This window comes from Corvus hawaiiensis, chromosome 1, assembly GCF_020740725.1.
Source record: "Corvus hawaiiensis isolate bCorHaw1 chromosome 1, bCorHaw1.pri.cur, whole genome shotgun sequence".
NCBI lineage: Eukaryota > Metazoa > Chordata > Aves > Passeriformes > Corvidae > Corvus > Corvus hawaiiensis.
In genome coordinates, this window is record NC_063213.1 from 24,454,975 (window position 1) to 24,743,332 (window position 288,358).

General features: G+C 41.5%; 2 protein-coding genes across 16 annotated transcripts; one reads left to right on the forward strand and one right to left on the reverse strand.

Annotated features, from left to right (window-relative positions):
* Positions 1 to 6,551: 6,551 nt before the first annotated feature.
* On the reverse strand, positions 6,552 to 236,393 carry TNS3 (tensin 3). 15 transcript variants are annotated; one of them, XM_048296674.1, is made up of 32 exons: positions 194,823 to 195,058; positions 189,606 to 189,738; positions 173,326 to 173,370; positions 154,840 to 154,951; positions 142,793 to 142,834; positions 132,878 to 132,930; positions 131,940 to 132,111; positions 125,723 to 125,773; positions 123,796 to 123,918; positions 122,226 to 122,290; positions 118,270 to 118,353; positions 114,981 to 115,093; positions 112,636 to 112,696; positions 112,399 to 112,474; positions 99,006 to 99,135; positions 97,981 to 98,046; positions 94,572 to 94,676; positions 70,702 to 71,961; positions 56,055 to 56,233; positions 55,596 to 55,713; positions 55,398 to 55,481; positions 31,516 to 31,687; positions 28,549 to 29,189; positions 27,844 to 27,930; positions 23,716 to 23,844; positions 21,284 to 21,379; positions 17,820 to 17,897; positions 16,058 to 16,135; positions 11,779 to 11,947; positions 10,723 to 10,791; positions 10,554 to 10,580; positions 6,552 to 9,585 (listed from the first exon to the last, which is right to left on the reverse strand). In XM_048296674.1, exons 4-32 carry the CDS (start codon positions 154,864 to 154,866, stop codon positions 9,441 to 9,443), a joined length of 4,500 nt encoding a protein of 1,499 aa, XP_048152631.1. In that variant the 5' UTR covers positions 154,867 to 154,951; positions 173,326 to 173,370; positions 189,606 to 189,738; positions 194,823 to 195,058; the 3' UTR covers positions 6,552 to 9,440. The 15 variants fall into 15 exon arrangements, with proteins under 15 accessions (XP_048152631.1, XP_048152634.1, XP_048152645.1 ...); XM_048296677.1 differs by lacking the exons at positions 189,606 to 189,738; positions 194,823 to 195,058 and adding an exon at positions 236,279 to 236,393; XM_048296688.1 differs by lacking the exons at positions 173,326 to 173,370; positions 189,606 to 189,738; positions 194,823 to 195,058 and adding exons at positions 235,118 to 235,293; positions 236,279 to 236,393.
* On the forward strand, positions 227,566 to 229,512 carry LOC125322737 (testis-specific gene A8 protein-like). The gene is made up of 2 exons (XM_048296799.1): positions 227,566 to 227,977; positions 229,473 to 229,512. Coding segments are annotated over exons 1-2 (279 nt in total). The 5' UTR covers positions 227,566 to 227,700; the 3' UTR covers positions 229,475 to 229,512.
* Positions 236,394 to 288,358: the final 51,965 nt, after the last annotated feature.

The following is a 288,358-nucleotide window of genomic DNA, read 5'->3' on the forward strand; positions in this document are numbered from 1 at the left end:
GTGAATACAGCAGGATAATCACGTCTTTGGACTGACTGTGTTTGATGCATGCCAGGACATGGTCTGCCCTCTGGGCTGCCCAGGCTCACACTGCTGTATGATATTGAGCTGGCTGCCAATCAGCGCTCCTAGACCCCTTCCTGCAGGGATGCTCTCCAGCCCCTCCTCACCCAATTTAGACTTGTGTCAAGTGCTACTCCAACCTAGGTGCATTTGGACTTGTTAAATTTAATCCCTTTAATCACTGCCCAATGGTCCAAGCTACCCAGATCCCTCTGCAAGCCATCTTGTCCCTCAGGAGAGTCAGCAGCACCTCCCAGTTTGGAATCATCAGTGAACTTGCTAATGGTGCATTCAAGCCTGCATCCAGATCACTGAGAAATATATTGAACAGAACTGGCCCTAGGATTGATCCCTGAGGAACACCACTGGTGACCAGTCACCAGCCAGATGTGGCCCTGTTCACCGCAACCCTTGAGTTCTGCCCTTCAGCCAGTTCTTCACCCAGCACACCATGAACCCACTCATCCCATAGTTGGACAACTTGTCCGAAGAACAGCCTTACCGTGTGAAATACTGAAATGAATTCTTTGTTTAGCTTTGCTTGTTCATGCAGCTATTGCTTTACCTACTAAGCTGTCTTTATCAACTCAATCCATGAGTTTTCCCACTTTCACTCTTCCAAATCTCTCCCCCATCCCACTGCAGGAGAGTGAAAGAGTGGCTGTGTGGGGTTGTCACTGCTTGCATTGCCATTGTCAGTGGGTCCAAGGTCAGCTGGGGAAGAACAACTTCCATTCACACAAGCTCTGCCTTCTCTATGTGTGTCCCTTCTCCTGCACCTGCTGCCGCCCATTGTGCTGCTCTGGTGTGCGTCGCAAATAGGTACAAACCAAGAAGTAGAAAAACAGTGTGACAGCTCCTAAAGAGATGCTCAGGAAACCTCCTCTGTGAGGCTGTGCTACTGTGAGCTGCCTCACTACAGCTTTATGTCTACATCATTCCATCAGCTGGCAAGAGGTCAGATCAGGAGGAGATAAAAAGGAAAAAAAAAAATCAGCATTTCTATTGAGTTTTTTTCACTGCACTTTTCCTTGTGTTCTCATAACGGTCTCAGAAATGGCTAATTACACGAGAAGCTGAGCTGTAAGTTTTAAAAATAAGCATGCTTCTAACCCTGAATAACTCCTGAAGGTCTAGCACCCAAGAACCCCCAAAACCACAAAGCAATCTTTGTGACATCTTCCTGATTTCTTGAGTATTCTTTGCAATTTTTCATTTCTCAAGGTCAGCATTTTTTTTTAACAGTGAAAGTATTTTACATTTTCCTTAATGGCCTGGTTTTGTCTAGATCTTCCACTTTTCAATTTTTTCCTATATTACTGCCCTTATATAAACCTAAATGTAAGGCAAATGCAACTCTCAACCACCTATACTTTTACTAGAGTAGAAATGAGTAATATTGGTGGTATTTTAAAAAAAAATTAATTAAATTCACACTTACTCTTCCTGTTCACAATATCCCACTTTCCAAAACCCCTATATCTAGTTCTGCAGCCTCCTTTTTTTTCAAGGCTCAAGTTCATACTTTTTTTCATAGTATACCGTACTGCTAAGCTTCCTCTCTAAGGCATGTTGCTCTTCCTTTCTCAGTACAGCCAAAAGGACCTTGTGGATAGTGGGCAAGATTCTACACGGCTTTAAGAGCACACAGTTTTAAGGACACAAAGACCCCAAAAAAACAGCTCTGGAATGTCCCAAACACATACAAACAGAGATACAGACAAGTCCAGAGATACTAAGTCAACGTCAGCTACTGCAATTAAATATAGAAGGAATGGGTCAAAGTCATGATTTTCTTGATGCACACCCCTACAACTTTACCCACCTCAGAAATCACAATTAACAAATTTACCACAGTATTAATGTTCACAGGCATTTGCCAACAACTACTTTTCTAGTTTAAAGACAAGAACTTGAGACTGGATTTTTCCTCGCAAGCATCTACCATTTTATAAATGATTCATCACCTCCCCTAAACAAAAATCATCGAATCAAGTCTGGTGAGACATTTTACATTGCTTCACTTTTACAGTGATTCCATGACTTCAAACTCATGCAGGACTTTTTTAATCTTTCCAGTGCTTTCTAAAAATCTTACCTATTACATCTCAGCAACATCTTGCTTGAGTCTGAAAGCACAGACACACTTAGATAGCCTTACTGTGAACACAGTACTTTAAAAAAGCCTTTGTGTGACAGTGCACACAGTGTATACTCAGACTGCATGTCACTCAGTGAACTGGACTAAGGCATGAAAATATTCCGCACCTAACAAACGTATCAGAGGTAGGAGCAAGCAAAATTCTGAGCTATTCAACATTCTGAGTTATTCTAACAAAATGAGGCACAAAAGTCCCAAGTTATAGTGAAAGGTGACTAAATATTACCATTGAAGAGAATCAAACTGTATTTGTTCCATTTTTTCTGAGAAACGGGTATGGATGGGTCCCATGTAAGAAGTAATACAGAAAAAATATCAAATCTGGATGTTCTCCAAATGGTGTGAGATCAAATATATATTTGACAGGAACAAATTCATATACAGGTTTCAGCACATGTATATACCATATACTGTAGTTTTGTCACTACGTGATCAATACCACCTTTAGGGATTTTTTTCATAATTGCCTTGTGACAAAACATACTGACACATGTTAAGACAGAGTTCCTCATAAAAATCCTTAGCAGATTTCTAAGTGCTATTTCAAATACCTGATACCTGGTACTTGTTCTGGAAAGAGACTGAAGTGGTCAGAAGTTGTTTGAGTGCTCCAACAAGGAAATTACCATCTTGCAGTTACTTTCAGGGATTTTTGTCTTTTTGTCAGTTGGAGCAAAACATGCTTACACATGAGAAGATGACTCCAAGTTTGCTGTAGCACTAAGTTACATGAATGTATCTTAACTATTTTCATATGCAGGGAGAAATTTGTGTGCTGTGAAGCTTCCTGCTGAAGTCTGAGAGCCTCCTCTCATCACTCACATATCCTAGGTATAAACAGTTACCATGTGCTTCAATGAGAGTTTCACATTAGCTTGCAAATAGAAAGGCTTGAAACTAGTACTTCAATCAACATAGTTCTGTTTGTTTTTAAAGCTGGATTATTCTACTGCAGTAAACATAAGCATGCAGGTCTCCTGGGCCAATTTGATTACCCATCCATAGAGCATTTCATCCAAGCTCGTTTTTCTGTATTTTCTTTCATACCTGCCATTGGCTTTACACAAAAATCATGACATATATAATACAGGTGGCAACAGCGAAAAATCCAAAAGTCAGATTTAGTAAGACTGGATATGAACAGTTGTAGATATTTAAAACAAAATTTGAGGACAGTATGTAACAGAAAATAAGTCATTGTTACATAAAAAGCTAATTCTGCTTTTTAAATAACTCTTCAAATAAATCTACCAAAGACATTAGAAGAGTTTTACAATTATGAAAATGTACTTTAATGATTTTAAAGACTTAATTTTTTAAAAGGTCATGCAGAAATTTCAGGTGAATCCATTCGTAAACACTTATCTTATTGGAAAGGGACCAGTGGTTAGTTGCAACCTTGAACACCTGCCATAAAACACTGCCAAACTTGTGTACCTAGACAAGAAATCTTCACAAGGCAAAGCACCAGCTGTTTGTAGGTCACAGAATCATAGATCATAGAATGGTTTGTGTTGGAAAGGATCTTAAAGATCTTTGCAAGGGCAGGAAGACCTTCCACCAGATAAGGTTGCTCAAAGCCCAATCCAACCTGGCCTTGAACATTTCCAAGGATGGGGCGTCCACAGCTCTCCGCGCAGCCTGTTCCAGTGCCTCACCACCCTAACTTACAGACTTCCTCTTCTAAACTTACCCTCTTTCTGTTTAAAACCATTACTCCTCTACCCATCATCTATCACTACACTGCCTGATAAAGAGTCCCTCCTCATCTTTGCTGCAGGCCTTAAGTACTGGAAGGCTGTGGTCTCCCTGGAGCCTTCATTTCATTAGGCTAAACAATCCAAACTCCCTCAGCCTGTCTTCATAGGGGAGGTGCTTCAGCCCTCAGACCACTTCCATGGAGTCAGCATGGCTTCATTAAGGGGAAGTCATCGTTGATCAACCTTCTGTGATGAAATGACTGTCTTGGCTCAAGGGAAAATGGTAGACATTTTCTTCCTGGACTTCAGTATGGCCTTTGATGCTGTCTTGGATAACACTCTCATAGACAAGCTGTTGATGTAGGGGCTAGATGAGCAGACAATTAAGTGGATTGAAAACTGCCTGCATAGGTGGGCATTGACAGTGCTGATGAGCAGTGCAAAGTTTAGCTGGAGGCCAGCAACTAGTGGTCTACCCCAGGGCTCCATATTGGGTCCAGTCCTTTATAACATGGTAATCGATGATCTGGGTGGATGATCAGGCAGAGTGTATCCTCAGTGAGTTTGTCAATGACACAAAACTAAGGCTGAGGAAGCTGTGCAGCCTGGCAAAGAAGGCTCAGGGGGAGCTCATCAATGTGTATAAATACAAGGAGGGTGCCAGGCTCTTTCCAGTGGTGCCCCATAACAGGACAAGAGGTGATTTTCACAAACTGAAACTCAGGAGGTTACCTCTGAATATCAGGAAACACTGTGAGGGTGACTAAAAACTACCAGAGATTGACCAAGGAGACTGTGGAAGTTCTACCCCTGGTGAATTCAAGCTGTTTGGGCAAATGGTTCTAGAGGTCCCTCTTTAAAAACAGAGTTGGACTAGATGATTTCCTTAGCTCCCTTCCACCCTCAACCACCCTGTGATTCTGCAAATATTAAAACATTAACATTGGTTCAAACACTTGTACTTTATGAGATACTAAATGTCTTCAAAGGAAGGGAACAGTTCCAGTTTGATATCCCTTGTAGTGACACGTAATGCAAATCCCTTCTCAGTTATTCAGCAAGATCCTTTAATACTCTAAAAGGCTCCCCTTTGCCCTCTTGGTAGTTTGCCAGATCTGCTAAGTCTCCTGAAAGCTTCCTGTTTCTGACTTTGGTTTTTAAGAACTTCTTTAGCTATTTGCCCTTGTAATTTCCTTTGTCCACACTGCCTGATACAGTTTACACTACTTGATGCTAGGTATCAACAGCAGAAGCAGATGAGGGATTTACTCTGCCTATCTGGTGAGCCAAGTTTTCTTGTTCCAAGGTTTTCTAATATAAATGTTTTAAAAATTACAAGGCAGCAGCTTCTGCCCCCTTTTTAAAGAGTCTGGCTGTATACTTAAAGGTCTCTCCAAAGAAATTATGTAACTGACAAAAAACAGCCTTTCAAAGACAAAAACACATAAAGGCCAAGAGCTGACTTGTTTAGCCTTGCCAAAAGAAGACTGAGGGACACAAGGGGGAGCAGATCTCTTGCTATGAATATCTCAAAGAGAGAACAGTTATTCAAACTAAGAGAATACTGGCATATAAATACTGCATATAAACTAGTTGTGAATATCTCTAGGATGAATACTGAAAGCAGATTTTCTTCCACTGGAGCAAAGAGACTCCAGAGCAGCCTTGAAATGTACCCAAGAGCAGCCCATGTACACAATGGAATCCAGGTTCAAGGACAAGGGTTTAACAGGAGAGACTGGACTCTTGACACAGAAGATCCATTTTACTATTGCATCCTTGTCATCTGTTTCACATTATAACTCATTCTAATAAAAGATGAATACTTTTCATGAATAACTGTCACTTTACACCCACGCATAAACCTCACAATGGCCTGTAGTGATGAATGACAGTCAAGCATAATGAATGAAAAATTCCTGCCAGCATATGCCTCATAAAAAAGGCATCTGCATGACACACCAGAGTTTATCAGTCTTGGAAATAATCCTGATAAAGCATGTATATAACTCAACCTTCACTGTGTGTCTGACGCACTGATTTTGTACCTATTTCAGCCAGGGGTTAAATTTCTCATGCCCTCTGGAAGGTTTTCCTTAAAAAGCTTGAAAGGTTTTCCTGTAAGCGCTGTGGAGGCACAGTTAGATGGGTACAATATCTCAGAAGAAGATATCATATTCCTCTTTCTTACACTGAATTATGCAATGCAGGCAATAGATACTTTTATACCATTATAACCACAAATTAACTAGGAAAATCATATGCTTTAAATGACTTGAACCACTAACACAGGCTCATGTGAAGTCCTTGAAAGAAATCTCAAATGTTTCTTAAAACTGAACCCCAGCACCCAAATTATTCTTAATTCATGAAGAAGGCTTTGCTTATTAGCTGATTTCAAATGCCAGATGGTAACTTTCATTCAGAACAGACTGCCCTGTGACAATTGTGTGGTGGATTTTCACATTTGTAGTTTTATCATAATTTGAAAGAGGTGGTATCTGAAGAGCAGAGAAAATGACTATACAAAGAATTTATAGACTGAAGACCTTTAGATGCTTCTTTACAGTTTCAAGAAAAAAGTGAAAATTTTCACTAGTAAGAAAAATCAAGAAAGAAACATTAAATATTGGATACAGTGAAACCATTTAATTAAAAACATGGCTTTTATCATTTCTGTAGTTTAACACTGTATGATTATAACAGTATATTTACTAACCACATTAATAGGAGTCTGGCTAAATATATGTGTCAATTTGCTGCCATTAGTTATGAAACTGCATATACACATCTACCAGAAATCTTGAAAGAAAGTGCTATATAAAGATTAGTCTTGTATTTGCCATGAACATATAAGTTTCATTAATATTTTTCTACACAGACTACATAATGGTACATACTGAACTATCTTGCTTTGTGCATTTTTAATTCATTAAAAAGCAAATGCCCGTGGCAATATACCATCCAAAGGAATGCAAAATAGAAAATCTCCCTTAGAAACAGGGTAACTTCTTTTTTCCCACTTAGCAAGTAGAGCTAAACTCCCAGAAAATATCACCAGGAGTGTCAGCATGCAATCCCTCATGCTTTTGATTTCAGCAGACCTTGAGAAAGCACAAGGAATAAAAAATAAGGTCCTAAATGGAAATGACAATACACAGGAAAAAAAAGACATTTTATTTTCAGCCCAAAGGCCAACACAGTTGTCTAGGAAAACACACTAAAATTTATTATCTACAGAAGTGGAAAAATATAGTAAAAAATTCCTCCGCATTTCAATGCTCACAACACACCAGATTAACATCTAATTGAGACTCAAGTCTACTTGAGATGTCAGCTGAAGAAATTCTCTGGGCTTCCACTGGGTGATGAGATTAGGCAACTGGAATCTTTGTACACCAAAAGAATCTTAAAAGAAAACTTGTTCTCATATTTTATAAAAGGAGTAAAGCTCTGAGAAGTAAGAACTGCAATCTTTTTTTGGATGGTACATAAACAATAGTAAGTAATATACCTCTGTGCCAAAAGAACAGAATTATATATCACAAATCAGAAGTACTTGCCTTTGTTGCTTCAATGGTAGCTACCGCACTTTGGATTGCTCCACCCTTCTACAGATACCCAACACCCACTCCTACTAATAAACCACTTTCTCATCCAAATACATTAAAATTCAGTAATTTCCTCTCTCTCTTCCTCATCACCTTCCTTTTAAAAAGCATAAAGTTATTTACACAAAATTGATAGTTACACAAATAATTTGGTAACACTTCAGCTATGGTCACTGAATAAGGTTTTAACATGGTCCTAATACTTCAGGAAATACAAAGAGAGCTGTTAAAAATCCTCCCTATTTTATACAGGACAAATGTAGTTCAAATTGGTGGATAAAAGGATTAAAATCTACAAGTGGGTAAAGTGGCTCATGTATCAACATGCAAAATACAGCATGCTATTTTATTCCTCAGGTTGTTAATATAATGTTGACAGCCACACATGAAAGAAATAGAAGCAATGAAATTTTTCAGCACTTGCCACACTAAAGTTGTATTATAACCATCAGTTCTCATACAGGGGGTCTAGTACTGCTCTTTTTGAGTGAATGGGAGCTACACAGTAGATCTCAGTGGCTTACTCTCCTTGTGCAGGCTTCCACTGTAACCTACTGCATCAATTTTCTGTAAAGCTAAGCAGCATTTCCTTATGCATTTCAAATATCAATGTGTTAAGAAAGGTAAAGAGATATGTACAAGTGTGACGGATGTAGAAATCATGACATAAATGCTCTCAAGAAATGGGACAGAGTAACAAGATAAATTACATTCACTTTCAAATTCCCTAACTCGAGGAATAACAAATCAAATATAGTTCCTACAGGTTAAAAAAAAAAAGTTAAAAAATCCTCAAAACTCCAGCAAAACAATGGGGTAAAAGAATCCATAAATATAATTACCTATTATGTAGGGGAATAAAACAGTATTGCAGAGGCAGAAAATGGGAAGTGCCTTGTCACTGTAAGACAAAAGACAAAATACCAGACTATTGTCTCCAGCAAGGCACAGGCTACACACACATTCACTTACACAAAATAGTGCTAAGGAGGCAAAGCTCAACAATGGTCTAGTTTAAGAATTATCTCTATGGCACACCAAGAGCTGGGATCCACTACACAATCTCTCACAGGTAAAAATGCATAAATATACAATTTTCATCTTTGCTTTTCCCTCATTTTCATCCTGTAATTACTAAAATGCTTAATCTTCCCTGCTTACTTCTCTGTATTAAAAAAAAATACAAAAAACCCCTAGCTACAGAACAGATTTTCACACTTTTGTTCTGCCACTTCTGCTCTACTGAAAAACTTTCAAACTAAAACAGCTCAGCCTTCTTAACACTAAATACAGAGCAATCTTCCTGAATATTCCACACTGCCACTCCTTTCTTACCAGAAATCAACTTGCACAAACCTTCTTTTCACATACATCTTCCCCTTTCTCCATTCAGTTCTCATCACTGATCACAAAGACATAAGGAAGAGCAAGTAGTCTTCCTCAGATGATCATTCTCCTAAAAACATGTTTGCAAGGCCTACAACTACAATTGCTGCAACCATGGCAAGTGCCTTTGTGGAGATTTTACAAAACATTTTCTGAACAAAAAAGTAGCGCAATCTATTAAGTATTTCTGCTCCAATAAATTATGAGAAACAGCATGTGAAGATATATTAGAAACCCATCAGGAGAAACGTTCTTCATTTATGCTTCATTCAGGTAACGGCTACGTGGGTTTGGGTGGCACCCAGCTTCTTTTGTTTTGTCCTCTGATATAAAAACATTTGTGAAGCATCCTGAAATAAAAGCCTGAGCTCTCACAAGCACAATACACAGATCATCCTCTGCTTTCCTTATTGGGAATGACAATATTCAGATAATTGTTACTGAATAGCCTTTCTCCCTTTCACAGTGATTTCCTTTGGTGAAGTCAGCGATGAGCTCTGAATCAAGGATGGAAAGGCATCAGATCTTCTTCTGGGATCCAATCATGACCTTTGATACAAAGTTCACAATGGCACTGGCAGGTTGTTCTGGATCATGTTCTGCAAAGAGGTGGCATACGTTGTCTGTGGCACTGCCTTGCTTCCTGGCAATGAACCCAAACACTCTGCAAGGGCAGCAATCACAGTATGTCAAGAGAACTGACAGATAGGCATTGCCTCATTTCATAAAACAGAAAAGATACTGCAGAAACCAAGCACACAAAGCAGACTTCTCTGTTCTGATGGACAAGGTTCCATGTGACTGCTAAACACAGTGGTCCAGATGGACCAGCCAGCTCAGAAAAGAATCAGGAAAGGAGACTGACCCCTTCCTTCTACTCTGTTTATATGGCATCGTGTGCTGTTTTGCTGTCAGAGACATGCTGCTGAGCCTGTGGACGTATTTAATCTGATTCAATACTGCTGTTCTCTTACCTACTTTGGGGGGCTCGTAGTGTGGTGTGTCAGGGACTGCCCAAAGAGAGGTTTTTGAGGGCCACACACCTTGGTGGACAGAGTATTGGAAAAAGGATTTAAGCCATCTATTTGTGTTCCTTTCCAGAAACACAAATGCTGAGCCTCTCTGTTTTAAGTTACTTCTTTGGATTAACGGATGACAACGTTTGCCTCCAACAGAAAACACTTTGCAATCCACAGGTAACAATGAATTTATGCCACACACTAATATTACCAGGAGTGTTTTCATCTATGTAGCGAGGGAGGGATTTTTTTAAAGCTATCAGTCTAAGTGAGAAAAGTTTGTGTTAAGTCTTGCTGGACAGGTGGAACACAAAACTGAGAGGCAAATAGCTCTAACTTTTGAAACCACAGTCAAATCACAGACCTGCAATCTAAACAAACCATGCTAGTGCTGGCTCCAGACATCCCACCACCACCGATTACATAATTAGGCCCCAACTTGCAAAGGTGTAAATGAAGTAACCAAAGTCTAATTACAGAGGGCTGAGAGACTTTAGTCTCTGAACAGCATGCTTTCCCTTCCACATTTCAAACAAAAGTGATTTATAACACCAAGAAACTGATCACTTTAATAATATTCCTATAACATTCAGTTAAAAGAGACTCCACTTACTTTGCAGAAAGGCCATCTTTCATCCATCTTGTCCATTAACAAAGCAGTAAAAAAACATAGAATGGAGAAATAAAAATGAAACCTATGTTAGTTTTGGTTTGTTTGCTGGGTTTTTTTGGTAGATCAACAATACAAATAACATATTAAAAATACTACTTGTCATACTTACTTTCTGTCCTGTGGATCCAAAGCACAGAAAATAACAGTATTGACTGAATAATGTCTCCGGAAAAAGAGTCTGGATAGGAAGAAATAGAACAAATTTCAGAAACAGTTAAGATGCTTAGAATTATAAACAATAAACAAATCTGAAAAATAAACTCTATTTAGTCTTAATTTAATAAAGACAATATATTCCCTTTGCTCTGAGTGACTTTGAAAGCCACCTGAACTGCTCCAACCAAATAAATACGTATTTAAAATACTAACATCAAGTTTTTGAAACAAAGGAAAACTGACTCTCAAGCTAAGAAAAAGGACTAGGAGCATGAAATGTATTTTTTCTAAAAACTGGCCATTTAGTTACTATTTTAGTGGGAGAGAAAACTTCGTGGAACCTGTGAATAATTTGATCATACTATGTTTCAAAATATTCACACTCCTAGGCATTACAATTAAAGGTTCTGTGATCTGCTACAAATCATTGTAAACCCCATGGAATTAAGAAGTCTGGCACTTCTTCTTTTTTAACCTACGATAAATTCCTGTTGTCCTTCCTTTGTTATTGTCATTTTTGTAATTGAAAGAGTTTGTAGTAGCCTAACTAGCACCTAGAACAAAGTATAAATTGACTTTTTATCATAGTTTTTTATAGGCTATCCAAAACACTGTTTCAGATCCTGGAGATACACATCATCTGCTTAAGTCAGCTCTGTTCAGTGATACTGGTGAAAGACATCATGAAGATAAATTATTTCACTGAACAGGCACAATATCAAATGCTAGCAAAGCCATTACTTTCCCTTTTTATAAGAAATAACAATAAAAAATGTCATATCAAAGTGACCTTCCAGAGTTAAAATATGCCATGTGTAAATAAAGCCCACAGTTTAAAAGATATATTTTCCTGTACTGCAGCCATCTTACACAGTCACCATCATTCCTATAATCCTAGTATCCTCTGAGACAGAGATTGCAAAATGTAACTAGGAACGTCAAATCAACAGTGGCCAACACTTGATAGGGACAGGGACAGATATTCTCGTCCCATCCTTCTTTTGCTTACTTTCTTTGATTATCCGTCAGTGTGATTCCCTGAGCAGACACCTTGAAATGGACAACGGTTGAGACAGGAGAAGGATCTTGCATCAGGGTCATGCTCAAGGCTTTCTGTACTGCCTGGTAGCCTGTGAGGGACTCCATCTCCACTGAATTCAGGTACCAAACGTTACAAGCTGTAATGGAAGAGAGGTAAGACTTTGAGAGGTCACAGGCCTTTTGCTCTCCCTTTGGTTTTAATACCTTTATATCAAAGCCAATGACTATATTTATCTATTACCCATAGATACCCTGAAATTTAAATAAATACAAGACAGCACTAGAGAGTACACTTGTAGGTAGTACTGGAGCAAAGGTATTCCAGAGAGGAAAGAATGGGGATATTTTGCTTTAAAGTTCAAATACATCAGCCAGTAAGAAAATACACATTTGCAGCATACATTCACATGTTCTACAGTTTCAAATGGTATTTGAACTATATTCAAAGAAAACAATTCACTTGACTGGCACGATAAGAATGTTTTCACACCAAAAAGAACTGAGGGTTATTGAAAAGCTCATTTCTCATTCATTCCGTAGTGTTCTGTATATTTAATGATTTCAGGGCAAATAAAACAATTTCCACACTGATGAAAATTACTACATATATTTTTAGGCCTTTTCTTTATTTCAGCATGCACTTACTTCTAAAAGTACTATTCCTCTTCTAGAGATATTAGCAACTTCTGAAATATCTCTATAAAATAGATAATCATTGGTTTCTAAGGCTACCAGTTACTTTTTACATGGTTTCATATCAATCTGCAGCGAGCACTAGGAAAATATGTATTAATATTATATAACTTTACATAGTAGTTCTGTACTACTGTAAAATACTACAAAGTACAGTGCCATCTACAGTATAAACTATTATTATTATTATATAGTATTAACAGAATCACTCACATGCTTACTATGGGACTGTGGTATAAAGTCAAATTTACAAACAAATTTAAGAACAAGCAAGAAGGATTATGCACATCCGTAGCTAAACACTAGTACCAAGAGATTTTGTGTTGGTAAAAACATTTGTGTAGGTATCCAGGACAAAATTTACAACTCTGTCAGTTGACACATACAAACTACCATGGTTATATTTCATTTGTTTAGCAGTTTCGTTTGGCTTGCCAACGTTACTATGAAAGCAAAGATTAAATTAAATATAACAGTTTCTCTTTTTATATGGCTATTCTGTAATCTGTCTTAAGCTTTCTCCTATGACTATTTACATAAAATTATAGAGCTAGACACTGGCTAGCTCAAAACAACCAACAGTTAAAAACTGCGTAAGCCTAAGTTTGATTCCAGCATAATGATCAGCCCAGTAACTTCAAGCTCTGGAGTCCATCAGTGAAAGAAGGGATCCTGAAATTTCATTTATTTGATTTGCCAAGTGTAAAATTTCAAAAATGTATTTGTGCATTGCTGTGAAAGTTTCAATAACTTTTGCTTGACTCAATCACAATTCATGCACAGAGGGATTTAAGATGACGAGTAGAAACCCAAAACTGTTATGAACATTCCAAACCATAAGCTCTCTTCTTCTCACCTCATTACTGCGTATGGTTGGTACAGATCTAAAGCTCTTCACTATCCTGTGAGTCTTTCCCAGAACAGGAAGCTTCCCTTCTTTCATAGGCACACAAATCAGAGTCCCTTCCTCTTCTGCCACACAGTGCATTGCTGTCAACAGACTGTTTTCAGGTTTTGTTTCTAAATGAAATTTCCAAGCATTTTATCTAGATTGCCCTCAAAGTAATAGTTCAAACACCAGTTACCAAATACAGTAGATTGCTTCTGTAGCACAAAAAATAATAAATGAAACCTTTTACCAAAGTGTTGCAAAGTGAAAACATATCAGCATAAAAAGGAGAGGAAAGGTAATGAGAAACACTGAAAGATTTCTCATTTAGGAACATCATGCATGGTCTGACAAGGTATCAATAACAGTAATCCCAGAGAAACCATACTCCAACCTAGAACAAAAGGAAGACCTTTCGTTCAGTGCAGCTGCCCTGCAATGTTGCTGCTCTCATCTTTCACAGGTGACATTTTGGAGCACGTCTGTGCCACCAGCAACAGCTTAACAATGCTGCTTTTAGACTGGGAATGTCCTTTGTTCAGAATGCTTAGTTTCTTGACTGTATCAGTGTAAAGAGAAGTTAAGAACTGCAATTTATTTGGGCAGAAAATTTTGTTGCTGAACAGGAAAGTTAATAAAGCAAGGTGAATTCTACTAGGGAAAAGCCTCTTATTTGTATGGTTTCTAGTCTTCAACTGTCAGTGTCTAAGAAGCAAAGGATTTCTAGTCAGCTTCAGCACTTAGATAGAAACTGGAAATGCTCATTAGGTTTTTCAGGCAGCTATAAAAAATAATCCTTCTAGGAAAACACATCATTTTTTGCTTGTGCAGTGAGAAAAGTGTGGGTAAAGAAGGGCAGGGACAAAGTGTTTCTGCTTTAAAGTTTCTTTGAAAGGACTCAGTTTACATGTTTTGAGTCTGCACTTCAGTGTTGAATTCCACAATTTGAACGCTTCTGTGAATGGAAAGGGACCCCTGATGTATCAAGGCAAAAAAAAAAAAAAAAAAAAACCTCTGAGAACCTCTCATAGCTAATTTATCTATTTGGGTTCTAAAATCCTTGTTTAAAAACAACAAAAACAACAAAACAGGTTAAAACCAAAAGTACTAAGTACCCTAATGATCCATAATATGACAGATCTCATGTAGAGTTACCTGACTACTGCCCCAGCTGAAGAACTACTTCTTTTTTTATGAAAAGCATTGTCCGAGCAAGGAGAAACCAACATTTCTTGAAAGACAACACATGCCCCTTTTGATGGCTTTTCTAGAAGTAAAGTGCTACAAAAAGTTATTCTCGTTTTTTTCCCTGTTGGCCACAACAAACACCAACCAGTGAGCCAGCACATGCTCACTCGCAGCACAGCCTCCCAAAGGTTTGCCATTGCCTCAGCCACACATGCCTGCTCAATTAGAGCGCTCAATTAGAGCACTCAAAATGGTGCTTCACATTTAAAGTTGAAGCAGACTGCTGCACAAGCAAGGAGCAACACTCTCTCCAGAGCTGGCCAGACAACTGCCCCTTCAGAAGTGCTCTAAAATGCATGAGGGCAATGAGGCAGCATTCTTAGAAAGGCATGCTTCACCACAACACTCACTTGTGGATCCAGTGGTAGGCTAAACTCGAAAGAAAGTGGCAAAGGTAGTGTATTCCTGTGCTCTAACGGCACTAATTGGGTGACTTCTGGGGAGAATTCATAGCAACCTGAAAACCAAGGACCATGGGAGAGCATGGGCAGGTTCCCCTGGACATGCCCACTGTACAGCAGAGTAACACAGTGGCTGCATTTCTTCTAAGGACAACCTTAAGATTATGCAGGAATACTCACAGCATTGTCCAATACAGTGAGTTAGGATGCCACCACACTTTTTCAGAGAGGCTGTTTAACTAGCTCTCTGGATCAGCTGCACACTAACAAAGCAAATAAGAAGCAGAACACACCTCTACACAGCTGTTGCCAACACCCCACGTTTGAGAGCCATACAGATGGTAACAATGCATAGCATCATATCATTTGGAGGTACTCTGGTCATGGTTCTTCTGTCACATCAAATAAGCTTGTGGTAACACAAGTCAACTTGCCAGAAATGGTGCTGCATTACACACAAGAATCCATAGAAACATCCAATGGAAAAGACACATGACATTTCCTAGTAACATGCAGCACCAAGTGAAGTACAGGGAATTGTTCTTTTTTTTCAGATTGATGCAACAGCAAGCATTTTGCAGTGGTATTGTTAACCCCTATGATGAGAACTTAACCCTAACTGAACACCTTCCTTAGTTGGCTTTTGCAGACCTCACACATAGTTCTTGAACCTTTGCAACCACAGGTTGAAAATATCCTCTCAAAGTTTATCAGTTATGAAAGCAATATCCTGCTTAAAAATTGCCACACTTGAAGAAACCTATGTATACCTCATATTCTCATAAGACACATGACTGGAAACCAAATACAGGGTTGTAGAACTTAGGAACTGGTTGCAGAAAACAGAAAGAACACGGTACATATCCTCACAGTGCCCTTTACACTTCCTACCCAGTGCTCTAAATTTAACTGCTACCTTTACATATCCTTCAATCCAGTCTAAGCTTCAGCTTCTCCCAACCTGTAAAATGCAAACTTTGGTAACAGTCAAATACAAGGTTAAAAGTTTAACAGACCTGCACCCTGCTTGAGAAGCTCCGCAGCTGAGTTTGCAGCAGTTTGTGGAGAAGTTTCTGCTATCTCCTCCAAGGGATCTGCAAACAGAAAACACTGTCCATGTCTTGTATGGACTTGAATCAACAAATCAAAGTCCACAGTCAAGTATGAGCTTAGCATTTGTAACTGTGATCTCATCTACTGGACAAATCTTGGCCAGAAACATGAAACAACCTTTTATTTGCAATTATAATCATTTATGTAGGCTTTGTGCTGCATCAGGTTTTTTTGCCTCAAGCACCACAAGCAGGATGCTTAACCTTTATTTCCTGACAATAAAAGACATAACATAGGCATATGCTGCAGGGACTCACATGATGACACATTAAGACAATACTTATAGCTACATTCCCTCACTACAACCTGAAAAAAATTTAAATAGTGTGATTTTAATGATCTCATTTGATTTTTATAACTTACACTGATTTATACAGAAAGACTTTGTGTTGCCATGATTTTGATTCAGAGGATGGCAACATAATTTTCTTCTTAAGCTGAAAAAACCCATCTAAACCATTAAGACAGCAGTAGAACGTTTCCCTCCCAATTGTTTGTTAAAAGTAGTAAGAAAACTGTCCCCCAGCATGTTATTTCAGGTATATAAATGCATGTAAAAAGGTCTCACTTACTGCTGCATTTAGCATGAGGTATGCCGTCTTTGAGTATAATCAAATGAGGAAGAGAGCCATAATACAGTTTTTGACACTATTCACATGTCTAGAATTACAGTTATATAAACATTTTAAATACTTCAGGCACTGTATCCTGTCATTAACCACAGAAGATCATCTTAAAATGCATGATCAAATCAGATTAATAAATCCAAAATAAAATTTCACTGTGGTATGTTTATTCAAGACAAGGCAAATGCTTTAGTCCTGCACCTCTGGAGGAACAGAGTAAGTTTTCCATCTTCAGTGAGGGGGATAAAGAGAACAAGCCCACCTCCATACTGCTTTGCCATATAGATGCATGAGATCTTTTGTCACATCTACCACAGCATATTTTTGTGCTAAAATAGTTTCATTAATGTATTCACATAAATCAAATGCTATTTTTGTACATTAACATACCATTTGTAACAAAAGTTTAAAGGGGTCATTCAAAAACCACAAGAACATTTAATATTGCAATAATGTGTCTGGGGTTAACTTAATGTGGGAGAATATCAGGCAACTTAATTACTGGACAAGCATGAGCATTTTGTTTTTGTCTTAGAGTGGTTTATGAAATCAGTATAAGCAAAATTAGAATCATAATCCCATGAAGCAACATAAGACTTTCTGATAATTTACTTACACAAATTTGAACCTGTGCAAGTTGCTACATTCTTCCTGCCAGTGCTGCACTCAGGGCACTATCTGCTCTCTATCTACTTGTCCTTTTGCTATCCAGACCTGAATGAGTGGTTAAACCTAACCATACACTGGCAAAATGTCACGTCTGAGAAGTACATTTGTCTTCCTACATGGTAAATTACTGCATGTATTTCCATGATGCATATATGTTTATGACTGGAATATCACGGTACCAGCACGCTCAGAACCACACTTTGGATAATGGTCATCACCAATACTGAAGAATATCTTTTACAACACAGCTTCCTCCTTGGTGCATTTTTGCTTAGATCTCAACTTGTGACACATTCACCTGTCTTCAGACACTGACACTTTGAAGCAAAACTTGGCTGGGAGTATCTCTTCTGTACTTCAACAAGCATACCTCTGTCTGGGATGAGGAGCTTGCAGGGCAACGCCAGTGGAGTGATGGAATGCTGGTACACCAGAGCTGTTAAACTCCCTGTGGTCAGAAAAGTAACAAGACATGCACAGTTAACTTCATGGACAACAAGAACGCATAAGTTATGTTTGCTCTCAAGTTAGAGTAAGGGCCCCTTCTGCTTCCCTTTAAAAATCTCTTGGGACCTAAGCCAAGATCATCTTGAACTCATTAATCACAATCATATGCTTCCTTTCCCTCTTAAATACACTGCTTAGATCCTAACCTAAATGTCTGTGCTTCAAATGGAGAAAGCACAAAAATGACAAAATCAATAGCATATAGAAGTCAGTAAATTCTTTCCAACGCTCTTAACTTCTGCTACATCAAATGTAGTAAAATCTTAGAAAGGTGGTAAGAGCACAAGAGGTCGCTTGTGCTATATGATGAGGTAAAAAAGAGCAAGTTCTACCTCTTAGCCACCTAGTCTTCATCAGCTAGTGTTCTGTCTACATGCATCTCTATTTTGTACTTCTAAAAGTATAAAAGATGGTCCAGGTAAAACCTCTTCTATTCAATGCAGCAATGATGTATGTAGCATTCTCTATTAAATGATTCTTCTTTTCTATTCAAAGTCACTCTTGCAATTTGGTCTTGGCTTAACTGAAGTAATTCAACATTAGTTATCTTTGATATTAGCATGTGAGACTATAAGGAGTGAGAGGAAGGCATAGTATTCATCAATCTGTACAAAAAGCCATCCTTCGATCCCATTTACTAACAAGCAGCAAACGTTCTAACCATGTGCTGGAGAAAAATCTCAGTTCAACCATAACAAACCTCATTTTTACAGTCCATCAAAAATTTCTTTGAAATGGAAAGATGACCCAATTCTACAAGTGTCTTACAGAAATGCAAAAACTGATTGATACTGTTAGTCTTTCACTGTCTTACCCATAAACATGTGCAACAGTGCCTGTTCAACTACTTTGTAAAGCAGTTTTGAGGCTGTGTCCTGGGTGACAATGTGGGGTGTAACCAAGTTATGTACTCTATTTCCATCTACATAATTCTTGATGAACTGTTAATGGTGGGTCATTTGCAACAGCTGCCCAGTGCACACCCAACCCCTCAGACTGCAAGCTGGGTGTTAGATAAGGGAAAACAGGCAAACCCTGCAAGGCAATGTTTCCTGGTCTTCACAATTAACTTGGCCATGGTAACTATACCCATCCTGAGGGGGTCATCTCTGCTTGGAGGCCACCCTGGACTCAATGGCCCTAGCAAGAATGGACAACTGCAATGACTCAAGAGTATTACATCATTCCATTGTGAAACTCCCCATCCTGAGGGAGGTACCACCTGAACCTGACTGTATATAATCTGGGGTTTTGGGGACTTGGGACAGCACTACCATTGCTCAACAGACCCAGAGGAAGACCAGAATTCCACAGGACCACCACTTTCAACAAGACTGCAATCATCACCACTGCTTAATCAGACTGCAACCATCACCCAGACCAACAAGGTGCAAGGCTGTACTCTTGACTTTGTGGGTTTAAGCCAGTTTTTCTGTATCGTTGCATTTACTGTAATCTTTTTTATTAAATTGTAACTCTGACCTGCTCTCAAGGTATTTGTGTGGGGTTCACCTCTCACTGTGGTTTATTTTCAAACCAGCACAGGATGTACACATTGAAAAACTAGGAGATGTTCAAAGTAAATGACTAGTAGGGTTGCATAAGTGCCTAAACAGGTACTTCAAGATTGAGGTAGGAACGGACTAAAAATTCTAATTTAAGATACGTCTCATGCCAAACACTGATAAACTTCAATCCACCTTTATTTTAAATATGACTTTCATTTTACATCTGTTAATTTTATGGTAGATGACCCTTTCACAGGTGTATTTGATGTATGTGACAAGGCCTGTAACAGAGGGTGGGAGGGCGGCAGGATGACCTCTGGGTAGAGTCCAGGGGCTTTTCATGCCAAACACAACCCGTTCCAGCAGACCCACTGCAGGGCACCTATAGAAAAAAGGTTTGGTGAGACACAGCAGAGGGAATGCCATGGACAGAGGAGGAGAAGGAGATGCTCTGGGTATCCAAGTTTCCATCCCCACCCTCTGGAGGACCTCGCAATGGAATAGATGAGACTTTTTCTGTGGTTGACAGAGAGCACATGCTGAAACAGATTTTTTTCCCCACAGGATGGCAGCCTATGGGGAAAGCCCACATCCCAGGAAGGAAAAACAGGGAGAGGGATGAAGCAGCAGAGGAACTGTTCTGTAATGACCATATGTGAGGAGTCTGGAAGGAAGCAGTGAAATTGAGCTTGGAAAAGGGGAAGAAAAAGTGTTACTTAATACTTTGTTTCTCATGTTAAGGAAACTTCCCTGTCTGACCATCCAGGAGCCACTCTGGCAGTCACTCTTGTATCACCTGAGCTGGTACTCAAAGCCCCTTCACAGCTACATACCCCACACTTACAGTCAGACATTTCCTCACTAGCTCAACCCCTGGTTTCCCTTAGCAGAGTCTCAGATGTCCAGATCCTTAAAATAATTGAATTTTGATGCAACAACTTAAAAGCAAAATAACAGCACAAACTGGGTGCCTCTGAGGAGGGATACCCTTACAGTCTAAGGGCAGGAAAGTCTGGGGGCTGTTGGCTGCTGCTGCGTCTCTTGAGTGTCTGGTCACCTGGCCACACAGGTCCCCGGGTCCTTTGTTATGCAAAGGGTCAGCAGGTCATAGCCTCTTGCCTGGGACACCCATAGATCAATCTGCAGTTTGCACTTCCAGCTTGCAAACCCAGATACCTGCACTGAATGTATCCCTCAACATCTGACTACCTGAATATTGATTTTAATTGGAAAAATATTGAAACAGTTTTCCCCGAGTTTCTTTTGCCCTGTAACTGGTTAGCATCTCCCTGTTTTCATCTCAACTCATAAGCTTTCTCATCCTATTTTCCCCTCCTACTGCAAATCAGTGGAAAGCAAATGAGCGAACAGCTAGGTAGGTCTTTGGCTGTTTGCCATTACAGGTATTGCACTTCCATCATATTATATTAGGTAGGCTTACAAAGCATAATGTACTTTGCGAATGTCTCACTCTGGTGTAATTTTTAGCCACCTTATATGCAGCATAAATATAACACAGGACAGAAGGTCCTAAATCAATTAGGATTATAAGAGTGATCTAGTTCAGCTTTCTGCAGCAACATTGGTATTAGTAGACAAGCTTGATTGTTTGAAGCTTGGTCCTGTACATCTGTGCTAGAGTGCCCTGCATACCTGCTTAAGGTAAATGTGTACAAGGCTCCTGGAACCCTGGAATGGGCTCCTACAGAAGTCATCAGGATTCAAACAAAGCAGTCTCTCATTTGTATTCCATCCAAGTCAGCACTGGCAAATGCCAACTGCTTCCATTTTCTCTGTCCCTGTGATGCACAGTACTTACCAAAATATGGTTCATTCGAGCATCCTTTCAAGCGTACCCCCTTCTGAGTACATTCAATCAGAAAATGCCTTACAAGTTCATTTGACAAATCTCCAACTGTGTTGAAAAAGAAAGCTCACAAAAATAAGCAATTAGCAGACAAGTCTTACAAACTAGGTCTTTATGAAGCAGTTTTGCCACATTACCACCAAATGTTTTATATGCAGAATGCAAAGAATACAATTAGACCTACTCTGCAAGTTATGAGATGTATTTAAAAGGCCATTTTGCAAAAAACAAATAAGCAAACAGCTCACTTTACACAGTCAGAGGAAATGGGTTTATATTCTTAAGTGTCTGACATGCAAATATACACTGGTGTCCAAAAATGTCCAAGTATGGTCCCAGCTGCAGACAGGAAAAGAAATTTGGAAAATGAATGGTTAGAAATTTTGATGCACTTGCCCATTAAAAGAACTTGTATCCAAAGTGACAAGAAAGTAGAAGTATGAAAAAATATTCCAATTTCCAGTGACATTTCTGTTCACAGGAGTTCTCCAGATTAAAAGAGGAGTAGATATAGCTACACAAAGGTAATGATGGCATTTCTCTCAGTAAATTTTAAAGTTTCCAAATGTTTGCAGCTTTATGCTATGTCTCTGCTCCTGAAAACAAACAATTACATGAAACACTAAGGTTTCACTAGATTTTAAGACAGTTTTTATCTCAGGATTCTAAGACAAACCGAAATTGCTGAGTTGGATGTAAAGAGGAGATTCAAAGTCCAGGAGACATATAAAAATTCCCTTGAGATTTAGCATTCTTTTAAGTATATACATACATATGCAGATATATAATTAAGACAACTTAAATATTTCTTGAAAGATGGATTCACAGTACGTCACACCTGACTACAAACCAAATCCTTCTCCAAATAATTAAAAGGTTATTTCATACCAACAGGACAAAGCTATCAAACCATTCAAACCTTAACGAAAAACCTACAAACACATGTGCTCCTTTGATCTATCAGGAAACACTTCAAGAGTTGACTTCCAGGCTAATACAGATGAACGCATTAACATGGACAGCAGAAACCTCTGTGCAAGCAAGTATTACACTTAGCACTTTTTCAAACAGCTTAGTGTTTGTTGTTACATGCTCACAAAATTAAAAATAAATGACTACAAGGTATGTGCGAAAGGGAAGCCTGGAAAAAGAAACCCTACAGGAAACTGAACCAATCTGTGCCTTCTGGGATTAAACAGTGGAAACGAAAAAAGCTAAGTATCATGAAGTGAGAAGTGGAAGAATGCTACAGTCTTACTACTATTTGCCTGTCGTTGTTCTAACATAAACTGTCTCTTAAAGGCTGGCAGAGTTTGAACTTTCATGTCTTCCTGGACTTCACCAATGATTATAAAAAAAGATTACTAAAAACACCTACAAGCCACTTTCAATTTGCCTCCTACTTGTTGCTATCACTACTCCAGTACATCTATGCTGTGTTCATTAAGTAAGTGATTGAAGTGGTTCTGCTGATGTTTATTGGCAACAAAAAGGACTACATGGCAAGTTGTTATTAAAAATTGTTTCAAGATACCAGATTAAAACAGAATTTCAAAGTGTTACTGTAATAGAGGTGAACTGCTAACCTTGCCCCAGAGTAAGCAAATCCAAACCAACAGCAAAACAAAAAACCAAACCAAAACAGCCAAAATCATACTTTCATAAAAACAACATTAAGAATAAATGCTTTCCTGTAATCTTAGTTGCTTACCTAACCAGTCATTATGTACTAATGAAACATAATAAGCTTTGTAAAAGAAAAACAGCAGCAATAAAAACCACTCCACTAACCTTGCAGTAGTACAAATGGAACCAAGAACACTACAGATATTGGCTGCTGAGTTTCCACATACCAATTACTGATTTCTGCATGTTCTTCTCATTTTATGTTTCACAATCAACAGGCACAAGTTATATATGGAAGCACTGGAGCTGACAGAGTAAGTATACAAATCACCACTTCTTTTAAACAATTATCCTTAGGAAATCTCTTCAGATTAATATCTGAAGTAGAACTGTGTCAAAACAAAACTTTGGCATCAAAAATATTCAGCCCTCCACCTGAGAGAAAACTTTACATTGTAGTCTGTGAATCAAATGCAGACTTCTGACTGCTAGGGAAGACCAGTTGCTGAGATGACACTGATTTTCTATTAGGTTGATGAGGTACAACACATGCACAGCCACAACACACATACATTTACAAGTCATGGTGAAACCATACAGTACAACAGGCATCATCTCCAGTCTCACTTAACAACGCATCAAATGTAGTCTGCAATTCAAGTTGCACTTACAAGAAGAGGGGAAAATTCCATCATTTTATTACCCAGCAATAAGGACTACCTACTATGTATAGCTTGTTTAATAACATACAGAAGTACCTTTCTTTAACTGCAGCACAGAAGGAGGTGGTATGGCAACTTTCATAGCTAGCCCATAGGCTCCTCGGAAAGAATGACTGTCTCGAACAATGAAAGACCCAGGTTCCTTTTCCTTGAGAACAGCAATGGCTGCAAGAGATTCCAGCAAAGAGACAGAAAAACAGTTCAAGAACAATGCACATAGTCAAAAAGTACAGAAGTGCAAATGTATAATGAATAGGACACCAGAAGAATTAAGATCTTTTCCTCTATCATCACTGCTGTACAACAAAATACCATCAATCATATTTGCGGGACCCAAGTGGAAACACCTTGTTCAAATCTCACAGATACTTATTTTAGAAGAAGCCTGAAGTACAGAACCCTACTGATTTTTAAACTGAGAAGGGTGCTCAGGTCTCACATTCCTACAACCAGTGCAAGAGCAAGTCTACTCCTGCTTAGATTTTGTCAACTTGTTAAAAGACTCCATAGCTCTCTGTAATTCCCACACTGACTAGACAGCACTGTTTTTCACTTCCTATTCAGCCTCAACAGGCAGAACAGATTAATTTCCATCCACCAGCAATTTTTTGTCCCTGCAAAGCCACCTTACTGCCTTAGGAGTTTTAAAGCAAAGGAAGGAATGTAAGTGTGTATTTTGCTCTTTGACTTTGAAATATTTTTCATCTGTATTCTGGGAAACACTTGCAGGGAAATTGCTGCTGCTTTGCACAAGTCAGTTGCAGACTTTGAAATCTAGTAGCTCAAAATCTTAAACTTACTTTGAAAACAGACACAAAGTTAATCTAATGATTGATCTTAATAAAATTTTTGTACTTTGCTTTCTTCCCTCCCCCATAAACTTTTTAGAAATACTTGTTTATACTAGTATACTTTGTTTCTAGAATTCCTAACCATCGGCAATCCTTCAGAGAAGCCCTAGAAAAAGCCCAAATTTGATGCTGGACTCCTTAATTGACTGTTCACACAGAACATGGATATTATGCATACAGGGCACAAAGGCATATTTTGCAAGCCCTGAGCAATGTTTATAAAGCAAAGGTTCTTTTCATGAAAAAAGAGGAAGTTCAAAAAAAAAAAAAAATCAGGAAAATGCAGACATAATTGTCTCTTCTGTTAAAACGAGTAAAGCAAACATGTATGCATTCTATTCTCTTCATCTGTCAGACAGCAAAGGAAAGAACCTTTTTTCACAACAATGTCTTGTTTTGAGAGGATTAGGATGAATACGCAAACCCCTGCAATTAAGCAGTACTCACATAACACTTCTAAATACAAAGGGATGCAGTAATAATTTGTCACAGGAGCAGTCTATTAAACACAGGGAAAAAAGGACAAATACTCCCCTCCTCATCAACAGTACCCTAAAACGTTTTTTAAAAGGAGTTTTACTTCAAGGATGAAAAGAGGCATATTAAAAGGTTGGGAAGATTGTTGTTTCGTTTATTCAAGCAGTTAGCTTTAACATTGCATTTTATCTACTTCCCTCTCTGGACACACATCAAGTCAAGTATTTTTCTGCACATTTAAAGACTCAGTTCTCGTTATGGGTGGTGAGCAGATGAGGGGAAAGGGACTGGAGTGAAAGGACCAGCAAAGTATCATCCAAAAACGAATTAATGTTCTGTTTTCTATGATCTTTATTCCTCTGGCATCATATTTACCACTACACAAGAACATCCTCACCATCTGAGAACCTAATAAATAGACAGACATAGCAATTCATCATTTGCCAATAGCTGAAGTTCACACTATTTTGGTTTAGTATGAACATCCTTCTGAATGCAGAACTAGTTAGTAATTTTCCCTTTTTGACAACTACATTTTAAAAATCCCAGTTTAAAATCCTGCCTTATCTCATTAATCGCAATTCAGTATAGCTGATTATTACTGTATAAACACAAGCACAGTCAGACCAACTACATTTGCAAAGCACTGTCAGAGACTGAAATGTTATAGTTTCATGGCTGAAACACTGTTATAAAGGACTTTTGCCCATTATGGCAAAAGTGTGTAACAAAGCTGCACCAACAAAGCTGCACCAACAAAGCCCACCCCAAATGGGCCTCCTGACTGAAACTCTGAACTGTGAGTCAAGCCACCTAAAAGAACCTGAGGTAAGATAAAAGTGATCCTGTTTTTCAATCATCTCAAGTCTGAGAAGAAATGGATAAGGCTAGGGAAGAAGGATGCATTCACAGAAAGGCCAAGCCCAGCAGCTGTCCTGAAAATCATCCCCAGCTGGCTTTGGGGTGGAGGCCATAGCCCACAGGCTTATCTGCAGCTAGGTTTGCACAAACTCCTCTCCAAACAAGGGGGGAGGAGGAGAGTTTTGGGCGTACGACATGACCTCTGGTCAGAGGCAGTGAACACCCACCCTCCATTACACAAACTGGCTCAGTTGTAAAATCCCCCACACCGGGAAAGCCACATCCACAGGACATTCACGTGAGGGACAGCTGAGGAGGTGTCATAAGCCATCAAAGACCCCCAAAGCACTCCCCAGATTCATTCCTGAGGCCTTGCACCAGGGCACTACACATGATGCAAAGTGATGCAACTGATCCAGAGTCTTGCAAGAGACAGTGTCAAACCTGCCCCCCTTCAGGGGAGGTACTTGGGCATTCCCACCTGGCCCAACTTACATTAATCGCTTGAACGCTACGTTTTTTGGCAGGGGACCCTCACCACCAAGAAGACCTGATGGAGAGGACCAACAGAACACTGCTGGGACCCTCAGAGGGGTCTGTATTTCTACTTACTCTGTTCCTGTCACTCTTCCTGTGCCCCTCCCAACCTCTTTTTCTATTTCTTTCTTTCTCTTTCTCTCTCATTTACTGTTAAATAAAATATATCAATTTTCTGGTATCAACATTTAACCATGTTTGGTTTTAATCTCATTTCACAGAATATTCAAACCTGAAGTTCTATCCACTATCCACAGAGTGAGCTCACCCTGCTCCTCTATGATTAGCGGATTGTAACAAGCACCCAGCACACTTACACACATACTGTTGCAGGGACAGTATGTAAGTTCACAGAATCATGGAAGAATGGCCTGGCTTGGAATGGACCTTAAAGATCATCTACTTCCAACACTCCTGCCACAAACAGGAACATGTTTCATTAGGCCAAAGCCACATCCAACCTGGTCTTAAACATTTCCATGGATGGATGGCATCCACAACTGCTCTGGGCAGTCTGTTCCCATACCTCACCACCCTCACAGTAAATCATTTTTTCTAATATTTAATCTAAACCTACTTTCAACTTGAAACCATTTCACCTTGTCCTGTCACTACATGCTCTTCTAGAAGTCCCTCTCCATCTTTCTTGTAGGCTCCCTTCAGGTACTGGAAGGCTGCAATCAGGTCACTTCAAAGCTTTCCCTTCTCCAGACTGAACAATCTCAATTCTCTCAGCCTTTCCTCACAGGAAAGGTGCTCCTTCCCTCTAATCAACTTGGTGGCCCTCCTCTGTACTCGCTCCAACAGGTCTGTCTATGTCTTCCTGTATGCCAGATGCAGTACTCCAGGTGCTCTTAAGTATTCACTTTCACATAGGTAGTAAAACCTTTCTTCAGTTCACTGAATAATACATCTACATACAAATGTACTCTTATCTGCACTGTTCCATGGTAGTGACCTTTAAGAAATAATGTAAGTCACTTGACATTGAAATTCAGATTACAAAATGACTGGTAGGTGAGGATGCTTTTGTGATGACCTAGCTAATAAATTATTCTGAGATCATGTCAGAACAGTACACTTATACTCAAAAGGTTTTGGAGAGCAGACAGTCGTTTGGTATTGTTTCATGCATATCTGCCATTCAAAAATGACAACAAAGAGCATTTGCAGCAGCTACCACAGGTAGATCTATATCACTTCATAGTTAGTTCAGTTAGGCTAATAATTTGTCTGATTAACTGAATATTTTTCAGGACTATTTGACTGCCCTCCACACTCAAATTCAGCCTTCCAACAAAAGAAACTAAGAGGGGTTGTCTGTGGCCCTTCTAGGTTGTATATTCCTTTTAGAGATCAGGTATGAATCAAAAATCGAGACTTCACCAACTAGCTTTTCTGTGAACAGATATGCCAGAATATATATCAATTGACATACCTTGTTCTCTTGAGATATCTGGCTTATACCAGAACTTGGACGTGTCCTGAACAAATTTTACGGTCACATGTATATCAGCTGTGTTTTCTGTGAAATAAAAGGGAAAAAAGTCAAGACATTTTTTAAAATACAAAAGTGTTTTTACTTTTCTTTCCAACTTCCAGTCACCATGATTACTCAAAAAACTCATCATTAGGACGGGTTAGAGAAACTGAGCTGTTTTAGAACCAGCAAATATAACACCATATGCTAAGACTCTGAAAGCATGTTCAAAGTTTCATTTTGCAAAATCCATAAAATGTTAAAAACTTTTAGTTATAAAGCTGTATTAAATACAAACTTCTCAACAGGGCCCAGTGAACACACATGTACATTTTTAAATTTTCTTGGCACAAGAAGGTGCAGAGAGAAGCCAGCCCTTTTTAAAAGAAATTGGACTCCACCCCTGTCCATTTTAGTTTGACAGCTGAAAAGGTAGGCTGTCCAATAGCTGACTTCTAGGAGGCACAGGAAGAAATCTGCAGCCTTGTTTTCAGAATAATGCATCCAAAGACAGTGAACTGGCACCATTTACTGCAAACATTGAAGACCTCTGTGCCATTTTCATTCCACTACTTTTTTTTCCCCTCTCTACTTTTAAAATCCCCAAAGTTCTTTTTATAAACTCATATAAAATCTAAAGTATTTCTCTGATGCAGAACCTACCTGGCACTGGGGAAGGGCTTAACATTTTTGAGAAATCTGGGAGGACATTTGGGAAGGGAATGCTGATTGTGCTTCCACTGTGCGGGCTAGAGAAGCCACTTGAAGAAGGTGACACAGAGGCAAAGGAACGTTCTCCTTCAGAGGACCTCTTCTTCTCTGGAAGAGGTGGTTGAGCATGTTGGTTCCCTCCATGGTGATGCTGAACTGCACTGTTCTGGCTGTTGTGTCCACAGGCCACTGGAAGAAAGTTTTGTGTCAAAAAGTCATTGCCATCAGCACTTGCCACTGATGAGCTCAGGGTTTTAGATGTGTTAGTATTGGCTATGCAAGTAGCTTGTGTCGCCTCTCGGGGGGAGCTACTGTCCCTGGTACCCGCACTGTAGCTTAGGTAGGCACGGGCACTGCTGCTGATAGCAGGTTCTTGGTGTGGCTCTGATGGTGAACTCTCCAGGTTGCTCAGGGTGACAACTTGAAGTCCTGGAGTTTGGAAATGAGACAGGAGAGAGACATCCTGCACAGCACTTGAAAATTCAGAGGGCACAAGGTAACCGCCCAGCTGCCTGGTATTTCCCAATGAAAATTGGGTTGACAGGGAAGCTTTAGAGCTGCTTTCAAGCCAAGGACATTCTGCTGCAGAAGAGCTGTCAAAAAAAAAAAGCCAAAAATTGAATACAAAAATGAAACAACAGCCAAAATCATTCCCTTAAATGTTACTGTACAACCCATACTTCAGTGATCATTGGAAACAATGAAACATCACACCCAGGACAAAATCTCAGGGTGCTCTTTGAAAACATGCTGGACCAAGTAATGCAGCTGGACCAAGGGATTCCAGCCTTATCCTGACCAGTAATTTCTTCAATGTAGGTCATTATGTTCTGCCTTATCTCACCTCCACCTAGCCATGTTGATGGGATAGTTTCTGAGTTTGCACTGTAAACAAGTCCATTAAATTAACGACAGCTAAAAATACTTCTCTCTGTCTGAGGGCGTTACTTTTAATATGAATCAGTTTAGTGAGGCTGTTTGCAGCATTGCTTCACATACAGTGGTCCTGATGAGCTAAAGTGCTGCCTCAAAAATAGCAGTAGGAGGCAACAATTTCTTATGCCAAAGCTGCATAGAGGTAGAGGTTTATGGAAGAAACCTGACATGGCCATACCAGTTCTTACATGCAGAGTGTCTTATGCTCACCAGAATAAAAACAAAAATAAATGGGCTGAGGAGGTGGTTGTGCACCATCACAAAATAAATCAGTAACTATGATGATGATAAGAACACAGTTCACAAGGAATAACTTGCAGACCAGGTCTCTTTTAATACAGTTTATAATGTAAGGTCCAGTGGTTAATTTATTTGACAGTGGAAAAATTCTGATTTACAGAATTAAATATTTCAACAGCAAACATTCTGTTTTTCTACTGGGTAGCAATTCTACCTGTTCAAGTGAAAAATAAAAAAAAAGTCCTTCTAAGCAAGAGCAACTAAGCTTCTGATAAAATCATCTGATAGAAGTCTAAGTTGTCTCCTTGCTTCTAAAAGTGAAATGCCCTTAGGCTGTAGCTGGAAAGTATTACTAATATTATCAAATCTAGAGAGAACAAACTCATTGGGAAATGCAAAGGGAAAAGAGCTGACATAAGACATACATCAAAAAATAAAGGATTTTTAATTAAAAGGGAGCTGTGGAAATGGATGCCAGTAGATTTAAACAGCTGAAATTAGAAGGGCCATAAAGAAATGGAAGGTAAGCAAATTGAACAAGACATCACTGCAAGAAAAAAACCTCTAGAGCTGTAGCTATCTGCTAGGTGAAATAAAAAATTATAGAAAAAATATTTAGAAAGAAAGGAACAGAATTTTCTAGATAAAGTCTGAAGTAGGAATGTAAACTTGATAATGACTGAATTGCCTGATAAGCTCTTAATACATATCCACTTGTAATTGTTATATTGTCTCTTCTGCAGCAAATACCAACATATTTTGTTCAGTCTCATGGTTCACATTCATAATCGCAAAACCAAAACATTCTTTCACAGTCTCAGTACTGACTGAAAATGAAACCAATTAGATTGGAAGATAAATAAAAGATAAATAGGTAACAACATACTTGAAGTACTCATTGAGACTCTGACACTCCACCCAGAACTATTCTCAAATATTTACTGTGAAAAAGGAGCCAAATAGCTAAGGATGAGAATAGGATAATTAGCCAGAAAGGAATGTTTTTGCAGAGTGATAGAGAAGGTAACTTCATTAGGTGTTATGTACCACCTTGTCTATTGAGTTAATATAGTGCACAGCTAATGATTGATCATGCATTGTTATGTTCTTCTGAACCTTCTAACAGTAACTAGGGACTCCTTGTTTGTTCGCTGTTTCTTGCCATTTCTTAGCTTATGCTGTAAGCTCCTTTAGACAAGGACTACTTTGTAAATTTATACTATTCAAGCTCTTGTCCAGAGCTCTACATGTTTACCACAATATAATTATAAGCCTGCTGAGCAGTTGAAAGGAAATTGGCTATATACTACCAAAGCAAATCTACTGAAATTTTACTGACTAGAAACACGTCTGCAGTGAGAAGAGTGCTCCCTTTCTCTCATATACAGCTTATTCCAATGTGCATTTTCATGACACGGCTTTAAGTAAAACATCAGAGAACTCAGTTAAGCACACAGAAAAATATATATGAGCTTGTGCTAGCACACAATAACATAACTGAGCTATAAAATTCTATTTACTTTTGTCTTCCCACTTATCTTCAAAGCTAATTGTGTCCCTGACATAAAAGTAATATCTGTGTACGTGTTAAAATCCAGACGATGGACAACATCAACATTAAATGTCACAACCAATCTCAAAGTTCTTGGAAAAATAGTCTGCAATGAAGATGAAAGCATAATGTGTTGGCTGAGAACGATCATTATGAGAGCTAAACAATAAAGTAGGAGAACTGTTTCCTACCTTTCTGCCCCTGCGATAGGACTGCTACTTGAAACAGTACATGAAGATGCAAAACAGTGCTGAAAGGAGGGATCAGACTGCATGTTGGCCCTCAGCAAAGAAGAGTTAGTGCCCACAGTGCTGTCAGACATCACCATAGAGAGGTTAATGGCTTCCATGTAACTTTGAGATTCTGCAGCAAAGAAAACAAAGTAAATGCAAATTTAAAAACAACATGCATTTTTATTAACCTTGTACTGAAAAAAGTGTTCATAAAATATTTTGGTTTTCTCTTAATAAGATTATAAAGAAGAGTTTTTGTTTGTTTGAGCAGCAGATGTTATTTCACAAAATTATGTTTATTGCTGAAAACATCCAGCAGGTCAAATGGCAGAGGGAATAGAGATTACAGAATTGCAACACTCAAACTGTTTGATCATTCTCCAGAATACATTCTCTAGCCCTAAAGATGAGAATGGACCTGTCTGTTCCAAGATATTTTGCATTCCACAGTCCACAGTGTTAATCAGTACATCTAGTCAAGTGTACCATTTGCACTTAAAATACCAGTAGAAAATAGGGTGTCACCAATAGAAAACTGGGTGTCCTGGTCCAGGCTACAATAGAATTAGTTTCTTCAGTACGCAGTAGAGGGCATGGCCAGGACCTGGAGTTACTGTATACCACCACCTCATGTCATTGCTGGGGGCAGGGCAAGGGAGTCTCTTCCAGGGAAAAAGGGTCCTTTCTGATTAAGAAAGCATGGTGGAGGGAGCAGTGAGGTGGTGGTGGTAGCAAGCTGGAGGGAGGAGCTCAGGTCAAGCTCTGCAGTGAGCATTTCTGCATTTGAATCACTCTCTCTTTTCTTAGTATTGTTACTCTTACTGGTTTTTTTCTCATCTCATTGCTTTTTTCAGTAAATTGTTCATATCTCAACCCATGATCTTCACTTTTTAAGCCCGACAAGCCCATTCAGCCCACTTGCTGAACAGGGCAGGGAACCTGGTGGATAATGACAGATGACACTGAGCTACTCACAACCTTCTTCATATCAGTCTTTATCAGTAAGACGGGCCTTTAGGAACCTCAAGCCCCTGAGACCACAGGAAAAATCTGGATCAAAACATACCCTCAGTGGAGGAGGACTAAGCAAAGGAGAACTAAAACAAACCAGACATATTTAAGTCCACTGGGGCCTGAGAAGTTGAACACACACAAGAGCTGAGGAAGCTGGCTGATACCCTGCAAGACCACCCTCAATAATTAAAAGGTCTCAATGACTGGGAGAGATTCTTAAAAACTGGAAGGGAGCAAGCATCACTCATACCTCCAAGAAAGGTATGAAGGATGATCCAGGGAACTGCAGGCTTGGTTAATCTAACCTCAGTCTCTGGAAAGCTGATGGAGCAACTAACCCTGGAAACCACTTCCAAACACATGGCAGAAAAGGATTGAGAGTTGTCAGCATGAATTTACAAAGGGGAAATCACGCATATCCACTGAGATAACTTTCTTCAATAAACTGACTAGCTTAGTGGCTAAGAGAAGAGCAGTGGATGTTCCTTATGTTGACTTTAGTAAGGCTTTTATCATGGTCTTCCATTATATCCTCATAAGCATGCTGACAAAACAAGGGTTAAGTAAGTAGAAGTGAGATCTACTAAAAACTGGCTGAATATCTGGGCCCAGAGGCTTGTGATCACCTGCAGCAAATCCACTAGAAGGCAAGTCATAGCATTATACCTCGGGGCTGATTATAGGACCAATACTCTTCAACACCCTTCATTAATAACATAGATAATGGGATGAAGTTTCATCAGCAAGTTTTGCAGACAACAGAAAACTGTGAGGAGTCATCAACAAACCAGATGGTTGTGCTGCTATTTAGAAGTGGGAGAAATGGGAGAAATGCTATTTAGAAGTGGGACAAAAGGAATCTTAAGTTCAACAAGGGGAAATATAAACTCCTGCAACTGAGACAGAATAATCCATGGCACCAGCACATGTTGGGGGCTGACTGGCTGGAGACAGCTCTGCAGAGAGGGACTTGGTGGTTCTCATGGACAATAGCTGACCATGACCCAGCAATACAACCCTATGGCAAAGGTGACCAATAGTATCCCAGCCTGCATCACAAAGTGCTGCCAGCAGGTCAAGGGAGGTGATCCTTCCTCCCTGCTTAGCATTAGAGGCTACATATGAAGCTGTGTGCCTATTTACGTTCTCCTCAGTACAAGAGAGACAGGGACTTGCTTGAACAAGTCCAGCACAAGGTCACAGAGACGCCATCACTGGGACTGGAACATCTTTTATAGGAGCTGAGTCCCAGAAAGCTAGGACTGTATGGCCTGGAGAAAAGAAAGCTCAGGGGTATATTATCACTGTGTATATAAACCTGATGGGAAGGCATGAAGGTAAATGAGCCAGTCTCCACACTCTTCTGCTCACAGTAGGAGAAAAGAACACAACTGGGACTAAAAGGCAGTTTAGCAACATAGTGCAGCACATGGTTTACCTGTTGTGCTGGTTTTGGCCAGGGTAGAGTTAACTTTCTTCTCAGTGTTTGGTATGTGGCTGTTTTGGATTTGTGCTTAACACAGTAATGATAATACAGAGATATTTTTGTTATTCCTTGTGGAAATACTTACAGCTTTTTACTGGCTAGGCTCGTAGTTCAATGCTTTAGAAAGTCACGAGCAGCCTAGAGAGGTAGCACGGGCAATCTAGCATTTCAGTAGCTCAAAAAGCAGCAAATAGTAGCTGCAAAGCTGATACACCAGTAGAAGCGAAGAGGGAGAAATATAGTCTTCAGCTTGCCTAATTCCTGCAATTAGAAGCTTTCAAACAGAGACAGAAACACACAGATGTTCGCAGAAGGATTGCAAAGCCAAAGAGCATGGGGCCCCCTCTCGTGCCCTTCTTTTATTCAGAGAAGGGGAAAGGGGAGGACTGGGGGCAGACCTGGGGTGACTGGCCAATCAGACACTGCTAAAGAGTTTGAGTTACATTTGGTTTTGCCCATGCTTGGAACAAAGGAGTTCAGAACACATGGCAGAGGCAAGTCCTGGCTTGACTTGGGGAGGGGGAAGGGAAGCTCAGAACAGGCAGCAACAATTCCTGGCTTACACAGAGACAAACAAGGCCTTTTCTGTTTTCCATACTGCCACACTGGCAAGGCAGTTGGGGGTGTATGGGAGGTTGGGAGGAGACACAGCTGGGACAGGTTACCCAAATTGACCAGAGGGATATTCCAGACCACATGACTTCAAGGAGAGGAAGGAGGAAGGGGAGGACATTTGGAGTTATGGCATTTGTCTTCCTAAGTAACCATTACACGTGATGGGCTCTGCTCTCCTGGGGATGGCCGAACATCTGGCTGCCCATGGGAAGAATCGAATTAGTTCCTTGATTTGTGTTGCTTTTGTGCATGGGGCTTTTGCTTTCCCTTTTAAGATGTCTTCATCTCAGCCCACAAGTTTTCTTTTACCCTTCCAATTCTTTCCACAATCCTAGGGGCTGGAGAGTGAGCAAGCAACTGCACTGGGCTTGGTTGCTGGCTGGGCTTAAACCATGACACCTGTACAGCTACAGTTTTCAGGTGTGACTTTTTGCACACCACACAGACAAAGAAGCAAAACAACTGTAATCTTTATTTTCTAATAGCCTGCAAACAGCACTAGCATAACTGGTTTCTAAACTGACCGAAATCTGAAATATGTTCAAGTTAATTATAGTGGACATAAATACTACAGGATATAGGTAAACAGATGCGTTTAGATGAGGAATAATGTGGATGCTATTACTGCAGAGCTTTATACGGGAACAGTTTCACCTCGTTTTTTAGAGGTATACTTAAATAACCAGTCAAGCTCTAATGGGGATTACATTTAATTTTTCTGGATTCGTATAAAAAAGTCAACACCTATTGACAGGTCCAGGCTCAACCACACTGTTTTCCATGACAGAAGACTGTAATACAACAAATGCCCATGCATCTGAATAGCTTCATTCACCTGAATAGTCCTACTGACCTCAAAACTGGCAGGACTGAAACCCAATACAACAGTCAAAGATGAAACAATCTCTAATTACTCTCGCTTGACTTGATACACTTCCAAAGAATAAGGGAGAGGAAAAAAAAAAAAAACAAAACCAAGTAAGTTATGGAACAATTCCATTCCTACAAAGACTTAAGATCACACTAATGCATCTTTTCCATAAGGAAACCTTTCTAATGTAAAAAGCCACTGAAACAAGTCTAAATGAATATCGTTTTCCCTTCAATTCATGGCAGAGCTTGGTTCTCCTATTACTTGAAATGAGGAGTGTGCAAGGTACTTAAAAGATATGTCTTAGAAAATCTGCAAATTAGTGCCCTGACTATAAACCATCTGAATTTATCACATAGCACACATGGTACAGAACAAACATTTAACTGGATGAGGGAAACAGAAAACTGCCTTTTAACAGAATGTCCTGGGTTGCAGTGTATTCTATTACCATCCTCATGAGCTGTTGAAATCAGGTGGGGCAGTGTTTCCTTGCCTCCTCCCCCCAGACTATCTTGCTGTTAATGGCCCATCATTGTCCTGCTGCATGACTCAGAGATAACTCCCTCTGGACTATCTTCTGTTAATGAGCCTAATCAACACCTGGCCTCATGACTCATTACCCCATTGTGAGATGCTCCACCCAGAGGGAGGAACCAAGCATACCATCCTGGATATAATCTGAGGCTGAACACCAGAGACAACGCCTTTCCACTGGATTTCCAGAGGACAGGAGCTACACAGCCACCACTGGACCTTCTGAGGAAGAGCAGACCCTTTTTTCTACAGGATCACCGCTTCAGAGGACTGCAGCTACCATTCTACCAGACTGCTACCACCACCCTGCCTAACAGGGACTCAGGTTGTATCTTGACTCTGTCAGTTTGAACCAGTGTTTTCTTTTACTTTTTTTCTTTCCTTTTCTTTAACTTCCCCATTAAATTGTTATTCTGACTTGGTGTCTCCCACTGGTTTGTTTTCAAACTAGTACACAGAAACTGTCTTTTAACTATACCATTACTTCAACGATATTCATAACAGCCATAAAAGTGAAATTTAAGGAAATACTGCAGAAACGTTTAGTGTGGAAGAGCTACAGAAATCTCAATATGTATTTATCTACTAGATCAGCTACATTACAGTCATCTTCATACTGGTGCAAACACAGTCAGAAAAGCTGGCTGCACAAACCCATGTTGGTCAAGGTATGTTGGTCAAATTGATGTCGTACGTATGAAGACTACTAGAACCTCCCCAGCAACTCAACTTTGACTAGGCTAAAAGCAGACAAATTTCCAGAAACTAGCATTTGACAAAGTATCTCAAGTGCAACAGGAATCTCATCTCTACACATGAACTTCCCCAGATGGTTCCCAATTACACTGCAGGTTGAGATGATTCTGCTTCTGAATGTGAGAGGTTAATGCGTTCCCCAGAGGAATAGGAATTACAATCACAAGCTCATCTCTATCTGCTTGCTTGTTTTCATGCCTGTGTGTCTGTTCTCCTGATACCAGACTATACAGAGGAGTCACTGGAATCCAGTTACCAAGAGTCTGGGGGCAGGGAGGGGAGTGGCACTCCTGAAATAGCTTAAAATCTTCTCCCACTCTAATATGATCTCAACTATGTGCATATGAGTTAATCTAACGGATTTCCATAGCAAATTCCACTCCTCCTTCCACAGCACTTGCTTGAATAAAGGGACCAAGGCTTGATTCTTCCCTGTTTCAGGCCTTGGATTGTTGCTATCACCTTTAGAGCACCATACACTGCATGACAGAAGGATCACTGTCACACTCACAGATGCATTTCACACCCCATTTTCACAGGTGTAAAAAGAGTGAAAAGCCACTGGCAGCCAGGCATGTAACCTGCAGAAAAAACACACACTCAGTACAACTCTTCCCAGGCTAGAAACAAATATATCTGAAAGGCACCTCCCGTGAAAGCAGTCTTGTTTTTACTTCAATTAAAAACAAGACTGCTGGATATTTCAGCTATGTCCTCTCATTGTCTGATGCAGAGTTCACTGGTCAGCTGTTAACCCTTTATCTCATGGAATCAATAACTCTGCAATTTCACAGCTTCTACAGAATTAACTGGCCTGACACATTTGACAGAAAGCAAAGCATCAGTGCTTCTTGGTTCAGGCCCCTACCATGCCATTTATAGCCGTGAAAACACTGACAATGTAAAAGTGCAGCTCCCTGTTTCACTAAGAGACATGACAAAGCCAGGACCATTCATGTTTGTATCTTTTCATGCACCCAGATCAGACCTACATTTACTATCACTGATGATCAACTTTAAAGGCAGGACCTTAGAAAGGAGCTGGACTGTTTGGACCATACACTACTGAAAAATGACATTAATTGTGACAACTGTTTGTTTGTGCCAACGTGCAAGGCACAAAAATATCCAGCTCACTCTTCTACTTGGCAGCAACAGGTAAAACCTCTAAAAGTTGCAGGCTTTTTTCAGTTGTAAGCAGAAACTCCAGGATGTGCCTAGCACACAGCTACATAAAGTATGATCTTACAAATTAACCCATATTTTAATCCACTAAACCTGTTGAAACAAAGAAGAAAAAGGAACCCACCACCCTGCTCCCCCTGCCCTCCCCCCCCCCCCAAAAAAAAACCCTACTGAAAAAAACCAGAGTAGCTTAACCCACACCATGGTCCAGATAAAAAATAGATAACAACACTCCTTTTCTTTTCTTGCAACAGCTGAAGGGCAAAATCATCTCACACCTTTGGAGATGTTATAAAGAAAGTATGTAATTCGTGCTATTATGTATAAAACTGGAATGTAATCAGACCATGCAGAGACAGAGTTTCAAAATCCCTCCACCAACCTGGCTGAGAGAAAAATTTCACAACACTAAAAGAAGTTCTCACACAGTAAGTGAGGATTCCACCTAGGTGGGGTTGGATCTTATCACCGGGACATTTGCACCATGACGACTTGATTACCACCTTCTGATATCTACATCTCATCTGATAAGGAATAGGACATTCCAGGAACTAAAAATAACTGTTCCACGAACCAGAGATGGCCCATTCATCATCAGAGATGGCCCTTCAATCACCAGAAATGGCCCACTCATCACCCAGGATGGACAATTCACCAGACCCAGGAAAGGCTTTGTGCAGCCCAACTCCGGGACAAGAAAACTTCATGAATATGCTAAAATTACGAGAAGACTAGAATTAATTTGGACTCTGCCCAAAAACTGTATAAGAAGAGACCAGCCGAAGCAGCACTCGCGAACTTGGGAGGTCTGGTGCGATAGAGATCAGATCTATGCCTGTTCACCCAGCTCCGACCACGGGCTCGGAGCTGCTTTTGGAGCTGCTTTTCTCGATCGTGGCCTTTGAGACCGATATTTCGGTGGCATAATAAATGTTATTTCTTTATAAATTTTGATTGGGCAATTCTGTTTACCTCAGAGACAATCATCCAACAACAGTGGGCAAGTAAAAGCAGTCATTTCACTACCATACCTTGTATTTTAGTAAGTTCCCATACATTTCAAACTTTGTAGTCCTTTCCATGAGAAGGTGATAGTTAATGTGAATCACATCAGCTTGAAAACTCGAGTCAAGATCCTCAGTTACAACTTTTGGGGAAAGGGAGCTTTAAATCAGTGTTCTGCTTCCAAAACGCTCAGCTCACTACCTCACCACTACTTGAGCCTAGCCTAAAAGCTGAATGGACAGAGAAAATAATACTGCTCTGAAGTGTGACAAAGTAACGAAGCCACTTGATGGCCCACTTGAGCCAGTTTACAAACCAACACTTTTCCAAGTCTATGTGCACTGTAAGATTATTATCTAGCTTCCCTTTAACTCCCCTGCTTTTCCAAATACAAAGGTTCCAAAATTAGCAGTCTGCGAAGTATCAACTTTACTGAAATTCTGACCTTTTAAACTTGTTACGTTCTGCTTTCAATGTCACAAAAATACAGTGAACCAAATTATTCCCTCATATGAAACCCATCAACTTTGGTCACACTGCTCCTTCTGATACCTAGGTTTCAACTTTTCTATTTTTCAATCCTGTACTGCCTAGTATGCAACTCTGAAACGTCATATGGCCTGTTAGCTACTGTTCTTTCATGCTGGTCAGAAGTAACAAATCCTCTCTAGGTTTGCACTTCAAGGACACCTTGCTCTCCCAGGCCTCAAAACGTAAACTAAAGCCTTTGAGAGGAGGAGCAAACTTGGGGTAATTACATCATTAATTGAAGTTAAAATTGGAGAATTAACCCTGATATGCAAATGAACCAAACTTATAAAAGTGTGAAGAACCCATGACCCAGGGTCCATCCTGGGCGTAGCCTCTTGACTGCCCAGGGTGTGGCCTTAAAGGCCCTTTGAACGAATACCTACTTTCATTCTCTCAATCTTGTCTAGCCTCTGTTTTCAGGTAGCCACTTCAAAGCATCACTTCCGTTTCACAGAATATGTGGGAATCAATACAGGATGCTTAAAGTTTGGTCTTTTATAACTTCAGATGCCAGGGAATGGAATAACTTTATTGTGTCTTTTGCACAGTATGTGCTTTCCTATTCAACACAGGTAGTTCCATTTCTCATTTAGAAGAAGTACAGGTCATGAGTCAAAATCATGTACCAACATGGAGACACCTGCAGTTCCCACTTTCTGAAAACCCACCAATACCAAGCAGAGAGAATGTAACAGGATTTTTTCATGTTTGTGAACGAAAAGACAGAATTACTATTGCTTGGAGATTCTGCTAATGCCTGTTTGAGTGGACCAACTCTCTTTGCAAGTAATCAATCAGTCAGGCTGAACCAGGGAAAGTTATTAAAACAGTGGCTCTAGCATCCAGGTATTAACCTCTCTGCACAAAAAAAGGTCAGCTTCAGTTGCTTCATCTGAGAAGAATCTCAGTGGAATATGTATTACATGCTTGGATATTACAGAAAATACAACAATGGAGTGGCTGACAACCTGGGAAATAAAACAGCACATCTGGAGAGGCAGTAAAGTATTTCTCAGAGATGTTTATTTGGTGGAAGAAAAAACACATTCAACAGTTAGAACCCAAACTGCTAGTAATTAAATGTAATGTACACTACAGTACGGAAGGTTTTTAACTTCATGCAATTATTTATTGTGTGCATTTAGAAAGCGATCACTGGTCACTGTGTTTTGGGAGCCTTTGAAATGTATTTAGAATTTAAAAAAAAAAAATCATTCTTGCCTTATGTCCTAAAGAGAGCTTTAAATCATCCGTGTCACCCCTTGAGGAAATATCCTTGGCACAGCAGTCTCCCCAGCAAGCACTGGGTGAGGAAGGCTGGCACTTCACCACCTTCACCATGGGAGATTCTGGCCTGCTGGCAAGATGCATGACAAAAGTGGGAGTGTATTGGGACACTCCTGTGTTCTGCAACTTCTACCTCCCATAATGGCCTGCCAGTAAGAACCAAATGCAGACTCTGAAGCTATGACAGGTGTCAGCTTATCTCCAGGCAACCACAGGCTGACACAATTAACTACACTTAACCTTCTGCCCACTCTGCACGTCGGTAAGAATCAAAAGGATGATTTACCAGACCCCACTTTACCCCACTCACACTCCCTGCCCTAAAGCCTGTACTATCTGGCTTCTTTTTGACTGAGAAAATAGCTAGACCATTTTACAGGTAACTTGGTATCATACATTCATATAAACACCAAAATACAAATAACTCCTATATGCTGAACAGAATTAACAATACAGCATCTTCAAAGCAGAAAAATCCTTATCATGACTTTCTGAAAGGCTTTCTTATACTAATTCATTTCATTCTCCCAAGTAGTACGAGGGGAAAAAAAGAAACTTCCCCAAGGACTAAAGCAATCAGTTGCATATGTCTTTAAATGTATTTTAAAAGTTCTTGCAGATGCTCTGCTACTGACTTTAAGCATAGCTTTGCTGTCTTAGGAATGCAAATCAGCTGCAGAGGCATGTCCTCAAGACATCTGGATCACATACAAACATAAAATGTGACATTTATGATAACACTCTTTAGGAGAGAATCACTATCATTACACAACACATAAACAAGAGAACCCCTATTCTGTCTCCACGTACAGCAGCTCATTCAGTGGTGAAAAAAAATAAATCCAATAAGACAATTAGAACACAACTATTAACATGCCCACACTAAGTTTGCACAGCAAATTAGTAAAATGGATTTGGAGACAGACAATTCCATTCTTATCATGGTTTCTCTCATAATGGCATTTCAGACATTCACATTGCTGAATATAACAATTTTCATCAAATTGTAAAATTAAATTGCAATAGTTTCAGAGAAGAAAAAAAAGAACCTATGAAACACGCAAATGGTACCTTCAAAATGAACAGTAATACTTTTTCAGGCAGAATGCACTGAAAGACCAAGCACCTTTCAAGAAAAGCATAAAATACCAGCCTTGTGCACCAAAGTTCATTATCCATTAAAATTGCTTGAAATGTTGGAGATGCAGGTCTAAGATATCTCTGCTCAATTGAAAAGTGCCACTCATGCATACTGACAGATACACTGCAAAGCCAAAGGAAAGGAGGCAAGGGGGAAGGTACAGGGGGCAAACTGGAGGAAATACTGAGTGAAAGAAGAAGGGAGAGAGCTTGGGTCTGATTTTGACACTTCTGAGAAGCAAGCATGAAGACTCAATGAAATTTTCTATTTTGTGTTATGACCCTATATACTTTTCCTAAGGTGAAAGAGAGGAAAAGAAGGAGTTTAAACTCCCCTTTTCCAATCTCAGTCCAGTTCCCTGGTGTCACCAGGCACCAGAGAGGTCCCAGTATGCAGCTTTTGATGTCTGAGGCATACTTATCTCATAGAAGGAATGGAAGCAATCAAACTGATGTTCAGACCCTCTATCAAAACTCTCACTTTGGTCCTGTTCTGCTGTGAGAAAAATTCTGCCTAAATGTGACCCTCTTCAACCCTTTTTCACTAGAAAAGTGAAAAAGTTCACTTTTCTAGTCACTTGCCTGCAAGAAAATGCTGAACCCAGCTCACCGCAGACTGAAAAATAAAAGCAAGGGCTGCTTTTTGATTTTCAAGTAGTATACCTAAACCATTTTATTTTAAAACCAGAAAATGAACTGACTTTTCAGAGGCTGCTTTTAATAACCTGGGATTGAAACTGGTAAAAACAAACTCAGTTCAGTTTACCTTCAGTGTTGTTCAGTATCAACAAAACACAACTGAGAATTGAAGCTCTTGCAATTTTTTTCTTGGTCTGTCTCTCAAGAACTGTGAATCAGTAACTCTTAGGGTTGCAGTCTTTACCCAAGCATATACTGCTACTGCCTGAATAGAAAAATTGTTTGCATTAAGGCGGTAAGAACCAGGGTCTTTATTCTGGTGCATCCTGTATATTGCACCATGTAATAGTTGGCTGCTCTAAGACTCTATTATAATTTCATGGAAAAATCAGATCTGAAGAAAGAAAGTGAGAGTGTTTTACATATATTTTACACAAATACACTTTTGTCTTGGATGCAAGAATTAGAGGCATTACCCTTCCAGTGCTAAGGCACAATAAAGTGTTTTTCTCATTAAACGAGAAAGCACAAGAACTATGCCATATTCCTCATTTAGAAAAGACTCGTGTTTACAAAATCTGTACATCTTTCATGCTTTTGAAAAGAAATTCAGTGCTGCCATAATATTACTAAGAGCTCCTCAGGGGAGGAAAAAGACTCAGTCTGGACAAATTTCTTCTACATAGACAGAAATTATGTATGTTCCAGGCAGTCCTCATTTCTTCAACTTTGAAAAAGACCCAACACGACCCACAAAAAATTAGAAGCCTTCCTCGGCAGGAAAGTGACTAAACAAATCTCTCAAGCCCTGCCTCACGCCCTCAACCATTCCCAAGCGATTGCAGAAAACTCTCATACTGACAGAACTCCTTGTCTGCAAACCTTCTCAGTTTCTGTGTAGACTCCCAACGTTGTTACGTGACTACAAAAGGCGTAACTCTTCCTCCCACTTCAGTTCTACAGAGCTCGCAGCAGCAACAGGCCGCAGGCTCCGTGCCTTCTCCCAGCTCCCCGCCCCGCCAGCGGAGCGGCCCCGGCGGCCTGTCTGAGGCTGGTTCGCTTTAGTGAACTCCCACCGCCCCCCCCTTTTCCCAGGGTCATGTTTCGCTGCCGCTGAGGCGAGCGCGATCAGCCAAACACAAGACCAACCCACAAAACGAGTTCTCAGATTTAGGAAAATGCACAAAACACGGGCGCAGGGAGCCACAAACCTACCTATGGAAGCCATCGTGACAGCAACTCTCCCACCGGGCTGTGCGAAATCCTCCTTCCCTCCCTCCGTGCCGCATGCTGCCCGTGGCTCACCGAATCGAGGCAGCCGGGCGCACCGCCCCGCCACGCAGAGACTTGGGAAAAGCTATCTCCCGCATCTGCCAGCACTCTCCGCTCTCCCTCGCGTGTTAGAACTTCACCGCAAAGTGGGTTCCAGTGTCTGCAGCGAGAGAAGCACAGGCTCCCTGTCTCAATACAGCCACCCAGATGAAGAATAGCCAGAGTTCACTTCATCCAGGCAGAAAGTAATTCCCCGATTGTTGTTAGATTAGGCTTCCCGCTCGCTCTTCAGCTCGACTGCCCATTCCGTGTATGCCTGCTGTGCTGACTCCACCTCACTTGCGTTTGACTTGTTCCCCCCTTCCCCCGCCCGGCTCACACCGCCTCTTCCACGCGCAGCGCCGCTCCCAGCGGGTCCTGTGCTCCGCGCTGCGCCGCGGGGGCGGAGAGCGAGCGGCCAGCACCGCTCTCCTGGGGCGACTGGAGGCTTGGGTTGGGGGGGAGGGTGTGTGGGTGGTGGTGGTTGGTTGATTTGGTGGGGGGAGGCAGTGCTGGGGGGCGGGGGAGGGTGGTGTTGTTCGTCCCCCACCACTTCATTTGACCTTAGCTATGTGTTTCTTTCAGAGAGATGAACGACACGGAACCGAGAACTGTCAGATTAGTGCTTTTTAATGTAGACCAAAGCCCAGCTACTCTATTACACCAAACTAGCTCAACACTCTTGGATAAACTTAGTATCCAGAGCTCTGAATAAAGTTTTACTCGAGTCCCAAGATCATAAAACACGTGTAGCCTTACTGTGTTGCATTCAACATCCCCCTAGCATTGTTCTGAGCAGGTTTTATTTACAGGTCAGGAAGACGAGTGGAAACACTGCAGCTCCACAATGAGCAGCACATTTCCTCTTCAGATTGTTCTTCAGTGCCCAGCACACCGTATTTTCTGAAAGGATGACTGCAGGAAATTACTAGATATAGACAGAAACAAATACAACCATTTAAAGCTTTCCCATAATGAATTGCTTTCAAATTTCTACCGGCACCATCTTTTGAATGTGTATACTAAACCGTTTTGATAATAGTAAAATACACAAGCTGGCTTGGTTATAGAGATGAGTACTGGTAAACTAATTAACATTTTGCTTTCTTCCACAGACCATAATGTAAATCAAACTATTCCTTTTAAGAATATTCATTCATACCACTGTTTGTCTTTATATCAGCTGCTCCCATTAAACATGTTTCATAAAGATTGCACTCAGAAGAATGCAATAGCAAAGGTTAGTTGTGATATATACCATATTATCAGGTAAAAAGAAGGGAAAATCCTTGCCACAGGGTCAGAAGAGGTTATTATGCAGCAGTTCAGAACTGACATCAGTTACTTCGATTAATTTATTATACAATTATACTTTGTCTTGGATGCTTCCTGGCAGAGTCAGATGCAGTCAAACACAGTCTTCATACTCCTATAAACAATAATGATTAGAGAAAATTGCTCTCCATAGAAAGCATCCCTGTCTCTGCATAAAAAGCACTAATCACAGGACCTTCGCATATCTCATTTCTTTCCTGATTTTCAAGTCTTGAAAGCTTTGCTTGTTTGGCTATTTACACATGCTGAATTAGAAGGGAACAAGAATAGTAACCTTTAACAAAGAAGATTACAGCAGTATGAGACACCATATGAAGAAGGTTGGTTAAGTAAGAAACTTACTTTCCAAAGTAATATAAGGATGTAATGTAAGCAGAAATCGTGTAATTAAAAGTATTAATGTACTTGAGTTTTGTCAGCATTTCAAATTCACCCTTTCTTAAGATTTTTTTGCATGGATCCTTCTAACAGACTCAGTTATAGTTAGGGGGCTACTCATCAAAAAAATCCCTCTGACCTAGACAGTTAATGACAAACAAAAGGGTGCATAACAAAAATCTCACCTTTTGCTTGTCTTTCTGTCACAAATTCAAAGTTTCAACCAGATGAGATGAGCTCTAAGGAAGAAAAAAATCTGAAACTCTAAAGCCAGAAGATATACAGGGCAAGGCTGATTATACACAAAGGAAGAGTTAGGAAGGGAAGGAAGGGCAGTGTTAGACGTCTCAGGTGAGGAACTGATCAGCACAGTGTGTAAGATACTGCCATCTCAAAAGGAGAAGGTCTGTTATTTGGCAAAAAGAATTGGTTTCATGGCTGTTTCAGGGACAGCACAGTGATAAGAATCAGGTCTTTCAATCTCCGCCAGGTGTTACCAGTATACAGTTCTCCTAGATATAGTACACAAGGTTCCTGGTTTGATCAGAACCATTGCAGTGCAAAATCTATCTAAAATAGTTTAAAATGCAGGGCTCAAATTATAACATGCACCTTTCTCCAACAAGAACCCCTGCAGCAGAGTGGCTATGCTGTGTCCTTCACACAAATTCAGCAAACTCCACAATTTGTGAAGGAATGTCATGTGTTTCCCTGCTACTCTGATGATTGACAGAAGTGTGGGAGTCAATGTCAAGTAGATTGCTCATTTCGGATTTTGTCTACAAGGTGCCTGAATATAATAAATATTTGTGAAATAACATGCCTAACTCAGGCATAGGAATACACAGATTAATTTGGTTTTCTCAATAAACATGGAATAAACATGAAGATAATTAATGTAGGGTAGAACAGCATCTTAAAAAACATAAGAGCAATAGGACCTTTAGACGATAAACAATTTAAGTGGAACTGAAGGTGTATTTCCTCTCTGTTCCCACTCAACACTGGAAGGTCTGTCATTCTGAAACTGCACAATATCTTTTACTTGTGAATGCAGTAGACAGACCTTCCCAAATACTCAAACAGAGAATCATTTTAAAACTGCAATTTTTTTAAAAAGTGTGCTCACAGCTGTACTTCGATTTTTGAAGCTTTCTTCAGCCTTCCCTCAAACTACATGGATTACTCTGGCACATCACAGTCGTGAAAGTGCCACATCACATAGTAGGAGGCCTCACCCTGGAAAAGTTGAAAAAATTTCATAGAATCATAGCAAGAGAAGTAGTTGTTCTCATGGTTTTTTGTTAATTTAACCTTTTCCAGACAAAGTGACTAGTGACATCTCAAAAATGCATGCTATGCACATGCACTGCAAACAAGCAACATCAGGTATGTGTAAAAACAAACACATCTGCCAGGCTGCCTGCTCATCCAATCCTGTATTACTATTAAATTGTTTTTAAGTTTCTGTCAATGGCTTATTGTTTGCATCTTCAAAAGAAGTAAAAATTAGTGACAGACTTCTCAGCTTCAGATTCTTTTTGGTTTTTATATATGTGTAAGATATTATTCATCTATACTCAATGAATACATACAAAGGTAGTTATTTATCAAATGACTAATTTATGTGGGGAAATGGATGACTTTTTCCCACAGAAAGGGAAAAACCAAATGCTCTAAAGCAGTGGTTTAAAAACCTCTCAAGTAATCAATTTTTCAGTGGTTCTTAGCAAAAAAAAGAAAGGGGGAAAAAACCAAAACCAAATCACCACCACCCACCAATGTATTATCAGGGTGTATTTCAAATTTAACGGAAGAGGCACATATGCTTTGAGACCATGATCAAGTAACAACATTGAAGTATTGTATAAACACATTTTCCCCATGTAATATTTGATTATTTAAACAACTTTTTTGGGCATTTATATATAACTTCAGAATTATACAGCTTATTTTATTGCCTTAATTTTAGAATTTTTGAGCTCTCGCAGATAGTAGTGAACATAACAGCACCCTTGGAAGTGCCATCATCTTTTCAGCTAATAATGCGTATTCCAAGTACAGTCAGTTATCTTGGATGGAAAGTATAAAAAAAAAAATCCCACAAAAATAAATAAACACAGATTAAAACAGATAATGCTACTGCTTTCTCTCAAGAGAAAATGCCTTTGGACTAGAGCTACAGGAAGGATGTAAGCTGCAGGCTGCACAATTAAACTTTCAGATGTATTGGTTCCTGAATGAAACTGAAACAGGCAGTAACATGCATCTTATGCAAAACTTCTTCAATTTTTTTCTCAGTTACTAAATCCTTTAGAAATAAGGCAGTTGTTTCATTTTCAGTTCACAGTGGTATGAAAAGTTAGTCAAGACAAAATAACAGACACACTGGATAAAAGTGTGGTGCCCCAAGTAAGGGAAGCACTTACCAGGTGGGTTCTTGAAGAAGAACCTATCAGCAGGTGCTTGATTTAATGCTACTAGTGAGGGATCAAGGAGCAGTCAGACTTGTTGAGGTACCACTGATGAAAGACAAATAACAGGCAAGAGACTTCAAAGATATCCCAAGCTAGAAACCTTATTTCATATGAATTCCTGTAGGAAAACTCTTTTGTCAGAAGATCTGCCATTTCTTTAGTGCAGTTCAACATTTGAATTCAGGACAAAATGAATGGATAAGAAAGTAAGAAAGCCTGTTTCTGTAGTTAGGGTCCCCACCACTTAGATACTCATTTCCCTGTGAGAAAACTTAATTCACGTTTGCTGCTTTAGGCAGAAGACTCCATATAACTTTTCAGAAGTGTCTTGGTTCAAATTGATAATGCAGGCAGTGCCAGGTCCCCTCTGAGAGGGCCATTTTTAGGGGAACAGTCTCAGTTCTCTGATTTACATATCTATCAGCACTTTGCCCACATGGAATGAAAAGTCATCATTAAAACAAAACAAAACAAAACAAAACAAGCAATAAATACTTGCACAGAAAATTAAACAGGCAGTATAAAACAAAGTCTTTCCAAATCAGTATCTGATACTTTCTCCAAAGCAGTTTCAACAGGGCAGGATATGGTTTAAGGCCTATTCTGATCTATGACCACAGTGTTTCTGTCCAGATGAAAATCCTGCTACAAAAGCAAGGGGGGTAAGAAGAGGAGACAGTGAATACTTTCACAACATCTCTTCAATGTAATGTCTGAAGAATCCATCTTCTCTTTTTTTTTTTCCTTCAAATTCTTCATTATTATAGAGAAGCTGCACATGGAATTATATACGTGTGCACTAGATGATGCATTCTGCGAGCAGAGCCTTTTCCATGACCATCTGCAGCACTTGAATTTTTCTCATGTTCAACATGATGTTCAACATATAGGTCACAGCAGACCGTGTCCCTTTCCAGAAGTTTAGCTCGTGCAGCTGTAAGAACAATTCATCATGAAATATCTTTGTCTTGACATAAGCATCAGATGTGAAGAATTTTTGAGTCTGTGATCAGATACAACATTGGCTACAAAACAAAATGTATTCATGTTCCAGAATATTTGATCAACCTAGAGTATCCAAAACCAATGGAAGAGAGAGTATATCTTAGAGAATGAGTTTTCTTATGAAAATCCAGTAACGAAAGTGGTTTATTTTGTCAGCTTTAACATATCAGCCAAAAAACCCACATATTTATATTATCCCACTGGTTTATCATCACCTAATATCTGGCATGGACTTGGCATGCCCTAGCTTTTTATATTCAGTTATTGTAATTATATTCCTTTCTCCTCTGAATCAATGGCATATTAGAATGTTTACTGAGTGGCTAAAGTATGTACAGATTTTTTAAAGTTTTATGTAGAAACACATAACATAGCTGTAAACAAAACCTGTCCATATCTAGCTAGCTAAATGGATTAAGCTCTAAATCATTTAATCTCTAAAGCTTTGGGAAGTTAAGTAGTGTAGAGGGGGAGAGTACCTCCCATGAAAATCTTAGCCGAACTGAGTGGGGGGAAAAAAATGCTCAATTAAAGCTGATTACCAAACAGCTCAGTTGTAGACATTTATACTGTGAGTATTTCGGTTAATACGCCTCAGTAAAGGCAGACATAGACTACAAGTATTTTAAGTTATTTTCAGTTTCAGTTTCATTCTACTGTCACAAGATATTTTCCACCATTCAGATTGATATAAACTAAATTAAATGGTTAAGCTTTTCAGCACATGAGATGGAATATTAATATAAATTCACTTTGCTGTGAATTTAGACTACCCGAATGAAATCACTGATAATAAGCGTTGCTTATTTCTCTGCAGGCCAAATAAATACATCATTTCCATTACTGTATTTGAAAGATATGTTAAGAACTCTATTATAATCAGTGACACAAAGGGAAGGAGATCTGTGACAATGAAGACTTGAAAATATATCATATCCAACCTTCATGCAATAAAAAATTTGTATAAAGATTAGTTTTACTGAGCTGAATGTCTCAATGAAAGTAACCCAGCGATGAAAAAGTGTGATAGATCATAGTACATTATATTGACTTCAGTGTTTACAACAGCCAATAAGTGGTCTCTGAACATTTATGATTATGCTTTACAGCATTCCACATGCTCTTTCTGGAAGCCCTCATGAAGTTCATGGTGTTAGAATCCCAACAGGAGATCCAAATAGTTTCCTGCTTGCTCCTGAAGCCTATGGAGGCTTCTTATGCACTAGTAAATGGTGTATTTTATAATAATTAAGAAACATTAGGTGTTCAATTATAAAAATATGGTGTAGATGAGCACTGTATTCGTCCACAAGATAAACATGTCAAGGGCAATTGCAGGACGATGAAAAACGTAACAGAAATCTGGTGTATCTGCTTTGCATTAAACATCATAAATTTCCTTTCTCTAGTTGTATTTTTTATCTCATTGATAGCCTCAACAAACAAACAAACAAATGAAAATCCACTAAAATAAACAAAACATCCAAAAAAACTTAAACACAAAACTGCAATAGCAAAAACGAAAATGCACCTATGTTTCCAGGAGAACAGAGCTTATCATAACCATCACGTATGTTCTAAGCAAATGAACCCAGATGTCTGGAAGAGTTCTGTACCTATTACTTGCTTTGGACATGTATATCCTACATAAACAGGTAAATGGAGTAGAGAAAGACAGGTATAAATGAATATTATATGAAAGCTTTTCACAGAGAGAAAGTTTTTGCCCATCATAAACAGGAAACTTTTCCCTTTCACAAATTGTTTCACTTTTATTCCCAATGCTACTGACCGTCCTGACACAAGGAAAATGTTTTCAGTTTAGAACCCTGACATTTTTTTAATCAAAAAATTAAGCGGTATGTATCATTTCCCTTGCAACTCAGTAACTGGAAGAAATTACAATCCCGGAATAATAGTATAAAACCACAACAGTATAAAATTCTAATCAGTAATAGAATTATGCAATAATGAGGCTGTTAGGTTGTGGGTTTGCCTCCCAAAAGATTTATTAAACACTCATCACTCTACTGGATGATGTAATAGAGTAAGTCTGTGTTAGTCAATGAGGGGAATTTAGGCCTACAATGTCAAATAAAAACAGAGTCTGTATGAGAAGAATTGTGGAAATATTCCACTGTGTGGTCTTGAAGAGTTCCACGATGGCATGAGGAGAAAAGTTGCCCTTTTTAAAATTTTTAGAACAGATGCAGCTCATACACAAGCTTTGAGTACAGTATCTAGGCTAAGCTCCATGGAAGAGATGAAAAGGCAAGGCCTTACACATGGTTGAAGGCTCAGAGATTCCTTACACTGGCAGCAATGCTTTCATTCCATCATTTGCACTGCTTGAACTACACAAGTCTAGTTAGGCTGTTCAGAAAAGATGGAAAAAAAAGGCATCATGTCTTCTCTTTGTCAGTACATTGATAAAGGATTATAGACAATCTTCCCTTGTTCCACAGATCCCTGCCTTCTGTTGCAAGACAGTGCCTGTTTGTTAATGCAGACCTTCTGCAAAGTTCTTTCTATGCTTTGACCAGGGCTGAAGAAGGGGCAGCTAATCACATCTAGCCTCAGGCATGGAGTGGCAGGACAGCTAGCCAGCTTCAGTCCCCTGGCAAAGAGCTTGCTACGCTTTTATTTGTTACTTCTATATACAAAGGGACTTCAATTAGCTATCTGCTGTCTGAGACAAAAGAGCCTTTATAAGCCTCAAAATAGCCTACAAATAGTGCTTCTGTTCCTTCACTGATATGTGGGACTCTCCCTCCCATGGGATATACATCAGCTATTGTGATATTCCAGAGAGCTGTATCTGGGTTCTATCTGGAGCAGCCCTATTTTTTGAGGGGTATTTATAAAACTAGCCAATTTATAGACCACTAGCCAATTTATAGACTACTTAGGTTCATCTCAAGAAACAAGGTGTCTTTCAAAGAAAATTCAGAATTAACTCCGTGGGTGCTGTATTACTTTCAAGCTATGTAAAGTGAAGAAAAGGGCAATGAAACTATGGCAGTAAGTGATCACTGGAGCAGCAGTGCTGACACAAAATTGACTGCATGCACACAGACTGAGGGAGGTTAAATTTACACCTGTTTGATAAAGAACAAGGCTCTGAAAAGAAATCCTACAGGCAGGACATCTCCAATAAATGTACAGGGAGAATGAAGAGTTAGGGCATAGCTAATGTAAGGGAGACAGATACATAACATTACTTCACTGACTTTCCCTAGCAAAGTGGTTTTGCCTGGAAAGAAAATTAAGATTTCTAGGGATAATAGAGCTCCATTTTATAAGGCTTTATTAAAGACAATGTCCTTCAGTAAACAGGTTAAAAATCAGATGCATTCAAGATACTAGATACACAGTTTACAAGAATAACTTAAAGAAGAGAGAATTTTATCATTTTTTAAACTTACGGACTGGATGCCATTGCAATTCTTGACTACAGGATACACAAAACCATGTATTTTTCTTTTAAAATATATACTTTCGTGCTTTTCTAAAAGCACAACAGAATCCCTTGATATGGTAAGTGCTAATTACACGGAACGCTATTCTCCACAAGGAAACAGGGAGGAAATAAAACAGTAATATGTCTAGATAATTGGCAACCAGGTTACAGCATCCTCACTGGTAATTTAAAAAGCAGATAAACAGCAAAGTTGAGATGCATAACAAAGCAATTTTGAATTCAAGGGTGATCTGAACTGAGACAAAAGTGGCAATATCTTAATGGCAAAAATCAAGACGCCGGAGTCCATGACTCAAAAGGCCTCTACCTGTTGAAAATTTCTGAAGAAGTCAGTATATTTCCCAACTTTTACCAAAACAAAGACCATGTAAGCATTTAAAAGAAGAGCTAGGCTGCAAGGGAAAGTACTAAAAATCAAGGCTATTAAGAACTCTTGTAAAGTACACACTGTTAGAGTCACCTTTGTGGTATGTGCATTAAAGCAGTCTCAACCACAGGAACAGCTGTTTCTGTTCCCTTCAGATTCTTGGCCTCTTCAACACACAAAACATAACGCTCTTGCTCTGGGCATGAATTAGGGATTGGTAGCAGAAATAAGAGCACTTCTTGCAGAAGAAATCAGAAGACACAGAAGCAAGTAGGTACTTACTGTAGATAGAGGCAATAACTATAGTAGAAGCAAAGGGAAAAGAGAAAATTTTTTAAAATTTAAAGTATGATTCTAACTTGCCTCTGACAATAGACGTTTCTGTACTCTGATGGGAAAGTCACCCAATTAACATTTCTGAGAAATGCTTGCTAACAGGTCTTTTTTAACTGCATGTTTTCTAGCTGACCCATTTCATACACCTTTAATGTTTAACTAACAACTAACACCTTTAATGTCAAAGTACCTTACGTTTACAGCTAAAACCAAAGCTGCATGGAGATGAGCACTTAACTTGCAGCATTCAGTACACCTGAGCCTCATTTTGAAACAAGCACTCAAAGGAAGAATTGCCTCCTTTTCTAATAATTAGAATAATTATTTTCAGTGTTCCATTAACTGAGTATCTAAAACCAGCATTTGAGAGATGACAGCATTTAGAATTAAGCAGAGAATCAAAACAGAGAAATACATTGAAAGCCAAATATTTTTCCAGGGCAAGTCCTAACTCTTAACAACATTAATGGAAACCATTTAACAACAAAGTGTTCAGAAGATTTTTGGGGGGTTCGAGTGCTGAAGAGCTAGCCAGAGTAACGACACATGCACCGATACGATTTGAGCATCGTTCTCCACTTTATTGTTCAACTATACAAGCTTATATCTACTTTTGCAAAGATTCACGCCCAGTCCCTCTAGACAGCCTCTAATCTGTGGGGGAGCCGACCAGTGTATTGCTTTGCCAAGGACTTTCAGGGCTGCCTGCAGCCAGGTGTTTTCCAGGCCTGCCTGCAGCCAGGGGCCTGTTCAGGGGTTTTTCCTCAGCAACCCTGGGTTGTCCAATTTTTCCAGGGGTATCATATGCCCCTGTTCCGCAAGGAATCCCTCTACAGTAGATCAACCTATAACTGATTTGCTGAAGTTGTCCTCAGGAGGCTCTCTGCCACTAATTATTTAGAAGTAGGGAGAACCATAAAAAGATGTCTTGAACCAGGTAGAAGATTCTTCTATAGCTAAAGATAACTTTATTCTGTGTTGATGTTATTTGCTTTTCACTATTAAGTGAGGCAAATTAAACATAAAGGGTTTTTTTAAGTTAAAACCGTAACAATAACTATTATTGCATCAAAACCCATTATCACATTTATTGAAATCTCTACTATCAAGATCCTCCTGGAGAAGACAGTCATAGCCTAAGTAGTAAAACTATATATAATATACATGAATTTTCATTTGAACATCATGGAATGCATAAAATGAATGCCTGTGATTTTTATTCAGGTTTTAAATACGTTAGCTGGCTTCCTGCTATGTCCAGCACTTTCTGATACAGTGCAGAAATACTTTTTTCTTTTAAATCTTAGTGTTTTCAAATAATTTTGCACAAAAAAGGTGACAGGTATCAGTAGCTTAGCTGCTATTTTTAGTAGCAAAAAGTTAAGGCCTCAAAAATAATCGTTTATTATAAAAAATCATAGCTAGATCATATTAAATCTTTAAATATGTAATCATCTACTACCAACTGCTTTTCTGTGTGCATTTACAAACTGTATCATGGCAAAAAAGCCCTCCAGAATATCCATTCCTCTGGTTAAGGATCTCCTTGACTTGAGCATAGCTACTGTCAAGCTGTATTGTCAGCTTCACTTGCCTGGAAAGACGGCAACATGGATATCACCCCTCTTTCCTCAGATGGAGACAAAACCTGCTTAAAATCACAAAGAACTCAAGTCTCCTGATAGTACTATTCTGACATCCTCAAATATTAGCAGAGACACTGTGGAACGTTGAAACCATGCAAACTGATAGAACGAGAGAAGGATAGCCTCAAACACTGAGCTGTATTTCATCTTATTTCTGTGACGCAGCTGCCTAATTGCTCCACAGTGAATTTGCACAATGAATGTGAACATGGGACTCCCTGTTGGCAGTTAAAATCTGGAAGGCATTAAATATTTCTTGGACAATTCTTCATTATTCACTTCTTTTTGGTGTGATTAAAATAGGACTGCTAAAATCCATTTCTCTGACTTACACATCTAAATTCATTGTGTATACGTCCTATTTATAAACCACTGTTGTCTTAATTGCCTTCATCCACAGTTCATTTTCACATTATTTAGGAAATAGGGGTACCTTACCAGGAATGGTTCTGTACAGCTCAGATGGGCTGCTGATCTTTTGGCTGGAGGGAATCTGCTGATGACATAGTGGAGGTGCTGTAACTAGGAAAGAGGGAAAAGTGCAATAACAGCTCTTCAGTAACAGCTAAAATGTCAAAAGTGCTATTTAAATAAATAAATAAATAGATAGATAGGTAGAGACAGACATCTTCTTACCATATGTCATCTCTGGTGACAGGGAAAAAGCTGATGTGAATGTGACAGCTTCATTTCCATTTTTTATTGCGGAGAAGATTCCCCCATCCATTTCATCTTGGTAATGTACGACAACCATCTAAGAAAAGGCACAAAGAAGCAAAATTACAGTGTGATAATTCTCACTTAAGCCTATGACACAGTGGGGCATTCTTCATCAAATTACATAAGGTTTCTGTAATCAGATATAATGTGATCTACTGTTCTGGCAGAGAGATCTTGGAACACTGAAAACATGCAAACACAGAATAGACAAGAACATTTAAACATTGAATTGCATTTTTGAGGTAACTGCAGTTATTTGTTCTTATTGCCATGATGCAACTGCCCAATTGCTTCACATTAATTTTGGACACACAACATAAGACTTCCTACTGGCCACTTGCTTCAGTATTTAGTGAAAAATTCTTGATTGTTTACCTCCTTCGTTTTCCCTACAGCAACTGGTGATCCTGGAATTACAGCCTGGTGAGTAGCAGGAGACTTCATCCATCCACACCTGTTATATGATGGCTCCCCAGGAACATCATTGTCATACTGCCCAACACTTAACTTTCTGAGCCTTTTCCCTGTTGCATCATCATCTTGCATACCTGTTGCTGAAAACAAACATGCAAGGTGAGTAAGAAACTTTTTTCTTTCAGTTAAAACTGTTAAAACAAACTTCACTATTGTGTCTGTAGTGATTATAATCAAGAATGTTCAAACTGTTTTACAAACCCACATAGGTGGGGAAAAAATATCACTTGTAGTTAGCTTTGCTGACACCAGTGGGAAAATATTTGCAGTCAGCTTGTTTTAGAGGAGTCAGTCAAGCAGCATGTTTCTTCTGATGCTCATTTTCGAAGCGATCACCCCCAGTGCCATTGGAAGAGCAAGCCAGCAGGGGCCACTACAGGCACTCCAATGGGAAGCCTCTCTTGCCGTTTCTGACACACACAGTGGTGCTTGGCAGAAAAAACATTGCTGCTGTCCAGGACTGCATTCCCTCCTCACCTCTCACCCCTCCTCCCTCCCTCCCTCCCTCCCTCTCTCTCCCCCCTCCGCCCAAGCAGTTTATTTTTAGCTAAAACAGACCCTGGCCCTTATAAACTCAGTTCACTGTACACCTTTTGTGACACATAGCAATCACACTTAATCACAAAAATTAGGTATTAGTTACACACGGAAGCTGTAATCGTTTTGAGGAACAGCACAGAAAAGTAAGCTAAACCAGCAGAACGATCCAGTATATTCAAGGATATAAAGCAGCATTTGTTTCCAAAGATGTTATTGAGAGCATGTCACTAGATGCAGTTATGATTAGCAGGATTTTGTATACACGGTCATTCACTCCAAACAGCAGGGGCTTCCAGATTACTCCTGCAACAAGGCTTTTGCCACCCTTCTTAAGTCAACAGTAAGGATCCAGAGAACTTACTGAGTAGTCACAAAAACAATCACATGCATAGCAACTTTTCAAATATTCCTCTATAGTCTTCATATGCAAAATGGTCTTTGAGGATTAGCTATTTCTCTTAAAAGAGCTCAGTATTCCCACAAGAACTTACTTTAATTGCTTGGTGTCATTTAAACCTTTACAATCATTTCCAACTGTATGTGTTGTTGAAGCACATCTCCTACACAACCTGATCGTGGAGCCATAACACTAGGAGTCCAAAGTGTGTACTTCATCTAAACCACCAGGAGGGCTGAATCAGTAACTTGGGTAGAGAAAGACAATAGCATACACCTTTCACACACATCGATTTCCTAATCTGAAGTAGCTGATAGAAGCTAAGGTGTAAAATCCAGCATACAGCATAAGAGTCTGTGTTACAGACATTTCACCTTGATTACACCACACAATTATAGAGCATCAATGCACAAATAAGTTTCTGTATAGGAGAACAGTTTTTATTCAAGCTTGAAACAGAGACAGGGATTTTAGACTAAAATCTATGGTACTTAAGCGATTCTGCATTGACATACGTATGTATCAAGCTGAGTAACTTGCTGGCAAGAAGTGGCTTATCCTAAAAATATTAATAAATCTCTTGTTAAACTACAGAATCTGACACTTCCAAAAAATCCATCTCTGCTAGCATCAGTGTGATAATAACTACTACTGAAGCAAATAAATACATAAGTAAAACCCTGTTAGTAATTTTTGAAAATTCTACCAATAGGGTTAAATCTCAGGGTCCAAATACAACCAGTTATTAATTTTATCAAGTCAATATTTATAAACCTAGCACGTTTTTAAAAAGTCACAACTGAGATTCTGTTTTTATGGTACAACTTTGAAAACTAAAATACTTTTTAAGCACCTATATTTAACTCTTTTTCTCTTGACTTAAATCTTTATGTGTGGTCTCTCATTTCTGGAAAGAATATCTGCTGAAGACACTGTGAGGAAACTAGATTCATCACTCAAGCCAGAAAAGGACATGAAATCACAAATATCTTCCAAACCTCTTACATGATACTAAAAAGTCATGGTGAATTCTACTGAAATTGGAAACACTTAAGAATGTAGACTGAGTTCATACTATTCCAGCATTTACCAACTTTTTGCATTGGATTTCTTTTTTTATTTTTAATTTCTGTAAAGAAAAATGAGTGGGAATCACTGCAGAATCTCAGACCACCTGAGACCAGACACTCCCAAGCCCCACCACTTCTCCACAGGAGGCAGTGGGAGCCAGGAACAGCGCATAAGAGTTTCACTCCACTTGTAACCAAGTTACGAAGGTATAGACAATTTATTTCAGAATATTTCTCTTAGTTAACATGGCCTTGTAGATTACTTTATGATAGAGAATATCTGTGTTTTGGAATGGGTCAAAAGAGACCTTTAAAATTTACTGCAATTTTGCTTGTCACACTAATGATAGGATTTCATCATCAATAATATTGATACACTCATAAAGCTTGTAATTTCTACAAAGTTAATGTAGTCGTCAGAAAGCTACAAACAGGTCTCTCATTTTTCAGAGATTTTAGAGACTCTCTTACTTTCCTTAAATAAACTGGAAGTGCTTTACATGCCAAATTACCAGCAGATGGTGGACAACAGAGGGGAGAAGTTGAGCTGATGTATTTCAGTAAAGCTTAAAGCAAATAACTCAAATCTAAGAGATTAAAATTAAGTGGCGTGAGCAAAAAATTACTTCTACTTAATTCATTAGTTTCAAAAATGTACTTCAAAGCTGCTTCATTTAATGTAAGAGATGTTTTAGACTTACTCACTTAAAAGGCACCTTTTACAGTGTAATATGTCAGTTGCCAAGACTCCTAGAAGTTACAAAATTCACTTTTGTTCTTATAATTTAGCTTAAAGTTTTGACAGAGCTTCATAAATATCCCAGGAACATATATTCGTCTCTTTGAAAACATTTTGTATACTCTCATTTCTCCTTTCCCATGTGAAAAGCAATTTTTCCCTATGAAAGTGTTGGGGTTTTAGGAGTTCTCCTAGTTTTTTTCTGTTAAAGGAATTTCCCCCCCATACTGTTGCTAAGAGGACAAATTGCTGGGTACTTCAGGAAAACAAAGAGCTACCCACTGCCGGTGGGGTGCACCTGGCTACTCTTTTGTTTCACCTGGGTATGTGGGCAGTTTGGTCCCCGAACGCCAGAGAGGGAAGCTGTTTTTTTCGTTGGCTGTTTTTTTCCTTCTGCAGAGAAAGACCCCAGGATCCCCGGCCCACCTTCCCTGCCCCGCCGGAGGCCAGGCCATGGCCACCCTGCCCCACCGCTGCTTCGAGCCTTTGCTACGCTGTAGCCCTGCCCGACCTGCCTAGACCTCCGGGGGGTTCTCCATTTGGATACACCTCGTCTGCCATCCAGGAATTGTGCTCGTCCCTGCTGTTCCAGCCTGTCGTTCCAGCCTGCTGTTCCTGAGGGTCTGGCTGGACACCGGGATTGGCTGCCCAGGGGCTTGTGAAGCTCCTTTGTTCCATCCCTTCCTGGGATCCCAGGGCACTGGTGCCGCGTGCTCCCCGAGCTCGCTCCGGAGCGCCCCCTGCAGCCGCGGGGGAACCATCGCACCTGCCCTGCTCACCGGGAGCCGCCAGCGCCCCTGCCGGCTGCGAGCGGAACTGCACCCGAGGGGAAAGGGCCTGACAGCCAAGAAGGCTGGGACTGGGTTTGTGATTGTTTGCTGTTACTGCCATAGTTGTTGCTGTTTGACTGGTTATACACATATAGATATATAATAATAAAGAACTGTTATTCCTATTTTCCACATCTTTGCCTAAAAGCCCCTTGATTTCAAAATTATAATAACTCGGAGGGAAGGGGGGTTGCATCTGCCTTCCTTAGCAGACACCTGTCTTTCAAACCAAGACAGAAAGTAATTTTGTTTTCCCCCATGAACAAATAATAACATCCCAACAGATGGGCATCAGAACAACATCAGGCACTTATCTTGTTAGATAGTTACCACCATGCAAAAGCTACAGCTAACAGAAGCATGGCCAGTGATTAAAGGTTAATCATTGTTTGGTTTCTTTAACTGCTTAGCTTTCCTCAACTCCTATTGAGAGGTATTTATAACTATTAGAAAGAAAACAATACTAAGCTTAAAATCTTGTCTCCAGCAGCTTGTCAATAATAGTGCTGTATCTCATATATTAGCAGTTGCCCCAGCTATACTTCAAACACAGTTATGTTGATTCTTCATCTGTTAGACACACTTTTATTTACTGAGTGCATGAGGCACACCATAAAGAAAGTCCATATTTCCTTTCAGTTACCCCAGCAACTAGCAAGAGGATGCTTGCATATTTCCATTTAATTCACCCAGTTTGTGGTGGGCTAGCCTCAAAACCAGCTTTACTTGAGAGCAGGGCAAGCACAGCATACATGGTAGAACTCTGTGAAGAACTTTACTTGTGGAGGTAGAAAGAGAAACTGGGCTGATAGCCTTTCTACCCCTCATGGAAGTCCTTATCATTTGTAAAATAGAACTATCAGTCTTTTCCAAAGCCAAGCATTGTCTATTGAAGACCTCCCCTTAACTTCTACCTAGTTTGTATCACAGCCAACTGTGCAAACCACAGTCAAACTGGTAACCCATTACAACAGATAATTACAAAATAAAGTTCAAAAGAAATATGAAAGTTTCAACATTTTGTTGTTTGCTACACCATAAGGGGCTCTAAATCACATGACTTTGAGCATGCAGAGGTACAGTTTTAATGATCTGAATACTACTGGAGGCCACCCAACTGTCCTTCCATATCTCTGCGTTGTTTTTCTTGATAGAGGGGTAGGGGTTTTTTTGCTTTTTAAACAAAGCAATATGTTACAGAAAATATTTTAAAACCCCTATAAATAAACTCATTCAAACTGCTTGAATTACATGGGGAGATGGTGTCACCCCTCAGCCTCCTTCTCTCTGAACTAGAAAAACCCAGTGTCCTCAGCCACTCTGCACAGGACATGCCTTCCAGCCCTGTCTCTGAACACATTCAAGCACCTTCACATCCTTTTTAAATGGTAGGGCCCAGAACTGCACACAGTCCTCAACATGAGGTCACACCAACACTAAATACACCTTATAAGGCAGGTTTATTTGGCAATACTTCCTTCAATCAATGGCAGCACAATTTACACATGATATCAAATCACCAAGAATTAACTTAAAACTGGAGTCATTAACTGTAGATTTTTCATATTTAAATGTAAGATGAAGCACATTTCCATTTACAGTATCTTTTGGAAATTAGCAAATATTTACATCAGCTTCAAAGTTTTAAGAAAATGTGTTAGATTGTTAGACTTTATTAATAGTTTTCTAATGAAAGGACTGATCAAAGCTTGTGTATAGGTGACATTCTGTTTTTCTAAATCAAAAGGTGCTATCAAGCTTTGACCCTAATACTATTAACTGGAATTTCACACTGACCTTAGAAAGTACTGGAAATTTGGAAAGAAAGAATTGCTGCCATCAAAAGGAAAGAAATTGATTATTCAGTTTTTACAAGACACTTATTTTAAAAATTCTTTACTGAAATTATCCAACTGGTTGCAAACATGATTCCTTGTTATAGCACTGAAATATAAATGTCTGAACTTGTAAAACTGATTTTAACCACTTGAATTTCTATCATCCATACTTGAGCAACAGTTAAGACCATTTTCTCTGAATAGAGCTTAAGTAATGTTAACTATATTGTTTCACAGGCAGCTTCTCACTTACTTAACTTCATTTATTGCCTAGCAGGAATTTTGGAATGTGCAGTTCATTTCAATTCTAACCCTTTCACAAGAGACAAAAGAAAACATCTATACATTCAAGAAAATCTGACAAGCTTTTAGGTGGTTTAAGAAAATGACATATTGTTTGAAGAAACAAAAGGAAAATTTACTAGGATGTATGCTTAATCAACCAATCAGTACAACTTAACAGACTCTGCAGATATACAAGCTGGAAATCATTCTGTGTACAAGCATATTACACACAGAGAGGAAAAGTGCTTGCACTTCAAGTGAGCTTCTTACCACAGCTCCAACTGGTGTGGAAAACTAGCATGAGATAAGAAGCTCTCTACCAGTTCTACCCACAGATCAATAAAATGCAGGGTTCTGTTGTGAAAGGTACAGTGAAAATTTCCACAAAGCTGTTTTTCCAGTGCCCCTGTCACAGACCTCAGCAGAAGTCATGAAAGCTGAAATAACACTGAGGAGAACTGTGTTAACATTGCAGAAATTCCAGATGCCAATGCCTAAACAGCAGTTTAAAAAGACCTATCAATTACTGTGAAACAAGGTGATTCAATCAACATGAGGCTTAAGAATGCAACAAGGAAAAAATAAGTCCATAAGTTAACTTCTAACAGAGGACGCTTCAGGGACTATCCCACATACTAAAAAATGTTATCAACAACATTATACAAATCAAAAGCGATCTACGTCTCTGCCACCATTTATCTTCTACAAAGTTTAAGATTTTTAAAGAAGGCATATAATAATCAAGCTTTTGAGACAGCTTTACACTTAAACCATAGCAAATCTATTTTAAGAATTTAGAATCAGCTTTACAATCACTATTACATACTGAAAGAAAAAATATCTTCAAAGATAGCAAGACAAAACTTGAGCTAAACATTGCTGTGGTGGAAAAAGGATAAGCAAATATATACCCAGTTGAAGCAAAATCACAGAATATTCTGAGTTGAAAGAGACCCACCAGGATCACTGAGTCCAAATCTTAAGTGTATGGCGATTGAACCCATGACCTTGGTGGATTTGTGATGCAAGTACTAAATGAGAATCTTGATATGCTCAAACTTTCAGATTCCCAGAGCTATAGGAACACTGTTTCAAAGGGATTAACTAGAACAAAAGCGTGTGATACATTCAATGCCTTAACCTTTCTAAAATGTAACACAAAGTGCTGCTAAAGTCAGAAAATCCCTTCATTCTTGAAAAAATACCCAATAATTAGCAATGATTAACAAGCAAACTATTGTTTTTACCCCAATTTTTAACAGTTATTAGACTAGCTGTTAAACTCCTTATAACCAATTAGTCTAACAAGCAAATGAAAAAGTCTAAACTCTACCCCAAATTCAAGTAGACCATTACACATAGGACACAGCAGCTCTGCAGGTCTGTCATCTTACTTTCATAGCCCATTATATTATGCTAAGAATGGGGAGAAAGCCGGGTGCAAAATACAAACTGGTATCTCCTTAGAGAGAGTTCATAATGATGGTACACTCAGGCCCACATGCTGAAAATTACAGGACTGATAAAAATCTGTGGAGTAAGTACATGACATAAATTAAAAATTACTGTGCTGCTAAATGTAACTGAAATTCAAATTTTAACTGTAGCTTTTAAAATAACTATTTATTTAATTTAGTTTAAAAATTGAATCTAGTTAAAACTCCAGTTATAATTCAGAACTTCAATTTTTACGTTTAATTTAGCTAAAAACTCAAATTTGCTGTTAACCACTGTAAAATTAACTCCCAAGTCAAGCACCAAAATGTTCCTATCCAACGGAAACTACAACAGGTTTTGTAGTGTAGTGTACATACAAATAAGGCAGGTGACAAGTTGGACAAGCTTTGTTTTTCTCTCACTTCAAAACTTATTTCAGAGGGACTGTGCTTACCCACAGAATAGCACAGTAAATGGGAATATCTGTAATGGTTCAATGCTTTTAAAAAATATTATTTAATAAAGTATGCAAAAAGGATTTCTTCCCCTCTCCTTTGTCTGCAGAGACACTGTAGTATAATTTATGATACTGTATCTTGGACCATGTCTGAAGGTTTATTTTTGATAGAGGAAAGATCTCTGAAGGTATTTCAGACATATAACCAGATGCTAAGCCACCTCAGTTTTATTCATTTCGCAATATTTTTTTGAGAGGGAGACTTTGTTTAATGCTCAGTTCTGTGTTGTGTTGAGAAACTATATAAATTCCAAGTAAAATGTAAGGCTGTATGAATTGTGTATCTGTGTTGCTCTTACAGTAGGTAGGCTAGGGAAGTTTTGAGATGATAACTTCAAACACCATAACTCATGCATGAAGAAGAATTAGAATTACCTGAGAGCAACAATAGAATTTCAACCTTACGGAAAACACAGTCTCTCTCTTCCTTATGCTGGCAAATTTAGACAGAAATGCATCTCTCGGTCACAGTAATTGAAACAGGCTGCCCCAAATATTGAACGCATGTGTTTCTGTGTTCTGCCTTAGCTTGATCACATAATTCCTCACCTGCATCTAATATTTTTCTAAAGATGCAAATTGTAACATTTTAACAGTGAAAAGGAGGGGTGCACAGATGAGACATGGTTTACAATGATGGTAGGCTATAATGAAAATGGGTAAAAACCTTTCCGTTGTCCACATTTATTAACAGATTCTTGCTTTTACAGTTTTGTAGGTGGAAGCAAAACATTGATTTAGCTTTCCTTCTTTACAAATAAGCATAAGCCATGTGGTAAAAGACAGCCAATTTGAGAAAATAAGTCTTACAAATATCTTTAACAGTAGACTGAGGTCATGTGTTACTAGGCATAAAAGAATATACAGAGAATGAAGTAAATGGGGAACATAAGGCTGCAGAGAAAAGCTTATATACACATCGAAATTTCTTCATGCTACAAACTTCCTGTCATTTAAAATTAAGCACTATTGCAGCACTGTGTTACTAGTAAATGGCAGCTTCATTTACTACCGGAAACTTATCTCTCCATAACTCAGCTCATGTAAAAGATAAAAACTGGAAAAATCTTAATGAACAGTGCAATGATTCACCTCTGCTAAGCAACACATATAACACAGAAGGAGAGAAGAGGTCATCAGCCATTGTTCTACATGGTTCATAAAGATACATCCTAGCAAAAAGAAATTCAATGATCCAAAAATGATAAGCACTTAACCCAAGACGTCATTTCAGACAGAACCCAGAACTCTGCTGCGTGGGCAGTCAGTAGTTTGTGCCATGTTGACCTATGCTAAGGATATATGCGTATAAAAACATCTAGGAAGAAGCATGAAAGGAGAGGTAGTTGCCTATCTGTGCAGAATCAGTGCACAGTGCAGAATCATATGAGCAAACAGAAGCAAGAATGCACCATAATGTACATCCCAGCTGACACACACACATTTCATTCTTATGCACATTCTTCCAGCTTTGCACTGGAAATATGCACATGACATTTAAGGCATATATTTTCTGCACACTCATGCAGGAAACCAGGTAATTCCACCATCCTCGTGTAACACAACCCTCAAGTTAGATGCACACACACCATGCATCACATTGATCCCATTCACCTCCAGCACTATTTGTTCCTGCTCACACAGAATCTCTCATTCATCCAATCAACCTCACTCAAACCATTCAGTCCTGATCTGCCAACTCTCTTTATCACAGGCCAATTCATTCTATTAATATACTTGTTAGGTCAAGGACTGCTTAAGTCACAGAGTATAAAGCTCCCTCTAAAACCTGACTCTGTAAGATCAGCCATTGTGAGCAACTTGTGTTGTTTTGGTTATCCATTATTAATGGATAATATAATATATATAATATATAATAATAATAATCTAATAATTATTATTATTCTAAAGCCATACTAATTATTTTTTTAATCTTGTTTAATTAAGAGCTATTCTAATGTTCCTGACTACTAAAGTCTTTCCTCTCTGTCTTAGGTTACAGTGCAAGATGTAACCAAAAGTATGTATTCTATCACCATCTTCATAAGCTCTTAAAACCAGGTGGGGCAGTGTTCTTTATGTCTTCCATGACACATCCCTGATAACTCCCTCCTGGGGATGCCTTCTGTTAATGGGCTATCAAGTCTCACTGCATGACTCGTAAAACTACATCATCCCACTGTGATATGCTCCACCCATGGGGAGGAACCAAGCATTCCTACCTGGATATAATCTGAGGTTTGGAACACCACAGGCAGCCTTACCTACTGGATTCCCAGAGGACAAGAGATACATAACCACGCTGGACCTTCAGAGGAAGATTCTACGGGATCACCACTTCAGCAGAACCACATCTGTCACTTTAACAGGACTGCAGCCACCATTTGATTGGACTGATACCACCACCCTGACCGACAGAGTGTCAGGTTGTGCTCTGACTCTGTCCGTGTTTCTGTATTATTGCATTTATTTTAAATTTCCTATTGAATTGTAGTTCTGACTTGGAATCTCTCACTGGTTTGCTTTCAAACTAGTACACTCTCTCATACTGTGCCCTGATACCTCCTCTCAAATATCCAGGATTTTAAATGCTGTCTATGTATATATATTTGATTCCCTTAAATATAGAAATTCCATAATTTAATTCTTTAAAACAAATCCTCTTCCAGATCATTCCCCAAGTACAATTATTTTCACTGGTCTTTATTTACCTGACATTAAAAATGGAAGGGAAATTACAGTGACTCCTACTTCCTTTGGGAGATGACCAGAATCTGTGAGAAAATTTCAAGTATCTCTTTTTAGCTTCATATATTTAAACACAGAAGTGTAAAAGGTGGCTTATTCTAAATGATCTCTTTATCCCCTTCACTGTTGCAGTGGGGATACTGCAACACGCATATATCAAACCAGGCGTCCCGTGGAAAGGAAATATATACGGACAGACAGATTCTTGATAGCTGTTTCAGAGAGATGTTTATTTCTCCAGCCTCATGGCCGGAGCTCTGCTGAGGAACTGTTCCAGTCACGGGACCCGAGGGTCCTTCTGCCCGCGCAGGGAACACAAACCAACCAATGGGAACGAGGCTGAGCAGGGGCAGGGAAGCCCCGTGTCTGTGCCCTCAGGGCCCCTCTCCCAGGGCTACACGGCAGGGGAGGGACCCCAACATCTCACCCGTTTTATTTTAATAAAAGGAGCATGAAAACAACTGGATAAACATAACAAGAACAGTTTCAAGACAAAACAAGCCACCCTCCTGAGTCTTTAAATGTCCAAACAGATTCTGTGGAACATCTTAGGGCTGACAGAAGGGAGACAGAACTCTCTGAGCATGCTTTGTGGGGAAACTGAGGCAGGAGAGGGTTTAACTTCTTCCCTCCCCCTTTTCATCCCCCACTCAGCATTGGAAAGGGATTTTTGGGGAAACAATTGGCAAAAGCATGGTTTTGTGAGGGAAACCATGGGTGAAAAAATGGATTAGGAATACACTGGGGGTAATAGGACATAGGGTAAAAGGGAAAGGTGGGATTAGGAAAGGGAGACTGTAGGGGGAGCTTACAATGGAGATATTGTCTAACATGACTACGATTTTTGGCATATATACTGCCTTTTACAGGAACACCATCAGGCCCAGTGACCTGCGATGCTTGTAACCCTTTTCTACCTTGTATAATTTTGAATTCCACCACCTCTCCATCTCCCAAGCTTGGGATGCATTTTTCAGGGTTATTCTTTTTAATAGCAGTTCTATGCACGAATATGTCTTGCTGGTTGTCACACCTTGTTATAAAACCATAATTTTGCTTAACATTATACCATTTTACTATCCCTAAGGTCTTAGTTACTATGATCTTTTCCTTTTTCTGAGTGGCTGCTGTTTTCTGTCTCGCTGCGTCTTTGCTCTCTCCTTCGGTCGCTCCCGTGTTGGAATTGTCGGGGCTGCTGGTGCCTGCGCGCTCTTCCCGGGGTCGCGTTCGGGGCTGCGCGGGCCGGGCCAGGCCGGGCCGTGCCGCTCAGTTCTCCGTGCGTCGCCTCCTCTGGTCGCAGCTTCGCTGCCGCTGCCGGGCGCTGCACCCACATCTCGGCCGGGTCCCCGAGCGACGACCCCCCCGCACCCTGCTCCAGCGCGCGTCTCGGCTGGGCGCGGCTCCGTTCTACCGCCATCGCCGCCCGCCGCCGCCCGCGTGCCGCCCCTCTCGGCCGGGCGTTCACGGGGCTCGCTCCACCACGCACTGCACAGGACCGGGCAGGCACCACCGGGTCCCGCTGCTCCCGCTGCGCCTCGCTCTGCTGCCGGCACTGCGGCTCGCTTGGCTCTGCCCGCACGCGGGAACTGCCTTGCTGCTGCTCGCAGAGCACTCGGTGCACGTGGCCTGGGCCGCACGGTCCCTGCGCCAGGCTTCCCTTCGCCAAGACACAGCTGACATTGCTCAACAGTCTCGGTAATTAAATAATATTCACGAAAATATTCTTCCATCGGCATATATTTTGACTCCAGTATTAACTGTGTCCAAACGGTTTTCCAAAAGCCCTTGGTAAGAATTAAATCCCAAGAAACATAGAAAAAGTTCTTAAACAACCATGCCAGGAAGTGTTTCAGTTCTTTTTGAGCTTGAATCAAGCTAAAATTTACAAATCGTTGTTCAAGAATCATTTTAAGTTTAAGATAAATGTCCATATGCGGCTCTGAGAGCCAAGAGTCTTCCCACGGTTCCTCCATAGTTTAGATATGGAATAGCAAAGCAAAACCAAGAAGAGGAATCCAAAGTTTCCAGGGTTTATTCACACAAATCAGTCGCTTAGGGATCGGGGATCGTTCTGCTCTCAAATCTCCACCATTTGTTGCAGTGGGGATACTGCAACATGCATATATCAAACCAGGAGTCCCGTGGAAAGGAAATATATAGGACAGGCAGATTCTTGATAGCTGTTTCAGAGATGTTTATTTCTCCAGCCGCATGGCTGGAGTTCTGCTGAGGAACTGTTCCAGTCACGGGACCAAGGGTCCTTCTGCCCGTGCAGGGAAACACAAACCAACCAATGGGAACGAGGCTGAGCAGGGGCAGGGAAACGCCGTGTCTGTCCCCTCAGGGCCCCTCTCCCAGGGCTACACGGCAGGGGAGGGACCCCAACACTTCACTAGATTTACTGTATATAAAGTGAAGAGTTCTCTCCTGTTGGGAAACGGTTAGAGGATCAGGGGCATGGGTCATTGATAGAATTATAGGATCAGTAAAAGAACTGTACAAGCAATAGGCTTGCAAGCAAAGGTTAGTGTGAGAAACTGTCTCCATGAGAAAATCCCTGTGTGAGAAACAGGCCTGAGAAACAAAAAGGGAGTTTTGAAGAGAAGCAGCTGTGCAGATAAGATGTACTGACCAGGAGAGAAGGGAGGGTGAAGTCTGAATTCTTTTAATCATAACATAACTAGTAGAAGCTTCCCAATGTAGTCCAATTAGGTAGAAGCAGAAATGCGCTTTGATAAGTTTTAAGCCACTTAACAAGCTGGTATACTATATAAGTGCCTCTGGATGGCTAATAAATGGAGCTTGCTTTTATCAACCATATTGGCTGGACTGCAATTTCTTCCTCCCCCCGCTGGAGTCCACAGACCCTTTTCCAACACTCTCCTGCTGGAAAAATCTCTATTTGTCCATCAACTAATAATTTGGAAAGATTCAAGAGAATTACAAACTAATGCCACAAAATACATACTGTGTATTGAAAATAAGCAGCGAAGCATCTCACATATATTCATAATGGATTTTTGGACTTCTTCCGTGTTCAGTTACCCTCCTAAACACAGAACTGTGATTTCACCTTCTCTACAAGCATCACCATCCTTGATCACATAGGCCTGCCCGTGAACAGACACCACACACTAGTTAGGCCCATTCATCATTGAATGGTTTAGCATATCCTACTGGGCTTGAGCTGAAGCAGCTCATTTGTGTCCAGTGAGGCCATGGGCACATCTTCTGTCATGCTGGCTAATACTGAATTAAATCCTGGAGACACAAGCAAGTCTTTCATTGCACCATGACTGGAGACAAGAAGAGGAAGAAGAAGATGGAAGGAGAGAAAGGAAGGTAAGGGCGTATGTTTTGCCAGAGAAATTAGACCACATAAAATTTTCAAACATGACAGTTAGACCAGAAAGAGCGTTATTTGTCATAAATTTTAGGTATACCATTAATAATAGGTTTAGTGGACTTAGCCAGAGGCAGACTACTCATCCTTTTGCAAAGCTGCTAGTTCTAGTAGTATTACTTAGGCAACAGAGCCAGCAAGTGTTGCATATTTAATTCCACCAGCTGCAGTCATTTCAGAGTCAGAGACAACAAACAAGCACTGTGACTTATAAATTTTTATACTGAAAACTTTCCGAAAGAGCATGTCTTAAAATATTTTACTGGTAAATATTGCATTATTTGTGAAAACATTGCATAGAAATTTAATGCCAGAATCATTACACTAAATTTGAAGATAAAGTTGTTGGAACTTTTTCTCCTACTTTAAATGGAAATAATAAAAAAAAGTAATATTAAAAACGTACGCCACCGATGCCTTCTAAAAATGTGTCAATGTACAAATTCTGGTCCCTTATAACTTAAACTCACAGCAGAAAAAAAAATCCCAACAGATGATCTATAACAGGTAAGAACTTGCTGGACAGTACTTTTTTCAAGCAAAAAGGCAAGTACCTGCAAAACTCACTTATCTTACATCAATTTGATTCCCTATCTTGGATGATTATGTTAAGAAGGCATCAGAAATAATCCCTTGATAATCATTGTCAAAGTTTTAAGTCATGACCTGAGGGTCCTGCTATACCATGTAATGAACACACAGGTGCTAGAAAGAGCATTATTTTCAGAAAGTATTACAGCTTACCATGCCAGGAGGGATTCCTGTTTGTGACCTCTAATTTGTCATGGAAGCCAGAACTACGGTTAAGCTCTTCCATGTGTGCATCAAGGCTGGTAAAGCCATTCACTCGATTTCTGTCACTGGTGAGAGTGTTAATGCGGGTTGGGATAGGTTCAAATGCAGAGTCTAACTCCAAGATCAGCCTATTCAATTTTTCAATGGACTGATCAATATCCAAAGTTGGAGAAGCTGGCAAGTCCCCAGAATTTTGGCCTAGATCCAGGCCATTTATGTTCCTCTGAGGCATTGGCCTTGACTTAAAAATGTCAGCACTTGCACGTTCTTCAGGTTCTGCAGCACCCAGCATGCTTCCTAGCCCTCTCTGCACAGCGTCTCTGCTGCTAAAGCCACGTGTTGGGGTGCCTGGGACGTGGGACTGGCTCTGGACACTGCCCAAATTCTCCACAGTGTTATGAATGCCAACCCTAATTTCATTCTCTGGGGCAAAACCATACTGGTGAGCAGTGACCATCTGCTGCTGGCATACCCAGGTCTGAGTAGAGTAGTTACTTCGTCCATAGGCTTGTGGATGGGGTAAGACAGAAGGATTCTGTTGCAATTGCTCAGTTGACTTTGGCTCAGTGCTTCCAAATGATCTCTCATAGAGGGAATCCACACCAATTCCCAGGTCTGCAGAAAAAGCATTATGATGCTCTTCCCCAACATTACTTCCAAAGCCATCTGAAAGAAGTGAGTTCTGACTGCTCTTGTGGCAACTAAAGTTCCCTAGGTGGGTGGAGTGCTGCCCTTCTGAGGAAGACAAAGTCCCAATGCTGTCCACACTGTGAAGGTCATGATTAGGCATTTCGTCATCCAGAATATCAGTCTCCCTGTCCTTCATTTTGGTGATTTCATTCATGTGAACTTGAGCTGGCACTATGTGGTGAGTGGCACTGTAGTTGCTTTGAGCATCAGTCATATCCTTGGTGGTGCTGACAGAATCCTCCAGACCAAAGCCACTAAGTAGTCGGTCCAGTTCTGCCTTCTCTTGTGGGCTCAGACCCCGTTTGACTCCTGGGACAAGGCGTTCCTCAGTCTTGTCTGTCCTGATGGAAACTGTGGAGTGTCCTGAATCACTACTGACAGACAGGGTGTGATCACTGTGATCAGGACTGCCTGTAACATGAACACCCTGAGAAACACCAGGGATGTTGCTGTCTGAAGAGCTCTTCTTTCTCACTTTTGCATACAGACTGCCATCAATGGGACCTTGGGTATGCAGCACTGTGGAGATAAAAGTAAAAAGGAAAGAGAGAGATAAGGACAAGGCATCATATAAGGGCTATGACTAGTGTCATGCCACAAGTATTATTAACACTAACGGTACTGTTTCTGCCAAACTAAATCAACTCTATAACTACAGCAAACACCAATGACATTATCTTCTTTAATTTTACAACACTTTTCTTGATGGAAATACAATATGCCATTTGTAGCTCAAGATCAAATCCTCTCTTTTTATGCTGTTTTGAATGCATGTTTTTGCTCCACAAACTCCTCATACTAATTTAAAGAATCCCACTATTACAGCACTAGAAATTTGAAAGATAGCTACTAGGCATTCTACTCAGAGCCAGAATGGTAGAAACCTATCAGCAATACTTCCCTTAAATATATATATTCTGTAATTACTACTTCATCCATTTTTACTTGATGGTATAACTTGATGGTATAACTATACTACAAAGAATCATTTTCTCCTTTCCTTGGTGGCGCAAGGAAAAGACAAGCTTTTAATTGGAACTGCAGTCCTTGGAATATACATAAACACTCTTCACAAAGGAATGCATGAGTAAATGTTAAGAGTATGGCATTTCTACATATGTGGAGGATCTGGTATGCATGTCATGTTTTTGCTTCAAAAAAGGACTAATGAACTTAAGTGGAAACCTCCACGGAAGTAACTATGTTTGTCTTACTCCCATCTAACACATCACACCTAACACATCAGGTTTAGGCCAACATGAGGTTAAAGTATGGCAACTGAATTTTTATCCAGTGCTGAAAATGAGCACAATTCTATTTCTTAAGAAAAGTTTTAGGAATAAATATGTCTAGTGTCTGTAAAGCCAAGAAAGTAAAGTAAGTAGTTCTACTTTCAAAAGATTTAACATTCATTTACACAAATATTTATATTAAGCAGATGTTTCTGAAAAACTTTTCCTACCCATAGTCTGAGAATAAGAAAATTAAACCATTACAATTTAGGAACAGGCAGACTTTTCTTAAAGGAACCATCAGCTACAACTGTTGTAGTTTCAGAATCAAAAGCCCCATGGCAAGCCCAATGCATTTCAACATCAACTCTACCACATATTTTCAAAATATATGTAAAATGGCATCATGATTATAAACTTCAAAACTACAAAGCTTTTCTAGGCAATACCCATTTAGAAAAAGCATTATGCAGAAATTGTACTCATAATGGTAATGAATTCATTGGTTTTTATAATGGCAAGAAAAGTGGTCTGGTTAGAAAAAGTTTTCATTATGGGACACACTGACAAGGTTCCATCAATTAATATACTTACATACTGTCCTGGGTTGCAGTGTATTCTATTACCATCCTCATGAGCTGTTGAAATCAGGTGGGGCAGTGTTTCCTTGCCTCCTCCCCCAGACTATCTTCTGTTAATGGCCCATCAATGCCATGCCACATGACTCAGAGATAACTCCCTCCAGACCATCTTCTGTTAATGAGCCTAATCAACACTTGGCCTCATGACTTATTACCCCACTGTGAAATGCTCCACCCAGAGGGAGGAACCAAGCATACCATCCTGGATATAAGCTGAGACTCTGAACACCAGAAACTACCCTTTCCACTGGATTTCCAGAGGACAGGAGCTACACAGCCACCACTGGACTTTCTGAGGAAGGGCAGGCCCTTTTTCTACAGGATCACCACTTCAGAGGACTGCAGCCACCATTCTACCAGACTACTACCACCACCCTGCCTAACAGGGACTCAGGTTGTATCTTGACTCTGTCAGTTTGAACCAGTGTTTTCTTTTAGATTTTTTTTCCTTTTCTTTAATTTCCCCATTAAATTGTTATTCTGACTTGGTGCCTCCCACTGGTTTGTTTTCAAACTAGTACACATACTAAAGGTTATATGATAATTTTAATAGATTTTACCTAAACTAAAGCACAATCTTTTACTTTCTAAGGACTAGGAAATATCATTTGTCTGATGTTGATTTTAAAAACAGCACATGCAAAACACCAAAATACTCCTTTTCAGAAAAAGTTATCAGACTGAGCAAAAAGGAAAGCAGCTCCCCTTGCTATAAAATTTCTCTGTGGATCAAGTTTGATGTGTAAATTCCATGGTGAAAAGGGCTGCTATGCATGAGGTTGAATATCTGTATACAGATACTTAAAAATAATATTTATGAAAAAATAGGTATCAAAAATACAGCCAACAGACAGTTTCTCAGGCTCTTTCATGCTGTGATTTCTCATAAGCTCTCACTACCTTCTAGGACAATGAAGCATACCTGGTGTTTCATGTGGAAGTATTTTATACAGTTACCACAATAAATTGCAAAATTTTAAAACAAAAAACCCAACCAGAACTAGGAGTAACTGTTAGGTGGATTTTTTTTATTGTATGCTTAGTTTTGAGTTTAAAAACTAAAAAACAATAAAAACCCAGCTTTGATTAGAACAGTTGTATATCCTGACACAACATAAACTTGAAAAAGTTACAGGTCTGAACTGGAATGCAGTGAAGTAAATACAGAACTATTAAATTTGAACTATTACAAAGTCTTCCTGTCTGAGTGTTCTGTTACTCAGAACTAGGTTCTGTGCTGTAAACATGCTAGTCAGCTTAAAGACTGTAGTGGGTTGACCTTGGCTCTTACGCCAGGTGCCCACCAAGCCACTCTATCACTTCCTTTCCCAGCAGGACACCAGAGAGAAAAATAGGATGGAAAACACCTAGTAGGTTGAGATAAGGCAGTTTATTAAAGCAAGAAAAAAAGTGAAGGTTTGCACACGCTTAAGCAAAGGAGAAAAAAAAAAAAAATCTCTTCTTCCCAGCAGAGAGTAATGTTCATCCACTTCCCAGAAAGTAGGACTTCAGCACACAGAGCGGATGCTCTGGAAGGCAAACACTGTAAAATAACAAATTCCCCTCTTCCTCCTCCCTCCCTTAGCTTTTATATCTGAGCTGACATCATATGGTCGGGAATATCCCTTTGGTTAATTTGGGTCAGCTATTTTAGCCTAGTTGTGTTCCCTCCCAGTATACTGCCCATACATCACAGCCCACTTGATGGGAGGAGGGGAGGAGAGCATGTTAAAGAGACAGCACTGATGCTGTGCCAGTACTGCTCAGCAGTAGACAAAACACTGGTGTGTTATCAACACCTTTCCAGCTACAAATGCAAAGCACAGCATTGTGAGGGCTGCTAAGGGAAAATGAACTCCAGCTCAGCCAGATCAAATAAAATACCTCACTCCAGATCAAGCATTCTAGCATGCAGATCTGGTTCTCCTTGTGGAAATGACAAGTACAAAAAAACTGTCAAATTCTCAAGTACAGCCATGGAAGCAATGGAAAACCTTTGTGTATCTCCCTCCCTTAGCCCTCCCAGTATCATCACACAGTACCATGCAAGCATAGTGGCAGAAGTACAGACAAGAAGACAGATATACTGACAGTGGACTACTGACCCAAGGGTCTCGCACATGTGCGCTCTGTAGATTCAGAGATAACCCTGTCCAGTAGTTTTTCCACTAATACAAAATTACCAAATTTATTCTACATCTTGCTTGGAATGTTAGGCAACACCAAATGTTTGGGGGTCTTCCAGCTGTGAACTGTAAAGCTTCCACTCCAAAGAAGAGACGCAAGTACAGTTTACTGAAAATTTCATTTAGAAAAAAAAAAAAAACAGAACAGCAAAACCCACAAACAGAAAATTAAGTATTGCATTTATGTGTTAGTACAAACCTTAGCCTTAAACTACTTCTCAGACAACTTTTAAGTTAGTTTAAAAGTATCTTTCCTGGTCAACCAAAATTTTATTTATTCCATATCTATCTGTGCCCAAGATTGTTATTGTCTCTTTAAGACCCAGAACCATGGCTGGAAACAGGGCCAGGGGTTGCCAGGGTTTCTTTAAAAAGTCAGAGCACCCAAGCCAGGTTCTCTTTTGCCTGGTGGCTTTTGCTCAAGGTAAAGGCTCCACTTCGTCAAAGGTTGTTTCAGGCAGGTTTTTCTGGGCTCACAAAAATAACAACTCATAAATCTGAATTTCACAATCAGAAACTGTTTCAGAGTGAATTTTGCAAACTCTGTCAGCAGCACAAAGCCTGAGCCAGTCCCAGGGCTGGGCCACCCCACGTCAGTGTGGGCAGACCATTTTAGGAAAAAAGACATCAATGCTGAAAGTCTGGTCCACTACCAAGTTTCAAAAATCCCTAAAGCAATTTCTTGAAATAATGGCTTCCCAAACAGAGGTCTCATTGATCACAAGCAGGATGGTGAGCCTGACAGACATTACTTTTGATATTTATGCTAGAACTTTAGGAGCCATATTATGGCTCTACAAGTGAAGTGAGAAACAGAAGAGTTAGGGATCTGCTGATTTTTGGCTCTAAATTTAAATAGCAATACAATTATTATTAGATTTCACAAGGAAACAATTGTGATTGTGGGTCAAAACAATTTTACTTGCAACTAGACAATTTGCTTTAATAGACAGCTGCCTTTTCAGGAAACAAAAAATACCATTCTGCTTTATAAACAGATAAGAAACAATTAAACTCACAGCTAAACAAAAATCCAGCTGCTCCTCAGGAGTCTGGATATTTAAACTTGAAGCTTCTAATAGTGAAAATAAAATGCATATTGCACATAACAAAATTATTTTCTGATTTGCCCAGTTGTAGGAAATCATTCTTAGATTAATTTGGAGTTTTTAATTTTAACTACCATCATACAATATATCATAGAATGGTGTGGGTTGCAAGGGACCTTAAACATCATCTAGTTCCAACCCCCCTGCCATGGGCAGAAACATCTTTCACTAGACCAGGTTGCTCAAAGCCCCATCCAACCTGGCCTTGAGCACTTCTAGGGATGGGGCATCCACGACTTCTCTGGGCTGCCTCTTACAGTGTCTCTCTACCCTCTATTTATTCTTTATATCTCATCTAAATCTCTCCTCTTTCAGTTTAAAGCCTGTCCGGTCACTACATGGTCTTGTAAATAACCTCTCTCCGTCTTTCTTGTGGGCTCCCTTCAGGTACTGGAAGGCTGCAATTAGGTCATCCCTCTTTTCCTTTCTCATTTCCAGACTGAACAAACCCAGTTCTGTCAGCCTTTCCTCACAGGAGATAAGGAAATCCATCCATCCTTCCAACGAACTTGGTGGCCTCCTCCGGTCTTTCTTCCTGGGGACCCCATAGCTGTATGCAGCACTGCAGGTGGGATCTCGCCAGGGTGGAGGGGGTGAATCACTTCCCTCACCCTGCTGCCCGTGCTGTTTTTGATGCAGCCCGGACACCTGTGGCTTTCTGGGCTGCAAGAGCACATTGCTGGATCTTGTCCAGCCTCTCAACCACCAGCACCCCCAAGTCCTTCTTAGCAGGGCTGTTCTTGATCTGTTCATCACCTAGCTTGTACTGATACTGGGGGATGCCCCAACCCAGGTGCAGCACCTTGCACTTGGTCTTATTAAACTATAAACTACATATATAAAAACTATGAATATATGCAAGTATAAATATATAAAAGATATATATATGTGTGGTTTGTTTGTTCATAAAACTAGGACAAATAAACTATTCAAATACTACAAATCTACAAAATACAAGGGTTTGTAGTTGGTCTTCTCTTATATAACATCTTTATTTCGTATTCTACCTTTTTCTTATACATAATTTTAGAATACCTCTGCACTAAGACTTTCAGACTTCTCTTTACTCTGGTCTTCATGTATGTTTTTTCCCAAAAAAGGTGATAATCAACTTAATTGTAAAAGCAAAGCTATGCATATAGGAGGGGAACATTTTGACAAAAGAAAATGAGAAAATACAACAGCAGTGCAACATTTTATTCTGTACACCTTGCTAAGTAATGGTACCGCAAAGGCCTTACAAATTCAATACCTCATCTCCATGCACAATTCAATCCCTGCTCTCATTTTATCCAATGTGGGAGTAACACAGCTGTCAAAAAACAAGATCACAACAGAGGTGACCTAAGTAATGCTGAAATTTAATTAACCAAACCGAAGGGGCCCACTTTCTTTCAACTTGACCACTTTTCTCGGGAGCTGTTTCAACTCTCTGAACTGCCCAGGCTGAAGCCCAACAACATTCCCATGCTGAATTTGAATACCTGAAAAACCCCCCCACACACCCAGTATCAGGGACTCTCTCATAACTGAAAATCTCAGAGCAAAGGGTATGTGTGTATTTTCACCCCTATACCTGATACACAAAGAGCAACTTACTTAAAAATTAGGACATGAAATACTAACGCATACCAAATTTAGTGGCATCCTTCCAAGCCCGTGTTTTCCCAGCACTTCTCTCCTTGAAATCCAAATACCCAAAGGCAGGCTTGTGAGTTAAAAATATTTCAGTCTTTAAGCCTTTTGACTTGTCCCCACAGTTACCCACTGTCCACCCACCACTTGGGAAAACGCACACAAATGAAAGCCAGCTAGGTAAACTCATACACCACAAATTCAGCAAGAGCTGTTCTGATGCAGTCCACCTGAACAAAAGATGATTGCAAATACACAACCTTTTTCAAACTGTACCCTTGTTCATGTTGCAGCAGGAAACATTACAGAAGATCTGGATTATCTTTTATCAACCTCATAAATAAATACTTTTACCTTCAGGCAAACCTGGACAAGTCCTGAGCTGCATTCTTTTGAAGTTAAATCTTTTTATGTGTGCTTGTCTTTTCCTTTCTCCCTCTCTAACAATGACAGGCCTTCATTCCTTACAAACTCTTCCTGTATAACTCCTATAAAATCCATAGAGAAATATATGTGGTTTGTATTTCCAGCTCTTGAACCAAAATGAAGCTACTCACCTCCTTACTAGGCATGACCAGGAATTTTCTGCAAAAGTCAATCACTGGCTTATTTACGTCAACTAATATTCTCTAAGCAAAGCTCTGCACATAGGAAAACCAAAGTTAGGGCAAATCCCCAAGCTTAAAAAGGCCAGAAATGTCTCTAACTCCTGCTGTTTGAGCTGCAGCCACTGTTTCTGCTCCTGGAGGTAAGTAGTCTTGCTAAAGACTTGTGAGACTTGTATCAGCCAGAAAAAGCAACTGAAAATCTAAGCACAAGGGAGAAGCCAGAGGAGACAATCATTTTCAAGGAAATCTGAACTATTGCAGCCAAGGAGGAGTGGAAACATGTTGGCTGGAAAGGTAATTCAGTCTACAAGCTATTCCCTTACAGTGGTTCTTTTCAGAGTCTGTTTCAATATCTAAAACAAAGCTGAGTGAATTTCAGTCTCTAGATCACTGACATCATTTTTCCTAAAATAAACAGCTGCTAGAAAAAGTTGTTCTCCTGCACTGACCAATCAGGCTGGACACTTGTCCACATCTTCAAGAATTCATGTATTAACGGAGTTCTCAGGCAGGAAAAGCTTTCTGGAAATCCTGTAGCAGTAACACTTACTTTTATTTAGCAGCTGCTGTTCTCAAGCTCCCAGATCCCAGAATGCTTTACCTTCTCTGTCTCTGGAATGAATCACCTCAAACTAGGGGAAGTGAACCTCTTAGTTCCTCCTTTAGTAACAGCTGTATCTCACCACAGAGCAGACCATAAACATGTGCTCTAAACATTATTCCAAATGTACATATGCATCACCACCAGACAGCTGGGCCCCTGGACAATGTTCATTTTCTATTTCAGGTACTGTCAGCACTTTAATCACTTCTCAGTTGAACAAAGAATGAAAGTGGCTCTTGTATCCCCAAAATACATCTACCTGTTCATTGTTTATGTAGGAGTTAAAAGTTAAGTTCAAACCTAATGCAGAAAGTACATATTTTTTGGTTCAAGTGTTGCTGTTCTTGCAAATCAGTTAATGGTTGCACATGAAACAAGTCAGGACTCTGATAAAAGACACAAAGCACACAACACAAACTATGCTGGCAGTACTCTTACAGAACCAGGGAACTGGCTCTCTCCTTTGGGATGATGCAGAATTGCTTTTAAATTGGAAACATCCCACATTTGCCTCAAAGATATGAAAAGAAAAAAAGTATATTAAAAACTCTTGATGCAAATTGATGAGTCTCACTTAAGATGCAAATTTAGTTTTAATCTCCCTGCATTTTGGTTCTCTGTGAGGAAAAAATGCCTGCTGTTTTCCTTGCTTCAATTACAGGCCTCTTTTGCTCCTTCATAAGCCTGAACTGCATGCACTTGCTGGTGATTTTGGACCATTAACACTCAGCATGCTTGAATACAGGCTGAGGCTCAACACTAACACCTGCACTTAGCTAGATTATCAGAAGAAACACAGACAACATAATAGCATCACTGCATGAATTAACTTATCCTATGGATAAGTTTACCTGAAACAGATTCATTCAGACAGGTCACCATGTTGCTTAAATTTTATTGTTCTAGATATAGACCAATATGGTGCTCTTGGTTGTTGGGGTTTTAGAAGTTCTCCTATTTTCTCTTCTCTTAAAGAATTTTCCCCATATAGGTTGCCAGGGGGACAAATTACTGGGTGCTTAAGAAAAACAAAAGACCTGGGCACAGGGGGAGGGGTCCATCTGGCTACTCTCTTTCACCTGGGTTTTCTTGTGTAGAGTGGGGGCTACCACGAGATTTAAACTGGGAAAAAGGGGTTGGGTACAGCTCCTGGCTGGCTGGTGTTCTTGGCAGAGGGAGAGGAGGGCTCCCATCTTTGTGGAGGGAGTTCGTCACTGCTGGAGGCTTCTGCTTTCAGCTGCCTTCCTTCTACCATGAGTGGTGCTTGCTCACTGGAGCGGCTGTTGCACTGGGACTCTAATACCCCACCTTACTAAAAGAGGGACCTTTTCACCATCTGCTTGGGTGCCTCAGGGAAAACCCCGGGATCCCAAGCCTGCCTTTCCCTTCCCGCTGGGGAGCCGGGCTGCAGCCGCCCTGCCCCCACCATTGCTTCGAGCCTTTGCTACTCTGTAGCTCTGCACACCCTGCCTACTGAGACATCCCGGGGCTCCTACCGCAGCTCCGGAGTTCAATACATCTTGTCTGCCACCCGGGATTTGTGCTCATCCCTGCTGTTCCCGAGGGTCCGGCCGGACACCAGGATCAGGTGCCCAGGGGGTTTGTGAAGCCCTTGTTCCATCCCTCCCTGGGATCCCAGGCCACCATTGCCGCGTGCTCCCCGAGCTCGCTCCGGAGCGCCCCCTGCAGCCGCGGGGGAACCATCGCACCTGCCCTGCTCACCGGGAGCCGCCAGCGCCCCTGCCGGCTGCGAGCGGAACTGCACCCGAGGGGAAAGGGCCTGACAGCCGAGAAGGCTGGGACTGGGTTTGTGATTGTTTGCTGTTACTGCCATAGTTATTGCTGTTTGTTTGCCTTGTTATACACATATATATATATATATAAGCAAAGAACTGTTATTCCTATTCCTCATATCTTTGCCTGAAAGCCCCTTAATTTCAAAATTATAATAATTCAGAGGGAAGGGGGTTGCGTTTTCCATTTCAAGGGAGGCTTCTGCCTTCCTTGGCAGACACCTGTCTTTTAAACCAAGACACTGGTGGTGCTCCATCACAAGAATGGTTTGGGATAACCACTGGTTAAACCTATCCATGGATGTGTTTAGAAAGATGTTCTCTAACCATATCACTCAAACGGTTTTGCTTCCTCTGTTATCAGTACCAGGCTTTCTGGGATGCATCACCTTTTTGCAGTACTAGGTACTTCTGGCTATGTGCACATTTCCACATCTGAGGGCAACTGGATTACTGGGTGTGCCAGTCTCATTCACTTCAGATATAGATTTAAATTCTGTAAGCAAGGCTACAATATACACCTCTTCAAATTTTTTATGCTGACTGTTGCAAGTGCAGATGGTACCTGGACTGATGCAGAGTGGCAGAGAAGGGTCATGCAAATGAACCAATCACAATGAACTGATCAAAAATTTTGGGGAAAACATATGGATTGTGAATCCATATCATCTTAGAACCTGGTATTGCTGTTTTGTGGCGCTTTCTACAATTTGGAGACCTAGAACTGCATTTAATGCAACTCTCAAACAGTGACATAAAAAGTAGGTCCTGATTTAGTAAATTGGTACAAGGCTGTGAGATCAATTTCTGGTTCATAAACATTCATCTGGCAATCCTTTAATATGTTTTTAAAGAATTTTTAGAAAAATTATTATTTGAGGGTAACAGAATTTAACTAGAAAGGAAGGAAAAAGGTATGAAGTCATCTATCACTTTTTTCCTTAACATGACCCAAGCAAATGCTGATATTCATATATGCCTTGCATTTTAAACAAAACTAGTTTCCAACATGAAAGAGCAGTACCTAAGTCATCAGGAAACTGTTTGGTTTGCTAGGTTTCTCAAGTCTGTGAATATAACAAAAATAAAGGAGGCTGAAGAAAACAAGGCATGTTACCACAAAAACAAAAAGTGAACAAACACTATGAAAGGAGAACAACTGACGGGATTGTTTTTAGCAAAATGCTAACAAGCAGAACACACAGAAATATGAGGTCCTTAAATCTTGAATCTTTTGAGAAGCAGAAAAGGGGACATCCAAGACACCACAGAACCTTTATCTGTGCAAAGGTTAAGATTAATTTCCCAGACAAAAGGATCACATTTGTATTTCAGTGTTTTTACAGGTACACTGGAGCAAGAAAAAACTGCTTAACAAAGTACAAGCTTGTAGACCAGAGGCTGGCTGCTGTTCAGCCAGTATGGAACACAGGCAGAGTCAGCCAGCACAGACTCATCCTTAGAATACTACTGAAATTTATCATTCCACTTTTACCCACCTGGGATCAAAAGAAAATAATACCTGTTACATTATCCAAAAAGAATACACGGATACATTTACAACTGTCATCCAATATACAGAAGCTATTGTGTCATTTTGATTATACTTCTGCAAACTTTTCTCAGTTATTTTAAGCAAAGATTTAACTTGAAGTACCTTGTGCTTTGATAACCAGCAAAAGAACAATATAACATCACAGTACAGAAACATTGCCACAAGTACAAAACACTAAGTAAAGTTTAAGGGTATTTCAAAGTCACCAAACTATGTGAAACTATCTCCCTTCATTCCTATCAAAAACAAAGCCCATCTTCAGGAACACTTCGGTAATTTGCAAGTGCATACTCCAAATGCTGACGTTCAGAACTCATGACTATTCTTTCTAACAGCTGAAACAGCACACACAACATGAATCATGGCATTTCTCTTACTACACTGCTAGGCTTTCAGCAAAAATTAGTTATGGTCATTAAATATAAAGCAGCAGAAAAACACTGATGACTCTACATGGTTGCTGAAAACTGTACAGAACCACAGTGAAAAGGCTTAAAGTGGCTGTCTAAAAGGTCAACCTAATGAATTTACTCCTTTTTTTAAGTATGGACCATGTAGTTCCACAGTATTGCCATTTATAATAAAATTGCTCCACCACTCTATGGCACAAAAAATTGATCTTCAGGTGTTTCTAAGCAAGTACACATATCAAAAAGGGAAGTTCAGGCACACATATGTTTAGCAGAACTCTTTGATTTTCCAACTCACTAATTGAACTTAAAGGATTTTGCACTGGGACTCAAAAGACTTGTAATTTATTTTCAAGTAATAGAGCAATAGTAGAAGCAATATGGGGTAACCATATATGATAATAATTATAGTATTTACTTCTTGTCAAAAAAAATTGAAGATGATTTACACACATTCAATACAAGCATATACTAACGTAAAAAATTATGTATATTTGGTGGAAAATTTATGCTGTACCTAAGTGACTTAAGAACAAAAGTTCTTCATACAAAGAATATTTTATGCGTATTTACTGAAAGGAACACAGGGAATAGCCTGACACCAGAAAACTTCACATGAACTTCAGAAGTCTACCAAGTTTCTTAAATGGGTAACAGTTTAGGCAATGTTCTTCAAGGTTCAGAATAAGGTAGAGAAAAACAGTATCTAGCCCATACTACTCAACAGAGAGAGCTCACTGCTCTGGGCCATCTCAGAAACTGGACAGATCCTTCTGCCTGGGACTGCAGGAGCAGAGAAAATATAAACAATGTGAAAGAGCTGTAGTAATGCAGCTCTCTCCTTACACAGCTGGAGAAAGCGTGTCCACAGTAAGAAATAAGATTGGGTTCTGACAAAAAAACTTCCCTCTGCTTACTGAAAGTTGCCTCCATCTGTGCAGTCTGGAAAGAGTTTGAACTAGTGCTCTTCTTCAGCATTTAGATTCTGCCCATGTTTGACAGCAGAATCTAGAGGAGGTATGATAAAAATGTAGGCAGACCTGCAGTCTACCCCATCTCTCACTTTCCTCTTATTGTTTAGCAGTCTGATCCAAAGCTTTCCGATATCCGGGGAAATCTTTTCGAAGAACTTAGGCTTTAAACAGGAGGGATCACAGACAAATATTTAACACTTAATAAGTGAAACTGCTGGAGCAGGGATAGAGATGCCCAGGACAGCTTTCTGGCATCCATACATGGATAACAAATTGTATTACCTTTAGCAAAGCTTCCCTTACCACAAAAAAACAAGCAAAGCACTAGAGCTGACTACGCTAAAGGCTGTTAATGTTATTTGTACAGCTAAAACTCTTCTGTTGGTCACTTAAAAAAATATAATCTCCTGGTTTGGAGGAATTTATTCAACCACAATTTACTATCAGATGTGCCTGTGGTCTACAGTGCTAAAAGAACACTTACAGAGTATTAAGCTTCACTCTGTACAGACTATTGAATATAACAGGCACCTCTTCAGAATTCAGACATTAAAATCTAAAGTTGTGGGACTCAGGAGGGTTAGTCTTTTATTATACACTTTTCCAAAGTCAAGAAAAAAATCCACCACCACATATATGAGGTGGTTGTGCATGTACTAACACCATCTTGGAAACACATGCAAGGAGATAAAAGATTTCTCTACATATCACTATTTGCAGAAGATGCTTCCTGCAGAAACTTTTCCAGGAAAAGTCCTCAGTTCTTCCGTATCTGTTGTACGTATTCAACGGCAGAAACTTAACACGTTGTTTAATTAACCAGTCTCCGACACTAAAAAAAATGGACAGTTACAGGATAGTCCAAATAAATCCCAGCATGATAAATTTGCTGAAAGAGCCATCCTTCAAAAAACAGTACTTGTCATAGAACCAAGCCTTCCTAACCAAAGCACCTTCATAACAAAAGACCACATTTTGAACAAGCTGTAACCAAAAACTAATGAGGCCTTTCTAATCAACAGAACATGCTTGTCAATGGGGAGAAAAGGGTGAATACCACAAAATCCTTATCTTATAAAGGGCGTGTTGCAGTGGCCAACTGAAACAACCAAGCAAGACCAAGAGAGTCACTGGAAAGAAGTCTAGCAAAAAAAGGAAAGGTACATTATGTTAAAAGACCAGCAAAAGGGCAGAAATTACACCCAATCAGAACAATATGATTACTTCAGGATTCACCAGAAAAATGATTGCTATTGCTTCATGGTAGCCTAGAAAACCCAAGAATCTCCCACGAATTTTATGCTGTCTCTTGTTCTGTAAGTCTTCCCAGAGATTTGTCATTTGGCAATCATAATGAATTTGGTATCTTAACTCAAGCTCATTCATGCACATGCAATGGTTCTATGATCTCTTACATCAGATATAAATGGCATCATGACTGATAATGCCCTCTATTCACATTTCCTTTGTTTACTAGAGTAAACATATATATGACACATAAGGTAGTTCAGTGTATGCATGCTTTTGGTACAGACACGGAGTGGGGACCTAATTGCTTCTCCTTCTGGTCTTAGGAAAGTCACAGAACAAACAAGAGCCAAATCCTAATTTGTACTAAGGCATTTTGGATTGTTTCTTCCTTACACTTTTAATCTCTGATGCTGCCATGCTAATTTTACTCCCGAGCAATTAAGGTGTTAAAATATATCCAGTACCTATAACATCAAGGTTATTTTTCCTTGTCTCATGAAGCTAAACAGGTGGGATGCCCTATTGCCTTCAAAAGAAGGAGGAAGAGTTGTCCAGGAAGCAGGTGCAGGGAAGGAAAACACCTGTGGCAGAGGCTTGCCTCTTTGAACTTTTTATTCAACCTGGTCCAGTAAACAGGTTGTAAGATTGGGTGAGGAGGCTTCTCCTGTTGTATCTGTACATGGGAAGAGATACTGATTTGGACATCAGTGTTTAAATTAACAACATTAACAACCATAGATTGTAGCTGATGTGACTAAGAAACAGGCACATACTAAAAGATAAATACAAACCTGCTGAAAGAAAACATAAACTGGGCAAAGATAGACTTGGTTTAAAAAGCAGTGTTATATGGCCCCTAAGATAATGCTACTCACAGTCCCATCTGTTACCTTCCTCCTACTTTCTACTGCCTGAATCTACCATGCTGAAGAGAGGTCTTTTGCACAGTCTTATGAACGTAGAACTGCAGAGTTAAATGTACCATAAACTACATTAACATCTATTAAACCACTGAAATTGCACCCTACTGTCTTTGGGTTTAAAAGTGTAATGAAAGCTTTTGATAAATGGCTAGTGAATAAATCCTTGGGATAACAACACTGCCTATCACTGAGACAGAAATAAATTGGAGGATATTAAAATGAATTTTTTCTTTTGAAAGCAAGAAATTGGCTCTGCAGTATCTTGGAGTATTTGACAGGTGCAACCTGTGCTTCAGATAAACCTGTGCACTGTTATAAACATTGGTACCAAGGGCTGTGGAGGCAAGGGTGCCCAGAAATGGAAGTACAGGTAGTGAGAGGCAGGAGTCTCATGGAAAAAATCCAGGGGCCTAGGGAACCCTGGTTCTAATCTCTTTTTGTCTTCGAACATAAGACTTTAAATATTTAGGTAAGGTGTAACTCTTCCTCCTTGGCTCTTAGCATTTTGGGGGAGATTCTCTCTTTATCTGTAAGTTTAAACTCAGCAAAACTGACAAATGGTACCTAATGAAATCACTGTCTCAGGGCACTAAGTAAAATGTACATAATTTCTCACTTCAGACACTGTCTTATCAATGCACTTATATGTTTGGGTAAAAGGATGTCCTGGGTTGCAGTGTATTCTATTACCATCCTCATGAGCTGTTGAAATCAGGTGGGGCAGTGTTTCCTTGCCTCCTCCCCCAGACTATCTTCTGTTAATGGCCCATCATTGTCCTGCCGCATGACTCAGAGATAACTCCCTCTGGACCATCTTCTGTTAATGAGCCTAATCAACACTTGGCCTTATGACTCATTACCCCATTGTGAGATGCTCCACCCAGAGGGAGGAACCAAGCATACCATCCTGGATATAAGCTGAGATTCTGAACACCACAGACAACCCTTTCCACTGGATTCCCAGAGGACAAGAGCTACACAGCCACCATTGGACCTTCCAAGGAAGAGAAGCCCCTTCTACAGGATCACTGCTTCCACAGAACCATATCCACCACTTCAGGAGGACTGCAGCCACCATTTTATTGGACTGCTATCGCCACCCTGACTAACAGGGTGTCTGGTTGTATCCTGACTCTGTCAGTTTAAATCAGTGTTTTCTGCCTTTTGTTTTTTAATTTCCCTATTAAATTGTTATTCTGACTTGGTGCCTCCCACTGGTTTGTTTTCAAACAAGTAAAAAGGAAAAAACTATTTTTCAACAGACCTGGACAGACTAATTTCTGGAGCTCAGCTTAGCACTTAAGCAAACATGCAAGACTTTCAATTCAGTATATCTTAAGACATATTCCTAAAAGAGACAACAAAAGTAACTTCGTATCAGTAAATCCTTTAAAAGTCTGGCCCCTGGCTGCACTTAACTGTTGGTTCCTATCTGACCAATCCAAAATGCTAAAATAACTTTCTTTTTAACAAAAAAAAAACAACAGAAAAACAAAACAAACCCAAAATCGAACACAACCAAAAATCCCAAGTCCCCAAAGCATGAGTCCAGAGAAAATACATTCCAGATCAATCTCAGTTTATCAAGCACAATCTTGAAAACATCTGTGTGAAATTATATTTATTCCCTAACATCTTGAGGTAACAAAAAATTTAGCCACAGTACCGTTACAATTAATGATGCATTAATGAAGAAGGAAAAAGAAAATTACCTATTGCTGCACACTTAGAAATGAAACCTTGTAATCCTATGTTTGCATTCAATGTCTCTAACACACAAAAGAAACCATTTTATATTAATTTTTTGCTAACTCTTTGTCAGCTTCATGATTAAGTGGACTAACTAGATTTAAATTGTATCTGTTAAAGAAAAGAACACACAAAACTTCAAGAAACAGAAGACTTAAGTTTCCTGAGAGAAAAATCAATTAAAAGCAGCCACTCCACAATGTTTCGGATACTGTTTCAAGCTGGCAGCATTTTATAGTGTAAATTTGTCTATCTTCTATAGTAGAGGGGAATTGTTGGAGGACACCTTTTTATCCCTACCTTCTACCAAATTTCACTTTGTCTCAAAGAATACTGCATCCAACTGGTGACTAAAAACTGAAATTAACATTTATTCACTAGGAATTTTTTCTTAAGCTTCACTCACCAGAAATGGCATCAAAGCTGCCGTTTTCTTTGGTAGTCATCTGCATTCCTGTTAAGGTACCAAAACCAAGCAGTTTTGCCTCAACCTTTGAGTTTTGCAATAAAGAAGTGGCCCTCTGGGAAAAACAAGCGTTTAACAACATAAGAGGGCACCTCCCTACTGAATAGCTATTTACTTTGGGTTGAAGAGGAGAAAAAAATCTCAGTTAAAGTCAAACATCCCATCTCATCACATGACATGGGTGCATACCAGAATGTTGGCTATTTATTGCCTCCATGGAAACATTTACTGCGTACATGGAGACACTTCTCAGATACTTTCCTTTATGAGAAGAAAAAAACAGGAGCAAACCAGCTTATAAATATTTGGCAAATTTTGACTGATTGTTGTTGATTATAGTTACAAAAGGCTAGAAAATTTGGAAAGCAACATTCTTGAGATATAGGAATTTGGGTTCACTCAGCCATACCCTATTTGGATTAAATTAAAAACATCTTTTTTTGCCAAAGCTGTTTCTGTTCTAATTGTCAAACACCAGTGAGCAAGCAAACATACTTTGCTAGGAGGCAAACAGCAAGGCTTTGTTGAGAAAGAAACTTAAGTATCTGCTTTGTAAAGACTTAATCAAAGTCCTTCATTTATCATTTCAAGCAATTTCTAACATGGACATATGCTTCTCTTTCCACAGACTGAAGAGCTGGAAGACAAAAGAGTGCAGAGGGATTTAGCAGTTGTTAAAGTAAGTGAAATGTCTTAAAATGGAACACAGAACAAGAACCATGTGCATTTCTGTTGCCAATCCACTGAATTCAGTCGAACCAAAACAAATACTATTTTGGCCAACAATAAACTTCGGGTTTACCAGTTTTCTTTATTAAAAAAAAAATTTAAATCCTTGTCATGGGTTAGCAAAGCATAGTCCCGGAAGTGATGTTCTTGCAAAGAGGTGCTTACAGCTTCCTCTGTGACCTGACAGAACCTATCAGCTGGCCAGTTTGAATATGGACAATTCTTTAAGCCACTTAAAGTTGTGACCGCCTCTGTGATGCACACTTAAGAATAGAAACCCTGAGGCAGAGGCTCCCTCTTGTTTCCGGTGCTGGGACAGGTGGCTGCGGGCCCTGTGGGGGGGCCAGTGGGCCCGGCCCAGGCCATGCTCGGGCCAGGCCGGGCCGGGCCACGGCCATCCTGGAGCCGATGGGCCCTGATCCACCTGTGGACCCCCTCCCCCCCCCCCCCCCCCCCCCCCCCGCAGGGCTGTGGGCAGCCGGAGCAGCTCGGAAACCTGCCCTCCAGTGCCAAGGCCAAGATTTCAGCTAAAGCTGCACCACTGTCCGGCAGAGGTCATGTGACCAACAGTGATAAGCAACATTCCAGCTGCAAGGCTTAGGTGAGATTAACCCTTTTAGTGCTGTGAAGAGCTGAAAACCTGAGGGAAGAGAAAGAGGAGATGCTTAAAGCTGAAATTCTGTTGTAAAGCTATGATATATCAGAGTACCTGTTGTAATTTCATGAAGATATGGGGGGTGGAGTGTTCAACTTGTACTTGCGAGCAAAAGCACCTGTGCTGAGATAGGCAGATGCTGATGCAGTTGTAATTTCATGAGAAGTTTGAACAGAGAGAGATGGAAGCGATGAGGACTTTTGCTCCAAATGGGAAAGGAGAAAACCTCAGTTCCTAGACATGCTCCCAGAGATAGTCCTAAAGATGAAGATGAGGAGGATCCTTTGCTCCCAGGGAAGGAGAAGGGCCTCTGTTCTTAGAGATGAAATGCTCCCAGAGATGGGTGAAGAGAACTTTTGTTTCTGAACGGCTCAACCTTAAATTGTACCCCAAAAAACTTCAAGAGTGGACCCTCGAAAGCAGTTGTGGGAAAGCTGCAAGTTGGGGGAAGGGACTCACATGCGAGCAGAGAGATTCCTCTTCCTAAATGGACTGAGCAAAGTTATTTGGAAGTGGGCGGCTGTCTTGTTGTGATAATGTTTTCATAGCTGGGCAAGAGAGACTCCTCTTCCTAAATGGACTGAACAAGGTTATTATGGAAGTGGTAAACAGACTGAACATCTCAAGGGTTGTCTTTTTACATTGTCAGTGGGAGAAGGGAGAAAGGTGGGGGGAGGAGAAGAGTTCTAAAAGTGTGGTATGATTTTTTTTTTCCCTGTTTTAGGTCTGCTAATAAACTTCTTTATATTCTTTCAAGTTTGGTGCCTGCTTTGCGTTTCTCCTAATTCTTATCTCACAGAAGGTAAACAGTAATGAGTATTTTGGCCCAAACCACTACAATCCTGTATCTCAACCAACTGAATGCCGCACACACAAATGGCATTTTCTCTCTAGAATAATTTTAGCGTGCTATCAGGATACTTAGAATAGATCTGAGATAAAGCAGACAGTGCTAAAGGAAGAGCAGCATTCATCTGTCCTTCCAATAATTCACCTTTTCTATTAAAACGAGTTTATGCTCTTTAGCAATATATATTATTTTAGTATCTTTTAATTTTAATATCTTTTTTTAATCTGATTTAATTTTCAGAACACCTCTGAGCCCAGGCTTTTACCAGAATCCACTGGCAGGTTTCACATAAACTGGTGGTTTCTATTCAAAAGACTAGCATTTTCAGCAGGAGGGAAGTGTTTAAGAACAGTATTTCTTATGTACTATGCCAAGTAATAATCCTGGAAATTATCACTGAGAACGAAAAAAAAACCTCAACAGGAGACAAGTCAAACCTTTACCATTTACCTCAATCCCTCTAGTTTGTGGTGGGGGGAGCTTTTTTCAAAACTATTTGTCATTTCATATTAGAGAGAGATTTTGGAAGATAGTACACGTATGCGGCCACAGGTATTATATCTTACTATTTTGCAGCAAATGAACAATCTTTTGTAAATATGTATGTATCTATTGTATGGTAAGTGATATTTAAAGAAAAAAATAAGAGTGCTCAGAAAGACCAAAAAGTAATTTCTGTTCCTTTCTAACTCAAAAGCCCTTCCTGACTTCAAAACCACAGGAAAAGCAATGGTAATTATGTCAGACATGGCAGTAGGAAGATCCAATTCTTCTGCTTTCAAATCCTACACTTAATTGCATACTTTTAAATCGGTGTAACAGAAGTCTCTGTGCTAATGTACTGCTCAAAGAGGATGAAATCTGATACAAATTGAAAATTAGGAACTTAATATAATTTTCCATCTATTATGGAGGACCACTTCCAAGGGATATGAAAAGAAAAAGTATTTATAAGAAGAAATGCAAATAATTTATTGCTTTCCAATTGTCAAAATTCCTTAAGAATATTAAGAATGAAGGATAAGGAACTAAATTGAGATAGCAAACTGTCCATAGCCTGGCTATATTCAACACCTACGTACACAATCTTATTAACAAAGTTTTCAAGATAATTTAAAAGGCAATTGCTTATGTCTGCAATATTGTATCATGCCAGCAAATCAAGAGCCTCTGGGTATATTTTTCCTTTATCATGTATTCCCATCTTTTGGTCTTTGCGTAATAAAGCCAAATAGTTGTACAATGTCAAAAGAGATACTACTATCTTATTCACTTCTAATTTCTATTTTAACACATCAACTTGGAAATAGCCATTCCATATACATATCATATACCTACAGAGAAACTAGTGTTCACAAGTCTCTGCTGTAGCCTTCCTGACCGCCTTGGTAAGGAATTTCATAGGCCCACATTTTTTGAAATTAACAAAAATATGTATAACTGTAATATAAGAATCATCTGTCACACTAACATCTCATACTATTCCTACTGAAATTCCTGTGGGAAAACAGGTACAAGTAAAACCATGAAGACTAGTTCCTACACAAGGCTAGGGGTTTAACCTAATGTAAAGTAGAACTGAAAAAGGCGCTCTGTATGAGACTTCCCTGCACCTTAAACATACCACCACTGTTATGCACTTTCAAATGCACCATGTCTTGCACCCTAATATTTTCTGAAGTACAGAAAAGATTCTCTCTGAGACTTCAGGATTATAGCTAAAGGCTTCATATTCTAAGGTTTTTGACTTTGATCACATTCTGGATGTGAAATCAGCATCTCCTTTTAGTGGTTTCTCACCTGTAGTGAAAACTAGGACGTATTATACATTTTTAAGGCACAAGCATGATACCGAACGTCTGCACAAACCATAAAGAGAAGCTTGTCCTGGTGTTTATAAATCTTAAACAGAAGATGACCTAACTGCCCTGTATTTACCTTAAGCAGCACACTAAGCTCAAACTTGTGTTAAGTACAGACCCCATCCTTAAGAGAAAAATACAGCTGTTGTCTGTGTACGTGCTTTAGCTCCTTGTGATCTTTTGCCCAGCCTATGCAGAGGCATTGCTCTGCCTGCAATTCCCTTATTCAATATCATAGGGTAACAGTCTGCCTCCTAAATATTTACTTGAGAAAAGGATAACATCTATTCTCATGGTATATTTTCTAGCTTAAACTCAACTGATTTTTTTTTGCAGATTTACAATGAAATTCTCAATATCTATGCTATCACATCATATTTCTGTTCTATCTCAGATAATTTTAAAACTACCCTGCACACAAATTAGATACAAAAACCTATTAAATGGCACACGTGACTTCTGAGCAGCAGGCAAACAAGCTACTTGTACTTGTGAATGGTCTCTGACTAACTCTTATCAAAGACATCAGCAGCATACAATTCTGTATCTTCCAACAGAGTGCTGCCTGCACGTTTATCTCTGCTTTCAACTTCCTGTACTGTTGTAGTTACCTACAATGCAATGCATGAAAATGGGAAGGTAAAATCCATCCAGCCAATCAATCCCAGCAATTAAAAAATATTTGACATCAATGCATTGCTTGTTGAGGGCTAGGTATATACAAAGGAAGGGGGAGAGGATGGCAGGGGGAGGAAGAGAAAGGAATCATAAATTATATGGAAACATCATGAATAGGAATTAAGACATCACCTCCAGTCAAGATTCAGTCTCTCTGATGCTACTCTTTCTAAAAAACACTGCACAGTCTCATCCAACTCTGATGACTCCCAATGGAGTGCTCTACCTGCCACATGCAATGACTGTTCTCTTTCCACCCTCTATATTCCCCCACTTTTCTGCAGATTGGAATCTGCTGTGCATTAGGAAATACTCCTATTACAAGAGTGAGGCAGTGGAAAAAGATCAAGCTCCCAGTAAGCTTCTGCCCTCACTGATATGGTCATTAGATGGTCAATGCTAAATCCAGATTATAAAAATCAATTGAAACTGAACCTAAAGAGAAGCTAATTAAATATCCTAGCTTTGTGTGTCTCTCATTTCATAACAGGCAAGTTGTAAAAGCAATTCATTTAATACCTCATCTCATGTTTTTACTTAGAACAACGTCAGGCTTGCATGTGCACTGAGGTGTGCAGCCACAGGTGTAACATTCTGAGTCCTTACATCAAAACTACATCCATTAAAAGCACAGCATGAACTCAAGAAAACATCAGGAGAGCATTCACACTGGAGTCAGAATCTGAAGGGACCTACTGGAGGTTTTCATCTTTTGTATGTGCCATCTGGTTACAGAAAAAAAAAATCTAAAAAACCTGAAAACAGGTACATTTATGGAGATACGCAAATAGGCATATCCTTTACTGTTTATTTATTTAAAGCCTAGTGCACCTTCTGAAATACTCCAGATACACAGTAACCAAAAGCTACAAACTCACCATATAATTTTGTTGTTTTTAAAATTCTGTATTAGAATTCCAACCAGAAACTTTTGAACAAAGAATAAAGTCTTTAGGCAAATTTACAAGTAATAAAGTAACTTGTATCAGTCAGTTGCATCTCAGTTCATTCTGTGTATTGACAGGGATCATATTTAACTACCACAGCTTTCTTTCCTAAATTAGAACCACTAATGCTAAATAGGGAAGGGTAGACAGCTACTTCAGACATCAGTAAAGTGGCATTAGCTTCAAGCAAATGAGGTCTCCTTTCTTCTTTCAAACACTCTGGAACAGTTGCAAAAGATTTTGCTTTGGTCTCATGTGACAAATGTACTCACCTTCCCCATCAGGGCTCATATTTTCATAGGAATCCCAGCGTATTAGTGGGTCTGATGTATTGTAATCAACTATTACTCCATGATCATTTTGAAGGTGTTCACATCCTAAAATGAAACATGTTTGAGACCAAAAATTATCAGTCACATATGTAATTATACACACACACAGATGTATGTATGTAGGCTTCTGACAGACGTATGCTCCCTAAATGGCAACACCCTATTCTGAAAGGTAAGAAGCAGCAAGAAGGGAAGAAAGGTTAAATAAAAGAGTTAAAAAAAAAAAAAAAAGGTTAATTTATTATTCAGAGACTTTTATCTTGAGCTTTTTGATTATGATGTAGGCTGATAATTTGGATCAGTCCCTAAACACAAATAACACAGATGATCCACCCAGCCCTAATAGGTCAGACATGATAAAGAGCTTTTGAGAATGGAACCACGAGCATCTATAAGAAGATGGTTCTAAAGGAATGATAAAATTGGACTTTGTTACAGATTTCATTCAGATTCATACAGATTATCATTCTGATACCAGAGAAATTTAACACTAAGGATGAATAGGGAGAACTGAAAATTGTGACTTCATGTCCCTTTCAGTTCCCCCAAAGTGGCAGCTCTGCAGAATCTGAGACTAAACAGCTGCCTTTCAATGTGTTTTGCTGTGTTTAAGTATGCTCTGCCAAACATACCTGGAATTTTCAGCAGTAACCCATGTTTTTGTGCCTTTAACAAGGCATTAAACAATGATCAGGTTTTAAATCGATACAGTGAGGAACTTAGGTATAGTCCAGTCATTCAAATGCTAAGCACTTGAATCAAAGCACTTGATGCAAGGCATCAAGAATTCATGACCTTGAACTTGGCTTTGATACTGATACAAATCAAACAGTTTGTCTTTTCTATCTAGATTAGGGAACAAAGAAATCCTCAGTTATCAAACCTTTGGCTGTGTCTACAGAAGCAATTCCTGCTGTAGATTGTTCTAGAGCAACAGTATTATGCACATGGTGTGACTTTTAAAACAAAAATAGTTACAGTTAGGACAAGAATGCTATGGTCCTGCACCTTTATATGCAGCCTGGAAAAAGCCATCTGTAGAGTTTCTGTGATGATGTTTGTCACAAGGCAGACTTACTAATTTTGTTTTTAAATATTCAGGGATCTTATATTCTTGGCAACTGCATTCTTTCTTAAAAAACATCACAGTCAGTTATGTTCTAGAATACTGTGTACAGTTTCAAGCTACAGAATACAAGAATTATATGAATAAAGTGAAGCAAATGACAGGACTTTCCCTGTGAGGAAAAGCTGAGGGATCAGGGCTTCTTCAGTCTGGAGACAAATGGTCTTGACAAGGATCTGACAACAGCCTCCTAAAGGCCATAGAGGAGACAATCAGGTTGGAACAAGGCAGACAGACAAGAAACAGGCAAAATTTGAATCTAGATAAATTTAGAGTTAATATAAGGAAAAATAATTCCACTGTGAGAACAGTCAGACACGGAAATAGCCCACCCACTGAGGCTGTGACATCCTTTCCTTGAAGTTTTTCATTATTTGACTGGACAAAGCTTTGGCAAAATGGTCTGATCTCACAAATGAGCCTGGTTTCAGCAGGAGGATGGACTAGAGATACCCTGTACTTATTCTAGAATTCTATAGTATTTTCAGATGTGGAAAAGTGATTTTGCAGAAATTGTAAATAAGTATTTCAAGGTATCACCAAAAACCGGGATATAAACTCTCCAACCAATTAATAGGTTAGAAAGCCAACATTACTAGCAGTGCTGGCTGCGTGGAGATTTCTCCTCAAAGCGTGTATCCCCAGTAACCTAACAGACCAGGTTATATTCGTGAAACGAATACATACTCATCACGTTTCCTGAATACATGTATATATACTAATTATTTCTGTGGACTTATTTGGATATGGTTCCAGATTTTCTGATTAATCCTTTCTCTTTCAGAGTATTTTAAACATGTGGTGAGGTCATAATTTACTTCTCTTATCATTCTTTGTTCTAATACACAATCCTTGTTCCCAAGGATTGAATCCTTGATCTCAATTAGATCTCTGCTAGTACATATTAATCACTAATATAAGTAAATAAGGAAGCATTAGCTGGCACAAGACTTGTTAGTCACAGATGTAGAGAATTAACACAAGGTCACATTAATCTCTGGTATTTGTACTAAGCACTGTATGGTGCAAAACTAAGCATTAACCACAAATATAGGGATCATATAGTGCTAAAGTTAAAGAATTTTTCAACATCTTCCCAGACTGCTGCATAGACTTCTTCTTAAAGAAATATAACTTGTTCAGTAACAAAGGTGAGCTGCTCTTCCTAGCCAGTTAATGCCTCAGGCAGCAATTGAACACAAATATCCAATTACTTAGAGCCTTACTTTCCAACAGCTTAAAGCCTCTCATTTGTCACCCAAGGAAGCGAAATTTGAAAAAAATCTTGGTCCTTTTTTAGATGTGTCAACTGGCCTGTCTTCAAGCATTTACTATCCAGAAACACTTAGAACAAGCTAGACAAATTCATTTATAAAACTGGTTTTCTTTAATGGCTTTCTAACAGGCTAAGTGAGATCTCTGTGCTCAGTTGGGCACAATCCAACTTCTTAGTGACTGCTGCCATAATTTTCTAAATTATCAAACTCATGTGGAAAAAAAAGGAGGAAAGCATGCAATTCACAGGACACTGAGGACACTGAATGGGAATATGTATAAGACAGACAGTTAAGAGTATTTGGTTTTCAATCAGTCTCAGGCAGAATCCATACTTTTTGGGACACCACAAAATGACTAAAAACACATTCATTAACAGAATTAAACTGCAATGATCTGCATGATCTTAAGTTCTTACTGTAAGTAATAATTATCACATAATCTTAAACATATTAAAATAGAATTTTGGAAGCATGCAGAATATCCTACAAGCCTACTTCAAAGGAGAAGCATTTCCAGGAAAACTATAGCTGTATCTCTTTTTGCTAAACTGAAGATAGTCCAAACTTCAATACTGCAAACATAATCAATTATGACAACATCCAAAAAAGGTTACGGGATAGGCCACTTGCTGTCACTTATGCTGAACCAAACCACCTACTATCCATGTTCTACACAGGTACACAAATGTTTTCTACTAGTTGTAGCAAGTGTTCTGGCATAGCTTTAAAACAAAATCTGGTGACTTCTATGCTGATATAAATGCAGAGTCTTTATTAATTTTTTCAAATTTAAACCGGTAACTAATATATTTTAATGAAAAAGTAAAATTGCAGATTTTTTACAAGAGAAGTGGAACAAAAGAGGAAAAAAGATTTTTTTAAAAAAATGCATATTTCATTATGATTTGTTTTCAAATGAAGCATATATTTGGTTCTCTATGCTCACCTTGAATTTTCTCTGGAGTTCCTGAAAACACTAATTCCACCTTGCTGTAATCAGGGAAACGGTCATCTGAGAACAAAGGATAGGATTTCAGCAAGATGTTTCCCAGGAGAGCAGTTTCAGAACACTCAGAAATCAGGATTCTCTATAGCTATCTATACATATACCCTTCTTCCCTTCTCTCTTCCCTTCTCAGTTGCAGCTTAGTGATCTGCTTTTCAAAGTTACATTCTTTGTGCCACACATTTTCCAGAAAAGACCACATAAATGCCAGCTGGAATTTTGCTTGCTTTCTAGAACAGCCAAAAGAAGAGATGTACAGTTCCTAACCCCCTCTCTAGACAGACATGGCTTATAAAGAAAACACACCCAGGTAAATCAAATATGTTCCCCATATTGGCTAAACCACAATACTTGACCACAAAATTTTTGGTAGTCTTATGTTGTGTGTTGCAGGAAAATAGCTTGATTTTAGTTTGCTAGTAACATAGGCTGAAGTTCCAAACCTGATATAAACATAATAAAACTGAAGTTTTAATTTGGAAAATATGAGGACTAGTACGACACATTTTCAAGTGTGTCTGAAAACTCTGTGTCCATTCTTTGATACTCTGAAGCATATTAAAAGACAGACTACGTCACTAACACATTATCAGACTTTATGACTGTTTTCACTAGCCAGAAAAGGGAACAATTTAGCTCGTATTATTTCCTTCAATGGTGACTAAGAGAGAATGTCTGTTGTTTTTATAAATGTGAGAGAAGGTGATAAGGACTATGTAGGAGTATCTGAATTATTCTGACGAGTTAACTCACGTGAAGAGCTTTTCTTGTCATTAGCGTTTTACCGGTGTTACACGCTATAATTTAACTAACTCAAAGCAGTCTCCCTTTCCCCAAAAATAAGAAAGGAGGGAAAAAAAAGAAATAAGAATCCTTTTGAAAACAGGTGCTGAGGAAGATCATCACATGCACATGCCTGCACGCCCACACATATACACATCCAACCAACAACAGAAGACAAGTACCTTTGTTGGCATTATCCAAATCTTCTTTGCCAAACACCAATCCATGTCCTTGAATAGCTCCAGTGTGAAACTGAAGGCGAAAAATCACATCACGAGTAGCCGACCTGTATTTTTTGTGATAACACTTCATCTAGAAAGACAGAAAAACATTTTATGTCAGAAGTATTTTCTTACAATTCTGAACAAATGAGTGAATGTATTAGTTGCTAATTAAAGCAGTCACAACACAATTTATTGTAGACACCTCTGATGTTGAAACAAGCAGGGTATGCATTATTCTATCCTTTAAAATTACACAGGCCCAAGGCAGGATACTTCTAGATATGTAAAAAATAATAATCACTATTTTCATCACTATCAGCCATGTATCAGTAGGTTATGAGCCAGAATCACAATGCCTGGCAGTACAATAATGAAGTGCTGACAGACTTCTTCCCTACCAAATTAATGAATTTCAGCACACACATTTCAAAATAAGTGAAGAACATGAGGACTTTTTCAAAGCAATGCTGCAAGCTGATTATATCTATTTGAGGACTTTTAAAAAACCTGCTCTAGTGATGACAGGATCTTGTTTTAGGTTACCACAGGAAGTTGATAGTAGTTTTGACACCTTGGATAAAACACGGAACTCTACAAAAACATCTAGTATGAATTTCAGTAGCTAAAAGTGAACACAATATACCTATTCTCTAACACCACCTTCCCTGAGACTAAACCTATGGATATTTTACCTACTAATTCTCTGAGTCTACTGTAATACAAAGCCACTCAGCATTCTTACAGGAATATGTAAAACTTCTGGCAACCTTAGTCACAGGACTGAAAATTTTATTGTATTATCCTTATTGTATCAGGATTTTATGATAAAGCAGATATTACTGAAATGCATTAAAAAGACAACAAATATCACTTTTATTAAAGCCGGAATAAAAAAAGCATCCTAGACATAAAATGCCAAACAATTCAAGAGCATAGAGTTATTCAAATTAAATGATGCAAGAAAGATGTAGGAGCTTACAAGGTGCAGTGTTTTATTTCCCCACTGCTTTTCTTATTAAATGTCTGCCTTCCACATTGTCCCCACTTCCCCTGCCCCTAGTCCTGGCCACTCCCGCAGGTTCTCCCTATTGGTTCCAGTACCTCAACTCTGCCCATGTACCACCCCTGTGCCCTGAGATCATTTGTCCAAGTGCTCTCTCCACCCCCTTCATCCCCAGATAGGACCCCAAGCTCCCTGATCACATGGTCTCTCTGCCTCTGGGAACCGGTTTGTCACCATGTAATAAAAGTTCCTCTGAGGTCCACATGGAGAGACCCTTCTCACCTCCTTTACTGTCACTGTGTTGTGGAGCTGTCAGCTAGCTGGAGCAGGAGCGCAGGGCCGTCTGGAAGGACTACAAGAGAGCGGAACTGCTGCTCTATCCTAAGCACCCCCGCAGTGCTTTCTGAGAAGGCTGCGGCTTGCTAAACCAAACTAAGCAACGCAACAACAAGGGATGCTTCTGAAAGTTGGAATTAAAACACAGTTATGAAATTCTTCTCACTACAAAACTTGAAAAATCTAACATAAGATGTTGCTATCTAGCCTTCTTTATAGTAACCCCGTGATATCTTAAATTCCAGAAGTTAATCAGCACTGACCATATACATGGCACACAGGACAATTTCTGAAATATTTCAGCCCATATACCAGAAATGCTTTCTTTTCAAGTATTCTGTACACAAATCACATATTCTTAACCTAGTATAAGGGCTGGGAGATTCTCTATGCATGTAATCTTCATTTTATCTGAAAGCAAGGTTGTTTGTTTGTTTTTAAAAAGAGAATCCCCTACCGTATATTGGCAATACCAGGTAAAATAGTGTTTGCTTCTTTTTTCAGACAGTGCTTTACATGCAGTAAAAGGAACATTTTGTAAAAACCCTTGTCTATTAAAGGGATCTACTTCATTTTAGTCCAACACAACTACCAGCATCACTACTTTAATTACCAAAAGGTAAGGTATGAGTAACACTTTGACTGCTTGAGTCAATAAACAGATCTCCAGTATGCCAAGCAACTCTGTAAAGGCAAAATACCATCATAAAGGATGAAAAAGGCAGGTTTGCCCAGAAGTGAAAAATGGACAGAAACAGAATTAAGAGAGCCATGATGAGAGATATTAGAACTAACTTGCTCAAGAATTGGTATGAAAGTAACTGTGATAATTCCATTTAATTGTATGATATGAGCAAAAATACTTGAAAAGAGCTTCTTTAAGTTTATGCACATTCATCCACAATTTAAGTTTTGGCTTCGCACAGTTGCTAGGTTTACTCAAAATGTACTGTCTTTTGCATAATCTCATTTTTAAAAATGCTGAATGAGAGAAGGAGTTCCTCCTTCTTTCTACTTTCTAATTCAAAGTACCAGCCTTGGATTTAACCTACATTAACTTAAAATTAAATAACTAAAAATTAATATTAATTTAAATTAAAATTAACATACTTTTACCCCTAAAGAACTTACTTACAGAGAGTTGTAATTTTTTATGAAAATCTGTCCTCTGTTACAATCAGTAATACTTTACATCCATATCCATAGACTAAAAATATCTTTTAATGCTCAATATGCATAACAAGCTTTCAATGAAGTCTAAGTGTAACTTTGAATTTTGACTCCATTACCTTTTGATGCCATAATCAAGAATTAATGCAAGCCACAATAATGTGCTGGAAAATTCCTATATGCGTTTTCAGAAGTCAGTACAGTTTTTCAACAGCTGCATCTGTTCTGTATCACCACATGCTATTCACATTGTGTTAACAAATTCCCTAAAGCTAAGACAAGAAAGGATATTTTATTTCCCTTTTTAAAAACAAACAAACAAACATGCATTTCAAGGAGTTAAACCTTTTGGAATTGGAGGTGGAGCATCTTACAGATCATTATTTTTGTCTGACACCACTGAAGTTTTTGCTTAGACATAATAAAAAAAATATTCAAAACGGAAGTATTTGTTTAGGAAATACTGAAATGCTGAAACAGATACTGGTTTGCTCAGAATTATCTCAAATAATAGCATGAGATTAAGGAGTATTATCTCTTTTAAAATTATGCAAGCATTACTAAAAAGCTACGAGCTCTTTTTTCATTCTAAAATCTCATTTGAGAGGTACTGAATTTATCTCAGACTGATTTCTGTTGTGATCTATTCCATTTCCTTAGGCACCAACAGTCCTTCAAAAAGGAGCAAAACTTCCTTAATTTGAAACTGTCTCAAACCTCCAGAGCATGCCATTTTATAAGAGTATATTTAAAAATTGTATCTCCATTTTTCAGTAAAAGAATGAAAGAACAATATACAGAACTCAATGGGGAGGGAAGATAAAAAAAGGAATCTAATACCAGGGACACTGTCGTGGTTTAGGAATGGTATTCCGCAGTTCAGTGTTCCCACTGAAACACTTCAAACCGCTAGACTACGCCCCCTCCCCTTCTCCCCTGCAGCAGGCTGAAGAGAATTGGAGGCACAAAAGGCAAAGATCACAGACTGAGACAAAAACAATTTACTGAAAACAGACAAAGAACAGTAACAGCAACAATACTATTAACAGAAAAAAAAATCGAGTCACATATGATTGCTCAAACCTCTCCCCCACGGAAACCCCAACAATACCCAACTATTCCTTCCACCATGCCATCCAAACCAGAAGAAAGCCCTTCCTCATCCCCAAAAAGTGACAGGAGGTGGTACAGAACAATCTCTGTGCCCTAGCCATGCCCCTGCTGACTACTGCAAAAATTAACCCTGTCCTGGTCAGGACCAGGTCATTATCCAGCCCTTATTCTATGCCATCTATATCATCCCCAAATCCCACACCTTCCATACATATATATATATATGTACATACACACAAGCACAGGTATAACTTCCATAGCCACTGGCCCAATCCCTCCAAGATGTCTGCTGAGTTCATTTAGTTCATGACTCTGAATTCTATTAGTCCTAGATGTCTTCCGCAGCAGGAGGCTGGTGTGCTGTTGGGTGGTTGCAAGCTGCATCAGGAGCTCATGACTGGTCTATCTGGAGCTGTCTATCCTCATTGTCTATGGCAGTTATGGCATACAGTGGCAGTGTGTCTTGGGGTGACTTTATGATGTTGTATCCCCTATCACTGCTTTATGCCCAGGAAATTAATTTTGTGCCTTTCTGTGCCTTTAAACTGAGCCTGAGAGGGGGGGAAAAAAAACTGAGCAAAACTTTTCAAAGCAGTTTTGGACACAGAGATGCATAGACTCCTCCCTGCGTCCTGCAGCAGCAAGAGGGCAGAGAAACACCCTGCTTGCTTTTTTTAGCCAGCTTTCGGCCAGTTTTTCAGCTCCTTTTCCTCCAGAGAGTTGAACTTTGTTTTCCTGGGACTTTGATTTTTCCCTTCTTCTGTGCTGGGCTGTTTCAACATCACAATACATTGGGAGGACTTTCCACTGAGGCCTTGGCCCTGGAGGTGGGCCTGCGACCCAGCTCCAAGGAGAAAGAGAGAGAGAGAGAGACCTATGGAAGGACTCTAAAAATTTCCCAGGTTTTCTCTCCACAGCGAGAGGCTTTATTATTTAGCATTATTATCCTTTTCCTGTGTGTTTGTTAAATAAATAGTTTTTATCTCTTCCACTTTCCTCCAAGGAAAATCTATTTTTTCCCAAACCTGGGGGGGTAGGGCTGGTTGTAACCTGCCTTCTAGCAGAGGATATTTTCCTTCAAATTTATCCAAACTGGCGCACAGTGTCATTCAGCAACAAATATTATACAATTCTACATTACAGACTGTTCTCACCCAAAAATCAAATCTGCTTGAGGTACACACCGTATTTCCCTGTCCCTCTGCATTACCCACCAAGTGCACCCAGGTCCTTGAGTAAAAACAATCCCACAGATGGGTTTGCCTTTGCTTGAAGCAGAACTAACCCAAACTGTCTTCCCTAACATATTCCTCTTATGCACCACAGGGACTTTATTCCCTTCTGCAGTATGTGGAGGTTTTGATTGGGCAGGGCCAGGTCAATTGGTAGAGCTCTAGTGTTAACTAACCAGGTGGCCTTTGCTAGATCCCAATGTTTGAAGGTCCCACCATCCATTATTTTCAATCTGGTTTTTAACAGTCCATTGTAACATTCAGTTTTCCCAGAGGCTGGTGCATGGTACATTGTTGCAGTGGGGATCCTGCAACACGCATATATCAAACCAGGAGTCCCGTGGAAAGGAAATATATACGGACAGACAGATTCTTGCTAGCTGTTTCAGAGAGATGTTTATTTCTCCAGCCGCATGGCCGGGGCTCTGCCCAGGAACTGTTCCAGTCACGGGACCAAGGGTCCTTCTGCCCGCGCAGGGAACACAAACCAACCAATGGGAACGAGGCTGAGCAGGGGCAGGAAACCCCGTGCCTGTGCCCTCAGGGCCCCTCTCCCAGGGCTACACGGCAGGGGAGGGACCCCAACACCTCACCCGTTTTATTTTAATAAAAGGAGAATGAAAACAACTGGATAAACATAACAAGAACAGTTTCAAAACAAAACAAGCCACCCTCCTGAGTCTTTAAATGTCCAAACAGATTCTGTGGAACATCTTAGGGCTGACAGAAGGGAGACAGAATTCTCTGAGCATGCTTTGTGGGGAAACTGAGGCAGGAGAGGGTTTAACTTCTTCCCTCCCCCTTTTCATCCCCCACTCGGCATTGGAAAGGGATTTTTGGGGAAACAATTGGCAAAAGCATGGTTTTGTGAGGGAAACCATGGATGAAAAAACGGATTGGGAATACACTGGGGGTAATAGGACATAGGGTAAAAGGGAAAGGTGGGATTAGGAAAGGGAAACTGTAGGGGGGGCTTACAATGGAGATATTGTCTAACATGACTACGATTTTTTGCATATATACTGCCTTTTACAGAAACACCATCAGGCCCAGTGACCTGCGATGCTTGTAACCCTTTTCTCCCTAGTACAATATTAAATTCCACCACCTCTCCATCTCCCAAGCTTGGGATGCATTTTTCAGGGTTATTCTTTTTAATAGCAGTTCTATGCACGAATATGTCTTGCTGGTTGTCACACCTTGTTATAAAACCATAATTTTGCTTAACATTATACCATTTTACTATCCCTAAGGTCTTAGTTGCTATGATCTTTTCCTTTTTCCGAGTGGCTGCTGTTTTCTGTCTCGCTGCGTCTTTGCTGTCTCTTTCGGTCGCTCCCGTGTTGGAATTGTCGGGGCTGCTGGTGCCTGCGCGCTCTTCCCGGGGTCGCGTTCGGGGCTGTGCGGGCCGGGCCGGGCCACGCCGCTCAGTTCTCCGTGCGTCGCCTCCTCTGGTCGCAGCTTCGCTGCCGCTGTCGGGCGCTGCACCCACGTCTCGGCCGGGCCCCCGAGCGACGACCCCCCCGCGCCCCGCTCCAGCGCGCGTCTCGGCCGGGCGCGGCTCCGTTCCACCGCCACCGCCGCCAGCCGCTGCCCGCGTGCCGCCCCTCTCGGCCGGGCGTTCACGGGGCTCGCTCCACCACGCACTGCACAGAACCGGGCAGGCACCGCCGGGTCCCGCCGCTCCCCGCTCCGCCACCGACACTGCGGCTTGCGTGGCTCCGCCCGCGCGCGGGAACTGCCTCGCTGCTGCTCTCAGAGCGCTCGGTGCACGTGGCCTGGGCCGCACGGTCCCTGCGCCACGCTTCCCTTCGCCAGGACACAGCTGACATTGCTCAACAGTCTCAGTAACTAAATAATATTCACGAAAATATTCTTCCATCGGCATATATTTTGACTCCAGTATTAACTGTGTCCAAACGGTTTTCCAAAAGCCCTTGGTAAGAATTAAATCCCAAGAAACATAGAAAAAGTTCTTAAACAACCATGCCAGGAAGTGTTTCAGTTCTTTTTGAGCTTGAATCAAGCTAAAATTTACAAATCGTTGTTCAAGAATCATTTTAAGTTTAAGATAAATGTCCATATGCGGCTCTGAGAGCCAAGAGTCTTCCCACGGTTCCTCCATAGTTTAGATACGGAATAGCAAAGCAAAACCAAGAAGAGGAATCCAAAGTTTCCAGGGTTTACTCACACAAATCAGTCGCTTAGGGATCGGGGATCGTTCTGCTCACAAATCTCCACCATTTGTTGCAGTGGGGATCCTGCAACACGCATATATCAAACCAGGAGTCCCGTGGAAAGGAAATATATACGGACAGACAGATTCTTGCTAGCTGTTTCAGAGAGATGTTTATTTCTCCAGCCGCATGGCCGGGGCTCTGCCCAGGAACTGTTCCAGTCACGGGACCAAGGGTCCTTCTGCCCGCGCAGGGAACACAAACCAACCAATGGGAACGAGGCTGAGCAGGGGCAGGAAACCCCGTGCCTGTGCCCTCAGGGCCCCTCTCCCAGGGCTACACGGCAGGGGAGGGACCCCAACAGTACATGGTACCCACTCAATACTCTGGGCTCTCTGGCCCAGATATCTATGAAGCGATTTTTGAAATGAGTCCCTGTAGATACAAAAATGCTGCTAGCAAGGATTTTCTTGCTATTTTCTAAGTCCGTGAGAGACTTTTCTCTCTCACAGAAGAGGTAGCAGAGTATGTAAACAACCAAGCCGCCTGCAACCTTGAAAAATCTTGTTTATGGTATAGTAGAAAATATTTTGACAATGGATGTTTTAGGCTTTTAGCCAAGCATCCCAAGGGATGGCTGATCCTTTGTCCAATTAGACTATGAAGAAAAAAGTCTATAAAAGAGTTTGTAAAATAATTAAATCAATCAATCTTCCTGCACAATTCCTGCCTGCTGGATCTTCTCTCTTCCTCCTCCCTATGGCTGCGGGACACGGTGATATACCCTAGGGCCTAGGCCTGCAGTAATAAGTCCCCTTGTCCACCTCACTTCTTTCTGGGGTGTCATGTCTCCAAAGGACTTGCTTTTCAAAGCCCAAGATGGTGCTCCTGGCAGTGGCATGAGACACAGGGTACATCTCCAGCCATCCAGTGGTTGCTTCCACCACTGTAAGAATGTAGTGCTTGCCTTGGTGGGTTTGCCCGAGTGTGATGCAATCAATCTGCCAGACCTCCCCATATTTATATGTCAGCCACTGTCTCCCATACTACAGGGGCTTTACCAACTTGGCCTGCTTGATTGAAGCACATTTCACAGTTACGGATAACCTGAGAGATAGAGCCCATGGTTAAATTCAGCCCTTGATCACCAGCCCATCTGTATGTTGCATCTCTTCCCTCAGAATCTGAGGTGTCATGGGCCCACCAAGCCAGAAGTAATTCACCTTTATGTTGCCAGTCCAGATCCAACTGAGACACTTTAATCTTGGCAGCTTGATCCACCTGTTGGTTGGTGCAACATTCTTCGGTAGCCTGACTCTTGGGTAGGTGTGCATCTACATGAGGTACTTTTACAGCCAACTTCTCTATCCAGGTAGCAATGTCTTGCCACAATTCAACAGCCCAGATAGATTTACCTCTGTGCTATCAATTAGTCTTTTTCCACCGGTACAGACACCCCCACAGAGCACTTGCCACCATCCATGAGTTAGTGTACAGATAGAGTGTTGGCCATTTCTCTCATTCAGCAATACCTAATGCCTTTCAGCTCTGTGACCTGACTTGATCCACCTTGTCCCTCAATAGCTTCTGCAACTTGTTGCATAGGACTCCATACAGCAGCCTTCCATTTTCAATGTATCCCTACAATACGGCAGGAATTGTCAGTAAAGAGAGCATATCACTTTTCATTTTCTGGTGCTGATTATATAGTGGGGCCTTCTCAGCACGTCACCTTCTCCTCTTGCTTCTCTTATGTTAGTACAAAATTTTTGCCTTCAGGCCATTTTGTGGTGACTTCCAAGATCCTTGGGCAATGGGGGTTTCCTACTCAAGCTCGCTGTGTGATCAGCATGACTCACTCACTCCATGAAGTGTCGGTGGCATGAGTAAAACATCCTTTGAACATCCAACCCAGCACTGGCAGTTGAGGTGCCAGGAGGAGCTGTGCTTTGGCCAATCACTTCTGAAGCAGCTCAAACCCCTCCATAAGCTGCCAGGATCTCTTTTTCAGTAGGGGTGTAGCAGGCCTCAGATCCTTTGTATCCCCAACTCCAGCACCCCAGGGCTCAAGTCTCCTCAAGTGTCCCCAGGTACTTTTTGCCAGACACTCCAGGAAGGACCATTCTCCATGGCTGCAGTATAGAGCACACTTTTCACATCTTATCTTGTCCTGACTGACCCAAGGGCTACTGCACAAGCAATCATTTGTTTGATTTGTTCAAAAGCTTGTTGTTGCTCAGGACCACACTTAAAAATCATTCGTCTTCCAGGTCACTTGATAGAGAGGCCTTACAATCTAACTAAAATCTGAAAAATACATCCTCCAAAAACCTATAATGCCTAGGAAAGCCTGTATTTCCTTCTTGCTAGTTGGTGGGGACATAGCTGCTATTTTGTTGACCACATCCATTGGAATCTGACAGCACTCATCTTGCCATTTTACTCCTTAAATCTGAATTTCCTGGGCAGGTCCCTTGACCTTACTCTGCTCTATGGCACAACTGGCCTTCAGGAGGACTTGGATTATCTTCTCCCCTTTCTCAAAAACTTCCTCTGCTGTGTAGCCCCACAGAATGATGTCATCAATGTGCGCAAGTATTCTGGAGCCTTGCCCTTTTCCAGATCAGTCTGGATCAGTCCATGGCAAATAGTGGGGCTGTTTCCAGTCCTGGTGCAGTCCATTCCAGGTGTACTGGACACCCCTCCAGGTAAAAGCAAACTTGCCTGCACTTTGCTGCTAAAGGAATGGAAAAAAATGCAATAGCAATATCAAAGGTGACACCACTTTGCTGCCTTGGACTCCAGTTCATATTGAAGTCCCAGCATGTCCAGCACAGCAGCACTCAACAGTGGCCTATTGCCCACTGTCTGTCTCCACTGTCCAATGGACTTATGCACTGGCCATACAGGACTAATAAAGGGTGAGCAAGCCTTGCTGACCACTCCCTGGCTCTCCAGTGGATGAATCATCTCATGCATGGGGATTATGGTTTCCCAGTTTGCTGTAGTACTGTCAAGGGTACATTTTTGTGGTAGTGATTGGTACCTGCTGTTTTTCAACCCTCAGCAGTCCCACAGCAGAAGGGCCCTCTGAGAGACCAGGCAAGGTGTTCAGCTGTCTGATTTCCTCTGTCTCCACAGCAGCTATCCCAAAAGCTCCATGATGACCTTTTGGGTCCTCAGAATACCCGCTCCTGATGTCTACGTCCAGGATGCATGGGGTCTCTGGACCAGTCACAGCTGGGTGTTTTGCCATTCATTCCCAGTCAGGCTCAGTACATTCATTCCAGTACAGTCAGCTGTTGGGATTGCCCTGTCACCCCAGAAATAGAAAAAGATTCAGCCCCTACATATCTTAATGGCATCAGGGTACATTGTGCACTGGTGTCAACTAAAACTTTACACTCACGTGGGTCTGATGTGCCAGGCCATGGGATCCACACAGTCCAATAAATCAGATTTTCCCTTTCTTCCACCTGGCTGGAGGTAGGGGCCCTCCTGGTAACAGTAGTTGTTGCTCATTTCTTGTAAGTATGGAGATCCCTTCAAGAGCATTGAAAGTAGCATCAGTCCTCCTATTCTGTCTGAGGACTTATTGGAAACTGAAGAATTTCCTGCAGTAGTTGTGCTTCCTCTCAACTCACACACCAGTGGCTGCTAGCACAGAGGTGGGTTTTCCATCGCACCTCCATATGTCCTCTCCATGGTCATGCACGTAAAACAACAGGTTACTTCGTGGTGTGTACCCTCTCTCTTGAGCAGGGCAACACTTATTGCTAATAGCAGAAACTGGACTGTACTGGCAGGGCATGGGACACTTCTTCAAATTGCTGGTAATCCTCTTTAAGTTGCTGGAGGTCCTTGGACAGTCTTTCCATGGACAAGACACAGGTCCATGGGGAGGAAGAGATACTTTCTTCATATAGTCGTAGTTTGGTAACCAAATTATCCACTCTGTTCACCTTTCTTTCCATGACATCACTGTCAATGAGTTCGCATACGGTGATGGTGCACTTCCTAGGAACTTCTGCCTAGGTAGAAGTGGTGTTTGTGTACACTGGACTTCATCTGGATTTATAGGGAATTGCTCATTATTTGAATCCTTATAAAGTACCTCCAGCACAGCTAATTCTCTCAAGTACTGGATATCTTTCTCCATGGTGTTCCACTTGTCTCGGTGCACTAAGAGATGACCCTTGTTAAGATACAAGATACTCCTTATACTTGACAGGAGTCACCTCCAGAGGCTGAGAGTCTCTGTCCTCTTCCCAATCCCAATGTACACCTTCCAGGACAGGGATCCCAGTTCCTTGGCTTCACTACCCTCTGGTTTCATATCATGGGCCACAATATCCCAGCACTGGACCAGCCACATCACCAGTGACTACCCAGCTGGTGGCTGAAATCTTTACCCATATCTCATAGCTGACCCAGCGATCAGGTGATTATCTCCGGCCCTGCTTCTTCTTCTTGACGAGGGCCCTACTGCCTCCTCATCCCTCATTATGCCAACTGATTTGGTCTCGGATTTCTTCTTCTGTATAGGGGCAACTGCTACCAGCACACATTGTTCCCCTGGTTCAGCTGCAGTTTGAGTGGCCACAGTGCCTGTTGATCTGCTTTCCTCCTCTTCCCAGGGAGGGTGCTGTCTGGTATTGAGCAATGTCCAATAAATAGCAGTCAAAGCCCAGCACATTGTGTACCTTCATGCCTCTCTGGAACTGCCACAGCATTTTTCTTTTGCATATTTTATCACTTCAACAGAGTCCTGTGGTTGTTCAGGGGTGAACTTACAAACCATTGGAGCAGAACAGTCCTTCAAAAGCTGGCCCATTTTCTCCCACCTTCCATGCCACTCATGACTACCCATCCTTGGAGCAGATCTCTAGAAGACCCTCCTAAAAATCTCCTGTAACTCTAAACATAGTGTGGACCACAATGAGGAGAGCTGGCAGACCTAGCCACAAGAACATGTTTTCCTAAATATCCAAGGAGAATTCAAAATTCTCAAAAACTGTTGTAACAGGCCTGAAGGAGAAAAAGGAGGTGGAAAGCTAGGGAAAATCATTCTCCGCTGTTCCCCTCACAAACTGGGTATGATTTTTAATGGACTCCCAAAGGTAGTGCTGGAGGTAAGTGCAGGAGAGCAGCACTCAATACACATCCCAAATGACCCTCATTGTCCTTGATGTTACCACATTATAAGCTGGTATCACATGGTACATCAACAAAACAATCCTGATCCCTCTCCCTGATCTGAAAAATATCATGAGGTATGGAAATATATACAGTTAGGTACCACACCGCGTGGACAAATCAAGCAACATTGTGACCAGTGACTCTGGACCAAATGCAACAAATGCTTAGATCAAATTTGTTTCAAACCCAATCTAGGCAGACCTGTTGCTATTCTAACCTTTCGTGCCTCACATTGGGTGCCAGATAAGGCTGTCATAGTTTAGGAATGGTGTTCTCCAATTTAGTGCTCCCACTGAAACTCCCCAAACCACACACACTGCTCAATCACTACCCTTCCCCCTCTCCCCCGCAGCAGGTTGGAGAGGAGAATTGGACACACAAACAGTAACAGCAACAATACAAATGACAGAGAGTGCAAGTGAAAAAAAAACCCAGACAATTCACACATGATTGCTCACAGACCTCTCCCCTTCTTCCTCCTCCCTATCCCCCAGAAACCCCAGCAATACCCGAGCACTCCCTCCACCATTCTACCTGATCCAGAAGGAAGTCCTTCCCCTATCCCTGAAAATGACATGAGGTGGTACAAAATAACCTCTGGGTCCTAACCGTGCCCTGTCTGGTTACTGCAAAATTTAACCCTGTGCTGGCCAGACCTAGGACATCATCTATCCCTTATTTGGTATTGCACTTTTTTGACTGCCAGAACAATTTAGAATTACTTAGGTATTTTCCTTATAGTAGGTAGTTTTATAATTGTGCACACTGCCTGCCAAATTATAGGACAAGATATTTTAATGCCAAATTACAAATACTCCCCACAGTAAGCTTTATAAAGAAAACAGCAATACAGGCCTTACTGGACTTGGTGATGCTATAAAATGAGAATACTGAGAGCAATTGTTTTGGAAACAATTTGCTCCTAAAATCCTTACAGTCTGAGTTTTACAAGAAGTTTTATTCCCATGAAAGCCAAAGATGATGACTAAATTAACCTAAATTATTCTGCAGTATCTCTAAGCACTTCATCAATTAATTTTTTTTACAAGAACACAAAACAGGTCAGAGGCTACAAACTAAATGTCATGTTAATAGATTTTCATTCCATACAATTAACTTACCATAATATCTCCCTTCAAAAGCTGGGCAGGGTCTATAGCAATGCAGATTCGACTTTGATTTTCTGACCCTATGCTACTTAACAGGAGAGAAAAGAAAAATAAAATACATGGTTTAAAGACACAAAAGCACAAAACAAACAAGAAACCCACAAACAAAACTAAAAAAGGCTATGTAATTCTGCAATCATGAAAATGAAAACCTAAATTCAAACAAAATGGAAAATGCTTACAACTTACTATATTCCAGATGTATAAACTGGTTGCATAGCCTGGTATAACTTCAGAAAAGGCCGACAAGCTGAAAATAAGCCAACAAAAAAGGGTGCTTTGTAGTATTCAGATATAGGAAAATAATTACAACTAGAAGCTTCATGCAAATCCAGACTGAGCAAAGAGGCACACAAGTGGCAATGCTGGACTGTCAAAATACCCGTCCAAGCAAAATTGGCTAAAAAAGTATTTTATTTTATGGGGAAGACACTTTTTCCTGATCTCCAGACTGGTTCTGAATTCAATAGGGAGGAACTTTAAAGGATTCTAGTAAGGAAGGAAACAAATTCTGCAAGAAAACAAGATTATTAAGGGAAGAATGATAATGCCCAAAACAAATGCAAACTCCCAATATAAAATAAAAACATTTTCAAAATAAACAAATTATTTGATCTTCAGTTTAGTTTCAAAATTAGTAAGGCCCTTAAATTTCTACCTAGAACAAACAATACCCTAACTTTATTGAAGTTATTTTAGAAATTAAATCAGACTAAATAACAATGACAATATAATCATTGCAAATTCATGCTGATTATATTACAAAAGACCAGTGCTATTTAACCTTGGGATTATATAAATACAAAAACACAGAACTGTTATTTAATCATCAATCATTAAGACCTCTAAGTTCATCAAGTGCAACCATTAAAGTTGGATTCCTTTACTGTGCTCTAGCACAGTATCTCATTCTATCATTTTAGTTTTAAAGCCACTTAGTATAGCAAGCCACCTTAGTAGCACTGGTGAGATCACACCTCAAGAACTGTGTCCAATTCTGGGCCACTCACTTCAAGAAAGACACTGAGGTGGTGTAGTGTGTCCAGAAAAGTTCAAGGGACCTGGTGAAGCGTCTCCACACATGTCCTATGAGGAGTGGCTGAGGGTGCTGGGTTGTTTAACCTGGAGGAAAGGAGGCTCAGAGAGACCTTATCGCTCCCTATAACTGCCTGAAAGGAGGTTGTAGCAAGGTGGGAATCAGCCTTTTCTCCCAGGCAACTAATAATACAATAAGAGGACATAGCCTCAAGCTGCACAGGGAAGGTTCCTTTTGGACATCAGGAAAAATTTTGTCACTGAAAGGTTGTTAAACTTTGGAATGGAATGCCCAGGGAGGTGGTGGAGTCACCATCCCTGTAGGTGTTTGTCTTGGGGTGACCGTATGATGTGTATCCCATATCGCTGCCTATGCCCAGAAATTAATTTTTGTGCCTTTCGATGCCTCCAAACTGAGCCTGAGAGGGGGAAGGAAAACTGAGCAAAACTTTCTCAAAGCAGTTTGCAGCTTGTTCAAGGTCACACACAGATAGCAATTTGTTTCCCAGCTGTGGCAGGGGAGGGAGGAAGCACCCAGCTTGCTGCTCCTAGGACAGTTTTTTTTGGCCAGTGGTTCAGCTGCTTTTTCTCTGGAGAGAGACTGAGAGTTGAATTTTTCCTTCCCTGGAATTTCGGATTTTCTCCCTTTTCTACTGGACTGCTTGATTGCTTTAACATCAGAGCACATTGGGAGGACTTTCCACCGGGCACAGAGGGCCTGGCCCTGGGCCAAGCCCCAGCTCCGAGGATACCAAAGGGAGGACTCTAACACTTTCCCAGGTTTCTTCTCCACAGGGAGAGATTTTATTACTTAGCATTATTATCCTTTTCCCATGTGTTTGTTAAATAAATAGCTTTTATCTCTTTCACTTTCCTTTGAGGAAAATTTATTTTTTCCTGAACCTGGTGGGGGAGGGGTGGTTGTGCCTTCTCTCAGAGGATATATTTCTAAATTTGGCCAATCCAGAACAGTGTTCAAGAAACAACTGGACATGGCACTTAGTGCCATGATCTAGTTGACAAGGTGATGATGGGTCAAAGGTTGGACTCAATGATCTTGGAGGTCCTTTTCCAAACTAAATGATTCTGTGTAATTCTGTAAGTACACCCTATCCAAACAGCTTTTCCACACAAGATTCAATCTCAAAACAGAAAAGAAATTACATTTACAGTAATTTCCTGAAACAAAGAGGAAATGACTGTGAAACCTGACCAGGTTTCACCAGATCCTTTGAAGTAACAGGGACCACAACTGTTCAGAAACTAGGCAGAGATGAAGAGCATGAACTATTCATTTAACACAGAACAATAAATTGATTTCGCCTCCTTCAATTTTTACTCTAAAAATGTTTCTCTTCTGGTTACTTTATTGGGAATATTTGGATGGCTATCAAGAAGATATTAATTCTACTTTGAGATTCATGCAGGCTTTCTAGAAAGTTCCAAAATGAAACAAGACTTTGATCCTCCAACTGAATAGGAAAAATTAGGTAATTTACCTCCCCCGGCATCTAAGTTTGGGATGCCATGAAGGATAACATAGTGCAGGAAAAGAGGGGTTGCATTCATTTTCACTGATCCAGATAGAAGGCCACTTAAGAACTGCACATATCTAAAAACAAAAAGTTTATCTGAATTATATAAAACCACTAATACCAGGAAAATACATTATTTACACAATGATATTTACAGATTATGGGTAATGAATAGCATTGTGACAATGCACGTAACTCCAAAATAATAATCGTCACAAAACAGCATGAAAAGACACTTAAATTTACCACTGTATTAAATCCATGGCTGTCACATTGCTATTGTTGATATCTTTATTTTAGTTATTTACATTAATAGTCTAAGTAAGAAATGAAGTAGAAGAGATAGTAAAGTCAATTGTTTTGGTATGCACTCCTAGTTGCAACTGTCGTCTTAAATGTCTTTCACAGCAGCATGATATGTGCCCCACCCAATTTACAGTGAAGTTACCTTCATTAAAACAAGAATTGCCCTTGTCAGAATCTTAACATTAAGGGCAATGTGGTTAAATAACATCTTCATAATGAGAAGTGATCTCATTCAGCACAAAACAAGAGGAAAACTACCACAGTAATGTGAAAATTACTCTATTTCTGTGATTTAATACCTGGTTTGGTCACAAGCTCATGAGCAAATACATGCAAGTAAGCATCACTGCAGTGTCTTTTAATTTTGCCACTGGCTTTCAGTCCCTTTTTCTTCCATGCCTATGAGAAGACTTTCATTTAACTTTATTCTCAGGAATGCATAGAGGAAAATCACCTCTTTTCCACCTTTATGCACAGATCTCATTAACTGAACTCCTGGTAACACCTCAGCTAAGGATATCCTGCCAAGTAACAACAGCTTTACTACCCCAGAATGGGGGTTGTGGTGGTTTAAAATAGGTTTCACTTTACAGAGAGTTTGCAAAGCTCAATTTATTTTGAAATGTTAAGAAAAGGCAACTTTTTTTTTTGTTTCCTCCTTCAGTCTTTCTGAAAGGATTTGGTACATCAAGAGCACATATTTTACAAATTGACACACCTAACATGACAAAAAACCAGTGTGTTAAAATGTTTTGTCAGTGACCTCTCATGAATTTAATAAATGAGTTTATTAATATCAGTGTGAACATTTTCTCTCTACCTGCTCAAATTCCAAAAATTTGACTGAATTTTTGAAAACCTTTCTCAAGGCAGTGCACTTAAGGGGCTTACAGACAGTTGGCTTATTTTTGAGACGAGTGTTCAAAGATTTATCCTAAAGCTTTATGAGTAATTTTTTTCACATGAAGGGTCTGTATCTGCATTTCTCATTTGGACAAATCTTCAACTGCTTATCTGAGAATGGATTCAAAATAGATCTGGTTTACAGTTACTTTTCTTGTCATTGTTACAGTACCCAACTAGCAGTAGGGAAAAGCTAAGTGACTTAATGGCCACAATTTATTTTTATCTATACAAAATTTAGTGGAGAAAAGGTTTCAAAGTGTGAAAAATGGGTGTATTTTCATATTTTACAATTTTGAGATCCACTTAAATTATACCCATTTATACATCAACTGGGTTTTAACAAGGATATCATTAATTACCCAGCAATGGTTTCAGAGAAAAAGCATATTAAAAGGCCACTGACTGATCAGAATGGGAACAAAAGAGTATAAAATTATCCACAAATATTAAGAGAGTTGGTTTTCCTTTCTCTGCAATAAGATTAGTGATCACTGCCAGGCTAGGCAAAGGTAGGAGAGGTGAGATTCAGGAGAACAGTTCTAACAAACAGTTTGGAGAACCACCTCTGTTCTTATGAGAAATGACACTCCAAAGTATGTATGTATGTCTGGAAGATGGTAAGGGCAGCTCAAGTTCAGTACTGGTGAGCAAAGATGCTAACTCCATAAGTCAAGAAGCAAACTGAGTATCTCTGAGACCCTCCCCCCGCAGTTACCCCCAGAAGAATTAAGCAAGTGTCCTTGAAGGGGGGTAGGAAAGATAGATGCGACCATTTATACCTATTTAACTTCTAGCCTTAGGGCTCACATACAGTTCACCTAAGTTAGTAGCTACTGAAGCTTCCTGTCAACGTGGTTGAAAAACTGCCCTGATACACAATTCACAGGCTGTTGTGGGGGTTCCTGGCTCTCACTGAATTATGCCTGCTGCCTAGGGCTTCTGGATGGAAGATTAACACCACCTCTTTCCTTTTGCTGCTATGGTTCACACTTCTGTCTGGTAAGCAGCATTCTCAAATCCTTATTACTGAAATGCAATATACATATATGCAAGTACAAAACGGATCAGAAAAAGGCCAGTAAACTTCTACTTATGAAAAGTTTATTTCAGGCCTAACAGAATGTTGTGTTACTATTTTTCAAGTAAAAGGAGCTGTGCATGTCACCTAATGGGTTAAAAAGTAACTGGTAAGTTTTTATTTAGAGATTAACAGAACCAAACACCTTACACTAGTTGTTACTACTGATTTTTCTGTTTTAATTACTAGCAAAGTCTTATACTTTAAACAACTTCTAAACAACCTACTGCATGCATGTGGCTTAAGACAAAAAAATGAACAGTAATTACCAAATCAAACCCAGATGATATTTTATATTTCTAAAAGAGGTTCACCTATATCACAATTACTCGTCTGATGGATATCAGTCTCTTTCGGTACTGAATCCTTCAATTACCTCTCATCAAAACAAGGTACACAGTGAATCCCAGAACTATTCACTTTCCGAACTGCTTATTACTTTGAATCCTAACTCAACCTTTGCCATACAGACAGACTGAAATGGTAACACATCCAGATAAACATAATGGATATTGCATGCTTTGACAAACATTTACTAGTATGGACATGGGATAAGGGCATAATCTGCAGATCCTCTAAACAAGTAGTAAAAATATCTTTATTGCACAGTAATCAGCACACATTCCATACTCATCATTATGCCACAGAAAAATGAGTTTATTGTTATCTTGGAAGAATCAAGAAATAGATTGTGGCATCTCTTTGTTAACAAACAATGCAGTGAGAACCCATTTAGATAAGTGTGGTACAAAAGGCCTTGTCTATCTGGGGCCACATGTAGGAACTGAAAGAGAGATCTCATCAATCAAGGAATATTAATATAAGATGAAGTGCTGAGAATTCAGGAAGCACTGGAGGATCTTGTGAAAATAGCCTTCACATAGCTGGGGAGGGAGTAAGGGATGGGAGCAGAAGATAATGATGACATTTCCTGTTGATATAAATTAGAAACAAATTGAATACCTTCTTTGGGACGGCTGCATTAAAGCTGAAACTTTATCATCAAAGAATTTCTTCATAGCAAATCTGTCTAGAGCCTGATCAGCACTGTCAAAAAAGAGACATGAGTTATTCTGCTTCAGTGTTATCTTGAAAATTCAGCAGGTTACTTCTTGAAATATGCAAAAATATTTGGAAGAAAAAAAGGAGGGAAGTAAAGAAAAATAAAAGAAAGAAGCACCTAACTAGCAACTCTAGTACTTTGGCCATTGTGGACGATGATGTTTATTCCACTGACACCTTCTCATTCAACACCTTAAGATAGTTTCCTTCCTAAGCAAAGCACCTACTTCCTTATTCAATTAATTGGATTGCATACTTCCAAAATGAATACGTTGAAATCAGAATGCAAAAAACTTTGGCAAAACCAAGCAGCTCAGGCTCCCAAAGAAGGATACTTGCCATAATTTCTTGAGTGTGCCATTGGGGAGTTCTCTCTATAAAATATAAATTTATTTTCTTTTTCAGAAAGAACAGTAGTACCAGGATAGAGGTTCATTTAAGCAGTCAACAATTCATTCAGCCTTTTTTTTCCTGTACCCTGAGCCATGAAAGAGACTATCTTTGAAAAAGAACTATTTTACATCAGACAACCACAAACTCTTCAAACACACAATCAAGGAGCAACAAATTCCAAAAAATACATTTTCTTCTATTCTCTATCCAGAATGGCTCTGATGTGGGTCTTTTTTGGGTGAAGGAAGGCATGAGGCTACAGAAAAAAAGAAAAAGACGTGCCAAAAATTAGTAAGAATGCTGTTAATCACATATGCCAAGTAATGTGCTATGCTGATTCTTATTTATCTATTCCAGATAAAAACAACATGTCTCATAACAGATGTAGTTCACAGTGTTAATTTACATCAGAATATAAAAGATCTGGAAGTTCCAAAATAAAACTACACATTAGAATGTCAACTTTTAAATTCCACAACTAGTTAAACCTAGGAAAACCAGAGGAAAAAAAGCTGTGCAAAGTACACATATGCATATCAGGATAAAAATGAAATTGATACCTTTTCCAAAAATTAATCAGAATGTGCCAATTGTCTTGACAGGGTGCTGGATCAGGCTATAAAGTCAAGCCTTTTCTTCATGGGTGTTAAAAATTACATAGTGTGTACTTAAAATATTCTTGACCCAAAACTCTTTCTCACCCAATCCATCATATATCTTCATACATCTTCACCCACACTGTCATCCAGAATTTAGGCAGCCCATTCTTAACTGGCCAAAAACTGCTAGTACTTTGCTTGTTAAAATAGAGTTTACCAACAATTGCAAAGAGCTCTGTTTGACCTCATTAAATTTGATGACACATTATTCCTTCCTAAATGAGAAAATTTGATATTATAACTAAAGGGCGGTTGCATCAATAAGGGTTTTTCATAGAATCATAGAATGATTTTGCATGGAAGCGACCTTAAAGATCATCTTGTTCCAGCCGTTCTGCCATGGACAGGACACCTTTCACTAGACCAGGTTGCTTAAAGCCCCATCCAAACTGGCCTTCAGCACTTCCAGGAATGGGGCATCCACAACTTTTCTGGACAACATGTTCCAGTGTCTCACCACTCTAACAGTAAGGAATTTATTCTTTATATTTAATATCTAATCTGAATGTACCCCACTTCAGTCTGTAGCCATTCCCCCCCTTGTCCTATCAGTGCATTACTTTGAGGAAGTCCCACTCCACCCTTCTTGTAGGCCTCCTTTAGGTACTGGAAGACCACTAGAAGGTCTCCTTGGAGCCTACTCTTCTTTCAGACTGAACAACCTCAACCCTAACCCTTAGCCTATCTTCACAGCAGAGGTGCTAAGCCTATATTCACTAGATTCCACTAAGCCTAGATTTTTTTGGCATGTTGTCATGGTTCAGGAATGGAATTCCCTAATTTAGTGGTCCTACTGAAACTCTCCAAACCACACTGCTGCTTGCTTCCTCCCTCCTCTCCCCTTCCCCTGCAGTGGGATGGAGAGGAGAATTGGAGGCACAAAGGCAAAGATCACAGGTTTTGATCTTGGAATAAGAACAATTTACTGGACACAGGAATGAGATAAGAAAATTAATAGTAACAACAACAATACTAATGACAGAGGGTAGAAGAAAGGAAACGTTATTGCTCACTGTGGAGACCCCCAACAATAGACAATGCTGGATGGCTCCCTCTGCTACACTTTCTCAATAGGAAGGGATCCCTTCTCCCTTGAAGGATCCCCTTCCCCCCACCCACAGCAATGACATGAGGTAGTATAGAATAACCTCTCAGTACTGGCCATGCTCCCACAAGCATACTGAAAAAATTAACCCTGTCCTGTCCAGAACCAGGACACCTATGCATACTGACAATTATGAACTTTCTTTAGTGCGAACATCTTCAAAGTCTTCTAAGTACCACTTCAGACACAGTCCATGGCACCCTCAACAGCAGCACCTGCAGTAATTTCTGCTTCTGCAAGGTTGCTTTGTACCATTTTCAAGAGTCTTGATAATGCTACGGATATACAAATCCCAGCTGGGAAACCCCCAACCTCATTCTTACACAGAAAAGTTAAGTTTTGGATAGCAGCTGCCAGATATCAAGAAAGTTAAAGAGGGCTTCCAAGCTCACTCGTCTCCTGCAACTTCACTGGAGGAATCCTGAATTTGTTTGGGGTAAAAGGTGATAGCTTTCATTGCTGGGCTTAACAAAACAACACCTGAATGGGACTGTAATGGTGTTACTAAAATGTATTTATAGCCAGGTACCACCTTTAAGGATGATATAATACTGCAGCACGGAAATCACAGCACAACAACTGTACTACCCTCACTTGACAGTTTTTGTCATTCACAATACTTCTCAACAAAATATGAATTTGTGGCAATCACTCTGACAATTACTAACTGAAGCAAGTATTTTTTTCAGCACATATTGGTGTATATGCACCAATGTGTGTATATGCAATGCACTTCGTTTCTTGGTCTGTAATTACTTATAAATTGGGTTTACCCTAACGAACACAGATTATTTTCCAGAATTCTAGTTTGACTGACATCCATGAGTAATTTACCATCAGCCTCTAGTGATTCAAGATGCCATCAACTACAGTAGTGGATCAAATCTATTACTGACAGGCTGGTGTAAATTCAGGACCAAATTTGATTTAACCATGGCATTTAGAGTGCATTTTTATTTTAATACATTTATGTATGTATATAAATAAAAAAACCCCAAGGGAAAGCAATTAGTGATTAGAAACCCAACAAAAAAATCTCCAAAACACATTTCATCCTTTTTGAGACCATTTATCAAATTGTGTCTTTTTTGATATAAATTGTCAATTGTCATTTCATAATTTGAACACTCCAAAAGAAACAATTAAAACCAAGTAATGACACACCTATTGTTTTAACTGACTGCAAAATAAAGTCTAGATTATTTCTTACACTTCATTCTGCACTTGGATCAACATCTAGGAATTCCCTATTCAAACACTGTTTCCAGCTTCTAATAACTGTTTTCCTTAAGTACTTAAGGAAAAATATCTCACTGATTCAAGAGGCCACTTGATGGACATGGAAAATACATAGATTTAATGGAATAAAGATAGTATCATTACATAACAATGATTTCTTTCACATTCCACCATTCATCTGAAAACATCCTTTAGAAAGGTTTTCTGCAAACCAATAAAATCTCAGTCTCAAAGGGACTTTAGGCTGTCACCTAGTCTAGTCTCCTGTTGGAAGCAGGAGTACAAGAAAACTGTCATGAAAGCAGGCTATGTTAAAAAAGCCATGTTCCAAAACTCTTTGAGAAGAAAACCTGACAAACCTTAACTGACAAACAGTAAGCTGACAGACCGTAGTCAACTAAAAGGGCTTTTTCCCAATATTTATCGTAAAAAACCACACAATATGCATTATTCACACTTACCTTGCAGAAACATTGGTGAAGTACATATATGATGATATGACTACACCTATCCTTCCTTTTCCTCCCTGTAATAGGAAAAAGGGAATGATAACTTGTTTTATGTATTACATTATTGAGCATTATTCTATTTAAAACCCATACTAAATACAATTTTAAGGCAAGAGGTTCAGAGTCCTTTTGCTCATGCACCCTGTGCTGATGGAAAGGTGGAAATAATAGGCAGCATCTTATCTGTCAATGTGAACTGGCTGACAAATGGCATAAAAAAACACTAAGTAGGATTTCTATGTGCGTGCCTGTCAAGTCTTACCAGTTAAGAGGAATTAACTAGGGAAAAAAAAAAAGAAAAATTGTATGAACTATTCTAATTTCGTGTTATTTTTTCCAGAGATCATTCACAACAAGTCTAAACAATGTTGCAATTCCCAGGATGAAATGCTATAAAATACCTATTTTGGAACAAATAGGAGTTTCTGACAGGTTTTTGCGTTTTTATCTCCCCAACGCCCAAGATTTATAGTAACTGATTTTCTATGGATAACTTAAAAATGTTCTAAAATATTTTAAAATAATTTACATGACAAATTCAGTAAAATTTAACAAGCAGTAATTCTCACAGATTTCAAAATATTTTCAGTCCCTCAGCTGATAGTAGTTGGCTGTATCTATCTTTGTGGCTGGAAACCAGTATTAGCAAAAGGCATTTCTCAAGAACATGCATTACCAATTTGTATATAATTGTATACCTAGAAATACTTTGTTCCCTTTTCTTTTGTCCCATGTATGAGCCATTCTCCTGGCTGCATTCTTGCAACTAGTAAGATTTCAGCTGTTTCATACAATAATGGCATTCTGCCTGGAAGAAATTTGGGACTGGGGACTGTACAACCTGACTTGAAGACAAGTTTCGACCCCATTATCACCATCATTTTGTTTAGCATAACATCTGCCAGTGATACAGAGATAGGTTTGCCTCAAGTGTCACGAGCACAGCTACCAACCAGTTGTGAATTAATTTTATCCAAATTTAACTAAGGTTTTTCTTTATTTCTGTCTATTGTGAGCAAGCAGGAGGAAGAAACACAGCACACTGGTGGCTTTGCTCTAAGGCACTGCAATGATGCTGTCAGTTAAAACCTTTCAGAAGTATCCAGTAGGTCCTCAATGACCTCATTTCCTACCATAAACAGTCTAAAGAGATGATCTGTGATACAGTTCCTATCCTTACCCTGCAGCAAAATTCATGAGTCACAAAACACAGAGAATTTCCCATCAAGCTGGAAAAACCTCAAGCTTCTAAATACATTCACAGAAGTAACAGTGGTGACCTTTGAAGGATGTGGAGTAATATTGGTGCATGCTATACCTGCAGCAAGGGCTAGGACTTCAGTCACAATAAAAAAGAAATCTTTAAGAAGCATGCAAGGCCAATGGATTTAAGCTTTCTTACACCAACAGAACATCTGGCACACTGTTGCCAACATTGAAAACAGATCAAGCTTTTTATTTTTTAAAATGAGAAAAGGACAAGGTTTTTTAAAATGAATACAAACTCATCCATTGCACTTACTCTGCAATGGATCACCACCACGTGTTGAGGATCATTGTCCAGCCAGGACTCCATAGCCTTGCAGATGGTGCAAACCTTATCAAGAAGTGGAGCATGGAGATCAGGCCACCCTACATCCATAATCTGCAATTAAACAAGTAACATTTATTAAGAGACACCTTGATCCTAGTATCACATACTAAAATCTGGATTCAAATAATTGTCGTGGTTGAAAGTCTCCACAACTTTTCCAATCTCAGATAATAATGCAATTCAATTGTCATGATGCTTACAGATCTCTTAAGTGGAAGAGGGAATTTGTTGTTTTTTAAGACACTAGTACTTTTAAAAAAATAAATTAAAAAAATCTTCCTCCTCCTCCCCCCGTCCCAATCTCACCAACTACTTAAAAGTGACAACATTTCTGAAGGTCTTGATTTCTTAAAAGATTTTTCAGTTAGAATTTATAGTATTTTATAACAGTAAATACAATCAGAATTAGAACAAAGAACGATTTTTGACGGGTTTCATTTTATTTTCAGTTTATTTCCTTCATGTGCAACAGATTACAGCATGTTGAAATTTTGTTCAGGTTTTCTATTCACTACATCATACAGTTTACTAAGCCTATTATTATTATATGCATATTTACTAACAAAACATATGCAATACATACATATTATGCATAGAACATATGCCTAATATTAAAAAAACCAGCAACTATGAGCCATCCTTCATGATCAATAAAGCATGCAAAAAGTTAAAATTAAGAGGGGTTTAAGTACTTTCCTCAGGTAGCTTATCTCTGTACATCTACTGCTGCAAATGTACATCTGTACTACTCTGGCCTTATAACAGAGGCTGAAGAGTACCTGCACACCATTTTTTACAGCAAACAAACACATCAATTGGTAAGAAGGAACAAGAGTCAGACATCAATCATTCTGACATTCCTTATGTCACTGTTGTGCAGAGAAGCAACTATTCAAAGGTAGTACAAAATGGAAGTCCTTATCTGAACCGAGTTCACTAGCTTCAGCTGACTGTATATTACAGTATACAACCCCAGTAAACTGTGACTGCACAAAGAAAGTATACTCGAAGTAAAAATTTTATCACCCAATAGAAGTTTTTCAGAAGTCACAACAGGCTTCTGGTCCTGTGTGTAAAGTCTAAGAAAACAACAGGAACAGCTGTGTAAAACACAGATCTAACAGACAGAAAACAGAACTTGCGAAAAAATAGAAAGGGATGCATGTCCTGGGTTGCAGTATATTCTATTACCATCCTCATGAGGTGTTGAAATCAGGTGGGGCAGTGTTTCCTTGCCTCCTCCCTCCAGACTATCTTTCTGTTAATGGCCCATCATTGTCCTGCTGCATGACTCAGAGATAACTCCCTCCAGACCATCTTCTGTTAATGAGCCTAATCAACACTTGGCCTCATGACTCATTACCCCATTGTGAGATGCTCCACCCAGAGGGAGGAACCAAGCATTCCATCCTGGATATAATCTGAGATTCTGAACACCAGAAACTACCCTTCCGCTGGATTTCCAGAGGACAGGAGCTACACAGCCACCACTGGACTTTCTGAGGAAGAGCAGGCCCTTTTTCTACAGGATCACCACTTCAGAGGACTGCAGCCACCATTCTATCAGACTGCTACCACCACCCTGACTAACAGGGACTCAGGTTGTATCTTGACTCTATCAGTTTGAACCAGTGTTTTCTGCCCTTATTTTTGTTTTCCTATTAAATTGTTATTCTGACTTGGTGTCTCCCACTAGTTTGTTTTCAAACTAGTACAATGCATGTGGGTTTTTTTATTATCTTCCAAAACTTCTGCTCTTACTCTGTATATCAACAGTTGCACAGCTTCAGGGCTTATCAGGCCATTTAAGTTGTATTTAACACTAGAAAGCTATGTTATGGAAGACAATCAGTACCTTTGGGTTAAGATTGGCAAGGTCATATCTCTTTTCAGAGAGGTTTAACACCTGTTCAGAAAGAAAGAAAAAAAAATATTAACCATCAAGACTCTATAATTTATGCAGTAAATAGCTGTATTTGAAACATAAAAATTACAAGAAACTACAGTGATATGGCTTCAGGTTTGGCCACTGTTCTACTAAACTAAATTAACATTTGATGTCAGGTAGCACTTGCAAATGTATTTTAGATATTCAATTATTTTACAATAAAACTAAAGCTAAACTTAAATGCGCATTTTGAAAAAGGACAATTCAAATTCTACTACATCTTATTTAGTTTGCATGGCTTTGAGTCAGAGGTATCCTGAGAGAGCTGGATACCATGCATGCAACACAGAGCATAAGAACTAACAATGAGAAGTCTGGGAGGGTGGTACAGTGTTACATATTTGAATTTTCCTGCCTGACAAGAAAGTATTGGTCTGTCAAAACTTTGCAGGGAAGATATGACATACCTATTTAACTATAGCTTAGCCTATGAGATCTTCTAACTCTTCTGCTAACCCACTAAACAGCAAGTTACCTTCCACTTAGTGCTTAATAAGGAACAAATGAAGAGATAGACCGCAGAAATTAACAAAAGAAAGCACTGTATACAAGTACAATTGACTCTTTCATTAGAAAGTACCTTAAATTACTATCAATCAATAACAAAAAGCTGAAATATCAATACTCAAGAACTGAAACAATGCTACAGAGGCAGATTCTCTTTCACAGTGGGGCAATTTCACATCCCGAGTTATGTACAGATGGCATACTCATTTAAAAAAATTCTCATGAATTACACTGAGAGAATGGAATAAACAGATCATAAACATGAGAAAGAGTAAATATGAGGTAAGTCCATTATACAGCTTACTGCTACCCAAGGACAATTTAAGGACCCTTTCCTAAAGTATAACACTCTTCTAAAGTATTACCCTTTTGCGTTAACTAGCACTCTCATCAGCTGTCTAAGCAAAGAAGCCAAAACCTGAACAGGTTAAAGTAACTACATCACTATACTTATCCTTCCTGAAATACCAATAGTAAAACAGGAATGAAACCAATATTGTATTCTATAAGTGACACCATTTTTTGGGTAATTTTCTATTAGCTTCAATAATTGGAAAACAAATTAACAGAGAGGTGCAGTTCTCAATACAGATCTCAATACAGAATTCTTAAAATTAGTGCTAAAGCTATATTAAGAAATCAATTACCTAAAATTTTCCACAGGAAAACAAGGGCTACTTGACAAAAACTTTTTTATTCAACTTTGTTATTGTATTTAAACTTAATAACAATTTAAAATTCCTGTGTGTCAGGATACAGTCCTGTTCATGATGGGTATTTGTTACTGCTGGGTCAGACACCAAACTCAAAGATGCTGTTGTACCCAAATCCCTGTCAAGCTATAGTGATCACGCTGAGATACTCCAAGAATCCCAACAGCACAGAATAGAGATCAGAAGGTACAGGAACCAACATTTTGCATACAACAAAACAAGACACCACAGAAGTCTTTGAAGAGAAGCATATGGTATAAGTAGATGCCACTGTGTTGTTTTTGGCTGGGGTAGAGTTAATTTTCTTCACAGGAGCTCACATGGGGCTGTGTTTTGGATTTGTGTTGAAAATGCTGCTGATAAAACAGGGATGTTTTCATTATTGTTGTGCAGTGCTTACACATTTCAAGAGCTCTTCTGCCTTCACACCACCCCACCAGTGAGTGGGCTGAGGATGCACAAGAAGCTGGGAATGGATACAGCCAAGACAGCTGACCCCAAGTGACCAAAGGGATTTTCTATACTATATGACACTCTCAGCATATAGGCCTAAGGAAAGAGGGAGAGGAGACATTCAGAGTGATGGTGTTTGTCTTCCCAAATCACCATTATGCATTACAGAGCCCAGCTGTCCTGGGGATGGTTGAACATCTGCCTGCCCATGGAAAGCAATTAATAATTCCTTGTTTTGCTTTGCTTGTGTGTAAAGCTTTTGTTTAACCTATTAAGCTTGTCTTACGTATTTTCTCACTTGTACTCCTCTGATTCTCTCCCCCATTCCACTGGTGAGGAAGCAAGTGAGCAGATGTGCAGGGCCAAGTTACTGGTTGGGATTAAACTGTGACACATCTGAACATTAACTGCATCCTTTTTGGTCCCTTTTTGGCATATCCTAGGTCTGCTTTGTTATATTTTGGTACAAGAAAGAGGAGCATTAATCTCAGTTTCTAAATTTTCACCTGTTGGAAAAGTCATGCTTCTTCTGGGAACTGAAGTCTACAGGGAATATGTTTTTTTAGAACATCAAAGCAGAGAAAAATTTACTGTAAGCTATTGACAGGCTTTCATCTCTCCTTAAAGGACTCTGGTCTCAAACTGTCAAAGTATAATTCTCTACTGCTAGAGAAAATTAGGTACTTAGGGGTTTTTTCATACTCTTCATAATAAACTCAAACAGGAAACAATGCACTCACTCCTTTCACTGCTGTGAAAGGAAAATGACTAGATAAAAAACGACAAATGCTGATTTGTAGTATATGTTCTGTTAGCTGAGACCCTGACCCAATAAAAGAGTAGAATTGTTCCCATCAACTTCAGCAGGACTGCAGACTTGCATACCATTTTGTGGAGGTTTTGGGGTTTTTTTTCTTTGCTGATATACATGTGCCTCTTGAGCAAGCTGAAGAGGTATTCAAAACATGAGAAACAAATGATAGTTTAAAAACAAGGTCTCTGAATCTACAACCTGGCTGTGCTTTGTCAGGTTATTTTGCAAATTTGCACACACACATTTGAAGTACATGGCATCAAGCTTTCTTTTTATCAAGACAGCTCATTTCCAAAGTGCCCGTTAAAAAATAAATTAATAAATAGAACAAAATTAAAACAAAAGATAAAAAAATCCCAACTTTGCAAGAGAAACTGACTACAATCCCTCTCAGAGACAGACACTACAATCCTTCCCAGACACTAAACCAGACTTACCATATACCAGATTTTTATAATACAAACAAGTATTAAGTGAGGTTTGACTGGACAGACTACAAGCTTACACTGTTGTCACATGGAAAAGGCCAGAGAACAGCTGATTTTGAACCTATAAAGGTTTACACACAGGTCACCTTCAAACTATTACTATTTTGTGCCTTATAAGCTACCAGTGTGACATGGTTTAGCACGGCTTGGGTTTTAGTTAAGGAGGAATCCACCAGCCATGGAAGTGATTTTTTTACAAGGAGCTGCAGACAGCTTCCTCCAGACCCGACAGAACCAATGAACTGGCTAGTTTGAATATTGACAACTCTGTTAAGCCATTTCAGAAGCTCGACACGCCTCTGTGATCCACATTTAAGAACGAACATAGCCAGGGAAAGCTCTCTTGCTTCCAGCTTTTCGGAGAGGTAACTGGGAGGCTCAGCACGGCGCGGCCTGGCCAGGTCGGCCCTTGGCGTGGGCCTGGGCCAGCTGGGAGACAGCCACCCCAGAGCCACGCAGCCCTGCTCCATCCACAGCCCTGCTCCATGTGGGCGGGCCCACGGCGCTGCTCAGCCAGGCCCCCCGCCAGCGCAGCTGCTGAAATGAAATGCTACACTGAAATGAGCTCCAGTCGCCGCCCGGCAGAGATTACGTGACCAACAGCGAAAAGCGAATTCCAGCTGCAAGGCCCGGGTGAGACTAACTCTTCAAGTGCTGTAAGATTACTCAGAACAGATGAAGCCTGCAGACATCAATCCTCTCACAAATCAAAGGAAAGGGAAAGGTGAAGGCACGTAAAGAAAACACCATAGAGACACCAAAGTCAGTGAGGAAGGAAGAGCTGAAGCCCAGAGAGAGGAGAAAGAGGAGATGCTTCAAGCTTAGAAGCTGAAATTCTATTGTAAAGCTATGGTGATGGACTATGATGCATCAGAGTACCCTTTGTAATTTCATTAAAAGCATGGGGGTGTGGAGCGTTCAAACCGCAACCATGAGCAAAGGCACCTGTGCTGAAATAAGCAAATGTTGAAGTAGCTGTGATCTAATAAGAAGCTTGAACAGAGAAAGAGATTAGTGATGAAGACCATTGCTCCCAGGGAAAGAGGAGAAGACCTCTGTTCCCAGAGATGAAGATGATCCCAGAGATAGCTGAAGAGAACCTTTGCTTCTGAACAGCTCATCCTTAAAATGGTACCCCATTAGCTAAAGATTGAACCCTCAAAAACAGTTGTGGGGAAAGCTCTAAGTCAAGGGAAGGGACTTTCACATGTGAGCAGAGAACCATCCCAGGCGGCTATCTTGCTGTGACATTGAAGCCATGAGAGAACTGTTTTTTGTGGAGATGTCTCCATAGCGTGAGCAAGAGACTCCTCTCCCTAAGTGAACTGAAGAAAGACTAGTATAGACGTGGTAAACTGACCGGAAAAAATCCCAAGTTTTGTCTTTTTACGTTGTCAGTGGGAGAAGAGAGGAGAGGTGGGGTGTGCCAGTTTGGCCAAATTTAGAAATATATCCTCTGAGAGAAGGCAGGTTACAAACCACCCCTACCCCACCAGGTTCGGGAAAAAAACCTTTTTCCTCGAAGGAAAGTGGAAGAGATAAAAACTATTTATTTAACAAATACACAGGGGGAAAAAAAAAAACAACCTAATGCTAAATAATGAAACCTCTTGCTGTAGAGAGAAAACCTGGGAAAATTTCAGAGTCCTTCCATAGTCTCTCTCTCCCCCTCCCTGGAGCTGGGACGGGGTGGTGGGCCCACCTCCAGGGCCAAGGCCTCGGTGGAAATTCCTCCCAATGTATTCTGATGTTGAAACAGTCCAGCAGAGAAAAAAGGAAAAAAATGAAGTCCCAGGAAAACAGAAGTTCAACTCTCTGTCTCTCTCCGGAGAAAAAAAGGAGCTGAAAAACTGGCCGAAAGCAAGCAGGGTGCTTTCCCCAATCTCCTTCTGCTGCTGCAGCTGAACACAGAGAGCCGTCTCTTATCTCTGTGTGGCCTTGAACAAGCTGAAAACTGCTTTGAAGAAGTTTTGCTCAGTTTTTCCTCCCACCTCTCAGGCTCAGTTTAAAGGCACAGAAAGGCACAAAATTAATTTCTGGGCATAGGGCAGCAATATGGGATACAACATCATAAAGTCACCCCAAGACATGGGGGGAGGAGAAGTGTTCTGAAGGTTTATGCTGACCTTTCTTTTTTTCCTTTTAGTTCTGTTAATAAACTTCTTTATATTCTTTAAAGTTTTGTGCCTACTTTGCTTTCTCCTAATTCTTATGTCACAGAAGCAAAATAAGTAAGTAATGGATTTCGAGTTAAACCACTACACAGTGCCTGACGGAAGGGAAGCCAAGGGCACCAAGGCAGCATGCTGAGGACATCAGTCCACATCACAAGTTCGGTCTGGTTCATAATGCACCTATGACATCTCAGTTTGTGAGCAGAAGATAATGTGTTTAAATCATTAGTGGAATCTCTCCAGTAACTGATTTCCACTGTGAGTAAAGTTCATGTTCCTGAAGTCACACACTACCTAAAAAGACAGTACAAGAAAAAAAGTAAAAAAAATATTGGCCTTGTTTTAAATTCACCTTCATAGAACGAGCTGAGACAATACATGCCATGGCACTAGCCAGAAAACAGCATAGGAGATTAACAGCTTGTTATCACAATTTAAAAAAAATAAATCTGCACATGGAGCTCATTATATATTTGCTTAATTTCCTATAGAAAACTAAATGGCAGGAAAAATGCACCTAAAACAAGATAATGAGAAAGAGTTGGACAGACCATAACAACAGCAACCTTACTTTTACATGTTGCCTTCACAAGTGGAGACATGACAGGTGAGAGACTATCAGACACCCACCTGAGAACCCAGATGAAGCTCACTGCTACAAAAGAAGAACACAGTTCACATTGCAGGGTGTGTATCTTTTAAGAGCATGCTTTGAACAATGAAAATGGTCAGTGCAATTATTCTTCAGCATTTGACTACGTTATCACATCACCACAGAGACTGCACTGCCTCAGCAAAAAAAGTGTTTTCAATTACTAGCAGCTTAAAACACTGCTGAAAATCTTGCACTTGCTTACAAGGCTGTAAAGATGGACCAAAGAGTGACTTTCAGTTTATAATGGTATATGTGCACCTCAGGTAGTCTTCCTGCATGACAAAAGAAGATGCATCACAAATGGCTGATCTTACACATACCAAGTAATTATCACCATGTTTGGATTTGAGCATTCGTGTTACTTCTTGTAGATTGTGGAGGTAAATTTCCTCAGAACAACCAGCAGTGAAGGATACAGCAATAATCCGCTCTGTGATGTAAGTGAGGTCAAGTTCATAGCCTTCCTCCATAATGTGATCAAAGTCTGCGCTTCTGTGAAGAAATTAGATGTGGCAGTTCAGAGCAATGCAGCTGAGAAGAAACATGGCATATTAATGAGAAGAAATTGCAACTTGAACTCCTACAGCCAAACATCAGATGTTTCCAGTAATTTCATTACAATTACAACTCATTAAATGCCTCCAGAGCTCAAAGTATTCAGTTCAGAACACAAATGGAATTCTTCACCAGAATTCTTCACATCAAAACTATAGTGAAAAAATCTCTGCAACCAATAATGTGCAAAAGCAGCAAAATGAATACAAGCAATTTGACAAATACTAGCACAACAAACTTGTGAGTCAAATAGAAAATGTGTATGTACATATGTCTGTACACATCTCTCTGTAGAATTCTGCAAATGGTTTACAAATTGGAAGCTTGACCAGTGATATGTAAAACACTGCAGAGCTTGAAGCCTGCTCTGAGTAAAACTGAAGTGAATCTAAAACCAGTCCCAAAGGACAACAGACATGAGTGTAATTCAACTAATTTCACAGGTTAGTCTACAAATACTTAAACTTCTCCTTCTTTTCCAGGGCACAACTTTGTCCTTCTTAATAAAATATCAGAAGACTAGCTCTCTAAATATGCCCAGTTGTTTTCTCATAAAGGGATTATAAAATGGTACTTGCATAGCAGGTCATATCTTGCAGAAGACTGAACTCACAACCACAAAATCACAACCACAAATAACAAAGCCTAAACCCACCGCTGCACCACATGACACTGCTACATGAAACATGAAAGAAATACTTGCCGTGATACTTTGTCACAACTGAAAGAGGAGTTCTTCAAAGCACTGCTGGAATTCTGGAACAAAGAAAGCAAAACTATCAATCCAGAACCTTACTTGCTGTCACTGATGTCAATGTTTCTGGCTTTTTTCCTTGTTTATGATTTAGAAGACTGTAACAACAAGAGGATACGAGAGGATGTTTTGAATGCAAACACTGTAGTTATGCCCAGGTTATGTCTAACTTTCTACTACCTCTTCCAACTCACTGCTGCCAGAAGAGTCTTTTGTGACTCTTAGTCTTTAGTGCTCTTCTTGGTAACTGCATTAAGATTAGAGAAAACACAGCAGGCTTTGAGAATATAAAACTTGTATTTTTGTATAAACCTGCAAAAAGGAAGTTCCTCTCAACTGATTTTCTTATGACGATATTGAAATATATATTCCTGTATCAGACTCTTGAGAATTTACTGTGTAGTAGTTTATTTTTGTAGTTCCATTTGTTCAGTAATAGTAATAGTAACTGTAAATGAAAAAGTGCAAAAATATTCTCCCTCATGATCCACAGTAATAGAGTTTGTCTCACCTAATTGTAGCTGTCTCAGAATTAAGCTCCAGGATAGGTTTAAAAAGAAAAAAACCTACAGAACCCCTCCTTGGTTTCTGTTGGTCACACAGATATATCCATTGCTTAAGAAGTACTTCTGCATTTACTAAAAATTTTATGACTAAACTGTTTTGTAACCTGAATAATCAGACACTTAACAGCTTCCTCTGGTAAGAAAGTTAGTGATAAAATCATTCTCTATTTCACACTGTTGTGCCATATAAACTAGCAGAAATCCTAGTAGCATGCAGTGTATAAGCACATGAACAATAACATAATGCAAACCACTAGCAAAAAAAAACCATTAGTGAGATATATATTTACTGTATGAATGCTGTGTCACCAAACCATCAGAATACAAGTTTCCCCAAACAGGATTCAGAAGCACAGGGCATACCATCCATAAAGGCAAATCATCTCCATCCAAGTGAAAACAAACAAACAAACAAACAAACACTGTTCTCTGCCTTGCTACACAGTGGAGGGATAATGCAAAAAACTTGACTAATCTTCCAAGGCAAATACCATCTGGCATATCCCAGAATGGACTATTACACAGAAAATCTCACAAAACTAGGTATGATTTTCATTTCCTGCCAACTAAGAGCAGTAGAGAAGATGCACGACAATGAAAAACTGCTCCATATGGGGTGTTTTAACCACACCTGGGTAAAAATTTAGAGTTGTAACTAGGGTAGATTCAGTGAAACTACTGCTTGATATGCTGTGAGTAGGACAGACCACCCTGAGATTTTTCTTCCGTGAACTTCTCACCAAGATTCTTGTTCCCCTGCTTCCCTGGGACTGCCTGGCAATGCTGTTATAACCAGTATACCTGACAGTATAACCAGTCATACAATGAACAGTTTTCAAAGAAGTAAACACCTTCTATTCACCTATTTATTCAGTTAGTAGTTTTTATATTCCAAACCATACCACAAAGAAGTTATCTCTATGTAAGCAAGTGCAAGGAACCTTTTGGTCAATTTTACCTGCAGTTGTATGAAAGCTAGCAGGTAGAGGCAATTGCTTCTCAAAAGACAACCATCTTCTCTCCAGTCACGGATTTGTATTAATAAGCAAATTCATTGCATCCAAAGTACTGTGTCATTGCCCTTTTCCAGTAAAAACTCAAGCCATGCAACTCTCTCCTTTAACACACTCTGTATTGCTTCTTTTACCACTGTTGGCTCCTGCACCTAGTACTGGGCTCATCCCAGAGTTTGTTATGCCAACTTTCTCAAAAATTAGGTTGTCAGACAAAACCGTCTCAGAGTCCCCTACAGGCGAAGCATGATACAGAAGCTAAGAAACAGTCTTATATTTAATTCTGCATCATTTTCACCAGGTCACAACAGTCACTAGACATAAGGTTTACAGTATAGCCTGCTGTCAATGCATGCATAGGAAGTGGGCCAAGCAGTCCAATTAAACTAAAGCACAGATTGAACAAAACAGACTTTTGAGATCAGCCCTGTTTATTCACCTTTTTTTGACACCACAGAGTGTGAATTTCTTTATGGATTACCTGGCTTGCCTCAAATAGCAGGCTTGCGCTTGTCCCAGGCAGCAAACAGCATCTCATACCTTTACAATCTTACTTTGAGCTGCTTCACAGCTTCAGAGCAAAAACATGACAAAGGTATAGTACAGGCCATCTCACACCATGGGGCACAGAGGTGGCATTGAGACAACTTCTCCACAAGTCCAGAAACAGAAGGAATAAGAAATAAATAACCTTTCTGCTAAATCTGCATCCCCTGTTCTATGATGAAAGGCTGTCTCTCAAAGAAAGAAATGGAGAAAATCATGTTAAAAAAAATGCCTGCAAAAAAGGAAGTATCTGTAAAAAAAGTCATTATCTCAGCTAGATGATCATTCTCAACTTTTCCAAGAACAGAATAAGGAAACTTGGGTTACAGGCAGTAGGCTTACATAACTCAGTAGGCTTACATACTTCATAGGCTAAAGTCCTCTGTAGTAGAGCTTCTGACATCAGAAAGAGTATGAAAAGGACAAAGGATGAAGGGAGTTCAGTTTTGTCCCAGACAAATTCATTTGCATTTTTGCAGTACCACTGAGTTACTACACAGCTCTGGAAAAATAAGTAAATCAAAAACCTAATATGTGAACTACTAGTTTCCAACACCAAAATAAAATGTGGGCCACACATGGGCTTAGAAATACTAGGCAGGATTTTGACTTGCCCCTTTTGAGACTAGAATCAAAGACAGGCTAAGGAAGACAAATGAAAAATCAATCAACTGCCTTTCCTAAGCCCCTGTTGCTGGCATACAGTAGTATTAGTAGAATAATACAGTATCTGCTTAAAAGTTTTCTCAGCAGAATATAAGAAATCCTGGTTTCAAGGACTGGGTTGTTCTAAACAGCTGAATCAGCTGCACATCAACCATATATATGTTCCTTTGACGAACAGCACTACTGAAAACTCAGGGCTACAAGATCTGGCATGCATTCGCGTAGCTCATCTGTTTCTCTCCTGGGCTCCTTCTTGAATGAAAGCATTAACAGGCATAAGGATCAATGAGTAGAAACTACAACTATCTGAAACGTAAATCAGTGAAGAATCTGTGACTTAAAGGTATCAGGACATATTTTGGAAGAATGATATGGATCTACTTCAGATAGAAGTATTTTATTTGTGCCTATTTTAATGTTGCTATAAGCAACAGAGAATTTGATTAGCTAATATGCATAAAATTACATGGGTTTTACACAGATTTTAACCATCTTATGAAACTTTTTTCCATGTGATTTTTCACCATTCAAACAGCATAAATAAAAACATTAATAGAGAGACTCATCAGCAGGACACTTGAATGCATTTGAACCAGATCTGTGATATATTTTCATTCTCCAAGCCATGGACAGGAATCAGAAGAAATTCTCCAACCTATTCTAAGGCACAGTGTAACAGTTCTATATTCTCCAGCATACTGCAGAAAAAGACAGGGCAATGAACTACACTGATTGTTGGACTGCTCACCATAATAACTCCTTCTGACACAGTGAAACATGTTGGATGTTTTGGATGAGAACCAGAATTTGCATAATCTTTTGGCCTCTGGCTTTAGAATGATTCCAAGTGCAGAAAATATTTATGCCTTGTGAATACAAATGTTTCTATGCCATTGTGTATCAATTCCTGTAGTAAATATTAAAAATTAATTTTAAATATTTTTTAGTTGACTCCACAGAAGAGATTTATTTCCACTGCAAGCAGCTATTTGTTTGAGAGCAAATTTAGTTTTGTTTTGTATACTGTGGTCCATAAAAATCCTGATCTGTTCCCTTGTGTAGTGTAACAGCAGGAGTCCATACGGATGTGCCCCTTGCAAGTGTCTGCAGAACTTATAAATCCCAGCTTGCTTTCTCTCTGCCAAAATCTATCCTGACTCTTAGCTGCTGGCAAAGCTGCTCCTGTGATTATTTCCTACAACATTTCAGCCAGAACTGCCATGCTCCCCAAACAAGTTCACTGTAGGGCTTTGTAATCCGCCTCAGTTTTAACAAGTTTGTTGGACCCTTGGGTATAGAGTTCTATCTACCAATCTGCCAGGGCAAGAAGAAACTAACCAGGCAAGAAGATTATCTTCCCACTCATTTAGATTCAAGAAAACAGCCCTGCTCATGGCCTGAAAGTTCCTTGTACAGTTGGGTTGTCTATCCATTGTTTGGTCTTTTCTTAAAAAATTGAAATTCATAACAGAGAGAAGGCACATAGCACATTTTTGCTACTAAGGACTCTTTAGAAGAAAAGTGAGCGCATGTAAAGTCATGAGGTATAATTGTGTCTTACTTAGTGTAAAATTTTACAGGTATACATGCTCACATTTAGAAAATTGTATTTCTGAAGCCTTAGTTCTACAATATCTCAAGACTAGGAGTTCACACAAAGCTTTGTGAGGTTAAAACCTAGCCCTAATTAGCACTACTGTCTTTTGCACACCTGCCTGCGTGAATCAGTTTTGTCAACACTCAAATTACTGTGTTCTAATACAAATCTGTGGGGAAAATTAATATATCCATGTTGCAGTGGGGTCTCCTGCAACATGCATTAGACAGCGGGGCCTGTGGAAAGAAATAGGGACTGATTCTTCATAGATGTTTCAGAGATCTTTATTCTCCAGCCATATGGCCGAGAGACTGCCGAAGAACTGAGCAATCACAGGACAACCAGGGTCCTTCCCGGGCAGGGGAACACAAAATAACCAATGGGGAACAGGATTGACCAGGGAGTCGGGAAACCCCTTAGGCCATGCCTCTACTCCAGGGTCCCCTCCCCCCAGACCCCACGCCGGGGGGGGAACCCCAACACTTCACCCTTTTGTTTTAACTAAAAGAGATTTAAGGCTTAACATTGAAAACAACTGGATAAACATAAGATAACAAGAACAATTTCAAAAGAAAACAAGCCACACTCCTGAGTCTCTAAATGTCCAAGCAGATTTTTTCTCTAGAACATCTTAGGGCTGGAAGAAGGGAGACAGGACTCTCTGAGCATGCTTTGTGGGGAAACTGAGGCAGGAGAGGGTTTCTTCCATTTATACCTGTTGAAACTTTAAACAACAATAGTTAATTCTTTCACCCCCCCTTGTCATCCCGCACTCGGCATTGGAAAGGGATTTTTGGGAGAACAATTGGTAAAGGCATGGTTTTGTGAGGGAAACCATGGGTGAAAAAATGGATTAGGAATACACTGGGGATAATAGGATATTGGATAAAAGGGAAAGGTAGGATTGGGAAAGGGAGACTATATGGGTTGCTTATAATGGGGATATTGTCTGACAAGACTACGATTTGCAGCATGTATACTGCCTTTCACAGAAACACCACCAGGCCCGGTAACATTTGCTGCTTGCGGGCCTTTCCTTCCTTGTATAATCTTAAACTCTACTACTTCTCCGTCTCCTAAGTTGGGGTGTATTTTTTGGGGTTATTCTTCATAATGGCAGTAAGATGAATGAATATGTCTTCTTTGTTGTCACATCTCGTTATAAAACCATAATTTTGTTTGATATTATGCCATTTTACTGTTCCTAAAACCTTAGCTACGATAATTTTTTCTTTTTTCCATGTCACTGCTGTTTTTTGTCTTGCTGTGCTCCTGCTTTCACTTTCGCTTTTGCTTGCTCCCGCATTGGAGCTGCCAGAGCTGCCAGGGCTGCCCATGTCTGCGCGCTCTCACCGCAGAGTCTCGACATCTTGGGGTCACATTCGGGGCCGCACGGGCCGGGCCAGGCCGCGCTGCTCAGCTCCCCATGCGCCGCCGCTGCCGCCATCTCTGGTCACAGCTGGGCTGCTGCTGCCTGGCATCGCGCCCACATCTCGGCTGGGCCTCTGCGCGGCGGCCACCCCACGCCCTGTAAATTACTCCATTCCGGCGCGTGTTTTGCCTATGCGCAGCTCTGCTCCACCACCATTTCTGCTGGCCATCGCCCGTGTGCCACCCCTCTTGGCCGGGCGTTCTCGGGGCTCACTCCACCACACGCTGTGCAGGGCCAGGTGGGCACCACCAGGTCCACTCCATCGCGCTGCTCCCACTGCGCCTGGGTCCACTGCCACCACCACAGCTTGCACTGGCCTGCCCGCACGCGGGAGCTGCCTCGCTGCCGCCCGCAGAGCACTCGGCACACATGGCCGAGGCCGCACGGTGTCTGAAGCATGTTTCCCTTCACAAGGACACAGCTGATATTGTTCAACAGTCTCCGTAATTAGATAATATTCACGGAAATATTCTTCCATCGGCATATATTTTGACTCAGAAATTAACTATGTCCAAACATTCTTCCAAAAGTCTTTGGTAAGAATCAAGTCCCAAGGAACGTAGAAAAAGGTTTTAAACAACCATGCCAGGAAGTGTCTCAGTTCTTTTTGAGCCTGAATTAAGCTAAAATTTACATATTGCTGTTCAAGAATCTTTTCAAGTTTAAGATAAATGTCCCCATGCGGCTTGGACAGCCATGAGTCTTTCCACGGTTCCTCCATAGTTTATGGAACAGCAAAACAAAAGCAAGAAGAGAAATCCAGAGAGTTTACTCACAAATCATAGTCGCTGTCTCCAGGGATCAATATGCAGCCCGCATTCATCACCATCTGTTGCAGTAGGGTCTCCTGCAACATGCATTAGACAGCGGGGCCCGTGGAAAGAAATAGGGACTGATTCTTCATAGATGTTTCAGAGATCTTTATTCTCCAGCCACATGGCCGGGGGACTGACGAAGAACTGAGCAATCACAGGACAACCAGGGCCCTCCTCGTGCAGGGGAACACAAAATAACCAATGGGGAACAGGATTGACCAGGGAGTAGGGAAACGCTGTAGGCCATGCCTCTACCCCAGGGTCCCTTCCCCCCAGACCCCACACCGGGAGGGGGAACCCCAACATATCCATATGTAAGTATTACTATATTAAGTGTTAGGTAAGGAGATTGCCTCAACTGACTAAAATAATGTATGTGCTCCAGCTTCAGTTGTAGCAGAGTTTCATAATTATGCTAGAGCTTTGAAACAGCTTCCTGAATGAGTACTATCCACAGGCATTGTAACGAAGCACAACAGACATAGCAGAGTGTAAAGATTTCTGCATTAATTCACATGTACCACATTGTGAGGCTCTGCAGAAGTACTGTATGGCACGACCCAGTAGCACCTAATACAAAGCTTCTGTATGTACGCACTCTATTTCCTGTAAAGAGATAGTTAATATGCAGAGTAGAAAAGAAAAAAGGTGGCGGCAGAGGGAAAGCCTTCAGAGTGGATCTCCTGAGTTTCTCTCAGACCTAGTTAAGATGCAAGAGATCAAAACTGAAGTAAACTTTCACCACAAATTTAGAGCACCTCTTAACTAACAGAAAATTATATGCACACAATTCTTGAATAGAAAGTGACAGAATCATTTCTGCTAGCCTTTGGCTGAAACAAGAAGTTCAATTTATTTCTTTCAAATACGTTAATATTAAGAATAAAATAACATTGCGGTCCATAAGGGCATGAGGAAGCCCTCTAAACGTAAGAAAATGCACTTCTGATTTCCCAAGTAAGAATGTGCTATCCATGCCTCAAAGCTACCCTGAACACTAGAATGAAGCTAACAAAATTTTGTATTCGAGGTAGTGTCACAACCAAGTCAAACTGTCTTGGCTGATGTTCACACAGCTTTCCTATAAAGCAGTAAGGGCTGACACTAGAAATATTCCATTAGCAGACACATTGCCAGGAAAAAGTAAGAGAGCTTTACTTTCCTGGACCAGATGCCATGAAATAATATGCAAAGGAGAGAGAGAAAGGAGAAGAAATCCCAGAGACACAAAACTGTTAAAGCAGCCTCTTCCAATTTAGTTAATAAAAAAAAAGGAGAACAAGCATGGCACAAACTTAGAAGGAAAAGAACAGAAAGACAAGGGATGCACCTCCCATTAGCACCACACAGATGAGATGTGTGCTGCAGTCACAGAACCAGACTTGCAAAACCCTCATCCAAGCCTCATCTCATGGCTGCATCCAGCCCCACTGTCTGGAGACAGCAGTCTGTGAATCACCTAGCCTTGTAGCTTTACACCTCCTCTTTTTTCCAAATAGAAATCTGTGTTTCAGATTGGACCTTTCTTCTGCACTTCAATCCACGTCAACCTTTGCTCCTGGAATATACTGGTCCATAGAAAGTAACTGCCAACAATTTCAGGAAGCTCGCTAATGGCCAAATAATAATCAATGCAAAATGCAATAAAACAAAAGGCACAGCTGAAAAAACATTGCTTGCTATTAAAGCTGCTTTCAAAATGGCTGTGCACAAAGTATCACATGTACAGAAAAAAAAAGCCAAGAAACATGATCTTGGCTTGTGTAACAACCAGTAGAAACAGGAAACCCTCTGAAGTATTCAGATGTAATACAAAGATGCTAAAAACTTCCAACTAGAAACTAGATCAGAGAATGATCTCATTATTTTGCTTCACGTTTGTTTCACTATAAGCAGCTGTCAGAACCAATTATTCACGTGCAAATAACTGAGAAGTTTGCTCTTTTCTGATTTTTTAATTTTAGTTAATTTGTCTAGTTAAGGAAGAGAACAGTGAACTGAAAGGAGAAACAATCATGTCACTAGGCATTTTAGCTGGTCTCAATATCAAATCTATTTTAGAATTAGAAATAATTCTAATTTTACTGAAACAGTGTCAATAATAGCATGGATCCAACACAGAGATACACTTGGTTGTAGAAAAACATTTATTGTCAGTTAAAGTAAACGAACTACACTGCTAATACAAATGTAACCTCTTTGAACATCTCCTGTCTACATAGGTAGTCAGAGATCAGAACTCTTCATGCCCTGCACAGAGTGGCACCAGCAGAAGCCTGCAGCACTGAACCATGGACCGCATAGCAAAATAAATGCAATGCACACAGGGCTAACACTGTGAAACAGATGCTCATTTATTGCAATAGAGAGCTGGTATGAAATTGAACAATAAATTGGTGAAGATCATGTGCATCTTGCAAGTCCTTTCTTCTGTCCCTTTTAAAATTTTAGCCTCATTTTCACAGTGGCGAATCAAACACCTGTATGACAGTTGCCTACTAGCAGATAGTTAACTATAGGCATCTCTCATGATTTATTTAAAAATCTACAAGATTTGACATCTATGTTAAAAGGTAGCTCCAAAGTTGACATTTTTGTCTTATTTCTTTTACAGAAATTGTGCTAAAAGTATACTTGTAAGTGCTGTCAGTATTGAAATGGGCTACACTTCCTATTTGCAGAATTTTCTACATCAATTAGACAGCTGGGTTCTATTGCACTTCAGTAAATGTAATTAATACTACTTTTATGAGGAGTACTACAGCCATAGTAATAAAGGGTTGGGAAAGGGCACTTAATTTGTTTTTTAAATAACATGGCATAATAACTGGAACAAATAAAAGCTAGAAGATCAATTTCACATTGAACACAATACAAGAATTAATATTTTACTTGCTGAAAAAAGATATCTCTTGACTTTCTGAACACCTCTGAATACAATTCAGTCTATGAAGATTATAATATTTCCCTTTATTTCTCCCCTGCTTGATTTAAAAATAAGGAATGCAGAGTTCATTTCATTGTTCCTGAAAAAATTCAGTGGTGGAAAAAAACACTAATGGTCCTAATCAGAAGCTAATTTCACACAGTACAGAAACCAAAGTCCGTACTTTGAAAATGGCTAGCAACAAGTGCTTTGTGAAGATGTAATACAAATAAGCAGCCACAAGCAGGAAAATAAATCAAGCCAAGTAAAAGAAAAATGAATAAATAAAATAGAATTACTTACACTTCTGTTTACATGATTTTTAACCACTTCAGAGTTATTAGCCTGCAAAAGGAGAAAAGTTAACACAACTGACTTTAATTCTCCAGATAGTTTAAGTACATTCTAAGAAATCCAATCCTAATGGCGTACACACACATACACACACACAAAAAAAATCATTCAGAAGTACATATTCACTCTACAGTATTAATAAGCAAACTACCTTTCAAACAGATATGGAAAATTAATTAATTTTGCATTATTGTCCTGTATATTCAGGTCTTATATGACAGTACTCAGCTACTGAGAGTGTTTATTCCAAGGTATAATGTCCATGGAGATGTACATTGCTAACCACATCTTCCCTTTTGCATTTTAACCCAATCTCTCATTTTATGCTTTTTCATGAAAACAGATACTTGGGTGGATATGAATGAAATGAACTGCTGAGAATTTTCTCTAAGTACTCTACAAAAAAAATCTCCTCAAGGCTTTAAAACAAGCTAAGTTGTATCAATAGAGATTTACAACAAACCTTTTAAAAGAAAAGAGCCAATTCATTACTACAAAAAACCTACAACTAAAAGTGGTACAACTGAAAGTGGTACAACTAAAAATTGGCCTCTAAATCCTGCTGTTGGAAAGACATTTTGAACTGAAGAGGCAGTTTCATAACTGTCAACTTTTTTTGGTAGGTCACTGGACTCCAGATTCTAGACTCTAGTTAAAAATCTCAACTGGAAAGAGCTATAGGTTTTCAGAGTATAAATTACAACACCTGCAACACCTTGCTTAGTTAAATGAACCACACGCAGTTTACCAGGGCATACATCCTACATCAACCATAATGCTTACAATGTGAGATTGGCTCACAGTTAATCCATGAGAATATGCTTTGAGTTTGTTTGATTTTTTTTTTTTACTCAAGAGCTTGACTTACCTTGTCAGCTATCAAATCTCCACAGTGTTGGAAGTACAAACCTGTCAGTCAGAACAACTAACATACAGACTGACCAGTGCTATTAATTCAACCCATGAACCCTATTGTTTGAAACGTCAAGGTTCTTCTCAGCAGATTAAAGGTGATACATAGAACAAACAAGTGTATAACTTTAGTTACTATTATGTCACAGTCTAAGCACACCCACTGCTACTTAGCAAAAATACACAGACCCAAATAGAAAAAGGCAAAACACACAAAATACAGTTTTTGATTCACTTAGAAATCTCCGTACAAAGAGACTCCATGAGGTTCATGAGCAGAGCATTTGGGAAAACGCACTGCCCACTTTGGCCCTTCACCAGAAAGTTCATACATAAGCTGAACTCAGCACCCACCCTTCCACAACAACTACATAGCCTATTTGTGTAATTGTGTATAGAGACATAAATGAGGTTCACACCGAATGTGTGCCAGTTAAAAGGAGTTTTGTCCGTATATTTTGGCATTGGATTGGTATAGTCTGGAAGTTTTCTAGGGTAGCTATCAGGTGGAATATGGAATAAGAAGCGAGAAGCTCTTCTCTTTTCTTTTTTAATGTTTTGAATTTGCTCTCCAGTTTGTCAAGCTTCTACTGAAATGTCTCATATTCTCTCACTCTGCTAGAAGCAATATCTCTCTCCACTTTAGTACTGAGAGGAAACACAGAGTGCTAATAGCACAGGGCTTGACATAACTATCTCAACTAGCAGGATCCCACTGTTTCTTTTTTCTTCTGACTTAAAGGGAAGAGTGCTGAAATGAGGTGTGCTGAAAGAACCATCTAAGGTAAACAGATGAGTCAGTATATGCACAGAGTGTGTGTATGTATGTATCTATGTATGTAATAAGGGTGTACACTCAAGTCTCCATATGCTCCCATCACAGCTTTAAAATGGTTGCCCCCAAGCCAAATACTGCTACTCCTGCTGCCTATTCATCAGCTGTAGGACTAAAATTACAAATAAACTCCTTCACTGGCTAACTACTGTGGTACATTTGTTTGAGATGTGGATGATCCAGCTTCAAGTCTCTGACTGGACACATATGAAGAGGGGCTTTGAAAGTATATTCAAATAACCAAGCTAAAGATCTTAACCAAGACTACCAGTCCCATTGAGATTGAAGACTTAAACTTCAAATTTCTAAAGTTCTAGTGAAGGCTTGACCTTTCTTCTTGAAACTTCATCATTATTTACTACACTGGCATGGGGTGACCACTCTAACCACTCTAAGAGATAGCTTTGCCAATTATAAATCTTTCTGGTTTCAAGTCCTAAAAAAAAAAAAAAAATTGAAAGAGATCACACACAAATCTATGGGACATCCAAGTGAAAAAAGTAAAGCAAAAAAAAAAAAAAAAAAAAATTAACCAGAACAGCCAAACTGATTTAAAAATCTCTGTAACGAAACTGTGTAAGTCCTCCCTTCCCTCCTTCCCTATTCATCTCATGCCTGCTGTTTCCAGTTTATGAGTTCTCTTCCACGTGGAAGACATACTGCCATAGGCAAAAGATGTGATACTTCACACGGGAAACATCACCAAATATTAAAATATCTCATCACATCATTTTTGGGGTGTTTTTTTCTAATACTATGTGTAGAAGGAGGTTGCCAAGAGGGAACTGTGATCTGTATTAGGAGAATTATTTTCCTGATGTAAAACTAGAAGTAAGAGACAACAGGAAATTTGATGCCTATCACATTTCATTAGCCCCATGTGCAGTCATTATTCTTTGACTCAATCTAAGATACTGAACACCATGACAACAGTATACTCAGTATATTATGGCTAACATGCATAACACATGTTCATGCTTATGACCTTACTGACATCATGGAAACATACTGGGATTACTCCTGTAGGAACCCAGAGTGCAGAGAATATTTCTCTGCCTGTTTTGAAGGGTTTCTATCCCCCTGAACAACACTGTTTTGACCTTCATCCATGGAAAAAATTGCCAACTATCAGACAAGAACTAGAAAATACAATGTTGTGAATTAGGTGATAGACTACTATGTAAGATTGTCACAGGGTGAAAAATTTAGAGGTTTTGGGCTTCTCTTTGTAGTAAATAGATAAGAGCAAAAAACATCAAAATGGAGGATTGTTGTTGTTCTCCAAACCTTCTTTTTCTTCTACTACTCCATATTCTGCAGTAAAAGTAATTTGGGATAATTGGACAAAAAATTCCGCAGTTCCTGGCTGTGTTACTGAATAACACAATAATAACTGTGTTATATAGTTCAGTAATAACTGAATAATTGGTAGGAAAGTGAAAATAATATACGTTTTTAGTAACCATTGGTTAAATTATCTTTAAAAGGCTGTGTAAATCTTGATAATTAGGCTTTCTCCTGCATTCTCTGCTCTGTGCTGTGTCTGGCTCATGCTAGTGACTCTGTTTCTCCGATAAGACTTAATAAACAACTATCTAGCAGCAGTGAAGGCTGAAAGCCTCCATTTGTCTCTTGAACTAACTCCTGGCAAGGACTTTAAAAACTCTCTCCCATCAGGAGAGATTTGATTTACGCCACGGGCTGTGGCAACTCCTATGACTGGAGTTTTGGAATGGAAGGGTACAGGCTCTTTAGGAAGGACAGGCAGGGATGATGAGGAGATGTAGTGGTTTGGTCCAAAATACTCATTACTGTTTATCTGCTGTGAGATAAGAATTAGGAGAAACGCAAAGCAGGCACCAAACTTGAAAGAATAGAAAGAAGTTTATTAGCAGACCTAAAACAGGGAAAAAAAAAAAAAAAATTATACCACCTTCAGAGCTCTCCTCCTCCCCCCACCTTCCTCCCTTCTCCCACTGACAGTGTAAAAAGACAACCCTTGAGATGTTCAGTCTGTTTACCACTTCCATAATAACCTTGTTCAGTCCATTTAGAAAGAGAAGTCTCTTCTTGCTCATGCTATGAAAACATTATCACAACGAGACAGCCGCCCACTTCCAAATATTGTTCAGTCCATTTAGGAAGAGGAGTCTCTCCGCCTGCATGTGAGTCCCTTTCCCCGACTTGCAGCTTTTCCCGCAACTGCTTTCAAGGGTCCATTCTTGAAGTTTTTTGGGGTACAATTTTAAGGTTGAGCCGTTCAGAAACAAAAACAGAGGCCCTTCTCCTTCCCTGGGAGCAAAGGGTCTTCATCATCTTCATCTTTAGGACTATCTCTGGGAGCATCTCTAGGGACTGAGGTTTTCTCCTTTCCCATTTGGAGCAAAAGTCCTCATCTGGTCCATCTCTCCCTGTCCAAACTTCTCATGAAATTACAGCTGCTTCAGCATCTGCCTATCTCGGCGCAGGTGCTTTTGCTTACGAGTTGAACACTCCACCCCCCATATCTTCATGAAATTACAACGGGATACTCTGATATATCATAGCTTCACAACAGAATTTCCGCTTTAAACATCTCCTCTCTCTCTTCCCTCAGGTTTTCAGCTCTTCAGAGCAATAAAAGGGTTAATCTCACCTCGGCCTTGCAGCTTTGCAGCTGGAATGTTGAATTTTTCTTATCGCAGTGGAGAGGGGGGAGAGCCGAGCCGCTCCGGCTGCCCACGGCAAGGCAGTGGGGGGAGTTCCACGGATGGAACAGGTCCATCGACTCCAGGATGGCCGTGGCCCGGCCCCCACTCGGGGCCTGCAGCCACCTGTCCCAGCACCGGAAACGAGAGAGAGCTTGGAGGGGGAGTTTGCCTATTCTTAAATGTGGATCACAGAGGTGGTCACAACTTTAAGTGGCTTAGAGAATTGTCCATATTCAAACTGGCCAGCTGATAGGTTCTATCAGTTCCCAGAGGAAACTGTAAGCACCCCTTAGCAAGGACGTCCCTTCCAGGACTATGCTTGCTAACCTATGACATTCTCCACCCCTCGCCTCTGTGAAGACACATTTAAGAATTATTATCAAAATTACATTCAACTTCTACCATATTCCACCCCTAGATAGTTCAATACAATTACAATATAAGTTTCTCGCTATCATGCTACTTAACTTATGACTTAATACTTGCTTTGCCCAGTACTCCTCTTAATTAATCATTATCTCACAGTTCTCATCAATTGCCCGCATTCTTCACCATTTTGTCGCAGGTTCGGTTTGTAACCGGGCAGAACATTGTTGCCCTCTTTGAATGGCCAGCTGGAGTGCATAGAGCTTTACCTCGTGATGGATGAGGAGCTGATTGAAAGTTTACAGGTCAGGATGAAAGGGTGGGAGGGCAGGAACAGATGACATTATAGTGCAGGCCTGCTACAGGCCACTTGACAAGGAAGGCTGAGCTGATGCCTTCTGCAGTAAAACAGAATGGCCTCAAGGGTCACAAGCCCTGGCCCTCATGAGGGACTTCATACAACGCAATATCTGTTGGAATGATGACACAGCAGGACCCAGGCAATCCAGCAGGCTCCTGGAAGGCGTTGATCACTTCCTTCTCCAAGTGACAGATGAGCCAACAAGGAGGAGTGCTGTGCTGGATCTTTTTTTCACCAACAAGGAGAGGGTGGTGGGGAACATGAAGCTCAAGGGAAGCCTGGGCTGCAGTGACCACAAAGCAGTGAAGTTCTAGATCCTTGGGGTAGTGAGGAGCTGTGGATACAAATATTGCTGCTAGCAAGAATTTTCTTGCTTGTTCCCAGTCCCATGAGATACTTTTCTCTCTCACGGAAGATATTAGCCGAGTTCTATAAACTATGAACACCTGCAACCTTGCACAGCTTTGTTTATGGTACAGTAGAAAAATATTTTGACAATGGATGTTTTAGGATTTTAGCCAATCACCCCAAGGGGTGGCTGATCCTTTGACCAATTAGACTATGAAGAAAAAAGTCTATAAAAGAGTTTGTAAAATAATTAAATAAATCAATCATGCTGCACAATTCCTGCCTGTTGGATCTCTCTTCTCATCCCTACCACTGCGGGACACCATGATAAGGAACATGCACATCAAGCTCACTACCCTGGAATTCAGGAGAGCAGACTTGTGTCCCTCTTTAGGGATCTCCTTGGTAGAATGCCGTGGGCTTAAAGCACTGGAGGGAAAAAGGGCTCAAGAAAGCTGGATGAAATTCAAGGATCATCTCTTCCTGGCTCAACAGCAATGCATCCCTACCAAGAGGAAATCAGGTATAAATTCCAAGAGGACTGCATGGATGAACAAGTTGATCCCAGACATACTCAAATGCAAAAAGGTACCCTCTAAAACGTGAAGGTAGAGACAGATAGCCTAAGAAGAACAGAGAGATTGTCTGAGCAGCCGGGGAACTAGTTAGGAAACCTAAAACACTGACACGATTAAATCTGGCCAAGGGCATCAAAGGTAACAAAAAAGTTTCTATAGGTACATTGGTGATAAAAGAAAGACTAGGGAAAATGTGGGTTTTCTTAGGAAGGATATGGGAGACCTGGTTATCCAGGACATAGAAAAGGCTGAAATACTCAATGAAGGTAAAGGCAGGGATTGGGAGAATGAAGGACCATCTGCTGTAGGAGACCACATGGTCCAAGGCCATTTAAGGAACCTGAAAGAGCACAAGTCCATGGGACATGAGATAAATCCATTGGTCCTGAGGGATCTGGCTGAGGAAGTGGCTAAGTTACTACCCATCACATTTGAGAAGTTGTAGCATTCCCTTGAAGTTCTCACTAACTGGAAGAAAATGAAACATAACCCCCATTTTTATAAAGGGAAATAAGGAAGACCCAGGGAACTACAGACCAGTCAGTCTCACCTCAGTGCCTGGCAAGATCATGGAGCAGATCCTCCTGGAAACTATGCTAAGGCACATGGAAAATAAGGTGATTGGTGATGGCCAACATGACTTCACTAATGGCATATCTTGCCTGACAAATTTGGTAGCCTTCTGTGACAGCACTACAGAACTGGCAGATGAGGGAAGAGTGACTTTCATCATCTACCTGGTCTTGTTCATTGCATTTGACATTTTAATTTGATGACAATCTTTTCATTGTCTCAAAAACTTCCCATGTTATAACATCAACATGAGTAGATGGGTATGCCTGTTGCCATAATTAATAATCTTATGGTTAATCAACCAATTCCCATTGCCATAATTAACTAGAAGATGGTTTAGTTACGTTGAAATTAGAGTATATATATATAAAAATATGAGATAGATAGATACATCTCATAATACACCCATGTAAGCACCTTACAGGATCTTATTTCACAAGGATCACCCCATGGAAATCAGACTGACACAAACACTCCTACCTCACTACACACTTTGCCATTTAGAGCCAACTATAATGCCACTAGCCCAAGCAGGATACATATTCTCCCTTCCTAGTTTGTCTGCCAGGACTTGTAGCAAGAGACATGCTTTGCACATTATTAAAATGCTCAAAAGTTATTACTGGTCTTAGCACTTACTGAAAAACAGAGTATATAAAACCACCTGCAATATAATCATATAAAATTAAATATCCATATATTTACACACATAGTATGCCCAAACAATTTGTCATCTCCATATGAGTCTTAATATAAAAATGTATTTTGACTTGTCGTAAGCAATGAATTTGATTAAATACAGAGGACTTTTTCAATTGAGTAACGCCAACTAACCCGAAAGTGAGATATTAAGCGGAACACTCGCCAACCACAAGCACAGTCACAAACAAGCAAGTGAATTTCAAAGGAAAATATCTTAAAGAAAAATAGCTCAAATTGTCTTCAAATCTTTATCTATGGTCTGTAAGCATGCGAAAGCACTTGAATTAACACAGATACTGCAATTTGATGAGAACATAGTTTCTATCATTAACCTGCTCAATGAAACAGTCCAGGACTTATTTACTGTACAGTTGAATGAAACATATGTTAACACAATTTACAAGATGAAAGTTATTAATAACTTACAAATAAGTCAAGAAGATTAATTGTACTCTTTATTACACTTAGCTTGCACATAACACCATGATAAGAATTTCTCTGCTCACAATACAGTTAACAGCACATGCCAATATAATTTGGCACCTCTGGCTAACATTTATACATGATTTAAAGTAAAGTTTCAAAGGAAGAAAGCAAAACTCAAACATAGTCAAAGCATCAAGGAAAAAGATTTTCAGAAAAAAAAAAGCCAGGAACTAAAATTCTACAAGAACTCCTGTTTGGATCACTCCAACATATATTTCCAAAACCAACACATTCATAGCTACATTAGATTAACAAAAAGACACTCAGTTCATTCAAAGAACCATTAATTGCTTTACACTCAAAAATTAGTTTATGGAATGCTTGTAGTGCATGTAAAGCCTCACTAGCAGCTAAACCTAAACTAGGTAACTTAACTGTCAACTGAAGATGAGGGGAGTTTCATCAAACGACGTCTGTAAAGTGTTTCAACTTTTCACAGATATTTCACCCATGTACTGGTTTGGACAAATTTGGAGGAAAATATCCTCTGATAGAAGGCAGGTTACAACCACCCCTCCCCCACCAGGTTCAGGGGAAAAAAATTTTTCCTCGGAGGAAAGTGAAAGAGATAAACTATTTATTTAACAAACACACAGGAAAATAACATAATGCTGAATAATAAAACTTCTCGCTGTGGAGAGAAACCTGGGAAGATTTCAGAGTCCTTCTGTAGGTGTGGTCCCTCTCCTCCTCCTTGGAGCTGGGTCAGTGTGGGCCCACCTCCGAGGCCTTGGTCGAAAATTCTCCTGGTGTGTTCTGAGGTTGAAACAGTCCAGAAGAGAAGAAGGGAAAAACTGAAGTCCCAGGAAAACAAAGTTCAACTCTCCGTCTCCCTCCGGAGAAAAGGAGCCAAAAGCTGGCTGAAAAGCAAGCCGGGTGCTTCCTCTGCTCTTCTCACCGCAGCAGGAGAACGCAGAGGAGTGTGTATCTGTGTCCTTGAACAACTGTTTTGAAAGGTTTGCTCAGTTTTTTTCTCTCCCCCCTCTCAGGCTCAGTTTAAAGGCACAGAAGGCACAGGATTGATTTCTGGGCATAGAGCAGCGATAGGGGATACACATCATAAACTCACCCCAAGACAACCCATCACACCAATGTTCTAAGAGCTACAGAATAATACTTTATTATTTAAAATTACTCAAATCTCCCAAATCTGGTCTCCAGTTTTTTAAATTGCCAGAAAGTCTAGAGATTCAGAGCTCTCTGTTCTACACTAAAAATTATTTGATCAAAACACAACAAAGATAAATAATAACTTTTAAAAGCAAAGGAAAATAAAGTAAAAGAAATTTTTAACATCTGTTTTATATATATAAAATATAAAATAAAAATAATAAAATAGAAATTCATGTGTAAAGACAGAAATTACATCCTTATGACAGCTTGTTTACAAGTACGGTAAAATACTGGATATTCAACATTTAGGTAGCTTAAAAAAATAAAATCAAAAGGCTTCTGTAACCCTAGTGGCCTTTAGCTAACCATGTAAATGCACAAGATTATTATGTATTATTTGTTTAGCCATGAATTAAATTATACTGTACTTCAGGGAAAATCAACCAGAGCATTCAAGTTTGAGGTAGTACTGAAGAGACATGGGGAGTCATGCGGTCCTCAGCTTACTGCAAGATATGCAGGTAGTGTAGAAATCAATCAAAAGCTGTTTGTCCTTACCTCATAATGAGAATCTGTATCAAAGACAAACATGCTTACCACGCAGAAAAAGAGCCAGGAGCTTCCCTTTCTTCAACTCTCTCTTTCCTTTTTGCCACTGTTTTTGTAGAAAAATTGTAACTGAGTATACTTTACTGGGATGGACTGAAGTATGAAAGGATAAAGGGACATCATTCAACAGTACCTTTCATTAAATTGTTCATTGGTCACAGTAAGTTTTTACGCACCGCATTTGCAAGACAGGGCTGACACCCCCAAACACACCCCCAAAATTACTACCACACACTACAAAAAGCCTACACAACACCCAGTTACAGCTTTTTTTCTTTTTTCTTACAACAAGTAGATGATTCATTGCTAGAAAACAGCGAATACTACATACTGACCAATCTGGAGCTTTCCCCTTACCTCATTTCGCTTACATGTAACTTTCCCTTAACTGGTAAGATCCAGTCTGAAAGGAACCTATAGTCTGGACAAAGAGCTGTCAATTTGTGAGAAGAAACTGTTAAAAGGGAAGATTTTCTTATTAACAAAGAAACTATTTCTTAACTATAAGCTTTTCTTCTTCCTCCCCTCCCTTGCAATGCCAACTTGCAACACCAAGGGAGAATTTATCAGAAGCAGCAGAGCAGCACCAGGATTTGGCTCTGAAACAGCTAGCTTATTTTTCTTCATATTAATAAGAGTTTCAGAGTACTAGGGATACATTTCAAGTACCTGAAGTGCTGGCAAGGAAAGAGACTACTTTTAGTTCTTGCTTTTCCAAAACTATGCTTTATGAAGTCCATGCTGTAAGTTAAAATACAAATGAGTTCTTATTAAATTGAAATTACTTGGAATCATCTCTTCACTGTGTAACTTCTGTCTGCTCCCATCCCACAGGTAAGTATCAAACAACAATCAGTCAAAATGTAACAGTAGCAAAGACGACTGGTGGGTCTGCCAGATGCTCACATCAACACAAGAGGCTAGGTAATAAAGTCGAGGGGCTCCTTCTGAAAATTGCACCCAGAAACCTAGAGAAGATTATCCCAGACTGACTTAGAAATAGACACAGATGTATCATAGACATGAGTGTATTTGAATGGGGAGTGTGTTGGAGGAAAGTGGCATTTAAAAGATGCATAGATGTGGCCCTTTAGGACATGGTTTAGTGGTATACTTGAAAGTGACAGGTTAGCACTTGGACTCAATGATCTCAGAAGTCTTTACCAGCCTAAATGATTCTATGAATCAAAGTTCTGGTTCTCTCCCTGTACAGTACTGTTTACACTGAACCTGATCAAGAGGGTCTTTAGGCAGTTTCTTCACTAAGCAGTCTTCCTTCCAAAAATACTATTCCTGCTAAATGGAAAACAACTAAATCCTAAGAACTTTGGAACCAACCTCCAGAAGGACAGCAAGAAGAAATATTTTAAAGAAATGCATACATAATTACCACTCCTACGATGATAGCTATAATGCTGAATATATAGCTGTTCATCTGCAGTCTGCACCATAGCTCAGGAAATGGCCACATTCCTTCCATATCCTCTCACACCTCCCTTTCAAACTCTCAGAGGGATCCTAAGTTGTCTGAAGAACATGAAAGGGGGGAGATGGGAGAAGGAGATCCAACTAGAACCTGAAGTTGGTGCAAACACCTCTAAGTGAAAACAGCAACTACATTTTAGATGAACAGACAATAGCATTCTCATTCTCGAAAGTAAAGGAACGGTTTGATTAACATGGAACAACAGGAGTCAAACACTAACCAGGCAGAACCAGGGGATCAAAAGCCCTATCCCTGGGCAACTTGCAGAAAGGACCTCTATTGAGCTTTCCCAATATTTAATTTTTCACAGGTATCCCATGGAGAAGAGGGAAGGATGTGCAATTCTACACAGCAAGGGAGAAGAGTGAGGGAAAACAGCATTAAGGTGCAGGCAGGAATACCACAGGCAGAAAGTGTCTAGTCTGTGTTATCCAGGACATCCTTATTCTTTCTGTGAGTGATTAGACTAAAGGACTAATGATTAGACAGAGCATAATGCAAATGGAAAAATTAAAGTAAATAAATAGACAACTGCTCTTGTGATTCTTTTGGAAATTAACATAGATAAATCATTCATGCCTCAGGGAGCAAGGGTCACACACTTCCTCATTTGTAGACTGAATTCCAGAAGCATATGTCATCCACTGTGTACACATCACGCATATGCTCCTTACAGATCCTCTGCAGGCACTGCCTTACTCTGTCTAAATAGCACAGTAGTATAAGTACATTATTATACAAGTCCAATTACCTACTACAGCACCCTATTCCCTGACAGTAGCAGGGAACATTATTGTACAAAGGAAGGAAATAAACTGGAGGTAACTTAGTCCAGGAGGAATACCAGAAACGTGGATTTCTAGAAATTTAAACATTAATATAAAACTAATTTTCTTAACGAAGCAAGAAAGTAAACACCACATCATGTATTACTCATCTCTGTAGGATATCCCTTGGCTATCATTTACTTGTTTGCAGATTCCACAGATACTGGATTTCTTAAAAGACTCATTTTTGAAGGTGTGAGACCTTGAAGCTGTTGCTTGAGGCTGGAAGCAAGGAGAATAACATCAGACCTTCACTCAGCTTTTGAGTCATAATTATAAGGGAAATATAAATAATTTTAAAATAACAATAACAGTAGTTATTTTTAGTAGTTACATACAGTAGTGTATATATAACAAAATTTAACAGTATACTTTTATATATAGTACCATTTAACAGTCATGTTATATTTAGCAGTATAATAGTAGCAACATGAAAGTGCTCTTGCTCGCTCTCTCATCCTCACTCTTGTTCTAGAACATAAGATTTCCACTCTCAAGTGTGGGAGACATCAAAATGTGAACAACCTCTTGCACATCAGGACATGGCCACTGCAATTCATTTTTTATCATAATTTCACAATTCACTCTGTAACTTATCTTTTAAGAGAAAATACAGAATAATGTCTATGATATGACCCAACAGTCTTCTGACCTAAGTTTTATCTACATAAAAACTAGCATTGGTTCAGTTTCAACTGGTTAAAAATACCATAAGAACTGCTCTATCACAGTAGCCGATTTAACTAAAGCTAACTTAAAATTCCCTTTGTTTCTTTCCTGTATAAGAAACATACACTAGTTTAAAGTAGCATTATTTCCACATTAGCTGAAATATCATATTAAAATATAACACAGTTATGAAATTTCTAACTGGGGACAGAATTCAAAAAGTCAATACCATATTTGCAATAGATATTTTATGGCTTTTATAACTTAGGAAACATTTAGGTAGAAAAACAGAGGAGGCTACCAAAAGCCTTTGACAGCCATTATCTTTTCTAGGTGTGTAACAACATTCATGTTCATTAGCAGACTTTCTGGAAATACCAGTTACCTATTCAAAAACAAAAATACATTTCACCAGACCATGAAAACCCCCAAATGCTCTTCACGTTTCTTCATTTTCATTTCACATTTGCACCATACTGTCCTTAAAAGTACTGCAAACAAGCCTGCATTCAACACTAACACCTGTGCTGAGCTTTAGCAGCAGTTTAGAAGCAGAAAGCTGTCCCACAGCTGGACCATTTCAGCACCAGACTTCCACCCATACGTCAGTAGAGAAAGTTTCCCAGCATGGTGCAATGCACAAGGTAACACGGTAAAGAGGAATCCCAAGAATTCTTTGTGGCTTTAAGCAACTCAATATGGCTCTAAGCAAAAGGTTTACTGATTCCAAAAATAACTACAACACAGCTACATAACAGGCACAAGAACAGTCATAAAAACAATGACACTTTTCAAGTACAGCCTCCACATGGGCCTATCCGAAACGCCACAGAAGCCCTGAGGAACACAAATGGCAACAATTGACCACACTGAGCAGTCTGCGGGCTCAGATGCCCCATCCCCAGTGGGGATTCACAGTCAGCTTGATCTTAAGAATAGCTTCAGGAAATATTGCTGGTCTTACCCACAGTGTAAAGCCAAGAAAACTCACTTACTTCCATAAACAATAAATTACAGAGACTGCAGGAATAAACCTTTGTCTGGACTTTCAGGAAAATCTTTCCAATGGTAAGGTATATTAATCAGCAGAAATTAGTAAATTAGTGAGAGAAATAATCTACTGGTCCGCATCCTTAAAAGTCTGAAAAAGCGGATGAAACGGTTGAGAAATAAAACTGAATTGTATACACTGCTTCATCATGTATTGGGTTTGCATGGCCAGGTTTTGGTGGGCAGGGTGGCTACAGCAGTGGCTTCTGTGAGAAGCTGCTAAAAATTTCCTCCATGTCCAGCACAACCAATACCAGCCAGCTCCAAGACAGCCACTGCTGGCCAAGGCTGGGCCAATCAGAAGTGGAAGTAACGCCTCTGTGATAACATTTTTAAGAAGAAAAAAAGTTATTGTGCAGATATCATTGGAGCCAGAGAAGAGTGGGGTGAGAATATGTGAGAGGAAGAACTCTGCAGACACCAAGGTCAGTGGAGAAGGAGGAGGCAGAGGTGCTCCAAGCACAGGAGCTGAGATTCCCCTGCAGTCCATGGTGAAGACCATTGAGAAGCAGCTGTGCCCCTGCAGCCCATGGAGGAGACCCATGCTGGAGCAGGTGGATGCCTGACAGGAGGCTGTGAACCTGTGGGAAGCACATGCTGGAAGAGGCTCCTGGCAGGGACCTGCAGACTCATGGAGCCCACACTGGAGCAGGTTTCCTAGCAGGACTTGTGACCCCATGGAGGACGCACACTGGAGGAGGCTGTTCTCAAAGGACCCACGGAACAGTGACTCACACTGCAACAGTTTATGGAGAACTGTAGCCTATAGGATGGATTCACATCAGAGGAGTTTGTGGAACACTGTCTTCCATGGGAGGGGCCTCATGCTGGAGGCAGGGGAAGGACTCCTCTCCCTGAGCAGCAGCAGAAACAACTTGTCATCAATTAATGGTAATCTCCATTCTCCATCTCCCTGCACCACTTGAGCTGAGAAGAAGGTAGGGGTGGGGATGGGTATTTTTAAGGTCTAACTTTATTTTTCATTAGCCTGCTCTCAATTTGTTAGTAATAAATGGGTATTTTTAAAGTCTAACTTTATTTTTCATTAGCCTGCTTTCAATTTGTTAGTAATAAATTCAGTTAATATCTCTAATTTGAGTCTGGTTTGTTCACAATGCTATTTGGTGAGTGGTCTTGCTCTGTCCTTATCTCATGAGCCCTTCCCTGTCCAGTTGCAGAGAAAAGTGATAGAGAAGCTTTGGTGGGTGCCTGCAATCCTGTCAGAGTCAACCCACTACTGTCTTTTTGGTGCCGAAACCCAGGAAGGGGTAGTTTAAGCCCAGATGGAAATTAAGTACCACACAGCCACTCGGTCAGCTCTCCTCTTTCTTGCCCCCCTCCTCCCCGAATGGAATGGGGAGAAGAATTGAAGTGAAAGTTGTATGTTGATATAAGAACAATTTTATTATTATTATTATTATTGTATTTTATTTTCAGTGGAAAATAATAATGATAATAAAAAGGAAACAGTAAGTGATGCACAATGCAATTGTTCAGTTAGCTACCTCCTAACTGATGCCAGACCGCCCTTCCTGAACGCAGATCAGCCACCCTTTCAGTAATTCATCCCAGTTTATATATACAGGGCATGATGTTTTATGGTGTGGAATATCCCTTTGTTCAGTTCAGGTCACCTGTCCCAACTATGCTCCCTCCCAGTTTGTTTTGCTTACCTCCTCACTGGCAGAGCATGAGAAAAAGGGGGAAAAAAACTCCTTGACTTAGTATCAGCACAACTTGGCAAAACACAAAACATCAGTGTGTTATCAACACTATTTCATACCAAATCCAAAACACAGCACTGTAATGGCTACTGAGAAGAAATTACTCTAGCTAAAACCAGGGTAATTACAAACTTTGATCATTCCTTGTAGAAACCAAAGGCACAAATTCCCCTGTATGACATTTGCATCATGCTACTTCAGGTTAAATTGGAAGATATTGTCAGAAGTATGATTCGTATCAAAAATAAACAATAAAGAAAAAGAACAGCTGAACTCTAGAATTATATAGGAACATAGTTGATGGCAAACAGATCGAAGTTATTCGTTTTGAAGAATCTCTGTCATGATTGGGTTTTTTGGCTTTGAAACTACAGGAGATGCTTTTAAAGGTCTAGGAGGAAGAAAATATGTCATTACATCCAGGTAACTTCTCTAATTCAACACAGGGAGGTTCTGTGCCATACTGGGTTTGGGCATTGTTCCCAAAGAGCTGGGAATCCCTCATTTCCACAGCCTCTTCCTTAAAAAAAAAAAAAGTCAGCAATCCCCACTGGTTGCTGCAGTTTCTCTCCGTAAACTTATGAACAAAAACCACAATTCTCATTTTAGATTTATCCTCCCTTCTTCCCTGCAGAGTTCTACTTTTGGGACATGTTTGTGATTCTCTCTGAAAATTAGTTTAGCAGAGCTTGCACTATTGAAGAAATTAATGGATAAACTTCACTGTAAGTATATTCTGTACCTAGGCCTGCTTCTCCTTATTTCCTACCTAACAAACACGTCGCAAACCTTGGCGTTTGCACTATTCCAAAGAAAAACAATTGTCATAAGAACTCACAGTTTAGATACTGGAGTTTAGTGTAAGTAGGTCTTGACATTAGTTGATCAACTAGTCAATCTGTCCATTTAATTTACAACATAAACATCAAATGCATTTTTTCTGTGGCATTTAGGAAACATTTTGCAATGCAGCCTTGGCATCTACATTTAAAAAAATGTGCATTTTTTGTTCCCTGTTGTTCATTTTCGGTACATTCCACTATGGGCTCTCCAAGCAATTCAGTTAAACAGCTCATTTAAGGAACTTCAGTACCCACAACTTATCTTATACAAGAACTCAGCATAACCTACTGTGAAATCTACAGAAGGCTAGACAAAGGTTTCTTTGTTGTCACCGGGTACAGCTTTAGTGGAGAAGCACAAAGAAAGACACCAAGGAAAAAGAAAGAAAAACATATAAAAAGAAAGAAGCGGGGGGGGGGGGGGGGGGGGGGGGGGGTGAGGGGGGGGAAGGCAAAGCAAACACAGCAAGCAATGCTACTTTCATGAGGCTCAATACTGGAATCTAAAGTGCATATGATTGTTAGGAACAAAAACTGGAAGAAATCAGTTCAAAACCACAGACTACAGACTCAGGTTTTGTCCGAAGAAAAGTCTGTAATTATATGTGGTCTCAATTGCTAGCATTATGAAAATTACTCTGGAAATATTTTGCCACGCTGTGCTCTCTGTGGCATGCAGAAATCTAATGAAGTGGAACTCTATCCCAGACTTGCATCAATGTAACTCTGCAGACTGTGTAAAGACTTACAGATGCATCCTCAGCTATGATAAATTTCAAATACTACTCATCACTGAGCATTTTCATTAGGTAGCAACAGGCTGAACATCACCAGATGCAAAATTCACAGCACCTCTGTCAAAGGCAGTTTACTACAAAAAACTCTCCAGACTGAAATTAAGCCAATACAGGTTAAAACAGTCAAGATCTACAACTTCGTTTTTGGCAATACCAATACAGCAATTCCTTCTTGACAGAGACTTAGCACTGGTTCATTACACCTATGGAATAGGTATTCCCAATATTATTCCCAAATACCATATCACATCATAACAGTTAATGATTCAATGAATAACAGACCTAAGCAACATTAGCTTATTTCAACCTCATGTTTCCAACATGTAAACTGCAATTGTGATAACAGTTCATTCTTTAAAGAGGCAGTCAGAGGGTTTAGATCTTTTATTAAATAATCAAGGAAATATTTTTAAATTAAACCTTTTCAAATAATCCTCAAGAAAATTATATTCACACATATACATGCTCCATTAAAAACAATACAAAACAAAAAAAAGGCACTTAGCTGAACAGAATTGGTTCCCTACAAAATCATCCAGGCAGTGACTAAATAATATCTATGAGAAAATACAAATCTCAACAAAAATGGTTAGACTTTTGAAATTAAATCATTTACTTCTGGTGTTACTCTGTGTTGCTGGGGAAGCCAAAACCTGTTTGTACATTATTTCTCCATCTCCAAAATTTGTAAAAATCCATGTCACATTCCAGCTAAAAGAAAACCATAAACATACATACGAAGCCCTATTAACTTGCCCTATGTCAGACTCTACTCCTACTGAATTTTACATAGCCTCTTAGCATAACAGCATGTAGATACAAAAATGCTGCTAGCAAGGATTTTCGTGCTATTTTCTAAGTCTGTGAGAGACTTTTCTCTCTCACAGAAGAGGTAGCAGAGTATGTAAACAACCAAGCCACCTGCAACCTTGAAAAGTCTTGTTTATGGTATAGTAGAAAAATATTTTGACAATGGATGTTTTAGGATTTTAGCCAATCACCCCACGGGGTGGCTGATCCTTTGTCCAATTAGACTATGAAGAAAAAAGTCTATAAAAGAGTTTGTAAAATAATTAAATAAATCAATCTTGCTGCACAATTCCTGCCTGCTGGATCTTCTCCGCCTCCTCCTCCCTATGGCTGTGGGACACAGTGATATACCCTAGAGCCTAGGCCTGTGGTAATAACAGCAGAATCACATAAAGCAAAAATATGTTTTCTTCACTTCCCACCTGTGGTCATACAAAAATGATTCCTTTTCCTTATCCGCTAACTTACCAACTTATACTGCAATTTCCTAGGACTCTCTTTGTGCATTCTTTTACTCTCCAAGGTAGATTTAAATCCACGGGATGATAATGCTTACAACTCTTATTTTAAATACATGGAGGAAGGGGCCAGCAGTGTATTAGCAGAATAGGTACTTCACCACCTTTTATAGGCTAGAGAAATGCCCATAGGTGATATCCAGAAGAAAGGCTCAAATAAGACATGACTGAAAGAAGTCTTCATGAAAAGACTCAGCTCCAGTTAAAAAAAGGAAACCTTTGGAAAACTAAGCCATGTCAATAAATCATGTGACTAATGAAAAAAACAGCACACCAAACAGAAGAATGCCACCTCTCAGACCTTTCTGTTAAGTTTGCTCATTGTTATTTCTGTTACTTCTCTACTTCCTCTCCTCCCTCTCACTTGAAGTGCACAGCAGAAGTCCCATGATTTCTGCACAGTTACTTTAAGATCCCTGGGAAAAATCAAAGAATAAAATCCCATATCAGGTTACCCACACTTTCCCATAACTAGCATTCCTCCAGCAAATACTGATGAGATAGAGCTGCCCAGAATACAACAGTTGGTATTATACTGATGAAACAAAATAGTTTCAAGTTTCTCTCCTCTCCGTGCAGTAAAACAGCATTTTTTAACTTCCTGAAATGTGGAGTACCAGTACTCCACATTTGCTGTAGGTTTCATTTCCAGAAAAGTATTTAAGAATGCCTACTGTGCATACAGACCAAATAATATATTATCCATCTCCCCTGTAAACCTGGCTTTTAGAACAGGGCTGACCACAACTTCTTGGTGACTATAAAAAGTGATTATGTCAAAAGTCTCACACAAGGATAAAATGAATATACAATGAAGAACTTCCCAGAAATAGCAAAGAGCATAGCATATGAGATTCTCTGCAGCTCTCATACATGAGAATCTCTTGGAAAATATATTGCTTCAAAAGTAGCACTGTATTTTAGCCAGTTTGCATTAACTATACCTATCATACACATTTAAGTACATCCACAAGTACCACCAAGTGAATATACAAATATTGCAGAACTTATGCTACATGACAAGAATATGGGATGGTGACAAAAGAATTGGAACACCAAAGTAATTTTACAATGGCTGAAATAAGGCATTTCTGGCTGTTTCACTCACAAAGATTATTTCTACAGTGACAGACATAGCATAGATAGATAAATATATAGATATATTTACACACACATCCTAAAATGTACACAAATAGCTAGTTATACTACTAACACTAACACTTACTATTACCAAATAACTTCAGAGGAATTGCAAAGACAATGGAGTATTTGTTATAAATACCCCATTTGCTCCTCATTCATTCAAGGCATTTCACAGAAACACAAACAAGTAGATCAAGCTAGAGAAGAGAGATATTACTTAGGATCATGCAGCCTGAACTGGCAATATGTCTCCAAGTGGAGTCTGCTCCTGACTCATGATTCAAGTGAGAGCACATGGAGAAGTTAGTGAGGAAAAAAATGTCTCACCGAACCAGCTGAGTAAAGTTCATGTCAAAAAGGAAAAAAATCATGTACTTTGGTAGTACAAAACTGCTTTACTGTACAAGCATAAGGGCCCAAAAAAGTAACATAAAATGACAAAGTACTTTTTTGCCACCTTGTTGAAAATATTTGGTACTGCAATTTTAAGCAGAAGAAGCCTTTGTAGTTTCTCAGACTAAAGAAATCCAGGTCTTCATTATTTTAATAAGAACTTCTGCCCAGGTACCAGGGTTTCAAACGTATACATTTTTCAAAAAACAAACAAACAAACAAAAGCCCCTAAAAAGTTTCTGTCCAAATGACCTTACAAGTCATGCAGACTTAAAGAAAAAGGTTGGATGTGAAAAGCACGAATATTCAATGTTTATTCAGTGTATCAACAGCCAATTGTTAAAAAGAAGGCTCAAAACATAAGCTGTGCTTTACTGGGTTAGCACAACATCCATCTCCTTCACCCAAGTACTTAATTGTTGTTTCAAACAGAGACACTATTCAAGCAGAGCAAGCCAGCCCCACCCCTTCTGCGTCCTACTCCCTTCATGCTCCTGGAATGTACATGCATGCTAGAAGGTGCATCACAGACCCATCCTCCCAGTTTGTACTAATGGACCCATTTCCCACTAGTTCTGTCAAACTCTTGCTTTGAACATGCTGGTACCGTCTGCCCCACAATATTCTGCAGCAGCATGTACCAAAAACTCATGCTCTCCTTTGTTTAAAGTATCTTTATTTGTTCATTTTAATGCAAATTCCCACCATGTCTGACACTTACTAGTTTCTGTATTGTGGGACTGCATAACTAGCTCTGTATGTTAACCTACCCAACAACTTCCTGTTTTTGGAAAACCAAAGTGAGGAGTCCCCATCTTTTCAGTCCCTTCCCAAAAAGCAATTGTTCTATCCCCTTGACCACACTGTCACCCTACCACATGCTTTTATACAGGCTGGGACCTGATACATAATTCAAAGTTTCAAGTTAACAGTCCAAAGGGATAGATTTGCTCCACGGCCTATTCATACAACCTAGTACTCTAGATCTATTTCCAGACATGGCTTCTTCTAATGCCAGCTGCCATAATAAAAAAACACCTTGGTAGCTGAAAGGAAAATTGTATTGGCCCTCACATACAAAGCTTTTCACCTTATCTCTCTCACTTACAGCTCCAAACTAACAAGTTAAAAGCCAGACAGACACAAGGCCATATAAGACCCAATAGAGAAGCAGCGACACAAACCTAGTCTTGCACTGGGTTCTTGAATGGGGGTCTGGAGCCTTAGCCACACTACCAAGTGACCTGTCCAGAGAGAGCCATGACTGAATGTAATAGCAACTTCACTGCTCCCTAACAAGAGAGAGGACCTACATCTTATGTACTATTCATTCATGCCCCACACATTTGTCCTTTGTAGACAATTATTGTCTGTAAACAGTTCACCTCAGAGGATGTCCTTCATCTAGACCATCTAGGTCCTTCATCAATTGCATGTGGCCTTCTCAAAGTTTTTAATTCTTTAGACAAAGCATTACCACCTTTCTTTGAAAAATGATTTCTACAAGATGCAAAGGTAATATAAGAGAATAAAGTGCTTGAAAAAGACTGATAATTAGATAAATTTCTTTTTCCTTTTTAAACTTTGAAGTTGGCCACCTCAAACTTTAAACAACAAAAAGAAACTTAATCATGTTTGCAGTTTTCCAAAAGGTTCTTCCCCTTATGATCTGGCTGAGATTACAGTCCAGAAGATAATAGATCCAGATCTGCATAGAGGTGGATGACACCTGCTGAAGAAAAACAGTACCCAGGGTTGTCTGAATGCATGCCCATTAGTAGCCCAGCATCCCTTCCAGCAGAACGCAGGCAGAGCAACATGCCTGTTGGAGAGAGGAAACAACTTTCCTTTCTCCAGCCAAATCCTCACCGCTCTCCTTTATCCTAATATCCCTAGGAATCAGTCACCTGTACAGAGCAGTGATTCACTCCCTCTCCTCCCAACAGGAACAAACAGGGGAGCCTGAGGTCACCCCTCTCGCATAAAACAGCAGCAGATCTCACATCTTTTCATTCCGTCACTTCTTTGCATTTTTGTTTCAACACCTTCATTTCTCCACTACACATGCATCTATATAACTGGAAGAGCAATTAGGAGACAGATGGACAGTCCATTACCCCAGACACTGAAAAACTTGTCTATTTTATCCTCATCTCACTGACAAACCAACTTTGTTCTGTATGGGAAAATACCATAGAAAGGAAATGTTTGAAAGGAGCAAAGGACTGTGCTTTGCTTTTCACTAAAGTTCAGTTTGTCAATAGCTATTTTTCATCCTTGTTAAAGAACTGACCTTGTCTTCTCTGAAACTATAACACTGCTTTTATTGCATACAGACTGGAACTCCCACAGTCAGAGCTAGACAGCTGAAGACTAGAATTCACATATTTAAATAACGGGGGGGAAAAGGCTATTTCTGAACATACATGTTAATTCTGTTCACAGAAAAAAACATGAAGATCATAAGAAAAGTTAAAATTCAGTTACATTAGGCATCTACCCTCGAAATGCTGCCAGCTAATGTTTGGGTTTTTTTAAATCATCTTCCACATAGACTCTCCAATCAAATCTCTTCCCACTGCAGATGAATTCTTGCAGGTACACAAACACATTGAGCTTACATGCATGGTTCCTCTCTCTGTCTTGATAGTCCCTAATGAACCTGTTTCCAGAAGCAACAAAGGACTGCAGCAATGTGCAACCTAACCCTTTTGTGACATAATGCAGATACAAGGCCAAATACCAAAGAGCTATCAAGAGTTCTCTTGTAGCAATTTCTGATGTGGTAAGAACCAGATACTAAAAACGAACAAAATAATAATTGTTTTAAAAATCACAAAAAAACAATCAGGAAATCTACCAAGGAAACAACTAGGAACAATCTAACAAGGAACAACCAGGAAATTTAGCAAATTCTGCAAAGAAAGCAGAGAAAGCAAAAGAAGAGATCAGACCTGGGCTAGAAAAAGGACAGACAGAAGCAGCTGACTGTCAGAACACTGGCTAGGAAAAAAATAGCTGAGAGGAATGAAGATATCACTAAATCAGTTACTGTTATAAACATGTATTATAGTATTGGCTTCTCGCAAAGTATTAAAGTAGATATTATATAATGTTAGAAATGCTTTTTGCTGTGTGGATGTAGTTTTCTCTCGTTTTAGCAAGAATGTTAGCAAGTGTGAGCAAGTAAGATAACCTCCAAGGGAGCAGAGGATGAGGCCCAAGGAGCTGCTAATCAACACTTTGTCCAGAGAACAAAAGGGCCCAAAGGCTACTCCGCCCGGAGAACGGGCAGCCAGGAGGGTCCGAGAGCGGCTATCACCGCTCTGCCCGAGGGGCAAAGAGGCCCAAAGCTGCAATCAGCCCTGACTGTCTGGAGAATTAAGAGATCCACCCTACCATCGACTCATACCTAGCAGGTCCAACCCCAAGAATCAAAAGAAATAAAACCACAAGGCCGAAGACTACGCATGCTCTAAAAAGGCGGACCCAAGGAGTGGCCATGCAGAACAGTTCCTGAAAAAGTTTTAATATGAATAAAGAACAGACAGTAAAAATGGTATAAAAAGGACTCACCTCGAGCATCAGGTGTGCTCTTGGCAGAGCGCCAAGGCACCCGGCCGTTATCCCTTTGCTTTATTTTATGTGTCTCTTACTGTCTTTGTATTAAACTCTTTAAATTCTAACAGGAGAGTGAACCTCGTTTTTCACAGTTACTAAGAAATAGAAGAAATATTACTAATACTAATGCAGTGAATATTTTTACCCATTTCATATAGGCTCACAGCTTGAGTTTTCTCTCCTACCCCAACAATCCTGCTTGAGGCAAGTGTGCTACACTAATACATATTCAATTTAGCACTTCAAGTAGGTAATGTGTGCAGCACAGAAGTGATATCTTTCAGATATATCTTTTCTACCCGTTATCGTCTGTTGGGGTCCCTCCCCTGCCGTGTAGCCCTGGGAGAGGGGCCCTGAGGGCACAGACACGGGGCTTCCCTGTCCCTGCTCAGCCTCGTTCCCATTGGTTGGTTTGTGTTCCCTGCGCGGGCAGAAGGACCCTTGGTCCCGTGACTGGAACAGTTCCTGGGCAGAGCTCCGGCCATGTGGCTGGAGAAATAAACATCTCTGAAACAGCTATCAAGAATCTGTCTGTCCATATATATTTCCTTTCCACGGGACTCCTGGTTTGATATATGCGTGTTGCAGGATCCCCACTGCAACAAATGGTGGAGATTTGAGAGCAGAACGATCCCCGATCCCTAAGCGACTGATTTGTGTGAGTAAACCCTGGAAACTTTGGATTCCTCTTCTTGGTTTTGCTTTGCTATTCCGTATCTAAACTATGGAGGAACCGTGGGAAGACTCTTGGCTCTCAGAGCCGCATATGGACATTTATCTTAAACTTAAAATGATTCTTGAACAACGATTTGTAAATTTTAGCTTGATTCAAGCTCAAAAAGAACTGAAACACTTCCTGGCATGGTTGTTTAAGAACTTTTTCTATGTTTCTTGGGATTTAATTCTTACCAAGGGCTTTTGGAAAACCGTTTGGACACAGTTAATACTAGAGTCAAAATATATGCCGATGGAAGAATATTTTCGTGAATATTATTTAGTTACTGAGACTGTTGAGCAATGTCAGCTGTGTCCTGGTGAAGGGAAGCGTGGCGCAGGGACCGTGCGGCCCAGGCCACGTGCACCGAGCGCTCTGCGAGCAGCAGCGAGGCAGTTCCCGCGCGCGGGCGGAGCCACGCGAGCCGCAGTGTCGGTGGCGGAGCGGGGAGCGGCGGGACCCGGCGGGACCCGCACGGCCGCGTGCAGCGCGTGGTGGAGCGAGCCCCGTGAACGCCCGACCGAGAGGGGCGGCGCGCGGGCAGCGGCTGGCGGCGATGGTGGTGGAACGGAGCCGCGCCCAGCCGAGACGCGTGCTGGAGCAGGGCGCGGGGGAGTCATCGCTCGGGGGCCCGGCCGAGACGTGGGTGCAGCGCCCGACAGCGGCAGCGAAGCTGCGACCAGAGGAGGCGACGCACGGAGAACTGAGCGGCACGGCCCGGCCCGGCCCGCGCAGCCCCGAACGCGACCCCGGGAAGAGCGCGCAGGCACGAGCAGCTCCGACAATTCCAACACGGGAGCGACCGAAGGAGAGAGCAAAGACGCAGCAAGACAGAAAACAGCAGCCACTCGGAAAAAGGAAAAGATCATAGCAACTAAGACCTTAGGGATAGTAAAATGGTATAATGTTAAGCAAAATTATGGTTTTATAACAAGGTGTGACAACCAGCAAGACATATTCGTGCATAGAACTGCTATTAAAAAGAATAACCCTGAAAAATGCATCCCAAGCTTGGGAGATGGAGAGGTGGTGGAATTTAATATTGTACTAGGGAGAAAAGGGTTACAAGCATCGCAGGTCACTGGGCCTGATGGTGTTCCTGTAAAAGGCAGTATATATGCAAAAAATCGTAGTCATGTTAGACAGTATCTCCATTGTAAGCCCCCCCTACAGTTTCCCTTCCCTAATCCCACCTTTCCCTTTTACCCTATGTCCTATTACCCCCAGTGTATTCCCAATCCGTTTTTTCATCCATGGTTTCCCTCACAAAACCATGCTTTTGCCAATTGTTTCCCCAAAAATCCCTTTCCAATGCCGAGTGGGGGATGAAAAGGGGGAGGGAAGAAGTTAAACCCTCTCCTGCCTCAGTTTCCCCACAAAGCATGCTCAGAGAATTCTGTCTCCCTTCTGTCAGCCCTAAGATGTTCCAGAGAATCTGTTTGGACATTTAAAGACTCAGGAGGGTGGCTTGTTTTGTTTTGAAACTGTTCTTGTTATGTTTATCCAGTTGTTTTCATTCTCCTTTTATTAAAATAAAACGGGTGAGGTGTTGGGGTCTCCTCCCCTGCCGTGTAGCCCTGGGAGAGGGGCCCTGAGGGCACAGACACGGGGCTTCCCTGTCCCTGCTCAGCCTCGTTCCCATTGGTTGGTTTGTGTTCCCTGCGCGGGCAGAAGGACCCTTGGTCCCGTGACTGGAACAGTTCCTCGGCAGAGCTCCGGCCATGCAGCTGGAGAAATAAACATCTCTCTGAAACAGCTATCAAGAATCTGTCTGTCCGTATATATATATTTCCTTTCCACGGGACTCCTGGTTTGATATATGCGTGTTGCAGGATCCCCACTGCAACAATCGTCCAGAAAAAAATCAGCATCCAGGATAGAAGTACACAGAGGTAAGGAAGCTGACAGTCGCACACTGCATATATGTGTGCATTCAGCAGGTGCTGTACTAAGGAAGTATGAACACTAAAAGCGCATTTATCAGGGAGGTCATCAGTCAGGTTATTACATCTTCAAAAAGCAGAAGATAACAAGCTTTCCAAATCTGCATGAAGATCTCATTAAAGGTATTCAGCAGGATGAAGAAATGGCAGTATCAGTCCAGTTTCCTCCTCTCCCCACACATATTCTTATTTACCTACTTTATTTTAACCCAGGCTATCAGCATGGCTCATAGGACCTACTGACAAAGACAGTATTAATGACTGCATTAAGTCTACCTGGCTGTTGTACTTCGAAAGGCTGGAGTTACACTAAGCAAGGAACAGATTGGAGACCAGCAGCTGTGGCCAAAACATCTTCACTCAACACCTATGTTCTCCACACCAAACCAGGTACTTCAATTTATTCCTCTACGTCAGAAGCAATGGTATTCCAAACACTCCTGTTTCAGTTTGTAAACAGCTCTAGTTAAACAAGCAATCCCATACATCTGCACTAATGATAGTAACTCATATTGAAAACAGCACTCTGTGTGTATGCCTGAATTTATGTCCTTATCTATTTCCTCTTTTTATAAATTTATCTTACTTAATGTAGTTAAGACTGTTCCAAACAGTAATCAAAACCAACATATTTTATGTAACAACTTAAAATAGAAACAGTTTTTGCATTTCATATTAAACCTGAGGACTCAAAATTTTTGGCTTACAAAATTTTGTATTCAGTAATTTAAGAAGCAGTAGACAACCTCATGTGGAAAATTAAAATCTTCATTGTGCACTTTTGGGTAAAGCTTAATTTCTTTCATAACATCTAGTTTCACTTTTTCCTGCTATTTTACTGAAGCTTTGACAATTTTTTTCTATCAAGTTATAATCAACCATTTTCAGGAGACAGAACCTAAGTAGTATTACACAGACTTCTACGAAATGTTTTATAGGATAAGGGCCACTCCAAAAATCAGAAGCATTTACTCAACAATCCTGGTCCAGGATGCAAATTCACTACTTTCATTGGACAGCAGACAACTCGTGGTTAGTCATTTATTTTGTATTTTTCCTGCTGTTCCTGTGTGGTCTTTGAAAACACAAGCTGATGAAAAACACTCTACTTGCAACTGTAGACTTTGCACACCTTCTTTTTTTTTTTTTTTTGGTATTATAAGATTGGTGGTACCAACTACTCTGAACACAATTGTTTCATGTTAAAACAGTATATGGGATCAAAGTCTTGATCATATTCCCTTACTGCTACTAACCACAGATAATATACAGAACCCACACTTACCACATAAACAAATCAGAGGAAATTTTGAGATAGTACAGGTACTAGGTAGGTTTGTATTTTTACTGAAGAACATGAATGACACACTGTTGGGGTTCCTCCCCCCTGGCGTGGGGTCCGGGGGGAAGGGGCCCTGGGGTAGAGGCATGGGGTTTCCCTACTCCCTGGTCAACCTCGCTCCCCATTGGTTGTTTTGTGTTCCCCTGCCTGGGGAGGACCCTGGTGGTCCTGCGATTGTCAGAGTTTTCCAGCAGTCCTCTGGCCATGTGGCTGGAGAATAAACATCTCTGAAACTTCCATGAAGAATCAGTCCCTATTTCTTTCCACAGGCCTCACTGTCTGATACATGTTGCAGAAATCCCCACTGCAGCTACACACAAAAAAAAAAAAACAACCAAACAAAAAACCAGCAAGTACTAGTGTCAAAACTTCCTGGTTAAAACTATCATTCATTTTACAACGACAGTTTCGTGATGCAGAAATATTTTTTAAAATGCTAAGGAGGAATCAGTGTTAGCCTGACGGTAACAGACACACTGTTCACTGCAACAAACAGCAAAATAAGGCTCTTCTTCCAATCCACACACTGCTTCCAGCTCTGACCATCCTTCACACTCTGGTACCTGAATCACTACTATGGAAAGTAGGCTGTTCAGGCTTTGGCAGACATGCTGAGCACAAGATGCACTCACCCTTTGCCATACAGAAAGGGAAAGCACATGCCATGCAAGGTTCAACCTTTACCTCTATTTGAGAGGGCAAATGTAAGAAAAATTTAGCAGCAAAGCAAACCATATTATGGTAAAAGAATGAATCAATAGCAAGCTAATAATTATAATTACACCTACTTCTGCTGAACCTCAGATTTTTATACGTAAAAGAGTTTTAATTAACCTTAATTCCACCTTATTAATATAACCATTTTCACTTCAGTCCCAGGCTGGAGATAGGACAACACCCTTCCCTGCCTGTTCAAATGGTCTCCACCTTTTCAGTTAGCTATTCCAAATATTAACCGTTAGCCATTCAAATATTAACCTCTAGCAAGAGTACAAGAAAATAGCCATCTTGACAAATTTTATAAATTTAGGTCACTGACTAGTACAGGCTGCAACCAACTGGGACCACTCTATGTTCTCATCCAGCCAGGAAAAGATTTGTTGCTACTGGCCTGAGGTTGGGAACTTTAATTCCTCTCCTCTGCCATATGAATGAACCAGAATAATGTAAAATGGCATAAGTACAAGGATCATATTCAGCTACAAGACCTAAAGCTCTTGTGGAAATGGAAATCAAACACAACAGACATTTATGGAGTCCCTGCTCTGCAGCTGATTAACTTGGTCACTCACCCAAGGACAAATAGTTAAACTATTACATCAAGAAAAACAATTATATAAAATGCAACTGTTGCTTAACTCAACTGACCTGGTCTTTCCTTTTGGCTCAAAAACCCATGCACTTTAAATTTCCAAATAACTATCCTAGTTATTTCTCTGGCACTAAAATCAGGGTCTCTTACCACAGCAAGTGAAGAAAAATTCACCAAGGCCCAAGGAATCCACTTGAAACACTAACTTCTTCCTTCTACCAACCACAAAGCTCCACAAACCCTTACTCTTCTTATCAAATACTCTCCAATCTCATTGGTATCACTTCATCAGGGTTTTTCAGTTTCCATTCACATCTGTAGCACCAAGGCTACTTTCATATTGGCACACTGGAAAAGTACTCTGCTTTTCTACTCTTTTCTCAGAAAACAAGTTTCCTTTAAAGCCTTCATAATTTCTACTTTATCATAGGTTAGATTTCCTTTCTTGCACTTTTAGAGGGTTTCATTCATTCATTCATTCATTCAGAGCAGTTACTACTCCTTCTGCCTCATAGAAAAAAAAAGGGAAAACACTGCTAGAACAGATTCTTCAAATACAGTAATTTCCTAGATCACAGTAATTTGAAAAAACAATAGTCCCATGACACACTTGCCAAAATCTGAAATTTCATGGAAATTTATAACAAAAAACATGTGAAACTACAGAATGCTTATTTAAAAGGCTTAGTTAGTTTTGACATCCAAATATTCCAGTAACATCTTCATTATTACAGAGTACATCATGTAATGTATCAATATTGCTGTTGAAATCAACTAAAACTTCTGAAGCATCTTCATTGCCTGGACATGTTTGTTTGCAGGTCTGTTGACAAGGCAGGTCTGCATGCTGGTATTTTTATAAATGTTGTGAAGGGAAAGCACAAATATTGTTTTTTCAAAACCTGAGGTGTGCCTGTGATCATCTATTAATGAAGAAGAGGTAATCTTTCAGAAAAAAGCTACCAAGTCTCAGTCTAGCCTAAAGTATTAGCAGGTCTTCATCACTCAACAGATTTCACCCAAAAAGCCAGATGGTCAGAGGTTTTACTCTTTCAAAATTTTTTAATCTGGCAAAGACTTCTTAACAAGCAGCAAGCCATTTGACAAAACCAAGCAACTAAGAGCAAGCAGTGAATCTGCAGCATTGGGAAAACACCACCTGCAAGTGTACAGTTAGCTGTATGTTGACTTTTTAGTATTATGTGACTTTCTTTGTATAATGCAGTTTAGGGCAGGAAAATCTGTAAACTTTTTCAGCTGTCACTGTACATCAACATGGCCCCTGTCCTTTCCTTTACGGCAAAAGTACAATTTCCAAACAAGAACTCACTTTTCTACAAACACATACAACCGTATCGACCAAACCACAGTCAGAACACACACTATTCTCCCAAGCAAGAGTGTACATGAGAGAAAGGGGAAAAGAGAGAACTGCCTCTTGATCATGTTCTTTCAGCAAAGATTTATAATCCCTTAATGTTGCCAAACAAACTTGATACTTAGAGCCAAAGAGAGCCTAGTCTATATGCTTGTTTTGTTCGTTAATTTTCAGTACACACAAGATTGTAAGGCAGTAAAATTTTTTAAAAGCTGCAACCTTCAGCATTAGAGAAACCACAAGGAATGTACAGATGTGATTATCTTCTTCCAAGTTAAAAGCATTACTTCAGAAACATCAGCAAATAAAATATGTTGAATCACTGATGAATGAACATACCTCAGTTTGTCTACAAGCCAACTCTCCAGATGAACTGTTGTGAGCCTGTTTTAAACAAAGGGTTGCTTTAATTAGTGAAATATTACTAACTGACAGGGCAAATTCCAAAAATACTTCACAACAATTAGAAACCTTTTTCCCCCCACTAAAACAATTTTTAAATAGCACTTAACCCCTACACAGCCACATAGGTATGCTCTAAGTATATCCATTTCTCCTCTGTACATCAAAAAACCAGTTAAGTGAGAAATAAAAATGTTTACCAAAGCATCTGAAAAAGCTTCCCAATATTACTATCAGAGATCAAGGCAACATTTCATTTCAGACCTGTATCAGATCCCACTAGATCTGAAGGTTTCTACAGGGGGCAGAGGGAAGAGTGGTGGCACAGGGAGAAACGCGTAAAGGAAAGCAAAATGCCAGACAACTGTTCAACCAGTTTTCACTTCAGGTTAAGTTCAATTCACAGCCTGTTATTATACTGACTGCAACTGTCACCTTCCCCTAGCTGCAATTAATTGTCCACCTTTTTGCTCTCCAGTTATTCTTTCACCACCTTGAGCAACCTAACACACCACAGTTCACCATGTGCACCCGAGACTCCAACCTGTCCCCACAACATCCTCTATACAGTAACAAGCATATTGTGTTTATACATGATAGCAACTTGAACTCTGGAAATCAAAATTTACTGCTGACAGAACAGGTAGTAAGACATCAATACCAGTGCAGATATTTTTAAACAAAGAAACATCATTTTGCAAACAAACAAAGGATGAAGTATTTTTTTTTAGAATAAGTGATAAAATTCTTTAAAAGTTAAGCCAAACCAAACTCTGCAATTTAGCAACCTGAACTACTATATTCTATTCACTCAACCATGACAAATTAATCTTTTCCATGCAAAACACACACATATACACAAGCTATTAATTGTATAATTCCTGTACCGCAACATATAGATGCCCTTTTTGCTCTTACTGCTTGCAGGTGCTGCGACTACAGACAGACGTCTTCAGACTAAATGACATGTCTTGTCATAGTAACACTTTGCAGAAAATTTATTATCTTTCTATTACTCTGCCTTTTGGAGGATGGCTGTGTTTAACTGTCTTTCTGTGACTGAAATCACTGTGCTTTGTGAAAAGGAGAGCATCTCTTACAGACTTCTTGGTTTATGTGAGGTATCCTCAAAACATCAGGCTGCCTGAACCGAGATTAAGATTTTGTTCATGTAACTGAAGTGTTCCAATGAGCTCAGTCTCCAAAAAGCAAGGTGATCCTACAAGGTCATCTAAGTGAAAATTTCTAGCAGAATCAGATTACCTGGAATTCAGTCTTACAGTTGTCTAATTCATGCCATCATTTCCAAGCATTCCAGTCAGCATAAACTTGTAGAGTTTATAATCTACTGCAATGCTTACTTGCATCATGACCTATGCTAAGACTTTCTCTTCACCACTGACTGATCTATCTAAATCTAGAAGCAAATACTTCCACAGAGACAGCAACAAACAATTATCCTCCAAGGTCCCCCAAAGGTCCTCATATAAGTCCTAATATCAAAATTAAAAAAAAAAAACATTTTTATAGGTATTGCACAGTTCATTTCCTTTGACTCACTCAACTTGCTTTAGTCATCAGCTTCTTTTTTTAAAGAGACATTTGTTAAGAAATCAATTCAATTATTAGAGACCACTTACTGCTCCTGAAAAATGGTAGCAGATGGCAGAATTGCCAATTCTTCTAATTTTTTTAACACTACTATATCACCCAAGATCTCTCAAACACAAAAACCCCCATGCTTTACTCGGTTCACTCAAATTTAACCTCAAATACACAATCTTCTACTAGCAGACACCCAGCTACCAGCAGGTGACAATCACTGTGAGTTCAGGAGGTTTAAACTGCCCCCAGTTTCTTTCAAAAAGACCTCTGTGAGGTGGGTGAGAAGAGTGCTTAATATTCTTTCCTTAGGACCCAAAGCACCTAGAATGAGCCACAAACTAAAAGCACAAAAGCATCAAGGTAAGTCATCTAATCAAAGCTGGACAGACTACCTTTTTTCATTCTAGAACATGGCCTTTGTCAAACACATTTCTGAACAAAATTCTGTGAGATTTTAAAATAATCAAAGAGTGATCCCAATTCAAAGCAAACTCCTAAAATCTTTAAATGTAGAAGCAACACTGGGGAAAATTCCACTAAAAAAACACTATAAGCCTATGCCAGGTCTCTGACTTATGCGCTACTAGTTTTTAATTAAGACATAAAATCTTCATTTGGGGCATCATATACTCTCAAAGGGATGAAAAGTTCCAAATGACACATGTGGACATACAAAACCTTTCAAAGTGTCTTCTGGGGTGGGGAAGAGGTAGGGGATTAAATCTCTCTGTAACCCGACTGTTGGGGTCCCTCCCCTGCCGTGGAGCCCTGGGAGAGGGGCCCTGAGGGCACAGACACGGGGTTTCCCTGCCCCTGCTCAGCCTCGTTCCCATTGGTTGGTTTGTGTTCCCTGCGCGGGCAGAAGGACCCTTGGTCCCGTGACTGGAGCAGTTCCTCAGCAGAGCTCCGGCCATGCGGCTGGAGAAATAAACATCTCTGAAACAGCTATCAAGAATCTGTCTGTCCTATATATTTCCTTTCCACGGGACTCCTGGTTTGATATATGCGTGTTGCAGGATCCCCACTGCAACAAATGGTGGAGATTTGAGAGCAGAACGATCCCCGATCCCTAAGCGACTGATTTGTGTGAGTAAACCCTGGAAACTTTGGATTCCTCTTCTTGGTTTTGCTTTGCTATTCCGTATCTAAACTATGGAGGAACCGTGGGAAGACTCTTGGCTCTCAGAGCCGCATATGGACATTTATCTTAAAATGATTCTTGAACAACGATTTGTAAATTTTAGCTTGATTCAAGCTCAGAAAGAACTGAAACACTTCCTGGCATGGTTGTTTAAGAACTTTTTCTATGTTTCTTGGGATTTAATTCTTACGAAGGGCTTTTGGAAAACCGTTTGGACACAGTTAATACTGGAGTCAAGATATATGCCGATGGAAGAATATTTTCGTGAATATTATTTAGTTACCGAGACTGTTGAGCAATGTCGGCTGTGTCTTGGCGAAGGGAAGCCTGACACAGGGACCGTGCGGCCCAGGCCATGTGCACCGAGCGCTCTGCGAGCAGCAGCGAGGCAGTTCCCGCGCGCGGGCGGAGCCACGCGAGCCGCAGTGTCGGTGGCGGAGCGAGGCGCGGCGGGAGCGGCGGGACCCGACGGTGCTCACACGGCGCAGCACAGCGCGTGGTGGAGCGAGCCCCGGGAATGCCCGACCGAGAGGGGCGGCGTGCAGGCGGCGGCTGGCGGCGATGGCGGTGGAGCGGAGCCGCGCCCAGCCGAGACGCGCGCTGGAGCAGGGCACGGGGGAGTCATCGCTCGGGGGCCCGGCCGAGACGTGGGTGCAGTGCCCGACAGCGGCAGCGAAGCTGCGACCAGAGGAGGCGACGCACGGAGAACTGAGCGGCACGGCCCGGCCCGGCCCGCACAGCCCCGAACGCGACCCCGGGAAGAGCACGCAGGCATCAGCAGCCCCGACAATTCCAACACGGGAGCGACCGAAAGAGACAGCAAAGACGCAGCGAGACAGAAAACAGCAGCCACTCGGAAAAAGGAAAAGATCATAGCAACTAAGACCTTAGGGATAGTAAAATGGTATAATGTTAAGCAAAATTATGGTTTTATAACAAGGTGTGACAACCAGCAAGACATATTCGTGCATAGAACTGCTATTAAAAAGAATAACCCTGAAAAATGCATCCCAAGCTTGGGAGATGGAGAGGTGGTGGAATTTAATATTGTACTAGGGAGAAAAGGGTTACAAGCATCGCAGGTCACTGGGCCTGATGGTGTTCCTGTAAAAGGCAGTATATATGCAAAAAACAGTAGTCATGTTAGACAGTATCTCCATTGTAAGCCCCCCCTACAGTTTCCCTTTCCTAATCCCACCTTTCCCTTTTACCCTATGTCCTATTACCCCCAGTGTATTCCCAATCCGTTTTTTCATCCATGGTTTCCCTCACAAAACCATGCTTTTGCCAATTGTTTCCCCAAAAATCCCTTTCCAATGCCGAGTGGGGGATGAAAAGGGGGAGGGAAGAAGTTAAACCCTCTCCTGCCTCAGTTTCCCCACAAAGCATGCCTGGAGAGTTCTGTCTCCCTTCTGTCAGCCCTAAGATGTTCCACAGAATCTGTTTGGACATTTAAAGACTCAGGAGGGTGGCTTGTTTTGTTTTGAAACTGTTCTTGTTATGTTTATCCAGTTGTTTTCATTCTCCTTTTATTAAAATAAAACGGGTGAGGTGTTGGAGTCCCTCCCCTGCCGTGTAGCCCTGGGAGAGGGGCCCTGAGGGCACAGACACGGGGTTTCCCTGTCCCTGCTCAGCCTCGTTCCCATTGGTTGGTTTGTGTTCCCTGCGCGGGCAGAAGGACCCTCGGGTCCCGTGACTGGAGCAGTTCCTCAGCAGAGCTCCGGCCATGCAGCTGGAGAAATAAACATCTCTGAAACAGCTATCAAGAATCTGTCTGTCCATATATATTTCCTTTCCACGGGACTCCTGGTTTGATATATGCGTGTTGCAGGATCCCCACTGCAACACCCGACCACTGCTATCTTACCTGCAGTATAAGCACCCAATCCTGAGAAAATACAATGCAGAATTCTAAGAAAATACAATGCAAAGAAAATTCTCACTCTTTTGCAATATCTTGACTTAAAAGAGCAACTTGAGAGGAGGCAGGGCAATACAAGTTCAACAGAGAACAAGCTTAATAGTCTTTAAGATGTTTGGCTGAGAAGCAGAGCATAACATTTGCTATCAGCAGACCCTTGTCTATTTTCAGGTCACTTAAATGTATATGATCCCTTCTACCCACATTTAAGAGGTCTGAAGTTGAAATAAACAAGAAAAATATGTTCATGAGAGCAAACTCTTGTGGATTGTCAATAAATAAAATTTTTCTAAACTCACTATAATTTCTATGCAGTAACCAAATACTACAGATAACCACAACATTATACACTGAGACACAGAGGCTGAGTGCTACTGAGCAGTTTTACTTCCCTCATCCTGCAGAATACATGATGTTGTTCTGGACGATTAGTGTCAATTTCTTCAAGAGTTGTAGCTTAGGAGTTGTGCAGCCCTGCTTCCCATTGAAATTCTTCCTGCATTCCCTCTATCTAGTCTGGAACTCCATGTCAGCAGACAGAGAAATGTCGTCCTGCAGGCAAGAATGAACAATCTCTCCCCAATTACAGAGTCATGTGTGGGCTATAAGCAATTTTCCAAACATAAAAGGAAGGCAGGAATTTTCTATCCCTACATGAGCAAGCTAAAACAAGCCAACCTGCAGATGGAAAGGATCAAAGCATCTAAGTCACCTGAAAATTAATCCCCTTCAGGAATATTCAGCACCTCCCATCCACACATATGATATCCCTTCAGTTCCTCCCAGAGCAAAAAGTCAGTCTTTGAAATTAAAATGATTACCCAGAATACTGTCATGGTTTGACACTGGCCAAATGTACACACATCCATGGAAGTCACTCACTCCTCCTCTGCTACAGCTGGGCAGAGGAGAGAAAAAAATTAACAAAGGATTCACGAGCTAAGGACTGGAAGAAAACACCCCAAGGGCTCAACTTAGAGGTACAAAATGAGTTTATTACTAACAAAATCAGAGGAGGATAATGATAAGTAAAATAAACCTTTAAAAACACCTTTTCTTTCTCCAACACCTCCCTCCTTCCCACCAACAGTGCAGGGAGACAGAGCATGGGAGTTTTGGTCAGTTCATCACCTGAAGTTTTCTTCTGCTACACAGGGAGAGGAGTCCTTCCCCTGTGGGTCCCTTCCCATGGGAGACAGTTCTCAGTGAACTTCTCCAGCATGGTTCCAGTCTCATGAGCAGTCCTCCTAAAACCTCCAAAAACATACCCCTCATTTCTCTTTGAGGGGCTATGTTTCTTCCCTTTCCATCTCCAGATATGCACAAGCAGATAGCTGAGAGACAATTTTATCCCCATTCTCTGCCAAACCTGATATTAGGCTTTGTCAAAATGATTCACTGCAGGTTCAGACTGGAAATGGCACCCACATCACACAAGTGTCATTTTCATATGTCTGTCCTTTCCAAAAGCTAAAATAGCAAAACTAATATTTATCATCTGTAACTCTTTGAAACAAATTTATTTTATAGAAAGGAAAAAGTGCAAGTGAGAAGCTAAATATGTTAGGAAAAGCAACTAGACACATGAAGAGAGGTAGTTCTTCTAATATTGCCATTTGAGCTGCCACTGCTTTGTGGGAAGAGATGGGATAGAGTTGAGTTGCGGGCTTTAGGACCTGCCTGCAGAGGCACGTGGCAGCACAAAGGAGGATATGGCAGCACAAAGGAGCTTGTCTCCACCAGACCCTGGGGGGAGGAGGTCTCACACGGCAGACCCCTACGGAGAGGAGGCTGCCGGGAGCCGACGGATGGGTGAACGGCGAGTGATCATCCCATAGAAGGACATTTAGAAAGTGTGTTGCTGATGTGGCAACGCGGTCAGATAGTGAGAATTGCCATGTAAGGAAATACTGCGCCTTGAAAAAGTGTAAAAAACCAGCTCATTTATTTGAATAAACAATTCAGATTCCCTGCTGCTCTGGGTCCATGCCTCAATCCCTGACAAATGGTGCCCCCTGTGAGGAGCTTATTATACACCTAATTGCGCATCCATCCGTGAGCCCTGTGGGACTTGAAGTGCTGCTGAAAGCAGCAGGAACATGGGCCAGAGATCAATCCCTGCAGTTGTAGGTGAACCACAGGGGACATGGGGGCTGGACAGTCCTCATCGGACAGCCATGTTTTCGAACTTATGTCTCATTTACTTGAAAAACATGGAAAGCCTCCCCAATCCCTTAAAATTATGCTGCGTTGGACGGCTTCCAAAGTGCCCACACGAAACCCGAGCACCGCCTTTTCATCGGAGTTATGGGACCGAGTTGCGCAAAGTGACACAGCACTGACAAAGCTTTTGTGTCCATGGAGGACAGTGTGCAAGGTGCTCACAGCACATGCAGCACCCAGAGACCAGACAAAGAAGGATGCTTGTGCCACGGTGGCAGCTGTGGCAACCCCTTCTCCACCGCCAGCGAGCGACTGTAAGTCTGTCGGGGCTGTGGAAGGAGAACCAGAAGATAGCCCCTCATGCGCCAACCCGTTTGACCCTGGAGGGGAACCAGACAATATCATAGAAGAGCTTGCCCCGCCCTGTGCCATATGGCATCAGCTAGAGCTGTGTCATAGCGAGTGGCTGGAGCCAGGGGGACCCTTCCTGGTAGTGTGTTCCCTCTCTGTTTCCCCTCTGCAAGAGTGCAGCGGCGGCAGCAGACGCATGCGGGGCACAGGGGCGCAGTGCCAGCGAGCACACAGCGCCAGTGAGCACATGGCAGCGAGCGTAGAGGAATTCCTTGTGGAGTGGGGGCATAGGATACCCCAGGAGAGCTTGAGCACCCCAGAGCTGTTGCAGAAGTACCCCTGACGGGGCCTCAGGCTGAAGATAGGCTTGCAAGGCACCTGCTAGCTGGCAGCCTTGAACAGCCTTGGGAAAAGGTATACACTGGTCAGCTCCCCCGCTGCTTAGAGGCTTTCTTGTGGGAAAAGTATAACTTGGTGTAGGTAAACAATAAAACTGGAGCACGATGCTCAAATAGTATCGGTGTTCGTGTCGTGTCTCAGGCTGGCTCTCCTGCACCTGGGACCCCCCCCCGCTAAAGGCGAGCACATTGCAGAGACAGGAAAAGGCAGCGAACACTGTGCCAGCGACACAGCGGATCTGGCAGAGCAATCGCGGCTCTCTGCATGTGGGAAGTGAGAAGATGGGCCAACAGACCTCTGCAAGCCGCCCAACCCGCGCCGCCGCCCGACCCACGCCGCTACAGCCAGGGCTCGCATCTGCTGCAGACCCTCATGAGCTGATGCCATGCTGGAGAAAAGAACTGAGTGGACCGATGGCCCCTTCCTCGGGGGTAGGAGAGCTGCAGCATTTGCACTGGCTTGTGCGGGAGCAGCTGCGGGCTAGGCATGTCACTCTTGCAGCTGGTCCATAAAACTCTCCTGTTTTCCTTATTCAAAATGTTGCCACAATCCTGGACCCTATCTCAAAGATTGCTTTTTTACCGTAGCACCTTGTGACCCCCCCTGCATTGTTTTGATTGCTTTTTGTGATGGATAATAATTCTGATTTGTAAGCTCTTTTCAAACAGAAATTAACTGATATGTTTTTTCAAAGTACTCTTTTCCTACTTGAAGAAACTGGAAGAACAGCTCCCACATTGCTGCTTCCTTGACGTAGAAAAGGTTACCACTGAAATGAAAGACCATAAAAGCCTCTCATTCTGCAGCAACTTCTGACTTGGGGCTTGTTACCTTTTGAAACCACTTAGAGAGTTAATGTTATTATAATTGTAATGTCCAGAGCCTGGACTTATATACATTCTGTGAAATGGTGAAGTATTTAAGCAGTTGAAGATAAGCACTTTGCTTATTTTTGCTCTGAGAGTGCTTGTTGTTCTATTTGATGCACTCTTTTACTGTTCATAGTAAGAAAACTGCATGTTATGTGACACATTTTCCGGAATTTGGTAAGTTGAAATATGTTCTTGTTATGATTGATAACCTTTCCACATATATTTTTGCTTCTGCCCATACAGGTGAGCATGCAGAATGGGCCCATAGCGCTCTCAAGTCCATACCATTAAAACAAAAAAAGGGGGTGCAAAGATGGGGTATACCCCTCATAAAAGACTGCAAAAAGCTTTATATGTTCTTAATTTTTCAATCGCATTCAGAATGATCACAGGCTCACTTAGGAAAAGCTGAGGTATTTGGTAGGAATCTTGAAAGTGGAAAATGAGAAGGCCCCTTTCCGTTGATAGCCTGGGGGCAAAGATACGCTTGTGTTTCCACAGATTCCAGTGCAAGAGTGGTCCAACCAGCCTTGGATACTCCAGCCTCATAATCAGCTTGTGGGGAACATAAACTCTTCTGAAGTCATATTCCTAACTGATATTAATAAAGTTTTTAGGCAATTTTGTAGGTATTTTAGGGAAACCCTCTCAGTCAAGGCTTGAGGCTCTGGCCAAGCCCTAGCCCTGGCTGACTGAGGATTATACCATCAGACCCAGGTGTTTCTGCCCTAAAGGCATAATCAAGTCACTTTGAATTGTTGATTTGATCTTATAAAAGCTGAACCCTCTTTCAAAGTAAACTTGGAAGTCTTGCCTGGGAAAGATTCTCCAAGTCTTCACTATGAAATAGGACCTCCCCGCAACTGCAGACTGTGGGTGATGGTAAAAGTTTTAGACAACTTTATGCTGTTTAAGTTCAATCTGTTTAATCACTGTCTTCATACATAGGACTAGTTATTGGGTGTTTTCATCTATCCCCCTGTTCACAGGAAAAATACTTCTTTTGTGAGGAATGGAGCTTATTTGGTTCGGGCAGTGGGCCAAACATGTTCTAATGTTAGAAGTGTTTTGTTTCATGATTCTTGTTTGTATAAAACAAAAAAGAGGGAATTGTAGGAAGAGATGGGATATAGTTGAGTTGCGGGCTGTAGGACCTGCCTGCAGAGGCACGTGGCAGCACAAAGAAGCACATGGCGGCACAAAGGAGCTTGTCTCCACCGGACCCTGGGGGGAGGAGGTGTCACACAGCAGACCCCTACGGAGAGGAGGCTGCCAGGAGCTGATAGACGGGTGAACAGCGAGTGATCACCCCATAGAAGGACATTTAGGAAGTGTGTTGCTGATGTGGCAACACGGGATAGGTCACATAGTGAGAATTGCCATGTAAGGAAATACTGTGCCTTGAAAAAGTGTAGAGACCAGCTCGTTTCTTTGAATAAACTATTCAGATTCCCTGCTGGTCTGAGTCTGTGCCTCAATCATCAACACTGTTCAAGTGCATTTTACCCAATACTTTAGATGTCAAACTCTTTTGCCTCCTTCTCTTAAGGCAAGCTGAAAACTATCGTGATTTGGAGAAGGCCTTCACAAGAGATTCTGCTCTGCTAAACTATGGACAAAAGAGCTACATACTTGCGAAAAAAGTCTAAAGAATCTCATTGTTAACATAAATGGCCTAGTTTCATTCCTACAGAAGAATCAAAATTCCCATTTTTCGGAAATGGTGTTAGAAATAGGATACCTAGTAGTTGCTCCAGTTGGTTATGATGCCATGAAGATTTTTGCCTTTTCTTTTATACCCGTTATACCATTTTACAACTTCTGTACTCCTATTGCTTTTTGCCTACATTCTTAGACTTGTTTGTCAAGCTAAGAGACTAAACATTTTAGAAGCTTCGTAGCTGTCGTGCCCCAGACCCCAAGGTCCTCTCCGGAACACATTCTGTAAACCAAGATAGAACCATCCAGGGGAAGGTTCCTTGGGGAGGGGGGCTCACTTGAGCCTCTCATTGAGGAATCTCTGATAGATATGCTAATTAGTAAAACCTATAATGTTATACCCAATGTTGGGGGGGGAGGGGGACACAGATATAGACTTGGCAGGGTGCATCTCAATGCATATGACCTGGATGTGTACACCTAAGGATCCTTAAAATAAATACCAAGGTAAAATCCCTTTTCCCCTTCTAACCATGTATGACTCTTGATTTTAAGACCAGGAAAAGGCATCAGTTAGAGCTAGAGTAACAGAAATACAGCAGATTCTCACCATGTAAGAACATTGGCTAGATTAAGGAGGCAATGCTCCTGTGAGTTTACAAGCAAATCTATCCTATCATCCACGTTACATTCATCAGTTCCGCTGTAGTAAAGAGTATACCATTCCAGAAATTGTCACATTTCATTAGCTAATAGATCCAGCTACACCTGAAATACTTCATTATATCAGCTCTCTCACACTGAGGTTGCACTCAATCTTCATGTGAGCATAACACTCTTCCACAAAGCGCACGAAAACTTCAGTTCTGAATACAGTACATCAGTTACTTGAATGGAAATTCCCAAATCTATTAGCATGTACAGAAAATTTCATGGACATAGTAAACAAATAAAACTGGTGCCCAATTTAGTGTCATTAAAAAATAAATGGAGCAAGCTGACCACTCTTGGGAACTGTCTTAAGACGGCTCATGACTTACAGGAAGACCTTGATTTGCTCTGCTTGCATGCTTCATTTCTCTCACCACTTCAAGTATAATGAAGTGAACAAACATGCCTGCTCGAACATTCCAGCTGTTTTGAGATATTTTTCCTTCTCAGCTCTACAGGTCTTTAGAACACTACACGTAACTGTAACAGCAGCCAGTTGCATAACACCCAGATGCATAAGTGAAAGCAAGTAAACTGAACAATCAAAAAATGTTAATACAGCCAATGCTCCCTCTACAAGCACTGTAAAAGAAGCATCCATTTCCTTGAAGACTTCTCCCACAGCAGCAACACCCGCAGCCTTGTTCTAAGCACAAGGATGCACAATTCCACCTGGTTAAGCAACATCAGGCATCACCATGCAAATGAATGCAACCTGAGAAATTCAAGTTGCTTTGCAAGCGGTCGGAACAGTAATCAAATCCCAAAAGACAGAAAATGGATTCAAGGAAGCTGTGTCAAACTCTTTTCCTTCATATCATTTTACTTTTCAAGCTATGTTAGTGATGACTATCTCAGTATGAATCAGAACAGCAAGAACATGTGGCAGCAAAGTCTGTTTTGCTTATATTTCAGTCCTGTGCTCCAAATGTTAATCACCACATTCTTTAAAAACAAAATGAAAACAAATCAAAAAATCCATCCCCTGCTACAGCTGAGCAGAGGAGAGAAAAAAATTAAACGAAGGGTTCATGAGTTGAGATAAGGACCAGGAGAAAACACTCCAAGAGCAAAACAGGCTCAACTCAGAAGTACAAAGTAAATTTATTACTAACAAAGTCAGAGGAGGATAATGAGAAATAAAATAAGCCCTTAAAAACACCTCTTCTTCCCCCAACACCTCCCTCCTTCCCACCAACAGCACAGGGAGACAGGGCATGAGGGTTTGGTCAGGTCATCACCCGAGATTTTTCCACTGCTCAGGGAGAGGAGTTCTTCCCCTGCTACGCCATGGGGTCCCTTCCCACAGGAGACAGTTCTCCATGAACTCCTCCAGCATGGTTCCAATCTCACAAGCAGCAGTCCTCCCAAAACTGCTGCAGCATGGGTCACTCTTCCATGGGGTGCAGTCCTCCAAGGACAGGCTGCTCCAGCTTGGAAGCAAGGGGCCCCTCTTGATCACCGCCTCCTCCACATATCCACCCACTCCAGTATGGACACCTCCCTCACAGGCTGTGGGTGGATCTCTGCATACCCGTGGACCCCCATGGGCTGCAGGGGGACAGCCTGCCTCGCCATGGTCATCACCACAGCCTGCAAAGGAATCTTGGCTCTGGCACCTGGAGCACTTCCTGCCTCTCCTTCTCCACTGACCCTGGTGTCCCCATGTTGTTTCCATCACATGCTCTCACCTCCTCCTCTTCTCTAGCTGGAAAAAACTGTGCCCCCACTTTGTTTTGATTTTCTTCTTAAATATGTTACCACAGAGACATTACCATCATCTCTAAATGGCCCATCTTTGGCCAGTGGCATATCCATCTTCAGACCCATCAGGGATTGGCTCTGCTGGACATGGTGGAAGCTTCTAGCAGCTTCTCAGAGAAGCCATCTCCATGGCTCCCTTGCTATAAAAACCAGGCTGTACAAAACCAACATAATTTTACTCGCATTTCAGTCCAGCTCAGCCTAACCACATTTTCTGCATTAAGCAGAATAACTACGTTTTCACAAAATCTCACACCTGCTGGGAACGTAGTCTCGCTTCAAAGCACACAGATAAAGGTGCTAACCAGGACAACTGGGTCTTTGTATGCAGTGTTAATTCATTGAACTACTGGTTGCCTTCTTCACAAATGAGCACAAGCCATTAGAAAACAATTCTCAAAGATTCTTCTGATTATTTATCAGTCCCTTCTAGCAACACGTGATCTTGTACCACATGATCATTGACCTTTTTGAATCTATTGTCTTAGACTAGACTGTGAATCAATGTTTAAGTCCTGGTTTTCCCCAGAAGTACTGTTCTGTACTTGCAGATTTGAGATGTCATAGCTGAACACAGCCACTCTTTCCCAATTAGCCCTCAAATCCTCTTTCTTGGTAAGTGGTATGCCATCTCCTGCAGGCCATAATGAAAACTGGAGTGCCTCATTAACTAGTCTCCAGCTTTCAGAAAAGGTCAGTTTGTTGACACACTTTATGACCCTAATATACAAAGAGAACAGCTATTATCTTTTCAGGGAAGAATGAGAATCTGCATTTCAAAATAAAATAGAGTAACAGCATGTATACACACAGGGAACAGTCAAAGTGTTTCAATGACATAGAAATAAAAAGCTAAAACTGCAATTTTTTATAATTAGTTTTCTTCAAAGTATCTTTGCACAGCAGAGAGAGCAGGTATTTAACAAAAGAATACTCCCAAGCAAGAGCTAAAAGATTTTGACACGCTACTCTTGCACTTCCTGGGGAATGGGGTTTTAACTGGCTTCTGACATAACTCCTCTAGAGGTTCATTTCCTAGATGGAACTATAAATCCCATGATGCACTTTATCAACCCTAACAATAAAACTACTGTGCTTCACCAAAGCCACTCCTTGGAGAAAAGTCCAGTGCTACCAAGGCTGGGGGTGGGGGCAGGGGGGAGAGAATATCACAAATTAAGCACATTACAGAAAGCAGCACAGAAGTAAAAGCAAAATATTAGACTGAAATGCAGAATTTTTAAGCTGCAAAAGGCAAGAACTCTATGGAAGAATATTAAGTGTCAAGCCAGAATTAAATCTATTTCCTCCTCTGCCCCATCATTAAGCATCTTGAAACACATAAGTAATTTAATATAGACAGACAAATCCTAACATAAGATTCAAGCTTACACGTTTAAATATACTTCTGGAAGGCAGGCAGGCAGGCAGGCAAAGGAGCAGCAGGGCAGCACCAAAATATTTTACATAACCACAGTATATAAGACAGAAAGAAATTAGACAAGTAAAAGAATATTGTCATCCATAAAATACTGCAGAACCCAAAAAGCTCTCAAATAACACAGAACAGTTGGAATCAACTGCAGCAAGGCCACTGCTGCATATCTGCTGACAGGGAACACCTGCAAGGTTACAAAAAGCACAAAACATGCAACTCCTTTGAAAACAACTATAGAATTGTTAGTCATTTCTTTCCACAGTCATAACTTATAAAGAAAGTGTGTAAGACTTGCCCATATTTACTTCCTATATTTTACTTATGGATTGAATATGCACTTCTAAAATGCGCATATTGCTGATATTTAAAAAACAGTTCTTCTTTCAACAAACCATACTCAAAGAGCAAGAGCAGCTAAGATAGAGTAGCAGAGTTTTTTAGATGCTTATAACCTTACAGCTCAAAAAAATCCAATACTGGGGCTAGACCAGACAAAACAGAAAGGAATTTTAGGAAGCAGGCTGATAACAATCTCAGTGGTTCAATTGAAACCTACTAATCTAAACATTTATTACTTAAAATCCAGTCTACTACTAAAAAGAAACCCACATTTTCCCCCAGAGCTTGATCTTAAACCTAACCTTAACCCTAACCTATTGAAATTGCCACTGGAAATGCCACGTTTCCCAGAACCTGCAGTAACAGGCTGTACTTGACTTTTGATTTTCCAAATCAAATCCATCTCAACTGAAAATAGAAATAGTCCTAAAGGCTGAGTGTGGCTGATAACTGCAAGAACAATTGAATGACTGCAAAAAAAAGATAGCATGCCTCAGGAATGGCTTATTTCTAACTTAGTGAAATACTTTGTGTTCTTAAAGGAAGTGTTTTCAGAGGTTTTTCAACACAAATTAAATTGATTACATACTAAAATCAATAGCAAATTATTAAACCATAGACCTAGGTTCTCATTTCTTGACCACTGCAACAGTCTATGTGTTTATTAGCTATAATCTGGTAACAACTCATTCATCAAAGCCAGAGGGAACAGTTTGTTACCAAAATCCAGGCAGCTAAAGTTTCTTCATGTATATATAATAAATTTAAAAATATCAAATTACCCATAACCTGGCAGATGTACAATATCAACAATTTGTTAAAAATTACATTTCAATTGCAAACACTACAGAAAAGTTCAGATCCACCAGGTAAACAAAACCTAGCATGTATTTTCAGAAAATCAGATGTTTCCAGAAGTACACAATACCCACAAAGATATTCTTTGCTCTCATAGCTACTACTTCCAGGATACTGACGGTTAGAAAAGTATCCCTTAACAAGTCACTATCACCCGTTCATCTTTAAAACCAGACAAAACAAAGCATGCATGCACACAAGCTGTATTTCCATGACTAACTCATTCACCATTAGGAGAAAAGTCACACCAGGCTGTGGAATACAGATCATGTCTCCTTCTTCACTAGCTCCATGAAAGGCAGAAAACAAGGATGCTCACGATGTGGTACACTCACGATGTGGTACAGAACCTAACACTGCTAAAGCTAGGGGTTACAAACCACCCACCTCTGGGAGAAACCTCTAATGGAGTAATCCATTAGCTTGTGGATCCATCCAACAGCTAGGAATGCCTGCCCTGAGCACATCTCACTCTCTCCTGTTACAGCAATTGCACTTCTTACTAAAGCACTGAAGCAGAAAGGGGATAATCTGCATGTACAGCATCCAAAGAGGCAAGACTGGAGGACCTCTAAGCCAGTACACTGTTCTCTGATGTGGAAGGCTCACCTTCAAGCTCCTTCTCACCTTTTCTTCCAGATTGCAGATGAACACCCCAAACACAGTGCTATGGTATCTGTCTCTTCTTGGCTCTCTGAATACTGGATTATTTACCACAACGGTCTAGTCTCAGATTCCAACACCAATTTTACCCCCCTTCTTCACAGTGGGTTGCCCTCAATTACCCCCATGCTGATAAACTACCGACTTACCTGTCTAACAGCAGCAAGCTATCTCTGCTAACCACTACAAACCCAGCCATGGCCCTGAAACAGGAAAAAACCTCAGTATGTCAGAGGATAGAGCTACTGACATTACTACAGCCACAGGACTGGAGATGGAGGATATAGCCACTTCTGCAAGGACAAGAAGCAATAGCAGTATCCAGACACTGACCAGCAGCATGAAAAAAGGTGCAGAATGTAGCATGCAGCTTTCTGGGCCCTCCTCATCCCCTCCAGAGAACAGGTGGCAAGCCAGATGGAAGTGTCCTCTGCGTCACTTTCAACTGCAGCAACTTGCTGAATCACTAGAACAGAGATACGGAAACCTGAGTGCACAAAAAAAGCCCCAAAATGCACTAATCAAGATGAATAAGGATGATTAGGACACAAAAATGTTCTATTTTCGCAACCAAGAAGACTTGCAAAAACCTGAAGTATTTGTCTGCTGAAAGATAAAAGGTGCAACGTGCTTTATATGGCACAAAGAAACCCTGATAGAGAAAATATTTCAGCAGAGACCCTGGTATCCAACAAGGCAATATTACATATTTATAAATATCCCTTGTCAAATTACACACTAGTGATTTCTTTTTACCTTATCTCCTCAAAAGAATTTCAGTAGTACTAGCTGCAGAAAAAAACCAGATACAGAAAAGACCTACAGAAGAAGGAAGCCAACCCGTTTTACTTCAACTAAAAAGACAGCTGTAAATACACTTCTTCTATTGATCAATGAGAATGTGCTTACAAAGCATAGAGTCTGAGAAATGGTATGCAAGGTACACAAGGCAGTTCAATGGTACATTGAAAATTTTATGTATGGTCTAATGTACATTCTTCCTTGTATTGAAAAGAGATCAAACTCACATCACAGGATTCCACAGTTTCCCCAACTAAAATGATCTCCTTCAAGAAAAACAATAACACAGCATTTTAATTGAAAGTAAAATCATATGTCTACAATCACCTTTTCACTCTGCCTGCAAGCATATAGATTTGACCAAATGAGGAGGAAAAAAGATGGCCTCTACTCTGCATTTTTTTTGTTTGTTTCTGTGGTTAAGGCTTAAAAGTTATCGTCACCAAAGTTTCCTTTTTTCAGTAAATTACTGCAAGACAGAAAGTTAAATTTAAAAAGGTAAGCTTTAGAGGTTTCTCCTGAATATATAAAACCTCATAGACTGTTCTCCAAACACCACCATTCTTTTTCTCATTCCCCAAATCACAAATAAATACATTCCTAAATGGATTCACATCCACTTTCTGCCATCCCCAAAGCTAAGAGAGTGTCTGTGCAGCTCACAGAACTACAAACACGTAACAGCATCTTCCCTTCCTCTGTCTCTGAGGCTGCTTAATTTTCTCAGATCCCTTTCAGTGGACGTACACTGAAAGAGGCTGTGTCAACCCATCTGTCCATTAGATTGCTGCATATCAATCTGCCACTTTATGCCTCAAGCAATTCATTATCTCAATTCTGTTATCACACAGGTCTATACCCGCAGAGTAATTAGATTGTAGCATGGTGGGGTGGGCAAGATGAGAGGGGGGTAGGGAGCAAAAGAAAAAAAAAGGTGGACATCTAATCCCTGTGAAGCAAGGCAATGTTAATTTCCTATCGCTGGCAAATCACTACAACAGACCCTGCAGTCTATGAAAATTCTGGCTTAATATATCAAGCACAGAAAGCGATACTCTTTTCCATAAGTTAACGAGTCCTAAATATGCAAATCCAGTTATAATCTTAAACTGTGAAAAAAATAGCAACTTTAAAAGCACAGTTATATGGTGAAATACATCAATACAGAAGACTACAAAATCAAGTGGGGAAAAAGGGTGAGGGGGCACTTACATGCATTAAGTGTATTACCATTATCACTGCAGAGTCCCTCACACTACCATAAACATAAGAAAACCTCAGACTCCCATTTATCAGAAATGGCAGCCTGCTCTATCTCTAGGTGCAAAATACCGTATCGTAGGCTGTTTTTCTGAAACTCACTTTTTATTCATCATCAAATGGCAGGCTTCACTTTGCGGACATTGGCCTGCCAAAACTTTTAATAGCTTTGACATTTCCCAGATGCTTGCTTTCCCTACCCCTCACTAAAATAACTTGCTGCCAAACACCTGCAAATACTTACATACAAATCCCTCTAACAGGCCTGCTGTGTAAGAAATAACTAAGCAGGAACCAAACTAACTTTCAGAGAGGCTATCCAGTCACCTGGCTTGCTTCTCACCTTCCAGCCACAAAAGTACTAAGACCAGGAGAAACAACACAACAAAAAATCCAAAACCCAGCCCAACCAAACCAAAAAAAAAAAAAAAAAATTAAAAAAAAAAAAAAGCTCCCTGTCTCCCACCCCTATCACACATCTTCCTTCACAGCTGGAGAGTCTCCACCAAGAGGTATTTTCCAAGAGAAGACTCTTCAGCAATAGCTCAGGTGTGTAGCTGATACAAATACTCTCATTATGATATGGGAACTTCTGGTTACTTTCAGTCCTGTATTTGAGCCCTCTGCATGAAGGCACAGGAACTAAGGTTAATTTGACTTGCAAAGCTTCTTCTTTTCTAGGCTTCACTTCCTTGTTGCTGGTCAGGTTCAGCCTATAGATCGACACCAGTGCTAAAAATGTCTGACATTTCCAGATGGTAAACTACAAGAATTGCTCTGCAGTGCCATTTCACTCAAACAATACATTTTCACTCTTAAATCATCAACATGAATACCTTACCTAACATATAGATAAACACTTCCACTGTGATCTTCATAACTTTGCTCAATGCCAGATGCCAAGGCCAGTGCCAGAATTAGAACACAAGTTGACGGATGCAATATTTTAAGTTGAACTTAAAGGGCAAAATTGTGGCAAATAAATAAAGCTGTAAATTTCTGACAAGTTTTGCAAAGCTGATGCATAAGGCACATTCAGCACTGATTACTATAGGAGAAATTGTATATTCTCAATAAGTACTCAGTAAGGATCAGAAGATACTTCCAAAATGCAAATGAGTTAACAATCCTGCTCTTCAACTGGCAGCCAGAAAAACACCACTAGAAATTCTCACCAGGAATAAAACTGAACTGTAAGCCCTAAAATTAAATGCCTAACCACCACCTAACTAGAAATTATTAAATTTCTACAGCATTCTTACTGACTTTTAAATTAATTTCCTTATATTGCTTTTCCTTCATTACGCCCGTTCTGCAATTTCAGAACCGCTCACTATTTTAGTTACCATCTCTGTTTTTGTTAAAGAGTATATTTAGGAGACACAAGATTTTACCCAAATAAGTGCCACCCATCTCTCAAAAATACCAAGTCATTCTTTATCATTATGGACACTTCCAGGGAAGTCAAACAAAAGAGATTAAGAGACGCCCCATAAGCTTTGTCTAATGCAAAACAAATTGCTGTATTTTTCCAATATTCTGCATTATTGTATCTCAGTGGTATCCTCCGATCTTCTGCTAGCCATAGAGCTTATAGTCAAAGAGGCACATAAGCCTGAGGAATGGACTCACATGCCACCCTGCAAGCAGCCCAGAGAGAGAAAGAAAAAGATCCCTGTTGTGGGTTCTGTGTTCCAGATAGAAATATTTTCTGAATGACTAGAAAACAAGAGCAGGCCAAAGAAGGTAATGCCAATGGTGACAATATCCCAAAATATCACAGTTGGTTTAGTAAAAAAAAAGTGTGACCTGCAGAAAGGTACTTTGGATTAAATCAGAGATTGCAAGACTAAACCATTTGTGTCCACTGCCTTCTCTAAATAATCATTCCCTGGGGCACATACACAATCTAAGCTGAAATAGAATGTTTTAACTTAACTCATACAAAACTTGGCAATGCAGCACTGATTAATGAGCACGTGTACTTTCAACAAATTACATGACTAATTAAATCTTCCAATAAACATTAGAAGTCATCAATTTAGTTACACCAAAAAAAAAAATTTGGCTATATAGGATAAAAAGCCCACTACTTTCAATACTTCAGAGGTTCTCTTTCACAGCTTCAACCTCATAAAAAATATTACTAGCTTAAGCAAAAGTCCTGCTTAGCCTAGACTAACTGCAGCAATTTCTTTTAAAAATTAGCCAGCTTAAGTCATCTGTAATCAGCTGCAGTTGAGCAGCATATAGAAATTTCCCATCAAATATCACATAAAATAGACCAAAAGCCCTTGTAGCTCTCGCTACTGTTTCATTTCATACCTAGTACAAAGTAACTACCGCAATTACAAATGTAATCAGCACTACCAAGTACTTCTCAACATTAAAAAAAAAATGCTGTTAAACATATAAGCAGCATTGCAAAATTTAAAAAAAATCAAGTAACAGAAAATAGTGTAGTCCTCACCTAATCCTAGGCTTGGAAATGTGACTCTTGGCTAAGGTGCAACTCCTTACCATTCAGGAGACCACCCGACAGGGAGGATCACAGCTCTGGAGCCTGAGCCATCCAGCCTGCACTACTGGCCAGCACCAATGCCAACAGCTGTTTAAGACCTGGACGTTTGTCAGAAGACACACAAAGATCCTGAACCTCGATCCTCAGTATCTTTAAAAAGGCACCAGAAAGCTTCAAGCAGCTGGAAGTTTTAGCCAGTGATGGCAAGACACTGCCAACGGTTCAAAAGCGGGGGTTCGGGAGAGATCTGGGTGGGTACCAAAGGCAACACCATTTATCACACACACCAACAAATGCGCTGCAGTGGTTCGGGGCAGCCTCAGCAAGGGCTGTCTGTGGACGGCGACCCTAGCAGCCAAGCGTGGGGGCGGCTCCCTGCTGGCGGACGCACCTCAGCCCCAGACCGAGGGTCCCCCTGCCTGACAAACCCACAGGTTTAAGTAACTTTCTAACAGAGAAGCGAGTGCCTGGCCACTAAGTTGCTCAGCATAGAGAGTGCTAGCTTGACTACAGAGATACCGGAGCGCCTTCCCGCCCCCTCGGCCAGAGCCTGCCTGCGAACGGCACGGCCCTCAGCCCCGGCGCCATCCTGCCTTCCCTGCGGCGGCGCTCCACCACTTCTGCCCTCCCGGTAACATGAACTCGCGAACACTGTCCCAGTGGACGGCGCTCCCGATCCCTCTGAACTGCACCAGCCCCACCCCCGGCCCCACCGCCGGGAACTACGCCCTTCCTGCCCTAACGCGCTGCGGGGCGAGCGCGCGGAGCCCCAGCGCCCGGTAGCGGCGGCTCTAAGGGCCGCCGCCACTCCTCCATCCCCACCGCGGCGGCCCCGCGGCCCGCCGAAGGGCCTCTCTCCCCGCCCCGCCGCCGGATCTCCTCCGCCCCACTAGGAACAAAGCCCCGCGCCGTCGCACCGGCCGGATGTGCTCTCATTCCCGTGGCTCACGACGGTCGACAAAGTTTACCTCGTCCACGCGGCTCCACGACAGGACAAGGCGTCTCGGCCGGTGCAGGGATCCCCCGCCCCCAGCGCCGTACACACTTGTTTTTATTTCCTGCCCTCCCTCCCGCGGTGAGAAGCCTCCACTGTCTCGATCAAGGCTGAGGAGGAGGCGGGGAAGAGGCGCGTAGCACTGCCCCCGGGGGTGCGGGGCAGCCTTGCCGTGCCTCGCTGCCCCTCACCCTGAGGCGACGACACCGGCCCCCTCCTCGGACGTGCTACCTTGGCGCCATCTCCCCGCGGCAGCCTGACTGCCCCGTTCGGAAGGCTGGTCTGCTTGGGAGGGGTGGGGGAGCTTCAGACGAGGAGAGCGCCGCTACACCTAGGGCCCTGCATGGCTGGGCTTTCCTCCCTGTACCCCAGCGGCTTTGATCTTAAGTGCAAGGCTAGGAGTTGCAGCTCCTGGAACAACCTCTCTCCGGAGCTGCTTGGCGTGGCTGCCGGCGGAGGAGTGAGCCTAACACCCATGAGCAGCCACGTGTAATGAGGCCAAAATCAATTGGGTGCCGAGAGGTCTGCACCTGTTAGTTTCTCAGCACGGCATCAGAATGCAAAGATGATCCCTAAAATCACTGCTTAGATGCTGCCTAAGGCTGTAGATTCCCTGTGTACATATGTTCATGCAAGTACAGTTCTTTACTGCATTGATATTTATGCTATTGACACACCAAGAATTACCTCTCCCTTGAAGTAGCTCAAGAAAGGGCAGCTTCACACCTGGAGTTCCTGCAGGACACACACACACACACACACGGCACTGTTCTCTGTACCTGGTGGTTCACAGCTGCTGCCACTTGCATAAGGAATAACTTCCATGTCATAACACAGCCAAAGAGCCGGGCAGGGAGGAAATAGAGGTACTACTGTCCTTTTGCTCCACATTTCAGAAAGCAGAGGTTTCACCCCAGATGCAAAAACTGAGAGTTCATGTCCTTCCTTTGGTGTAGAATTTCACCCCCAGAGGTACCCTGAAATTTAGCTGACACAGGTATAACTTGAGTCCATTCCTTGCATATACATATATATATATATTTAATCAAATATTAACTGAAGCAAAAAGGAATTTAATTAATAGGATTGAGTTTGCTAACACACACTACACTATCAGATGGTAACTGAGGCCTCTCTTGAGAGGTGAATGCATATTACTAGTGACAAAGGAAAGGATTTGAACATGCCTCTTATTACTAGGACCCCATATATACAGAGTGTCCATACTGATGTGACCTCATTGTAGCTTGTTCCAGAAACAAGCTCATAAAAGTGATAAGCAATAATAAACACCTTACTATTTTACTCTCAGAGGCTAGATTTACAGCCAGCCTATTCTAGAACTAGACACTTCCCCGGCTGATTTAGCCAATATAGTGGCTAATATTTGCAATTCCATTGCATCGAGGACAAAGGACCACCAAGAAACAGCGATCTCTAGACATCCCAGAGTTGGGTTTCAAAGTTCAAAGCTAAGTCTGTTTTTTGCAATGCTTCGTACTATGGGAATAGGCAGACAAAGTGCCTGCAACACCAACAAAACAAAAGCAGAATTACAATCACCTTCTAGCTTTCAAGTAAAAGTTTCAAAACTTGACTTCCAAGGAAAGAAGGCAGAAATTACTATATTTTTTAAAATTTAAACTATCATGATTTAGCACTCTGACACATGATTTTGAAATGCTTGCACTTAGGCAATACTTCACATGTATGCAGATACCAGCTTACAGATGCACATATTTTACATATGACACCAGCCAAAGGAAAAAAGTATTTTTGCACAACACTGCAATGTGAAGGCTCAGTGCCAGGAAGTTCAATGTGTTCAGTTAATACCACAGCATGAGCCTAGCATAAATGTTCTTTGCATTTTATAGTATGTCTATGGTAAATAATTATCTCCTTATGTGTTTACAGCTGTAATTATCACCTCTATATTGTGAGTTCCTCCCTTCATCGCTTTTTCCTAGAAATGGAGAAGGATAAGAAAAGAGAAAATCTGTGTCTGTGTTTTAAAGAGGTTTCAGTGGTTTTGAACCTGCCTAGACATGAAGCCACTGACCACATTAAACATTCATCTCAGACACAAACTTACTGAGTCAAGGACTCTACTTTGTGCTATGCTAATCTGCTAATCAAAATAGTCTTGCCTTCTACTTTAATGACATCACAAACACTTTTAAATATTCTAAAGAATGGAGTAAGAGTAGTTATGGTAGTGACTCATACCTTTTACACACTGGGTTGTCACTTGCCCTGATGTGCTTTATTCTTACTGGTTTCTACAGAAGCAACCAAATTTGAGTAACATATCAGGTACACAAATAAAGCTCTTATATTAGAAGGAAGAGAGCCAGTTATCACTGTGTTGAAACTAACCATCTAATCTTACCAGCAACCAAGATCTTGGAGACCAAGTTATGCAGAAATCAGGACACAGAAAAATGGTTGCAGTCCTATTGCTATTTTGCTTAAATAACACAAACAGAAACCAAAACAGTAGTCTTTCATGTGTATAAAATACATACAGTGATGGCATATGCTATGTTTATAACCACTCGTAAGGCATATAGATATAGATCACATTTGCATCAAGAGTACTTGACAGATACCAAGTTTCCCTTGAGCAAGTCTCCTAAAACGTGGTACACTCTTTCAAACTAGACCATTTAATGTAAATTTGTAATCTGACTTCAGTGTTAAAGATCACTAAATAACTTTAAGTAGCTCCAAATGTAACATAAACAGTAGCATAAGAATTTACAGTGTTTCATAAATGTCTCCCCAGCAGCTCTGTGCTCGGGCATTAACAACCACCACATTTTTATTTGCAACAAGAAAAAGCCAGAGTTCTCTGGTAACTGGTTGTATTGTTTCTTTACATTTTCAACAAAAAAAGTCCTTATAGCTGCAGTGCTGTACAAGTAATAATCACCTCATTCATGTACTTTGACAGAACTGGTGATCTGTAAGGTCCCTTCCAACCCACACCATTCTATGATTTATGAATTGCCCCTGCGTATGTCAGCTTTGGGCACTAAGTCACCATTTCATGCATTTTCAAGCTACCACACCAACTGACCATATTTAACCCCATGTTCTGTGTTCTAGGAATGAACCCACCTGACCTATTTTCCATCACTGACTTACTGGTACAGATGATACATGGTATCTGTGGTGGTTAAAAAGCTAATGTTAAATCTGCTGACTTATCAAACACACCAGTGATTGTGTTACAAGTGCAGCAATGAAACATCAATCTGAATTAACCTTCTGAAAGGTTCAGCTGGTACAAAATCAAAAGAAAAATACAAAATCTCTAAACTGTGAATCATTTCAGTCCATAACTACAGTGTGCTGCAGAAAAATCTATAAATTATCTGATTCTTACTGGTACTCTGATTCTTTAATAAAAAATGGAAAAGAACAAAAATCTTGCACAGTATTTACATTTTCTCCTTGCAGTGGTTAATCTTGCTCCTAATAAATGATTACATTTTTGCAGCTTGTCAGCTTACAAGGCAAGCCCTTGTCTACATCACCCACTACAAGATAGTATAAGCATGCTGAAAATAATTGTAAAAAGCAGGACTATGCAGTTTTAAGGTTGGCTTATTTATATTATTATGATACAATGAGCACTATATGTGTATTCATGTGTCTTGGGGTGACTTTATGATGTGTATCCCATATTGCTGCCCTATGCCCAGAAATTAATTCTTGTGCCTTTCTATGCCTTTAAACTGAGCCTGAGAGGGGGAAGGAAAACCTGAGCAAAACTTTCTCAAAGCAGTTTGCAGCTTGTTCAAGGTCACATAGAGATAGCAACTTTTTTTTCCAGATGCTGCAGGGAAGCAAGAAAGCACCCGGCTTGCTGCTTTCCAGTCAGCTTTTGGCCAGTTGTTCAGTTTCTTTTTCTCCAGAGAGAGACTGAGAGTTGAACTTTGTTTTTCCTTCCCTGGACTTTCAGATTTTCTCCCTTTTCTACTGGACTGCTTCAACATCAGAGCACATCAGGAGGACTTCCCACTGGGCATAAAGGGCCTGGCCTTGGGCCAAGCCCCAGCTCTGAGGAGACCAAAGGGAGGACTCTAACACTTTCCTAGGTTTTTCCTCCACAGCGAAAGATTTTATTATTTAGCATTATTTTTCTTTTCCCGTGTGTTTGTTAAATAAATAGTTTTATCTCTTTCACTTTCCTTCGAGGAAAATTTATTTTTCCTGAACCTGGTGGGGGAGGGGTGGTTGTGCCTTCTCTCAGAGGATATATTTCTAAATTTGGCCAAACCGGAACATCATGTAATCCAATACTTGATGCCCTGTAATATAACAAAAAATGCCTGGTACTTTACATATTCCAGTAAACATTTTGCTATTCTCCAGTTTCCTAGAACTACGCCTCTTTTTTTTTTTCTTTGCATTAAGAAGCTTTAAGAAGAAACTAGTGAGAAACACTGCAATTGGCAAGTTTAAAAGTAAAATTGTGAAGGCTGCAGAAAAGCCTCTAACATGTTGTATAATTGATGCTTTGTTTAACGTATACTAGCATGGCTGTAGTCCAGAAAAAAACACCAGATCCAGAAGTGCCTTCAAGGCAAGTCTGGTGGTACTGAGTGAGGGAAGTCATGTGTTATTTGATACAGAGAAAACGGGTAGGAAAGAGAACTAAATGAAAGCTATAACAGTTGCTGCTTTTTTTACTCTTCTCAAAATTCAAATCAGTTCTCTCATGGGACTCAAACAGAAGTTTCACACACAGGGATCAATTGCACAGTTCTTCAGCTCTTGTGATGTCAGGCAACTGAATCAAATGCCATATATCACATACTTAGTGTAACATGACTGAAAATTTGGTGCAGGACATACAAAAGCTTCTGCAACTGGCTACACAAAGTTAAAAAAAACCAGAGAATCTAGAGTATGATGTTGCAACATGCCTCCCCAAATATCAGTGCATTGTTCCATATATTCTAAGCATTTGTGTCTGCTGGGTTTTTTTGATGGCACAGGAGCTTCAAAATAATATATTTCTTTTCCTCCACCTCCCTTTTTCATACAGTGAAACAGGGGCCAACTCAGAACAATCTGTAGAGATAACAGCTCTGAGACAGAATCTGCTGTACATGTTGAGTGTCTATGAACAACATTAGCATGTGTGTGCACTAGCTATTAATGGAGATGGGAGGATTTCCTTAAACTGAAGAGAAAGCAAGCTTTCTTCAAGCCTTTGCAGAGCATCCTACCTCCTAGTTGCGGTCCAGTAATATCAGCTGTCAGTTATCAGTGAAGTCCTACAACACCTTGTAGATGAGTAGCCATGAGTTTACATGTCTATTTAGAACCTTCATGGGCTGCAGGTTAGCCACCACTGTTTTCTAGAAAGACCACTCGGGTTCCAGCCATTAATTTGAAATTCTTAATTAATTTGAAGGTTCTTTAGATAAAGGTAGATAGAGCCACACTCTTTAAATACCTGTTGTGGTTTAGGAGTGGTATTCCCCAATTTAGTATTCCCACCAAAACCCACGCACCGCTCACTCGCTCCCCCTCTCACTCCCCCTCTCCATCTGGCAGCTGGAAAGGAGAACTGGAGGCCCAAAAGGTAAATATCATGGGTTGAGATAAGAACAATTTACTGGAACAGCAATGAAATAAGAAAACAAACAGTAACAATCCCAACAACAAAAGTATACAAAATAGAGAGTGATTCAGAGAATTCCTTCCCCCATCCTAGGCAAGGACATGAGGTGGTATTGAATAACTTCATGGTCCTAGCTATGCCCCCTCCTGCCTACTGCAAAAATGAACCCTGTCCTAGCTGGAACCAGGACAATACGATAAAAAGGAAATTTATGTAACCAAATACAATAATAATTATCTGTTCTTAAGCATAGTATGCTATGTCTCTGTAATATGTAAAACCAATGGCTGTGCCCCTAAATTTTTGTCCACTGACTCGACTCCTGGCTGCTTTTTACAACCCTACATACCATCTCCAATTTAAAGAACATCCCTAAACTTTCATTATAATGTCAGCTGTACAAAAAGCTTTAAAGATTTGAATGGTTCATCTATGATTCACAAAAATTATAGGTCTGGTAGTTACTCCTCTTAGGGAATATGATGTCTTATTTTTAATTCATAATGACAGGATTCAAAGAGTAGATCCCAAGGAGTAGAATCTAACCTGCAAATGTACATTATGAAAGGGGGATGCAGCAAGACAAATTTTTTTATAAAACATCTTCCTGTGAGTTGAGACATGTCTGCCTCTAGGCACCCAATTCTATTTCAATCTCCTGTATCCTTTCCTATCCACTCCAGTTTATAAATGAAAATAGTCTTTTTCTTCCCAGTTTGAATCATATGGGGAGAGAGGAAGATACAAATTTTGAGTTTGGTGTGAGCTTATGCTGTCTAATAACATCAAAAGAGTTGCAATAATAACTGTAGCTACATGAATTAGAAAACTACATTCAATTAGCTATAATAAAATAGAACAGAGGAACAACATTACTCTGAGTGAACATGAGACACAAATCAGCCTGTTGTATTTTCCCAGAGCTTACATTCAACTCTGCAAGACAAACCAAAACTATAACTGTTGAATGAGGAGGAAAAATTTTAGCATAGTGAAAATATAAGGCATCTGGGAATCCCATTACCTACTTGTTCAATACCAAATCTCAGCATAGTATCCAGTCAAGAAAAATGTAGGATAAAACACAAGGAAAGTCTTCATTGAAATCTGTTAAAGGGATGGAGAATGTTTTAATAATTTCACTTCATCTTTGGTGCTCATATTGTCTCATGGTTATCACTAAAGACTGTAAAAAAAAAAACCAACTTCTTACAATTCATCACGTCCCATAGAAGTTTCTGAAAAGTTGCTTTCTGCCTACCTGTTAGATTATGCCAGTCTTACACAAGTAGACATACAGGTAACTTATTTATGATAAGTGGCAGGAAACACTGCCATGAGCTGTTTCTAAGTTCACTCAGCCACCTGTGAAAGCCCTTAACTTCTTGAGCAGAGCTTAGGAACCGCTAATTGGTGCTGTCCCATACTTTTGGCCCACTTATGCTGACACAGCTTCCTACCACAGACTTACTTTGCATTGGTCTACAGGATCTCTTTTGCCACTATAGCCATCTCACCTGTTCAAGCAATATGAACCACACACAGAGAATTACCCTTCTGTTGGGAGGCCTCCATTTCCACTGAGGCTTTGTCAGCAGTGCTCCATCAGTTTAGAAGAAGGTATTTTCCTTAAAAGGACTCCCAGTTGACATGGCTGTGCCAGTCCAACTTTACAACTTTAAAATGTAGAGCAAGACAAAATTCTGAGATGAACTCCCCCTTTATCCATGATAATCTTCATTTTAATTCCCTTTCTTTGCTATCTGTTTTTTCAGCCTAGAAAGTTCACATTTTCAAGCCTTTATCCAGAACCAGAAACTTTCCTTATAATAAAGAAAACCAGGATTAATGTATTATATACTTATCTTCAGAACATTATAAATACACCAAATTATTGCAAGATTCTAGATAAAACGAACAGTACAGGCAAGAACTTCCATTTTCTCAAAGCTACAGGCAGAAGAAGATGTTGCCTAGAACTATAGAAACTTGCTATGGCCAAGCATATATCTACTTATTTACCAATCTCACCAGAACAGCTGATACATATCAAATTTACAGACAGATCTTCCTGATCTCACATTACTCCAAAAGCAGCATCTCTAAAATGAACTAGGTACAAGCGCTTTTTGCTCTTCAGTATGGAGAACACAACTAAACCTAAAATAAGGGATGTTATCCCTCATTCAAATTTCTTTCACAAAAAGGGAATTTCTCTTTCAAGATTGATCAAGTTTATAGTTATTTTGGTTCATTCCTATGCCTACTCCAATATCAGACAGATGTACAGTGGTAGCCTAACTGCATGACTCAGATTTTAGTGACTGCTTTTTCCTTTCTTTTCCAACACTTACTGAAAGAATGCAGTAAGTGGAGGAGAAAGGACCTAGAAAAAGAAACTTGGTAGACTTCTAAGGTTCTATTTTAAACAGCCCCCATAAAAAAGGTACAACAAAATCTCGAAAAACTCTAAATACACTAGAGGCTGTATTTTGAGATCACAGTGTTGTTCACATAATCAAAGAACATTCTGATATGGGAGAGACCCACAGGGATCATCAAGTCCAGCTCTTAAGTGACTAGTTCATACAGGGATTGAACCTGCAACTTTGGTATTATTAGCACCATGCTCTAACCAATGTTGTGTTTATAGCTTCATAGAACATCTAAAGACAAGTTATCAGGCCACCTTAGTTTAAGACAATTATAGGGAGTGGAGACTCCAAAATGAGCTACCTCCCCTTAGTTTTAACCACTCCCCTTTCACCAATAAGGAGACATGAATGCAAGAAGATATAAGTGGAAAAATAACAGTTTACTAGAAAACAAACAACAGCAGCCAGGATAATAGCAATAACCACTAGACACAAAGGTGCTGAATGATGAGTGGAAAAGACTCCTACTAAAAAAGTAGGTATGTTTATTCCAGCGCTGGGACACATGGGGGATAGCTTCTCCAAAACCATGCATGCCGACAGCTGCATTCAGCTTGGTATTTATCGGGTTACAAGTTCCATATTCATTAAGTTTCCCAATACGCCTGTAGATATTCATCACCTAGCCCTGCCCAGCCTCACTTCTTATTATAATGAACCCAAAAGTCATTTACATCTACTTTGCGCGTGCACAGTGTTGACTGTTGGCTTTGGTAGGGGTCTCCGAGGGTCTTCTTCCAATGAAGTCAGGAGTCTTCCTCATCCTGAACTTTTCACCTTTCCTCCCCGCACATGCTCTTTATACCCCTGGCCCAAGTTTAAGCTTCGAGACTGGTTTGAGCTAGTTTTGGGTTGAGCACAGGATGTCTGTCCGAGACTCCCCCTGCCCTTATCAGTGGTCTTTTATTTTTTCTTCCTGTTCTGGTATGCTGACCAAGCTAGATGCATTGTTCCTAACAAACTAATTCTTCTGCTTCCCATCCCCCTGATTCACTGAAGTCCTTGGACTCCCCAGGAACAAAGAAAACAAGATGCCAGGAGTCTTGGTTTAGGACAATTTAAGGGAGACACTCTAACATGAGTTACCTCCCCTTAGTTTTAACCAATCCTTTACCACCCATAAGGAGAAATTAAGTAGATGTAAGTGAAAAAGTACCAGTTTACTGACAAGCAAAACAACAACAGGCAAAAAATAACAGTAAATAATCATTAGATACAAAATTGCTAAATCTGCCCAATTTCTCTGGGAACAAAAAGAAATTTAAAATGGCAGTGACGCCTCCCCACCAAGATGGCTGCTCCACAGCCAAGCACATGGCTCAAAAGACAAAAGGAAAAATGGGAGCAGCCCTCTCACCCTACCCCTTATCTCTCCAGCAGTGGAAACTCCATCAACAAAGGCAGCTGGCACACTCCAGCAGCTGCTACTCAGTCAAGAGCTAGAACTCATGAAGAGACTTTGCCATCCTCTTGGCAGGCAGGAGACAGCAAAGCAAGGCAAGGCCAGCCGGGCTGGACCGACTCTCCCTTCTTGCCTTGGCTGGACGGTGCAGGTGGGCTGGGGACCGCACAGAGCAGGGCTGCTCCACTCCTCTTGACACAATGTCCTGGCCACAGTCAGGCACTCCCAGAATTCGTCTTGAAGCAGTCCAAGATGCAAGAGAGGAGTAAAAGAAGGGAAAAAAAAACCCAAAGCAGAACCTCTGCCTGGAGCAAAGACCACAAGGGACTCTGACTTTTTAAAGGAATCCCAGCAATCCCCCAAACCTGGTGCCCTGTCTTTAAAAGAGATAGTAATAATTTCAGGCACAGAAAGATATGGAATACAATAATATTTTGGGTTACCCAAGACAGGGGGGAAGCCCCTCCTCTCCAGATGGTGATCACTGTAGCATGCCGCATGGACCAGAAGGCAAAGAATATGGCAAAGAAGCCCTGCTCGACTCAAACGTCCCCTTGGAACAAAAAACAGGAAGCAGTTCTGGTGGCAGACAGGGTGTGCTGGCATTGCCTTGGGGGGCTCTGGCCCCAGGGTGTCAGCTCCCTTGCTTCCTTTCAATGACCATAGTGGTGCATGCGTGTGTGAAGTTAGTGCAGCTGTTCGCTGCCTCCTCCTCTGTTGCACTCAGCCGGTGTCAGTGCTACTGTCACAGGTCCCTGTCCCAAAGGGAAGGAAGGGGGAGAAGAAAGTGGACCTGTGGAGCACTGAGGAATGGTGGCCCGAGCCCCCAGCAGTCCCATCTTGGGATGGCAGCTGCAGAAAGGTATTCACTCTGGAACAGTTTTGGATTGCAAAATTCAGCTTCTCGGGTTTCTAATCAGAGAGCTGCCCAAAGCAACTTCCTTGGAAGCCCAGAGAGAGACAAGAGAGGTCTCCGCGTGTCTGTTCCCTGTCTTTTAAAGGGACCCCAGACTCCCCCTTTTCCATGAACCAGGGTAAAACACTAAAGTTCCATTTCCCATGTTGTCGACTCTTAAAGTGGCAGTAGTGCAAACGGTGCAGATGGACGTAGAGGATATACGGAATACAGTACACATTTTTTGGGTCACCTGGGACACTACCATGATGCATTCTAAGAGTAAGTTACAATATGAGCAGCAAACATGTCTTTAAGATATGTTAGTTAGCACCTCAACAGACAGAACTCTTCTTTCACATTCAGCTAACTTATCTGAGTGAATGTAACTAAGAAAACTTAAGTCCTTGGCTCATCAACAGAGAGCCTCTTACTACAGGCTCAGCAACAGAGCAACTGTTGACCTTTAGTGATTTATTTGCATTTCTGCCTGGGGATAATTGTGGGTATGTATTTATATATACACACAGAGGCACACACTTATAATCCATGTATCAGTTAACCAAATTACACAAAAAATATTCCCCAAAGGAAATAACATAAAACCAGATCATTTATTGTTTGCAAATGTTGCCTCAGAAACCTCAAGCATGCACTTCATGCAACCTTAACTTTTGTGCCCCAAGGAATTCTACTAACTACTGCTGTGTAATTTATAAGTATAGGAGTGGAGGGGGATCTCATGTCCAACATTTGGTAACGATATATCTGAAACTAAACTCAAGTAAAGAAAGATAATTCCTTTGTTCAAAGGAAGGCTACTTTATTTTCCTTGATTTAGATCCCAGGGCCAAGTTTAATCAGCAGTGCAAGTACAACTGCCCTACTACTATTCTGCCCAGGTACTTCCAACAGCAGAGATTACTGAACAGAGACTCAGCCAATTCAATTTCATCTGTCCATGTTGAAGAAATAGATGAAATGCCAAAAATTATAAATAAACTGCATTTCAGTTTGAGTTTTCAGTAATCACTCAAACCAGACACGTTTGGTAACAGCTGTGTTAAGATCACTGCTTATTTTGCGTAGTTGAGATAACAGCACTTGCTTACAGCTAAGCCCTAGCTGCATTAGAAGGGGTAAGTAGTTGTATGTGTGGAACGGTTTATCACAATACCAGTGACTTTAGGTATAACTATATCCATGTATTTATTTTTACATCCAACACATCTTGCTATTTTTTGGTGAGTTATGACTGAAAGTGATATACACTGAATCTGTACAATCCTTTACAAGTATATATAACAATTATTCCTAGCATATTAACCCATGCCCAGGTCTTGTAAGCCCTGTCCTGTCAGCCACTGCTTTCTCCTTACTAAGAGTACTCTACATATTAATTTTGCCATTACAATACTTTCCAAAATTTTGAAGATAGGAATTTTTGTCCCCTGTTCAGAGCAACCTTGACAGAGAAATCAGGGAAACATGTAAATAACTACTTTGGAACAACTGAGAAATTAATCAAGTTTGAAGAGAGCATTCACTTTCTGAGTACAGTGGAAACACAGGTAATTATGGCTGACACTTGAAAAAAGAATGTGCTTAGTGAGTGACTCTGGGGGCAGCATCTCTGGCCCTTCCCTTCTAGTAAGGCTATTCAGATGTTTCATCAAATCATCCTAATTTCTGAGGTTATACTGACCGCTACAAGAGGAGTTTTCAGCTCCTGTGTGAAATTTGCCAGTCAATAGCTTTCTTTTCCCCAAGGGATAAATGAGTCAAATGGCACCTGCCTCAAAGATGTTTCCTTTATTGTCTCTAATAATCAGCCAGAGCAGTTAAAATCAAAATACAATTACTTGAAATTTTATAGTGAGGTAAAAGATTGCAGTGGCAATTTTGTCTGTAATCTGAATATTCTTTATAAAAAATATTTAACAGTAATAAAGGTTTAATGATCATGAAAGAGGGTGTGTGCTGGTTTTGGCTGGGTAGAGTTAACTTTCTTCACAGTGGCTGGTATGGGGCTATGCTCTAGATTTGTGCTGAGCACAGTGAGGATAGTAGAGATGTTTTTGTTGTTGTATGCAGAGCCAAGGCCTTTGCTGCTTTTTGTTCTGCCACACTGGCAAGGAAGTTGGGGGTAGTTGGGAGGAGACACAGCCAGGACAGGTGACCAGACCATATGACATCATGCTCAGTTTATAAAGTGAGTGGAAGAAGGAGGAAGGGGGAGACATTTGGACTGATGGTGTTTGTCTTCCCAGGTAACTGTTATGCTTGGTGGGGCTCTGCTTTCCTGAGGATGGCTGAACATCTGCCTACCCATGGGAAGCAGTGAATTAATTCCTTGTTTTGCTTTGCTTGTGTGCACAGCTTTTCCTTTCCCAATTAAACTGTCTTTATCTCATATCACGGGTTTTCTAGCTTTTACTTTTCCCACTCTCTTCCCAGTCCAGCTGGTGGGGGAGTGAGTGAGCAGCTGCATGGTGCTTGGCTGCTGGCTGTTAAACTATGACAATGTGTTGAATTTATATTTATTCCCCTTAAAAAGTACCTCTCAGTGACATCAGAACAGCCTGCAGTTTGTAAACATAGCTATTACAGAGCACCCTCATGCAAATTTGCTAGATTTTTCTGACTCAGCTTTGGCTGGAGCTGTTCATGTATTCCCAGAAGCCTTTCAGTAATAGCAGTAATCATTATAAAACACTTCCTTGTTTAATTCTTGACAAGTTGAAAATTCACAGCTAGGTGTAGTGTGAGGTAGCAGATCTAACCAGGAATTAGGCTGTGGTGGCCTTGCACAATGCATTTGTTACCTTTATTTTTTGCTTGGTTTTATTACTTGTGAGTACAAAAATCACCTTGCTTTAGATCTCAGTCTTAATTATTTTTTCTAGCAGTTTTCAAACTCAGCAACTTCAGTCTTGGATATTTCATTCAGATTTCCTGAAAACAGGAGGTAGCTGAAGGATGCAAACTATGCTACTGCCTCCTGAGAGGGACCAACCTGATTTTATTTATGCCTCAACATATGTTATACATGAGGTGAAGCATTTCTATAAGGGCTGTACATGTGCTGGCAGCCCTGTCCCCAGGGAGACTCTGCCTGGCAGCCAAGTCCCTGGCAGGGGAGAGAAACTTCCACGATTGGGCTGAAAGTGACCCCCCACTGTCCGGTGGGGCAGATGCCCGGATGTCCAGGAAAAATGCCTGGGAAAAAATGCTTGGCAAATCAGGCTGCAGGAGGAGCTGTAGCACATAAAAGCAGTTAACTGCGACACAACCGGGGCCATTTTCTTTGGGTTTCTTGGAGGGAGCCGGGACTCGCCCAAAGGGTCAGCTTGGCCCTCCTCCCACCCTTGCCTTTTCCTCCCTGTGGTCCTGCTTCCCTGTCCGCGCCTGTTCTGCCCTGCTTCACTGCTTCCACGAGGCAGCTTGTCGCCACAACGACCTGATGCTCTGCTGCTTCCCTGACGGAGCAGACACCACCGGCACCCAGCCGCAGCCACCACCGCTGCCGTGTTTCCCTCATTGCCTGCCGCACCTGTCTGCCGCAGTACCAGCCTGCAGCCAGTCTGCAGTACCAGCCCGTGGCAGCTAGTTTGCAGCTGCTGCTGGCACCCAGCCGCTCACAAGAGCTGCCCAAGCTCGCTGTGGCTTGCTGCCAATGCCAGAGACCCACTGCCGCAGCTGCTTGGAAATTGTGCCCAACCGCTCACAAGAACCATGTGGGCTTGCCGTGGCTTGCAGCACACATGTGAATCAGGGGGAGGAGGGGAAAGCAAAGGTTAAATGATTTGCTAAGTAGTTGTTTGTTAAAGGCAATGCATACAGCTTGCTCAACACTTACTGGGCCTACCAAAGCAGGATGAAAAGATATAAGACTATTGATAAAGGGAAGGAATCTTGACCAAAGATCCTGTTTTCGAACTTAAAACTAACTTAAACCAGCCTTGAAGTTTGCACTTGGGCCAGGGACATAAAGAGCATGCGCAGGGAAGCAAGGTGAAAAGTTCGGAATGAAGAAGACTCTTTACTTCATCCCGGAGACCCCTGCCTGCGACCACCAGATGACACTGTGCAAACACAACGCAGATGTAAATGACTTTTGGGCTCATCGTAATATGAGGCGAGGCTAGAGGGGGCTAGGCAATGAATATGTATAGGCATATTGGGAAACTTAATGAATATGGAGTTTGTAACCTGATATATACCAAACTGAATGCAGCTGTCGGCACACATGACTTTGGAGGAATTATCCCCCATGCATCCCAGCACTGGAATAAACATACCTACTTTACTACTTATTCCAGTAGTGGAGTCTTTTCTGTATATCACATGCTCCATCTGCTGAGCTGATGCCGACAGAGCGCTCAGGGTTCTTACGGTAAGGCTGTTCCTGTCTTCTGTTTCTCTCTCTGTCTCTTTCTCCCTCTCTGTTCTCTTTTCTATCCCCCTTCAGTAAGAACATTTACCCTTCTTTATCAGTAAACAGTTCTCAGATATAATTCTGCCGCATTTGCGCTTCATTTTCGTCTGAGAAATCAATCAAAAAGAATTCTCCCTGACTCCCCCTTTTACAGCAGGACAGGACACCTCCATCAATACCATCCTGAGAGCACATCCTTGTTCATCGAGTCCACTCAAGAGACTGACCTGAAGACACTAAAACTCAGGAAAACAGACCTAGTTAACTTTGCTGTTTATCTCTGTTTTAAATGCACTTACTTCTTCTCTTTCCTCCTTTCCCAAACCAAAGGGCATTCACCTAATAGACTCTCCACAGTCCAAACCACAGTAAAGAAAAACAAGCTTCAGCATCTAGAGTACAAAAGAGAAAAACAGTGTTTGCCACAGCTGAATTCAACCTTAACTTCATCCTTTTACAGAAAGAGGGACGCATATCAACAAAGCAGTTCTTCCTTTTGCAAACCTGCCATATACTTGGCCTCTGCCTTCCCCTTTCCTCTTGTCCGCTGCCCTGTAATCACCTGTTGGGGTTTTAGTTTAGTCTTAGGTTTTCCTGTTAAAGGAATTTTCTCCCATATGCATGTTGCTAGGGGACAAATAGCTGTACTTAAGAAAGACAAAAAGGGGAGTGGGGCGGGCCTGGCTACTCCTTTGTCTACACCTGGGTGTGGGGACAGTTCGCTCTGAGCGTCCGGAGAGAGAAGCTGCAGAGAAAGGAGCTGCTGCTGCTTTCTTTTTGGCCGTTCTTTCTTCCTGCTGGAAGCAACGCCGGGACCCCAAAAGCCGCTTTTCCCTGCCCTGCTGGAGACCGAGCTGTGGCTGTCCTGCCTGCTGCTGCTTCGAGCTTTCGCTACGCTGTAGCCCTGCTCACCCTGCCTGCCTGGGCCTCCGTGGTTTTTTCCCATCTGGATACATCTCGTCTGCCACCCGGGATTTGCGTTCGTCCCTGCCATTCCAGCCTGCTGTTCCTGAGAGTCCGGGATCGGCTGCCCAGCGGTTTGTGAAGCCTTTGTTCCATCCCTTCCCGGGATCCCAGGGCACCAGAGCCGCGGGTTTCCCGAGCTCGCTCCGGAGCGCCCCCTGCAGCCGCGGGGGAACCATCGCACCTGCCCTGCTCACCGGGAGCCGCCAGCGCCCCTGCCGGCTGCGAGCGGAACTGCACCCGAGGGGAAAGGGCCTGACAGCCGAGAAGGCTGGGACTGGGTTTGTGTTTGCTGTTACTGCCAGAGTTGTTGTTGTTTTGTTTGACTGGTTATATACATATATATATATATAGTAAAGAACTGTTATTCCTATTTCCCACATCTTCGCCTAAAGGCTCTTGATTTCAAAATATAATAACTTGGAGGGAAAAGGGGTTATATCTGCCACTTCAAGGGGGGCCTCTGCCTTCCTTAGCAGACACCTGTCTTTCAAAACCGAGACAGATCTTGGCGCCCAACGTGGGGCCTGAGGGCATTAAGAGATAGAGGTGAAAAAGGAATAACAGTTCCTCGATAACTTTATTTTGTGTGCTGGATATTGGAACCTTGTTAGGCAGCACTATGTGGTCTAGTTTACCCTGGTTTGGGTGGCATGTAGCCGTGGCTATATTCTTCCCCTTTGCAGCTCCTTACTTGAATATGGGTCCTCTGACTAAGGCTACCATTGCTGTTATCCAGCTTGCGTTATGGGTCGAGAAGGTGAGGAATTCATGGGTTTTTAACTTCCTCCGGAATGTGGGCACATGGATAAACAGCTATCACACACTGAGCACATGTTTTTGGGGTTATGTTAACAATGGTACCTTCTGTGAGGAAATGACACCAGGGGAAGTTTTCTCCCAACCCCTCAACCAGTTCTTTGGGCCCACCCCATCAATTTTCGAAGGGTTTAAATTCCCTCTGAATACTAACCACCTGCTGCTGATAGGCCTACTCTATTTAGCATTCAAGGATAAGTTGAGATTGGCTTGGATATCTACCCGGACACCAGCCCCAGAGACTAGAGATCCTGCCCCAGAACCTGACATGGCCCCAGAGAGTAGAGTTCCTACCCCAGAGCCTGATCCTGCTCCAGAGCCTGACACGGCCCCAGACACTAGAGATCCTACCCCAGAACCTGACACGGCCCCAGACACTAGAGATCCTACCCCAGAGCCAGAGCCTGCCACAGCCCCAGACACTAGAGATCCCGCCCCACAGACTGATACTGCCCAACAGTCCACCTCAGAAATGGACTACCCAAACTGGGTGGGGGTACTGGCAAAAGGGATGCAGGAGATGTGCCAAGAGATGGGTCAGGTGCGCCAGGGGATATGCCAGGAGATGGGTCAGGTGCGCCAGGGGATATGCCAGGAGATGGGTCAGGTGCGCCAGGAGATATGCCAGGAGATGGGCCAGGTGCGCAAGGAGATGTGCCAGGAGATGGGCCAGGTGCGCCAGGAGATATGCCAATTGCTAAGGGAATACACCTCCTCAGCTAGTGAAAAACCCTCTCCCTGCCCCAAAGAGGGTGAGTCCGATGGTGCAGCAGTGGAACCCACGGATGTTACAACCGTCCAGGCTTCAGCTGAACCACAAGGACAACCACAGCCAGCAGCAGTCGCCCCTGTGCAAAGGAGGAAGTATAAGACCAAATCAGTACGACCAGTTAATGATGATGGGCAACCAGGGCCCTCACAACCAGCAGGAGAGCCAGAGCCAGAAATCATTACTGAGTCCCTGTCGCACGACAGTCTCCGTGCTATGCGCAACGACATTGTGCGAAGGGGGCGTGAGCCTTATACCACCTGGCTGCTTCGGGTTTGGGACCTTATGGGCACAAGTGTGCAACTGGATAGTGGTGAGGCAAGGTATCTGGGATCGTTGACCCAGGACCCAGGTGTGGACCAGATATTTGTGAGGGAGCCAGGGCCTCTCTCTCTCTGGGAGCGGCTCTTAATGAGTGTGAGAGAAAGGTTCATTCACAAAGAAAGAATGCAGGAGTATCATCATAGAATGCAGTGGAAGACACTCGAGCAAGGGATCCAACAGCTAAGAGAGGTGGCAATATTAGAGGTACTCTTTGGGAAGGATGGACAGCATGATAATGACCCCGATAAGGTCAGGTGCACAGGACAGATGATGTGGAACCTGGCAAGGCTAGGGCCATCGCAATACACCACCTTCATTGCAACGATTGATGCTGACAATACCCGAGAAACAGTGGGCTCTGTTGCCAACAGGCTCAGGCATTATGACAGCATGATCAATGGCCCGCTGAAAGCTCATGTCTCTGCTGTGGTCCAGGACCTCAAAGAGGAGATGAAGGAGAAGATGGAGGAGATGAGGGAGGAGATGAGGAGGGTCAGTGTGGCACCAGTGCGAGTCACAGGCCCCCAAGTCAGAGCCCGTCGTCCCCCTGCTAGAGAGAGAGGGTACACCCCACGAGCTGAGCTGTGGTTTTTCCTGTGTGAGCATGGGGAAGACATGAGAAGGTGGGATGGGAAACCCACCTCTGCCCTGGCAGCGCGGGTGCGTGAACTCAAGGAGGGAGGCACTAACCAAGGGGGTTCCGCTAAGGTGAAGGTAGCCTCAGCCTCCCGTGATCGAGCTGCCAGGCATTACAGAAGGGAGGATGATATGTCGGATCCCCTTGAAGGTACCTCGAGCATATACGCCCAGGGAAAGAATGATAACCAGGGCTAGAGGGGCCCTGCCTCTAGCCAGGAAGAGGCACGGGAGAACCGAGTTTTCTGGACGGTGTGGATCCGATGGCCTGGCACATCAGAGCCACAAAAATATGATGCATTGGTTGATACTGGGGCACAGTGTACTTTAATGCCATCGGGACATGTGGGGGCAGAACCTGTATCCATCGCTGGGGTGACCGGGGGATCACAGCAGTTGACCCTTTTGGAAGCTGAGGTGAGCCTGACTGGGAAGGAGTGGCAAAAGCATCCGATTGTGACCGGCCCAGAGGCCCCGTGTATTCTGGGCATAGACTTCCTCCGGAATGGCTACTACAAAGACCCAAAAGGACTCAGGTGGGCATTTGGGATTGCTGCTGTGGAGGCAGAGGGCATTAGGCAATTGAACACCCTGCCTGGACTATCAGAGAATCCTTCTGCAGTTGGGCTCCTGAAAGTGGAAGAGCAACGAGTGCCAATTGCCACCTCGACAGTGCACCGCCGGCAGTATCGGACAAATCGAGATGCTGTGATCCCCATCCACAAGATGATCCGCGAGCTGGAGAGTCAAGGGGTGGTCAGCAAGACCCACTCACCCTTCAACAGCCCCATCTGGCCTGTGCGCAAGTCTGACGGGGAATGGAGATTGACTGTGGACTATCGTGCCCTGAATGAAGTGACTCCACCGCTGAGCGCTGCCGTGCCAGACATGTTGGAGCTCCAGTACGAGCTGGAGTCCAAAGCAGCAAAGTGGTACGCCACTATTGACATTGCCAATGCATTCTTCTCCATTCCTCTGGCAGCAGAGTGCAGGCCTCAGTTTGCCTTCACCTGGAGGGGCGTGCAGTACACCTGGAACTGACTGCCCCAGGGGTGGAAGCACAGTCCCACCATCTGTCATGGACTGATCCAGACTGCACTAGAAAAGAGTGAGGCTCCAGAACATCTGCAGTACATTGATGACATCATTGTGTGGGGGAACACTGCAACCGAAGTGTTTGAGAAAGGAGAGAGAATAATTCAAATTCTCCTGCAAGCTGGTTTTGCCATCAAGAAGAGCAAGGTCAAGGGACCTGCCCGAGAGATCCAGTTCCTGGGAGTAAAGTGGCAAGATGGACGACGTCAGATTCCCACTGAGGTCATCAATAAGATCACAGCAATGTCTCCGCCGACCAACAAGAAGGAAACACAAGCTTTCCTAGGCGCTATAGGTTTCTGGAGGATGCACATTCCCGAGTACAGCCAGATCGTGAGTCCTCTCTACCTGGTTACCCGCAAGAAGAATGATTTCCACTGGGGCCCTGAACAGCAGCAAGCCTTCGCCCAGATCAAGCAGGAAATTGCTCACGCCGTAGCCCTTGGCCCAGTCAGGACAGGACCAGAGGTGAAGAACGTGCTCTACTCTGCAGCCGGGAACAATGGTCTGTCCTGGAGCCTCTGGCAGAAGGTGCCTGGTGAGACTCGGGGCCGACCACTGGGATTCTGGAGCCGAAGCTACAGAGGATCTGAAGCCAACTACACTCCCACAGAGAAGGAAATCCTGGCAGCTTATGAAGGAGTCCAGGCTGCCTCAGAAGTAATCGGCACTGAGGCACAACTCCTCCTGGCACCCCGACTACCGGTGCTGGGGTGGATGTTCAAAGGAAAGGTTCCCTCCACGCATCACGCCACCGACGCTACTTGGAGCAAATGGATTGCCCTCATCACGCAGCGCGCCCGAATTGGAAACCCAAGTCGCCCTGGGATCTTGGAAATAATTACAAACTGGCCAGAAGGTGAGACTTTTGGGTTATCTTCTGAAGAAGAAGAGGAGCAGGTGACACGTGCCGAAGAAGCCCCACCATATAACGAGCTACCAGAGAGTGAAAGACAATACGCCCTCTTCACTGATGGTTCCTGCCGAATTGTAGGCGCTAGCCGGAAATGGAAAGCCGCTGTATGGAGCCCCACACGACAAGTTGCACAGGCCACTGAAGGAGAAGGTGGATCGAGCCAATTTGCTGAGCTCAAAGCTGTCCAATTAGCTCTGGACATAGCTGAAAGAGAGAAGTGGCCAAAGCTCTACCTCTACACCGATTCATGGATGGTAGCCAATGCTCTGTGGGGTTGGCTGGAAAGGTGGAAGAAGGCAAACTGGCAGCGCAGAGGAAAACCAATCTGGGCTGCTGAAGAGTGGAAAGACATTGCCACTCGGGTAGAGAAGCTATCCGTGAAGGTCCGTCATGTAGATGCTCACATCCCCAAAAGCCGGGCTAATGAAGAACATCGTAACAACAAACAGGTAGATCAGGCTGCGAAAATAGAGGTGTCCCAGATAGACTTGGATTGGCAACATAAAGGAGAACTGTTCCTAGCTCGATGGGCCCATGATGCCTCAGGTCATCAGGGCAGAGATGCCACCTATAAGTGGGCACGAGACCGAGGGGTGGATCTAACCATGGACAGTATCTCCCAGGTTATCCATGACTGTGAGACATGCGCTGCGATCAAGCAGGCCAAGCGGGTGAAGCCTCTGTGGTATGGCGGGCGATGGTCCAAATACAAGTATGGGGAGGCCTGGCAGATTGATTACATCACACTGCCTCAAACCTGCCAAGGCAAGCGCTATGTGCTCACAATGGTAGAAGCCACCACTGGGTGGCTGGAGACCTACCCTGTGCCTCATGCTACTGCCCGGAACACCATCCTGGGCCTGGAAAAGCAAGTCCTTTGGAGGCATGGCACCCCTGAGAGAATCGAGTCTGACAATGGGACTCATTTCAAGAACAGCCTTATAAACACCTGGGCTAGGGAACATGGCATTGAGTGGGTGTACCACATCCCTTACCATGCACTAGCAGCTGGGAAGGTTGAGCGGTGTAATGGACTGCTTAAAACCACCTTGAAGGCACTGGGTGGGGGGACTTTCAAAAACTGGGAGATGCATTTAGCAAGAGCCACCTGGTTAGTTAACACTCGAGGTTCCACCAGCCGAGCAGGCCCTGCCCAATCCGAACCCCTACAAACAACAGATGGAGATAAGGTTCCAGTGGTGCACATGAGAGGTATGCTTGGAAAAACTGTTTGGGTAAAGTCTGCCTTGAGCAAAGACAAACCCATCCGTGGGGTTGTTTTTGCTCAGGGACCAGGTTGCACCTGGTGGGTGATGCAAAAGGATGGAGAGACCCGATGCTTACCTCAAGAGGACCTTGTTTTAGGGTGAACTACCCATGGCTCTGCACTTGTATCAATATCAGCATGTATATTTGTATATAATTTGGGTAATGCATAGATTTATATGGTTAAAAAAAAGTTAAGTTTCATGTAACATGTTAGTATGGGAAAAAATTCGGGGTGGAGAATGTTGGGGTTTTAGTTTAGTCTTAGGTTTTCCTGTTAAAGGAATTTTCTCCCATATGCATGTTGCTAGGGGACAAATAGCTGTACTTAAGAAAGACAAAAAGGGGAGTGGGGCGGGCCTGGCTACTCCTTTGTCTACACCTGGGTGTGGGGACAGTTCGCTCTGAGCGTCCGGAGAGAGAAGCTGCAGAGAAAGGAGCTGCTGCTGCTTTCTTTTTGGCCGTTCTTTCTTCCTGCTGGAAGCAACGCCGGGACCCCAAAAGCCGCTTTTCCCTGCCCTGCTGGAGACCGAGCTGTGGCTGTCCTGCCTGCTGCTGCTTCGAGCTTTCGCTACGCTGTAGCCCTGCTCACCCTGCCTGCCTGGGCCTCCGTGGTTTTTTCCCATCTGGATACATCTCGTCTGCCACCCGGGATTTGCGTTCGTCCCTGCCATTCCAGCCTGCTGTTCCTGAGAGTCCGGGATCGGCTGCCCAGCGGTTTGTGAAGCCTTTGTTCCATCCCTTCCCGGGATCCCAGGGCACCAGAGCCGCGGGTTTCCCGAGCTCGCTCCGGAGCGCCCCCTGCAGCCGCGGGGGAACCATCGCACCTGCCCTGCTCACCGGGAGCCGCCAGCGCCCCTGCCGGCTGCGAGCGGAACTGCACCCGAGGGGAAAGGGCCTGACAGCCGAGAAGGCTGGGACTGGGTTTGTGTTTGCTGTTACTGCCAGAGTTGTTGTTGTTTTGTTTGACTGGTTATATACATATATATATATATAGTAAAGAACTGTTATTCCTATTTCCCACATCTTCGCCTAAAGGCTCTTGATTTCAAAATATAATAACTTGGAGGGAAAAGGGGTTATATCTGCCACTTCAAGGGGGGCCTCTGCCTTCCTTAGCAGACACCTGTCTTTCAAAACCGAGACATCACCCCATTCCTGGTGAACAAAGGTTCATTCTCCCTCACTACCTCTCCCTCTGGAGGCATGATGGTAAACTGGGTGAAAACCTCGGACAGTACCTTTAAGACAGCTGAAATCCTCTCAGTGAATCCTGCATTAGTGACAGTTTTCCCCTTCTCTTTTTCTTCATATTCTAAGCGAAGTTACCATTAAACAACAGCCTCTGAAGGAAATCTTCACAACCTGTGTTTGTGTGTTGTGTGGACCAAGGAGAGCATCAAATTACAAGCACACTTGAGGGAAAAAGATGCTTTTCTGTCTCTCATTAATTTCATTTAGATTACAAAAATACTGTAATATTTGAGACAAGATTCTCTCAATCGGCAATCAACATGCAATCTCTAATGTTTTGCTGCTCCTTTTCTAGTGTCAGGGGAATCAAGGACCAGTCAAACTCACAGACAGATACGAAATGTAGAGATGTACAGAAACCAGCTGATGGAAACTTAACTTGTTTAGGGTTAAGCAATGGCCATGGTAGCCCAAGGAGAGGGATTAGAAGGGGCCGTGGAACTATTCATAGTGTGCAACTCTTCAGACTGCAGAGTAGAAGCTTGGAAATGTCACACTATATATAACAAAGTCAGGTTGTCAGATTACACAATTTATTTTATGGAAGTAGCTTCCATACAAGTTAAAAATTAGCAGGAATGTCAAAGAGTAGTAAAGCAGGTATGTGATGCTGAATATCTCTATGCTTACACTCCATTCAGAGTCACTTCCCCTAACTTTACAGCCATGCCATTTTAAATGGCTCCAAGTTTGAAAAAAATTAGTCAGACTCTTTGGCATGTTGCATTTAATCCAGGGAGATGTCTCTCTCTTGTGCAGTGTTTATCACATGTAAAGAAAAGAACTTTTGGTATAACCAAAAGTGGGGTATATTACAAGAGCAATAATTATCAAAAAATTTTATTTCTGGAAACATTGATAAAATTTCTTTTCAGGTTGTGGTCTGATAGATTCCAGACTTTCTCTTTTAAGCAGTTCCATTTTCACCAGAGAAATCCTCAAGTTAAATAGATATTTACTTTTCAGGTTACAAATTTATTTAGGCTAACTACAGATTACAGAGGAGTTATTTGTAGGCGTAAGGAAAAAATATTTGCATCTGTTTTTGGTGGTGAGTTTGGGTTTGGGTTTTGCTTTTGCTTTCCTTTGGGTTCTTTGCATGCGCATCCTAAATATTCCCGTTTCTTGACTTACATAAATATTATTTTAAATATAGGTGGTTTGTATAGGATTGTGTTATGGTTTTACTCTTCTATTTTGGTTACAATAAATAAAATAATACATGGTCACCCTGAAAAATACGGATAAAGAGGAATGTAAAAGTATACACAGGGAAACAAGAAGCACTGATAGTTAATTAAGGAGAGTGAAAAGGATGGAGTAATAGTGAAAGATGATCGAGTTACAAACTGTTCATAGTAACTGCTATGAAACTTTGTAAACATGTACATGCTGGAATACAATTAAAGTGAGAGGTTACTTCATTACTCCTAAAACAAGGAGGAGATAGCTTTTTGATGTTTAAAAAAAAAGTAAAAATTTCAAGCTTCTTCCTGAAACTTTAAAATATTTCCCAGAAATGTGGCCCTGCCTCAGGAGTGCTGATGGAGCGAGAGGATTGCAGTGCCCTCCCGCGGCGGCAAGCACCCACTCGCCGCAGGCTTGCGGCCGGGGATGACCCTTCTACTGCGTTTCTTCCCTGCAACAGCAGATGTCAGATGGTACACTAATGCTGAAAAAACCATGTGCTCTCTTCTAAACACGCATGTTGGACAGAGTTGCTAATAATTAATAACTAATTAAAACAATTAATATTTTATATAACTAAACATAATTAACTGATTAATAACTACTATAGATTTTTATTCCCCCCAGGATTAGGTCAGTGCATCAGCACCTGACAGATGTTCATACAAAATTTGATGCTGTTCTGAGCAACATAAAACGCTGCTACAGCTTCAGTCAGCACGAGGGTGCTGGCTGCACAAACAGGACACACATAACAAGGAGTACTGGAGCATGCTGCAGCAGTGTCCAGAAAAATGGTTACGAAAAGCTTCAATTTGGAGCACACATTCACACATTTCACTTTTTACAGACTTCATAATAAAAATCACTAAGCACAGGTGTGGAGTAATGCAGAAAACATAGAAAAAGCTTTTGGCTATCTGTGTCAGGATGTACTGTGCTAATTTTATTTGCACATTTCAGTCTTCAGAGATGTAGGGAGGAAGATGAAACATTTAATCCCAAGACCATCTATTTCAGTAAGTAGTTCTTCTTTCCAATGTGAAGCTTTGCTTGCCTACTTAATCTGTTCATTTCCCATGGAAATATTCCATATCCTTCTTCTTTTTTATGTGATTAAAATCTTTCACATATGCAAAATAACCACATTGCTTTTTTTGCCTTTGCACAGCTGAGGCAAACATTACCATAAACTTCTGACTTTGCAAGAAGATACACAACTGAACCTAAATCCCGATGGTCCTAAGTGCCCAAGACTATTTGGCATATTTTGGCAAAATTATTTTTACTCATTTTCTAGTGGGTCCCTCCAAAAGACTTGTGGTAAATTATCTTTTCTTGGGTTTTCATCTTTTGCTCAATCTCCCTGTCTCTTCCTCACCCCATCTTTAACTTCCTCAGCTATTTTTGTTTCACTTCATTTCCACTTTTCTTTGCAGCTCTTGCCTTCATATCCAACTTTTCTTTCCTGTTCAAGATATCCATTGCTCTCTGCCTTCCTCTGAATCTCCACATACAAACCTGCCTCCTACTTCTGAGTGCCCACTACTCTACCCTCTCTCTTCATTACTCTCTCCAATTCACTAAAGGTTTAAAGTCAAGAGAACAATCAAGAAGCAGTTTTGTTACACACATGGGGGAGGAAGGGAACATTAATATCTGCTTAAATCAGTTTCTCCTTCTGTTAAGAGATGAAAGAAGAATCAGGACTGAGCCTGCTTGCACAGCTACCAAACAGTAATTTAATCAGTAAAATATCTTGCTTGAAAAAAGGGTGATTCTTAACCAAATGTAATATAAGTATAATTTTAAAAGGTATGTGGCTTTGGGTGTGTTAAGTTTGTTCTCTAGTGCCTGATGACAAAAGACCCTGAGTAAACATAAAACATCTGTTTCTCTGGCATCTTTAGATATGTAAAACTTGTTTAGATAAATTTAGCATGGCTGGGTAGACCAGCAACCAAAATTGTGCCTTTCAGGAGGGCACCAGATTCCACCAGATCTGCTTGCAGGAAGTTCAGAAAGTCAGAAATAAAATACCCTTCTTGTAGTAAATCACAGAATACAGTGACAACAACTGAAAAGGAAGGAAATCATTAACAGGGATTTTTACAAAAAATTCAAGTCTGCTAGAACAGCATGTAATTTTAAAGAAAGAAAAAGTTATAATAAAAATGAGTTAGAACAACTTATTTATTTCTTCTGGTTTATGAATACGTTGTGGGTTTTTTCCTCCTTCCCTCTCTTAATACAGGAACAGACAATCTTTTCATAAATGATCACAGTTATAGTGAAACTTTTCTCATTATTCCAAAATCAGTTTCACAGGAATATCTTTTAACTTCCCATTGCGACTCATTTGTACGTCACAACAAGAAATCCCATAAAAACTGTGCATGCATTGCAAGGGACAGGAGAAAGGCTGAACAGTAGGAAGAAGACACCAATAGGACTCATTTTCCTTTGTTCTTCTCTGACCAAACTGTCATGGCCATGTATTAGAGGAAATTAAAACAACAGAAGGCTTCTGTATTTCTTTGCATGGCTATTTCCTTTCACCTACCATTTCCATAGGGTTTGGTTAGAGCAGACCACATCCCCCAAATGCTGAGGAAATGGTACAGTCTTCAGTGGCCCTATATAAGCTTAACTCTGTTAAGCTGTTCACTTTTCTTCTTTTGATACTTTGTCTTAATTATGATATCTTAATCATGAGCTGAAATGTTGGAAAACATTCTTCTTAGGATTTACTTGCTTTCATCCACTTGTTAGTAGCAGGTCTTTCTCAGAATAAATTTGCTCTGTTTTCACCTGGTGCTTTCTAGTACAACCAGATGGATGGTCATGGAACTGGCTCTTAACCCACCAACTCCCTGCTACATCTGTCTGGAATCTAAGGGAGAAATGGGAGCAAATACATAGAAAATATAATTTCTGCATCATATAGTAAGAGGCCACAGCATATATAAAAGTGTCCCAGATGCAAGTGTGCATGGCAATTCCAAATAGCTCCATGTGGCCATATTTGGTTGTGGGGCTTCCCACTTTGGCCCTAGTGCTGGAACCATGCTGGGCAGAATTGCTGTCTGCTGCAAATACCACACTGCTCTGGTTTCACAAGGAAAACATAGCTTTCTCAACCCATAACCCCTTCCCAGCAATTTGAATCTTTCACTACTAGCAATGCATGTTGCAAATAGATACCACAACTATTGAGGGATATCCAGATCAGTAACAGTGGTAACAATCAGAAGGGAAAGGACGAATTATAGGGGGACCTTTCCTAATGAAAGGTCTGGGGTTGATGTTCTGGGTCTAGCAACCCAAGCAGAGACGTGCAGCTCTGGGGAGGAGTCAGGATTTCCTGCCCTTGATCTTTGTACTTGAAAATTATTTTTGTACCTTTATAAACACCTGTCCTTTCAGATGGTGACAACAGTATGAGAATGTATGCAACATGCATTAAAGCAGGAAAAGTCAGAGGGGAAAAGCCATAGCATTTCTTTCCTGACATCAATTATTGAGCTCCCAAGGACAGTGTTTCAAGAATATACAATAAATACAGTAAACACTAAACTGCTGCACCAAATTTTGTCTTCTGCCTGCCTGAAAGCAAGACATGATGTTACCTTTTGCAGTTTTTGCAACTGGCAGCACCTTATGATTTTGAAAGCCTGAACTCTGCTCCTGGTTAGTACTGCAACTAAAGCAATTAGCCTTGTTTGCATTTTTGCAGTCATTCTTTTTTGCACAGAATGAAAATATGTCCCTGTGAACTTACTTTTTGGTGCACTCTGCCAATTATGTTTGCAAACTATGATTTCTGCTATGTCCTGAGAGCTGTATGTATCCGACACTGTAATCATCAACTCTTTCCTCCTCTTGCACATTATTGTGAAAAGTCATCCTTTTAGCTCAGAAGGCCCCTCTATATAGCAAAGGTTCTGGTTTTCCCACACGCTGCATGGTATTCAACTGTGAGAACTAGGTTCACACATATTCCACAGTTCATGATGTTGTGTCCCAGTTAAACATTTATATGTGTGATTGAAAAGAGAAACAAAACAGGTTATAATCCCATATGTAGTTCTGTACCTTGTCCTAAAGTCATTTGTTTATCTTGTGAAGGTCTTTGCATGACATCTTTCCAGTTGATAAAAAGAGGTCAGTCAATGAAAGTCAGAATAAGTGTGCTTCAGAATAGTCCAGCAGCCCATGAGATGGTGTTATAATCAACACGTGAAGGTGCTTTTCCAGTAGCCATAATATCATGGCCAGGAAGCAGTTACACTGGGTACAATATTTTTTTCTCAATCCCCCCAGTCTCTGAGTGCCTTTGAGGAATGTACAGCATGACTTCAGCCAAAGGGAGAAAGCTCTCTCTTAGCCACAAAATTCTGTACCTGTGTAAGCAAAAACTGTACCCCAGAGTCATTATAGTAATGATATGGACAGTACCAGATCTATTTGATTTAGCCGCTGCTAGGAATGGATATACTGCAAAAACAGTGAGGGAAGCACTCAGTGAATCCAGCCCTCTTCAGCAGTAAAGCAGCCTTTTAGCAAGACTTTTGGGGAACATGCATGTTGTCATCCTAGTTCCTTAAGCTATATACCTGAAGTTTGAAAATTATTTGAAAAGTCTCTTCTAAAGAGTAGGCAAGCCAAGCAAGATGGACAGATGAAGTAGTAACTGTTGCAGCAAGTAGCATTTTAGTCTGCCGATCACACACATAGAGAAAGTTTTTCTTACCTGGTAGGACCAGAAGTTGGATAGATGGATTTCAAAATTATTGGTATTATGGAAAATATCAACAAGAACAACTTATCATGTAAAATATACTTCGATTTTTAAACCACTGTGTCCTCAACACCAAAACACAGAGAAAGAGTCAGAGTAGTGTTTTCCTGTAGTTTCGTTTAAGAACAAGATATGAAGTCTAACATCCTGATGCTGGATGTTGATGCTGAGGTTTTTGATTTTGTCAGTCTGATATTCTGGTGTATAGATATTATATACCACACTGTTTGGAATATACTCTAGAAAACAGAAAGCTAAGCTAAAACTAGGTCACATGTAAGGAAATATATGAGCTCAATGTAAAGATCTTCCTTCAGGACTGAGTGATAAATCTCTTTTTTGTCACTATCAAAAGCTACAATCACTGCTGCTGCATTAGACAGTCAATCTCTGCCTTTTTTCATGCAAAGAACTGAGACAGCACAGAAAAAAGATCACAATAGGGGGCAAAATCAGGTCCCTGTAAAGAGTCCATTATTCTTGAATTGTCCTTTTCTGAAGACCGTAAACATTTCTGCAGCTTGTAAACTCTATTAGCTCAATATATAGTCTACAAGAAAGAACATACATGAAAAATGTCTTACACAGAGCAAAGTAATGTGGAGGGTAAAAATGCAGAGACTTTAAATAGTATCAGAATTATTTATATATTGAATGTTTTTCATATTGATTTTTTGTTTTCTTTTTAAAATGTAGCTTACATCAAATTATTCCCTTTCAAATAAGAAAACAGTATTACCCTTCAAATAAGAAAACAGTATTAGTATTTGGATCAACAGATATTTAACTGTAAATTCCTCTGCATTCCAGAATCCGACTATTCCCGTAGCTAAAAAGACAGTAAAAGGGGTAGAATGGGGTGAGAAACCACCATGTACTATAATTTCTACATTTTACTTTATATACTGGAGACTGTCGGGGAAAAAGATCCACAGGTCAATGCTTGCAAGGTTTTTTAAAATCTGCAAGTACTTTCAGAAGAATGCTTTCAACACAGTGTGATTTTCACAGAATTTAAAGCCACAATTATGAAGGTAATTAGGAGTGTAGATCTTCCAAGTGACACCAGTAATATTTTTCAGCTTTCCATTTTTAGGATTTCTTGCAAGATATCCTCTCTAGTCCTGGCTCCCAGTTTCTGTAAAAGGCCCCAGACTGCCAACAGGATTTTAGAGGAGGAATGCCTTATGGTAAATTTTTTTCTGACTTCCTACAGGAAGAGCAAAATGTGATTCTCCACTCACCATTACCCAAAAATGTAAGTTCAGTGAATTTTCAAGAATCCATCAGCCAGCAGTCCATTCATCTGTGTGAACTAATGTGTATTCAAGTGTGTATCCCAGCTTCATACCACAAATTCCCAAATTAAATCTTTCTTCTCAGTAAGCATGGACTGAAAATGCACTTTTCATATTTTTCCTCTCAGTGTTTGACAAGTATAAGCCAGGTTTCAGTTTGCAGTCAGATCTGAGACACGAAAGTGTTGAAGACCATAATTCAATTGATTAGATCTTTAGCTTTAAAAAGTTACGGTATAAGTGATCAAAACACTGAAGATAGGATTGAAATGCAACTTCAGTATTGACAAGGATTCTTATTATTTGTTTATTCCATGCTTTTAGCTTTTGTAACAAAGTGTAATACATAAAATTCTACAGTATGTAGAAGCAACATAGGACATGAATATTTATAAGAAAACTGTTACATTCACAATATGGATAACAGCTACCCTTTCAAGTGCACAAATCTGTAGCAAGGTTCATCATTCTCATCCCTCTTTTCTCATTCTCACCATGTTTCAGAAAAAAGTTAAGATTAAAATTTTAAATTTTGTGAGAAAAGCCTTTGCAGCTGTCTGAGCTGGAATTAGAAAGAGTTTTAAACAATTTAAACTGAAAGTTCTCTGATGAGTTTCACACAGTTTATTTTTCCATCTAATGCCCTCTAACATTGCTGAAACCTGTCCAGGTTTGCTAGCTTTTTGAATAATGTTCCAATATTGTTACACTGACAACTTCAATATGACTGCAAAACCCAAGAAGCAGCAAGCATTGCCAGAATGTCAGTCAGAGCTGCCTAAGGCTCAGCTTCCACACTTCTACAAAAGCCTCTGCCTTTCAAGATGGGGGCTATGCACAATGAAACAAAGCACTTGATTCTGGTCTATTAGTTCTACGTTTTAATGAACATTTAGCATCAAGGTCCCTTCATGATGGATTGCAAGTGAGAAGTAAGTCAAGTAAGGCAAATATCTTTCTGCTTTCAGTGTTCTTCCACTTCTCTTTTCATGGATGTTCATAGCATTCATTGATCCCAGCTGATATGTTAAAACCATGCTCCTTTTTCTGTGGGATACATTAAAACCATGCTTCTTTTTCTGTGGGGAAAACAGCAAAGTGCAATGGTTTGGTGACACAGAGGATACCCCATAACTCTTGGAGGGTTCTGTCAGTGCTGCTTTTGTCTAGACTCTTACATCTTAAGTCTTGCTAGATGTGTAAATGCATTCCTAAATAGGAATTCTTTGCAAATAAGTGCTGAGGAAAGAAAAGCCATCCCCATACTGGTCTAACATGATTCCACAGTGAAGAACAACTTTTGCCTTCAGATCACTGGCTTTAAAATACCACAACCTAGAAACCCTAAAATCCTGCAAGGTTTGTTCAGTTTCAGCAAATGCATTCTCTTCTTTTCCCAGTGGGGACATGGAGGTACAAAAATGCTGTTAGCGAGGATTTTCTTGTTATTTTCTAAGTCCGTGAGAGACTTTTCTCTCTCACAGAAGAGGTAGCAGGGAATGTAAACAACCAAGCCACCTGCAACCTTGGAAAGTCTTGTTTATGGTATAGAAGAAAAATATTTTGATAATGGATGTTTTAGGATTTTGGCCAATCACCCCCAAGGGGTGGCTGGTCCTTTGTCCAATTAGACTATGAAGAAAAAAGTATATAAAAGAGTTTGTAAAATAATTAAATAAATCAATCTTGTTGCACAAGTCCTGCCTGCTGGATCTTCTCCTCCTCCTCCTCCCTATGGCTGCAGGACACAGTGATATACCGTAGGAACCAGGCCTGCGGTAATATTTGGTGCTGCCCGATGTGATTCTGCACTCTCTGACGTGTCCTGCTGCTGCGAGCCAAGCCGAATTCCTCTAGAGGTACGCTGTTCCTTTTTCCCCCCGGGACCGGGAGGTCCGACAGAACTGAGAAATGGCGAACAGTGGCTCACAAACCGACGCTGTCGTACTGGTCTGGAAAGGTGTGTTTAGTATAATGCACACCTCCATTCCTGAAAACTCAGTTCGGGAATTATTAGACTGGGCTACTTTAAAAGGGATTTCCATGGACAGAGATACTGCCCTGGACTTTTCCTTATGGCAGGAGCTCGGATGCGCTGTCCGACACGAGCTCCCGACAGGGGACCCAGCAGCGTTAGAATTATACAAAACCTGGCGGTCGTTATTTATTCTGCTGACAGACCTTGACTGTGATAGCAGGGCTGGCTCGCCTATCTCGGTGATGAGTGACGGAGGAATGTCCGAGGGGGGCCCCGCTGACTGGGCTTCCGGGGAAAATTATCGTGGATTCGGAATAACCCCCCCCGCTTCACAGGCAGAGCCTGCGCCAGCTCGCCCTGCACAATCGCAGGACTCCGCAGCCCCCAGGGACCCCGCGCCGGCAGAGGCAGGGGAGTCAGGGCAGAGGCAGGGCGCACAGCCTGCCTTGCCGTTTGGCTGGACGGCAGCCACGGCTTATCCAGGGCCGCAGATCAGCAGCTGAGCAACTTGGACGCCCACAGAGGCTCCTAGTTCGGTTCTGTATGCACCTGGATCTAACTTAGCGGGCGTAGCGCTGGGCGTAGCACTGGGCGTGCCTGCCCCGGGACTGCCTGGCTGTGCTCGGCTGCCCTCCCTGGCGCTGGACTGTTCTGCGCAGTCGCAGAACCGAACCATGGACCTTTTAATGCAGCATCTGCCTTTTGTGACAGAGTTACCGAATCTATCCTGAAAGATGGAGGACCTGCTCAGCCTGTTAGAGCGGAGGATGCCCGAGCCCACGCCGCCTGCGCCGCCCGCGCCCCCCCCGCCAGAAGCGGGAACCGCGGCTCCGAGCCAAGAAACAGTGCGGCCGGCGGCGAAACTGGAAACAGCGCTGCCGCAGGAAAACCCGGAAGCGGCAGCGGCTGCGGAACGGCGGGCAGAGGCGGCGGCGCCGGGCGCATCCGCAGAGAACAGGCCAGCGGCGGCGCCGGACGCGTCCCTGGACCTTTCCGGACTGCACGGTAACTGTACGTCCGACGCATTATAATCGCTTCCTAGAATCTATTAAGATGCAAGCATTGGAGGAGAGTGACTGGAGGTTATTAGAAATCCTTGGAATGCCACATAGATCTGAGGATTCTGGGGGTAACCGGGGAGCTGTTACACTCCATCCGCAGGCTGTGCCAGAAGTTCAGGATGGTACTGGTTCCCCAAAAGGGGAGATCCAAGCTTTCCCAGTGTATAAGGCTCTCCCAGATTCTGGCGAGCGTGATAAGCATGAGGTAATTGCTTCGAAAGTTGCCCAGGACCTCCAATCCAAGGTGGCACAATATGGGCTAGGTTCTGCTGAGGTTATGCAGATAATAAGGGTGATAAATACAGATTTGCTTGCTCCATTTGATATCAGACACTGAGGTCAAATTCTATTTCAACCTGTACAATTTACAGTTTTTGAGAAAACCTGGAGAAAGCTGGCCGGCAAGGCTGCATTAGCAAATTTGCAGCTCCCTGCTGCTGATCCTAGACAGACAGCAGGAGTGGATGCTTTGATGGGGACTGGTCCCTTCTCTGATCCCAGTCTACAGGGTAACTTGTCCTCTAGCATCCTGCAGCATGTTCAACAGGTCGGCATGGCTGCCCTGTTGAAAACCATAGAGTTGTCAGCACCCAGAAAGCGATATACTGAAATAGTTCGAGGGAAATCAGAGTCATTCCTCTCCTTTGTAGAGAAAGTCGCTGCTTCTCTCAAGAAGCAGGTTGAGGATGACGGGTTAAGGCAGATGTTGTTAAGGCAGTTAGTGAGAGATAACGCAAATGAAGAGTGCAGAAAAATCATAGATGCCTTATCAGGGGATCCTGAGGTAACAGATGTGGTCGAAGCCTGCGCTAAGGTGGGATCTGGGAACCAGAAAAGGTCTGCTTTGGCTGCATTCCTGCAGCCTGTTCACGCATCTTCTGGTCGTGAACCAAAGCAACCAAAACAGGCGAAAAAACAGAAGCGGCCTAAGCCGAGCTAAAAAGAGAACACAGTGATCCTCCAGTGCAAGAGGTGTGGCAGGCCAGGGCATTGCTCAGACTATTGTAGATCCCAGACTCATGCCGATGGTCGGCCATTGCCGGGAAACTTCCGCCAGGGTGCAAGGAGGGGGAATTGCTCTCCAATGCAGTCGCTCCCCCAGAGAGTGGCACAGGTACAGGCACAGGCCTACCCAGCCACGCTGGAGACGGCACCCAGGGATCAGACGGGTTTGACGTCCACACCGCAGCCGCAGTCGTCTTAGACTCTAGCAGTATTTATAAGGTTCCCTTGGATACATATGGACCCTTAGCCCAGGGATCCAGTGCGATGCTGGTGGGAAAACCTGACGTTGCCTATCAAGGAATCTTAGTGCACTCAGGAGTTATTGATGCTGACTTTAAAGGTCAGATTTGCGCTATGGTCTCCACGCAAAAACCCTCTGTAACTATTCCTGAAAAGACCTGCCTTGCTAAATTAGTGCCTTTTAAGTCTTGTGTCCCCAGGATAGAGCAACAAACTCACGAAGATAACGGCAGTGGATCTACGGGACTTCCGCAGGCCTTCTGGACTGCAGACATCTCTGACCACAGATGACATGTACCCTGATCCTGCTGAACGCCCGTCCACCCCGGATTCAGCTTCGAGGTTTGATTGATACGGGTGCTGATGTAACGATCATCTCCTTCTCTGCGTGGCCTCCCTCATGGCCTTTAGCCCCGGTGGGATCGGCCATTGCAGGATTAGGAGGAAGCACACAGAGCTATTTAAGCGAACGGCCTGCGGTGGTGAGGGACCCAGAGGGGCACCCAGCTACAATTAGGTCTTATGTTGCTACCACTTCCCTTAACCTTTGGGGACGGGATGTGTTGGCAGCTTGGGGCATACGGATTGGGACAAATTTTTAGCAGGGGTCACTGTGTGTAAGGGCGCACAGTATCCTACACTGCCCTTAAGGTGGTTGATTAACCTACCAATCCGAGTCACTCTGCTCAGTTAGTTGAATTAAGGGCTGTTACCATGGCTTTCCTGTGATTCTCACAGGAACCTTTGAATTTGGTTACTGACTCTGCTTACGTAGCAGATATAACCCAATGCTTAGATTGTTCACTTCTGAAGGAGGTGAACAATGCGGCTCTGTTTTCGCTGTTGCAAACCTTGTGGTCTTCAATTCAAGCTCGAGTGCATCCGTATTACATTCTGCACATTCGAAGCCACACCAATTTACCAGGGTTTCTAACAGAAGGCAATGCCAGGGCTGACATGCTGGCCAACCCTGCGTGGGTAGGGCCTCAGCCTGACAAAATTGCACAAGCCAAGGCATCGCACGGTTTCTTCCATCAAAGTGCACGTACCCTGCAGAAGCAGTTTCATTTAACGCCAACCGAGGCGCGCGACATTGTCAGTGCTTGTGCCGACTGTCACGGACTCGCTGCACCTTTGCCACTGGGGGTAAACCCCAGAGGGCTAAAAGCCTTGCAGATTTGGCAAACAGATGTAACTCACGTCCCTGAATTTGGTCGGCTGAAATATGTGCACGTGTCTATTGACACTTTCTCCTCGGCTATGTGGGCTACTGCTCACACTGGAGAGAAGGGCCGTGATGTCATTGCCCATTGGAAATTGGCTTTCTCAGTCCTGGGCGTGCCAGCTTCTGTGAAAACAGATAATGGTCCTGCCTACGCCTCGGAGAAGACGCGGCAGTTCTTACACCTATGGGGTGTAGACCATACCTTTGGTATCCCACATTCTCCTACTGGCCAAGCCATTGTCGAACGCGCTCATGGTACCTTGAAGCGTGTTTTGGACAAACAGAAAAGGGGAATGCATGGAGAAACCCCACAGAGCCGACTAGCAAAAGCTTTGTATACAATCAATCACCTTACAGTACCACAAAATTCAAATAATCCTGTTATTCTGAATCATTTTCTCTCATTGCAGTCTGCAGGCGACATACAACTGCCTCGGGCAAAAGTCTGGGTACGGAATTTACTCACTAACCAGTGGGAAGGGCCGCATGAGCTTATTGTTTGGGGTCGTGGGTATGCTTGCATTTCCACAGATACTGGGGTACGGTGGCTACCTTCAAAATGCGTTCACCCTGACCTACGGCACCAGAGGCAGAACAGGCAACCTCCAAATGATGACCAGAACGCCAACCATCCAAATGGCGACCAGAATGTAGATCATCAGCCTAATGACTCTTCTGATGATGACCAGGATGTCAACCATCAGGCAGATGGTCCTTCTACAAGCAGAGACTGGGATGGTCCTTCCACAAGCAGAGACTGAACTTTAAATTTCTTGTTATGGAGTCAGATAGTTAAAGCCTTAAGGACATATTTAGAATTAATAACTGATGTAGATTTCTATTTAGGATTAATAGTAGGGTTGTTATCTTATAAAACAAAAAGGGGGAATTGTAGGTACAAAAATGCTGTTAGCGAGGATTTTCTTGTTATTTTCTAAGTCCGTGAGAGACTTTTCTCTCTCACAGAAGAGGTAGCAGGGAATGTAAACAACCAAGCCACCTGCAACCTTGGAAAGTCTTGTTTATGGTATAGTAGAAAAATATTTTGATAATGGATGTTTTAGGATTTTGACCAATCACCCCCAAGGGGTGGCTGGTCCTTTGTCCAATTAGACTATGAAGAAAAGAGTCTATAAAAGAGTTTGTAAAATAATTAAATCAATCAATCTTGCTGCACAATTCCTGCCTGCTGGATCTTCTCCTCCTCCTCCTCCCTATGGCTGCAGGACACAGTGATATACCATAGGAACCAGGCCTGCGGTAATAGGGACACACTTCATGCAACTAAAGCTATCCAAAGTCATTGGGAAATAAGTTAGGACAGACTCAGTGAAAGGTTACAGGTCAAATGTCACATAAGCAGGTAGCAGAATATACACTTTTGTGTCAAAGTAACTGCAAACCTCAGCTTCCTTCTACATACGGAAGTTACAACCAGGGAACCTCAGGGCAACAGATTATCCACCAAATTTCCCTCTGCATGACTTCAGCCCCCCTCAAGTTAGTACTGCTGGTGGTGTCGTGGTACTGAAAGAGCTGAGTGAAGTAGTATACTCTAAATAATTTTTACATAAATGTAGTTCTTCTTACAGTGCCCATCAAAAACACTCATGCACAAAGTAGCATTTTCCCCTGCTCAAGCACAAAGGCAAGAAAAAACTGCTTCAAATACCTTAAAGACAGGATAAAAATACAACCCTTTGTTCAACTGCCCACCAAAATTACATCTGTATGAAATACATGTCAAAATCCCCAGGCTGAACTCACTGATCTTCTACATGATCTTTTTGCCTCAGACATGCATACCAGCACACATCCCCACTATGTCTAGGTTCTGGTGCCACTGTGTTTATGCTTAAATTGATGGCCTTGGACCACTGCGTTCAAGACCACAGTATGATCCGCATGTCACTGAAATGCCATACTGAATACATGCATGCACTGAAAACCCATGAACTGATATTGCAATAAATCTACAAAGAACCTACTTAAATTTTATGGGGAGCCTTCAAGGACAAAAACTCAAATAGTTTTAATTTTCCTCTAAGTGGTAGCCACAGTTAATACCGGACTTGGCAGGGAGCAGGCATTACATGCCAGTCATGCCCATACAGACATGAAAAAGAGTTTATGTTTGACATTTGCTTTAAAAACATAGTGAAAAGCTTTTGCTCTTTCAAGACCAGAACTTGAATTAATTTCTGAGAGTCTATTACTTTAAAAAAGTATCCATTGGCTCTGATTGCTTGGATAGCTGACAAAAAAAAACCCCATTAGGAGCAGGCTCTTCATTAGTGTTGACAGAGAACTGAGAGCAACAGAAAAAAAGATACTGAACAGCTCATTCTCTCTTTGTCCCCCTGTTTTTTATAAATAAGTGTCTTATGACATCAAGCTCTGATTCATCACTGGCAGCTTTTCATTAACAGAAAGGAAACAATATGTAATATTTCCACATATTGCCATGGTTCACTCTACTTGTTTTGTCCTTGAATGTCACATACACATAATTATCTGCCTGGTGCCCTGGTGGAACAGTCAAACCATATGACAAGTATTGGTAACAGTGAAGATTCATAAGCAGCAGTCTGTTTTCCATCAGTTGTGTTCCACATTCCTGCCAGACATGGAATAGAGGGCTAATGCCTCCACAGTGCTAAATGCATTTGAGGTAGGTTAGAGCTCAGAAGGTAGATGACAATCTTCTCAGGGCAGAACATACCAAAGAGCCAAAGCCAACTAGCTGTGAGAACTGGAATTATCACATTAATACATTGATATTAATTGTCCCACAGTAAATCATGATCAACCTTCATCCCGAAATCCATATGGGAACCAAAAAGATGCATCTTGCTCTATATGTGACGGCTCCTGAAAAAATGACTGACTTCAGTCCATGTGTAATGGCATAATTGCACTTTTAAATATCATGACCTAAGGAAAAGAGCAGCTCTGTGGTATGCTGTAGATTCACCATCATTGTGATTTAATGCTTAATGCTGCATTATTTAAAAAAAATACACCACCAGTTTAACCATGTGTTAAAATACATTCTGGGGTTCACAAGTAACTTGAGATATGAAAAACAACCAGTGTAAATACATTCATACATGTACTCTCACATATAGGTTATGTGCTGCATTTTGTGAAAACATATGCATTAATTTTTTTCAAAACATAAACTCTTGCTACAGAAACTGCTTATATTCATATACAGGCAGTAAAGGTACAATTAAAATTACTATTAGAACCTAATTGTCCAAAAAGCAACAGAGAAGTCCCAGCTTTGGTGACTTTGAAAGGGATCTAGGACATAAGTACCTTTTCTTAAAGACCACAGGGTTCAAAAGGGGTTTAGAAAACAGAAAGTTATCTCGAGATCACTTTTATATAATCATCTCTCCTTGTATTACCAGCTGGCTGAAGTTGGAATATAGAAAAGTAGGGTCAAGTAAGTATTAGCCCTTCCTCAGAAAGGGGATCCATGACTAGCTGTATTGAGGGTCAATGGGAAGATCCACAGACCAAGTACAGCAGCATGACAAATAAGAGAATTAACAGCAGCATCCTCAGGGAGCAAATCATGCTCAAAGATGGTCATCACACAGGATTTGGGAATGAACTCCGCTTTCAAAAGCCAGTTCAGATAGACCAGACAACCACGTCCTGATCATCATGATTTAAGGTGGTCATCCTTGTCATAGCAAACTCCTGAGGACTGAAGGAGTCCTTACAAGAAAATGTACTTTTTAGCTGAGAATAAATAGAAATCTCAAAGACTTTGAGATAAACTTCACTTTACCCTATCACCATAAAGACTTCTTTGCTTAGTTTTATGTATATGCTAGAAAATGAAACAGGCCAGGAATGAATGAGACTGCCTATTCACTTCAGTTAGCTAATTTTAGTTAGCTCTGGCTTTATCCATTTTTTTCTCCTCAGATTTTAAACAGCTCTGATAAACTACAGTGGCACTTAACTCTCTAAAACATTTCACTTCTACATTATTTGGGATAACTGAAGAAAGGAAGATCCACAAGGAATAGGTATTTTGCTTTAATTGCAAAGGACTTTCAAGAATTTAAAAAAAAAAAAAAAAAAGCCAGGAATACTTTAGTGCAGAAAGCAGTATTGACTGATAGTTAAAGCACAGATAAAGTGAACTACTAAGGTCTGTTACAGACAGTGCTAGCAAAATCATGTGGTCTATGTACACACACTAGGGGAAAAAGAAGGGCAGAGGGCAAGAAAGCTGGTTTTGTGAGCCTATCTGAGAGGACACGACAAAGCAAAAGGAAATATCAAGTAGGTATTTCTTTGGAAGAAGAGAGAGCATAATGGTAAGTATTGTTATACTTGGGGAGAAAGGAGAACTTTATAATGACCAGCACCATACATAGGTCACTAGGGGATTAAACACTCATAAATTTAATTCATCTTAAATAATCTTTAAAATTCATTTTCAGTTTCTAGAGATGTCAAGATCACATGAGCCTGTAAGTGTTTTATTGCATAAGAACAGGCTTAAGAAATTGTTTAATGCTCAAGTGTTTTGTTGAATTAAGAACCCAGTGCTGCTGGATCTAAGTAAACATCCAACTATGGCAGATTCATGATTACCTTTTACGTAAGTAGAGCTGAGTGGAGGAGGAAGGGGAATGCTGTGAACATTTTATTTTTTAATGAAAGAAGCCAGGACTGCTCAGGCACCAGCACTACTCAATCAGCAGGAACTCTCTCTGCATTTGGAGGGTCAAGGGATTTGCATCAACCTTAAGGTCAGGAGGAAGGACTAGCTAAAACAAAGGAGAAATAGGAAAAGGAGTCTCATTCCACGTATCATAGAAACTCACATGTTTTGAATAACAACTATGATAATTTATTCATCGGTTTGGATGATTAAATACTGTGTATCAGTGATCTATCTGCATTCTAAGCCATTGACTCAAAGAAACAGCTTTATAAAATGGTGGGGTGACCAAAACTAACCTCCTTGCTTTTAAGCAGATAGATTTGAAGCAGATTGTATATACATACTTAGGTTTAACACATTCAGTTCTCCCTCACTGTTCCCCAAGACTTTTATTCTATCAGTTTTCTGGATAACCAAAGACTGTCAAAGATTCAGGAAACATCAGTATTTAGACTTTAAAAAAAAATAAAATAGAGAGAACCAATAATGAATCTCTTTTTAGAGTAATACAATTTATTGTACATAAGTAAAGTACTTCAGGACTGTCAACCCATTCTCATTTTTGGACAAAGAAAAAGAGACAAAGCCCCCCAAAAAAGAGCTTTAGATTCATATTAAAATATTAAATAATATTTAATAATAATATTTTAAAATATTAAAAGGTAACCAGGAACATTTCCAAGACTAGGCAGGCGAATATATGGTCTGGCGTGTGCCAGCTGCGGTCCGTGTCAAAGGAAAGCAGCACACTGCTGTCCCAGCTCCGCGGGCGCCGGAGCAGAGACAACCGCGAGCTTTCGCGTACATGCCCCGGAGCCGAGCGGAGCTCTGGTCTCCGCCGGGCTCAAACTGGGCGCCGGGAAGCTCCCAGTAGGACTTAGGGAGGCGGCTAAGACGCCGCTCCGCAAACCCGCGCTTTGGCTTTCCTCGCCACCGCGGAGATAGGTGGGCGCTGCCGCTGTCACATACAACCCGCGCCGCCCCGAGCGGTGAGGACCGGACCGGAGCGGCCACGGGCGTCCGGCAGGGAGTGGCCGCAGCCTCGGCAGTGCCAAACCCGCCCCGCCGCCCACTCCGCGCCCGCGTACCTGAATCACTGTCTCGGCCTCTTCTTGCGCCGCGCGGCGACGGGGCAGGGGACGCAGCTTCCTGCCGCGGCATGCCAGGCTGCCCCGGCCGCCCATGGGGCGCTCCCAGCCACTCCCCGCCTCCTCCGCGGCCCCGCGGCGCTGTCCTCTGTCCGCTCCTCCCCCAATACCGGCAAGTCATGGACTCTCCGCCCCTGCGCGGCCGGTGCTGGGCTTCCCCGGTCGTTTTGAGTTCCCCTGGCCGTCACCAGCTCGACCGCTCTGCAAGCCTCTTCCCTCTTCGCTTCGCCTTTTGTTACCGGGCTCTAGAGCTGACCACAACGTGCCCCCTCCATGGCGAGGACGACAAATCAGAGAGCCGGTGCGAAAAGCTCTGTCTCTAGCTAGAGAAATTTAGCCTTCTCTACCTTAGTGGGAGGGCTTTTGCATCACTGAGTGGTATGGATTCAATAACAACGAAACTACTAACTTGCAAAACAGTCTGCTTCAGAGGGTGTGCTGCTTTTGTGCAGAAGAAAAGCAAGCTCCCCAGCAGTCTATCACTAAAGTAAGTTGATAGTACCCGAGTAACTTGAGACCGAAAACCGGGTAAAGTTAACACCAAGAATGACATTGAAAACAGTTTCAGAAGGGGAGAACCTACAGGGATTTCCTGCTTCTTTGTGTAATCCGCCTGCCTCTGTACATTAATTATTTCCATTTCATTTTTAAGACACTTATTTTCCCTGCCTGCGAAAGGATGCATAATGATAAGAGGCAGAAAGAATAACCATGTGATGGACGCACGGCACTGTAAGCTTAGCAACAGAGACTGTTTCTTTCTTTGCCAAAATTGTTTGCTGCCCTGTGCAATGTAAGTTTGCAGAAATGTGCTATAATTTTACATGTTTTAATTCTTAGATCTCCAGCTTTAAGAAAGGCACAGCTGCTTTAACCACACTGCTGAGAATCTGTAATTCCCACCAGAATCTAAGGCCATAACATTGTTTAACTCTTGCTACTATAAATAAGGGATTGTGGTCAAAACCTTTCAGCTGTCTTCTCTTTGGATTATCGAGTTTCCTCCAGTGCAACAAAGGAAAAGTTATAAAACAGTGCTTCCCTGCCTCTGATGCCTCCTGAGAAGTTCAAGACACATTTATTTGCCTGTCATGCTGTAAAATACACCTGAACGGCAGAGAGTTCATCACCTATTTCCAAATATTTGAATTTCAGTGTTCAAGCAGAGGCATTTAAAAACAGATTTAGAGGAACTGGATTAACCAGTTTTGTTTTTTCTCAAGTAACACAAGAAATGAGAAATAATTTCTGAACATTTGTGTGAGATAGCATCTGGCATGTTACGATTTAGGTCAAAAACTGTCATTTTTACAGAAAAAAAAAAAAAGGAAAATTAAATAAATGGGGTTTAACACTACTATTATTTATTTGTACTATTTGGATGTCCTGAGTAGTTGGCTGCCATTGTGCCAGGTACTCAACTTCAAGAGACTGAAGTTATTTTTCTTCATAAAATGAGTTGATCTTGTGCATGAAGAAGTTCAGGTATACATTGAGTAGAATACAAGTGATCATTTCTGGACTTCCAAGTTAATTTCACTGCATAAATCTCCCTGTGCTTTTCCCCCTGCCCTCCATTGCCTGAATTCTGTGTCCAAAGAGTCTGAATGCACAAGTGAGTTATTTCTGTAGGGCGAGAAATAGATTAAGGGAAAAAGGCTAGGAAAAGCTAGTGTTAGATAGCTTAAAGTTCTGATGTTGTCTTGTAAACTTTTCCTTGAGAAATTACAAATTATGACTAATGAGCTGTATTTGAAATATCCCAAACTGACTGGAGTCATGATATGTAATTATGTATATTAAGGTGACTTCTATGAGCTAGTCAAAAGCAACATTGCCAACTGACACTGTACTGGCTCATCCACTTTAAGGGGAGTTCATCTGGTCCTTGTTGGCTGATGCACAAATAAAAGGCAGGAGGAGGAGAGAACTTAAGTCAGTATTTTTACCAAAGTAACAACATAGGATGGTTATTGACATGTTTGAAATATCTGAAATGGAATAGTATCAATGTGGAAATGTGAACACCTTCTGAAAGACTTTTCACAATCCTACCTCAACAGGTTGATCATTTCCATTGCTTTAGTGCTTTGACTCTACTTTTAATTACTGTCATCTTCTAAATATGATTTGGTATATACAAAAGGGTTTGCAAAGCTTAACTAAACAAGCCAATGTTTTATGTGGCTCTGCTGCTTGTCCTGGTATTTAAAAAACAAAAAGCCAGTATTTGTTTTCTCAAAACCAAAGTATAATCAAAAATTAAAAGAGGACATAGGGTCATACTACTGGTAAATAACTAAGGTTAGAACTTTCTTTAATGTGTTACCCCTTTGTGTATCAATTCTTAAAATGTAGATGGGCAGCTTGTCAGCTATGCAAGAATATTTGTTTTGTTCATAATTAGACTGGAATTTTATCTGTGAGTTCCAGAAGGTGGAGATCCCATCCTATCCTTGACAAGTCAAACATTCTCAACTTCCATTGCTAATTCAGGGAACTCATTACAACAAACCTGATCTAGTGCAGTACCTGCAATGAAGAGTATGATTTTTAAGAAAGTTTTTATTTATAGGAGGGTCAGACAAGCATTGACCCATCACTATGTAAGCAAGCCGGAATGGAAGATTTTACTTAAATATTCAGTCCCGTCCTGTCCCGTCCCACCCCCCCCGCCTGCCCCCCCCCCGCCCATTGTTTGCCTTTAGTAACGATGGGTTTTAGTCTTGTCATAAGCAAAACCAGAGGGAGGCTGGGGAGGACCAAGGAGTGTGGGGAAAGAAGTAACAAAAAAATGCATAGATGTGTAATTATTTGAAATTACAACATAGATCACTTCTAGAGGCTAATGACCTGTCTTGGTTTAAGACAATTCCAGAGGTGGACAATCTAAAATGAGTTACCTCCCCTTCTAGTTTTAACCATTCCTTTCCCACCAGTAAGGAGAAACAAATATGAGTAGATAAAAGTGAAAAAACAGCCATTTACTAAGAAGCTAAACAGCAACAGGCAAAACATAACAGTAAATAATCACTAGATACAAAATTAGTAAATCTCAGAAACTCTCCCGGAACAAAGAGAAACAAAATTGAGAAGCACCCCTCTTCCGCAGGATGGCATCCACCACGGGCAACCATGTGTGGGAAGACAAAGGGAAAATGGCTGACAAACCTTCCCCCGAAGACAGTGCTCTCTGCGGATGACTGTGTGGTCCAGGAGACAAAAGGGAAATGGTAGATAAACCCTGATTGGCTCCACCTTCCCTCGGAACAAAAAACAAAAAACAAAAAAAACCAACAACAAACAAAACAAAACAAAAAGGGCAGGAAGGAGCTTACAAAGCCTTTTTAGTGGCAGATAGGAATTGCCAGAGTGTGTGGGTTCAGTGTTGCCACTCGCTACCACTTCCTGATATCTGCTGGACTCCGCCAGGGTTGGAGCTGCTGCCTCGGGCCCCCGCTCCAATGGAAGGGGCGGCAGGGGGAACCTAAGCACCCGTACGCTGTGGCTCGATCCCGCGCACTGACTCAGTCTTCACACTGCCGACAGGTGTTGCAAAACTCACTCTTGTTATAAACATATATTGTAATATTGGCTTCTCACAAGTATTAAGGTAGATATTATATAATGTTAGAAATGGTTTTGCTGTGTGGATGTAGTTTTCTTTCTTTATAGCAAGAATATTAGCAAGTGTGAGCAAGTAAGATAACCTCCAAGTGAACAGAGGATGAGGCCCGAGAAGCTGCTAGTCAACACTTTGTCCGGGGAGGGGCCAGGGGGGCCTAGAGCTGCTATCACCGCTCTGCCCGGGGGGCCAAAGAGGCCCAAAGCTGCAATCAGCCCTGACTGTCTGGAGAATTGAGAGGTCCACTCTACTATCAACTCTCACCTAGTGAGCCCAAGCCCAAGAATCAAAAGAAATAAAACCGCAAGGCAGAAGAATACGCATGCTCTAAAAAGGCAGAATCAAGGAGTGGCCATGCAGAACAGCTCCTGGAAAAGTTTGAATATGCATAAAGAACAGACAGTAAAAATGGTATAAAAAGGACTAACCTTGAGCATCAGGTGTGCTCTTGGCAGAGCGCCAAGGCACCCGACCGTTACCTCTTTGCTTTATTTTATGTGTCTCTTACTGTCTTTATATTGAACCCTTTAAATTCTCACAGGAGAGTGAACCTCGTTTTTCACCCTCTGAAACAGTTTCTGATTGCAAAATGCAGCTTCTCAAGTTGCTATTGTTGCAAGCCAATGTTGGAAACAACCGCCTCCGAAGGCCAGGGAAAAACAAAAAAATGAAAGCAGCACCTCTGCCTTGAGCAAAAGCCACAAGGCAAAAAATATCTGCTTGGGCAGCTCCGACTTTTTAAAGGGACCCTGGCAATCCCCTGGCCCTTGCAGTTCTGTTTCCAGCCACGGTGCTGGGTCTTAAAGAGACAGGAGCAATTTGGGGCACATATGTATGTTGAATACAGTAATATTTTGGGTTACCCAGAGCATGACCACAAACAGAGGCAAAGGTATATTGGCATCAAGTCTGCCATTAGCTTCCCAGGAAATGTACCAGTGTGAAGTCATTATTGAAATGATAGCCAGTTATTTGGTGGGAGAGAAATTAGTCAGGCAAGAAGGTCATTTTCCTTGTGGTGCCATTATTTTTACTGAGCAGAAGAAAAATAATTTTGATTTCATGACACTGCATCTGTATTTGAACATCTTCAGAGAAAGATACACAGAAGTTATTTGACATTCTTTCAAAGCTCCAGGAATTTTTAGCATTGTTGCAGAGGGAACAGGACCAGCCCCTAAATTTTGCACATATTGTCCAGGTTCTATTTGTTAGCCTTCTGTTCCTCAAATACTTAGCTTCAGTCTGTTTGAAAGTTTTGGTTTTCCAACATATGACTGCCAGAAGACTCCCAGTAGCCTTAGCAGTATATGTTAACAGGCTATTTTTTATTATTCAGATTATCTGGACATAACAAAAATTATGTTTTTAGTAGAAAAATGACAGTCAGTTATACTTGGACTGACAAAATTAAGTCCTAAATGAGATCGATCAATCTGCACTAGTGTTCTGGTTTTGTCTGGGATAGAGTTGGTTTTCTTCTTAGTAGCTGTTACAGTGCTGTGTTTTGAATTTAGTATGAGAATAATGTTGATAACTCAGCGCTGTGTTAGTTGTTGTTCTGTAGTGCTTGCCCTGAGCCAAGGACTTTTCAGTGTCTCATGCTCTGTCAGTGAGCAGGCACACAAGTAGCTGTGAGGTAGTACAACCAGGACCAGAATGGCCAAAGGAATATCCCAGACCATAGAATGTCATGTTCAGTATATAAACTGGGAGGAGTTGGCCAGTATGGGTTGATTGCTGCTTGGGTACTGACTGGGCATCAGTCAGCATATGGTGAGCAATAGTATGGTGCATCACTTGGGGTAGGTTTTGGTTTTACTCCTCTCTTATTGCTATCTCCCTTTTCATTAGAATTAATACTAGTAGCAGTAGTAGTATATTTTACTTTATTTCTATTATTAAATCCTTCTTCACTCAATAGACAAGTTTCACCTTTTTCTGATTTTTCTCCCCCATCCTTCTGGGGCAGAGAAGAGAGAATGATTGACTAGTTGTATGGTACTTAGCTGCTGGATGGGTGTCTTGGGGTGATTTATGATGATAGTTTATTTTATGATCTTCCACTTTATGCCCAAAAACAGTTGCTGTATTGTTGGGGTCTCCTCCCCGTGCCATGTAGCCCTGAGCGAGGGGCCCTGAGGGCACAGACACGGGGTTTCCCTGCCCCTGCTCAGCCTCGTTCCCATTGGTTGGTTTGTGTTCCCTGCGCGGGCAGAAGGACCCTTGGTCCGGTGACTGGAACAGTTCCTCGGCAGAGCTCCGGCCATGCGGCTGGAGAAATAAACATCTCTGAAACAGCTATCAAGAATCTGTCTGTCCTAAATATTTCCTTTCCACGGGACTCCTGCTTTGATACATGTATGTTGCAGTATCCCCACTGCAACATAATGGTGGAGAGTGCTGGTAGAGGTGCCTGCGCTGGATGCGCCCGGCCCCCTCGGGAGCGCGCGCCTTATCGCGGACCCCATCCCTGTCTCGGGGTCCCCGGCCACGCAGCCGCGAGTGAGGGAGCGATGCCGCAGGTGCTGCGGGTGCCGTGGGCCACGAGCAGCCAGGAACCGGGCATCGGCGTGGCAGCCCGCTCTGAGCACACGGCTCGGGGAGCCCTGCGGAGGGAGAAGCGGCGGTTTCCACAGCGACACGAGAAGCCGCGCAGCGCAGCGCCGAGCCGAAACGGGGCCGCTCTCAAAGCAGCGTGGAGTTTGCGGAGCGGAACCGCTCACAGGCCACGGAGCCAGCGGCGATGGCAACGCGGGGCCGCGCAGAGCCCGGACACGCACCGGAGCAGCGCCGCTCGGAGAGCGCGGAGCAGCCGCAACGCGGGGGCCCGGCCGAGACGTCGGAGTCAGCGAGGCGGCGGCCACACGGGACCGGCAGCCACGACAAACAAGCAAGCACGTGATAGGAGGAGTTATAGCAACGAAAATCACAGGAACTGTGAAATGGTACAATGTGAGAAACGACTATGGATTTATAACACGAGATGATACAGGGGAAGATCTATTCATCCATAGAACTGCCATTAAAAGGAATAACCCTAAAAATTACCTGCAAAGTGTAGGAGATGGGGAAGTTGTACAATTTGATATAGTGCAAGGAAAGAAGGGCTTACAAGCAGCAAATGTTACTGGGCCTAGAGGTATTCCCGTCAAAGGCAGACGTTATGCACAAAATTATAAACAATATCCATCCCAGCAATTTCCCTACCCACAGCCTACTTCCGTCTTTTACCCTATACCCAATATGAACCTTTTCCTAAGTTTACCCTATCCCCAGTTTATTCCTAACCCGTTTTTCACCCCATGGCTTCCCTATACAATTCCATTTCCCTACAATTCCTCTCCGATGCCAAAGGGGGGATGAAAAGGGGGAGGGAAGAAATTAAACCCTCTCCTGCCTCAGTTTCCCCACAAAGCATGCCCGGAGAGTTCTGTCTCCCTTCTGTCAGCCCTAAGACGTTCCACAGAATCTGTTTGGACATTTAAAGACTCAGGAGGGTGGCTTGTTTTGTTTTGAAACTGTTCTTGTTATGTTTATCCAGTTGTTTTCATTCTCCTTTTATTAAAATAAAACGGGTGAGGTGTTGGGGTCCCTCCCCTGCCATGTAGCCCTGGGAGAGGGGCCCTGAGGGGACAGACACGGGGTTTCCCTGCCCCTGCTCAGCCTCGTTCCCATTGGTTGGTTTGTGTTCCCTGCGCGGGCAGAAGGACCCTTGGTCCCATGACTGGAACAGTTCCTCGGCAGAGCTCCGGCCATGCGGCTGGAGAAATAAACATCTCTGAAACAGCTATCAAGAATCTGTCTGTCCTAAATATTTCCTTTCCACGGGACTCCTGCTTTGATACATGTATGTTGCAGTATCCCCACTGCAACACTGTATTTTTAAGGTGTGGCCAGGGGAGGGGGGAAGTTTGGGCTCTTTGGTGGGCTTTTTCAAAGCCTCACTCCCCAGGCATCTGGGGTGACATGCGGTCTGTTTTTTCTTGGTTTTTGTTCGCCCAAGCAAGAAATCTTTTCTCTGCCCTGTCCTTGGAGAAGCTGCAGCAGCAATCCTTCAGCAACCTTTTGAGGTGAACTGGACAGTTTGTTAGTCCAAGACCAGAGAAATGGGGGCTGCAGAAGAGGGGTCACTCAGGATCAGTGGGAGAGATGCCACTCCATTTTGGCCCCAAACCTTGGGAAAGCTGAGCCAGGGAGAGAAAGCACACCAAGAGGCTCCAGCCCAGCTGCTTCATCTGCTGTGCAGAGGAGGTCAACACCAGAGAGTCACCAGATTTTTATCTGTTGCCCAAACTGCTGCATGAAGCTCCTGTTTGGGCTTGTTTTTTTCTCCCTGAGAAAGACCCCAATGCCATCTTGTACTGCATGTTGCAAGCCAGTATTTTCCATGGCATTTTAGGGTTTTGTTCTGGGTGAGGGGGGGCAGGGGAGGAGGGCAAGGTCTCACAGTTGAATATCGAGCATTTATTTACTTTTTTTTCTTGTCTTGTGGGCATTGGGGGTTTTTTTCTTCACTTTCATCCATTAGTATTCATTTCCTATTGGTGTAAAGGGATCGTTGGAACCCTGTAGGTTTTACGGGTGGGTTCGGTCGGGACGGAGACGGAGACGAGAGATCTCTATAGGCAGGTCTTGGGACACATGGGGTTTATTGCAAAGGGCGTGGGTATTGGGGCACTGCTCAGAGCTGGTAGACTCAGCTCTGAGCAGGCCCAAGAGAGCAAGAGAGTGAACGGGTGAGAGAGAGAGAGAGAGAGTGTAAGAGCAAGAGTGGAAGTAAGAGCAGGAGTGGAAGTGAGAGCAAGAGAATAGAATGGAAGAAGTAGTAAGGAAAGGAAAGCCTGAAGTCCTGGTTACAATACAATAAATCATCTTCTGTACTGAATATTCTAATTGTCACTAACCAATCTAATACAAGATACAAATCCTATAGCATTTACATACAGCCTATAAGAGTTCTTATATTACCATAGAGTGTTACATCTTAACTTCTAAAAACTACTCTTTGGACCCCTTCTGCTGAGCTAGTAGGGTCTGCTCTGACCCTTAGACCTGCTTGCAAGCAGAGGGTATTGTTCCATCAAGAGGGGATTACCTTCAGTTGGCCATACCATTGTTTTCTAGTTGTTCAGTAACTAAGACTTGGTATTTCAAAAGTGGCTTTCATTTCGATGTTGCCTGTAGTTTTCATATTCCCAAAATCTTTTGTCAGGCAATCATATTTATAAGGCTTTCCTGTTTCATCTTCCCCAACAGAACCCCTTTCCGATGAACAATTAAGATATTAGACATAGTCCTACTCGTCATTTTTTGCACACACTGAAGTATACAAGGTACTGCTACTAAAACTATAATTATTACTACTAGAATAATCAAGCCTATTTTACAGAGTTCCCTTAGCCAAGGTGCAAAGCTCCAACCATCAAACAAACTGTCTAGCCAAGACGAGTTATCTGTTGTAATTTGGTTAGCTAGGTCCCTTAGGTTTTGTAACTGTTTGTGAATGGAAACAGAATGATCGGATAAGTTCATACAGCATAATCCTTCAAAATCTTCACAGCCATGCCCATGTGCTAATAAAAGATAATCAATGGCAGCTCTATTTTGTAGAGTGGCATGTCTGACTGCCTCTTCATCAGTTAACAAATCACTGATCATAGTAGAGGTGGCATTTACCTCCTTGCTGAGCCAACATCCCAACTTGTTTAACTGTTTTAGTGCAATTGAGGAACTTAACTGAGGAAGAAAAATGCTCGCAACAATTGATTTTTCAGAGTTCCAAGGGTGAAAGTCACTATCACAGTCGCTTTCATACTGATGTCCCCAGGAAGATCTAATCTTTCTGTTTTTCTTTTTGATTACTTCTTTGACACTGGGAGCGATAATTTTAAGTTGTCCCAGAGCACAAGGGCCACCATCTATTTTTGAAGGTATACCTTGCCAGGCTCTGTCTCCACAGATGAGCCAAATTCCTCTAGGGAATCGAATAGGAAGTTTGTTAAAACGATCTGCGTGAGGTTCGTCATATATAAGAAGCTTAGCTTGGTTGCACCAAGAAGTTACATTGCTATAAGCTGGGTGATATGGGGTAACATTTAAATGAGGACCGTTTTCTCCTAGAAAGTGAAAGAAATAGCAGGTATCCATAGTTAACGAGCCTAGGATTTCTAGCTCTTGAAGGTCAGATTTATCAATTTTAGAATTATCAATATAAGTTTGGTGTTTATGGCTGGTAGTTGGGAGATATTTGATGATCGTCGTATGGCCAGTACTTATCAAGAGTAACATTATCAAAACCTTCTGGTAAAGGTATTCCAACTAAACAGGTTGAAAAAGGTTTGTCAGGGCTTGTGTCAGATAGACAGATGGTATCGGAGCCTGCAGATTTGGCTAAAGCAACCCAGACATTTGTCTTTGGTTGATTTACAGGTAAAGCTTCACTACAAAAACAAAAACAAAAGGTTAAAAGCAACATGCATCTACACAAATAATGCTAAAACTCTATTCTTTTCTTGAGCTGTTTTTGGCAAATTGCTTTCTTCTGGTGATTCTGCGCACTTTAGGTCTGGGTGCTTGCTTCCTGGCTTCTACTTGCAGGGTCACTGGCTGGCGTGGAGGCGTCGGCAGGTTTTGATGTGTGGTATGGCTTCACGTTTTTTGCTGGAACCCACTTGAGCTCTCCACCTGTGGAAACACACGCAAACCCCTTCCCCCATGTTATAAGATTGTATGGTCCTTCTATTTTTCCTGATTCTAGATTCTTAATTAAAACTAGGGGGTGCTCCTTCAGTTTTGCTTTTTTGTTGTTTAAGAAATGTCTGAAGATGGGGGGATCAGGCTCTTCTGCAGAGCTATTCAAAAAATTATAAACATACAAGGCTTTATTCAACCTTCTTTGAGGTGTAGCCTGGGCTTTTCCCCTTTCTGTTGATTTAAAATGCGTTTTAAAGTTTGATGTGTTCCTTTTAGGGTACTTTTTAGCAGTTGTTTAAGATACGGTGAGCAAATGCCACTGTATCTTACAGCACTTTTTAGTTCTTTAATTTCGAGAGTGGGGATGGGAGCCCACGTTTTAGGACTGCCAGGCTGTTGGCTAGCTATCACAGGCTTAGCTAATAGACTAAGACTTTCATCTTTATAGATTTGGGGTCTTATTTCATGGCAATCTGTTAATTTAGAATAATCTGAGCACTTTGGAGGATTTTTTGATTCAGAAGGTAGCGCTGACAAACTTTCAGAACTCGTTTTCTCTTTCTGGGTTGCAAGATCCCCGTCGCTTGCTGGCGGGACTCTGGGGCTCATTGCAAACAAATCTGGCTGCTTTTCAGAGTTTACTTGTGTTAAAGCATCAGCTCCGGCAGAGGGGCTTTCCGTCTCCCCTGCCACTGGAGCTGCATCATTGCCCTCCGTTCCCCCCCTGCTCGCGGCTTCTGAGGCGAGGCTGCGCTGCGCGCAGGGATACGGCTGGGCGGCGGAGGGATACGGCTGTACGGTGTCGGGGGACTCCGGCAGGGGCGGCTGCGGCGCGGGGATGGGACCCGGCAGGGGCAGCGATGGCACGGCAGAGCTCGGGAGTGGCGCAGCCGATCTCGGTGGCGGCGGGCGAGGAGGCGGGGCGGAGCTGTGCGGCGGAGTCGCGGGAGGATGCGCGGCTGGTCCCGGGAGCGGTGCTGTGGTTGGAGGAGTGTGAGCGGAGTGATACCGGTGATCCGGGAGTTGCAGCAATTGCGCATGCGTGGGTTGCGTCATCAGGTCCACGCGGCAGGCTGTAATGGCGTTGGTCTGTGTGGCAGATGGTTCGGGCAGAGCGGGAGATGGCAGGACTGCAGTATGGGCAGGAGATGACATCGGGGCGGCGGGAGGCAGGAGGGTCGGTGGCTGGATCGCGGCGTGCTGCTGCTGGGAGCTTGTAGGCTTGGCTGGGGTGGGTGGTGGTGCGGCGGGCAGAAACGGCGCTGGCGGAGCGGCGGTGCCGGGAGACGGAGCTGGAGCAGCGGCAGGAACGGAGGAGACTGCAGACATCCGTGCAGGCAGTGCGGCACCGGCACCAAGTGGCTCGCGGAGCTGGGGCGCTCCGCGTACCAGCGCAAGCGATGGTGCGCCGGGATCGGGGAACCGCACAGGAACGGCAGCAGGGACGGGAGTAGACGCAGGCGTCTGTGCTGCCGCGGGGCCGGGGAACAGCTCGGGGCGTGCTGTGTGCGCTTGAACGGCAGGGGACTGTGAAGACGCAGCAGCGGCGGACGCGGATGGAACAATGGCTACCATCGGCGCCGTGTCGGGGGGGGGGACCTGGGCGGCTGGAAGAAGGGTCGCGACTTGGCTTTGGGGGGGGCCGGCTATAATGGCAGCCATGGCCATAACTGGCACGGCTGGGGGAGGGGTAACACCCGTAGGTAGCAGGGGGGTAGGCGCTGGTCCCGCAGGGGTACCGCCGGGGGGCGGGGCCACCATGATGTCAGCAGCGGGGGGTGGGGTAAGAATGACGGCAGCAGGGGGGGGTGGAGCCACGATGACAGGAACGGGGGGGAGGCACGGGGGGGCAGGGGCAAGGGGCGGGGCCGCGGAGACGCTGGAACCGAAGGCGGGGACCGCGGGGGATGGGGCAGCGGGGACGAGCGGGATGGCGGGGGCGGGGATGGCGGGAGCGGCGGGAGGGGCCGTAGGGTCCGGTGGGGTGGCTGGGGCCGGGGGTAACGGGTGCCGGGACCGCGAGCACGGGGGGCGGGGCGGCGCGAGTCAGCCGGACCGCGGGTACTGGAGCCGCGGGGTCCGGCGGAGGGGCGGGGGCCATGCTCCGCTGCGGGCTCGCGGCGGCAAGGGGCAGGCTCGCAGCAGGAGCCGGGCTCGCCGCGGCAAGGGGCGGGCTCGCAGCAGGAGCCGGGCTCGGCGGGGTGACTGCTGCGGGCGGCGCCATCGCAGCAAACAGCTCTACCAGCGCTCTGCAAGCTGGGAGCAGCTGCGCGGCAGCCATATCCCGGTAGGAGATATTATTAAAGAGCTTAACCCCAACTGTGTCCCAAAAGTCTCTTGTAAAGACGGCTGAACGGTCAGCATTTGGGAAATTAAGTCGGGTCCATTCTAAAAGATTTTTTAGCTCGTGTTTAGGCAACTGACTTGGACCAGATCTTATAAGTAAATGCTTAAGTTGCTTATAGAGATCTCTGTCATGGGCAGAGTGGGTTTGTCCCATTTTTTAGACCAGTATGATACTCACTTAGATGATGTCGCAGGAGCAGCGTCCTTAGTCAAAGGTACGTCGTGGGGGGCTGGCAGGCACTCCACTCAGCACTCAGGACGCCGCTTTTCGGTCCTTTCCCAGAGCTCCGGTTTCAGGCGTCGCTTGGCAACGGCTTTCCATGCTCAGGACCTCACGGGTGGGTCCGCACTGAGCTCCAGCGCGGGCGGTGCTCAGCACTACTCGCCTGTGCTCGGGGCGTGCGGCAGATTTCCCTCCGCAGAGCTCCAGTCAGCACTGCTTGGCAGCGTGTCCGTGCTCGAGGGGTGATACGGCAGACCTCCTCAAAGAGCTCCAGGGGGCTGCTGCGCAGCAGTGGCCGCCCGTGCTCGAGGACTGCCAGGCAATTGCCTCCAAGAGCTCCAGGTAATCCCCGTGCTCGAAGGCTGCCTCAGCAGAATTATAGAGCTCCAGCTACTACGATGCGCAGCATCGGTATGCCGTGCTCACGACACGTTCTAGGTGGTATAACTGGTCTTTTAGTTACCGTCCATGGAGAAGAGTCCCACAGATGGAGAAAGGTGAACCGGGCGTTCAATCATGTTGTGCGCCAGACTGCAGGTGCTGGGTGTGGGTTCGGCAATCACGATGGGCGCCAGACTGTAGGTTACGGGCGGGTTCGGTCGGGACGGAGACGGTGACGGAGACGGATGGTGACGAGAGATCTCTATAGGCAGGTCTTGGGACACATGGGGTTTATTGTAAAAGGTGTGGGTATAAGGGCACTGCTCAGAGCTGGTAGACTCAGCTCTGAGCAGGCCCAAGAGAGCAAGAGAGTAAACGGGTGAGAGAGAGAGAGAGAGTGTAAGAGCAAGAGTGGAGTGGAATGGAAGTAAGGAAAGGAAGAAGTAGTAAGGAAAGGAATGCCTGAAGTCCTGGTTACAATACAATAAATCATCTTCTGTACTGAATATTCTAATTGTCACTAACCAATCTAATACAAGATACAAATCCTATAGCATTTACATACAGCCTATAAGAGTTCTTATATTACCATAGAGTGTTACATCTTAACTTCTAAAAACTACTCTTTGGACCCCTTCTGCTGAGCTAGTAGGGTCTGCTCTGACCCTTAGACCTGCTTGCAAGCAGAGGGTATTGTTCCATCAAGAGGGGATTACCTTCAGTTGGCCATACCATTGTTTTCTAGTTGTTCAGTAACTAAGACTTGGTATTTCAAAAGTGGCTTTCATTTCGATGTTGCCTGTAGTTTTCATATTCCCAAAATCTTTTGTCAGGCAATCATATTTATAAGGCTTTCCTGTTTCATCTTCCCCAACAGAACCCTTTTAGAGGAGATGACTCATTCCAGAGTGTCTTATAAATTTGTCCCTAAACTGAGACACTGGGGTTAAACCATGAAAGTCAGTTTTGAACAGAGCTCAATCAACAGTGTTTTGTGAGAGTAATAGTACATTGCATTTCGTGCATAGTGCTTTAAATGGCACAATTGAAGAGCCAAGCAAAAACAGGAAGGAATATGCTCTTCTATAACACTTCACATTTTTCAGTCTGCACAACCAGTACTGCTTTTGGTAAGGAGTTTAGAGGTAACATCCAGTTCTAAAGACCAAAGATACTGAAGTACTGTCTTCCGGGGGAGGTGAAATAGTACCTCAGCTGTGCAGTGCAGTACCTAGACTCTCTGACACTGGTGTGACACACTGATGTCAGTCACAAGCTGTGAGTCTGATACCTACACAAAAGTAGCAGTGCTGTTAGTAACTTCTACAAAACATTTTTTTCCTGAGGAGGAATATGAGCATGCAGAGTTGAGGGGAAAATAGGTTTATCAGGTTTAATATTTCCAGAGTGAATTCCAGACACAGCATAACAATCAATCAATAAATGCTAAAATCACAGAACCACAGAGTGATTGAGATTGAAAGGGAGCTCTGGAGGCCATCTGGTCCAACCTCTCCCATCAAGCAGGACTGCCTAGCATCAATTGCCCAGGATCACGTCCAGAAAGAGTATCTCCAAGGATGGAGAGTCCATCACCTCTCTGGGTAATCTGTGACTGTTCTTGGTCACCTTCCCAGTAAAACAGTGCTTCCTGATGTTCAGAGGGAACCTCCTGTGTTTCACTTTCTGCCATTGCCTCTGGCCCTATCAGTAGGCACCTCTGAAAAGAGCCTAGCTCTGTTGTCTTTGCAGTCACCCTTCAGGTATTTTTATATATTGATGAGAACCTTCCTGAGCCTTTCTTCTCCAGACTTCATAGTCCCAGCTCTCTCAGCCTTTCATCATGGGAAGTATGCTTTAGTCCCTTAATCATCTTAGAGGCCCTTTGCTGGACTCTTTCAAGTAGCTCCACAGTTCCCCTGTAACAGGCAGCCCAGAACTAGATCAAGCATTTCAGGTATGACATCACCAGTGCTGGATAGAGGAGAAGGAGCACCTCTCTCAGCCTTCTGACAATACTTTGCTTAATGCAAACCAGGATACTGGTAGCCTTCTTTGCCACAAGGTGCACATCATTGGCTCATGTCCAACTTGATGTTCATCAGGACTCCCAGGTCCTTTTCTGACAAGTTGCTTTCCAGCAGGGTGGCCCCCAGCATACAGTGATGTGTGGAACTGTTCCTCACCAGTTGCAGGACTTTGTACTTCTCCTTACTGAACTTCACAAGGTTTCTGTCTGTCCATTTCTTCAGCCTGTCAAGGTTGTGCTGGATGGCAGCATTCCCCTCTGGCCCAATAGCCATTCCTCCCAACTTTGTATCATGAGTAAAATCACTCTTCCCCATAGTGAAGATCACTGTCATTAAACAGGATTCACCTGGTATTGACTTTTGGTATTGACACTGCTATTTTTCAGCCTCCAACTAGACTTGGCATTGTTCATCATCGCCCTCAGGGCCTGGCCATTCAGCCAGTTTTCAATCCATCTCCCCGTCCAGCCCCTACAGCACCTGCCTGAGGGTCTATGAGGTTGTTACATGAGACAGTGTCAGAGACCTTACTGAGGCCTGGCAGACAGTAGCTACTGCTCTCTCCTCATTTACCAGACACATCAGTTCATTGTAGAATGTTATCAGGTTGAGGAAGCACAACTTCCCTGTAGTGAAACATGCTGACTACTGCTGAGGAGTTTCTTGTCCTTCATGTGCCTCAAAATGGTTGCCAGGATGAAAATGTTTTCCAGTATCACTTTCCTAAGGATCAAAGTGAGGCTAACTGGCCCGTAGTTCCCCGGCTCCTCCTTCTTGCCTGTCTTGAAGATAGGTATGACATTTTCTCTCCTAAAGTCTTTGGGCACTTCTCCCAGATTCTGTAATCGAGAAAAGATAATTGAGAGTACCTTGCAATGATGTCTGACAGCTACATTAGCACTTGTGGGTGTTTTCTATCAGGGCCCATGTATTTATCTCAACAGAAGTTACTATACATTATACTCATTTTCTATGGTACCAGCAACACTTTATACCAATACAAGTAAAGAGTTCTGAAATGGTGGGGCTGATACCCTGGCTATCCTAATTAGTTCTAAATCTGAATACAGCATAAGTATGAGGGAGGTGAAATAAAATAAGCCTGAATCCCATCTTGATCTATATGGGTGAAGTGCATATTTATGCTATTTTTGGCTGGGGTAGAGTTAATTTGTTCATAGTAGCTAGTAGGGGACTGTTTTGGATGTGTGTTGAAAGCAGGGTTGATAATGGAGAGATGTTTTTGTCATTGCTGAGCAGTGCTTGCACAGCATCAAGGCATTTTCTGCCTCAGCAGTGAGTGGGCTGGGAAAGCACCAGAAGCTGGGAGAGGACATAGCTGAGATAGCTGACCCAAATTGACCAAAGGGATATTTAATGCCATATGATGTCATGCTCAGCATATAAAGCTGGGGGAAGAAGAAAGGCAGAATGGTCAGTGTGATGGTGTTTGTCTTCCTAAGTAACCATTAGGTGTGATGGAGCCCAGCTGGCCTAGAGATGGCTGAACACCTGCCTGTCTGTGTGTAGCAGTGAATGAATTCCTTGTTTTGCTTTGCTTGTGCACATGGCTTTTCCTTTTCCCATTAAACTGTCTTTATCTCAATCCACACCCATGAGTTTTCTCACTTTTAGTTTTCCGATTCTCTCCCCCATTCTACTTGTGGGGGAGTGAGAAGTGGCTGTGTGCTGCTTAGTTGAAGGCTGGGGCTAAACCATGACATCAGAGCCAGAAATGGAAAGTTCCCTACAATAAGTATGGCCTTTACACTGTCAAAATTCCTTTAATTCCTCTGTTTCTCTAACAAGTATCATTATTATTGAGATACTTTAAAAAAGTGTTCTGAATTTTGTTTCAAGAAAACCTGTGTGAAAGTAATTCCCATCAAGAATTAAGAACTGAATCTCCATGACCCTCTTATCCTAGATGTGTAACTACACTGGCTCACAATCTGAGACCAGCATACACAAATAAACTAACTCATGCGGATTGTTTTGGAGAAAGAACTGAACAAAATTCACATATCAAAAACTGAACAAAGTTCACATATCAAAAATCTTACTCTGGCCATTCTCTTATCTCTATCCACTACCTCTGTTAACCTCTCCTTTTGATACCCTCACAATAAAGCCTAACCAAACAAATTTCCCCTCAAAGAGGCCAATGATAAAAGGCTTCAGAAAAGATGTCATTTAGCTCTGCTATTCAGCTGCAGGAACACCCAATTTCCTGCTCTGCCATCCAGTTATGGGGAAAACACTGCTCTTTCACCCCAAGACAAAAATGTGGGAGGTCGAGAAAAGACAGACAGATGTGGCAGATTTAACAGCTTCACTATGTCTGGGAAATCTAATGAAAAGACGTGTTTTATAACCCTAGTATATGTGCCTAAAAAGATTAGAAATAAAAGGGGTTAGGCTAAACCATTGAAATTGCTCCCATATATTTATGTCCTTAACTCTCCCACCGCAAATAAAACCTCACCCTGTAAGTAAATAAGCTAAGAGCATCATCTTTTGTCAAAAGCCACCACAGTTGAAAGAGAAAGGCAAACCTCTGCATAAATGCAGATCTGAATGAGAATTGTTCTGATTTTGTGTTGGTTCTTAAATTAGCTTAGCTATTGATGAAAAATAGGAACATGTACTTAAAACTCACTTTGTTACAGTGATGAAGACACTAGCCAAAACTCTGGTAGTACCTTGTAAAGAAAAAGAAGTTAAAAAAAAACCCCAAACATGCTATATGACTGTGCTGGATTTCCAAACACACAGCCATACAACAGACAGTTAATGCCTGCAAAATTCCACTTCTTTTTTAATGCTCTCTGGGGCCAATTTAGTATTTTCCAGATCCATCCCTCCCCCATCTCTGCTTGCTAAAAAATAGCAGTGAAATACCAGGACATGGTCCTCAGCTGCAGTAATGTTTTCATTTGTCCAGCATCTGAGCTTTTGAACTGTTCAACATCCCTTCTACCCCAGCCTTGTGATGCTTTGGTCATTCCAGGAGCAGGCAGGTGACTTGAGCTTGACCTCTGCCAGCTTCTGTTACTCACAACCAAACTTGTCTCTAAAGGGTGCCTTCAGTAAAAAATCAGAACAACAACACATGCAAAGAGTAGCTTTGCAGAACTGAGGACAATTTATACAAGCTGCTTCTTCCAAGTATCCAATAAACTTTCCCCTTGCAAGGCTGTCTCCCCACTCTTAAATATATTATCAAAACTTTCTTCTATGCCTGTAAGCAAAAACACTCTTTCCAAACACATTTGCTTACTTATACCAAATGACAATGAAAATCTGTTTTGATATGTTTATCCTGTTATTTTTAAAGAAAAAATATTTGGTTCTACTCAAAGCTGTTTAGCTTTTATGGTCTCCCATAAGTTGTTAAACAGTTGATAAGATATGCAGATACAGCTATTAGTACAGGTAATTGCATCTTGCAAATACACGAGCATAAATGCATAAGAGGAGGATAGATAGAAAAGTGAGATTTCAAAGTAAAACAAAAGTAGGTTTTGGAGTTTTAATGCAGTTTGGGGTCTGAAGTATATTAACTATACTGTAGGCCTCAAACCGAAAATGCTTACACATATGCATAATGTAATATGTAGAATCCTCTTGGAAGTAGATTCTAGTGTGAGCCATCTGGTAATTTAATGTGTGTGTGTATTCATGTGTTCTTCACAAAGCTGACAGGAGGCTCCTTGATGTGGACAGCAGAAAAGCCACAAAAAAGAGATGTGATTATCTGTGAGGGCTGCAACCTTAACCTTTGAAAGTCACTGCTTCAGTTACCCTGAAGTATAGCAAGTGTCATTCTGTGTTACTCTGCCACCAATCCGTTCTCCAGAGTGACAATTAGAGAGGCTGGGAGAGCCCTTGCCTTCACATTTTTCCATGTTCAGATGAATCCCAGCCTGGTGCCAAGTTTTCACCTCTGTATTTCACTTCCTTGGAAAAAGAGATGGAGAAAAGACAGCCTGATTTCTGCCAGACCAAACAGTGCACACTCATCACCTTGGTCAGCTGGTTTTGGGGCCTTGAGCCACACAACACTATTTGTGCAAAATAACTACTTTTTATATGAATGCATGTGTGCTGGTTCAAGTGACAGAACTGCCCCCTCCGATTTTAGACTTGTCTTTTCCATCTTTGTAGCTTTGTATCTAAGTCTGTTCAACTCATGAAAAACAATGTGGTTGTATTGTCTGTTCCTATAATCCATATGTTCCTGACTTGTCCTAGATTGCTTGCTTGTTAAATGCAAGGTCCAAAAGCTTCCACTGCGAACACAAAAACTCAAAATCATTTGACAAAAGAAGAGACGATAGCTGGCTAGATTAAAGATGCATACACTGAACTGAAAGCAGACCATGTATTTTAGCTGCTTCAACTTTAAAAAATTCCTAGTGAAGGTAATATGTTAACAACAAGATCTTCAGAAAAATTAGGAAAATAAATGGGGATATGCTTTGAAGCCATATAAACAAGCTCCCCATCCTCATTCCCCCCTGATCCTAGTACTGCAAAAGTCTCAGAACTGATCTGACTGTGTAACTGCACCCTGGAACATCTACACACTGTTACTTGAGCAGCCATGTCAACATTTATTTAGTCACTTTATTTCCAACTATCCCATTGCAGTTTCTAGTACATATTCAAATTTCCACTTGATAAAAATTAGGTCATTATTTCCTCTACTTGGACACAGACAAATAGCAAAATGTTTAGGCCTTTTGAACATGTTAAAAATATATGAACAACCAACCAGGCTATGTGAAGAATCAGTTTCCTATCTCATACAGGCTATTCATAATTTCTAAATTCACCTGACCTCCAAATAAAACCCTACCATGCTCAACAATCTGCATTAAAACTCACATGTTTTCATATGTACATCTTGGGGATGAGTCTAAAAATACAGGGTTTTTTTCATCAGAAAGAAACACTGTCTTTTCATTTTGTTTTTTTAATATCCAATGGTAAAGTCAATGAAAGTGAAAAGTCTCTCCAAAAATAAAACATTTAAATGCTGAACTAAAAAGTTTGAAGTCAAAACTGTAGTTCTCAAATCAAAAAATCCAAAGAAAATTACCTAATTTTATTAAACATTTAAACAAATGTAACAATGTGTCCTCACACAGCAGAACTTTGTCCAAGTTTTAATTTCTAACATTGTATAGAATATTTTGTGTTAAAGTTTTCAGGGTAAAAAGGCTGACTAAAAATCATTCATTATAGGGAAGTTAAATTTTAGTCAAAATAATTGAGGTTTTGAAAGACCTGAAGTTTCATTTCCCCCAGCTGGTCTAAGAAATGGAGATTAATTTTGTTGAATGCCACTGCAATCTGAGAAGAAATAGTTGCAAGTGTTCATACAAATTCCTTAACGCATCTAATTTTAGTCTGGCAAGCTTCACATTAGGGAGTTACATCCTGCATCCCTTGTTACCCCAAAAGGTCACTGAAATTTTCCTGCAATGCTGTATGTCCAGATTCACAAAATGTTTAGGTAACAGAGAGTGCAAATGCTGAGCAACATATGGAAGTAAGTTTGTGTTCAATTGTCATCAAAGATAGATTAGGGTCAACCACCCAAGATCTGTGTTTATTTCAATGGTTAATACAGATAATGTCTTTTCCTGCATGCCTGTATTTAAATAAAGTAAAAAGAATTAAAGAAGGTAATAAAGCCTCTACAGAAAATATCCTTGCTGCATCTCTTCTCAAAGTATCTTCTGGAAATGTCTTTGAAAAGTAGCACAACAACTATAGTAAACAAAAAGATTGTGAAAGATTAAAAAAAAGTATTTGAGCATTCTGTTTCCTTTTCAAGTATTGACCAATTCAGTTTTATTAGTAGACATAAGTAGGCACTTGTAAAAATTGCACTGCTAAGAAAGGCTTGATCTTCTGAAAATTTGACCACTTATTAAGATGTCTAGTTTTAATTATGCCCAATTTTGGGGTTTGAACCTGTACAGTCTCATTTCCTTTTTTGTAAGTTGGCATAACACTGCAGTATCTTTCACACAGTATATTCAGTTAAGTTGAATTAATCAGTGTTTCTGCAACACTTTGAAAATTCCAAATGAAAAAACAGTCTGTAAAAATAAGGATTAGTTATTCTTGCAAATCCATTAAGATGCATCCTTTTGGATCTGAAAGTAGTTTTTAAATCTGTGTGGCTCAAGTGAGGTGGAGAGGGGATGAGTGGAAGGAGGTTGAAAGGGTTTCTTTTTTGATAGTTTCTTATTCCTTAAGACCTCAGTCCTACCATAAATGTGTGTTAAACATTCATACACTTATGAACTAAGTAACTTCTGTGAAAACATCAAACAGAAGAGGATGCTAGCTAGCATACTGTTCAGCAGTATAAAGAGGATTCTAGTTTGCATGGTTACACACCTTAGGAAGCTGAAAAACACTGCTGCTGCTATTTGCTATGTCTGCAATTTCCATTTGGCTGAGGAAGGAACATCCATTTTCAATCACATACACAGCTGACAACAAAGGAGAAGGATAATGCATTTTGCATATCCCTAGAGCATGACAACAACAAATAAATGGATTTAAACAGTAGCAGAGTAATTGATGTCAGTTATTAGGAAAAATTTCCTACTGATAAAGATACCCTAGACTGGACTAGATTGGCAAGCAAAGGGAGGCTGGAGTTTACTGCAAGTCTTTAGAAGCAGATCATATCAACATCTGCCAGAAGCAGGACACAGGTATTTCTGCTTGGAGACAGATGTTGACCTATGAAGAGGAGCTTAGTCTTTACCACATTATTTCATACTGCAGGTTGCACAAAATGTTCTTTCAGGGAGTACTAGAAAAAATGGGATATACAGAGTATTCCCTCCCCACAGAATTATCCTTGTCTTTGTAAGGAGAGCATAATCCAGTGTTCCCACTTCGGGTCTGGACATAAAAAGACAAATTTTTTCTCCATAAAATATAAGCTTGAGATATACCATTAGACTATGAACATTTCTTACATCATCATAAGACAGGCTGGGCATCATCCATTATGTGGAGATTGTTATGGTGTAGTTTGGCTGAGCATTCCGCTTAACCCTCACCCCAAACTACTCAACCAAAAAGAAGAAGGTGAGTGTTCTGTAGACAAAATATTCACATGCTTCTACTAGAGCATGTGAACCTGCATTTTATCCCACTGGAAAAGTAATATATTATCCATGACTTCTTTATCTCAGCACCTGTCCTACAATCTACTCTGAATAGCCTTTAACATTCAATGTACTCCTCTCTCGGTGGCTTTAGAACGAGAAAAGAGAGTGCTGACTCATCAGTACAGAAGGTATGTAGATAAACTAGAATTGAGCAATACATTGGGCATTTTGGGGCAACTATGTAAAGAATGATACAGCATCTTGGGGTGGGAGAGGCAACCAGGAAGAGAACATTGGAAAGGAAGAGAATACAACTTGCATGATCTTCTCTCTCTTTCCTATCTTCTTTGTTCTTAGACATATGTTGTGTGTGTGCTAAAGAAGCAAGGGGGAGACATCTGTCTACCCATGAAAAGCCACCACCATATCTGTACAATAATAAACATTTTCTTGGAGGCCATGTAATAGCAATTTTAGCTGTTGTCTGTACTGTAACACATAATAATAAGCCCTCTCCTGCTGTGTCTTCAGCTGAGGATAAATTAGTTCCAGTGCAAAAGATAAAAAGCAGACAGGAGAGATTTAAAAAACCTACCTGCCAACACTTGAGATGCACCTAGATGTGACACCTTCTGGTTAATAAAAATAAGAATGTCACCAGGTCTTCTGTTGGAATGCAGTTCCCAAGAGGTCACAGAAACAATCTCATTTTTCAGACACATATCCATACTGGATCTATGTTCCAATACTGCTGTCAACAAAATTTACTCACAGACCTTTTGTTCTTCACAAAGATCTAAGATGCATGGCAATGTGCTCCAGACCACACACATGCACTACTAGCAGAGAGATTTCCATTCCTGCTTCCAGAATCAGAATGAGCAAAAACAAGTTATAAAGAATTCATGTGGTGAAATATTGCGATTAATTCAGAGAGGAAAAACAGATGAAATTATAACAATTCACAAAAGAATGATGCATTTTTGCAGGAATACCTTGAAGCCAAATAAAAGAACCAGAATTTTGTTGGATTCCTCAGGCAAAACTAAAGCTGTTGCTTTTGCCTTTTTTAGTACACAGAAGCACAGATATCCCAAATGCATAAATCTTAACCATAGAAAGTTTTAGTAATAAACGACATACTGGTGTTTATCTGTATAAGTGCTCTTCAATGTCACATCTCAAAGAAAGCAAGTAAACGATATGTATTGTAATAGAAACAGTGTGTATAAGACCAATGGTCATTAAACTATTTGAAAATTCATTGTTGAGTTTCAAATAACTTGTAGAAAGGGAGTTAAGACCAGGACAGGCCCCAATGCTTATAAGCAGCTGTTCTTAATTTGCAAGAAACTGTAAAGACTTTTTAATGTCCTAAGCAAAATACGAAGTAGTGAAGGTTTAAGTACTCAGAGCAATGTCTGTTCTTGCTTTTCTTCTCACACTTGAATATTATTTTTTCTAAGTGGAACCATCAACCTTTTCTAGCCTAAGTGGAAAATTCCATAAGATTCTCTGTCAGTGGGAACAAGATCACTGAGCTGTGCCACATTGCCACTTGAATGTTAGACCATTCAGGTGAACATCCTGGGCATCCTGTGCAGTCCAAGCTGGGATTAGGTGTGGAAGTTAAGAGGAAAATAGGGAAGGGGAAAGAAGATGTATTTCCACTGCTTTACTGTAGAGAAGGTAAAGATGGAAAAATACATCATCCTATGGCTTCAATGGAAGTCAAGGGATTACAGTCATAGGAAATGGGTGAAAGGCTTTCTTCTACTATATGATAAGGAGAAAAGAACCAAAGTTCCCACAGGCAATACCATATCAGAATTTGGCACAGCAAACAAAACCCTGTCGCCCTGTCATGCTGGGAAAATATACTTCTGTACATCTGGAAGCTTTTTTTGGATTTTTTTTTTTTTTTTTTTGGGGGGGAGGGGGGGGCGCAGAGGGGTAAGACAAGCCTCCACTTAAAAAGAGATTCCCATTGAATCCTTGTTAATGAGACAACTACTAGGCACACACAACTGGTCTCTGCCCATTGATCCAGCCTTATCCTCAAACAGATCAGCACTCCCACCCTACTAGGTATCATCTGAAAATTAACTGACAGGGCACTTGATCCCCTCCTCCTGATCATTGATAAAGATATTAAAACAAAAAGTTTTAAAACTAACAACAAAAAAGCTGTTAGACTAACACTCTAATACCAATTTTGAGTCCAAATTTGGAACATACTGGGAATTTATTTGCCATAGACATGTCCAAAGAAACAACAATTTTCAGGCATATATACACTAGAACATCCAAGATTTTGTATAGACATTCCCAAAAATCCACTCAATTTATTGCATCATGTTATAGGTGTTTTGTTTCTTTTAGTTACTACCAGAATATCTCATCTATCTTTGTTTAATGGATAACCCAAGTTTTATCCAACTAAACAGAGCTTTATTAAATTTATTGTCATGGCTAACTAAGATATAACTCACTGTCAATATTAAACAAGACTGGCCCCAGTACCAAGCCCTGTGGAACACCATCTGTGACTGGCTGTCAGCTGAATGTAACTCCATTCACCACCACTCCTTAGGCTCAGCCATTCATCCAGGTTTTACACAGCAAAATCACATCTAAAAATTAGATATTTTTGTTTGTTGGGGAAGATGAAACAGGAAAGCCTTGGAAATATGATTGCCTGACAAAAGATTTTGGGAATATGAAAACTACAGGCAACATCGAAATGAAAGCCACTTTTGAAATACCAAGTCTTAGTTACTGAACAACTAGAAAACAATGGTATGGCCGACTGAAGTAATCCCCTCTTGATGGAACAATACCCTCTGCTTGCAAACAGGTCCAAGGGTCAGAGCAGACCCTACTAGCTCAGCAGAAGGGGTCCAAAGAGTAGTTTTTAGAAGTTAAGATGTAACACTCTATGGTAATATAAGAACTCTTATAGGCTGTATGTAAATGCTATAGGATTTGTATCTTGTATTAGATTGGTTAGTGACAATTAGAATATTCAGTGCAGAAGATGATTTATTGTATTGTAACCAGGACTTCAGACATTCTCATTCTCTCTTCCATTCTATTCTCCTGCTCTCTCTTCCACTCTTGCTCTTACACTCTCTCTCTCACCCGTTCACTCTCTTGCTCTCTTGGGCCTGCTCAGAGCTGAGTCTAGCAGCTCTGAGCAGTGCCCCAATACCCACGCCCTTTACAATAACCCGACTGTGTCCCAAGACCTGCCTATAGAGATCTCTCGTCTCCATCCGTCACCGTCTACGTCCGGCCATCCCGACAGGACCCCAGAACCCCCGTAACCTACATTTGTTACCTTCATTATTTCTATGAATCAACCAGTTTCTTGTTTTCAGTAAATTCTCTGGGGGTTTAATCTTTATTAATAATATATCCCAGCTTAATGATTTACCACTGGCAGAAAAGTGCACTTCTATGTGAGCTTTTCGCCCTCTAGACACTGAGACAGGTTAAAGTGTTTGCTTGCTTTTTTATCAATGACAAGTGCTAAGCAAAGTCAGTTATGCCAGCTCAGCCAAACAGTAGTGCTTTGGTTCAACAATCACATGTACGTCTCAGTCTTATGTAAATGTATAGAAGGCAATATGAGCTTGACCTGGACAATGAAGGCTGCCAGAAAATGCATCTTAGAGTTTTGTACTAGTCTGAAAACAAACCAGTGGGAGGCACCAAGTCAGAATAACAATTTAATAGGGAAATTAAAAAACAAAAGGCAGAAAACACTGGTTCAAACTGACAGAGTCAGGATACAACCTGACACCCTGTTAGGGTGGCAGTAGCAATCTGATAAAATGGTGGCTGCAGTCCTCCTGAAGTGGTGGATATGGTTCTGTTGAAGCGGTGATCCTATAGAAGGGTCCGTTCTTCCTTGGAAGGTCCAGTGGTGGCTATGTAGCTCTTGTCCTCTGGAAATCCAGTGGAAAGGGTTGTCTGTGGTGTTCGGAATCTCAGATTATATCCAGGATAGAATGCTTGGTTCCTCCCTCTGAGTGGAGCATCTCACAATGGGGTGATGAGTCATGAGGCCAAGTGTTGATTAGGCTCATTAACAGAAGATAGTCCGGAGGGAGTTATCTCTGAGTCATGCAGCAGGGCATTGATGGCCCATTAACAGAAAGATAGTCCAGAGGGAGGAGGCAAGGAAACACTGCCCCACCTGGTTTCAACAGCTCATGAGGATGGTAACAGAATACACTGCAACCCAGGACAAGTTTCTTATGCAAAGAACAAATAGATTGCTCCTAAAATGTTCAAACACTTTCTCGGCCTGGAAGGCAGTCAAGTAACAGAACGGCTGTAATTTCCGGTTTTATTTTCACTCATGGCTAATTTAACAGGGCAAGAGCTATTACTCATTGAACCAGACCAGTCAAGATAGGTTTATAACAACAAATATATACAAACACTTATATAAATTGGATGTATATAAGAATTCTGTCAGGCAGCTGTAAAGACCCCTGAAAACCAGAACAAAATACATCTGTACTGGAGTGTCCGATCAGCTACTTATTCTATGAAGGTGTGAACTATTCTTTTTCTATCAGAAGAAGGGAAATTGTAAGGGGCATATCCATTCCTTCATTTTCAAAATAAATGTCTTCGCTTCTATTTTGGGGGGGTGTGTGTATGCTACCTGTACTAGACATCTGTGCTTATGCAGATTGATTGCTTCCCTAGAAGCTGTCATCATCCCATACTAATATAATCCTTAGGCCCCACTGTGGAGCTGGGCTGTAGCCTTATTTTCCACATCATTTTACAAGGTGGACAGTTCCTGCATCTTACAGTACACTACTGTAATGCCTTTTAATATTCTGATGTACTTTAAAAGCCCATCTGTTTAATTGCAGTACCAAACTAAAAATTACTTTAAAATATCTTACATATTTGTGTGTCCACAAGGATTTAGAATCTAATGTTTATGGAAAAGGACTGTAATTTCCTTATATATAAATCAATAGCATTGCACAGTGATCCTTCACTAGAACCCTCAAGTCTTTTAAAGATCTAAGGAGAAAAGCAAAGAGATACTTTAACAAATTAGTGCAATTTACGTATTTGCATTGAGGTCTTTGGGTATAATACTGATTCTGAGCATCTGTGAAGCTAATTATTTCCACTAGTTTAGTGCATTCTGCATTGCTGTTGATGGCAGCAGAATCTCACCCTTACATTCTTATGTTCAATATTCTGAATATTTATGTAGACTTGTTTATTTGTTGAATTTATCTAATTAGTTGCTAATTATAGCATTTTGATGCAGAGTATCTCCTTGTATCACTGAAGGCCTGTGCATCAAGCTATATCTTTGCAGTAATTTGGTTTTCTGTCTAGAACTATTTGGCTTCTTTTACTTAAACGAATTGACAAATACTGAAAAAAATGCCTAAAAATTACAGCTGAAAGTCATCCAGTTGCCTACAGAAATAAGTAATTTCAGGGAGGATTGTGTAAGTCCCATATAATCTGAATCTAATTTATAAACCAAATTTAAGTTTTTTAAGTTCGAAATCCTACACTAAATTGCAATCTGACATTTAATATGAAGCCATAAATAGCTAATGTCAGTATTTGATGGGTTTTTTCAACATTTTTGTCTTTTAAGAAGAACAAGACCACCCATCCAAGCACTTGAAAGAACGGTTGTAGTTTCTTTACTACAAATAAATAGGAAGAACATTAAACCTAATTCAAAAAAGAATGGTTAAATGACTAAAAGCAGGCCTAAGCTCCTAGACAATAAAACTGAAAGGGCTTAGGACCAGGAACCTTGTCCAAAAAAAAAGGGTGATAAAACCACTGACTCCATTAAAAACAGTATCGTGTTTCCAATCTTGCACAATTTAATTACTTCTAGTAATGCCAGTGATAAAACAAAAATCCGATCAGAACTCTTAATTTCCTTCTTGCATGTTAATTAGAAACCAAGTCCACTTTCAGTTACATATTGCATGGTATTTATCTTATTTGAACTTTTCTGGCACTGTAATCTAGGCAGTTTTTTGGAAACCTGTAAAATATGTCTCATTGTTGGGGTTTTAAGAGATCTAGTTTTTTTTCTGTTAAAGGAATTTTCCCCCATTCTGTTACTAAGACGATAAATTGTTGGATGCTTAAGAGAAGACAAAAAGGGCCTGGCCACTCTTTTGTTTCACCTGGGTGTGGGTTCAGTTCACTCTCAGCATCCAGAGACAGAAGCTGCAAAGAAAGGAGCTGCTGGTTCCTTTTTTCGGCCGTTTTTCTTTCTGCTGGAAACAATGCCGGGATCCCAAAAGCCGCTTTCCCTGCCCTGCTGGAGGCCGGGCTGTGGCCGCCCTGCCCCGCTGCTGCTTCAAGCTTTCGCTGCGTTGTAGCCATGCTTGCCCTGCCTGCCTGGACCTCGGGGGGTTCCCCCTTTTGGATACACCTCGTCTGCCACCCGGGATTTGTGTTTGTGCCTGCCGCTCCAGCCTGCCGCTCCAGCCTGCCACTCCAGCCTGCTGTTCCTGAGAGTCCGGGATCGGCTGCCCAGCGGTTTGTGAAGCCTTTGTTCCATCCTTCCCGGGATCCCGGGGCACCGGTGCCGCGTGCTCCCCGAGCTCGCTCCGGAGCGCCCCCTGCAGCCGCGGGGGAACCATCGCACCTGCCCTGCTCACCGGGAGCCGCCAGCGCCCCTGCTGGATGCGAGCGGAACTGCACCCGAGGGGAAAGGGCCTGACAGCCAAGAAGGCTGGCACTGGGTTTGTGATTGCTGTTACTGCCATAGTTGTTGTTGTTTTGTTTGACTGGTTATATATATATATATATATATATATATATATATATAACTGTTATTCCTATTTCCCACATCTTCGCCTAAAGGCCCTTGATTTCGAAATTATAATAACTCAGAGGGAAAGGGGTTATATCTGCCACTTCAAGGGAGGCTTCTGCCTTCCTTAGCAGACACTTGTCTTTCAAAACCAAGACACTCATAGAGGTTAGGATTTAGCCAACCTGTATGGAGTTGGAAGAATCGAAACTTTTACATCCTGTTTCCTATGTTTTCTTAACAAACAATGGCCTACAGAAAACGGTAAAACCTGGAATGGTGCTATCTGTCTCATACTGGAAGAAAACATGCCTCAGTGGCCATGTATCCTTGCCTGCCTTCCCTTCAGAACTGGGAAACTAGAGCTGAGGAGAACTGTATTATAACTGATGCTGTACAAGAGGTGTGATGCAAGCAGAAATTTTTTTAACATCTTCAAAGCACAGGGCTGATTTTTAAAACCCACCCCCATCCCTAGATGTTACAAATTCCCCTGTGAGTCCACAGTATCCTACCATATTAAGAACATGTTTTATACAGAGTAGGAATACCAGAGAGAGAGCAGGTCAGAAATTATCTACTAGATTATTTCCTGATAGAACAAGTGTATTTCACCTTCGCTAATTTTATCCAGTGCTATGTAGCTTGGAATAAAGTATTTTAGCTCTAGAGTAATTTGGCATAAAGTGAAATATTTCTGCTTAGCAATTGTTTGATTTTGTGCTGTATCAGTGTTAAACTGCATTACTTCGTGGTGATGCATTGGCACACAGAATTGTGTTTCAGCTGGCCACTGAATAATGATATCCAGTAAAAATCTCCTATGAGCTGCAAGAATTCAGCAGTAGGTTAATTCCCATCCAGCCAGTTTTACTGCTTGGATTTTTCTAAAACTGAAGGTCATATCTAACTTGCCAGTCTTGTCCAAAATTCTGCACTGACAATTTTGTGGTTGGAAATGCACACTACAAAGCCAACTAAAAAGTCAAGGTCACAAATATGTTATGTCTTGAAACAAGTAAACTATTAATTTTTCCAATGTTTTTCTAGTTAATTGTGGGGTATGCCCAGCCCCTGCCCTGGAGGGATCTCTGCTGAGATAAGAGATTTCGCAATTGCCCAGCAGGACTCCCTGGAAAGGCAACCACTTTGGTCACGGCGAGAAAAGACAGACCCACAATCCTTTAGGAGACACTATGCAAATCATTCGTAACCCATTGGCCTGTACCCATCCCAGATCCTCTGTAACCCATTGGCCTTTACTGATCCCCTGTACCCCTATAAAAGCAAGCCCTCTGGCCCCTGTGGATCAGAGAGAATTCTTGTCCCTGGCTTTCCCCTTCGCCGGAGGGGACCAACAATCTGTGCGGAACCAGCCACACGAGTCTCGTCTCTCTCTGGTCTGGCTTGGCCTGGAGGCTGCCCTGCAGAGCTGAGCTGGAACCACGAGCTGATAATCACTAAAGAGCTGACAGTCTCTGCAAGGGCCCTCCTGCCAGCAGCTGAAGGAAGACACCGGGCTTTGGGAAGGCGATTCCTTTCAGGACCATCTCCCTGGACCGGTCACCTCTTCCTGGGTCAGAGCCGCTGACCCCCCATCACCAGCTGTAATAGTTAATGGTGTAGCAACACTAATAAACTTCTTATAATACGAATGTGTACTCAAACTTCTACACTTTAATCTATTTTTCATTAACAATACTTTCAAGACATTTTTTCCACAAGTGTTTAATACTGTTCTACCTCTGATCCAGATGAAGTCGATTGGAGTTATTACTCCTGATTATCACAAAAGCAGAGTTATGACAATCAATGCATTTGACCGCTCATCTGTTACAAAAACAAGGTATTAATTTTTAAGATTCAATGTCTAAAGGTTAGAAAGACTTGAAAGTACTCAATTATATAAATGGGCGAGTTTGCTTCAAGCATTTAATCTGGTTTTATTTTCTTCTTGCAATGCCAGCTAAAACCAGTCTTTTTTTCTTTCCAAATTACTGCCCAGAAAGAAAATTAGTACAGTCAGAGAAAAATCCCTTGACAGTTAAGTGAGCTAGGGTCAGCCATAACAGGAGAACAAGGGGTGTAACAGCTGGGACTTCATAAACTCCTCAAAATTTGGTTGAGACTGTGACTCTCTGTATTAAGAAACGTTATAACATAACATGTAGGATCTTGCCAACGCAGCAAGAAACCCTATTTTTCCAGCACTTTTCAGTGGTCCCATGATGCAGCATGACTTTTATCTGCCTTAAATACTCCTCTAGTCTCAAAGTATCGCTTTTGAATATCACTACTGCACCATTCACTTTCCACTTTCCAGACAAGACAGTGCATAACTCAGCAAAAAATTGAACTATCTGTGAGCATAAGTAAAGAAGTAGTTTAGAATAATCCTCTCAGCACCATCAGTGCTTGGTTTCTCTATGTTCTAAGCTGGTTTACTTTGCTTATATTTATTTAATAAACATGCAGGCAGAGCTATCAAGAAAGTGGTAGAAATTTAAACACCAAAGGCAAGACAGTAAAGCAGAAGTAGTGCTGCAATCTTTAAAGGGAATTCAACAGCTTTCACATGTATTTTAGCCATTCAGCAGGCTTAGGATACAAGACTAGACATCTAGGGAAAGCCTTTGGTACGCTGTAATATGCCCAGATTTCAGAAAACTTGCTTTGAACCAAATTATGATCTGCAACTTTTTATAAAGGTTTCTCAGTTTGCTCCATTTGTTGAACAACTGATTCTCATTATTTGATGGGTCATTCAATAAAATCATCCTTACAATGTATAATGGTTATTTCAGGCTAGGAGATGCCATTTCTTGTTAGTCATAAATTATAAATATTCATTTGAAGAGAAGGTTGGATGTCGCTGTTGTACCAAGAAACGGCAAGAATCACAACAAAATTCCAAGGAGAAAATGGAATTATTTTATTCAATACAATCTAGGTTATATACCTTTGTACATAACAGAGCATGATATGACTGGTCACTTGACCAGCCATCTATTAGAAGGATTGGTTGAGGTTCTCTAACACCCATTCAAAATATTTTCTCTAGTGAACCATAACAAGACCGTGCAGGTGCAAGATAGAGAGCTAGTTTACAAAACCGTCAGCAGCTGTTTCTCAGCTAGCCATATGAGAAAGAAAAACTTCACAAAATGCTTCAGCAGCTGGAAAATTCCTCTGCTTCTGCTTTTTAGCATCCACAGTTGTATGCCATATTATTACTGTCCCAAATATTACTGTATCCTGCAGCCGTAGGGAGGAGAGGAGAGAAGATCCAACAGGCAGGAATTGTGCAGCAAGATTGATTTATTTAATTATTTTACAAGCTCTTTTATAGACTTTTTTCTTCATAGTCTAATTGGACAAAGGATCAGCCACCCCCCTGGGGTGATTGGCTAAAATCCTAAAACATCCATTGTCAAAATATTTTTCTACTGTACCATAAACATAGTTCTACAAGGTCGCAGGTGTTCATAGTTTATAGAACTTCTGCTAATCTCTTCATGACAGAGAAAAGTATCCCACGGGCTTAGAAAGAAGCAAGAAAATTCTTGCTAGCAGCATTTTTGTATCCACACAATATCATTACTAGAATTCATGTCTGTCCACTTAGAGAGAAATGAACTGTGACAATAAATCTTTTGATCAGTGTTACAGCTTGTTGTGATTACAGGAGGAAGAGTGCCAATACGGGTGTAGTCAAACTATGTATTCTACACCCATCTACATTATTCCTGATGAACTATTAATGGTGGGTTGTTTGCAACAGCTGCCCAGCACACACCCCACCCCTCAGGTAGGCAGAGGTGTTAAATGAGATAAGGAAAAAGACGAAACCCTGTGAGACAGGGCAATGTTTCTTTTTCTTCCCACCAGTGACTCAGCCCTGATAACTCCCTCCAGGGAAGCAGAAGCACAGTCCCATCCATCCTGAGGGGGTCGTCTCTGCTAATAGGCCATAATGAACTGAATAGGCACCAGCAGGATAGACAGCTGCAGCAACCATCAAGGACCCCAAAAATATCCTTTGACTCATAGGACTACATCATCCCATTGTGAAAGTCCCCACCCTGGGGGAGGTACTGAACATTCCTGCCTGTATATAATTTGGGCACTTTAGGGCTTGGGAATGACCACCACCACTGGGCATCCAAGAGGAGGACCAGACCTTCCATAGGACTACTGCTTTCAATGACTGCACCTATTGCTTCAACAGCACTCCAACCACCACTTAATTGGACTGTGACAATCACCGTGACAAACAGAGGCCAGGTTGTACTCTGACTTTGTGGGTTTAAGCCAATCTTTCTGTATCGTTGCATTTATATTAATCTTTCTATTAAATTGTAACTCTGACTTGAAATCTCTTGCCAGGTATTTGTCTGGAGTTTATTTCTCCCACTGTTTATAAATTCCACAGGAGTCAGTCAGATCTGGAGAGTAATGAGATGGCTGAATGCTCAGCAGAACAACCTAAGATATCAAAGAGTTAGGTTCAGATCAATCCCTTTACCTATTCTGTGTGTCTCATGACTAAGAAAGACAAGCAACTTGCCATTAAAAAATGTTTCAGAAAGCAGGACAATGTACAGTGTCTCATCCTCCTGTACGCAGTCTAGAGTATCAGGAAATACCACAGGTCTCCTCTGAAAGAGTTGCTGCCTTGTGTGTACATATTAAAAGATCACATGCTATTGTACCACTTGCACATTAGAACAAATCAGTATTTCCCATGGCTTTCAGTTTTGTGAAAATTCCTCCCTATTTGAATTCAAATATTACTTACATGTAAGGACAATTATTACTACTATTCAGTTATTCCAAAAAAGGATAGATAACACTCCTTTAAGCTGAAGCTTTGTAACAAAAAAATTAAAAGAGCTGTTGAAACCACTGAAATATTGATTGAATCTGGGATTTTGTTTAAGTGATATTTTACCTTTTTATCAGCTTTTCTTTGGGCTTAAGGAATGCTTTTTTGGATTTGCAGTTTGGTAGTTTTGTTCTGCAAATAAACTCCCCACTACTGATTTATATAGATCCAATTCACCCAAATCTTTTGAAAGATTTTTAATTTCTTCCAGACATTGACATAATTTTGTCATGCATTTCAAATTAGGAAATAATTTACTTTTTTCAGTGGTTTTTCTCCAGAAATCTCTGATCTGGTGCCTAACCATAGTGTCATCGAACATGGTAGAAGGGAACTTAAATGCCAACTAGTTCCAACCTGTAAAAAATGGTCTAGTCACCTTTGCAGGTTAAGTGATTTATTAACAAAGCAGCAACTGGAAGCAGGAATCTGAGATAAGCCCAGAATTCCCAACGACCAAGCACAGTACAAGAACAGCACATGCACCACACAGTCTTCCTCTGGTCAGATGAGATACCATAGGAGTACCTGGTGCAGAGCACCAGCAGAGTTCTTATAGACTGTCTTTGAACAGGATTGGTCCATTTCTTGATTCTTGCTGTGATTGGCTCATCTAGGGTCCCTCTGATTTGCTCGTTTTGATGGAGCATTCCTGTCCAATCATTTATCCACAATTCCATTTCATTGGTTCATTTGGTCCACCAATCCACACTCGAGGTGATGTCAATACACCTGTGGCGAGTTTCTAGAAGAGTCCTAGTTAACTATCCCTTATCTACTATTGCCGTCTAGTGGTTTTATAGAGGTATTACACCCATACATCGCATGAGGTAACTTAAATAACTTCAAGTTACAATTAACCAATTAACCAAGCTCAAGTCCTGTCTCGGTTTTGAAAGACAGGTGTCTGCTAAGGAAGGCAGAAGCCCCCCCCTTGAAGTGGCAGTTATAACCCCTTTTCCCTCTAAGTTATTATATTTTGAAATCAAGGGCCTTTAGGCAAAGATGTGGGAAATAGGAATAACAGTTCTTTACTATATATATATATGTATATAACCAGTCAAACAAAACAACAACAACTATGGCAGTAACAGCAAACACAAACCCAGTGCCAGCCTTCTCGGCTGTCGGGCCCTTTCCCCTCGGGTGCAGTTCCGCTCGCAGCCGGCAGGGGCGCTGGCGGCTCCCGGTGAGCAGGGCAGGTGCGATGGTTCCCCCGCGGCTGCAGGGGGCGCTCCGGAGCGAGCTTGGGGAGCACGCGGCACTGGTGGCCTGGGATCCCGGGGAAGGATGGAACAAAGGCTTCACAAACTGCTGGGCAGCCGATCCCGGACTCTCAGGAACAGCAGGCTGGAGTGGCAGGCTGGAGCGGCAGGCTGGAGCGGCAGGCACAAACACAAATCCCGGGTGGCAGACGAGGTGTATCCAAAAGGGGGAACCCCCCTGAGGTCCAGGCAGGCAGGGCAAGCATGGCTACAACGCAGCGAAAGCTTGAAGCAGCAGCGGGGCAGGGTGGCCACAGCCCGGTCTCCAGCAGGGCAGGGAAAGCGGCTTTTGGGGTCCCGGCATTGTTTCCAGCAGGAAGAATGAACGGCCAAAAAGAAAGAAGCAGCAGCTCCTTTCTCTGCAGCTTCTCTCTCCGGACGCTCAGAGAGAACTGACCCTACACCCAGGTGTAGACAAAGGAGTAGCCAGGCCCGCCCCACCCCCTTTTTTGTCTTTCTTAAGTACAGCTATTTGTCCCCTAGCAACATGCCTATGGGAGAAAATTCCTTTAACAGGAAAAAAACTAAAACTGAACTAAAACCCCAACAAGTCCCAATAGAACTCAACCAACTCATGAACATTGTAACACACAACCGGCCCACAAAAGCCAACCCATTTATAACAAACCCCCATCTGCAAGCATTCTTTGTAAGAACTACTGTTCTCATCAAAAGAAGTTTTGACAAGAGCTCAAATCCCAATTTCACAGTCCTTTTAAAAATTGGGCCTCTACTCGACTTCAACAGAGCCAGGATTGTACTCCTTGTAAACAATAATACAATATTTGATGGTATCTAATGCCAAATTTTCCTTTAATTATAGATACCTTTCTGTTTATTCCTCTGTTACTGAGAGGTATATTTGGCCTGTTCATTGGGCATGTTATGATCATATTGGCTTGATTGTGTTATAGGCTGTATAGAGGAGACATAGCAGAATTAGCAAAAAAATACAGTGTTTTCAACATTCAGAAGGAAATGAACCTTCTCAAAAGATGATGTGTCAGACCTGAAAGGAGAGAAGGAGGTGAAAATCTGGGAAAAATCATTGCCTGCTCTTCCTCCAACAGGCTGGGTGAGATTATTAATAAACCCCCAGTGAATCAGGGGGAGGAGGGGGAAGCAGAGGTTAAATGATTTGCTAAGAAGTTGTTTGTTAGAAGCAATGCATACAGCTTGCTCAACACTTACTGGGCCTACCAAAGCAGGATGAAAGATGTAAGACTATTGATAAGGGGAAGGAATCTTGACCAAAGATCCTGTTTTCGAACTTAAAACTAACTTAAACCAGCCTTGAAGTTTGGACTTGGGCCAGGGACATAAAGAGCATGCACAGGGAAGCAAGGTGAAAAGTTCAGAACGAGGAAGACTCTTTATTTCACCTGAGGAGGACTCTTACTTCATCCTGGAGACCCCTGCCCACGACCACCAGATGACACTGCGCAAATGCAACGCAGATGTAAATGACTTTTGGGCTCATTGTAATATGAGGCGAGGCTAGGCGGGGCTAGGCAATGAATATATATGGTGTATTGGGAAACTTAATGAATATGGAGTTTGTAACCTGATATATACCAAGCTGAATGCAGCTGTCGGCAGGCATGACTTTGGAAGAACTATCCCCCATGCATCCCAATGCTGGAATAAACATACCTACTTTACTACTTATTCCAGAAGTGGAGTCTTTTCCACCTATCACCAGAAGCAGTGGAGATCTGGACAGGCAAACAGCAATGAATACACATCCCAAATAATTCTCATTGCCTCTGATGTTATCTTTACATAAGCTGATATTGCAGAGTATATCAACAAAGCAATCTTGGTTTGTGTCCCTGTTTCAAAAAAATCCATATCTCACCCAAAATGTCCCATATATATGAAGTATACAAGCTTTGGTGCCACACCCCCATGATTAGACTGCATAGCATGGTGACCAGTGGGTTCTGTATCCAGTACACAAATGTTTTGGACAAAATTTTTATTTTTTCACTTTCTCTCTGTAGTACATTGAAATTTAGTTGATAGACAAGTTGTTAATGAGAAAGCTCGTAGTGCTTTTGTGATTTGTATATTTAAAGGGTATGCAGGCACGGAAATTAGCCTTTTGTTCCAGCTTCCCACCGAGAGTGGGGGGCGGGAACAGGCATGGACGAAGCTGCTGGAGGAAAAAGCTGTCCCAGAGTGGCAGGCAGCTGAAAAACAGCTATGAGCTGCTGCACAGCTGGGACCACATGGCCAGAATTTCATCTGAAGCCGCTGCGGAGCCAGCGGGGGCCAGCGGAGCTTCTTTGCAGTCAGTACAGCTCACACTAAACTGAAAAGAACACTATACGCAGCTGATGAGGCTACTTTTTCTTTTAAGTCAGAAAGAAAAAAGAAAAGTAAGTCACGTGAGAGAAAAGAACATGACAACTCCAAGGTCAGAAAAAAAAGAAAAGTAAAGTCACAGAGGACGAAGCTAAAATAGTGGTGGAAAAGGAAAGCAGAGGCACTTCCAGCACTAGAGCTTAAAATTCTTCTTGCAAGTGGTAGTAATGACTGTAATACTACAGACTGTTTTCTCTATAATTCATTAAAGGACATGGGGGGATGAAAAATCTACACGCGGTCTGTGAAAATAAAAGAATGCCTATGCTAAGAAGCTGTGAGAAGCTTTTAGAAATTTTGAAGAAAAGAGCCTTTGTTTTCAAGCTAAAAAACCTCATCCTTAAAAGACTAAACCCTATGTTACGGCCCATGACTGGCAGTGTAAGAAGACTGTAAGACTTCATGGGAGAAATATTTTTTCACTTCAACAGATTGTTCTTCTGGGTGGACTGCTGGGTTATAAAAAAATCCCACAGCACAACAAAAAAACCTCTTTTCCTTAAGCATAAAAAAACTCTTAAGAAATGCAATACTAACCAAATTCCATATTTTATTATTCCTGGTGTGGGTCAGTAAGAAAGAAGAAAGCACTGAAAAAAAGAAAGTGTTAACAAGTTTGCTTTAATTTCTTATTATCTCTTTTCACTTTTTATTCCATTAGTAATAAACTTACAATAAATTGTAACTGCTTAACTGTAAACGTATTTTCTCTTGCAGTCTTTTCTGTTTTCCTCAATAATCCTTATTTCCCCTGATGCAAATAATTAAGTTTTGTGTGCTTAGCCCCTAACTATGCATCAAACCACAACACTCTCTCAGGCCCCTTTTAGTTGGACGCCAAATTTGTCTTGATTTAAGACAATTTAAGAGATGCACACTCTAAAATTAGTTACCTCGCCTTATAGTTTCAACCAATCCCTTTCCACCAATTAGGATAAATGAATACGAGCAGATATAAGTGAAAAAAAAACAGTTTACTAAGCAGCTAAACAGCAACAGGCCAAAAATGACAGTAAATAATCACTAGATACAAAATTGCTAAATCCCAAAAACTCCCTGTGAACAAAGAGAAGCAAAATGGTGGAGCACCCTGCAAGATGACGGCCCCCACAGCTAACCAAATGGCTTGAAAGACAGAGAGAAAAATGGCAATAACCCCCCCTTCCCCCCAAGATGGTGCTCTCCACAGGCAACTGCACTGTCTGGCAGACAAAAGGAAAAAAAATGGTGGACAAATCTTCTTGCGAATGTAGGAGCTTACAAAGCCGTTCTAGTAGCAGATAGAAATTGCCAGTGTGTTTGGGGTCACTGCCACCACCCTTCACTTCCTCCTGCCATCCATGGGACTCCACTGGTGTTGATGCTGATGCCTTGGGTCCCTTCTCTGATGGGGGGAGGGTGTGGGATGTGCCCAGCCCCTGCCCTGGAGGGAGACCTGCTGATAAGGAGATTGCACAACTTCCCAGCAGAATCTCCTTAGAAAAGGCAGCACTTTTCAGTTATGGCAAGAGAGGACGCAGAACCATGATCCTCTGGGAGACCCTATGTAGATCCTTTGTAACCCATTGGCTTTTACCATCTCACACCCACCTTTGTATCCCCATAAAAGAAGCCCGGCTAGCTCAGTCGGGAGAGCGAGCCTGTCACTGGCCACCTTTCACGGGTGCAGGACAATAAAGGCACCTATGTGGGAATGCCATACAGGCCTCTCGTCTCTCTTTCCTGGTCTGGCCTGGAGATTGCCTCGCAGAGCAAGAGCTGAAATCACTAGCTGAAAATCACTAAAGAGCTGTTAGCCTGCTGAAACAGACACCTCTCTGCAAAGGCACTCCAGCGGCTGAGGGAAAGCTGCACGGTCCTTGGAAGACGGTTCCTCTCTGGACCGGTCATGTCTTCCTGGGTCTGAGCTACAGACCCCACATCAGCTGCCACAGGAGGGAATAAAACAGACTCTCGCCACCAACACGCAGAGGCCTGGCCCTGGACAGGCTCTGGCTTTACACTGCCTCCAGGTGTTGCAGATTTCACTCTGAAACACTTTTTTTGATGTGAAATGCAGTTTCTTGAGTTGCTACTGTTACCACTACAAAAGAACATGTAGGCGACCCTCCACCAGCGCTGTCTCAGCTCTCCCAGCAAGAGTGACAGGGAAAAGGCAAAAGCCAAGAGACCTCTGCTTGGGCAACTCTGACTTTTTAACAAGACCCTAGCAACCCCTTGGTCTCATTTCTGATCATGGCTCCAGGTCTTAAAGAGGCAATAACAGTTTTGGGCACAGATAGACATGGAATACAGTAACATTTTGGGTTACCCAGACAGCTGTTCTCATATGAATATGAGATATGCATATAGGATATGCATGTCATATATAATTTCCCACACTAGATGTATTTTCATCAGTACATAACACTGGAGAAGCTTACATGTGCTTATTCTATTGTTTGAGTACCTACCACAAGTTTTAGAACATGCTGAAGCCTCGTGATTTAACTGATACTTACACAGAAAGCCAGACTTAATCATAGGATGTTGCTCAAACAGACAGCATTGTGGCAGTGCAGGTGGCTCCAGCTACTCTGTCTCCTGAGGAGAACTCAGACAAGTAGCTGTGGTGGTCAGCAACCCAAGTTTAGCATCTAACTTTCAGTCATGGCGAGAACCCATGATTCCCTTATTCTGCCTTTTGCATGTTTTCCCCTGATTGGTTAATATTTTGTCTCTCTGTTTTATGTATGAAGTTATGTATATTCATTTTCCTTCTTTAATATGTATTAGTTCTAGAAAGTTCTTTGTTCCTCGACGCCCCCATTGGATCCTTCCCTGAGTCCCTCCTATGTGTTGTTCCCATTGGTTCCCTTCCTGTCAATCCCACCTGCTTGTCTCTATCCCATTGGCTGAGATCCCTTTCCCCACCTATTCTGTACCCAGTATAAGATCCCTGGACCCTCCCAGCAATTGGCCTCTTCATCCCTGTCTTTTCACTGGAATAAAGCTGCATGGAACACATATGGAGGGTCCCCTCTCTTTCTTCTTTGCCTTCGCCTGCGTGCCTGCTTAACAGCGACAGAAAGATACAGCCCCTTTTGGGTGAGGAGCTCTACCCCATTTTCATTGTGTGTTGGGCACTGAGTGCTGCCTTCCAGAGGGGTTTCAGCGTTGACCTCCAGGCTTCTTTGTGTCGGCACGCGAGGGGTAAAACCCCCTTCTGCCAGCTCCCAGTGGCTGAAAACCCCTCCACAGCACCACTTCAAAGACTCCACAGCAGGCATCTTCATGTATTGAGTTTTTGGCTTTCTGGATTTGCCTTTCACAGGAAATAAGTTTTATTTTCTTATAAAATTAAATATATCAGTAGTCTACTGCAAAACAGTGAATCCAAAGTAGTTCCCACATGGCCCAGATTTACTGAGCAATGAGTATTGTAAATAATGACAGCAGTGTCTCAATGTACAACATAAGCCAGGTTTTCAGATCCTTTGGGGAAAGCCAGTGTACCACTGTTTCCAGAGAAATCAATGTAAGAGTTTTTTCATCTGGTCAAGTGCAGTGAAGGAATTTACATAGAAATGTTGTTTAGCACTGTGCTTTAAATATTAACTGATCTCAGTAAGTAACAGAACCCTGTTAAGATAATTAGAGGGCAAACCTCATATGTTCTCCCCAGAATGCTTTAATTTTAAATCAGTTTGCCTCAAATCTTGACATTTTATATTATTTGTTACTAGCTTTGCTAGGTAACAAATTATCAGTGGCATCTCACTTGCAGAAAAAAAAGAAAAGCATTTTTGCTAATGTCAATCACTCTGTTGAGAAACCTAACCATTTGGCAAAGAGGTTATGTTCTTCCCGTTCACCTGTGACCATCCTCCTCTGTGGGTCTGATGTTGGTGGTAGCTTACAGTCTCTCTCTGAAAAAACGGACAGCATCTTCACAACAAGAGAAATCTCATCTCTGTCTGCTCAAGTAACCACTCACAACACAGTCATCTCTTAGAGCAGACTAGACTAAGCAGAAATTCCATGTATAACTTAGCAAGGCCCAGCTACATACATTAATTGTACATAAATCCAACTCTCACATGCTCCTGATCCCAAAGATTCTATAGCTGAGTACAAGAAGAAAAAGGATTTTGTAAAGACAAAAATTAAGTTTCTCAAAGGAATAAATTTAATTTATTTGAATTAAACTTTCTGAAACAGCACTGTGAAGATATTTGGCAGTAAAAACCAAAGAACTCTGCCAAATACATGAAGCATGACTGAAAAGTAAAAGCCTACAGAAAGCAACAGAAATCAGAATATGAAGGGAAGGGTACAGAGAAAATATTAGGGCTCAAGAAGAAGTCTAAGGGGGAAAAAAGTGGATTTGTTAGATGAAGTATTATATTTCACCATTTTGACAACACCACTTTGTAGAAAGAAAGTAGTATTTAACCACATCAGAAACAAGAAAGGATATAGTGGTGACATACAGTAGAGAAATAGGTCAATTGTGGACAAGCAAGAACTGAGCAGACACCTAGTTCTAGGACACACAGAAATGACTGTGCTCTCCCTGGGTCCTTTGTGAGCAGTGTCATACGGTCTCCAACACTAGCAAGACGTTTTACTAAGCAGCCAGAGCTGGCCCTGGGCCCCTGTGTTTACAAACACAGCTTGGCAGTATTGGCAACACCACAATTAACACTTTCCCCTGCCTGTGAAAGTACCACATTTTTTACTTATTGGATTGTGTTGGAGGCTAGGATTTTTCCTTTTTGTTTCTTTCTCTTAGGAAATTTTCTCCCATTTGTTGCCTAAGAGATGGTAACAAAAAACGATAATTAATAGAGACAGAAGAAGTGGCCGAGGTGGGGGGAAGGAGTGCAGCTGGTTACAGCTTCTTAGCTGGGGGGTTTTCTCTTGGGAAGTGCAGAGATACCCTGAGATTTTGGTTCGGGGGTCAGGGGCTGGGCTCAGCTCCGCCCTCTCTCTCGCTCTCAGGACCAGAGGTGAGACCTCAGGACCTGCTGTTGCTTCAGGAAGAATTCACTGCCCTGCTCTGCTTTTGTCCTTATCGTGGGTGAGCCTTTGCTCGTAAGAGCAGCTGTTGAACTGGGACCTTAGCAACACCCGTCCTCACTGGGAAGGAGCCCCACCATCAACTTGGGCGCCCCAGGGGAAAGCCTGGGACCCCTTCCCCCTCTGGAGGGAGAGTCTCCCGGCTGCTTTCGGGACCCCAGCTGCTGCTGCACAGCCCGGCTGTTTTCTGCCGCTGCTTCGGGCTTTTTGCTACATTTTAGCCTGACACCCAGCGCCCGCCAGGACCCCCTGCTGCTTCTGATTCTGTCGCCTCTTGGGGCTTAGTGCTACACTTCAATTTACTGCCCCCAGGGGTCTGCTCACCTATGCCATTCCAGCCTGCTGCTCTGAGGTTCCTGCTACAGTCTATCTCACCATCAGGAGGGGCACCAGGATCAGCAGCCCCTGTGAGTTTGCAAAGGAAGCCCCTTATCTATCTCTTCTGCCAGCTGAGCTGCCATTACCACATAAGGGAGACCCAGCTGAGCTCGCGCCACAGCGCCCCCTGCAGCCGCGGGGGAATCACCGCACCTGCCCTGCCCGGCCGGGAGCCACCAGCGCCCCTGCCGGCTGTGGCCGTGACTGCAGCAAAGGGGAAAGGGCCTGACAGCCGAGAGAAGGCTGGTACTGGGTTTCTGGTTTCGTTTGTTGTTGCTGCTGTTGTTGTCATTTGTTTGCCTTGTTATAATATATATATATATACACTAGTAAAGAACTGTTATTCCTTTTCCCATATCTTTGTCTGAAAGCCCCTTAATTTCAAAGTTATAGTAATTTGAAGGAAAGAGAGTCATTGTCTTGGGGTGACTTTATGATATGTATCCCCTATCACCTGCTCTATGCCCAGATATGATTCCTGTACCCTTCTGTGTCTTTAAAACTGGGTGCGAGAGAAAAAAAAAAAAAGCCAGATGAACTTTTCAAAGCAGTTTGTGCTCCAAGGTCACACTACTCCTCTGCGTGCTTCTGTGGCAGCAAGAGCAGAGGAAACACCCTTTCCTGCTTTTCAGCCAGCTTTCAGCTCTGTTTCTCCTGAGAGAGACAGAGAGTTAAACTTTTTTTTCCCTGGGACTTCAGCTTCTTCTTCTCTTCTGAACTGTTCAGAACACCAGAACTCACTGGGAGAGCTTTCCACCGAGGCCCGGAGGGAGCCCACGCTGACCCAGCTCTGAAAAGGAGAGAGAGAGAGACCACATCCAAAGAAAGGACTGAGAATTTACCAGGTTCTCTCCACAGCTAGAGATTTTATTTAACATTATTCGTTTCCAATTGTGCATTGTGACGGTTAAATAAATAGGGTTTCTTTCTTTTCACTTTCCTTGGAGGAAAATTCTTCCCGAACCTGGTGGGGAGGGGCAGCTGAAACCTGCCTTCTATCAGAGAATGTTCATTTTGGACATTCCTCTGAAGTTATCTCAAACCAGGACAGTCATATTTTCCATTCCAAGGGAAGTCCCCGCCTTCCTTGGCAGACACCTGTCTTTCAAATAAAGACAGATAGTCAAGTTGTGATAATTATTCCTTGTTTGTACAGGAGCAGTGAAGAGTTCTTTTGCAATAATCACAGAAGCTACTAATAAGGCAGTTGCATTCCAGGTCTTATAGGAAAGATAAATTAATTTTTCTTTCATGGACGATGTTTTAGTATCTGTATTTTCTTGATATTATTGAGCAAACAGGATCTTGAAAATATAAACAGGGTAAATATTGTACGAAAGCTTCTTCTCCACACCAAGTATCAGGCTCACAGGAAAAGTTTTTAAGGCCCTATGATGTGGTGCAAAAGACTGCCCTGGTTGGCCTTCTGTTGTCAGATTGTGAAGTCATGCATCAGTTTCCTTTCCTTCGAAGGAAGAACTAAAGCATTTTGCCAATTAATGACAAAACATGGCAGTGGATACAGAGCAAGACACTGGAACAGCTAATTATAATGGAGATTGTCCTATTCTTTGAAATAAAAAGGCAGTAACTAGTAAGTGACAAAATTAATCAAACATGCTGAACTTGGAAAAGGCAAGAATGAACAGTGAAATGCAGGTCCATTAGTAAGAGTAAGATTTGAGAATAGGAGGAGACTGGGCACATGCTGTTTCTGGTCCCATCTCTCCAAATATAGCTATTTATGTGCACATGGGCACTGAATGGGGAAGCTTTCACTGGTACTATAAATGAAAAGTGCAAGTCTAAAGCCAACCTGATGCCTTATTTATCTTCTGGGATTCTGGAAGTACTTGAAGCACCGACTAGCTAAACTAATCAAAATGGTCAAGATTCATTAATCCCTTAATCACCATTTTTTCTTCATTCTGCAATGATTGTTTAAACGTAACCCAATTATATTTTTTTTATAAAATATTTTCGTTTTAGTTTGCAGACCTTTGACTACTTTCTGAATACTCACTCCTTAGTCAATTTTATATCTCTTTATATCAAAACATAGAGAGAAATTATCCATATGCTCATGGCTAGTGAGCTTTACTTGCAGCAGTACTCTGCCTTTCTTTCATTACCTCTGTTTTAAAGCTGTGCTGTTTTCTCTAGCCTTGTTGCTGAACAGTTACAACGTCTCATGGTAATAAGGCTTAACAAACTTTATTAACCTACATACCATCATTCTAAATACCAGGGAAAACTGTGTCTTCTTTTAGAAGAAGAAACCTGTGTCTTCTTTTGTGTAGTCATGTAAGGCCCCTGAAGACCTTGTAAAGAACCTGTCTCCGGAGATACTTTTATCATGGAAAGAAAATAGAGAAAGCTGAGACCTCTGAGCCTATAAGCTGTATGTCTTCTTTTTCCTGAGGTCATGTACAGTTCCAGACAAGGCAGTTCTTCCTTGAAAGGAGCTTGTACAGATCCTTAAGACAACTGATTCTGTGCTTGTTTTATGAGAAGTTATTTAAACTGAGATGTCATTGAATTTCACTGAATTTTCTTAACACTGTTCTGTACCTGATTTGCACAATCCCCTAAGATTTTTCAAACATACTCAAAAAGAGATATCTGAAAAAAACCCCACAGATTGTATTCCTGACTATCTGGAGCTGTGATGAACCAACTAAGAAAATAAAGCAAGCAGATATTTCAATTTTCTTAGAAATATGCATATGAAATACCTCATCCTGGCTGATATGCCAAGGCAAAAGCAGTTTTTCCTTGGAAGGATGCAGATGTACAAGCATGTGTGCAGATGTATAGGGAAGAAGGGTGTCCTGCTTCAAAATAGGTGAGAGGGATGAGCTTGTATTAGAAGACTTTATAAAAAATATAATTCTGGAAAGGGAAATAGATATTAAATCCTAATGCACTAGAAGAAGGAAAAAAAAACATTTAAAAAATCTGTTTTCTAAGCTGAATAAGTTGAATGTAATTTTTGGTTTGTGGTATAACATGTGAGAAACATGTTTCTACCAGACCAAACACATCCTTTCAGAGTGTCAAGACGTCTTGTAGCATCATCATTCTGTAGCATTATCACTGTATTTGCAGTGTCTATAATAAGTCTATGTATATGTATGCCTTCCTCATATAATCAAATGTTTAAAAGAGTCTCAAGCTTATGATTGCAGGCCTCCAAGGCTTTAAAGAAGACATTTGATTACTGCAAAATCACTGACTTATTACAATGCTACTTCATGTTGCTATATCTCTTCTGGTTGTGGTTTGTGGCCTTTTTTTCTTGTGCAGGGTGGTTTACTTTTTGTTGCACTTTTTTACTTCTGCCTGTTTGACCTATCACCATAAAATGAGACCCATGAGAAGCACTTAAATAGCTTTGCAGGGCTGGTTGAGTAACACTTCCAGAAAGAACTCCAGGCTTCCTGAAATGTACTTCCCTCCAGGTTGCATACTACTTTGTTTAAGCTTAATATAAAAGAAGCCCTGAAAAGGAAGGCATTGAGCACAAAGTTCTCTCTTCCCTCCTCCCAGAGTGCTGTACATAGTGATTGAACAAGGATTTTTTTATACATAAGCATTCAACTTAACTTTTTAATCTCTTTTATGTGATAATAGCCAGTAAAAGCAACAAATTATGAGTATCAGAGAAGTGATATGTAACACTGTACAACTTGGGGAGTGGGGGAATGAGGGCACTTATTATTAGTAATTGCAGCCAGAGAGACTTCTGTGTCAGTATTTCCATCTAGAGGTACCCAATCAGAGACCAACCTGACTATAGAATAACAAGTCCTTCTCACTTTTCCTCCAATATGCATCGTCCACCTAATATTCAGCAATATTTTCCTGAACTTGATTTCTAAGCAAGGAAAATCAGATCAGTACTTCTTAATGTAATAAAAATTATATTGTCCTCTTATATTGGAACAGGCAGAGAAAAAACAACAACTTGTTCTTTTAATCCATTTTCCTTTTACAATGTTAGCATTTTTTGCATTCTCATCCATGTATCTTTACCATTATCCATCATCAGCTGCCCTTCCCTATCCTCTCCAGATTACTTTCATGGTAAATGAAACAAGATGCATTTTTCAAATCTGAAAACTGGACCTCTACTGTAACTAATATTTCTCTTTATTAGCTGAGGCTTCTAATTTATGGGTTTAGGTCATTACATGTGAAATATGAGGAATTGATTCAACGTTTTAAAAGGTTAAAATTTTAGCTAAGAGTTAGAAAAAATTTGTATTGATTAAGATACAAAGTAGAAAAACGAAAGATATGTTAATGATTATTAGATGCCTAAGCTAGAGCTAAGTGATGTATTATTTGCCATTATATTTTTGTTTTAAGTTTTGTTTATAGAAGGAAACAGAATAAATGAACTGTCATCAAAACAAATTGAAACTCATAGAACCAAGAACAGCACCTGGGTTTCGTAATAATTAATCAAAAGTAGGAGATCTTGAGCTGCGCCAAGAGGTCATGAAGGCCTGCCAACAGTAAGAAGGTAAAAAAGTCACTGTGAGGAAGATATTCCTGATGTCATCTTTCAGGACCACTGACCCAATTCGAGACCACTGGCCCAATTCAACAGAGAAACTGCGCATGCATGAAAGACTAATTATCTCATTTTAATACAAAGCGGAGGATGGGAGGGCTAGGGTCATACATATGTAGAAGATGTAAAACTTTGAGTAATAAATAGAGAACGAAGAACCTTGTACTTCACTGGCATGTCTTTAGGAGGCTACTCCCATGCCTCCTGCTGGTGCCTGAATAAACGTACCACTTTCTAACTTTAATTAGTTAGAGGGTCTTTTGTCTGTGGATATCGAGATTTAACGAATCAGAACTCCAATGCATAAACTATACCTCTACATTAGCAGCCTTTCTATTACCAGCTCTTTATATTAGAGCTGAAAAGCTGACATTCTCCCAATGTCTCAGTATTGCGGTGACCCAGCCCACTGCGGGGCTGGGGCAGTGTGATGCCAATCAATCCCAGCCCATCCCCTGGATCGAGTTTCCCGAAGAGGCAGACTCAGAGGGTGGGTCAATGGGCGGCTCAGAAGCCTAAGATGCACCCCCCCCGCGGACGGCACCCGGGTACAAGCCGCCTCCCCCAGTTTGGGAAAATTCTCAGTTACTCGGTTGTTCATTGGTTCTTTGTAATAACTCCCGCCTCTCGGTTTCGCCCAGTGGTTCTTGTTAAATTGTATCCTCCCCCTGGCTTGTAACTCATTGGTTGTTTTCCCCTTTCACTCCGGTTTTCAAACTCTCTATAAAACTGAGGACAAGCCTTGGGGGAGCATCCCATCACATTCCATCCCTTCCGAGCTTGTTCAGGTTGGGAAACTTCTAACAATAAACCTGTTAGAAACCAGACCAGAACAGCCTCTCTCTTCCTTTGTCTCTGAGTTACCGTGAGCCGATACCATCGGCTCCTGCCATGTTCCCTCTGCAAAGAAGCCAGCTAGCTAGCTCAGCCAGCAGCCCTTTTCCTGATGCCGAAGTCGCTTCAGCGACACACAGAAGTAACGCAGCTGGACTCTCTCTGACCACGTTTAGCGGGGGGGGGCGTCCTGGGTGCAGGGGAACCAGCCAGAGACACGACACGAACACCGATACGATTTGAGCATCGTGCTCCGTATTTATTGTTTACCTACACCAAGTTATACTTTACAAAGTTCATGCCCCTTTCCCACAAGAAAGCCTCTAAGCAGCGGGGGAGCTGACCAGTGTATACCTTTTCCCAAGGCTGTTCAAGGCTGCCAGCTAGCAGGTGCCTTGCAAGCCTATCTTCAGCCTGAGGCCCCGTCGGGGGTACTTCTGCAACAACCCTAGGGTGCCCAAGCTCTCCTGGGATATCATATGCCCCCACTCCACAAGGAATTCCTCTACATATCCCCTGTTTTCTTTTTGGGCAACCCAGGTCTGGTTGATAATCTTTCACAGCCCCGCTTTGAGACAAGAAAAAATACACCCAAGCATTATTAAGCCTAATATAACTACAAATAGCAATCAGCAGCCTTCTACTACCAAGGTATGCAGCCATCCGGTGATACCCAGACTCTTAAGCCAATCTCCAATAGGGTTGTCTGCCTCCCGAAGGTTGTGTAGGCCCCTCTGGAGGTCAGAGAGGTGCTTGTGAATTGAGACAGAGTGGTCAGAAAGATTCATACAGCACATACCCTGGAACTCTTCACAGCCGTGGCCGTGAGCTAGTAGTAGAAAAATCAATGGCTGCCCGATTTTGTAATACTGCATATCTAACTCTAGTAACATCTGCACTTAGCTCGTCAAGCATCTGCGAAGTTATGTTAAACTCATCCCTCGCCCAGCAAGCAAGTTTATGCAAAATAGCGTGAGCCCTGGCTGCTGAAGCACCAGGTAAAAACATAGATGCTAGCCAAATTAACTGCTTTCACTCGATCTAAATGTGCAGACTGCTGATTGAAAATGTCCGCTAATGCTCCTGTCTCAAGACAGTCAAAAAACAATTCCCCACTCTACCTCTGTGTCTGGTGCTATACCCAAGAATTTACGCAACTCCCCTTCTTGGTTTCGCCTTCAGAGGGGGGTCCCCGACACCCACCACAAGTCACTAGCAACCACCCAGGGCAGCTGTTACATTCGCCCCAGGGTCTCACTATTTCCCCTGCTACGGAGAGTGGTGGATCTGGCAAGTCCTCAGCCCCCTCACTCAGCCACATCTGCAGCCTCTCCCAAGGCTTCTCGGGACGGAGGTCCCAGAGTTCCAGCTGTTATGGTAGCGGCGTCACTTTCCTCAGGAGCCGATGCTGCTGCGCCTTCTCGTTTCAGGATCCTGTCTGCGTAGCACGGCACCACTTGCTGGGCACCCCTCTGGTCAGTGCTGCGGCGATGATTTGTCCCTGTTGTTGCAGGGCATTCTGCAGCGTTGCAGTAAAGGCAGCTGTTTGAGATGACTGTTCTGCACAGGTAGCATGCACGAGCATCTCATCTACACCTGCTCCCTGGGGTAGTGTAGCAAGAACTGTCTTAGTTTGCCTATTTGCATTTTCAAAGGCAAGTGTTCGGAACATCTGCTCCTGGAGCTCTTCAGAGAGCTCAGTTGCGGCCTTCAAGGCTGCTGACAAACGGTCGATGAACTGACCGTATGGCTCTGACAGCCTCTGTCGGGCTGCTGCAAACGGGGGAGACTTCTTCTTTTCAGGTACTGACAACAAGGCTTTGTGGGCAAGAGTCTGTGACAACTGATGAATGACTAACGGCATGGTCAGCTGTGTCACTGTCGCTCCATAAGCCCCGCTCCCAGTTAGCATGTCAGCTTGGAATGCATATAGTGGGTCTTGTGTGTCACCTTGGTGTTTGCTAGCTTCTTCTTGTGCTAGCGACTTCCATGTTCGCTCCCAGAGCAGGAACTCTGCAGGGGTTAATAACAACTGTGTGATGCTGATGCAATCATTCAGACACAGGACATCTGCTGTAAAGATAAACTGCAGAATGCTTCGTGCAGCTTCAGACCGCAAGCCATGAGTGGTGACTGTTTGTTTGGCTTGCTGCAAGAGCTTCCAGTCATGGGGTTCCCACTTTGCAGTGTCCCCGTGTATCTGTACAGGGCAAGCAAGGACATCCACTGCGTGCCAATCACCCTCAATGATTGCATCACAGATAACTCCATTCCATGTCCTTCACAATGGGTCAGTCCTCTCCGTCGGGGCTGATGGAGGCGCTGGCTGCACCTCCCCTCACGGGGAGGGAGGGGCTGTAGGCACTGTGCCCGATTCTCCCAACGGGAACGTAGGAGTTCTGGTGGCTATCTTGACCAGTGGGGCCACGGGACACCATGGTGCTGATGTTGTAATGTCACAAGCCTTGGACTCCAGCGCATCCTGCCATGTAGATAATTCAGCAAGCTTTTTGATTACTGCATGCATCATCTCTCAGTTACTTCATGCATCTTCTCTTCCTCTTGGGGCTGACCCCCGGCTGCTCTGGCTGGCTCTGGCTCTGCGGGCGACAAAGCCATAGAGGCTCCTTCGCCATCAGACATTGCTCCGCTGTCCGGCAGAGGGGTGCGGCGCTCTGCCGCTTTTGGCCGGAAGCTAGGACCGCTCGTTTCTGCCGCTGCTTTCGGCCGGGCACTAGGACCGCTCATTTCTCCTTTGCCCGCCTGTGCCCTGCCCCCTGGATCCGGAGGCTCTGCTTCTGCCTTCACCGCCATTTCTCCCTCAGACGTCAGAGGGGTAACTTCCTTCCCCACCGAGTCCAGCAACTCCCGCAATGAACGTACGGGTGCTTCTGTGCCCTTAATTGGTCTACCCGCGGCCAGCCCGAAGAACCGTGCAACCCTGGACTCCACCCTGGTCCCCAGCCGCCACTTCATAAGACCCCCGTCTGTTCCCTTCCCAGAGCCACCACGCCCTAAAGCCTCCATGGCGGCCATGGCCACTGTCCTTTCGGCTTTCATCTCTGCGCGAGTGTTAGTTACGGCTCTCCAGGTTAAGCCGAGAGCTTTAGCTTCTTTAGCTTCCTTTCCACCCTCAATCATGGACAGCCACAATTTGTTCCCTACTTCCAACAATGCTTCAGTAGAAAACAAAAGCAAAGCGTAACTCAATAATCCATGTTCCCGGGCCCCATAACAAGGACATTCAGATCTCGGTCTTTCACAATCTCACCTCTCTTAGAGAGGATACTAGCTAAGAGTCGAGTTGCCACCTCGTAATCCATAGCTTCTTTGCTGCGGGTACTCACTTGGCCGCACGAAATTGCGGTCT

Bases quoted from the DNA above. Each gene is read 5' to 3' on its own strand.
- LOC125322737 (XM_048296799.1), top strand. From the start codon at position 227,701: ATGGAGGACCTGCTCAGCCTGTTAGAGCGGAGGATGCCCGAGCCCACG.
- TNS3 (XM_048296709.1), bottom strand. From the start codon at position 154,866: ATGATAGCCAAGGGATATCCTACAGAG. The intron at 123,919-125,722 runs GTACTGATTGTC...GTTTAATTGCAG, and splicing joins TTGCCAATCTTAACCCAAAG to ATTATGGATGTAGGGTGGCC. The intron at 115,094-118,269 runs GTATTCAATTTG...TTTTGTTTTTAG, and splicing joins ATGCAGCCGTCCCAAAGAAG to ATATGTGCAGTTCTTAAGTG.